Genomic DNA, 288,358 nt, shown 5'->3' on the forward strand with positions numbered 1-288,358 from the left:
CTGACACCCGGCAACTACGATCTCGGTAAAGAGTCTCCGACGGAGACTCTTTACCACGTGATCAGCCGTGTCCAATCACGGCTGATCACAGTGTAAATGGGAAGAGCCGGTAATCGGCTTTTCCTCACTCGCGTCTGTCAGACGCGAGTAGAGGAGAGCCGATCGGCTGCTCCTCTGACAGGGGGGGGTCTGTGCTGATCGATTATCAGCACAGCCCCCCCGAGGATGCCCACACTGGACCACCAGGGACGCCACCAGACCACCAGGGATGCCCAGCAGAGGTAATCCTCCCTAGACCACCAGGGATGCCAGTCAGGCACAATGGATGCCAATCAGTGCCCATAATGGATGGCAATCAGTGCCCACAATGGGCATCACTGATTGGCATGCATTATTGTTTGGCACTGATTGGCATCCATTAGTACAGTATAACACCTGTGTTGCTAATGAGTGCCCACCTGTGCCGCTAATGAGTGCCCACCTGTGCCGCTAATGAGTGCCCACCTGTGCCGCCTATCAGTGCCCACCTGTGCCGCCTATCAGTGCCCACCCATGCCCATCTGTGCCGCCTACCAATGCCCATCTGTGCCGCCTACCCATGCCAATCTGTGCCGTCTACCCATGCCCATCTGTACCGCCCATCCATGCCAATACGTGCCAGCTATCAGTGCCAATTTGTGCCACCTATCAGTGTCCATCCGTGTCGCCCATCCGTGTCGCCCATCCGTGTCGCCTATCAGTGCCGCCTATCAGTGCCGCCTATCAGTGTCCATCAATGCCACCTCATCAGTGCCACTTCATTGGTGCCCATCAGTGCCGCCTTATCAGTGCCCATCAGTGTAGCCCCATCAGTGCCCATCCGTGAAGGAGAAAACGTACTTATTTACAAAGTTTTGAAACTGAAACAAAAAAAAAACATTTTTTTATTCAAAATTTTCGGTATTTTTTTATTTGTAGCACAAAAAATAAAAACCGCAGAGGTGATCAAATACCACCAAAAGAAAGCTCTATTTGTGGGAAAAAAATGATAAAAATTTCATTTGGGTACAGTGTTGCATGACCGCGCAATTGTCATTCAAAATGCGACAGCGCTGAAAGCTCAAAATTGGTCTGGGCAGGAAGGTGTTTAAGTGCCCAGTATTGAAGTGGTTAAATTCAGTGCTCCCGAAAAAACTGCAGTTTTAAATTTTTTTTTTGCATTAATCCATGTCCCCTGGGGCAGGAGCCGGGTCCCCAAACCCTTTTTAGGACAATATCTTGCATATAAGCCATTCAAATTATCACTTTTTATTTCTAACGTTCGAGTCCCATAGACTTCAATGGGGTTCTAAAGTTCGTACGAATTTCTGGTCCGTTCTAAAGTTCTGGTGCGAACTGAACCGGGGGGGGGGGGGGGGGGTGTTCGGCTCATCTCTACCCAACTGGCGTATGGGTCAAACAGGCAGAGTTGAAAATATACTGCTCAACGGCTGTTTTCACAGGCATTCTCCATGGGAAGTTCCCGGTAACGACTCTAGGGGACCCTCAGATCCACAACCAACTCAACCGCTTACTAATGCCGCGTACACATGATCAAACAAGTGGGTGGAAAAGTCCGGCAAACTGAAGTCCGCCGGACAACCCCCCCGTGTGTAGCCTCCGGCATACTTTTTTGACCCGAAAGTACGGCGGACTTAGAAAGTAGTTTTGCACTCCAATCTTCCCGCCGGACTCGCTATTCGGCGGACAATCCGGCCGTGTGTGTGCCAGTCCGCCGTACTTTTGAAATGAGCGGACTTTTCCCGCCCGGAGAAAAGTCCGCTCATTTTGAGCGGGTCTCCAGGTAGGGGGGGCCCGCGAAGGAGACGTTGCTGGCCCCGCCGCCTGGTATGAACTTAAAGGGGAACCCCAACGCTGAAAAAAATCGGCGTGGGGGTCCCCCCAGGTCCACATCAGACCCTTGTCCGAGCAAGCTACCCGGCCGGCCAGGAAAGGGGGAGGACGAGCGAGCGCCCCCCCTCCTGAGCCGTACCAGGCCGCGTGCCCTCAACATGGGGGTGACTTGGGGAAGGGGGAGCCGCGCGGCCCCCCCCACCCCAAAGCACCTTGTCCCCATGTTGATGAGGACAAGGGCTTCTTCCTGACAACCCTGGCCATTGGTTGTCGGGGTCTGCGGGCGAGGGGGTTATCGGAATCCGGGAGCCCCCTTTAATAAGGGGGCCCCCGGATACCGGCCCCCCACCCTATGTGAATGAGTATGGGGTACAATGTATCCCTACCCATTCACCTGTGAAAAAAAGTACAAAAAAAACACAACACAGGGTAAAAATTGTTTATTGCACAGCTCCTGGGGTCTTCCATCTTCGGGGGTCTTCTCGCCGGACTCCTCCGCTATCTTCTTGTAGCTCTTTTGCTAGTGGAGGAGCCTGGCATTCTTCTTCGTCGCCGCGGCCTCTTCTTCCGACTTCGGGGGTCTTGTCCCCCTCTTCGGTTCTTCTGCCGGGCCACCGCGCCTTCTTATAGCTCTTTTACAGGCGGTGGCCCGGTCTTCTGTCACCGCCGCCGCCTTCCGTTCTTCTTCTTCTCCTTCTTCTCCTGGAGATGTTGACTCAAAGCTCTCTCCGGCCGCAATGCCAGGGACGCACTGTGCGGCGTCTTATATAGGGACAAGGGGCGGGGTCATCGGTTGATGTCACAAGATAGCGGCGGAGTCCGGCGAGAAGACCTTCCCAAAGGCACCCCCATGTTGAGGGCACGCGGCCTGGTACGGCTCAGGAGGGGGGCGCTCGCTCGCCCCTCCTTTCCTGGCCGGCCGGGTAGCGTGCTCGGACAAGGGTCTGTTGTGGACTTGGGGGGCACCCCCACGCCGTTTTCTTTCGGCGTTGGGGTTCCCCTTTAAGTCCATACCAGGTGGCGGGGCCAGCGGCGTCTCCTTCGCGGGCCCCGCCTACCTGCAGACGCACTCAAAATGAGCGGACTTTCCTCCGCGTGTGTGGGCGAGTCCGTTCATTTCAAAAGTACGGCGGATAGTACGGCGGACTTGGTACGCCGTATTAGTCTGCTGAAAAAGTGCCGTGTTTGGGGAAGTAGCCCGTTCGGAAAGTCCGACGGACAGTTTGGCGGGAAGTCCGCCAGACTAAGTCCGCCGGATAGTCGGCTACGTGTGTATGCGGCATAAGGACAACTGGAATGTCCATCAGCTCCACAAACAAATCTCATGCTCAGCTGATGTCAAGGAATACTGCAACTTGGCAATCATTCAGCAAGGTGTTCTGTTTCTTTTTCTGGATGAAAAAATCATTTGAAAGTTATTAAGAAGAAATCTTTGGTGGCCATTACAGTCGCCCATAGTAATTGGTTGAGTTGATTGTGGATCTGAGGGTCCTCTAGAGTCACTACCAGGAATTTCCCATGGAGAATGGCTGTGAAAACATCTGTTGATCGGTGTATGTTCACCTCTGCCTGTTTTACCCATTAGGTGTACGCCGATTGGGTCCACAAGTAAGTCTCCCTTATATTTTTTGGTGATGGATACCCCTGGTGATTCCTTTCTGTGATTGCTGACACATACAAATATTCCTATCAGACTATTTTCTTTGGGATTTCCTCTACTACCTGGACCTCTTTTACAGCTCCCCTCAAACCTTGTATTACTGACAAGCCAATTGGATATACTATTGACACAGGACTTTTTTTTTAACCTCTTAAGGACCGCCTCCTGCACATTTACATCTGCAGAATGGCATGGCTGGGCACATCAACGTACAGGTACGTTGCTGTTTAAGTGCCCAGCTGTGGGTGGCGCACGTGCCGCAGACGGCATGCTCACGACCCGGTCCTGAGCTCCGTGACCGCGGGACCGGTGGACCCGAACGCCGCTGGTGTCCCTCGATCGTAACTCTACAAGGGGATTAGAAGCAAAATCCCGCAGGAGTTACAGAGTATGAAAGAGAAGGGAGGTGCCTCTAAGTTTAGCAATATGGTTACATTTAATGAAGGTACAACATTTAGCGCAATATTGCTATACTTAAAGCCACTTCTCTTCTCTTTTATACTCTGTAGATCCTGTGGGATTTTTTATAATCCCCTTGTGGAGGCTTCCATTTGTGGATGGACATTTTATGGTTACACAACCTGGTCACATTGCTATAATTTTTTTTTTTATATGGACTATAAACTGAAAGACCTATGAATAAATGGCTGTGGAATGAATCATTTGAGTTTCCATTATTTCTTATGGGAAAGTTTGCCTTGATATACAAGTGCTTTGGAATACAAGCATGTTTTTGGAACGAATTATGCTCGCAATCCAAGGTTTTACTGTATATACATTTGGACCTATCACAGGGTCTGTAAAGATCATATACTGTATGCACTTTTTCGCTCTCCCCCCCCCCCTTTTTTTGTTTTATTATTGATATCACATTTATTTGTGACATTCACAATAGGATTTATGAGAGTGCATTTTTCATAGGGTTCCCATACATCCTTTATTCAATATATTAGCGCTGCACATTTTTATACGTTTCTACACACAAATGTTTGTCCTTTGTGGTGTTTGCTGCTTTCTTTTTACACATTGGGATACAAGCACGGTATTCTACACATTTCATTGAAAGGATTGTTCCCTTTTGTGTAGGAGGAAAACTGAAGATTCCTGAAGATCAGTAACCAATGCAATAGATTTTCTTCAATTGCTCCTGGTTGTCGGTTAACCCTTTAAGCAGCATAATCTGGCCAGCGAGGCTCAAAGAAGGCGATGTGGCGGTTTTAATTGGACCTTTTGTCACATCGTTTGACAGTTTGCCATGGAGCAGGTAGAGTCATCTGTCCTTGCAGAATTGGGAGGATTTCCAGTGTCACTGCATCTGAATATAAATGACAGTGCAGCCCCAATCTCTCTCCTCCTCCCTGCAGTGTCCTCTCTGGATATAGGTTTCTGGAGCATCATCCTCACTCAGGGGAAAAGTGATATGCCTCCAGAATACACGATGAACCGATCTCTTCCCACGGGGAGTAGAGCAGACAGGAAATATGAGGGGGAATGATCAAAGTGAAGGGAAAGACGAGAGGGATGAATGGAGAATGAGTTATTATTTGCTTAGTGTCACCATGCGTCAAGTATTTTGATGCTCCATGTAAATCTATTTATAGCAGATGCATTATATATATCAGATTTTTTTTTTCCCTTTTGTAAATACACAGGTATGATGACAGTAATGCATCAGCTGATTAATATCTCCTGTATATTGCAGTATATGTATCTATACATCACATGCATGATATACTGTATAAGCGTACTAGATAATTAGACTGCTGACACCTATGCTCACCAGTCACTTTATTAGGTACACCTTTATAGGGGGGGATTGGACCCTCTTTTGCCTTCAGAACTGCCTTAATTCTTCATGGCATAGATTCAAAAAACATTCCTCAGAGATTTTGGTTCATATTGACATGGTAGCATCACGCAGTTGCTGCAGATTTGTCCGCTGCACATCCATGATGGGTATCTTCCATTCCATCGCATCTCAAAGGTGCTCTAGCGGATTGAGATCTGGTGATTGTGGAGGCCATTGGAGTACAATGAACTTATTGTCATGTTCCGAAACCAGTTTGAGATGATTTGAGCTTTGTGACATTATCCTGCTGGAAGTAGCCATCAGAAGATGGGTACACTGTAGTCATAAAGGGATGGATATGGTCAGCAACAATACTCAGGTAGGCCGTGGCATTAAAATGATGCTGAATTGGTACTAAGGGGCCCAAAGTGTGCCAAGAAAATATCCCTCACACCATTACACCACCAGCAGCCTGAACCATTGATTCGAGGCAGGATGGATCCATGCTTTCATCTTGTTTACGCCAAATTCTGAATGTTGCAGCTGAATTTGAGACTTATCAGACCAGGCAACATTTTTCCAAATTTCTATTGTTCAATTTTGGTGAGCCTGTGCGAATTGTAACCTCAGTTTCCTGTTCTTAGCTGACAGGAGTGGCCCCTGGTGTGGTCTTCTGCTTCAAGGTTCGAAGTGTTGTGCATTCAGAGATGGTATTCTGCATACCTTGGTTTTCACGAGTGGTTATTTAAGTTACTGTTGCCTGTCTATCATCTCAAACCATCCGCCCATTCTCCTCTGACCTCTGACATCAACAAGGCATTTTCATCCAAACAAATGCCTCTCACTGGATATTTTCTCTTTTTTAGACCATTCTCTGTAAACCCGAGAGATGGTTGTGTGTGAAAATTCCAGCAGATCCGCAGTTTTTCGGAAATACTCAGACCAGTCCGTCTGGCACCAACAACTATGCCATGTTCAAAGTTACTTAAATCCCCTTTTGTCCTCATTCCGATGCTCAGTTCGAACTTCAGCAAGTTGTCTTTACCATGTCTAGATGCCTAAATGCATAGTTTCTGCCATGTGATTGGCTGATTCGCAATTTGTGTTACCAAGCAATTGAGCAGGTGTCCCAATAAAGTGGCCAGTGAGAGTATATAACTGAATGTGTAGGATGATATTTTGTTATTTAAATATTGGGAATATGAAATTACGCCGTTCTGCACTGTGTCTCTGTGTTGAGGCAATCTTGCTAGAGACAGAGCTTTGCTTCCTCACGTCAGTCTCCAACAAAGAGAACAATGAGCAACACAGTAGTGATATCACCATTTCTCATCTCAAATTCCCTAAGACTATCAGTCAGAGGCAACATTGCCTAAGATCTCACAGTGCACATTCAATGAATGAATGAATGAATGACTTGTATAGCGCTGCAAAAGGTCTGTCCGGAAAAAGTCCATCCATTGTTAATATAACGAGAAAGGTTTTTGCGCCATTAATGTAACCTGGCAGCCAAGGAGAGTGGACTGGAATGTGCATGTGTGAACAATAATGACTTTACTGTACTAGTCAGTGGGGGAGCTAGATTCCATTGAGTGAGCATGTGTACAGTGTGGCCGTCGCATTCAACAATGACTGAGCAAGTGGAGCAACAAATCTGCATCAAATATTGCTTCAAGCTTGACAATTCCTATTTGGAGAATTCAGAAGGCTTTTGGGGACGATGCAATGAGTGCAGCACAGATAAAAGTGTGGCACAAATGCTTCAAAGATGGTCGAGAATCTAATACAATTGATCCACATTCTGGTAGGCCTGCAACAAGCAGAACACCTGAGAATGTTGAACTGTATAGGCTACAATCAACAAAGATAGGTGAATGACAGTGTGAGAACTAGAAGCTGATCTGGGGATTCCAAAGATTGGCTGTGTCTGAAATTCTGACACAGGATCTTGGCATAAAACGTGTCGTGGCAAAATTTGTTCTACCAGAGCAGAAGGAACATCGTACTGCAACTGGTAATGACTTGCTTCAAACCATTACCAATTAATCAGATTTCCTCAAGAAAGTCCTAAAAGGAGATGTATCGTGAGTCTATGGCTATGATCTGGACATGGAGGCCCAGTTATCCCAAAGGAAGTTGCCTGGTTCTTTCTACTTTGAAGGGGACTGAGGCATCATTGTCCTATGTACAATGTTTCTTGTATCTTATTTCTAAATAAAATATAATAAATATTTCCAATTTTCATATAACATGTCTGGATAATTTCCGGAAAGACCTCATACACATATGAGGCTGTAAGCACAGGAGTTTCTAGGCCCACATACCAGGACATGCAATGCTATTTTTCAGTTGGATTTCCAGAAAAAAAGGAACATTTTTCACAGTACTGCTGTACACAATAAACATTTCAAAATGTTCCCTATTACGTAGCAAATATTTATTTGTGAGTTCAGTTCCATTGTAAATCTAATAATAGTGCAACTTCTTCTAACCTTCTTAGGCAGGCCATACACATTTCGGACTGTGTGTGGGCAGGCTGAATGCACCAAGTTGATTGATCCATAACTTGGGTATAAACAGCATGTCAGGCTTTTACCTGTGATTATTGCTTGCGCCTGCTATGGCCATTAGCAATAATCACTGTCTTCTCCTGGCGGGGATGGCTTCCACCGCTAACTTGCCGCATGCTGTAAGAAGACAATGCCTCGGCAGGAGGGATTCCCGCATCAACACAGACAATTCCCATGGTTGCAGGAAAGAAATTTGCTCTGTGTATGGCCAGCCTTAGAGTAAGCTCATTGAGGGGCTTAACATGATCTTGTCACTTATTCAGTGAAATAATTCAAAAAGTAAGAGAAAAGGTTGAATACTCAACTTTCTGATAGAATTTGCAATGTTTGAAAAGATGGATTTTAAGGGCACGTATATAGATTTTTTAACAAAATACATTTATTTATACATAAATAAATAACATATCATTTATACATATATATCACAATATTACAGTACATAAATAGTGTCAAACATAAAAGTTGAACTTCTAGTGGTTCCCCTAATGTAAAGAATAGATATCGTTTTACTGTGTGACCATACTGAAGATCCATCCACATGAGGATATTCTCTTAGTTGGGGTTCCACTTTCCGAGAATAGTAGTAGAACCACTATGGCTACCCACTGATACAGGTACAGTAACATAGGGGTTGGTGAGAGAAACCACAACAGTCAGCAGGAGAATTGCCATTCGACACATCTGGAGGTGGGGGATAACTTCTATACTTGGACTTCTGTAAGAGAGCAACATTTGTAGACAAAGCCCTCCAAAAGGTGGTTATTCAGTTTCTTCCCTTGCTGGATCATTTGCAGGGTAAGGTACAGGGTCACAATAAGTCAAACAATTAGCTTACCCATCTATTTATCAATGTTTTCAACTAAGATTCACACAGCTTTCACTACTTTTTGATATAAGATAGAATTCGAAAAATGTGTGAATTTTGGGTGAAAGTTGTATGAATATTGTGTCAGAACATTAATAAAGTAAGGCTGCATTATTAGGACAATTTAGGAGAGTAATTAAAAAAATATATAAATTCAGATATTTAACATTTATATAGGAAAAAATGTTTTCTACAATAAGGATGTGACAGCTTTATAAATATTTAAATATCTATTGCTGCACGTACTGTATAAACTCGCACCTTGCCAAAAAGGTGAGTATTCATTCTCTTGAAGGTACTTTCTTTTTTCTTTTGTCCGGTTACAGTTTTGCTTTAAAGCTGAACTCCAAGCAGATAGAAAAGGCATATATTGATGCAACTACATAATCATAGTACCTCACTAAAGCAGTGTAAGTACCTCAATTTAATATAAAATAGTGCAGCACTAGAACATGGATAAATAACAAATACTAAAAACAAATAAAAAGGAAGAAGAACATATGAGATCCCAGAAAGTGAAGAGAGTGAACCTCCACCACAGACAATACTGGTCGCTCACATCACTGATTGGACCCCTGTTTATACAAACAGGTCAAACACACATTCCCATAAGGGAAATCATAAAGGTCGATGGTGCCAGAGGAGATCTCCTTGTAGTGTGTACCGAAGCAGACTGAGGGATAAGCTCACACATCAATGGAAGTTGGAATCTTGAGACTATACGGAGCTCCAAACGCATCACACATGCAAAAAGATGTAGAGAATATAGTGCTCTCTGCTAAACATAGCCTTTATTTCTATTAAAAAGAAACTCACAAGTGCGGCATGTTTCTAAACATTTCTGATTATTTCATAATCATAACCCTAAGGGCCTCAAATTTTGGGGAATAGAAAGAGTCACGAAACATTGGAAGGGCGGCAATTTTATCAGGCAGTTGAGTCATCAGGAATCATTCTGGATATTTGAGACTAAGGTAGCCGTCCCTACAGGTTTAAATGTTGATTTTGATTTAAATTGTTTTATCACTGATCGTTAATGTTTATTTATTTTTGATGTAAAGGATGGCTGCGGAATGACGTATTTTATTGAGAATGCTTTTCACATTCATTGATTTTTTATAGGGTTTAATCCAAAGTTTTATGCTTTTTTTAATTAATCTTGTGTCTGTGAGGTTTACACATGATTTTTTATTCCATACTGCGCTATTAGACCGTTATTACTATATTTACTTAGTGTCGTTGGATAAGTATTTTTGTTCATGGGAATTTACCTGGTAAGGAGGTGCATCGCTCCTACACTGGTTTGTGCTATGATGTAGTCCCTTCCTGGTTGGGCTAGGAAAGCTTCATTGTTGCTGCGGCAACTTTCCACGTGAGGAGGCGTTCCCCTCTCACTAGGATGCAGCATTGTGTATGTAAGACGGGTGTAGTGTGTGCCTCCGTATCTGCTCCTTGGGACGTAACGCGTATGGGAGATCTCACAGATTTATTGACAACAGTCTTTCCGAGGCACTTCTTGACACATTCTGGGATCCCATGTTTCCTGCTTCTTATGAACTTTTTATTTGTTTTTAGTATTTGTTATTTATCCATGTTCTAGCTCTGCGCTATTTTATACTATGTTTTTTTGCTGGGATTTAGTATTTTGACCTAGAGTGTTCAGCTGCTTTATTGTTAGGGTCAGTTTTGAGCTGAGTTTCCACATTACAAGTTTCTGAATTTGACTTCAGTGTCAGTGTCTTGCAGTCTACTGTACAGCAAGGCTCAGAGAGGGGGAGGGAGAAGCAGCAATGGCGGCTGGTGGTCACCAGCCCCGCACTTACTTCATCTATCAGGTAGCGTTTCCTCTGTGCGGCTTCCCCTACATCTCTTCCTCGGTATCAAGGAGGTGTCCGCCATGCATCTCCTCCCTCCACCTCATGGGCAGCTAATAGGATCGCTTTCGGCCAATCGGGTGACAGGTCTTAGGATCCGCTTCCTGATTGGCTGGGAGGAGAATCAGGAAGACAATAGCGAATATTTATTCGCTATTGTCACACAACTGGGTGGGTTCAGGCCCCAGTGCTCTGCGCTCTGAGCCCACCCTTTTTTGAAGCCTATTAGAGCCTCTTGCTCTAAACACATGCTTCAGAAAAAAAAAACCCCATTGGAAGCATCCGGCGCACCGCATGTAGATTAGGGGGCTGGATGCATGGATAGGGGGCGGAGCCCCTGTGCCCTGCATTACGGGCCACTGAGAAACAGTACAAGGAATCATTTGGTTGTGCTGCAGTGCAAGTAGCATATTGATAGTAGGAGAGAGCAGAGAGCTGAGAGCTGAGCTCATTAGAACGCTACTTACCGATTAACTGTCCTGTCACAGGCTGGGGGTGGCTGGCTCCTGTATGGCTTCCTTAAGTGGGGCAGTTTGGTAAGAGTAAAAATATAGCTCAACCACCTATTTTTGTCGGTGCACCAAGCTAAGTGCACATGTGGAGCCTGTGCAAGGTGCATGGTGGGGCTCACTCCACTACTGGGGAATGGTAGTGAAAAACGCTGGACAGGTGGATGTGGACAAGGCTCAGCGTGTCCCTTTTAAATGCAGGTCACCGAGAAGGTGTATATTGTCATGGGGACCTGAGAGTTAACTGGAGAACAGTTAAAGTGCAAGTGTACACAATGCACGTTCATCTCTAAGCCCTTGTACACACGGTCGGACATTCCGATGGAAAATGTCCGATAGGACCGTGTTGTCGGATAATCCGACAGTGTGTGTGCTCCATCGGACTGTTTCCGTCGGAGTATCCAGTTTTCCAGCTGGGCTATAAAATTTTCCGACAACATGATCCGATCGGACTTTGTCCGATCATTTGTAGAGAATTCCGATCGGACAAAGTGCCACGCATGCTCAGATCAAATTCCTAGACCAAAGCTATTGGCTACTAGCGTGAACGTAGTCCCGTCCTAACAAAATAACGTCATCACGTTAAGTACGATCGGATTTTCTGACAACTTTGTCCGACTGTGTGTATGCAACAGTTTCGGACAAAATCCATCGGACAAAATCCGTCGGACAAAATCCAATAGATTTGGTTGTCAGAATGTCCGACCGTGTGTACAAGGGCTTACAGTAGAGGCCTGCCTCCCACCTTAATGTTGAGTATTCCCCCATGGCAAACTCAGCCTTTTCTAAGGGCATTGCTGAAAACAGCACAAAATTAAAGTTACCCCATGTGTAGTCAAGTGACCCTGCAAAAAGTGCCTAGTGTAGCCCAGAAGAACCTACCCCGGGGTAGACCTCCTCATGTGACCCTTGCTTGGTGCCCAACGAGGGGGGAAACATGGAGGACATAACGACCACCTTGTCGCCCTACCCTTACAAGCCTGCCATTTTTTTTCTGTTCGATCACTGCTGGCAGCTATAGTCAATGGGGAAACCTACCACTATCAGAATACAATAGCACAGAAGGAATCAAGAATGGTCAACCCATGGTTGAAGGAAAGAAAATTGCATATTGTATGGCCTGCCTTAGACTTAAAGTGCCCTTTATTTCCAAGTAAATTGGAGTGTGCTTACTAGACATGTGCAGAGTAAAATATTTCGTTTCGGAATTTCGTTTTCGTCTGAAAACTTAATTTATTTAGTTACTCCCGAAATTCGTTTTTATTTATTTCGTTTTTCGTTCAAAAATTGCATTCGTCCGAAAATCCACATGAATCACGGTCGAATCTGTCTTTGAAGGCTTATGGTGTCTGTCGAATGTATAAAGAAGATTCGACGGAGCTAGTATACAGCATACTTTAGAACCCTATTAAAGTCTATGGGACTCCAACGTTCAAAATCTAAAGTGCTCATTTTAAAGGCTAATTTGCAAGTTACTGTCCTAAAAAGTGTTTGGGGACCTGGGTCCTGCCCCAGGGGACATGGATCAATGCAAAAAAAAGTTTTAAAAACGGCCGTTTTTTAGGGAGCAGTGATTTTAATAATGATTAAAGTGAAACAATAAAAGTGTAATATTCCTTTAAATTTCGTAGGGGGGGGTTGTCTATAGTATGCCTGTGAAGGGGCGCATGTTTCCCGTGCTTAGAATTGTCCCTGCACAAAGTGTCATTTATGCAGGAAAAAAAGTCCTTTAAAATCACTCGCAGCTATTATGAATTGTCGGCTCCGTAATACAGAGAACACTCATTGAAAGTCATTGATAAAAAAATAAATAAATAAATAAATAAAAAAGCGTGGGGGTCCCCCAAATTCAATTACCAGGCCCTTCAGGTCTGGTATGGATATTAAGGGGAACCCTGCCTCAAATTTAAGAAAAAATTTGACGTGGGGTTCCCCCTAAATATCCATAACCAGACCCTTCAGGTCTGGTATGGATATTAAGGGGAACCCCGCGTCAAATTAAAAAAAAAATTGACGTGGGGTTCCCCCTAAAAATCCATACCAGACCCTTTATCCGAGCACGCAACCTGGCAGGCCGCAGGAAAAGAGGGGGGACGAGAGAGCGGCCCCCCCTCCCTCCTGAACCGTACCAGGCCACATGCCCTCAACATTGGGAGGATGCTTTGGGGGTCTGTGACCCCTCAAAGCACCTTGTCCCCATGTTGATGAAGACAAGGGCCTCATCCCCACAACCCTGGCCGGTGGTTGTGGAGGTCTGCGGGCGGGGGGCTTATCAGAATCTGGAAGCCCCCTTTAACAAGGGGACCCCCAGATCCCGGCCCCCCCCCTGTTTGAAATGGTAAGGGGGTACAAAAGTACCCCTACCATTTCACAAAGAAAGTGTAAAAAATGGTTAAATAAAACAAACACACTTTTGAAAAATTCCTTTATTAAAAATAAAAAAATAAAAAAAAGATTCCAGCGGCGGTAATCCACTCTTGCTATCCAGCGACGGACGGTCATCTCTCCAGCGATGTCTCATGTCATCCAGCGCAGCGAATCCTCCGTCCTTCTTCTGTCTCCGTGGAGGAGACACTGCAAGGATTCCGGCGGGTGACGTTTCTTATATACGGAGGGCGGGGCCACCCGTCACCTGACCCCGCCCCCCTCTGACGCAAGGGGAAACCCGGGGTTCCCCGTGACGTATAGGTGACCCCGCCCCCCTCTGATGTAACGGAAACCTGCCTGTGTTACATCAGAGGGGTGCGGGTCACCCCTACGTCACAGGGAACCCCGGGTTTCCCCTTGCGTCAGAGGGGGGCGGGGTCAGGTGACGGGTGGCCCCGCCCTCCGTATATAAGAAACGTCACCCGCCGGAATCCTTGCAGTGTCTCCTCCACGGAGACAGAAGAAGGACGGAGGATTCGCTGCTCTGGATGACATGAGACATCGCTGGAGAGATGACCGTCCGTCGCTGGATAGCAAGAGTGGATTACCGCCGCTGGAATCTTTTTTAAATTTTTTTATTTTTAATAAAGGAATTTTTCAAAAGTGTGTTTGTTTTATTTAACCATTTTTTACACTTTCTTTGTGAAATGGTAGGGGTACTTTTGTACCCCCTTACCATTTCAAACAGGGGGGGGGCCGGGATCTGGGGGTCCCCTTGTTAAAGGGGGCTTCCAGATTCTGATAAGCCCCCCGCCCGCAGACCTCCACAACCACCGGCCAGGGTTGTGGGGATGAGGCCCTTGTCTTCATCAACATGGGGACAAGGTGCTTTGAGGGGTCACAGACCCCCAAAGCATCCTCCCAATGTTGAGGGCATGTGGCCTGGTACGGTTCAGGAGGGAGGGGGGGCCGCTCTCTCGTCCCCCCCTCTTTTCCTGCGGCCTGCCAGGTTGCGTGCTCGGATAAAGGGTCTGGTATGGATTTTTAGGGGGAACCCCACGTCAATTTTTTTAAAATTTGACGCGGGGTTCCCCTTAATATCCATACCAGACCTGAAGGGTCTGGTTATGGATATTTAGGGGGAACCCCACGTCAAATTTTTTCTTAAATTTGAGGCAGGGTTCCCCTTAATATCCGTACCAGACCTGAAGGGCCTGGTAATTGAATTTGGGGGACCCCCACGCTTTTTTTTTTTATTTATTTTTTTTTTTTTTTATCAATGACTTTCAATGAGTGTTCTCTGTATTACGGGAGCCGACAATTCATTATAGCTGCGAGTGATTTTAAAGGACTTTTTTTCCTGCATAAATGACACTTTGTGCAGGGACAATTCTAAGCACGGGAAACATGCGCCCCTTCACAGGCATACTATAGACAACCCCCCCTACGAAATTTAAAGGAATATTACACTTTTATTGTTTCACTTTTATCATTATTAAAATCACTGCTCCCGAAAAAACGGCCATTTTTAAAACTTTTTTTTGCATTGATCCATGTCCCCTGGGGCAGGACCCGGGTCCCCAAACACTTTTTAGGACAGTATCTTGCAGAATCTTTTCTCTCTGTCAAATCTTTTTTCTCTGTCGAATATTTTCTCTATATAATCTTGGACTAATAGAGGTAAGGTTAGGCACATTCGAACACAGGTTCTATAGACACAGATTGTTGTCAGAGTCATGTCGAATCTCCTATTCTATATCGAACTGTTGTAACAATGAAAACGAAAATAAAGCATTTATTTATGTCGGATTTTTCGTTTTTCGGATTTTGTGCTTTCGTTATTGTTTGTCAAAACGAAAACGAAAATAGCTGAAATTCGGACGAAAATGCATTCGGACGAAAACGAATGCACATGTCTAGTGCTTACTTGCATTTAATGTTTTCTTTAGAATTAACAATTAACTTTATGTTAACTGTGTGATGATAGTCCTTTGTGCGTTTGCATTGCGTTGCATTTTTTTTAAAACAGCGGTTCCTACTGCGATTCATTTGCAGAGCAGGCAAGTAGGTCAAACCCAGGCTTTTGCTGCATTTTTGTATTGAAAAATGTACATTTGAATAATGCTGAGTTCATATGGAAAGGACAGTGTTCAGTAACAACATTCATGTATGCAAGCTCTTCAAATGCTGTAGTAGGCTTTCCTTTTGGTAAGCTTCAGCACATCTTGAAACATGTCAAAGCCCTCTAGCTAGCAGATATACATGTGTGTTTAAAATCTCATAATTCTCAATAATATAATTCCAAATACAAATTGCTCCTTCTCCCATTCCCTTGTCTTTTTTTGTTTCTCCGGTCTAAGGATTGTATGATGAACACCTTTAGGTTATATGACCCAGAACCAAAGTACAGAAGGACCTACATATGACAGCGGATAGGTAAGGTTCGACAATGTTACTTTTCCTTTCACCCTCTCTAGATAATAAATAATATTTATCTAATTTAAAAACTTTGTTTTTACTAGTTTACATCTCTAAAACCCCAGAAAGGCATTTAAAGTGTTACTATACCCACATCATAAAGACTGATAAATAAATGGTGTATTACATGCTGTTCATATTCCCTAAGCAACACACAATAAGTCGGTGCTTGAAACAGGCTCAGTGTTAGCACACCAGCCTATTTAACATCATGGGGGATGGTCAAGGGGAACTTCCGCATTTCAGATCAGCCCCCCCCCCCCCCCCGGTGTCACATTTGGTATCTTTCAGGGTTCAGAGTTATTTTCTCCCACTTCCAGTATCCGCGACTATCTACGCAATATCTGATCCCTCCTCCATCCCCCCGCTGTCTTCTAGGAGACACACAGGTCCCAGAAGACAGCAGTAGGGAACCAAGCTGTGAAGCCACAAGGCTTTACTTCCTGATTCCCTTACTCCACCTGGGAGCCGAGGAGCAGATCGGCTTCGGGTGAGGACAGGCGCCCTGGGCAGGTAAGTGTCCATTTATTAAAAGTCAGCAGCTACGGTATTTTTAGCTGCTGACTTTTCTTTTTTTTTTTTATTGGCGGAACTTCGCTTTAAAAGATGACTAATAAAAGTCCATATAGTCCATGTAATAATAACACCTGGCAGCCAAGTGGAAGGTAAGAAGCAACTTCTGGAACAGCTAAGGATAAAACACAGGCGCCACTCTAAGTGCAGTATGTAAGTAAAATTAATTTACAAACGGGTATAGGTACTCACAAGGATAAGGTAGCAACTGGCATTAGGCACAAATTGCCGGGCCTGAAGAAGGAGCGCATGCTCCGTAAACATGTTGCCTATTGGTTCATCATTTTCCAGAAGTGACGTCATCCCTTGGCTCCCTGTGCCTTCCAGATCCAGGAAGTGTCATTGACCACTGGCGCAGCCCACTCTGAGCCACTAGCAGGAAGCTCCTCGGATGTACTCTCTTCACGGACACCTGGCAATTTGTGCCTAATGCCTGTTACTACCTCACTCTTGTGAGTATCTATACCCGTTTGTGAATTAAATTTACTTACATACTGCAATTAGAGTGGCGCCTGTGTTTTATCCTCATACTCACTAAGCCTCTATGAGATTAGTTTTCAGCATTCTGCAAAAAACCTGGTTGATCCTGCTGCTCTCTATCTCTACCTTCTGTTCATGTCTCCAATTCATCTAGGGATTTTGCAGCTGTGGTGGCAACTCGGCACATGCTCAGATTTCAGTAAGATTCTATGCTGAGCATTTCTCCCTTTCACATCTGAGCAGCCCATGTGACTGTAGAGTCACACAGGTGGGCGTAGACACAGAGGTAAATGACATCCCATTTCCTCCCTCATCCTCCATGCCCACTAACCAGCTAAACACAATGGGGGCGGGATATTACATGTAGATTAATAGAAGCTTCACCTCCCTCTTATTCTGAGATGCAGGCTGGAGGGGCGTGACACAGTCTGTGACTGGTAGGAATCTGCCCACACAATGTTATTGCCAAAAAAGAGATTTAATTTCAAATATGTATTTGAATGCTAATTTGATATTTTTATTTATTTATTTAACTCTGTATTCCAAAATCTTTTTTTTTTATTTAAAAAATTTGATTAGCAGCAGAGGACTCCTCCTGCTTATGTTTCCCTTCAGACAGGCTGGGAAAGAGCTAGGTCATGTGATATCTGTATATCAATTAAGAAAAAGGTACTTGGATGTTTTTTTTAATTAAACTATTTACAGTGCCATCATCCACATACATCCACATAGAAGGGACCATGTAAATTAAACAGTGTGTGTTTAGTATCACTAAAAGCAGATCTCACGGTAAGGGGTATTGAAAACTTTTCAGAGCTATTCATCCCCCCAACTGCATGTACAATTCTTTTGCACAAATGGGTCTAAAATAAAATGCTATTAGGCTACTTTCTCTCCAGAACAAAGGGAATCAGAAAATAATTGCATTATGGCCACTGGATACAACTAATCTTTATAAGAAATAAGAAGAAAGGAAGACAATGGCACATTTAGGTTTTATTAGAGAAGCCATGGTATGGCTTTAAACAGTACATTGGTCCTTAAGTAAATGTTGAGTTCTCAGGGGAAAGGAGATAATTGTAGACACTAAATGTGTGTGTTACTTGTGTTTGGAGTGACTTGGGGTCACCCGTCACAATATCTTCTGGAGAGGCATGGCATGCATATTTCCAGATTCCAGGAAATGCAGGCATGACAGTGAGGATGACAGTGGCAGCTGGTGAAGCTTTAGGATTGGGGGGGGCACCAGATCTCGCCGCTCCTTTTTGACCCCTTCCACTTAGTGAAAATGAGTGTGGTTTCAACAAAATAGTGGGCGTGGCTCTAAGGTGGTGTGGTTAGCGTCTGAGATGAACGAGGGGTAGAGGGAGGGAGAGAGGGAGGGACAGCAGGCCCAGATAACACAACAATAGAAATATGTGTATTCTAGAAAGTTTAACAATCAGCAGATAAAGATACTCCAAACACCTGGTGTTAGAACTTCAATCATGCTGGTACCATGGTTGTTATGGTGTTAGGATGATTGAAGTACATTATTTCTATTATTACATTGTAATGTAAAATGAAATCATTCAACTCACCATAATACAGTATGCATGGGAGCCCTGAGCGTGTAACTTGCCACATCGCCTGCGACCAGATGCCATCAGGTGTCACCAGCAGAGTCCGTCCTTACATCACGTGCCCCCAGCGGAGTCTGTCCTTACATCAGTTGCCCACAGCAGAGTCCGTCCTTACATCAGATACCCCCAGCGGAGTCCGTCCTTACATCAGGTGACCCTAGCAGAGTCCCTCCTTACATCAGGTGCCCCCAACGGAGTCCGTCCTTACATCAGGTGCCCCCAGTGGAGTCCCTCCTTACATCAGGTGCCCCCACCGGAGTCCCTCCTTACATCAGGGTCCCCATCAGTTGACATTATTTCTATTATTACATTGTAATATAAAATTAAATCATTCAACTCACCATAATGTAGAATCAGTGGGAGCCCTGAGCGTCTAACTTGCCACGTCGCCTGCCACCAGATGCCATCAGTGGTCCCCAGCATAGTCTGTTTTTACATCACGTGCCCCCAGCAGAGTCTGTCCTTACATCAGATGCCCCCAGCGGAGTCTGTCCTTACAACAGGTGCCCCCAGCGGAGTCCGTCCTTACATCAGGTGCCCCCAGCGGAGTCCCTCCTTACATCAGGGTCCCCGTCAGTGGAGTCCCTCCTTACATCTGTGTCCCCATCAGTGGAGTCCCTCCTTACATCTGTGTCCCTGTCAGCAGAGCCCCTCCTTACATCTGTGTCCCCAGCGGAGCCCCTCCATACATCTGTGTCCCCAGCAGAGTCCTTCCTTACATCTGTGTCCCCAGCAGAGTCCCTCCTTACATCTGTGTCCCCAGAGGAGCCTCTCCTTACATCTGTGTCCCCAGTGGAGCACCTCCTTACATCAATGTCCTCAGCGGAGCCCCTCCTTACATCGGTGTCCCCAGAGGAGCACCTCCTTACATCTGTGTCCCCAGATGAGCCCCTCATTACATCTGTGTCCCTAGTGGAGCCCCTCCTTACATCAGTGTCCTCAGCGGAGCCCCTCCTTACATCTGTGTCCCCAGTGGAGTCCCTCCTTACATCTGTGTCCCCAGCGGAGTCCACGTCACAAGCCCAGTGAGATAAAGAAGAGGAGCCCAATTTTTGCCAGTTACAGAGAATAACCGTACATGCAGCAGTTAAGCAGTGGTAGAGGAAGCCCCTCTTATTTTGCTTGTAGGATCCTGGTAGCATAGATAACAGAATAATAGTAGGAGTGTTGGAAACTTAGTCGCCTACCAATTTGTAGTACAGTTGTAGAATTTTATCAGAAAAGGTTATAAGCAAGGGGCATGATCCCCAAATATGGGTCATAGTACCCGGGGGCAGCACCAGCAGGTATCGGGAATCAAATCGTCCATAGTAAGAATCTTATAGTTGCGCTTCTGAGCCATGATGGATATAGAGGCTTTATGGATATAAATCAGTATCTTGTCCCAGTCTATATAAAATTGCAATATAATATATAACAATTAACGAAGTACAAAAAATGATTTACCAACCAGGTTGTACATCCACATATGAAGAACATAAAGGAATAAATATAACTGTCCACCTTATTGTTCAAAAAAATAAAAGAAAAGGAAGACATACACTTATGCCCCATACACACAATCAGACTTTCCGACAACAAAACCGTGGATTTTTGTTTGAAGGATGTTGGCTCCACCTTGTCTTGCATACACACAGTCAGGGCATTGCTCCATACATCTGTGTCCCCAGCAGAGTCCTTCCTTACATCTGTGTCCCCAGCAGAGTCCCTCCTTACATCTGTGTCCCCAGCAGAGCCCCTCCCTACATCTGTGTCCCCAGAGGAGCCCCTCCTTACATCTGTGTCCCCAGTGGCACACCCCCTTACATCAATGTTCTCAGTGGAGCCCCTCCTTACATCTGTGTCCCCAGAGGAGCACCTCCTTACATCTGTGTCCCCAGCTGAGCCCCTCATTACATCTGTGTCCCTGGCGGAGCCCCTCCTTACATCAGTGTCCTCAGTGGAGCCCCTCCTTACATCAGTGGTCCCCGCGGAGTCCCTCCTTACAACTGTGTCCCCAGCGGAGCCCCTCCATAAATCTGTGTCCCCAGCGGAGTCCCTCCTTACATCAAGGGGATGTCCTCACGGCAGCCATGGATTAAGTTGCAAAGCAGCTCCAAACCCTGCCAATGAAGCACCGCGTCTGCAATCTCGTGATTGCATTGACGTGGCACTTCCCATAGTGCACTGTGTCCGGCACCCGAACACAGTGCACTTAGTTAAAGGACATTTTTTTTTCTTTTTTTTTCTTAAAGGGGCTGTTTTTTTATTTTTATTTGGTAACCACAGGAGAGGCAGGCACCCCCTATGGACAGGCCACCACTGGAGGATGATTTATTAAAACTGGAGAGTGCAAAGTCTGGTGCAGCTGTGCATGGTAGCCAATCAGCTTCTAACTTCAGCTTGGTCAATTTAAGCTTCGACAAAAAAAAAACCTGGAAGCTGATTTTGCACTCTCTGGTTTTAGTAAATCAACCCCAGCATGTGGTAGGTAGAGACAACAACATCGCTCTGCGCCAGCTGTTCCAACCCAAGACTGCAATAAAGTACAATGGCCCCCCGAATTTTAGCTTGCCTATACAATTAGGTGAATGGATGTCCAAAAAATTTGGTCTAAAGTCAGCCTTTTTTAACACCACACAATGGTCTCTTCATTCATTTATAAAACCAGTCTGTAATTGTAAAAGTTCTAACAGACAATGACGCCTGTGGTCATGTAAATAAATGTGAAGATTCATGTTGCAATTAATGGTTTAATTTTCACAAATTGAATTCAGTCCTCGGTATATTCATCGTGTGATGTGCTCATGTGTACCACATCAATAATGCATCAGGAGACATCATTAATTAGTTCGACCACTGTGAAACCGTTCACATTTTAAATGGACAAAAGGCCACAGCCATAGCTGAAGAATATTTTCATTTACCTGGATTCTATCTCTACTACAGACAATGCAGGTCAGGATTCTTCAGTGTAAAAATAACCTTTACATCTAGTGAGGTCACAATCAATTATACATATTATCCTCCAATCTTGTGAGCAGTGTAAATAAAAGCTTGATTAGCTGCACAAAGGCTAAGTTCATATGACCTCATTGGGGTGGCCACTGGTGAGAATTTCACAAGCGGTTCTAAACACCGCCTGCACACACTGTGTGCAAACAACAGCAGCTGTCAGTGGCGGCTGTACAGATTTGGACTCGGTACAAGTCAGTGGCCAGTGCCGCTGCTATCCGCATTTAACCTCTGAGCGGTTCTATGGGAATTGAGCCTCTGACCGAGCCTGGATGCAGACTTTGTGCTCTCAGGGTTGGAGTTTCTGCGGAGTTCTAACCGCACTTAAACTGATTGCAGCTAATCGACCACTTTGTATGCAGTCATAGCACTGTGTAAATGTTGCCTATAACAATGGGCTGTGAGCCAACTGTCCATCTTGGCACCTGCTGTGATCTTTTATGCTTCTCATGCAGCAGATGTAAACCTTTACTAGCTTGCTATGTATGTATCAGAAACAATTTATTTTCAACTTCTTCACGACCACGCTGTAACCGTTAATCATATGACGTCCTCCCAATGCTCGCACTGCCTGCGCATTGGCAGTGACCTGTGATTGGGGTAAAGAGCCAATCAAGGCCGCTCTTTACCACGTGATCAGCTGTGTCCAATCACAGCTGATCACGGAAGTAAACAGGATTTTCCGGTTATCGTAATCCTCCTGTTACACTGACAACACTTGAGACGAAAACTGGCAAATCCACACAGAGGACATCTGCACTGACAATCAGTGTCCTGATGATCCATACAGCTCCAACTGTGCCCACCAGTGCTGACAATTAGTGCCCATCAGTGCCACCTATCAGTGATGCCTATCAGTGCCACCTAGCATTGCTGCTTATAAGTCCCACATATCAGTGCCCATCAGGGCTGCAAATAAGTTCCATCAGTGCCGCCTATCATCGCTGCCTATCGGGCCCCATCAGTGCCGCCTATCAGTGCCCATCAGTGTCGCATAGGATTGCAGCCTGATCCGTGCCTCCTCATCAGTCCCCATCAGTGCCGCCTATCATCGCTGCCTATGCGTCCCCATCAGTGCCGCATATCTGTGCCCATCAGTGCTGTCTATCACTGCCCATCAGTGTCGCATATGATTGCAGCCTCATCTGTGCCTCCTAATCAGTGCCCATCAGTGTTGCCTTATTGGTGCTCATCAGTGCAGCCTTATCAGTGTCCATCAGTGCCACCTCATTAGTGCCCATCAGTGCCACCTATCAGTGCCCATCAGTGCAGCATATCAGTGCAGCCTCATAAGCGCACATCAGTTAAGGAGAAAAATTATGTATTTACTAAATTAACTAAAAACTAAGAAAAAGGTTATTTGTTTTTCAACATTTTATTTTTCGTTTATTTAGCAAAAAAAAAAACTCAGTGGTGATTAAATATCACCAAAAGAAAGCACTATCTGTCAAAAAAAATTATAAAAAATGTAGTTTGGGTACAGTGTTGCATGACCGCGCAATTGTCTTTCAAAGTGCAACAGCACTGAAAGCTGAAAATTGTCCTGGAAGGGGTAAAAGTGCCCCGTAGGCAAGTGGTGAAAAGAAAAATTCATTTTTTTTTACAATTTTGGGTTTCTCAGTGGTGCTGATCCCAACCAGCCTCTTTGTAGCCACTGCCTGTCTACTTATTTATGCTTCATTGTCGAGTACTCCTGACTTCCAGCCAACTCTGCTCTTTTCAGTCAATGGACTACAAATGCGTTGATCACAGCCCTTCTGTTACATTGAGAACTACAAGCCAGTCTGCTGCAATGGAAGACGGTCCTTGTAGTTCATTAATTCACAGATCTCTGGGAATGAATGGCGCCACTGTGTTGGCGGAGCCCCACACAGCTACAACGATTTAAAGTCTGACAGCTGACAACTACCCCATAAAAATATTATTTAGATGCTTTTCTCAGATATATTATATATATAAGAAATAATAATACCTTATTACAGACATATTAAAATTCATATTTCAATATAATCAAATCACTCAAAGTACATATTGTGATCAAATATACTTCAACTCAAGCGCTAGTCTATGTGTTTCGCGGGTGCTTCAGGACTGCAGTTACATAAGGACATAAAAAGGTCAATCCATCTACAAAAAAACAAACAAAATTGCAATATGTTTAATCCATTTTTATTAGTTTTGCAAAGTAGAACTGTGTGGTACATGTAGAAAATTCCAGTAGAAAAAGGACAAGCTGAAAAAAGCTCACAAAACAAATAAAACAAACAGCGCCCTACAGGGAAAGATGAAGAAACTGCACAGCATACCTTGGGAGGCAACAATACAGGCCACCAAGCACAGAAACCTATAGAAATGATGGCCATATCTAGTGTAACCAAATACAATTTGTATAGACAGTATAGTGGTCTCCTAGAAGGGAGTGGTAAAGAGATCATCTAGCAGAGTAAGCCCAAAACCCTTCACAAGGATCAGGGAGACAATCCCGTCTGGAGGCCATTAAGAAACATATCGTGGATATGAGTGCATGAGAGAGGATAGAAATTGACGATATAAAAGAAAAAAAAAAGGGGGGTGAGAAGGGGAAGCCCTTGTACACACGGTCGGACATTCCGACAACAACATCCGTCGATACTGGTGTTACATACACACGGTCGAACAAAGTTGTCGGAAAATCCGATCATTCGGAACGTGATGACGTTATTTAGCTACAACGGGACTATGTTAAGGCTAGTAGCCAATAGCTTTGATCTTGTAATTTGATCTGAGCATGCGTGGCACTTTGTCCGATCGGAAATTCTCTACAAACGATCAGACAAAGTCCAATCGGATCATGTTGTCGGAAAATTTTATATCTAGCTCTCAAACTTTGTTGGTCGGACATTCCGACGGAAAAAGTCCGATGGAGCCCACACACGGTCGGATTATCCGTCAACGCGGTCCGATACGGATATTTTCTGCCTGAATTTCCGACCGTGTGTACAAGGGCAAAGAGAAAGGGAAGATAGGAAAAGGGGAGGGAAGAGAAAACTCAGCACCGCCCCAGGAGCTCTCAAGCTGTGGAACGACACCAGGATTCAGAACATCTATCCTCAGAATGCCTGTCAATTAAAATAGGAGGCGAAGTTGGAAGAGTATCGGAAATAAGTCCATATGGTCCAGGTTGAATTTGAGGCCTCTGACTTGAAATTTTTCCATCTACATAAGGAGTCCATGTCACAAGCCCAGTGAGATAAAGAAGAGGAGCCCAATTTTTGCCAGTTACAGAGAATAACCGTACATGCAGCAGTTAAGCAGTGGTAGAGTAAGCCCCTCTTATTTTGCTTGTAGGATCCTGGTAGCATAGATAACAGGGTAATAGTAGGAGTGTTGGAAACTTAGTCGCCTACCAATTTGTAGTACAGTTGGATAATTTTATCAGAAAAGGTTATAAGCAAGGGGCATGTTCCCCAAATATGGGTCATAGTACCCGGGGACAGCACCAGCAGGTATCAGGAATCGAATCGTCCATGTTGTAGATTATAGTGGGGCTATGATACCATCTGGTAAGAATCTTATAGTTGCGCTTCTGAGCCATGATGGATATAGAGGCTTTATGGATATAAATCAGTATCTTGTCCCAGTCTATATAAAATTGCAATATAATATATAACAATTAACGAAGTACAGAAAATTATTTACCAACCAGGTTGTTCATCCACATATGAAGAACATAAAGAAATAAATATAACTGTCCACCTTATTGTTCAAAAAAAGAAGAGGAATGGGAGAGGAAGACATATACACTTATGCCCCATACACACGATCGGACTTTCCGACAACAAAACCGTGGATTTTTAGTCGAAGGATGTTAGCTCCAACTTGTCTTGCATACACACAGTCAGGGGCATTGCTAGGTCTACAAAAGATCTGGGGCTAGAGCCCATAGCAGCATAGTAAAGAAAGTCATACGTTTGGGTGGGCATACACATGTATATAATATATGTGTGTGTGTGTATATATGCCCAGAGATTATCCCTTACATCAAGGTCCCCAGAGAGCCCCCCTTACATTAGGGGCCCCAGAGAGCCTCTGCCTTAAATCAGGGTCCCCAGAGAGCCTCCCTTCCCCATGGGGACCCCTGCAGAGACTCTACATCACTACATTTGAAATTGTTGGCCAACATTTGTGTGACCTTGTGCAGTGGCGTCGCTAGGGGGTGGCTTTTGGGGCTATAGTCCCGAATCTGGGGCCCATAGCCCCAAAAGCCACCCCCTAGAGACGCCACTGCACAAGGTCACACAAATGTTGGCCAACAATTTCAAATGTAGTGATGTATAAGACGTACGTGATATCTCCACTACGAATGCTAGTTTTACAAGACCAAACGCTTCCAGCTCGTACTTCCGAGCATGTGTGAACTTTTGTCTGGCGGACTTATGTACAAACATTTGTTGGTGGAAAATTTGAGAACCTGCTAGAGAAACATTTGTTGGCGGAAAGTCTGACAACAAATGTTCGATGGAGCATACACAAGGTTGGACTTTCCACCAACAAGCTCACATCCAACATTTGTTGTTGGAAAATCAGATTCTGTGTACGCGGCAATACATTACATACAGTGATCAAACATATATGGTGTATAGGTGAATCATCTATGCCATCCTAGATCGTGGGGAGACCAGGGTCCACTTAGCACCATGTTATACCATGAATATGGGTGTAACATGTAGCATGGTCTGAAAGGGGGAGTTAGCCTTTAACATTGCAGCAGAGAACTAGGAATGCACACCAGTGCACATTCCAAACTCTCTCTCAAACCTACAGATTAATAATTAGTTCCAGTCAAGGTAACTGGCACATACTAATTCTGCAAAATTTGTTCTGAGTATCTAAGCTCCAATGACCTCTGGTCACCAAAGCTGCAGATTTAAAAAAGATTGAAAACGTTTGAAATGACATTAACATATTAAAGCTTATAGAAGATTTTAGTGATTGGGGTTGGATCTACTTTGGAGCTTGTCATGCAGACATTTCCCATGAAGGACCTGGCATGGCTCTCATAGACAACGTCTAACAATTCTCACTGCAATACCCACACATACTTATACAAAGCTGAGTCTTTCTGCTCCTGTCGTCACAAATTCCCCTCTTTCAATCCATCTGCAGACGTTGCCCCATACTATTCCTATCCCAGCAGGAGGGAGTGCAATGTAATAGAAATTACCAGTGCTCCCCGTTGCGTTGTTGTCAGTTATCACTTTGATAATGGTATTACTGCAGCAAGCAACATAGGTGGTTGGTGTCACATTGCGTTCCCTCCTGCAATTAAGGCTCAGGAGGGTGAACTGAGAAATATTATTGTTTTGTTGTTAATGGGGTGTATAGATGTTTAAGTACAAGACTGGTTTGTATGGACCTGTTCATATAAAGGAATGGAAGGTCAAATAAAAAAAAAATATATATAAAAAACTGAATGTACAATTTTTGTAGGCATGTGTGTTTTGTTTGCATGTTTGAAAACATGTTAAAAAAGACTATTAATGGCTAACTCCAAGGACTAACACTGGCCATACATTAGATTTTCGCTCAAATGTTTGTAGGATAATCTGTCATCAGCATAGCTTCCAACTGTCCCTGATTTCGGAGGACTGTCCCCAATTTGAAGCAATGTCCCTCTGTCCCTCTTTCCTCCTCATTTGGCCCTCATTTTGGTCTGATCTATATAGTTGTATATAAAATGCACTTTTTTTCCTTTCAAAAAGTGTTTCCCAGTGCTAAACCTTTCATCCAAATTCTAAATTGCTGCATTTGTAAATTTTAAAAGCCAATATAAAGGAATAGTAGTGGTAAAAAATCCCTTGTGGATTTGATTAACCTTTTTTTGAGGGTTAATTCTCCTTTAAGGGGATGTGGCAGGGGGCGTGCCCTATGCCTGCATACATTTGCTAGTAGGTGCCCCTCATTCCCATCTCAAAATGTTGGGAGGTATGCATCAGAATATTCTTTCTTGCCAACATTGAGTCAACTAACTTTGTTCAAAAGCCTTAACATTTTATCCAGTTCTGCTATTTAATTTGAATCCCAGATATACTAAACTTTCATTACAATATGTACGATTTTTCCTTAAAGTGTTACTAAACCCAGTAATATGAAAATAGTTCATCCACTCCCCTCCCCCCTAGTGCTCACAGTTTCTAAATCTTCTTTTTACATTAAAATGCTGCCACTATATATCTTTTTGGCTGATCAGTATACCACAGTTACGTGATAAACTGCAGGGTCTGCCTGGGTGCTGTGTTCTGGTAGGAGGATATTTCCACTATAGTCTGTGTCCTCAGGCTGTTATGGGAGGCGAAGCATCCATCAATCAAGATGTGACATCCCACTCACTGTGGTCTTTTTAGTTACTGGGCGTGGAGGAGGAGGGAGAGACTGTCATTTAAGAACTGTATACACGCCCACATGTGTGATGTCAATATCATGTGACCTGAAAAGCTCAGCTCAACAAGGAAATGTTCTCTCCAGCATTAGAGACCAAACAGAGCATGTGCAGCAGGACTACCCTCACTGTGTCTTATCTGGCCTTGCCAAGAGAGACCCTGCAGGAGGGGGACGATCTGTCCATACAGGATCAAAGGGCCTTTTTACACAATACAGAGGATTAACCCCTTAAGTTCCACAGTGAGTATAACAAACATGCTATTCTACATATACAGACAGATTTTGATGTTGTGGGTTTAGTAACACTATAATGAATATCACATTCACAATTAGAATTTTGTTAGTTTGAGAAGAAAAAATCCATTCTGCTTCTTCGCAATTTCTCTTCACATCCGCAGTTGCTTCGACCATGCTAACCATTAGAAAATGGGGAGAATGCTCCAAAAACATCCTAAATTGTGTGGCCAGCTTGAAAATTTATATACAGTATTTCAGTTTGTAAGTCCTTAGATGTGGTGGCTGTATTTGTTTTCTTTTTTCCTTTACTTTTGCTTAATGATCCAGCCTGTAATATACTTCCTGTCCCAGGGGGGCAACAGTCGCTTACTGTACAGTGAAAACGTTGTTAACGAGTAACGCGGTTAACAAGCATTTTGAAAAGACGAGCAACTTTTTTTTTAAATTCTGACTCAGTTTGCGAGTGTTTTCTCGTGAAATGAGCAGAATTTAAGCTAATGTGGTGTGCAGTACCGAATTTGACGAGAGGTGTGGGGGCGTCGGTGACACTCGGAATGGTTCTGAGCCGTTCGGAAATACTTGGAATCACTCGGAAATACTCCGTTGCCCAGTGTTTCCGAGCCTTTTCGAGGGTTTCCGAGTTCAGCCGAGCTGTCCCAGAGTATTTCCGAGGCTCTCCGACGCCCCCTCACCTCTGGTCACATGTGTCATTGCTTGCAATAGAAGTCGATGTGGAACAAATTATCTTAGTTTCCATTGACTTTTATGGGAAAACACACTTTGATATGCGAATGCTTTGGATTACAAGCCTTCTCCTGGAACGGATTATGCTCGTAATCCAAGGTTCCACTGTACTCTATTATGGAGGAGATACATTGTCACCCTAGAACAGGAAGTGTTTTAGGACTACAGAGCACCTCTCCCTCTCCTTTAACCACTTGCAGACCGGACCATTTTGCTGGTCAAAGACCAGACCACTTTTTGCGATTCGGCACTGCGTCGCTTTAACTGACAATTGCGCGGTCGTGCGACGTGGCTCCCAAACAAAATTGACGTCCTTTTTTTCCCACAAATAGAGCTTTCTTTTGGTGGTATTTGATCACCCCTGCGGTTTTTATTTTTTGCGCTATAAACAAAAATAGAGCGACAATTTTGAAAAAAACGCATTATTTTTTACTTTTTGTTATAATAAATATCCCCCAAAAATATAAAAAAAACATTTTTTTCCCTCAGTTTAGGCCGATACGTATTCTTCTACATATTTTTGGTAAAAAAATCGCAATAAGCAATTATTGATTGGTTTGCGCAAAAGTTATAGCGTTTACAAAATAGGGATAGTTTTATAGCATTTTTATTAATAATTTTTTATTATTTTTTTTTACTAGTAATGGCAGCGATCAGCGATTTTTATTGTGACTGCGACATTGTGGGGGACCCATCGGACATTTTTGACACATTTTTGGGACCATTGTCATTTATACAGTAATCACTGCTATATAAATGCAGTGATTCCTGTGTAAATGACACTGGCAGTGAAAGGGTTAACCAGTGGGTGGCAGTGTAGGGGTTAAGTGTTCCTAGGGGTGTGTTACCAACTGTGGGGGGGTTGGGCTTTCATTTAGTGAACACTGATCTCTGCTCCAATCACATGGAGCAGAGATCAGCGTCACTAGTTGCTAGGCAGAATGGAGAAATGTTGTTTACACAGCATTTCCTCCATTCGGCCTCTCCGTGAGACGATCGGGGGGATGCCCGCGGCGATCGAGTCCGCGGGTCCCGCGACCGGACTCACGGGGGTCCCGACCAGCACGGGAGCGCACCGCCGGCGGCGCGCTCCCGATGGCAGGGCGGCATTGAATATTGGACGTAACTGTACGCCAATATGCCTGCCCGTGCCATTCTGTCGACGTACATCGTCGTGCGCTGGTCGGGAAGTGGTTAAATAAATGAATTTTGGCCTAAATTTATGAAGAAATTTGATTTTATTGGATTTTTTTTACACACACAATAGAAAATATTGGGTTTTTATACAAATTGTTGGTCTTTTTTTCATTTATATAATAAAAACTAAAAACCAAGTGGTAATCAAATACCACCAAAGGAAAGCTTTGTATAAAAAAATGATATAAATTAAATTTTTGTACACTCCGAGCAGGGGTCTCAAACTGGCGGCCCTCCAGTTGTTGGCAAACTACAAGTCCCATGAGGCATTGTAAGGCTGACAGTTACAAGCATGACTCCCACAGGCAGAGGCATGATGGGAATTGAAGTTTGGCAACAGCTGGAGGGCCGCCAGTTTGAGACCCCCTGGTGTACAGTGTTGCATGACTGAGCAATTGCCAGTTAAAGTAGCGCAGTGCTGAATAGCAAAAAAAATGCCCTGGTCATGAAGGGGATAAAACGTTCAAGAGGTAAAAGCGGAGTTCCCACTGTTCATTTAAATTTTTTTTTTTTTAGGAGGCATATCTTTTATTTCTAAGGCTTATTTATAGCACTCACATTTGTGTGCTTAATTGGCGCTCGATTGCCAATTTCATAGAGGAATATATCTTATTTTCCTCTTTCCTGGCAGTTTCCATAGTGCTTGTGGGCATGTGAAGCCCACAAGCACGATCTTCCGGGCTCTGGTGCAGCTGAGCTACTAGCATGCACTGCCCGTTCTTGCGCATGTGCAGTATGTACGGCGCAGCACCGTACACTTCTGACGTTGCTATCACAACGGGTGGCATCATAAGTGCCCGCCCACGTTGTGATGGCAAAGGAGCCCTCGCTGCTACCCACTGACTCCTGGGAAACTATGACAAGCATCTCCCAGGAGCACTAGCGAGCACGGGCGCCGAGGGAAATGACGTCTGGCGCTAGGGAGAGGAAGAGGCAGATTCCAACATACCCCTTAGCAACAGACCTTTTTTTTTACAAATGTTGTTTATTAGGTTTAATGCTGCTGAATAATGACAAGTCAATGTTATGGGTGGAACTCCGCTTTAGGGGGCCATAGAGAAAGCTTACTTGAGAGAAATATGGAGAATATTTTTATCAACTTTTGCATATGCTAGCTGCCTGGCTGTCATGCTGTTACTTTTTCACCAACACTTCAACCTGGCACAAGCTGCTCCTGTTCTGGATCAGTAATAAAGCTAAAGGGTCAGTATAAGAGCCAGGTAACTAGCATTTTCAGAAGGAAGGCAGCAATCATACTTCTCACAGGAAAGTTTTTTTTGATGTGTTTACCTGTGCAAAAAAAAACTTTTTCAGTGCCCCTTTGCAATACATTCAGGCACTGGAAGTACAGAAAACTACCAGCTGATCTGCCAGAAATCCAGTAAGCGTCTAGCTTCCTATATAAACTACTTCTTGTAGTCAAGAGAAACAGAACTCATCCAGGGCTGACAACACTGCTTGGGATTTCAGTGCAGCAGGGGAAGAGTTGTCAGCCCTGGATAAGTTCTGTTTTTTTACTACAGAACGATTCCCTAATGCCCTGTACACACGGGCGGACTTTCCGATGGAAAATGTGCGATCGGATCTTGTTGTCGTAAATTCTGACCGTGTGTGGGCTCCATGGGACTTTTTCCGTCGAAATTTCCGACACACAAAGTTTGAGATCTGGATCTAATATTTTCCGACAACAAAATCCGATCGTCTAAATTCCGATCATGTGTATACAATTCCAACGCACAAAGTGCCACACATGCTCAGAATAAATTAGGAGATGAAAGCTATTGGCTACTGGCCTCTTTATCATCCTGTCGTACGTGGTTTATGTCACCTCGTTCTGAACGATTGGATTTTCCGTCAACTTTGTGCGACTGTGAATATGCAAGACAAGTTGGGGCCAAAATCCATCGGAAAAAAGCCGAAGGATTTTGTCGTCGGAATATCCGACCGTGTGTACAGGGCATTAGATGTTATGGAAATGAGGAAACGGGGAGTCCAGGCAGGCTGACTACAGTGTTTGGAATTCTGGTGCAGCAGAGGCAGAGTTGTCAGGATGTTAGGAGCTCACTGGATTTTTGGCAGATTAACAGGTATTTTTGCTGTCCTTGCAGCGTTTATAAAGGATTAAAATAAGGGGAATTGCGCTTGTATTATAGACAAGAACTGAATAGGTTCATTTTTATTTTGCTGTGTCATACACTTTAAATACAAACCTCTAGGGGGCGTGTATTTTTATGGTTCATAGGGCTTTCACTATTTCTTTTTTTTTTTTTATGCCTACCATAATTTTCCAGCACTTTTCCACATTCAGGGAGCTGCACGTGATGCATACAGCCTGCCAAAGACTGTACATAGCCGTGCTCTTGAAAACTCTTGAAAACTCTGTGCACATCCAATCTATTTTCCAAATGTGGAAGTTTCATGTTTGGAAATTACATGGGATGCACATGCGTGGGCAAATGCACATGCAAAGAAGCCTCTTTGTTAACAAAAACACGGCCACATACAGCTGTTCACCTGTATGGCAGACTGTACATGGAAATGCAAAATGCAGATCCCCAGGCTCAAGAAGGCACTGGGAAATTGTGCTAAGCATATAAAATGCCTGTTAAATCCCCATGTGCATGAGCTCTTTAACCACTTAAGCCCCGGACCATTTTGCAGCTAAAGGACCAGGCCCCATTTTGCGATTCAGCACTGCATCAATTTAACTGACAACTGCACGGTCGTGTTTTTTTCCCCACAAATAGAACTTTCTTTTAGTGGTATTTGATCACCTCTGTGGTTTTTATTTTTTGCGCTATATACAAAAATAGAGCGACAATTTTGAAAAAAATGCATTATTTTTAAATATCCCCAAAAAATATAAAAAAAAAAAATGTTTTTCCTCAGTTTAGGCCGATACATACTCTTCTACATATTTTTGGTAAAAAAAATTGCAATAAGCGTTTATTGATTGGTTTGCGTAAAAGTTATAGTGTCTACAAAATAGGAGATAGTTTTATGGCATTTTTATTAATATTTTTTTTTTTTTACTAGTGATGGCGGCGATCAGCGATTTTTATTGTGACTGTGACATTATGGCGGACACGTCGGACAATTTTGACACATTTTTGGGACCATTGGCATTAATACAGTGGTCAGTGCGTTTAAAAATGCACTGATTACTGTAAAAATGTCACTGGCAGTGAAGGGGTTAACACTAGGGGGCAGTGTAGGGGTTAAGTGTGACCTAATTTGTGTTTCTTACTGTAGGTGGGCGTGGCTTGGTGTGTGACATCACTGATCGTCGTTCCCTATGACAGGGAACAGACGATCAGTGACAGGCTCACTAGGAAGCACAAGGAGAGGTTTGTTTACAATTACCTCTCCTCGTTCTTCAGCTCTGTGACCCAATCGTGGGACACCGGCGGTGATTGGGCCAGCGGGTCCTGTGGCCACAGTCATGGAGCTCAGGACCGGGTCGCAAGTGCGCGCGTGACCCACGGCTGGGCTTTTAAAGGGCAACGTACCTGTATGTGCTCGTGCCCAGCCGTGCCATTCTGCCGACGTATATCGGCATGAGGCGGTCCTTAAGTGGTTAAAGAGGAACTGCAGTCTGTTCACAAAATTTGTAATAAAAACATTCTGAAGCTTCCCTCCAACCACTTTGCATATTATTTTATATATACTGTGATTCTGTACTTGCCAAATATGCTGCAGAAATCTCCCTCCACTGAGTCTGGCTGCAATCATTTTAACTGTGGGTAGCTGAAGCTGCTGTCTGTTCACTTCCTGGATTTACAGTCACATTGAGGCACACTTACAGCTCTGCAGCTCTCATTGGCCCTCTTATGACTCACCCCTCCTCTCCTCCTGTCAAACTCTCACGAGAGTGAGAGCTGTGCACGATGTCATAAGCCTAGGCTAATGACCAGACAAAAAACAGGAAGTGGGCTATATAAGGTATTTGCTGGCAGAAAAAAAAATGTTTTGCTATCTAAAGTCTGAAGTTCTGCTTTAAGTCTTATGCCGGTCAAGCCGCTTGTGGCCTAAAACAAAAAATAATTAAATCGATCAGGTTCCTCTATCCACGCTATACAGCACAGATGGAGGAAACTTTTACTGAAGGTTATTGTATTTTGAAGCCGGCATCAGAGGCTGTCACAATGCTTGAACATTGAAGGCATCTATCTGGCTAACAATGTTTTGCCCGACTCCTTTGATTTTTCAAATGAATAATGTCAGGTGGGAAGGTGGCAACCAGTGTTCATTTTGGCAGCAAATTTCAATTTAGTTTTAGTCTTAGTCTTGGGACTAAAATGTCATTTTAGTTTTAGTCCCATTTTATTCTTCTGCAATTGTTTTATTTAGTCAACTAAATCTCCATTATATTTTAGTCAACTAAAATGTCCTACATGTTAGTCAACTAAAATCTCAAGTACATTTTAGTTGACTAAAACTCATTTTAGTCATCTAAAATCTAATGGATGTAATTAAATTGTAATTCATTAGTTAAGCATTTCTCTACAATTTCCAAACTCATTATATACTGCTGGAGTGAAAAATCGAATATGTTATTATTTATGATATTGAGGTATGAACACACACTACCCACCAGTGTTCATTTTGAAGTAAAATTTAAATTTAGTTTTAGTCTAATGCAGCGTACACACGACCGGACCTTTCGACTGACTTGGTCCAGCGGACAATCCGACGGACTTTACAGCTGAGGTCCGACGGACTTTCAAACGAACGGATTTGGCCATACACGATCACAATAAAAGTCAGACGGATTCGAACATGATGATGTAGAATAAGGAAGTTCATAGCCAGTAGCCAATAGCTGCCCTAGCGTCGGTTTTAGTCGGTTGGACTAGCACACAGACGACCAGATTTTTAGACCGGACTCGAGTCCATTGGAAAGATTTGAAGCAAGTTTTATTTCTAGGTCCACCGGACTTTTGGAAAGAAAAAGTCAGCTGGAGCCCACACACCATTGAATTGTCCGACGAATTCCAGTCCGCCGGACCAAGTCCGTAGAAAAGTCCGGTCGTGTGTACGCGGCATTAGTCTTTTGACTAAAATGCGATTTTAGTTTTAATCCCATTTTAGTCTTGTGACTAAAATGCGATTTTAGTTTTAGTCGTATTTTAGTCATCTCAGTTGTTTTAGTTTTAGTCATATTTAAGTCAACTAAAATAGTATTCATTTAGTAAAAGAACTAAAACAGTTTAGTCGACAAAATTAACACTGGTGGCAACAAGTAGATTTTAGACGGTTCATCAGAAACTGGCTGAAATTCCCATATCCAGCTATGTGTATAGCCAGCTTTACTATAGAAACCAGGGACCTGCAAGCCACATCTATTCTCCTAGTGCCACTGATCAGGAACTAGTCGGTACTCGCATCCCAGATATTAGCCCTTGTACACACGGTCGGACATTCCGACAACAAAATTCGTCTGATTTTTTCCGACGGATTTTGTCCGAAACTGGTGTTGCATACACACGGTCGGACAAAGTTGTCAGAAAATCCAATTGTTCGTAACGTGATGACGTTCGTGCGTTATGATGGAACTACGTTGAGGCTAGTAGCCAATATCTTTGCTCTCGTACTTTGATCTGAGCATGCGTGGCATTTTGTCTGATTGGAATTCTCTACAAGCGATCGGAAGTCCAATCGGATTTTGTTGTCGGAAAATTTGAGATCCTGCTCTCAAATTTTTTTCCGATGGAAAAAGTCTGATAGAGCCCACACATGATCGGATTTCCTGACAATATAATCCGATCGGACCGTTTCCGTCTGAATTTTCAACCGTGTGTACAAGGGCTTAGGGCTACAGTGGTGCAATACCATAACTCCCAACAGTTCGAGATGAGAATGAGGGACACCTACTAGAAAATGTATGTAGGCATAGGACACGCCCCCTACCACGCCCCTTAAAGGGGACATAACCCCCAAAAAATGTAAATCAATCCACAAGTGTTGTTTTTTTACCACTAATATTCCTTTAAATTTACAAATGCAGTAATTTAGAATTTGGATGAAAGGTTTAGCTCTGGGAACCCCTTTTTGAAAGATAAAAAGTGCATTTTATATACAACTATATAGATTAGACCAAAATGAGGGACAAATGTGGAGGATAGAGGGACATTACTCCAAATCAGGGACAGTCCCTTGAAATCAGGGACAGTTGGGAGCTATGGCTATACCCTATAGGTGGAAATACCAGGGGCATAGATTTTGCGCTGTAAACACCAACTCTAGAGTCAAAGTGGGCAGCAACAATAGAAATACACAAGGTACAGTGCTACTTACACACTTTTTGTTTTTGTTTTTTTAAAGAAGACATTTAAGTAAACCTGTTCTTTGAATGAACTTACTAAACTATTACTGGAAAAGTAAAACAACCCTGTTCCCATTTTGGTAAATTTATCCTACGCACAGCCTTACTTCTACTCTCCGCAGACCTAACCTCCTTGAGTTTCCATAGTAACATAAGCAATATAAAGGCACTAGGGACTAGAGATAGCTTTTAAGTACATCTGCCAGCTTAAATGGTAAGCTGAGCTGACTGAGTGACCCTACAGGTGCCTGCTGATACCTTTATAAATATTCAAGAAGCCCCCAAACTGGGGCTGGTCCATGATAGGTTCATTATTTCCATTATGTAACCTGGACAGTAGCTGATAACAGCTGTAGAACTTCTTCCTTGGTTACTGCTCTATTATCCTTCTGCAGCATGGACCGAGTAATGGAGGGTATGACCCCTGTCAATTATTATTTATTTATTTTGGGCCATCTGTGTCCCATTGCAGAAATTTTCCTTTACTTCCTGTCTAGTAGCCAAAACAGTAAGTTAGATGAAAGCCCTCCCAAGTGATGGAATCCTGGGTGTCACCGTGGTCACCAGAGCGAATGTGTCCCCGTTGGAAGACTTCCCTTTTATACTTGTTCTGATGTCAACCCAAAATTTTGTATTTTCTTTTGCTTTCAAGAGTCCTAATCCCTCTCCATTCTGTCCAAAACAAAAACAAAAAAAGTTTTGTCTTTGACACTATTGCAGAATTGCAGCGGTCATCTTTAACCACTAGAGATCCGCGCTAATGCCGAATGACGGCTACAGCGCGGACCTGCTTTGCCGGGACGACGTCTATTGACGTTGTCCCGTGCACGAGCGGCCTGCGCGCCCCCTGAGGGGCGTGCGCGGCGCGCTCTGTGATCGGCGACTCTATGAGACTCGCCTGATCACGGATCCGAGCAAGGGATCGATCCCGACCCCTTACCACGTGATCAGCTGTCAGCCAATGACAGCTGATCATGTGACAAAACAGAGCCGTAATCGGCTATTTTTCCTCCTCGCGCTGTCAAGCCGATCACCAGTGATCACCAGTGGCCGTGATTGGGACATCAGTCCTGATCACGGCCAACTTATCAGTGCCCACCTGCCCCCTGCCAGTACCAGCCAATTATTAATAAAAGTGCCACCCAGCAGTGCCACCCATCAGTGCCCATAGTGCCATACATCAGTGCCATACATCAGTGCCCACAGTGCCATACATCAGTACCCACAGGTGCCACCTATCAGTGCCCACAGTGCCACCTATCAGTGCCCACAATCTGCCTCAACAACAGTGCTGCACCTCAGTGCCACATATCCGTGCCCATCAGTGTCATCTACCAGTGCCCATCAGTGCCGCCCATCAGTGCCCAGCAGTGCCACCTATCAGAGCCACCTATCAGTGCCCATCACTCCCATCTATCAGTGGTACCTATCAGTGGCCCTTAGTGCCACCCATCCATGCCACCCATCCGTGCCACCTATCAGTGCCATCTTATCTGTGCCCATCTTTGCCCATCAGTGCCACCTTATCTGTGCCCATCAGTACTGCCTTATCTGGGCCTATCGGTGCCACCTTATCTGTGCCTATTAGTGTCGCCTTAACTGTGCCTATAAGTGCGGCCTATCAGTGCCCACCAGTGCCGCCTCATCAGCGCATTTCAATGAAGGAGAAAAATGACCTGTTTGCAAAATTTTATAACAAACTATTAAACATGATTTTTTATTTTTTTTTATTTTGCATATTTTTTTGTTTGTTTAGCAAAAAATAAAACTCCCAGCTGTAATTAAATATCACCAAAAGAAAGCTCTATTTGTGGGAAAAAAATGATAAAAATTTCATTTGGGTACAGTGTTGTATGGCCGCGCAATTGTCATTCAAACTGCATCAGCACTGAAAGCTGAAAATTGGTTTGGGCAGGAGGGGGGTTTAAGTGCCCAGTAAGCAAGTGGTTAACCACTTCAATACCGGACACTCCCCCCCCCCTTCCTGCCCAAGGCAATTTTCAGCTTTCAGCACTGTCGCTGTTTAAATGACAATTGCGCGGTCATGCTACACTGTACCTAAACAGAATTTTTATCATTTTCTTCCCACTAATAGAGTTTTCTTTTGGTGGTATTTGATCACCTCTGTGGTTTTTATTTTTTGCTAAACAAATAAAAAAAGCCCGAAAACTTTGAAAAATAATTGTTTTTCTTAGTTTCTGTTATAAAATTTTGTAGTACTTTTTCTCCTTCACTGATGGGCACTGATGAGGCTGCACTGCTGGGCACTGATAAGGTGGCACTGATGAGCATGGATGAGGTGGCACCAATGAGGTGGCACTGATGATGGGCACGGATATGCGACACTGGGCACTGATAGGTGGCACTGATATGCAGCACTGATGGGCACTCATAGGCAGCACAGATGGGCACTGAAAGGCTGCACTGATGGGTACTTATGGGTGGCACTGATGGGCATGGATGAGCACTGATAGACACTGATGAGTGGCACTCATTGACACTGATAGATGACACTGTTTGGCATTGATTAGGAGGTACTGGCAGGTATTGCTGGTGGGCACTGATTGGCATCATGTGTGGGTACACATTGGCATCATGTGTGGGCACACATTGCCACCCATGGCCACCAGGGATGTCATACCTGGTGGTCATTAGTGGTGGCCATCTCTGGTCCTGGTGGCATCCCTGGTGGTCTTGGGTGGGCATCCGAAGGGGGAGCTGCACTAATAAACAATCAGCGCAGACCCCCCTGTCAGAGGAGCACCCTATCGCCTCTCCTCTACTCACGTCTGTCAGACGCGAGTGAGAAAAAGCCGATAAATGGCTCTTCCTGTTTACATCGTGATCAGCTGTGATTGGACATAAATCAGAGTTGCGGTGTGTCAAACTGGCACGCAGCAACAACGATCGCCGCAATGCATGCCCCCAGACGCGCACAGTGGCTTGTTATCCTGACCATATCATATGACATCCGGGCAGGATATCGCAACCACTTTGCCAACGTCATTTTGCAATATGACGGGCAGCAAGTGGTTAAGGAGACCACTTTGCAATGCTCATCTATGATGTGTCTCCAGTGTAGAGGGGGCAGCCAACTTGATTGGGTCTGATTTGATACTAGAGGTGATTGGCTGATGCAACAGAGTGAGGAGATGATTCTGCAGACTATCGAGTGGAAAGGAAACGCAAGCAGGTATGTGGGGGAAAAGACTTGGTCAGTGGCTAAACAGAACTCTGTTAGCTGCCCACAATTGGGAGAGACTGCTCATTGCACAGTGTTAGGTGTGATTAGGACTCCTGGTTTGATCAGAGCACTCCCACTACTTGTAAGGAAGGAAAAGATGGACTGTCCCAGCAGGACTGAAAGAGAGAAATCACAGCAACTTCTATCCCTGTCTGACTTAAACTGGACTTTTACTGAATCAGAGGACATGTCCTGAGACCCAGAAGAGGGTACCCGGGGACTAGTAAAAGACTAACATTGCACAAGTTAATCTGTTGTCTGCTGAGAACTGTTGTGCTTTTCTCAAGGGACCCAAGTTTTCTTTTTTTTATCATTCACTGGCCAGTGTGACAGTGGGGACTGTTTTAGCAAGTTAGGACTGTCTTTATATACTGTTGCTAGGTAATGCAGTTCAGTTCTGTTAATTACTGTTAGTCATGTAGCACAGACTCTCGACAGGCCCTGCAGATTTGTCACAGGTTCTGTTCCTAAGTGAGTGCATGGCAGCCAGGCCCACAGCAGCTCCCATAGTATCACAACACAGTGACCAGGCAGTGAGTGCCTTTTTAAGGTTTAATGCTTGTTGAACTTGGATGGTGTGTAGGGAAGCTTTGGAATACTCCAGAATTAAATGCCCAAAGTTTTCAGAGGACTCTCTCTCTCTATTCAGTCTACTGTCTTTAGGGGCAACTGTCCCACTTTGCAGAGACTAGTGGCACAAGCACTTCTGGGGCCCTCAGCGGGGCACATCCCACATACTAACATACTCACACAAGGGGTTAAACAGCAACAGTCACTAAGATCCCACTTCAAAGCCTCTATTAACTATATCTCCAGATACTTGGATTGATCCTGTCCAATACTGACTAGACAGTGTACCATGAGTTTCCAGGCTGGATAGTCAATGCACCCCCTTAATAGGCTCTGAATTGCCTGCAGAAAAACAGGCCCTCCAGCTCTAGCCTAGCTGGGATCTCAGTGAATTCTCTGCATGCTTTCAGCTAACTTGCCCAAAAGGGCAAAAGGGCTCTCTCGCCACCTTCTGGGCACACCTCCCAAGGGATTGGCTGAAGTCCCATAAATATTAAAGTTGAGGGTCTGCCTCTTGCAGCCCACTACATTTTAGAACCTACTAGAAGGCAGGGAGAAGTAGTGGAGCCTACAGACCCAGAACAGGCAAAAATAATCACACTCTACTCCACTGGCTACAGAGGAACCAAAAAGACCTCAACCTCACTAGCAGCCTAACCTAGGAGGTAAAGTTATTGTCTTATTGATTGTTTGTTTAAGTACACTTGCTAATCCTCTCTTCTTTTAGGCTACTCTTGGTCTAATAAACCTCAAGCTGTTAGGTGAACAATGTGTGTCATCTTCAGGTATGCAGAGATGTCACAAAACAATTCAGTTGTTCCTCTGGGGGTACAAGAGCAAAGTTGACATCTGGGCCTGCTTCCTACCACCTCTCACATATTTATTTTGGCTACCATCATAGAGATGGGTCAATAGGAAACGAAGATGAAGGGTAGAAGTAAGCTAGAACGTTTTAGGATTAGAATGCCCTGATGTCCAGGGCTCCCAGGATCTCCCATGGTTTTGTCTGACAACACAGATGCTAATTGCAAAGCAGTAGCTTAGTGTTGTCAGCCTGCTATGGGAAGTGGTGTTAATGGCAGGATCTCCAAGTAACAAAATTTGCAACAGATTCACAAAAAAAAAATTGCTTAAAGAGTTAATTCCCCTTTTTTGCACTCTTCCCCTAAAACCCCCTATCAATTCCAGGATCCCAAGCCAATTATACAGCACTTCTCATCCACCTAAAGCTTTTTTGCCTTCATATGTGTGCATTGTAAACGGCATGCCTCCAAAAATACCTTGGTGCTCGGGCTGGATGATAAGACATAAGACAGTGGCTGCTCTGGGTGAGTTGTTGATGGTAGAGCGGAAGAAGAACAACCATGCCCTGTGCATCCAGTGGGTGCAGATCTGCTTTAAATAGTCTAGGAATTACACAAATGTACCTCCAAACTCTCCCCCTCTAGATCATGTCCCACAAAAAAAATTGGGGGCTTCTGCAAACTATGGTTCCAGAGACATGGGGCTCCTTGCACAGCCTGTCAGAAGCTAAATAAATACCTATTGGTTAAATACAGAGTGGCCACTTTAAATACAAGCTGACACACTCTGTTTGCAGCAGACTGAGAGGCTGAGCTCAATAAACAGCTTGGAGTCTTGGACAGCTGTCCAATAAAAATGCTGCAGTGGAGGCACGCCTCTCACTGCTATGTCATAGAAGGAGCATGTGTCTAAAATACACATGCTCCCTTCCAGCCCAGCCCTTCTAACTACAAGGAAAAACATGTAGTGTATATCATGAGTATAAGATTTACCCATAATCCCATGTTTTTCTCACACAGTTAATAATAATCAAGCTAAATCACATATTATTATGCTATATGTTATAACATAATATTCATTATCTATTTACTGTGAAATTACTGGTTGGAAGTTATAACTTCAAACTTTAGTAATTTGTACGTTAAGCCACCTGCTTGAGTACAGATTTTGAAAATATAGTAAATTAACTTAAAAACAATATATAATAATTATTGTATATTACTGTAGCACTAACCCCCAAAGGAGCTGATGGTTATTTTTGGGCTTACCGTTACCTTCCGTTCTCCTTGTAGCACGTCTAGGGGATGTCCCTTGGTAAATAGCCCAGTAACTCGAGACTGACAACAGATCCACTTGAATGGATTTTATTTGCAAAACTCAGTCAATTGAACAGTCTTTCAACTTGGGATCAGAGGGTTGGAAAGGAAGTTCAAGTACTCATAGCCCTTGTACACACGGTTGGAAATTCCGACGGAAATGGTCCGATCGGATTATATTGTTGGAAAATCCAATCGTGTGTGGGCTCTATCTGACTTTTTCCGTCGGTAATTCTGACGGAAAATATTTGAGAGCAGGATCTCAAATTTTCCGACAACAAAATCCGATCGGACTTTTTCCGATCGTTTCTAGAGAATTCCAATCGCACAAAGTGCCACGCATGCTCAGATCAATTTACGAGACCAAAGCTATTGGCTACTAGCCACAACGTAATCCCGTCGCAACGAATGAACGTCATCACGTTGCAAACGATTGGATTTTCCGACAACTTTGTCTGACCGTGTGTATGCAACACCAGTTTCGGACAAAATCCGTCGGAAAAAATCGGACAGATTTTGTGGTCGGAAATTCTGACCGCTTGTACAAGGGCTTAGTGTCAAAGTCAAAAACGTTGAAGAACTTGCTTACTTTGACTGCATCCAGAGAATAGCCAATCGCAGCTGGATGGTCACTCAGGTTGGACAGTCCCTCTCTCACAAGGCCTAGTAGCCAACAAGGTGCTTACTCAGGAATAAGTCTCTGCCACAGACGTTGTTGTAGAACGTACAAAATAATGTCTCTGCCACAGACGTTGTTGTAGAACATGTAGGGAAACTAAACTTGAAACACTTGTAGGATACCTGGATCTTTCAGCCTGCTTGGTGATATCCACGAGACCGGATTCTCTCGGTTACTTCAGCCCTTCCAGGCTCTTGTTAAGAAAACCAACCCATACGTGGTGTTCTTCTAAAGAGTCCTCCCCTCGAATGCTTGAAGTACACTGGGTCTCTCCCGAACCGGAGACGGCACCCAACTGCCTCGGAATCCTCCTTTAGATTCCTTGCCTCGGGCTAGCCAGCCCCAAGATATTAAAATCGGGTGGATCCGCACCCCGGGTCATAGCCTTCCTGGGGCTGGTCAGGAGGACCAGGACCATGAAGTCAGCACATCATACTGGACTGGAACCCCAAACCATGTGACGTCCGCATCTTCAATACCCTCTCCCAGAGGGCACAGCGAGAAGGCCACTCCCACTGACCTGGCTCCGAAAGAGAGTAACTTAAGCACCTAACCAGACCTTAGTTCCATGCCTGCCACAAGAGACAGTGCCCCCTGTGGCCAGGCTGAACATCTCACAGTCCGGTCAGACTGATGCAGAGGTCTAATTTAGACAAATAAACCCAAACCAAACTGCAGTTTAGGCAAAGTTTAACTTTGAAAAACTCATAGCGCGTGCTCTTCAGGACCCGCTCGCCATAGGAGACGCTTTACATTTTTTTTACAGCTTACATGTTTAGAGTTACAGAGGAGGTCTAGAATTATTGCTCATGTTCTAAGGATCGCGGCGTATGTAACCTGTGTGTATCTGGCTCTGATACTAGCCAGTGCCTCACCGGTCACTGACAAACATCCCTGATAAACAGTATGTACGCAAACTCTTGGGAGTCAATGTGGCAGCATATCAGGAAAAGAATTCAATGTGTTAAAGTTAAAGTTATGCCTGAACTGCAGTTTGGTTTGGGTTTCTCTGGGTGTTTGGGATGTTACCCACAGCCCAAAAGCATACCAATAAATTAACTGGCTCCCAACCCAACTGAGGTCATTCTTGGGGTGTATTGAGTTCTGGGGTTCAATTTGTATATTCTCCCAGTGTGGCTTTTCTGTGGATGTTTGGGATTTTGCCCACAGCCCAAAAGCATACCAATAAATTAACAGGCTCCCAACCCAACCGAGATCATCCATGAGGTGTATGGAGTTTGTGTGATATTAGATCATAATCTTCTGGTGGGAATGGTGCAGTGCTGTATGCCATGCTAATCCTAAGGCACACGTAGTCAGCGTTCCTACATCAAGACATAAATGTTTCATATGAAAGTTAAAGGCTTAATTTATGCAACCAAAATTGATTCTCAGGTCACGGGAAACGTTGGGTTCCCTGACCTGTTGCAAATGCAATCAATCAATTCTGCCACCAACACTCCCATCCCTCATATGGCAAAATGGAATCATTGATAAAATTTGGTACATTAACCCACAAATTAACTCATATGTAAGCGCAGACTATGAACTTTGAACGTTCTATGAAAAATACAGAATCGACCGTCCGGTGGGGCTCAGCGGGACGTCCGCCGCAGGGTGGGGGGGGGGGGGAACCGGCAAGAACATCTAAACGGACCCCGGAATGGCTGATCTCCACCGTCTCCGCCGCTGAAATAAAGATAGATGTGAACTGCCTTGTGGACATGATTAACTGATATCTGCAAGGCTGTGGATAGCCACCCAGCTAATGAAGGAGTTAGCAGAATAGATGAGAGCTAAACTAATACTGTTTAATGACTTGAGTCTAATCCAGGAGACAGCAAAAATAGAAAGGGGTATCTGGAAGTGACAGCTTTGCGTGGATGGAGGGAGCACAGGGTACCAAAGTGGAAAAAGAGCAGGATCCAGAGCATACATGGCACACATCTCCTATGTGATGAGGGTTTAATTCTCTCTCTCTCTCTTTTTTTTTTTTCCTGTCTCCTCTGCATCCCATTCAGCATAGAAAGAGGCGATCATGCAGACAGGGATCCAGGGAATTCCCACACGTCGTAGGCTAGTGTCTCCCTTTTTTTTTTTTCTCAATGCCTCCATCCTTCTCCCTCTCTCCATCCTGATCATGTTCTCTCCAAGCTTTTATTTCGTTGCGCCCTCCTTCTCCCCTTTTTTCGCTGTCTTTATTTCTCCCCCCATCTTTCTGTCTGTGTGCCCCCTCCTCCCTCGCTCTCCCTTTCTCCCTCCCTCTCTCTCTCTCTGTGCATGGGGCTGCGAGTGTGCGCGCTGAAAGATCTCTGCACTGCAGCCTCCACCTCCTCCTCTTCTCTCTCTCTGCCGCTCTCGCACACTGAGCATCGCTGCAGTATTAGGCATCGGTCCCTGGGAAAGGAAGGGAGGAAGGAAAAAAAAAAGAGAAGAGGAGCCCGAGAGAGGTTTTGGGAGAGGGAGCAGCGCAGACACGGAGGATGCTGAATAACCTGACGGAGTGCGAGGAGGGAGAGGGGGGTACCAGCCAAGGTAAGTGGAGGAATCTGACAGCAGGGAGGTGGGGGAGAGAGAGAGGGGGAGCTAATTCTCCGCAGTGCTGCTTCTGAAGTGGGGGGGCGGTAGTGACCAGACTAGGGGGGGCACCCCCCCCACCCCCTTATGATAGGCTTCACCGAAACAGCCAGGGGCCAAGATGCACTGATGCATCCTTTAAAATAGCAAGCCCATCAGCCAGGTGCTTGGGTACCTTCTATGTAGCCCCCCCCCCTCCCAAGCATCGCACACTGTTGCATTTCATCCCTAACAGCACTGCATTGTGGACCTCTGACCCCTGGATCTTCTTATGACTTCCTCCCCCTTCCAGGAGCTGTCCAGCTCTAGGGTCCCTATTGAGCCTTTGACTTTAAAGCATAGAAAACTCATTCTGTGAAAGAATCTGCAGCTGCCATCACTTGACCTCTGACCCCAATGTGTGGGGCAGGACCCCTTATGCCGTAGATCTATGTATGGAGGGGGGGGGGGGGGGACTGTACGTGTTGTCTGACCATTGCTGTGCGCATTCTTGCCACCTGTAAGTGGCTGGCCATTATACTGCAACAGCTGCTTAGCACTGACCCATATTGCTCCATCGCCCTGCATAGATCTCATCAGATCTAAATTCTATACCATACTTACTGAGGTTTATTTACTAAAGGCAAAGCCGCTTTGCACTACAAGCGCACTGCAATCGCACTTGGAAGTGCAGTCGCTGTAGATCCGAGGGGGACATGCAAGGAAAATAAAAAAAACTGCATTTTTGCTTGTACACGATTGGATGATAAAATCAGCAGCGCTTCCACTCATTTCAGATCTCCCCCTCCACCCCCCAGATCTACAGCGACTGCACCTCCAAGTGCAATTGCAGTGCAAAGTGGATTTGCCTTTCGTAAATCAACCCCCAATGTCAGTTAAACTAATATGCCCGGCGCTTGCCTCCGCATTGCACTGCCTGTTGTTGAGCAGCCTTCTCCCATTACTGGCACTTGTCACCCTGTCACCCCCCCTCAGCCCCCCATGACCTGTCTCCCGGGCTTGCTCGCTGGCTGTGACATGATGTCTGTTTACTTTTCACATCCCCCCCCCCCTACCGTGACATCCCATCAGCATAGCACCAGCTCGATTATGTTCACAGCACCAGTGGTGCATCATGTCTCATGGCTCACTGTATTTTCTCATCAGCACCGCAGTCTCATTCCTCCTTCCCAAGCCACCAGAGCGTTCTAGTCTTCCCCCCTTGTTTGTATGCTGGCTTTATCCTCCGGGAAAAAAAAAAATCACTGCATTCCTTGTCATTTTCACTGCATCACAAGTTCAGCCATTTTCATACTCGTATAATTAGATAATCGCTGCTGCAAGTTTTCCCAGATCCCGTTCAGCATTCTGATCTCCTTAGCTAGATGCATCTGCCCCCCCCCCCCCCGTGAATATTCTGTACCGCTAATTGGAAAAGATCATGACGAATTGAGAAAGGAGTCATTCAGAATTTTGAATTGCATTATGTGCTACAGATAAAAAAAAAAAATTTTTTTTAAATGATCCTTTTGTTACCAGGACCCACTTTTGGATCTTTTGCTTCCGCTCCGCAAGACTCAACCTGATTGGGGAAACTGTTGCATTTGTTTGATACCTGTTAAATCTTTTTTTTTTAATTCAGCCAATCAGAATTCACCTATTATCTGTCCCGACTGCAGAAAACTGAAATTTGATTGGCTTGAGTTGTCACATATTTATTGCACTTTGCTCAGCCTTTTTATTCTATGAATATTTTAATATGAAGGAAGAAGGAATAGAGCATTTTTTATTTTTTTTTAATATGTGTATTTTTTGGCAGAAGGAAGTGGTGATGGCTAGTTTAGAGGGTATGCTCTCAATTCACAAAGCTAACATACCAGGAAAAGGATTATTATTTATTTTTATTTTTTTAAAGTGGCAGCTATTTTTAACTCCATGGGATTTAAAAATGACAATATGAATGGAGAGGGAAGAGATCAGTTTTTTTTTTTTTATATGTGGAATTGTTTGCCAAAGGAGGTGGTGATAGCTAGTTTAAAGGCAATACTCCCAATTCACAAAGCTAACATACCAGGATAAGTATTATTATTATTATTTTTTTTTAAGTGGCAGCTATTTTAACTCCATGGGATTTAAAAATGACAATATGAATGGAGAGGGAATAGATCTTTTTTTTTTTATGTGGAATTGTTTGCTAAAGGAGGTGGTGATGGCTATTTTAAAGGCAATACTCTCAATTCACAAAGCTAACATACCAGGATAAGGATTATTTTTTTTTTTTAAGTGGCAGCTATTTATAACTCCATGAGATTTAAAAATGACAATATGAATGGAGAGGGAATAGATATATATATTTTTTTTTAATATGTGGAATTGTTTGCTAAAGGAGGTGGTGATAGCTATTTTAAAGGCAATATTCTCAATTCACAAAGCTAACATACCAGGATAAGGATTATTATTTATTTATTTTAAATTTTTTTAAGTGGTATCTATTTATAACTCCATGAGATTTAAAAATGACAATATGAATGGAGAGGGAATAGATCAATTTATTTTTTTAATATGTGGAATTGTTTGCCAAAGGAGGTGGTGATGGCTAGTTTAAATGCAATACTCCCAATTATCAAAGCTAACATACCAGGATAAGGATTATTATTTTTTTTATTTTTTTATGTTTGTTCTAAAAAAAAAATTGCCAGCTATTTTTAACTCCATGAGATTTAAAAATGACAATCACATAGTTAAAAATAAAGATCTGTATCCTTGTGTTAATGCTTTGTGAGTTTTCAATAAAAATAAAAAAAATAATTGTCAGTGCCATGGACCCCTCCAGATACACGGGATCTCCCCACACTGGAAGATCATTAGTATTAATGGCTGAATGACGATGCATGATAGTTGACAATAGCAGTATTTGGATGATTACTAGAGATATCACCAGTCCTTCTGACCCATGTAATAAGTTACTAGACGTGTCATTTAATATAAAGTCTGTGATTTGTCATAGTGAATAATATTAATAAATAGACCGTGTAAAAAGGCTTCAACACAACCTGCCCCCCCCCCCCCCCCAGAACACCTTATTTGTAAGCAACAATGGGGCCCCTAACCAGCGAGGGGGTTTCAATTCACTCCAAAGTCTTTGAAAGAAAAAAGATGTGCTGATTGCGCTTCGTGTTTAAATTTATGATCTGCAATACTAGATTTCACCAGCAGGTAGTGCTGCATGAGAAATTTCTATGAATCCTATAGCTATCTGGAGGAGGGAGAACCACTATTAGTCTTTTTAAATAAGATAATGCTAAGTGTGTCAAGTACAAGAACTCATAGAACCCAATAAGATTTCAGATTACTCTTGTCTTATAGGGGAGAAAAAAAAACAATGATTTGCTGCTATGCATTAATGCCCTTTGTACATAGTCATTGCCCTTGGCAGTACGTTATTAAAGGAAAACTGTCACTGCTGAATACTATACAACTGGAATATCTTTCTGGAAAATCCATTTATGCAGGTCAATTTAGGATGCACTGGAATACATAGGCCTCTCAGTATGTGGATTGTAACTCAACAACTATTGATATGTGCCCTTGCACTGAATTATGGGATGTACTGGGGGTCATTGCTGAATATGTAAGTGATACACTGTAGGCTGCCTATGATCCCTGGGAATACCGGGGTGTGACATTGGATTTGTTTTTTTAGCAGGTTATACTGATTTACACCTAGAGGTGGATCAGTATTCAGGTATGCATAAGTTCCTTGACTTAAAGGGAAAGTGGTGTTTATTTTTAGCTATTACTTAATTGATCAACTTTTGATACAAATTTTTCCATTTTAAATGACTTCCCTTTTTTAAAAAAATGATGTGTTATGCCCTGTACACACGGTCGGACATTCCGACCACATAATCCATTGGATTTTTTAAGACGGATTTTGGCTGAAACTTGTGTTGCATACACACGGCCGGACAAAGTTGTCAGAAAATCCGATCATTGGAACGAGGTGACGTTTGTTGCGTACGACGGGACTACATAGAGGCTAGTAGCCAATAGCTTTGGTCTCGTAATTTAATCTGAGCATGCCTGGCACTTTGTCCGTCAGAATTCTCTACAAACGATCGGGAAAAGTCTGATCGGATTTTGTTGTCGGAAATTTTTTTAGATCCTGCTCTCAAACTTTTTGCGTCGGAATTTCCGACTGAAAAAGTTAGATAGAGCCCACACACAATCGGATTTTCCGACAACATAATCTGATCGGACCTTTTCCGTTGGCATTTCCGACCGTGTGTACAGGGCATTAGAGATTTGTAGATTAACTACTATGGGGACTTGAAGGACAAGTTCAATAAGTAGCTAAAAAAAAGTCCTGACTCTTAAATACACTAAGCTTAAGGTGTCATAAAAAACTATCAATAAATGGTGTATTACACGCTGTTCACTCACTCAGTCACTATGAGATTTGTTTTCTATATTCTGCAATACACATGGTTGATCCTGCTGCTCTCTATCTCCACCTTCTGTACAAGTCTTCAATACAGCTAGGAATTTTGTAGCAGTTGTGGCAACTCTGCACATACTCAGTATCTATGCTGAGCATTTCCTCCCTATCACATCTGAGTAGCCCATGAGAGTCACACATGTGGGTGTATACACAGAGGTAAATTACAGCCCACTCTCTCCTCCTCCATGCCCATTAAACAGCTAAACACAATGGGGATGGGAGATTACATCTTGATTGATGGAGGCTTCACCTCCCTCTTATTCTAAGGCACAGGCTGGAAGGACGTGACACAGCCCGTGTCTGGCAGAAATCTGCCCACAACATGTTATTGCCAAGAAATAAAGAAATAAAGATTTAATTTAAAATATAGATTTGTATGACAATTAAAACAGTTTATTGGTATAAATTATTTATTTTTACTATGTATTCCAAGGCTTTTTTTTTTTTAATATGACTAGACGCTCCTCCTGCTTATCTTTCCCTGCAGATGAGCTGGGAAAGAGCTGGGTCATGTGACAGCTGTATATTAATTAGGAAAAAGATACTTAGATTTAAAAAAAAAATGTAATTAAAATAATTACAGTGCCATCATCCATGTACAGAAATAGAAGGAACAATGTAAATTAAAGGGGTTGTAAACCCTAGTGTTTTTTCACCTTAATGCATCCTATGCATTAAGGTGAAAAAACTTCTGACAGTGACCATCCCTCCAGCCCTGACCACGTTCGTTCCCTCGGCGGAGACGAGACGCTCTCTACCTCTCTGTCGGTTGTCTAGGCTCTTGATTGGATAGATTGATAGCAGCTCAGCCATTGGCTCTCAATGCTGTCAATCAAATCCAATGACGCGGGCACTGGAGGAGCTGGGCCGAGTCCTGCATTCTGTGTGAATGTACACAGACTCGGGAGCACGCCCACATGGGTGTCCACCTTAGGAGAGCCTTCTTCAACGTGGGCACTCGATGCGGGTAGGAGCTACCAGCGCCGCCTGGGGACCCCAGAAGTCGAACATCGGACCACTCTGTGCAAAACATACTGCACAGTGGAGGTAAGTATGACGTGTTTGTTATTTAAAAAAAGTAAAAAAATACAAGGGTTTACAACATTGTGTGATTAGTATCACTTTAGCCACTTATTTCCATGGCAGTGGCCTCCCATTTCCTGACCATGAATCTAGTGCCAGGCTGCTTGTGCATTAATATCCCAAAAACGTGCATGGGATGTGCATTACTATACCAAAAACGTGCATTGGAGCAATGTCCTATATACATTTATGGGGTGTTCATGCACAGGGGCAGGCGGTCAGTCCGGCGCTAGATTTTTACTGACTGTTGGAGCAGGTTAGGAAGCAGTGGGGGTAGGGAAGGGATAAGGGATGGTTCAGCTTAGTCATAGATATGCACAGCCTATTGCATTAGGGTGTGCCCCCCAAATGTATTAAGACATGGCTGATTTTAGTAGGGCTGTGGATAGTGTCAGCAAAGCAGTGGACTTTTCAGAAGGGCAGAGGTTGGTGTCAGTGGGGCAGTGGATGGTTTATTTTTATTATTTAATTTTTTTAATTCGTTTTTACAATTTTTTTAGGAGCCCCGTTGAGGGCTTTGGTGAAATCAGCAGGAGTAATCTGTACTGCACTGGGTGATTAGGATGTGCCAGGCACATCCAGCACGCCTTCTGCGCATGCCTATGAGCTTAGTGTATTTAGGATGTTAGGGAAGGTCTGTTTTTATTTTTATTTTACCCCACAAATCACTTAACTGGATATCAGCCACACAGGGAGTGCATTGGCTTTAGTCTCATAGACCGGCAGTGTAAAAAGGAGCTGTAAAGCACTGAAAGCAGAGCCTGGGTATGGGATAACTAAATATGGCTTTCCCCTCCTGTACACATATAATTACAAACTTTACATAGAAACAAGGTCTTTAAAAAAATTTGTATGTATTGATAATAATAATTACATCAAGCTGATTTCTTTTACATGAATAAAACGTTTACTATACTCTGCATGTCCTTTAAATAATCGAATACACATAGGGCATAGAATCATTGGTTTAGTCAGCAAAGGAAAACCTTGTCTTCTGAATTTACAACAAAATTATATTTCTTTTGTGCTTGCACTAGAATTTGTATTGCCACCTCTAATTATTTTAATTTTATTACGGAGCGGCTGATTCAGCCATGCTAAAACGGGGGCAGGAAAATTCTTCCCCTTCGTAAAGATAAATAAGCATCTGCCTTTAGCGGCATTTTGTGCTTCTTTTGCCTGGTTTAAGCTCAAGTAAATGGAGTTTTTATATTTAGCTGAAGATTTGTACCCTGGTTTATGTTTACAAATTGTCTCCACCTTTCTTGACGTTTGCCTCAAATTTAATAGCGAGGCTATCATTACACTTTTATTTATACCGTCATGGTTAATTATCACTCCGTTCTGAAAAGACCAAGCCACATTGGCAGATTTTACCTGCAGTATCCGTATAGGTGTTTCTGTTTGAAGAAGGATTTCTCTATATGAAGTGGAAAGGCCCTTTAAGGGTCAGTCTACCTAAAAGTGATATTTTAGCTATAGGCGGAACCTGATGGGTTGTCGCTGATCCAACGCAGAGAGTGTGAACCCTTTGCATTGGCCACAGAAAGCGTGGGGGGTCTAGAAAACTAAAGGGTTAGTTCACTTTCACAATTCAATGGGGACCTTGGCTTGTGGGCTCCTTGAGGGTAGGGACCAATGTGAGTGTGCAATGTACAGGGATAAGGACAATTGTAGATACTCACTCAGGTTGAACTGGATGGACTGGTGTCTTTATTCAATCTTACTAACTATGTAATTATATCACCCATGCATTCCAGCACCCCAATACATTTCTCAGGTTTTGAAATAGAAGCCTCTTCTCAATGTCATATCTGTAGGCTCTCCCAACCCTGTCTGAAAAACTCCTAGGTAGGTGACCCCTCCTCTTCCCATCCTGCCTAGATGACAGGGTGTGTCAAACACTGGACGGGAGTCCTCAGCTTTACAAGCACTCTGGTTCATTTGAAACCACATAGATGCGCAGTGCAAGTACAGTGTTGTGCAACGGAAGGAGGAAGAGCACACAGTTTTGATTTATCCAGCTGTATTTGCTAGTACAACGTATAACATCCAAATGAAAGATATAACACCAACATGTCAGAAAAAAGTTCAAAAACAGAATCACTGAGTTGGAAAAAGGACCACCCCCTTATGTCAGTATATTGTTGGACCACATTTTGCTTTAATTACAGCCTTTAATCTTTTGGGATATGTCTCTACTAACTTTTAGGCTCATCTGACCATCTTAAACGCATCTTGAAGATTCTGAGGCCACAAGGGAAAAGGTGTTATAGTCAGAGGAGACTAAAATTGAATGATTTGGCCTCAACATCAAACCATATGTGTGGTCAGTGGCGGAATTATCAGGGTCGCCCTGGAATTCCATCACTGTGGGGGGGCCCCGGCGTGGTTGCTATCCACAGGGCTGTGAGTGGAGAGCGTGTCTCATGTAAACAGCAGCACAGAGACACCGGGACTTGGGAGTGAAGTTTCGTCCGCTCTCGCAAAGCACACAGCTGATCCTGCTCCCCCTTCGGCCCCCCCCTCCCCTCCTCTCTCGTGTGTTCTCTGCTCTCTGCGGGCATTCAGGTGTGAAGCGAACAAGCTCACATTTCCCGCAGAGAACACAGGAGAGAGGAGAGGAGAGGAGGGGGGGGGGGGGGGGGCCGAAGGGGGAGCAGGATCAGCTGTGTGCTTTGCGAGAGCGGACGAAACTTCACTCCCAAGTCCCGGTGTCTCTGTGCTGCTGTTTACATGAGACACGCTCTCCACTCACAGCCATGCTGACCCCTCTCCAGTGTGTGTGTGTAGACTCAGGAAGATCCCGCCGTCCATCAACATCATAGAGCTGCTGATCGCTGCCTCCCCCCAGGTGGGGGGGGGGGGTACAGAGATCTGCTGGGGGCCAAGGTGCACAGCAGAGTCCAGCAAGGTACAGAGAAACCTCTTTAAGGGGGGTGACTGTCTAGGGACCCTAAAGTAAGGGGGGGTATCTGGGGATCCTGATGTCCAGTACCACCGCCACCCCTCCTCCAGTACCACCACCCCCGTGCCACCCACCTCCAGGACCACCACCCCCGTGCCACCCACCTCCAGTACCACCGCCACCCCCTCTCCAGTACCACCACCATGCCACCCACCTCCAGTACCACCGCCACCCCTCTCCAGGACCACCATGCCTCTCTAGTACCTCCACCCACCTCCAGAACCACCATGCCGCTCCAGTACCATTGCCACCCACCTCCAGTACCACCGCCACCCCTCTCCAGTACCGCCACCCCTCTCCAGGACCACCATGCCTCTCCAGTACCACCACCCACCTCCAGAACCACCATGCCGCTCCAGTACCATCGCCACCCACCTCCAGTACCACCGCCACCCCTCTCCAGGACCACCATGCCTCTCTAGTACCACCACCCACCTCCAGAACCACCATGCCGCTCCAGTACCATTGCCACCCACCTCCAGTACCACCGCCACCCCTCTCCAGTACCGCCACCCCTCTCCAGGACCACCATGCCTCTCCAGTACCACCACCCACCTCCAGAACCACCATGCCGCTCCAGTACCATCGCCACCCACCTCCAGTACCACCGCCACCCCTCTCCAGTACCGCCACCCCTCTCCAGGACCGCCACCCCTCTCCAGTACCACCACCCCCCCTTCAGTACCACCACTGCCACCCACCTCCAGTCCCACCGCCACCCACCTCCAGTACCACCGCCACCCCTCTCCAGGACCACCATCCCCCTCCAGTACCACCACCACCCCTCTCCGGGACCACTATTCCCTCCAGTACCACTACCACCCACCTCCAGTACCACCACCACCCCTCTCCAGGACCACCATCCCCCTCCAGTACCACCACCGCCACCCACCTCCAGTATCACCACCCCTCTCCACGGCCACCACTGCACTGGTGACACAAGTTCCACTCGGGACACAGGCTGCACAGAAATGTTTTACTTTGTTGTACAGTGGAAAAAAAATATAGTATCAAAATCATGCTTTTGGGGGGGGGGCCCTTCCTGATTTCTTGCACCGGGGCCCTGAGGTTTCTAGTTACGCCTCTGTGTGTGGTGGAAATCCAATACAGCTCACCATCCAAATAACACCATTCCTACTGTAGAGTATGGAGGTGGTAATATCCTGTTGTAGGTTTTTTTCTCTGGAGAAGAGACTGGAACACTTGTCAGGATAAATTGAAAAATGGATGAGGCAAAATACCATTAAATTCTTGAGGAAAGTCCCATGCCTTCTGGCAGAAATTTGTCAATGAGAAGAAGGTTTACCTTCCAAAATGACAATGACCCAAAGCACACAGCAAAAATTAGCACACAGCAAAAATTAGCACACAGTGGCTGAAGGAGAAAAAGGTGAATGTCCTTGCATGGCCCAGTCAGAGCCCAGACTTAAACCTCATTGAAAATCTGTGGAATGACTTCAAGACTGCAGCCTACAAACAATCACTAACAAATTTAACTGAACTTGAGCAGTTCTGCTAACAAGAGTGGGCAAATATTGCAAAGTCTAGATGTGCAAAGTTAGAGACATTTCCCAACAGACTAAAGGCTGGAATTAAAGTGATTGTAAAGTCTCAATTTTTTTTTTTAAATAACAAACATGTTATACTTACCTATCCTATGCAGTGGATTTGCACAGGGCAGCCTGGATCTTCCTCTTCTCAGGTCCCTGGCTGGAGTTCCTGGCCCCTCCCTCCTGTTGAGTGCCCCCACAGCAAGCAGCTTGCTATGAGGGCACCCGAGCTGAGCTTCAGCTCTGTGCATCCATTTAGACATGGAGCTGTGGTTCAACCTTGCCCCCTCACACAGGACTCCATCCACAGAAGTCCTGTGTGTCTTTTGGTCCATTTCAGGTCCGAATTCAGGGTTTGTAGGGTGAGTGAGAACTTGATCTATCGGCTTGGAATTGTTGTTCTGGCATTGTCAGTACAGAGACAATGTCTAGTCAATGTCACCAGGCAAATATCTAATGGCACTGTTTGCCCATTCTTCCTCAGATATATGATGTTCGCATAAATGCCTTTTCCAATTTGAGCAGTAAAAGTGTGCAAAGGCGCATGTTGTATAAAATCATTCAAGAGCATCTGTCATTAGCCGGAACATTTAGCCTTGTACACACGGTCGGAGAATCCGTCGGAATGTGTCCTATCGGACCGTGTCGTCGGATAATCTGACTGTGTGTGGTATGCATCGGACTGATTCCGTCCGAATCTCCGTCGGACCCAATTTTCCAACATGTTGGAAATATTTCCCGACCAACTGGGCCGGTCGGACCTAATCTGATCATGTGTAGAGCATTTTCATCGGACCAAGTGCCACGCATGCTCAGATCAAATTCCTACATCAAAGCTATTGGCTACTAGCCTGAATGTAGTCCCATCGTAACGAAATTACGTCATCACGTTCTGAAAGATCGAATTTTTTGCCAACTTTGTCCGACCGTGTGTATGCAACAGTTTCGGACAAGATCCGACGGACAAAATCCGACGGGCAGAATTCCGACGGATTTGGTTGTGGAAATCTCCGACCGTGTGTACAGGGGCTTAGACCTGCATGGATGAGGTTCTGAAAAGTCCATCCGGGCAGATCCAATTTTCAGGCAGATTTTCAGCATTGATTGATATCTGCAAGTCCTACCTGACAAAAATTTCTGACAGTGGAACAAATGTGCCAAAATCTTTTTTGCTATCTATCAAGTGGCGGCAAACAAACTGAAAAAAACCCCATCAATTGCAGCCTCACTGTACCCTCAATCGCAGCCACTGTGCCATCAAATGCAGCCACTGTGCCCCTTAAAATGCTGCCACTGTGCCCATCAAACGCAGCCACTGTGCCCATCAAACGCAGCCACTGTGCCATCAAACACAGCCAGTGTGCCCATCAATTGCCGCCACTGTGTCACCAAACACAGCCACTATGCCATCAAATGCAGGCACTGTGCCCCATAAAATGCAGGGACTGTGCCCATCAATTGCCGCCACTGTTCCCATCAAACACAGCCACTGTGCCATCAAATGCAGCCACCGTGCCCATCAATTGCCACCACTGTGCCATCAAACGCAACATTTGTGCCATCAAATGCAGCCACTGTGCCCCATAAAATGCAGCCATTGTGCCCATCAATTGCCGCCACTGGGCCATCAGACGCAGCCACTGTGCCATCAAATGCAGCCACTGTGCCCATAAATTGCTCCCACTGTGCCCATCAATTGCTGCCACTGTGCCCATCAATTGCCACCACTGTGCCCACCAATTGCTCCCAATGTGCCCCATCAAGCGCTGCCAGTGTGCCCCACACCGGCCCGCCGTCTGCACTTACCTTTCTCGGTGGGACAGCTCCTCGATGCTCTTCAATGTCTTCTCCAGTCCTCTCTTCCCATCCTCTGCTATGATTGGGTGCCTGGCGTCAAATCAAAGCCAATCAGGTGGCCGGTAACAGATCCGAGCACCTGATTGATGTAGAGGCGGTTTAGTGTTAGGAAAGCAAATATTCATTTGCTTTTCTAACACACAGCTGAGTGACGTGCGAGCGGCCAGCATTGCGCTCACAGGTCACCTTTTTTGATGCCTATTATTTTGACGCTCTAATCGGGTGCTTCAAAACCACCCCCGCCGCTGTAATTCAGGTGCCCTGTGCGCAAGAGGGGCCGGGCACCTGAATAGGGAGTGGCAGCTGCAGCCATAGATAGATTCATGCAATGCATGAGTCTATCTATTGGTGCTAGAAGGGGGTGGCAGGAGAGAGGGGTGGCGCATCGCCACTGTATCTATCTATCTATCTATCTATCTATCTATCTATCTATCTATCTATCTATCTATCTATCTATCTATCAATCTATTGTGTTTATCTTCTGAGGTCACCTGATCTACTGATTGTTACACTAAACAGTACATGTTTTTGTAAAGTGAAGAAGGTTGTGGCATTTGAAATGTTTTAAAGATCATCTAGTATACCCTATTACTAAAATCTCATATTAACTTTAATATGTTAATGTAAATTCAGAAGTAATTTAAACAATTTTAAAGTCACAGCTTTTATAAAAGTGTTATCTGCCATAAAGGTCCTTGTTTGGGCTTCCTGTTATGAGATGACAGCAGATTGCAATCTTTTCATAGTTGTTCTGCATTATCACCCTGGACTAAGGGCTTCTGTTGGAGATATCAAGTGGCCATGTCATTGTGTAGGCATGTTCCACTGTTGTCACTTTCAGGGATTTTGTCTTAAGAAATGTCATGCAGCTATCACTGAAGTACACGTAGTTAGGAACTGGATGCAAAGGGCTGCATGAACGCGAAAATACGTATTTAATTTTTAAAAAATGATACAAGGTGCTTTAGCAAACTAAATGTAATTAAGTTGATATTTAGGTCTACTTTAATGTAAACCCATCAGGCATTTTTCTGCTTTTTGAACTGCTATTAGGAAAGGATGGTAGACAGCTATAGGTCCTAGTTGATATATTTAGATGACTTTTATACAACAATCTCTATGTTAAAGCGGAACGACACTATATCCACAAATCAAAAGCACTATTTAATTCATTTTTAATATTCAAACCAAACTCCTCCACCCATCCATGTCTCTATGCTTTATTTTGCTGAGAAATCACTTTGAAAAACATCTCCTAGCAATTCTGACGTAAGGGCTTTTTCTTGAGTAAGGGCAAATGATTCATATAGCATTTACGTCGTGGGGTTCATCTGCCCTTTGCTCAGTCATGCAGGTGCTCCGTTAGATTAGGCGTCCCGTCAAATTTTGTAAAGGTAGTGATGTTCTGTCACGGCCATCTTGGTACACCCCGCACTCAGACGCAGTAAGCCTACAGTCTGAAGTCGCCAAGCAGACATCTTTTTACACCCACCGAAGTCTTGCATTTCACACTTATTTTTACCAGTAAACGAAGCTTATATCCTGAAATACAGTATTTAGAAATCCGTGACACTGTTTTGATGTTTCATTTTAAAAGCAGCGGTCTTCTGTCAGATTAGCAAAAGTGTGAGGTCAGAAGGCCTGCTGATGCTTTTAAAATTCAACATTCAACAGTGTCACTAAGATCTAAATACTGTATTTCACGATATAAGCTCAGTTTATTGGTAAAAATAAGTGTGAAATGCGAGACTTTGGTGGGTGTAAAAAGATGTCCACTTGGCAACTTCAGACTGCAGGCTTAGTGTGGGCGAGTGCGGGGCATACCAAGATGTCCGTGACTGAACGTCACTTTCATTACGATATCTGACAGGTCGCCTAATCTGATGGAACACAGGCATGAGGGTGTGCTTAGCTGGGAAAACCCCTCCTCCCCCTCTGAAGACTCCTGTGATTTATAACATCATTTGCCTAGTCAAGAAACCAGGAAGTAACTGAAAAAAATGAAAAAAAAAAGTTTAAAGCAAGTAAAATATTATATACTTTACTATCGATTTACTAATGCCAGCAGCATAAAGATTAAAAATAGTCAATGTTGACTGAGAGAGTAAAGTCCCTTGTCCTGATTAAGCTGTTATCTGTGTGAAATGCGTTAACATTTTTATCTCCTGGTGCTCGCTGTGCTTTATATTCTTTTATTTGTTGATTGGCACAATGAAGATTTCGGCATCCTCCCGGAGTTTACAGCCATTCATCCATTTTTCCCAGAGTGAAGTTCCATTTTAAGCTTCACTTCACCCCTTTCTGCCTCTTATGCTCCGTACAAACGATCGGATTTTCTGACAACAAATGTTGGATATGAGCTTGTTGGCGGAAAGTCCGACCGTGTGTATGCTCCATTGCACATTTGTTGTCAGACTTTTCACCAACAAATGTTGGCTAGCAGGTTCTCAAATTGTCCACCAACAAATGGTTGTTGTTGGACTTTCTGATCACGTGTACACAAGTCCATGCATGCTCGGAATCAAGTATGAGCCGCAAGCGCTCGGTCTTGTAAAACTAGCGTTCGTAATGGAGACATCACATATGCCTTGTACGTCACTACGTTCGTAATTGTTGACTAACATTTGTGTGACTGTGTGTATGCAAGACAAGTTGTAGCCAACATCCTTTGAACAAAAATCCACGGTTTTGTTGTCGGAAAGTCCGATCGTGTGTACGGGGCATAACACTTCACTATTAGTCAGAAATATTAGTCACTATTAGTCAGTAAGGCTGAAGGCTGCTAAAAGGGCTATTGTAGTTTGTTTGTTGTGCTTTGACTTTAATGAAGGACAATTGGATTTCAAAATAAGGGTTTGATTTATTTCCAAATCAGGATATACATACATGCAGATGGATGGTGGGTAAGGGAAGAAGAGTGTTGGGTGGCAGGTATAGGGAACAGATCTGCTCTCTAGGCTACCATAATCAGCCTTACAACAACCTTCACTCATACAAGGCATCTACTCCTAGGCCTACTCTTGGAACACCCCAGTCAGGCAGGGCCCAACTAATTGCCTTTGTGCCTACAGGATTAAGGAGGTCTTGTCCAACATACAAATGTCCATTGTCCTCTGTTCATGTGACACCTGATATCTGGAGGTGGTTGAACAGGCAGAGCTAGGGAGGAGGTTGTCACACGGGGGGACCCCATGATTGTCCCAGGAGGTCATACAGTATAGATTAACCACTTGCCGACCGCCGCACGACGATGTACGTCGACAGAATGGCACGGGCAGGCATAAGGGCTTACATGTACGTCCTTGCCTGCCTGCCGGTCGGGGGCCCGATCGGGCCCCCGCCCGGTGCCTGCGGCGGTCGGTATTCGTTCGGGAGCGATCCCGGACGAGGGGACGGCCATTCATTCATGGCCACCCCCTCGCGATCGCTCACGACGAATGAAAATGTCCCGTGACATCATTTCCTCTCCTGTAATGTAAACACAGGAGAGGAAGTGATGTATTCTCTCCTCCGTGTCGGTATTTTTCGTTCCGGCACCGAGGAGAGAGGTTCGGTGAGTTGCACCAACACACCACACATACAGTAGAACATGCCAGGCACACTCACACCCCCCCTTTACCCCCCGATCACCCCCCAATTACCCCTGCCCCCCCAGTCACAGTGACACCAATTGCTTTTTTTTTTTTTTTTTGCATTGGTGTCATTTGTGACTGTAATAACTGTTAGGGCAGTTAGGGTTAGCCCCCTTTAGTTCTAATGTGCCCCCCTAACCCCCCCCAATAAAGGTTTAACCCCGTGATCACCCCCCGTCGCCAGTGTCACTAAGGCTGGGTTCACATTGCAGCGGTTTATGAGAACGAATGTGATTCGCACCGCACTGCAGTGCAAATCACATCCGATCTCTGTGCGATTCGAGTTCAGCCATACAGATAGTATGGCTGAATTCGTGTCGCACCCGCCGCACCCGCCGCAAATTCGCACGGGGGACACTTTTTTTGGCCCGCAGCAGAATCGGATCGCATGGGTGTTCACACCATGCGATCCGAGTTTGCAGATCGCACTGCGATATGCGAACTGATCTGGGGGTGTCATTAACATTACACTGACACTCCCAGCAGTTCGCATAGGGCAGTGTGAACTGCCGCCGGAAGGCATGCGATGCGGGAACCCGCCGCGGATTCATGGCGTTCCCGCATCGCTCCAGTGTGAACCCAGCCTAATAAGCGATAGTTTTTCTGATCGCTGTATTAGTGTCACAGGTGACGCTAGTTAGGCAGGTAGGTATTTAGGTTCGCCGCAGCTTTTTATAGCGCCAGGGACCCCCATATACTACCGCATAAAGCCCCCTGATTGCCCCCTAGTTAACCCTTTCACCAGTGATCACCATATAACTGTTACAGGTGACGCTGGTTGGTTAGTTATTTTTTATAGTTTCAGGGCACCCGCCATTTATTACCTAATAAAGGTTTAACCCCCTGATCACCCGGCGGGTGTCATTTGTGACTGTAATAACTGTTAGGGCAGTTAGGGTTAGCCCCCTTTAGTTCTAAGGTACCCCCCTAACCCCCCCAATAAAGGTTTAACCCCGTGATCACCCCCCGTCGCCAGTGTCACTAAGGCTGGGTTCACATTGCAGCGGTTTATGAGAACGGATGTGATTCGCACCGCACTGCAGTGCAAATCACATCCGACCTCTGTGCGATTCGAGTTCAGCCATACAGATAGTATGGCTGAATTCGTGTCGCACCCGCCGCACCCGCCGCAAACTCGCACGGGACCCTTTTTTTGGTCCGCAGCAGAATCGGATCGCATGGGTGTTCACACCATGCGATCCGAGTTTGCAGATCGCACTGCGATATGCGAACTGATCTGGGGGTGTCATTAACATTTCACTGACACTCCCAGCAGTTCGCATAGGGCAGTGTGAACTGCCGCCGGGAGGCATGTGATGCGGGAACCCGCCGCGGATTCGTGGCGTTCCCGCATCGCTCCAGTGTGAACCCAGCCTAATAAGCGATCGTTTTTCTGATCACTGTATTAGTGTCACAGGTGACGCTAGTTAGGCAGGTAGGTATTTAGGTTCTCCGCAGCTTTTTATAGCGCCAGGGACCCCCATATACTACCGCATAAAGCCCCCTGATTGCCCCCTAGTTAACCCTTTCACCAGTGATCACCATATAACTGTTACAGGTGACGCTGGTTGGTTAGTTATTTTTTTTATAGTTTCAGGGCACCTGCCATTTATTACCTAGTCTCACTAGTGTACCCCTAAATTTAGGGGTGTCTACTTTCCAAAATGGGGTCATTTGGGGGGGGGTTTGTGCCATCTTGGCATTTTATGGCCTTCAAAACTGTAACGCCCTTAGAAAGCCTGAAGGCGGTGCTTGGTTTTCGGGGCCCCGTACGCGGCTAGGCTCCCAAAAAGTCCCACACATGTGGTATCCCCGTACTCAGGAGAAGCAGCAGAATTTATTTTGGGGTGTCATTTCACATATGCCCATGGCATGCGTGAGCAATATATCATTTAGTGACAACTTTGTGAAAAAAAAAAAAAAAAAAAAGTTTGTAATATTCCCGCAACTTGTGGCAAAATATAAAATATTCCATGGACTCAACATGCCTCTCAGCAAATAGCTTGGGGTGTCTACTTTCTAAAATGGGGTCATTTGTGGGGGTTTTGTGCCATCTTGGCATTTTATGGCCTTCAAAACTGTAATAGGTAGTGAGGAGTGAAGTCAAATATTTACGCCCTTAGAAAACCTGAAGGCGGTTCTTGGTTTTCGGGGCCCCGTACACGGCTAGGCTCCCAAAAAGTCCCACATATGTGGTATCCCCGTACTCAGGAGAAGCAGCAGAATTTATTTTGGGGTGTCATTTCACATATGCCCATAGCATGTGTGAGCAATATATCATTTAGTGACAACTTTGTGAAAAAAAAATAAAAAAAAATTAAAGTTTGTAATTTTCCCGCAACTTGTGGCAAAATATAAAATATTCCATGGACTCAAAATGCCTCTCAGCAAATAGCTTGGGGTGTCTACTTTCTAAAATGGGGTCATTTGTGGGGGTTTTGTGCCATCTTGGCATTTTATGGCCTTCAAAACTGTAATAGGTAGTGAGAAGTGAAATCAAAAATTTACGCCCTTAGAAAGCCTGAAGGCGGTGCTTGGTTTTCGGGGCCCCGTACGCGGCTAGGCTCCCAAAAAGTCCCACATATGTGGTATCCCCGTACTCAGGAGAAGCAGCAGAATTTATTTTGGGGTGTCATTTCACATATGCCCATAGCATGTGTGAGCAATATATCATTTAGTGACAACTTTGTGTAAAAAAAAAAAAAAAAATTTTTTTTTTGTCATTATTCAATCGCTTGAGGCAAAAAAATAAAATATTCAATGGGCTCAACATGCCACTTATCAATTTCCTTAGGGTGTCTACTTTCCAAAATGGGGTCATTTGGGGGGGTTTTGTACTGCCCTGCCATTTTAGCACCTCAAGAAATGAGATAGGCAGTCGTAAACTAAAAGCTGCGTAAATTCCAGAAAACGTACCTTAGTTTGTAGATGTGACAACTTTTGCGCAAACCAATAAATATACAATTATTGACTTTTTTTTTACCAAAGACATGTGGCTGAATACATTTTGGCCTAAATGTATGACTAAAATTGAGTTTATTGGATTTTTCTAATAACAAAAAGTAGAAAATATCATTTTTTTTCAAAATTTGCGGTCTTTTTACATTTATATCGCAAAAAATAAAAATCGCAGAGGCAATCAAATACCATCAAAAGAAAGCTCTATTTGTGGGAAGAAAAGGACACAAATTTTGTTTGGGTACAACATTGCATGACCGCGCAATTACCAGTTAAAGCAGCGCAGTGCCAAATTGTAAAAAGACCTCTGGTCATTGACCAGCAAAATGGTCCGGTCTGAAGGTGGTTAAAGTGGTTTCCCCACAAGAATGTTAATCAGTGTCACTGCTGAGCAAGTCTTTTTTATGATCTGAATTAGCACACAGCTGTTGTAGTTGGTTGTCCAGTAGGCAAATGTCAGTATTATAATAAAGTTACATAACTATCAGTTTTGGTATGTTGCACTGGTGTTTCTTCCCAGAGAAACCTTTTCAGTGGTAGAATAAGGTATAACCAACACTTTCCTAACTGGATAGCAAATGTTCAATTAGCTAGCTCAGCCAGAGAGGTAGGGACGCTTAAGAAGAAAGTAACTGGTCCTTAGGGAGTTGCCACAGGTGATGAGATTACTAGCCTGACATGGGGACCAATAAGGGACCAACATTGAGTTAATTGGGTAGGTTGGAAGTTGACTTTTCCTTCAAAAGTCTGCATTTGGGTTTTAGATGCTCAAGCGACAAAAATTCTTCACGAATACTCAAGTAATTATCTAAACATACTGTATATACTGGGACTTCTGGTATCAGTTCATTAAGCTTCATTTTACTTGAAATAGCAATCAGACATTTGAAAGTTGTCTGACCAAAGAAAACCAAAGTTTTCTTAAAATTTTGACACCTTATATAAGCATGTTCCTGCCCACGTAAATTGGTGCTGTGACTTTTACTGATAAATGATGGGATGCAAATTGACGACTTAGTATGAGCCCCATCTTCCCATATGATAATTGCTTTCTTATCCTATACACAGGCTGATTATTATCCAAACGCGCTACAATTGTAAGTACTAGACAACAATGGACGTGTATGGGTATTTAAACAGTAGTTTGGATTATTTAATTATTCAGCTTATCAATCTATACTAAGGTACCCAAAGACATAATAGTGCTAATGTTATTAGCATTTCCCCATGCTCATATAGTAATTGAACAGTGCATATAGATAGCAGAAACATAAAAGCTGGACAAGGAATAAGTCTATATTGTTGGAAATTTCCAGGCTGGTCCCCATTAGTCTAATTTTAATGCCCCATACACACAGTCGGACATTTCCAACCACAAAATCCGTCTGATTTTTTCAGACGGATTTTGGCCGCAACTTGTCTTGCATACACACGGTCGCACAAAGTTGATGGAAAATCCAATAGTTTGGAACGAGATGACGTACAAAACGTACGATGGGACTATGTAGAGGCCAGTAGCCAATAACTTTCGCCTCCAAATTTTTTCTGAGCATGTGTGGCACTTTGTGCGTTGGAATTCTCTACACACGATCGGAAAAAGTCCGATCGGATTTTGTTGTCGGAAAATTTTAAATCCTGCTCTCAAACTTTTTCCGTCAGAAATTCAGACAGAAAAAGTCTGATAGTCTCGATTTTCCAACAACATAATCCGATCAGAGTTTTTCCGTCTGAACTTCCGACTGTGTGTATGGGGCATAAGTATTTTAAGACATAAGGGAGCTACAAAATAGTTTACACATTTTTGTAATACAATAGGGCTTTCAAATGATGTTCCCAGCACTTTATTTATATAAAGTAGAATCCAGGAGTATTGTCTACAGCAGTGATTCTCAACCAGGGTTCAGTGGAACCCTAGGGTTCCTCCAGAGGTTGCTAGGGGTTCCTTCAGCATTGGGCAATATCTGCCTCTCAGATAAGTTCCCACTGACAACATTGATATTTTGAGCTATCTGTAAGGAGGTAATTCTTCCCAATGACCACAAGTGTAAGGACCATTCTTCCCACTGACCATCACACTAATGTATCATGAGTTGTAGAGTTCTCATTTTTAGCAGGGGTTCCTCGAGACCGGAGAACTATTTCAAGTGTTCCTCTGTGTTGAAAAGGTTGAGAAAGGCTGGTCTACAGTATATACCTTACTGGCATGCATTATGACTATATCTGAACAGTAGCATATAGATTACACACACATATTACCAGGCATGTACTGGCCATTGGGACTACTGGGAGTTTCCCAGTGGGCCGATGTCTCAGTGGGCCACTCTGATGTAAGGGGGTGCTGATGGGACACTCTGATGTAAGGGGGTGCTGATGGGAGACTCTGATGTAAGGGGGCTGGTAATGGGACAATCTGATGTAAGGGGTGCTGATGGGACACTCTGTTGTAAGAGGGCTGGTGATGGGACACTCTGATGTAAGGGAATGCTGATGGGACACTCAAAATGTAAGTGGGCCAGTCTGGATGAAGTCCAGGGCAAAATTTCTGTCCCAGTCCAGCCCTGCATATTACTGAATGAGTAGAGTACCACACCCCTTGCTCTCTTCTAGCAGAGAAAAACAGCTTTCTGGATTTTCAGTCTGCAGGTATTAGTTAACAATTGAATAACTAGTGCTGGGCTTTCTGAATAGCAGCATATAGATTACATGCTCACACATCTAAATGAGAGCAGGGTCACAGCCTCTTAATCTCTTCCAGCAGAGAAAACTGCCATCTGGATTTTCAATCTACAGGTATCCATCAACAAGTGAATGAGTGCTGGGCTTTCTAAATAACAGCATATAGATTACATGATCCACACATCTAAAAGTGTGTATCCAAATGATATGTTAGATACCCACATCTAAATGAGAGCAGGGTCACATCCCTTACTGTCTTCTAGCATGGATACTACCAACTTGGTTCCTCGGTTTGCAGGTGTTTCATCAGATTTGGCAACCCGTCAGAAGTGACGTTTCGTCGCCGCCATCTTGCTACACCCCGCACTCGCCCACACTAAGGATACACTGAGAAGGGGGAAAGCGGACTTCTTGTTACACCCACCAGAATTTCGTATTTTACACTTATTTTTAATTATAAACTGAGGTTATATAGTGAAATACAGTACTTAGAACTCCTTCTTACAGTTTAGATGTCGAATTTTAAAAGCGGCGAACTTCTATCAGATTAGCAAACCTGTGAGATCAGCAGGCTTGCCGCTGCTTTTAAAGTTCAGCATCTAAACAGTCAAATGGAGTCTAAGTGCTGTATTTCACTATATAACCTCAGTTTACAGTTAAAAATAATGCCGCGTATACACGATCTGACTTTCCGTTGGACTTGGTTCAGCGAACAAGAGTCCGTGGGACAATTCAATCGTGTGTGGGCTCCAGAGGACTTTTTCTTCCCAAAAGTCCGGCGGACCTAGAAATAAAACTGGCTTCAAATCTTTCCGACGGACTCAAGCCCGGTCTAAAAATCCGGTCGTCTGTGTGCTAGACTAAAACTGACGCTAGGGCAACTATTGGCTACTAGTTATGAACTTCCTTATTCTACGTCATCACGTTCTAATCCGTCTGACTTTTGGAGTGATCGTATGTGGCCAAGTCAATTCGTTTGAAAGTCTGACGGACCTCAGCTGCAAAGTCCATCGGATTGTCCGCCCGACCAAGTCTGTCGAAAGGACCCGTCGTGTGTGCGCTGCATAAGTGTAAAATGCAGAACTATGGTGGGTGTAACAAGATGTCTGCTTGCCCCCTTTCCGCTCTATCCTTACTGTGGGAGAATGCAGGGTGTAGCAAGATGGCGGTGAGGTATCCTGATTAAGCGGTGAACTTCTGTCAGATTAGCAAACCTGTGAGATCAGCAGGCTTGCCGCTGCTTTTAAAGTTCAACACCTAAACAGTCAAATAGAGTTCTAAGTGCTGTATTTCACTATATATCCTCAGTTTACAGTTAAAAATAATGCTGCGTACACACGATCGGACTTTCCGGTGGACTTGGTCCGTCGGACAATTTGATTGTGTGTGGGCTCCAGAGGACTTTTTCTTCCCAAAAGTCTGGCGGACATAGAAATAAAACTGGCTTCAAATCTTTCTGACGGACTCGAGTCAGGTCTAAAAATCCGGTCGGCTGTGTGCTAGTCCGACGGACTAAAACCGAAGCAAGGGCAGATATTGGCTACTAGCTATGAACTTCCTTATTCTACGTCATCACGTTCGAATTGTTCGGACTTTTGGAGTGATCGTGTGTGGCCAAGTCCATTCGTTTGAAAGTTCGGCGGATTGTCCGCCGGACCAAGTCCGTCGAAAGGTCCGGTCGTGTGTACGCTGCATAAGTGTAAAATGCAGAACTATGGTGGGTGTAACAAGATGTCTGCTTGCCCCCTTTCCGCTCTATCCTTCTGAAGGCCAGTCCCGTGACACCTCCGATACACATTCTGACGGGTCACCAAATCTGATGAAACACAGGCATCAGTCAACAAGTGAATGACTAGTGATGGGCTTTCTGAATTGCAGCAGATAAATTAAATGATCACTCAATCAGTTGATTGAGAGCAGTGAGATGCCTCCTTTCTTTTTTCTAACAGAGAAAGCAGCCATTTTGATTTTTCAATCTTCCGGTATCCTTCAACAAGTGAAGGGGAAGTGGTGGGTTTTCATATCAGCAAGCCCGGCACACTCCTCAAAAAGGATGACATGAAAGCACCCCACATTAAATGATTAAAAAAAATTGTAAATGATGGATTTTATTTAAATAATATAAGCATCATATAAATATATCAGTATATATATATAGATATATATATATATATATATTAATAAAAATAAATTATACTTTTCCATTAATATGAGGTTAACAATGACAACATAGAAGGGTTTCATCCATTAGGCAGTAATACACGCGAATGTGCAGAAAACCATAGCAACTGAACAGCAGTTATCTTTCATTAGTTTGACTACTATACAATAAAAGGTTAATTCTGATTGATTGCTCTAAATTACTACTACAGTTCATGTTCTCGTGAGTCTTTGTCTGAATCGGAGGGCTTGAGAAAGCATCTCCATTGAAATTATACTTGCTGTTTCTGCAATTGTCCTTTGTTCAGGCACTTCCTGCTATAGGAAGACAATGCTTTGTTCATGTTTCCAAGCAGTGCTACTGCATTGTCACCCTATCATATGAGTTTCCAATGGAGAGTACATGTGGCCACTTCACTGCACATTACTCAGGCTTGGTTCACTGTTGTCACCATCAGAAAATCTACTCTGAAATGTGCCATGCAGCTATCATTGAACTACATGTAGACAGGATTTGGTTACCAGGTGGCTGCAAGAGATCTGCAGTACTGAAATGCATTAAAATGTGAAAACTGTATTTTAATTAGAAAAAATGCCTTTGTTAGTGATACACAATGCTTTAACAAACCAATTGTCATCTATTTAAGGTGTGCATCTACTTTATTGTAAGAGTGCAACATGAAGTGGTGATGTGCCGTGTAAAGTGATCCAACAAACCAGTCAAATGTCATCATTGACTGATCTGAAATCTGATTGGTTGCTATAGATTATTGTGCCTGATACATCATCATTGATTTGTGCACTGCCTCAGTGAACATGTCCTCTTGGTTATAAAGGTCCTTGGCCTGGAGGTTTGCTTGCAGATCCATAATTGGTCTACGCTTCACCGTGACCTTATTAGTATAAAAATGGGGGCAATTTCATCTTGCCCCACTGATTCATTCTTCCTCTTATCATAATGTTAAGGGACTGCATATTCTTGGACTACAAGCAACTGATGATCACTGAGGGCTTTGTAATCGTAATGAAAACAGAAGCTTAGGCTTGCATAGAGAAGATATTGGAAGAGAAGCCCTTGGGGAAGAAGATCATGCTAATTTTTATTGAGCGGATTTTTATGAGCTGTGTTACCATACTGATAATGATTAGTTATATAATGGAATTTTGTTACACATAGCAATTGAGAATAGCGTTATGTTGGTTTCATGGCTCTAAATGGGAGATCTTCCAGTTGCTGTTTTTTTTCTCCTATGTTGCCTCGTTCTCTTGGTAATACTAATATTTGATAGCAAGCTACAAAGTACAAAGGAGATGGCTCTCTACAGAGCTATGCGCATCATAAGAGACGGATGAGAGTGTTTATACAACTGGGTCACTTTGTAAAAATGGTTAGCATAATGGCTAGAAACATGCATAGCACGCTAAAGGGTTGTCTACAAGTGTATTATGGTCAAGATTAAGGTTTAAAGTAGAGTAGAGAGTATAAAGTAATGGAATACATTTAAAAAATGATTGTTATCAATTAATAAAAAAAATCTTAGTATACACTTAATAGACCAGAATCAAAATCTCAAGTTCCTTTATATGAAAGAGCTGCTAGTAGCATGCACCAATATCATATATATATATATATATATATACCTATACCCATACCTTTATAAAAGAGAAAGGACTACTCTAGTAGTAAGAGAAGTTTGGTGGGTTGTGTCAATTGTTGTCTTTATTTTATGTGCTGAGAGATTGATATTGGTCTACTCTGTTCCCTTCAGTTTGGGAGTTTTAGATTTTCCCGTCCCTACCAGAGAGTCTCCACTTCTCCTTTTGCATTCTTGTAATATAAAATATAAAATCTCAACTGGAAAGTAGGACCCCTTGTATTAGCTGTGTCAGGTTCAGAACTGGATCATCCACAAGGCAATCTAGGAAGGAGCATAGGGCCCTTTAGATGGGGGGCCAGCTATAACCTTCATGCTCCTAGAGTAAATCAGGCAAATAATGCAGTTGGTTAAAGCTGTGCACCCACTTGTCACTTCACATGGGAGAATGGAATCTTAGGCAGTTTGGGGTTGATTTAGTAAAACTGGAGAGTGCAAAATCAGGTGCATCTCTGCCTGAAAACCAGGTTCCAGGTTTTTTGTCAAAGCTTAATTGAACAAGCTGAAGTTAGCTGATTGGCTACCATGCACAGCTGCACCAGATTTTGCACTCTCTCTGGTGTCTGTTGGGGCCATGCCAGCAAAGATAATGCACATGAGGTGTTGAGTACCTATTTCAATCCTGATTAATGACAGTTGAAGGGATAAGAAAGTTGCGACTTTGCTGAAGGCCTCATTTTGTCTCAAAGCCCAATTCTGAGCTAACATTTTATTTTTCGATGTACCCCCCAAAAAAAAAAAAAAAAAAAAAGCTTTGGCTGTAATTCCTGCCATCAGTCCAGAGCTGCCCCCACAATACCTTTTCTTGGCCATTGACATCCTCAGTCTTCTGGGTATAATGACACCTGGTGCATCATGATGACCCAGAACCCCTCAGTGGATGGAGCCAGGATACCCCTACATTGAATAAGGAGTCCTCAGTCTTCCAGATTACGTAATGTCCAATGTCACTCAACCTAGAAGACTGAGGACACCATTGTGAATACTTGGTGTCATGGTCCCATACACTGAGGGATCATCATTATGGAACCTTAATTCTTACTGTACTGGTGCAAATAATAGAGCTAAGGTCATTATGCCAATGCTTTCTGAATCAGAATGGACCACCCAGCCTTGTGAAGATGCCGAGAGGAACTGTCACAGGACTGGCCTTTAGAAAACAGTAAATAATAAAACAAACAAAAAGAACCCATATATAGCCAGTAGCCACTGCAGGCCACAAGGAATGGAGGGGGTTGATTGGGGGGGGGGGGGCAGTGATGGAGGGAGCATGGAGCCCACAATTCACTTATAATCTGTCCTTCAAGCAATGCAGGAGCTTCTCTGCGGGCCACTGTAGCTTCAGCATTGCATTGTGTTATTCCTAACTGGAGGCTAGATCAAACCTTGTGGTGCCTGTATTGCTGACCTGTTTGGGATAATATAAGATCCATTGAGGGTCAGCTTGACTGAAGTAAGATAGCCATACTTATCATCACATAACCCTAACTACACAATCTAAAGCCTCGTACACACGATCGAATTTTCCGCAGACAAAATGTCAAAGGTCGTGTGCCTGGATTTTGTCTTGCGCATAAACGGTACACAATTTTCAGCCAACAAAGACAAATGTAGTGACATACTAGACATACTACAAGCCAATAAAGAGGAAGTTCGATTGTCAGGCGCCACCCTTTGGGCTCCTTCTGCTAATTTCATGTTAGTAGAAGTTTGATGAGTGTTAATTTGTGCTTTTCATTCAGCACTTTTCATTTCGTGCTTTTCAGTTTGTTTGTGAATGGCCGTTCGTCAACCAGACATGTTGCGGAATCGGAGTAAATAACATGTTATTTATTATTGGCCTTGGAGTTATTGCTTTGACCCAGGTCCAGTCCAGGAGCAGGAGGAGAAGGATTTCTTGGACCAAAAATTGGTTGCTTTAATAATCATGACCAATTATGTCATATGCCTTTGCTGCGGGAGCTCCAGGAGAATAATCCGGATCATTTTCAGAATTACCTCTGGATGGCGGACCCCTGCTTTCACCAATTCTTTGCATTGTTGACCACCTATATTAAGAAGCAGGACATATATATGAGGCTTTTATTTTATTTTTTTGTTGAATAATGATTTGATTTGGTATATTTTCTATATTTTTGGATGCACAGAATGCACTTTTTTGGCATGTCCAATTGTATTTGTTTTCTTTTTTTAATGCACAATAAAAAAAATTGTGTAGAATAATACTTGGCTATGTATTTTACTTCAAATGACAGTTTGGGAGTAGGCAGTTACATTTAAAAAAAAAAATACAATGTAAAATTAACAAGGGGCACCAACATAGTTGTATCTTTGATCTTAAAAACTACGGGATAATGGTAACTTGCCCCAATAAAAAAAACCAAAAAAAAACAAGCATAATAATATTATTATTGATATATAAACGGTCGGATTTTATGCCAACAGCCTGTCATCACACAATTCCCGTCGGAAAATCCGATCGTGTATACAAGGCTTAGCTCTTCCCATTTCATGAACAATAGGGCAAAGCCCATTATTTTTTATTTCTAATTTCTCCAAGATTTGACTAGTGTTGACCCCGACAAGTGATAGTATTGCTATGAAGAAGCTGTAGTAATTTGCTATGCCTTGACTATTTATTTGATAATAGCATTAGGGCTGATATAAATTTAGGACAGAATTTGTATGTTCTTTATTTCACTGGAAAAACCACACTCATTGGTTTGACTTTTATATGACAGTGTTGATACTGATGATGGTGAAGTGCTACAGATTATGTTGCACCTGCTGATTATGGTCATTTGTTGCTGTAATTAAAGGTATTGTTTTCTGATGATGAGAAAGAAGCTTCCTAATGATGCTGGTGGCTGTGATAATTATAGGCTCCTGTGCTGGAATGATGAAGGGACACAATGGGCTTGATTCATTAAAAATCGAAAAGTGAAGCATTTCTGTGTGAATATTTCTTTGCATATGGTTGATCACTTCACATTTAACGTGTGTAAACACTAAAACAAAAATGTATTATATTGCAGCCTACTAGTTCTTGACTATTGTGGCTGCATTTGTTTTACTTTTTTCCGTTATTTTCATCTGGTTCTTTTGCAAATAAACTTAGTCCCTTTTTTTTTTTCTAATGTATCTATGGAGGGAACCATGGTTGTCATACAGTCTGTAAGATTGACATATCTGTCTCTGTTTTTCTTCATTACACCGTGGATTAATGGGACTTGTAGTTTATACAATAACGATAAAGCTCTGCGTGCTTTTGTAAAGCCTCATACACACGATCAGACTTTGTACAAACTTTCCCGTGGACTTTTGTACAAAGGGCGTTGGCCGTAAGTTTGTATTGCACACAAACATAGTGACGTTTCAACGTACTGACGACACATCAAAAGAGGACGTTCAATTACTCCAACGCCACCTTTGGTCAACTTCTGTATTGTTGTCTGATTTTTTGCATTGGTTCTGAGCATGCGTGTTTGTACCTTGTACAAAAGTCTGATGGTTTTGCGTACATACGATCGTACTTTGCTCCATCCGACTTATGTTGTCAAAAAGTTTGTCCGTTCACACAGCCAACAAAACTCAGATAAAAACCGAAAAAGTTTGTCCGATGGAGCGTACATGCGGTCGGATGTTGCTCCAAAACGGCTAATTTGCATGTTTGTTGTCAAAAAGTCCAATCGTGTGTATAGGCCTTAAGAGTAGATGTAAATCCCATCTGGGTTACAATTGGTTTGCTAATGCTTTGTGTATTATAAGCCCCTTTTCTCCACCCCTACCCACTTCCAATCACTGTTCCTTGGTTCCACCCCCTGCCCACCTCCCTGTATTGCCCTTTATAGAGAATACAGATCCAGAACAAACACAGAAAATATAATTTTCTGGTGCCAAGTAATTTGTATGGAATTTGTTAATGATAACAAAAAAATCAGTAAAATAAATCCCCTGCAGCCAGCAACAACAATAGACCCACCACCAGGGGCGGATCCAGAGTCTAGTCTCGGGAGGGGCACTGCCAGAAAATAACGCTGCTTTCACACTGGGGTGGGCGGGCGACGGCGGTAAAGGCCGCTAACGGGACGGTTTTATCTCATTTATTTCTACTGAGACACACAGCCGCTATATCCCAATATGACATGTTGGTGCGGGTACTTGAATAAACCCTGCATGCATTCTGGGATCCGCACGCATGACATACTGGGATATAGCGGCTGTGTGTCTCAGTATAAATAAATGGGATGCATGTAACACTTTATGCATCCCCAAGCCAGTAAAAGACAGCCCTGCATGTCAGACGCATGTCTGCCTGTGTGAATGAAGCATAAAGATACAGATTTCTGTCATTCTATATCATCATTATTATCATGATAATTACACAATACAGGTGCTGTGGCTCAACGCACCTGTGCTGTGTGATTATCATGATGATAATGATGATGATTGGTAATTGTAATATGACACATGGAGGGGGGTTAATGTACTCACTGATGTATTACTGACCAGTGGCAATTAATTAACCCCTTTGTGCTGCATTAGTGGCAGTGTTTATAAACCCCTTCATGCTGTAGCATAAAAGGGGTTAATTAACATTGATGGTGCCACTGTCATTAATGCAGCACAAAGGGGTTAATTGTCACTGATCACAAATACATGAGTGAGTACATTAACCCCCTCCATGTGCCATATTACAATTACCAGTGTAAATTATTTCACCCCCCCCCCCCCCCACCCCCAAAGCATTCACCACTTTACCTGTAAGACTAGGTGTTAACTAATTAACATAACAATGCCGCTCATAGCTAATTAACATAACAATGCCGCTTGTAGCTCATTAACACAACACTGCCTTAGCAGTGCACTGAGCTGGCTACAGTCCATCTTGTCTTCAATCCTGCACGCCTCTGAATCGTGACGTCACACCAGCCGGGACTAGGAAGGTCCTGTCGGGTAGAGATCACTCCGCCTGACAGGGAAGTGAAGTGACACTCGTGCCGCTCTGCTGCAACTCTGCCAGCATGTAGCAGCAGCCCGTGTCACATCAATTACAGACCCCCATAGTGACCCACTGGCCCCCTCTAAATAAACTGATGGAAGCCAGGGGAAGCAGCAATAAAGTCCCAGCTGCATTTAGATGCCTCATGCAAATCTGGTGAGGTGGCGGAGGGAGAAAGCCTTGGAGTAAGTTCTATTTTCTCGGAGGGGGCAATTGTCCCGTTGCCCCCCCCCTGGATCCGCCCCTGCCCACCACAACAATAGATCATCCCCAAAACAATGGAACACCCACACCAAAATACCCCCCGCACAACAATAGACTCCATAGCAACATATCTTTTCACAGCCAGCATCAATAGACCCCCCAGGAGCCAGCAATAATAGGCCTCACCCTTAACAGTAGATCTCTCCCAGCAACAATAGATCCCCCACCAGTAACAATAGACTTCCCCAACAACAATAACCACCGCAAAAATAGATCTCCCCCAGCTACAATAGATCCCCCCAGCAGCCAACATCAGTAAACACTTTAGAATACCCCAGCACCCCTTGCCAATACATACATTCCGTTCCTCCTCAGTTTTGCTGGAAAAAAAAAGCCCTGATTATAAGAAAAGAGCACTTGAGTGCACATAATTCCTCTGAACCGGCTTAATGATAGTAACAACAGTGGACTATGAGCACGTGCAGTGTGTATCGGCATGGCCACTTGTGGTCTCCAACAGAGAGGAATGGGACAGGGTGATAATTCAGAAGCACAATTAGGAGACAACCAGGGTTGCTGTAGGCTACATAGGGGCGGTGCCAGCGTTAGTGGTAAAGCGCTGATAGCATGGTGCTTTCAACCCCCCACTAGTGGCCTAAGAAAGGGTAAATAGTGTCAGTGTTGCGGCGCTGCCAAACCGCTTTGCAGGTGCTAAGGCAGTGCTGTCCATTCATTTCAATTTTGGGATCGGTGTATACACCGCTCCCGCACCACACCAAAGAGGCTGCTTGCAGGACTTTTTTTCCCATCCTGCAAGTGCACCGCCCCAGTGTGAAAGCACTTGGGCTCTCACACTGGGGTGGCTTCAGAGGAGCTTTACAGGCACTATTTTTAGCGCTAAAAATGGCACCTCAAAAACGCCCCAGTGTGAAAGGGGCCTTACTAAAGTGGAAGCTCTACTGACTAGTTCCATCAGTGAATTATGTTCAAGCAAAAATGCATTCTTTTAAATTTTCCTTGCATGTGATTGGTTATTCTTTTCAAAGTAAAGCTTCACCTCATTTACTCTGAAGCAAATGCCCTTGCAGAGTGCACAATCTATTTGCCACTAGTAAATCAACCTCAGTTGTCCTTTCATTATAGAAAATGTCTAAACAAGGACTATAATGCCCAGATCACCAGGTTGAAGATTTAAAATGATTGAAAACAACTTTTCAAATTGCACCATTAATATGTCAAAACTTATATGAGATTTTAGGGATCTGGTGGGCAGGCCACGTTTTAAAAAAGGTGCATGCACCTTTTTCTGCTGGAAACTCAGGCATGAGCAGGGGTCAAGTCCAGAGAGCCCTCCCCCCCCCCCCCATCAGAGTGTCCCCAGAGTTCCCCATCAGAGTTGTGACTGAGCCAAAGTAGAAAAACGTGTACCTGGATAAGTCCTTGACAAAGGAGTATGATGCCGGGGGACAAAAGCCGGGCGGAGGAACTTGCTGATGAGGGCAGGGAGCACAGGTGATGTCATTGGTTGTTAGGACAATGGCGGTTCTAGCAGCCAATGACAGTATTGCAGTGGGGATCTAGTGCTGCAGATTGGCAGGCGTGGTCCTGTATAGTATAGCCGCAGCTGCTGGAGGAGGAGGACCAAGGGAGGGGAGGACACCATCCTTTACTATGTGTCGATGCTGGGCATCACCACTTAGTCAAGGATCGGCTCAGGCGGCTCTAGTCCTGCAAAGGGAACGACGTTCCTGCTGTGAAAAAAGTGCAGGGACGCCGTTCCCATGCTTTCCCGCAGGACTCGAGCCCTGGGCATGAGCAAATGCGGCCCACAAAAATATATGTGAGCTGAGCCTAATTTATAATTCTTTGCTGACATGCAGTTTTTTCTGCACTCCTGTATGTAAACAAAAAGATATTGCAGTATGTAAAGGTAACATTCTTTTTACATTAAAACTTGAATGATATTGCAGTACTTAGATACCATTCATTTTACCAATAAAAATTGAATCATGAAAAATTAATGAAGTGATAAATTCCCCATGGCCTACACTGTAATGGCACCATTTATTAGTTTTTATGTATTTGTTTTTTTTATCTTTTTCAGTCGCTAATCCTTATTAATTTAAATGTACTTTTCTTCCCTGCTGGGCTCTCCATTACTAGCCAGAGAATGCAAACATTGAGCACAGTGCCCCTTTTTCTTCCTCTCCATCTTCAGATGGAAAGTAAGGAGATCCCATCTTAGGTGCCATTTAAAACACGTTGGAAACTCTTTGGTGTTTATGCCCAAGGCCCAGTGTATTAAAGAGGGACACTCTAGTCTAAAACTAAGGAACTGTTAAGGGCTCCTTCATCACTAAACATTTTGTTGTGATGCATTACTTAATGCCTAATAATGTAAAGTATTTTGCACCTTAACCTGCATTATGTCAGTTTGAACGAGCTGCCAGCGCATGACAACCCACAAAAAAAATTGCACCCAGAGTTTTTTTTTACCCCATGGTAAAAAGGTCTGTTGGCATCTAGTGTACTTGTGGGTTTGTTTGCCATTCTAAATGGCACAAAGTATTTTTTACCACACATTATTTCAACATATAAGTGTGAAGGGGGTCTTAAATATCTTCCGGCATGGGTTTGGGGTGGGGATGGGTTTGGTGATGAGAGCGACTTTGTTATGTTTCCTGGTCCTACGCGACCAGTTGTGGTACCAGGTTGGTGGCCTTTTGTTTATTTGGGGTTTTTTTTGCATTGTTTTCTTTTCTTTAAAATTTTTGTCATTTTATATACGGTAACTCTCTAATCTCTCAATAAAAAAGGATATTAAAAAAATATCCTTCAATGTAATTGGTTTTCAGCTCCCTTTGTTTCCTGGCTATGGAAGTTCTGGCAATAGGCAGATTGGGTGCTCTCTGGTGGTCTTATTGACATGTTGTACACCTTACTTCTTATAAAATATAGGTAATTTGCTGTTGAATGGCTTTTGTATGGGTGTGCAACATTTCCTGCATCTCGTCTTTTTTTTTTAAGCTTGATGCCTACTATGTAATAAGCTTTGCCCTGGGATAGCATTATTGTCCAATTAAAGTCCAACTCCAGTAGCAATTTTTTGGGGGGTTTGAATAGAGTGGTGAATAGTTACAACTTCATGCTTTTATCACTGTCTGTACACCAGTTGGGGGACTTTACACTCACTTCCTGTCCCAGTGATAGGGTGCCACAAGGACAGGAAGTGCTGGGACATTTTGGGGGAACAATGTCAACAACAAAAAAAAAAATTCAATCAGTTGCAGTCCCAGAGGAGAATACTGATCACAGCCACAGACACCTTCGAAAGACAATTAACCTGACTTTATGGAAGTTTACCACATTAGAAAGTCAGAAACACTAATTAGCCTTGTAATTAATTTGTTAAGTGTATAATGCTGCTAGATATTCTGAACTATGAATTTTGCAATAACAATTGTGAAAATGATTTTTGCATTTTCTCTTATATGTTAGGTAAAAACATTTAGGCAACCAAAACCAGTCATCGACTCTTTTGGGACACAATTTGGAAAGTGGCATTTGGGTAAAATAGGGAAAAACATAAATATACTTAACAGGCTTTTGATTTAAAAAAAAAAAAAAAAATCAGTTGTCAAAGAAAAAAACCTCAAGCAATTAAAAGGGCAATTGCCTAATAAGTTTACTTTATATTGGGCACAGTAAACATGCTGTAGCCTTCTTTTCTACATTTTACCGCTACTCTAATTTGTTGCCAGGGATCTCTGTGTGAGTTTTCTAATTTCATGGGAAATTTGCAACTAAGGCCTCATGTACACTGCTGCTGCTAAACGGATATTTAGGAGCAGTTGGGCATTTTTTTCAACTGCTCCTGAACTCTCCTCTATGTTGTATTATCTGTATGTACACAGGGTTGTTAATAGTCATTTCTAGGCAGTTGAGTTTAGAGGCCTTTTTTGGAAAGCAAAAAAAATGAGTTCAGACGCTGAGTTTAGAGGCATTTCAAGCACCAAATGCTTCTTAAACGCATTTCGTTTACAGGCGTATTTTAATTTTTGTCTATTTTGAAAAATATATATATATATATATATACAGTGGTGTGAAAAAGTGTTTGCCCCCTTCCTCATTTCCTGTTCCTTTGCATGTTTGTCACACTTAAGTGTTTCGAAACATCAAACCAATTTAAACAATAGTCAAGGACAACACAAGTAAACACAAAATGCAATTTGTAAATGAAGGTGTTTATTATTAAAGGTGAAAAAAAATCCAAACCATCATGGCCCTGTGTGAAAAAGTGATTGCCCCCCTTGTTAAAACATACTATAACTGTGGTTGTCCACACCTGAGTTCAATTTCTCTAGCCACACCCAGGCCTGATTATTGCCACACCTGTTCACAATCAAGGCATCACTTAAATAGGAGCTGCTTGACACAGTAAGGTCCACCAGAAGATCCTTAAAAGCTACACATCATGCCGAGACCCAAAGAAATTCAGGAACAATTGAGAAAGAAAGTAATTGAGATCTATCAGTCTGGAAAGGGTTATAAAGCCATTTCCAAAGCTTTGGGAATCCAGCGAACCACAGTGAGAGCCATTATCCACAAATGGCGAAGACATGGAACAGTGGTGAACCTTCCCAGGAGTGGCCGGCCGCCCAAAATTACCCCAAGAGCGCAGCGACAACTCATCCAAGAGGTCACAAAAGACCCCACAACAACGTCCAAGGAACTGCAGGCCTCACTTGCCTCAGTTAAGGTCAGCGTTCATGCCTCCATCATCAGGAAAAGACTGGGCAAAAATGGCCTGCATGGCAGAGTTCCAAGGAGAAAACCACTGCTGAGCAAAAAGAACATCAAAGCTCGTCTCAATTTCTCCACAACACATCTTGATGATCCCCAAGACTTTTGGGACAACATTCTGTGGACCGATGAGACAAAAGTGGAACTCTTTGGAACTCTTTGGAAGGTGTGTGTCCAAGTATATCTGGCGTAGAAGGAACACTGCATTTCATAAAAAGAACATTATACCAACAGTAAAATATGGTGGTGGTAGTGTGATGGTCTGGGGCTGTTTTGCTGCTTCAGGACCTGGAAGACTTGCCGTGATAAAAGAGACTATGAATTCTGCTGTATACCAAGAGATCCTGAAGGAGAATGTCCGACCATCTGTTCGTGTACTCAAGCTGAAACGAACTTGGGTTCTGCAGCAGGACAATGATCCTAAACACACCAGCAAGTCCACCACCGAATGGCTGAAGAAAAACAAAATGAAGACTTTGGAGGGGCCTAGCCAAAGTCCTGACCTGAATCCTATTGAGATGTTGTGGTATGACCTTAAAAAGGCCGTTCATGCTCGAAAACCCTCTAATGTAACTGAATTAGGACAATTCTGCAAAGATGAGTGGGCCAAAATTTCTCCAGGACGCTGTAAAAGCCTCATTGCACGTTATCGCAAACGCTTGGTTGCAGTTGTTGCTGCTAAGGCTGGCCCAACCAGTTATTAGGTTTAGGGGGCAATCACTTTTTCACACAGGGCCATGATGGTTTGGATTTTTTTTCACCTTTAATAATAAACACCTTCATTTACAAATTGCATTTTGTGTTTACTTGTGTTGTCCTTGACTATTGTTTAAATTGGTTTGATGTTCCGAAGCACTTAAGTGTGACAAGCATGCAAAGGAACAGGAAATGAGGAAGGGGGCAAACACTTTTTCACACCACTGTATATGAGAGAGAGAGAGAGAGATTTTTTTTCCAAACGCTTCTAAATGCAAACGTGGCAAAACGCGACATGTAAATGCAGCAAAACGGATGTTTTAAATGTGGGTTACTATCTGTCAAGTTAAATCATTCAGAAGAGGTTGTAAAAACGTCCTGTGTACAGTAACTATTCTTGATCCCTTTAGTTATGTATTTTTATGACTTTTTACTTTTTTAAATTATTTTGGACCCTTTATCTGGATTTGGTCTGGTGACCCTTTTATGTTTCTATGGTTTGAGCTACTGTTCGAGGGAAGCCTTGATGTGTGGGAGCCGCCTCACTAGAGCTATTGATTTTGTATGAAGTTTTCCTTCATCTGACTATACATGCAAATCTAAAAGTTCCCAGCATCTCCTTGAGTATGTTGTTCTGCCCTTCAATTATGGGTCAGCTCTCAGTCCTGTAAATTACGGTAGCTAATTATGCTATACTGTGGGAACCAAGGGGGAGACTCATGTATACCACCATACTGGAAGTAGTAGATAATTCTTGGGGCTACAGAACAAATTTGTGTGCAACAGTTGCATGGAGAAGGTAAGTAGAAAGGCTTACCGTTTCTGCTATAAGTTAAACCTTTAAAGGGGTTGTAAAGGTTCATTTTTTATTTTCTAAATAGGTTCCTTTAAGCTAGTGAATTGTTGGTTCACTTACCTTTTCCTTCGATTTCCCTTCTAAATGTTTTTTTTTCTTTGTTTTCTTTGTCTGAATTTCTCACTTCCTGTTCCTCCTCAGTAAGCTGTTCAGTAAGCTGTTCTGGCTGACTAAACACCGCTCGGATGATGGTGTGAAGTTTACGGAGGAGAAACAGGATAAATTCAGACAAAGAAAAAAAAAACATTTAGAAGGGAAATCGAAGGAAAAGGTACGTGAACCAACAATGCACTAGCTTAAAGGAACCTATTTAGAAAATAAATAATAAAGCTTTACAACCCCTTTAACTTTGCCACTATGGGCAAGTACTCGTTCACTTTAAATATTTCTCTGAAGAGCAAGACCTTCATTCCATCATTGTCTTCATTGCAGTTTGGCTGCTATATCCTGAAGACTCAGTATTCTATTGTCTAAAACTACAATTAGCACTCTAGGGAGTCTCAGCTAATACACATGTCTGAATGCCAACTGACCTTTTACAAGCTGAACACCTGCTGCACTCAACACTAGCATTTGTACTATTAAACTACCACTGCTCTAGATGGGTTGTTGGCTTTCCAGGCAGATTTTTACATCCCAAGTAAAAAATTATATTTCTCTTGGGTGAAAAGGGATGATGTATATTCCTTCTGAAGGAAATTTCCAAGAAAGGAGAGGTTCACGGGATGGGGGAATCTGGTACTGCAGGTCTTCTAGATGTTATTCCCTAGGTGACCCAATGTATGATTGTGATCAGACAGTTCTTTTGACAGGGAATCCTAGAAGTTTAAGAAATATCACACACCAGAATCCAGGAATTTTCCTTTTATTCATTAGCAGTCAGCAGGAACAAATGCTGATGCATTTTTGGAGAACACAACGCTGTATTGTGGTGTGATACGCTACGGAATTAGTTCCTGCTTACTGTGATTGAAAAATAGTGAAAACTCCTGCATTTGTATATTTCTTTGATGGCAAATTATACGATTTGCTGACAGAAGCGAGCCACCACCTGTACCTGGGGATTCCAGAGGGGTATGAGACATGAACAGGGCCATCTTTAATATTGAGTGGACCGTGGGCAAAAAATATATTGCCCCCCCATGCAATTTCTCTCTCCACCTGCTCTGAGACATACAATAAATAGCAGCTAGACTTAAAATATGTTTACTGTATCAGATCAGTCAGCAATTGCGATTGGTTGCCAGTGGTTACAGCATATCATTACTGCTTAATGACTGGTTGCTAGAGGTTACAGCACACATTACACCTCACTGATTAGTTGCTAGAGGTTACAGAACATTATTTCTGCTTGTTAATTGGTTTCTAGAGATTACTGTACAGTAATACTGCTCACTGATTGGAAGGGAGCATGATACTCATATGAATGTCGCCTTTATTTACATATCAATGCCGCCGGTTGCAGCTATGTACTTGGTAATACCGCCGCTATTTACATATGAATGCCGATTATTTACATGTAAACACAGAGTCTGCAGGTGAGCCATCTGTACACAATAATAGGGCAGAGCTGGGCAGCATTGGTACCAGCACTTCACACTAAGATATCGGGACACAGCACAGGACTAAAACTTCAAGGGACAAGGGAATTTAAACTGGGATAGTTGGCAAGTATGAGGCAGCTGCTTTGGGCCCCACAACAATGAAAGGGCCCAGGGCAGCTGCCCCTTTTGCCCTGCCTTAAAGACGGCCCTGGACATGAACCCACCTGTATTAACAAACGTAGTAAAGAACTGTGGGGGGTTTGGACGTTTCTATTTTGCTTATTTGAGGGTCCTAAAGTAAATAAAGAATTTCTTTGCTTGTAGAATTAAATTCTCAATTTCAGGTTCTGGTTTTTGAGAGAACAAATGGAGGTTTCAACCTCCTCCCACATTCATTTGTCCTGATCTTTAAATTTGTTTAGAAACGTGTCTCCATATTTTGTTATTTCTTTCCCAGTAAAACCTGGAAAAACTGAAAACTACCATTTTGCAGGAAATGTACTTTGCTGAATGGAGGAAAGGAGGGAAAACAAGAGACTCTATTTAATTGAAATGATAGTTCTGGATAATGACGAAGAAGTCTACATACATAATGAGAGAAGCAGCAGGATGGTAGTTATCAGGGGAATGATGAGGATGATGATGACAGCATACTGGGAGTTACAGACAGATCCCGTCTGTTCATTTCTCGACTTTAGTGCTGTGAAATGTCTTAATTGATTCTCTACTCATCAAGAAGAGAGTGCAGTACTTGTCCAATGTAGAAGTAATGCTGTTAAATTTGTGCTTGGAGACTTTGGTTCCTGCGTTTGGTACAGTTAACTTACATCTGTGTGGTTGTTATGGCTCTGGAGCTTCCCACAGTCCAACATCAGAGCATGACCTTTTGTACTAGTACTCCCTAGTAGGTACTTGTCTTTGTAAGCTTGTGTTATTTACACCACATACTTCCCTTTGCTTGTAAAGCCTTGGTTTCATCACATTACTGTCTTCTGCAGTATAAAGTGAAGAAATGTATTTCATATCAATGATAGCGGACATTAAAGCCCAAAACTACCTTCCTAAGAAATATGAAATAATAATACAGGGCAGTGAACTCATCAAATTTGTAAGTAGTTGTAGATACATGTATTTTAGTTCCATATACCCACTCGTACAATCACTATTGCCCCATACACATGACCAGACTTTTCGACGGACTAGGTCCGATGGTCTTCCCGACTGACTTTCGGCGGAGGTCCGACGGACTTACTGCACGAACGGACTTGGCCACACATAAACGGACTAATTCAGTTCGAAAGTTCGTTAGTTTTGAACGTGATGACGTAAGACGGGACTAAACAAGGAAGTTCAATAGCCAGTAGCCAATAGCTGCCCTTGCATCGTCTTTGGTTCATCGGACTAGCACACAGATGAACGGTTTTCCCGATATTTAGTCCGTCGGACTTGAGTCCATCGGATAGATTTGAAACATGTTCTATTTCTGGGTCCATCTGACTTTTTTTTATAAAAAACAGGCGGACTAGCCCACACACGATCGGATTGTCCAAGGGACTGATCCCGTCTGACCTAGTCGGCATTAGAGTATCCACACAACCGTTAGTGAGATAATTCTTCTTATTATTATACAGAATTTATATAGCACCAACAGTTTGCACAGATAGCACAATTACAATACAATTCAATAAAGGAGGAATCAGAGAGCCCTGCTCATTAGATAGTTACATAGTTAGTCAGGTTAAAAAAGACACATGTCCATCTAGTTCAACCAAAAAAATAAAAAAATACAATCCCATATACACAATCCTTCATCTACAGTTGATCCAGAGGAAGGAGAAAACCCCCAGCAAAGCATGATCCAATTTGCTACAGCAGGGGAAAAAATGTGTTCCTGATCCCCCGAGAGGCAATCGGATTTTCCCTGGATCAACTTTACCTATAAATGTTAGTACCCAGTTATATTATGTTAGTAGCTACAATCTAAAGGGTGGGGGGTCAAGTGATATAAAAGGTAATAACTGCGGAGGGATTAGCTGATGTATAAAAATACAGTTGTTAGGTGTGGACGGGATAGGCTTCTTTGAAGAGAAGGGTTTTCAGGGATCGCCTAAAAGTGCAGTGTAGGAGACAGTTTGAGGTAGGGAGTTCCATAGGATGGGAGAGGCTCAGGAAAAGTCCTGGAGATGAGCATGGGAAGAGGTGACAAGGGAGCTAGAGAGCAGGAGGTCTTGGTAGGAACAAAGAGAACGATTTGGTGGGTATTTGGATTTGGTTTTCCCTTTTTGTTTGGCATACACTATAACTTTAAACCCGCTATTTACTGCTGACGGTACAGTATGTCAACTCAAACAAAAAATGGCACTGATGGCTCCAATTTATAACCAGCTTTTTGAGTACGTTTCACATGGAAGGGCTGCACACAAAGCAAACAAAACAAAACCGGTACTCTTGTCAGCTAGCTAGCAAAAAAATGGATTTTTTTTACACGGTCTAACAAATTATGTTAAAAACAGAGGTTTTAGTTGCACAGCATTTATAAATATATGAGGAAGCCACAGTGCCTAATCAAGATCCCCTGTATAGTAAGGTCCTTACTCAAAATTCTCGTACACACAGGCTGAATATCAGCCGTTACAGTAGAAATGAGTCGACTTTTGGTCCGTGTGTACAGTTGCCCATTTAAAAAAAAGCTGATCTCATGACCAGCTTCTCTGTTGAACGAGCAAGCTTGAAAACCAACAGCCGATCAGCATCCGATCAGCACTTGCAGACAATGGCTGCGAGTGCTGACCAGCGTGTTCTGAATACAATAGCTCAGTGGAGGAGATCGCTCTACTAACATTGGATAGTTAGTATGGTGACCTCTGGTCTTTTTTTTCTTTTAGCCCTTTGGGTTGAACGAAAAAAAATCTTCACGTGTGTACTAGGCTTAACTTTTGAGAGCCTCCAAGTTGCAGTATACAGTATATAGCAATGAATTAATTAAGTGCAGGTATTCCTGGAGGCAGCCCATACCTCCTTAAAGTCACAGAGACACACCAGAACCCCAGCAGAGCACAATGGCAAGTGAGGGCTATCGGTGTGCCCCTGCACCCATTCCAACAAGGTAACAGAAAATTGCAACTTTGCCAAAGTATAACTAGTTTTAGAGTAAAGTGTACATGGATGGGTTTTGCACAAAGCAAGCAATGCAAAATGTATTTCCAGCACACATAGGCCGGCTACAGACGAGTGGAAAACTGTACGCTCTCTCGATCGAAAAACGAAAATGCCGCATAGGATTTTGCCATAATTTGTTTTGTTTTTCTAAAACAAAATCCAGCACGTTGGATCACGCACTTTCAATTGCAGCACAAAAAAGGCATGTCGCAGCTGGCACAATAATAATGCGAAAAACAAATAACACGACAATCAACCAGAATTTTAATTTGGTTTTCAACTTGTCTATGGCCTGCTTTACTAGCTAGCCAGCTGGTAAAAAATAAATGTACTGTCTAACAAATTGTCTGTGTTAAGTCACTAGCAATAAATAACAATCTCAATTGTATGAGATACTTTTGTTCTATTACTGGAGTATTCAGCAGACAGGTACTCTTTATATATGAAGTTTGCTCAAACTATTGGTACCTATAATGGCCTAATATTATGTGATGGGTAAACAGTAAAACAAAGTATTTCCATGTCTCTAACTTCTAGGTGCATGAAGGGCTGGTTCTCTGCATAGCCAACATAGGCCATTTCATAGGGTGAGAGGCCTGCCATGGGCACCTGTGAGCTACTCAGACAATTTGTTCATCTTTTTTAGTTTAAATAGTGAGGTACAGGCAACACATTTTAGGGATTATGGTTTCCTCCTTCTTCATGGCTTTGGGAGATATCTCATTGCTTGACTTACTTTGTCCAGGTGTTGCAGTATGCCTCACCAGGCTCTAGTCGCAAAACCTGGGGTGATGGACCGTAGACCCTCACACATTTCTTTCAGCACATACTCATGTATTGAAAGGCTTTTGCCTCCCAATCTGTTCACTTCTGCTCCCATTGTTGCTTTCTGTGCACGGTTAGTGCATTTTTGTTAAGGAGGTAGTATACTACTGTAGATATTGATAGGTCACTTGCTTCCAGCTCTGTATACCTGGCACCTACTAGCGAAGTAAGTTGACAGCTGATTCTGATCTTCTATTCATCAGTTCAAGATGTAGTGATGTAAGGTGGACAGGCTGTCTATTTGAGTTTCCCTGTCTTATACCTTAGTGCCGTGTCGCTATGATCATCAGCATCATATTTATGTGTTATGGAGGCGCATTGCATATCCATTAAGGGGGTTCATTGTCTCTCTAATAATTATCTCAAAGAAAATTTCTCTAGTGATTGTTTTCATAGCTTTGTATAGAGTATCCTTCCTCAAAGTACAATATGTGTTGTGGACCTGTTTGCCATGGGTCTACACCCACCTTCCACTGCTGCCCCCACACTGCTTACATTTTGGAGTGAGTGTACAGCCACCTACATTGGGTAGCACTGCTTGCACAAAGGAAAAAGAGGTGAGGAGGGGTGCAGGAGGATTCAGAGGTGGGCAGTGGGGCTACTGTAAAGGGGGTGCAGAAGTTAGCAATGGTGGAATAGGGGTGCAGTGGTTTGAAACGAATGTGGAGCAGAGGTTAGCAGTGCTGCAAAGGGGGTGAAGAGGTGAGCAGTATGGGTGCAGTGATGTAAAGAGGTGGCAGAAGTGAGCAGTGAGGGTGCATTGATTAGCAGTTGTGCAGTGATGGAAACAGAGTACAGAGGTAAGCCATTTTGGACGAGGGATGCAGACATAATGGATAGAAAAGGTGTTCTGAGGTTAGCAGTGAACGAGATATGCAGTGTTCACCCCCTGTATCCAGAGCATATATAATGGAAGAATTTCGTTTTCAAAAGTGATAGTATTGAGCAGGGGCGGACTGACAACTCATGGGGCCCCCGGGCAATAGGAGATTATGGGGCCCCCAGGCAGTCAGAGATTATGGGGCCACACAGTATACACAAACACACACAGTATACAATCACACAGTATACACAAACACACACAGTATACAATCACACAGAGTCCACATACATGTACACACAGTATACACAGACATGTTTCTATTGGCTGAGCAGGTACTGGAGGGGTGGGGCAGCTATAATCTCTGGATTTTTAGACCAAAAGGATGTCGGTAAGGGACATTTCAATGACAGATGTAAAAAAACACAGATTTTTACATACTGTCCCTGGTTTTACTGAGTCTGGCAACCCTAATGGGGCCCCCTAGTGGCCCGGGGCCCTCAGGCAGTGCCTGAGTGGCTGAATGGTCAGTCCGCCCCTGGTACTGAGGTTTATATGTGTCTGTCAAACTTTCACTTATAGCACTGTGATTAAAGCATATTTTGTTGGGTATGAGGACTTTAGCATAGGTGTGCTGAGTATACAGCGATTAGGCTCAGATTCTAGACTAGTAACTATGCCCCTTTAAGCCCCTCCCACTGTGGCCATGCTCAATATTTGCCAAAATGTTCTCCTTGCAAAGCCCGAGTCTTATTGGAATGATGCTTAATATTCTTTTTTAAATTTTTTAAATAATTTTAAAGCAAAAAGTAAACAGCTAACATATTGTTAATAAAACTAAATATCTAAGAACTAGATTTGGCTTTGCTCTGGTATTTTGGTAATAATCTTCTTAGACATAGACATTCACTTTATCCGCATGTATTTGTCAAATGCTATTGCTAAGTGCATAAACCACTGTGTTGTGTTTAACAGCTCTGTGTCCCTTGTGCTTCTGTGGCCTAATAGTAGGTATCACACAGTCTGTAATGGCCATAGTTACACTCTTGGCTATGACCTGCGATCTGGCCCAGGGGGTAAGCAGTATAAATCAGCCCTGACAATTGTGTACATTTCAGATTTTCTCTTCTGCTTCTCACATATTCAGCTCCCACGATGCAATAAGAGCTTTACTCATGCTCATACATGAGCTCTGCTGTTAATCAGCAGGATGTAGAGATGGACTATGTGCAAACACATAGCTCCTGGGGATATCAAGCCACAGAGTGCTTCTCATTAGCATTTTTGCTTCTCTCTAAATAGGATCAAAATGAATGATGATGCATCTTTTTTTTTGCAGGAGATGGAAATCCCAAGGAAAGTTCCCCATTTATCAACAGTTCGGAGATTGATACAGGCAAAAACATGGCTTTGTTTGAGGTAAGAAGCAATCAACAGTAATAGCAATCAACAGCAACAATTAAATCTTGACTTTTTAAACTAGAGCAATGGAAGATGATATTTTATTGCTTGTTTTATTCCTTATTAAAGACCACGGTGCATACACAGATAATGGTTGTGCGTAGGTCATGAAAGATAGCATGACAGTACTAATGAAGCTATAGTTATTCATTATTATTGCTATTATTATTATATTATTAAAAAATATATACCATAATAATAAAGAATGGTGTGTATTGGTTTATATTCATTTAACCAAGTGTTTTTATTTTTGCAATTAAAAGTATTAAACTGCATCTTGGTGCATACACTTAGACCTGATTCACACCTATGCAGGTTGTAGTTGGTGCATATTCCAGGTGCATTTTGCATTTTTCAATACACATTTTTGATCCATTGAAGTCTATGGAACCCAAAACAACCTGCTGGCCCCTGACCCTTTCCATAAAATGTACAGATGTGAATGTGACCCATAGGAACCTTTTTAAAAGGACTGTAGTGTGTTTTTGCAAAACTGAAAATGCACTAAAAATGCATAGGTGTGAACCAGGCCTTATATCAGAGTACCCCCAGAACCCCCTCCCAGTCTTAGGCTGGATTCACACCTATGCAGTTTTAGCGCTTTTTGCATTTTGCAGATTTGCACTACAGTCCATTTATCATGGTTTCCTATGGAACACGTTCTGTTGTGCAAATCTGAAAAATGCAAAAAGCGCTAAAAATGCATAGGTATGAATCCAGCCTTATGGTCAACTGTCCCCAATCTCAACAGGGCCTTCTCATGTGCTCTGTAAGTCCATTTACTCCTCTGAACTCCCAAGTAGAAACTTGTATTCAGAAGACTATACAAATGAATAGGATTGCAGGGTGCATGGGTGGGCCCAGCCTGAAAGACATGTGACCAGTAATTGGTTAGAAATATCACATTGGATCAGGGCGGGTGAGTATATCATTAGGAGTGGAAGTTAGTGGCAGGAGGTGCTCCAATATAAGTGTACGTGCAACAAGGGTTTTTAAAACCCAACGCCAGTTAAAACGTTTTCTTTTGGTGGCAGGGGGTTACGTCCTCTGTCAAGTTCTTATTGCTGTCTGTAACTCTACTTAAATGGTTATCATACTCCTGGTGCCTCACATCTCAGGCATAGCTGTATCCTCTTATTGACTCGTATTCTCCTCCAGCCAGAATACAAATTAGACTGAACCGATTCCCACATCCACACATTTGGTGTCAAAATACGACAGGGGAGGGGAGACTCCCCTGCCACCCCGCTGTTAGAATACACAGAGCAGCGCTGCAGCCTATTGGCTGCAGTGCTGATCAAACTTGAATTTTTGCAGCAGTCCCATTCATGAGAAGTTGATCATGAATGGTAATGGCCATATGCGGACCAGAATTCGCCCATTTCCTGCTGAAATGGCCAAATTTTAATACATGTATGGCCAGTTTAAGCAGCCACACAGGTTGTCCTATCTCCTTCCTAAGTTTGGAGGTTATAACTAATACTCCTTCCAAGTTGTTAGAGGAAATCAACTGTCAATTAATAAAGCTTTTTGCTTTATTTAATTTAACTCTAACAGCACAATTGGTATATGAATGTGTAACAAATGGCTTTTGTAAAAGAAATAGCTCAGGCAGGAGATGCCACAGCCTCTATGGGAGCCTTCTAGTCTGACACTCAGTTGGACTATTTGCCTGGAAGGGAATACAAATAAATAATAATGATCAAATATTTAATTCTAGGTTGCACTATGATAACAATTCAAGAGTGGAAATCATTGAAAATATTTTTTGAATGTATCTAAATCCAATTAATATGTAATAATATTTATTAATATGAATGTAATAATATGTAATATATTGAAGCTAACCCGTCCTATGATGTGGTGTCTGCATTTGTTTCCTTTGTTCAGGTTTTTTTTACCTGCTTATACTGCAGATAACACACTTTTGGTCCCTTGGTGGCTAGACTCACAACCCCACTAAATCTGAAGGGAACCATGGTTGTCACTCCAGGCTGATCTCCTGGTTTGGATCACCAACATATCTTTCTCTCTTTATCTACATCACATGGGGGTGGAAGAATTTGTACAGTAGTTTACAAAAGATGGCTTATTTATAATTGTTTGTGATTTCAATTCATAGGAAGTGACAAATAATTTCTGTGCTTGCTGAAAATGTTCTTAGTCTAAAAAAAAAAAAGGTAAAGCAGCCACCACATTTAACAGCTGGCAAGCTGCAATGTATGCCATTTTTTGGGGGTGAAAGTACAGTGCCTTGAAAAAGTATTCATACCCCTTGCAATTTTCCACATGTTGTCATGTTACAACCAAAAACGTGAATGTAATTTATTGAGATTTTATTTGATAGACCAACACAAAGTGGCACATAATTGTGAAGTGGAAGGAAAATGATAAATTGGTTTCACATTTTTTTTACAAATAAACATCTGAACAGTGTGGCGTGCATTTGTATTCAGCCCCCCTGAGTCAATACTTTGTTGAATCACCTTTCACTGCAATTACAGCTGCAAGTCTTTTTAGGTATGTCTCTACCAGCTTTGCACATCTAGAGAGTGAACATTTTTGTCCATTCTTCTTTGCAAAATAGCTCAAGCTCTCTCAGATTGGATGGAGAGCATCTGTGAACAGCAATTTTTAAGTCTTGCCACAGATTCTCAATTGGCTTTAGGTCTGGACTTTGATTGGCCCATTCTAACACATAAATGTGCTTTGATCTAAACCATTCCATTGTAGCTCTGGCTGTATGTTTAGGGTCATTGTCCTGCTGGAAGGTGAACCTGTGCCCCAGTCTCAAGTCTTTTACAGACTCTAACAGGTTTTCTTCTAAGATTGCCAGGTATTTGGCTCCAGTCAACTTCCCTGTCCCTCCTGAAGAAAAGCATCCCCACAACATCATGCTGCCACCACCATGTTTCACAGTGGAAATGGTGTGTTCAGTGTTAGCTTTCTGACACACATAGCATTTTGCTTTTAGGCCAAAAAGTAAGATTTTGATCTCATCTGACCAGAGCACCTTCTTCCACGTGTTTGCTGTGACCCCCACATGGCTTTTCACAAACTGCAAATGGGACTTCTTATGGCTTTTTTTCAACAATGTCTTTCTTCTTGCCACTCTTCCATAAAGGCCAGATTTGTGGAGTGCAGGACTAATAGATGTCCTGTGAACAGATTCTCCCACCTGAGCTGTGGATCTCTGCAGCTCCTCTAGAGTTACAATGGGCCTTTTGTCTTCTTCCCTGATTAATGATTTCCTTGCCTGGCCTGTCAGGTTAGGTGGATGTCCATGTCTTGGTAGGTTTGCAGTTGTGCCATACTCTTTCCTTTTTCGGTTGATGGATTGAACAGTGCTACATGAGATGTTCAAAGCTTGGGATATTTTTTTATAACCTAACCACGCTTTAAACTTCACAACTTTATCCCTGACCTGTCTGGTGTGCTCCTTGACCTTCACGATGCTGTTTGTTTAATAAGGTTCACTAACAAACCTCTGAGGGCTTCACAGAACAGCTGTATCTATAGTGAGATTAAATTACACACAGGGGGACTCTATCTCATAATTAGGTGACTTCTGAAGGCAATTGTTTCCACTAGATTTTAGTTAGGGGTATCAGAGTAAAGGGGGCTGTATACAAATGCACACCACACTTTTCATAAATTTATTTGTAAAAAAAATAAAAACCATTTATCATTTTCCTTCCATTTCACAATTATGTGCCACTTTGTGTTGGTGTATCACATAAAATCCCAATAAAATACATTTACGTCTTTAGTTGTAACATGACAAGATGTGGAAAACTTCAAGGGGTATGAATACTTTTTTCAAGGCATTGTATATTTAAAGACAAAAGGTGTTTGTTTTTCATTTTGGACAGAGTAGAAAAATGTTAAAATAGCTGACAGATTTTTTTTTTTTGCCATCTGTGTCTTATTAGAAAGATTCCCTTTCAATCCATGTCCTATGCGTTTAATGAGAGGTGAGAGAATGTCTTTCAAAAATGAGGGAAATCTCCTTCTAGACAGTTGTCATGGTAACAAATGTCCCCACTGGAAGATTTTCCTTCTATTTCTCTTCTGGTGGCAACTCAAAATTGTGGATTTATCCTTACTTTGATTCCCAGTGACATTAGTGATTAAAGGTTGAATCTCCTCAATAGGACAGAGACACTTTAAAAAAAAAAATCCCGGGATGTAGAAGAAAGATTTGGGACACAGAATCTCTTACAGCAGTAAATGTTCTTAGGTTTTAAGCAGTGTAGAGGGAATGATTTTTCTCATTCGGCTCTCACAGGAATGGTGCCTGAAGGCTGGCTGTTTGCTTAAAGTAGTTGTAAACCTCAGTCATGGAATCTGAACAAACTATATCTGCAGCGTTTACTTATCTTTCTCCAAAGCTCTAAGTGCTGTTTCTCTCTGGTGCTTTGTTCCTCTGTTATCAGCATGAGTCACCTCTTTTCCGACACATGAGGTGAATTTACATCGGTAGGGAGAGATCAGAAAGGACTTGTCTGTTCACAGCACAGTCTGATCAATATTCCTAACGCACACGTTCCTGTTATCTATGGCTCATAAAGTGGTGGGTGCTGCAGTTGGTTCATGGAAACATCAAACAAGCGTACATATTCGCCAGCACACCATGGATCAGCAATTTTCGTCCAAATGGTTTTAATGGAAAGGATCACATCACAAAGGAAGGTGCAACGTTTCGGAGCCGCGCAGGACCCCTTCGTCAGGCAATTGATAAATCACATGCCTGATGAAGGGGTCCTGTGTGGCTCCGAAACGTTGCACCTTCCTTTGTGATGTGATCCTTTCCATTAAAACCTTTTGGACGAAAATTGACGATCCATGGTGTGCTGGCGAATATGTACGCTTGTTCACAGCACAGTTCTTCTTCTGCTGTGTGAAAGGGGGGTCCTTTCCTCCAATCAGCTCTCACACACTGTAACTGCAGTCCCTCCACCCATCTCCTCTGCCATCCTGACAGATGAAGAGAGATTTTTTAACACGTTTCTGCCCTTTTTAAGAGGTGTAGAGAGGGGAAGACTGCAGATAAACAAGTAAACTGATATAGGAGGATTTGTTTCATCTCTGTGTATCATCTGAGCCTGTTCACTTCGCCGGGTATATGTGAGGGTTTAAAACCACTTTAAAGTGGTTGTAAACCCTTACAGACCACTTTGACCTACAGGTAAGCCTAGATTAAGGCTTACCTGTAGGTCCATGAGCAGGCCGCTGTTAACGGCGGTATGCCATTAGTGGTGGCTCTTGTGCGCATGCGCGGGAGTGACGTCATCGCTGCTCCATCGCTGCGAGTGGCTGGAGCAGCGATACCCGGAAGAAGATGGACGCTTCGTGTTACAGGGGACAGCGGTGACTTTGCTGGCTCCTGTGTCAGGTAAGTGACACATAATGGGCTACTTTGCGATGCATAGTAGCCCATTATGCTTTACCTTTGCAGGGAGACAAAGAGGTAGTAAACCCATCAGGGTTTACTTCCTCTTTAAGTAGGGGCTAGGTGTGCAAGAAGCGGTAAAAGCAAAATTTGTAAAGTCCAGAATCAATTTTATTCAAACTCCTATGCTATAAAAAGCCAACACGCTGGTGTTCTAACCCCTTACCACTTTACTCAAATACAAGTTTTGCCCTTAGTTATAATTTAAAATATTATTTAGGCAACTCATAGCTATTTAATTTGTATGGAAAGCTTTCCCCTTCCTGACTGGCACTTGTTAAGGAGAATAGATGATTGCACAAGTTAGCCAATGGCTATTGTTACCTCTTGATAAGCTGATGGGGGCTTCTTGGCAATAGCTGCTTCCTCACTTCTTTCATATACAGTTACAGCTTGGATTTGGCTCTTTCTAAATCACTAGCTCAGAACAACTACAGTATTGCAGGTCAGGATTTCACATACTGCCTTCTTGTTATATCTTGTTACAGCCAGGAAAGTAGCATTTTCGGAAGCAGGTCAGCAGTTGCTTCCCCTGAATTTTTGTTATGTCAGCTTTTCTTTAAATTAATTCATCAAACTAAAATAGTGTATTAAGGCAAAAAGTGAAGAACTTACTACAGAATAAACCCCTTTGATGATGGGCACACCTTTCAACTTACTTAGGCAGGCCATATATATTACAAAGAAATATATATATTACAAGAAAGTTGCGCAGTTCCCTGTCAACACAGACAGTGTTGACGGGAGAATCAGCAGACTTCTCCCGGTGGGTGGGGGTAGGGGCAGGGAAGCCATCCCCGCCGGGAGAAAACAATGATTATTGCTAGCAGCTATAGCAGCCACTTGCAATAATAGCAAGAGAATCTGGCAGACTGGTTATGCTCAAGTTGATTGATCGTTCAACTTGGTACATTCAGCCTACCCATGTATGGTCGGCCTTAGTCGGGGATAGGAAAATCCTTTTATAGCAAAATATTCAGGCAACAAACACAGCTTTTTCATGCACCAGAAAGAACTGAAGAGATTGTAAAATTAAAACATTTAATATTTTTTTAAAATAACAAACATATTATACTTTACCTAGTTTGTTAAATGGTTTTGCACAGATCTGCCCCAAACCTCCTTTTCTGGAAACCCCCGCCAGTGATCTCAGCTCCTCCTTCCTTCTTATTGCCCCCATAGGAGGCTGTTGAGAGAGGAAAGCACCGCTGCTCTCGGGCACGACGTTTAATTGAGATCAGACTAAGGTAAGTATTTAGTGGGGATAGGGTGAGCTGAGCATGGAAGGTTTTTTTACCCTACTGCAGAGAATGCATTAAGTTAAAAAAAAACTTAAAGTGGTTGTAAGCCCACAGAAAAACCCCTGCAAGACAAAGGCATAATGAGCTAGTATGCATAGCACACTTGCTCATTATGAAATACTCACCTTTGACCGAAGCCTCCGCAGCAGTCCCAGCCCACTGCTCTGTCTGGTGATATGTCTCCCGGAGTTTTTTCCGGGTATCGCGGGCTCCAGTGCTGTTATTGGCAGGAGCCGCAATGGTGTCACCCCTGCTCATGCACGCGGGAGCTGCCGGTAACGGGACATCAGCTGAAGCAACGCCACAAGTGAACCATTGCTTCAATGCGCATGTGCGGATGACGTTGACATATGCTGATACAGGGGATATCTCCTAAACTGTGCAGGTTTAGAAGATATCCACGGTAGGTAGAGGCGAGCCTTATTATAGGCTTACCTGTAGTGAAAAGTGGTTGTAAAGGATTTACAACCACTTTCAGCCTTTAGAGTTTTGATTACAAAGAGGGACTGTCCCCTCAAATGTAGAATATTTGTGAGCTTGCAAATGCCTCCCCATATACTATAGGACACTATGGTGTATAAGCAGCTCTGTAGGATTTCAGCATATTTACACTTTCATGCATTTTTAACTTTACCTAACCTACGCTTCTTCTTTGATCTCTCGTACTACAGGAGGAAATGGACACAAGTCCTATGGTCTCCTCACTTCTTAGCGGTTTGGCCAACTATACCAATCTGACGCAAGGTGTGCGGGAGCATGAAGAAGCTGAGAACAATGAAGGGGCAAAGAAGAAGCCAATTCAGGTGAGATTCCATTTTTTACTTTCTAAAGATGCTTACTGTTATTCTATAATATACTGTATACTGAATATCTATTTCCAGAAAATCAATTCTGAATCCAATATAAACCAGATTCTGTTCTTCAGAGTTCATCTTACACATAGGGCTCTCATAGGCAAAATGTAATTTCAAATGCAAAATTAATTATAACCATTGCCAAAAAGATCAGATAGGAAGGAGAAAGTACATTAAAGAATAAGTGCATTTTAATTTTAATACAAAGTGCATTTATCCTTGTTACCCCCTTCTCCTGATCTGACCTAATACACCGTCCCCCTCCCCCCCTCATCCTCCTCATCCTCCACCTCCTCCTTCACCACCCTCCACAGATGCAAACTTACTTCAATCTGAAAGCTATGGTTCCGCAGTTTATTTACATCCAGCGATGCAAGTATTCATTGCCCAATGGACTTCTAAAGGGCTGTGTCCCAATGTTGGAGACAATCAGAGAAGGTCCCATAGGTTCTGCGGAGCTGTAATGCTCAGGTGTTGCCAGGACGGTGAAGACTTGCGGCTCTGGATTTACACAAACAGAGGGGCCATGACCATTGGATGGAGGTAAGTAGGCACCTGTGGAGGGGGAGAATGGATTAGATTAGGTCAGGGAATAGGGGAAATAAGGTAAGTGCACTTTGTTTTAAAGTGCACTTTTCCTTTAAAATCTTTTGCTGCCTGTGCCCCATCTGGAACATTCGCTTTCACTTTTTGGCACAACAGCAAGTAAGAGGAAATCTTCCAAAAATAAGGGGAAACCCCATTGTAGGCAGCTGTCAATGGAACAGCTATGCCTATAGGAAGATATCTGCTCACCTCCTAGTCTGGTGGCATTACATATTTGGATTTCCCATCACTTTCTGTCTCAATGACAGTGCTCCCCAGGGCAAGACGAGACGGTGAATATCCTCAGCAAAAAAATTTAAATACACAGGTTATCTCCTAATGGGTTCCCAAAAACAGACAGCAGCCCGCCACTTTGGCGGCCCACTAGTGCTTTAAAAGACTCAGTGCTGACATTGCGTTAAAAAGTTTCAGGGAAACCCATCAGGGGGCTGCTCTCTTAGTCGGGAACTAACCTGGGTTTAGTTAGCTGCTTGGACAAGAGGATGTTTTGTTTTTTGTTTATGCTATGGACTTGCTCTACAAAACCCTCCTGCATTGAAACCATGTGTGTTTACTGCCTTAATTACTAAAAGTGCAGGAGAAACCTGCATGGACTGTTGCTGGGTGAACATGGCTCTCCGCTTTCACTACCAGTTGAGTACAATTTTTTGCCCAGATACAGGCAGCGCCTTAAAGAGTCAGATAATTAGGGTTCTATTTATGAATATAGCTAATGTTTCACCCAGTGAATCTGCATGTACCTCCGTTCTCCAGGGATAAAAACAAATGTTCTGTTGGCTTTTCTCCAATGAATGACTGTTCTTTTATGATGAGCAGTGGTAAAACACTGCATTATGGCCACTAGATGTAGGTGAGGGGCATTGGAAATACATACATCTTTGTGGCAATAGATATAATTTAACAATTTTAGAGAATGCTAGAGAATCAGCAAATTATTGTAACCAATTAAATAGTTACATTTATTTGCCTATTTCCTCTAAGGACATTTGTTTTTGCCAAATTTACACAGAATGTACATGCATGCAGATTTACTGCATGAACAATACCACCATTTGTTGAATAAAATGGAGGAGTTCTTTAAACAGCTTTTATCGACAAAAGCCAACCAACAGCAGAGTAATCAACTACTGCAAAAGATGAACTGCTTAGACGCCCCCAACAAATGCAACAACTGACTGAATCCTACTCGGCAACAGCAGCAAGTGCACTGGTCTCTACAGAAGCAGAAACAGGTCCTGTTGGAGAGGCAGATGATGGCATCTACACCTCAACAGCTGGTAGAGAGTGCTTTACAGAAATTGTCTCATTGAGGATGATTTTGAAGCCTACCTCAGAGCCTCAGAACATGAGAAGATACCTGAGGAGCAGTGGGTTCATGTTCCAGAATCTTTTTTAATAGGGGAGCTTTAAAAAGCCTACTTTGACCTAAAAACTCAGGATGCCAGTATCCCCAAATTCAGAAGAGAAATCCTAACCAGGGTTACCATATTTATCCAAGCACAGTGTGTTTACATAGGGGTATGGCCCTGGCAAGCCTGCAAGGTCACAGATGTATGGTTTGTACCACTTTATAAACAAGTGGTTGCAAACAGGGGAGCCCAACCCTGCTTAGATTGTGGAGCAAATGGTCTGTGACTGTTACAGTAGAGCCCTTAAGATACAGTGGTGCAGTAGACATAAAGACTCCAAGAGTGTAAATGAACTGGTGTCCCTTATGGAGCAACATACTGCTACCAAGGTCTATTTCTGGGATCTGCCTTCCAAGTCGGTAAACCCTAGAAAAAGTAAAACATCATCCTTGGGTTTGCAAGGAATTAACAGGCTCCTTAAGTTGCCATATATGGAGGCCTCCTAGCCCAAAATAAGTATGTTCTTTGTGAGAGACATATTAGGTGTTGGCTGTGCCAAGGACTGGGACATGTGGCTGCCAATTGTTTTCTAGTTGATGTTGGCATTTTTAAACTTGGTCTGGGATTCCCATCTACAGAAGGCAGTTTTAGATTCCATTTATAAGCCTGGGTTAACAGCCAATCAAAAACAATTAACAATAGGCCTGGAAGAAGCCTGGTATTTGGGATACAGCATTAGGTGGGAGTTCACGAAGCCTCCAATGGATGAGAATGAAGCAATTAAATGCTGGCCCAAGCCAGTGTAAAAGAATAGCCAAGAGCCTTTTTAGTGATTGTAGAATGCTACCAGAGGTCTATTGCCGCGTACACACGGGCGGACTGTATAGCGTACTTAGTCCGTCGAAACACATTTCAGCGGACAGTCCGCTCGTGTGTGGGCTTTAGCGGACTTTTTCAGCGTGCAGTCTGGCATACTAAGTATTTCGGATTTTTCGAAATTCTGTCCGTTGTACTTTGGTTTCAGCGGACAATCCGCTCGTCAGTATGCTAGTTCGACGGACTAAGAATGGTGCATGCCCAGAAAGGATTTACACGGCGGAAGGGTGCTTTGCTGTGTATTGGACTTCCTATTTCTAGTCCCGTCGTACGTGCTGTACACGTCATCGCGCAAGCTTTCGACGGACTGTTTGTGCATCCGTGTGTGGTCAAGTCCGTTCAGTCGAAAGTACGACGGACTGTCCGTCGGATTGTATGACGAACTAAGTACGCCATACAGTCCGCCCGTGTGTACGCGGCATATGATTAACTTTGTGACTATTCTAGAGTTGGAGGCAGTATTGCATAAGAAACCAGTATTAACCACCCCTAACTTCAGTCAAACATTTTTTGGACTGAACAAACAGATACAGGTACAAACAGATAATGGCCTAGGAGCAGTCTTGTCTCGAGAAATTTTTAGGGAAGAACATCCAGTAACATACTTCAGCTGGAAATGAACCTCTTGCTGTTAGGAACTATTCAATAGTTGAAGGGGAGTGCCCAGCCATAAAGTGGGAACTAGAGTCATTGAGGAATTACCTTTTGGCCAAACAGTTCCAATTGATTACAGATCATTCTTCATAATTTATTAATTACAGTGGATGTTGCAGAACAAAGGGAGCAATGAAAGGGACTGGAGATCATGTTGGGCTCTGCAAGACTTTCAATTGTAACCACCTGCCTACTGAGCACTTTCATCCCCAGGCCAGTATTGAGCTTTGGATAGAAAAAAGTTTTTGTTCCTAGGTTCACATCCTACCTGGTAGCCAGACTTTATTAGTCTCAGCTATGCACAGTCTTTTATATACATTAGCTGAGTTTCGCTCAGGACTCTCTCATGCTCTTTTTGCTATGGGGGCATGCTGCTGTGTGAAAATCCTGACTGTTGACAGAAATCTAAAAGGGTAGATGTGCTCACTGTTTGTTTTAGAGAACCCATTAGGGGCACCTGGTTCGTCAGAAACCGAGCAGAGTTTATTAGTTGCTCGAACTAGCAGATGTTTTGTTTGATGCTATAGACTTGCTGTACAAATCCCTCCTACATTGAAAAACTTGTTTTTTTGTTGCATTGCTGAATAGAAGTGAAGGACAAACCTGCTTGAACTGTTCCTGGGTATCCCTGTCTTGTGTATGGTTTACTACTGCCACCTCCAGTTGAACCTGCTCCCTTACAATATATACAGTATATGTATATCAGAGTACCAAACTGGAAATTCTGATAAACATTTGCATTTAAAATACCATTGAATCATTTATTTTGTTATAAATAAAGAATTTACTAAAAAAAAAATCAGCTAATTAACCAAATGTCTACCTTGTTGCGTTATTTGCAATATGTTACAAAGTAATCATAACTAGTCATAATGTTGAAACCTGAGAGATTCCATAGCACCTGTCAAACTGGCCTTACCAATCTGACTATTCTGATCCTATAAAATATATATATATATTTTTTTTCAGAAAAATGCTAAGGGTAATCCTGCTGATACAAACATCTGGCATGTAATTACTTACATTCTTTCTTTCTTTCTTCAATCCTTCCAGGCTCCACGGATGGGAACCTTCATGGGGGTGTACCTTCCCTGCCTACAAAATATTTTTGGTGTCATCCTCTTTCTTCGTCTTACTTGGGTGGTGGGAGTTGGTGGTATTCTGGAGTCATTCCTTATGGTCCTCATGTGCTGTTCCTGCGTGAGTATGGGACCAGAGAAATAGATGGGGAGGGACAATAGCTCAGGTTTTTAGGAAAAGACAATGAGTAGTCTAAGATAGCAACATTAATTTCAAGACGCTTTGACAGAACACATCAGGTAGGAGACCCACACTGAGAAGACACAATGTTTTATGATGATTGTTTTTGGCATATTAACAGTGGCTATAGACTGGGCAGTTTTTCATCTAATAATTAAGAACTCTGTATAAATTCCCATGGTGGGTCCTCCTCCCTCCCAACCATACCTACAAAAATCTTGTTTTATTTTTATTTATATTACCCTGTAAGCTAGTTTATCTGTACAGAACTATTGGCAATTGGTTTGCACGATTATGTTTGAATAGACAAACTGTGGCTTCTGATCCACTGACTGGTGGCTCTTATCCACAGGTTGGTGGCACTACACATGATATCCAGGGGTCACAACTTTTGAGATGAAGGAGGCTAGAACCTCACAATGTTACTATGTGGAGGGAGTTTTATTTTTTAAGATAATTCCCAGTTAAAAGCAAGTTTATTTGAAAACTGTAGACGCCAATGCCTTTATATGTCTCCGAAAGCAAATCATAGATGAAATATCTGCCCGTATATGTCCATTGTAGCATTTTTCACTGACTGACACCTATTTTAATACATCTGCTATTAAGTAGGGTACTGAAAAAAAACTCCAAGCAAACATTGTTCTAGTCAATGATTCTCAAGCCCTTTTGGCTAAGTTTCCCATAATTGCAGAATTGAATGTATGCCAGCGCAGGTACACTACTTCAGAAAAGTTGTGTTTATCACTGATGTTCTGTGTTTTTCTTTCTTGCTGACCTTTATATCATCATGTATCCTTTCCCGATTCCATCTTCCTATCACACGTTATTGCATCTTTTCCCGCTTACATCCCCACTGATACATTTCATAGCCTTTCTACTTTCATCTTGTAGACAATACAGTCCAGAAAGTCAGCAACATTTAACATTATGGAGCAGGACTGGCCCCATAACCACACATACATCCATTCCTCCATAACAGATATATTTAAAGTAGCTATAAACGAATCATTTAAGAAACTGCAGAGGAAAAGGGAGCTGTTGCTCATAATAAGCATATTCTCTTTTTTTCTGGAAGGGTTAAAAAATGAAAGTTAAAGGGTCAGTCTACCCAAAAGTGATGTCTTAGTTATAGGTGAAACCTGGTGGGCTGGAGTCAGATCCTGGCTTCTTATATGTTTTGGAGAATCCCTCAGTGAGATCTTCCTGCCATTATTCACAGCTCTGTCCCTGTCCACCTAGGGTTTTTTGGCTATTTCCACCTACTTTTGTGTCTTCCAGCACTTCTTTTTATAATCTATATAATATGAAATACAAAAAAAAAAAAAAAAAAAAAAAAAACAGAAAGAGTGGGACCGTGTTGTCGGATAATCCGACCGTGTGTGGGCTCCATCGGACTGTTTCCGACGGACCAAGTTTTCCAGCTTGGCTATATACATGATCCGATCGGACCTTGTCCGATCATGTGTAGAGAATTCCGATCGGACAAAGTGCCACGCATGCTCAGATCAAATTCCTACACCAAAGCTATTGGCTACTAGCCTGAACGTAGTCCCATTGTAACGAAATAACGTCATCACGTTCTGAACGATCTGATTTTCTGACAACTTTGTCCGACCGTGTGTATTCAACAGTTTCGGACAAAATCCGTTGGACAAAATCCGACGGACAAAATCCGACTGACAAAATCCGACGGATTTGGTTGTCGGAATGTCCGACCGTGTGTACAAGGGCTAAGAGGTCAAGCTCAGAGATCTCACCAGTAGAGTCACTAAGAGTTATAAGAAATTGTCAAAGGTTTAAAACTACCCTTGCAGTGGGGCTCCCCATGCCTTGCATTGGTTTAACTTAGCAAGAGTAGTTTTACATTTTCCCTGGAGTTCAGCTTTAACTTTCCAGTATGTACCAAAAACTGAAATGTCCATTTTGGGAGAAATTACTGTTTAATACCTGATATATTTTCTGTACTATAATTTGCTTGTTTAAAGGTGTCAGCAGATCCAAAAAAGATATTTCCGTTTTGTGTAAACTCAAGGGCATTTATTCAACCAGCAATTTATTTTCAGTGGCAGCAAGATCTGAGCCAGGTGTTTTTAACCTTTTTACAATTACAGACCACCAAAGGATAGGCTGCAATACCCCCTTCACTAGACTGTCAAAATCACTATCTTCACCAGTTTTATTGGGCACCAGTATAATTTCAAAGATATCATTAGCTTGTCTTATTATATATGGATAGCTCAGTAATAAAAAATCCAAAATCTGACATCAAGTCCGGTTTTCTACTTTTTTATCAGGTTTAAAAATGCACAGAACCCTAGTTTATTATGCTTTTATTTATTTTAATTATTCCGTAATCCAGTTTCATATCCCCATCAATGGGTTCCTACACCGTCAAGGTTTGGATACCCCCTGGTTAAGAATTCCTGGTCTAAGATCCCAAGTTACTCTTTATTTGAGGATATGTACATTAAGAAACATGAGAGTGTGGCAGATATAGGGCATGGTGAGATTTCGTCCCTGGAGACCCCAAGAGATATATCAGAGAGTACGGGTGATTGCACTCACCAGCATTCACCCATAACTGGAATCACTTTTGAGCGAACATACCCTTTAAACTTTTTTTTTTTTTACCAGCTCTGCTTTTTTGTTTTCTGAGCCAGGCTATCACGACATATATAGTTCTTGTGCTTCATATCACATTGACTGAATGAGCAATGTTGTATTACATAACAGTGTCTTATTTCACATTCGTTCATTTTTTATTTTTTTTTGCCCATCCTGTCTGACTTTACTGCCAGTATCTGTGTCTGATATCACTCCCACTCTCCATCAGATTGCTTCCACTGCCAGAGCTCACCCATAATTGAGCAAAGTGGAACCGTTTCCTGAATTATCGCCTAGTTTTGTATTCTATTGCAAGTGCTAATTTGAAATGAGCGCTATTTGGCTAGCACTTAAATTGCAATACCCATTTGTGTTCTAGGTTATTAAGTTAAAGAGGTGGAAGTCATTCAATTAAGGCTGCCAAAGAAGATCTTATGCCAAACTGATAATGTTCAAGGAGACAGAGCTTGCGATAGGAAAGAATTGCACAAGGGGGTGGTAAATTGCAAACATTCTGTCCCGTGCTCAAAGCGAATGTGCTAATATAAAATAGTGTCTAAACTAAAGTTACTTTGCAGTAGTGGGCATCATAAAATGCACAGCACCATGGGAGCCCCAAAACTTTAAGCATATATGGTATGAAGATGCTGGTTGCTTTGTTGGAGCTTAGGTATGCCCCAGAATACAATGCAGGTGCCTTGGCAACCTATTGCTGGAACTGTGTGAGTTCATTAAAAAAAAAAAAAGAATATTACTGAAAGTTCATCTTAACCCCAAAACAATTATGTAATATATTGCAGCTTACCAATCCTTAGATGTGGTGGCTGCATTCCTTTTCTTTTATTATTTTTTTTCCCTGATATTTTCACCTGGTAACACACTTCCTGTCCTGGAGTGACAACGTTCGCTCGCTGTACTGTATCCCTGAAAGAACAGTGTTGTCACTCTTATGCCCTGTACACACGGTCAGAAATTCCAACGGAAAAGGTCCGATCCAATTATATTGTCGGAAAATCTTATCGTGTGTGGGCTCTATTGGACTTTTTCCATCGGAAATCCAAAGGAAAAAAATTTGAGAGCAGCATCTAAAATTTTCCGGCAAAAAAATCAGACTTTTTCCGATCGTTTGTAGAGAATTCCGACGGACAAAGTGCCACGCATGCTCACATCAAATTACGAGACCAAAGCTATTGGCTACTAGCCTCTACGTAGTCCCGTCGTAGGCAATGAACGTCACCATGTTCCGAACGATCGGATTTTCCGACAACTATGTCCGACCATGTGTATGCAACACCAGTTTCAAACAAAATCTGTCTGAAAAAATCCAACAGATTTTGTGGTCGGAAATTTCCGACCATTTGTTCAGGGCATAAGACAGGAAGTGTGTAAGGGCTACAAAACACCCTCGCCACTCCTCATTCCCCTAACATGGGGAGGTGTTCTGTAGCTCACAGAGAGAATTCAGGCAGGGCTGATAAAAATTTCAGTGCAGCATTGTTTGCTCTCTACAGGAAGTTAGGAGCTCACTAGATTTTGGCAACTATCTTTTCACTTACTGCACAGACATAATAAAATACTTTCAATAGTATATTTAACAGACCAAAAGGATTTAAAGCAGAGGTCCACCCTAAAATGGACCTCCGCTCATCGGAATCCCCCCCCCTCCGGCGCCACAATCGGCACCTTTCAGGGGGGAGGGGGGTGCAGTTACCTGGATAATCCAGGTAACTGCACCCACTTCCGGGCTAGCTCTCTGCGGAACGGGGCGTACGTTCCGCAAGCGCCCGCCCCCTTCAGCAAGTGCCCCGCTGCCTGCTGGGAAACACACAGCTCCCAGAGGCAGCGGGGACCGTCCGGATTGCGCCGCGCGGCTCGCGCATGCGCAGTAGGGAACCGGGAAATGAAGCCGAAAGGCTCCATTTCCTGATTCCCATACCCAAGATGGCGGCGGGACCCGGCAGCCGAGCGAGCGATCGGCTTCGGGTGCCGACATCGCGGGCGCGCTGGACAGGTAAGTGTCACTATTTAAAAGTCAGCAGCTGCAGTATTTGTAGCTGCTGGCTTTTAAAAAAAAAAAAAAACGCGGAGTCCCGGTGGACTCCCGCTTTAAATAATATATATTTATTGTTAGGGTTTATATAATTTTTTTTTTTATTTGAAAAAAGTGATGGTATTTTAGAGGCATGTAATATTAGGTGTACAAAATAAAATAGGGTATTTCCCATAACTTTGGTGAAATTTCATCTTTTTTTCCTGTTGTGAGTTTGCAATAGGAAGGAAGGAAATATAAATCAGGGGAAATCTCACACAGAGCCTTGGATAACAGTAAAAACCCATACCTCCCAACTTTTTTAGATGGGAATAAGGGACACCTATTAACAAAAGCATGTAGGCATAGGACACACCCCTTGCCACACCCCCCTTAAAGGAGAATTGTACAAAAAAAATGATTGCTTAAAACCACAAGTGCTTTTTTTACCAATAATATTCCTTTATATTGGCTTTTGGAATTAACAGATACAGCGGTTTAGACATTGGATGAAAGGTTTAGTACTGGAAAACACTTTTTGGTAGATAAAAAGTATAATTTATATACAATTATATATATATATAATATCTGTGTCTGTAGATCAGAGAGAACTTGTTAGGGCTCATTATATTGTTTGAGATAACACAGAGCAGAGTGCATAGTGCACAGGTCAGTACTGGATTACTTGCAGGGTTAGCATCTTTTTTGTACTTACTTAACAGGTATAACAAAACACTTTCAATTGTAAATTTGCTGGCAAATAGGGAGCAAGTAAGGCCGGACATAGATTTTCTTTCACAGTCAGTGTTGATCGGGGAATCCCTCCCGTGGAGCCATTGCATTCTCCTGGGAGAGGGGGTGAAGTTCCCACCGGGCGGGGGGGCGGACATTCTGAGAGGTGGTTCCCAGCACCTCTAAAGTCCCACTCTGTATCATATTTTTCTTCTAAACTTTATAGTGCTGTTCTTTTCGGCCAAATGAATTTATTTCATAATCATTGTTGAGGTTTACATAAACTTTAAAGTCTAAGTCCACCCTTTGCAAAAATACATATATATTTGCAGAAAAAAGTGCATTTATTACTTTTTTTGCAAATGAGCCTGAAAAGCATTGCAACCACAATCAGTGGATCATGGGTGCAATGCAGGCATGTACTGGCCATCGAGACCACCAGGAGTTTCTTGGTGGGGCAGTTTCAGTGACAGTCGGTGACGTTGCTAGGGGGTGACTTTTGGGGCTATAGCCCTGAATCTGGGGCCCATAGCCCCCCGATTCCCAGGGGTCCCCAACCACAGGGCTACAGCCCACTAATGAGCCGTGGCCTTTCTGCAGCCATGAGGCGGGCAGCACAGGAGAACCAGGACATCATCTCTCACCGCCCGCCCTGCATCACCGCTGTTCTGCTCTCACTGTGCAGCCGCAGGCAGCAGAGAGATTACATCATCTCTCACTGCCGCCCTCTCTCTGGTGACCCTGATGTAAAAAAGGGGGCTCTCTGGTGACCCTGATGTAAGAATATAATTTAGCTATTACATGCAATTTTAGTAGTACAATCACACTAGCAGGAATCCCCTGTCTTAGTCTCCCTAAGCTAATAAAATAGCAAGAGACTATTGCAGTACTTGTGACTTGGGTTTGTCTCTTCATGCATAGAGACCTGAACAGTTAGCCAGGACTGCTTCAACAAAAGCAGAAGACTTGATTCCCTAATCCACTATCTACGTGACCTAATAATCTTGTAGGAGAGCCTTTCTGCTTAAGATGTCTTGTGAGAGCTCAGTGCAGTAAGGTGATTATATGATCAGATTAATTAAGGACACCTGCACTGTAGCACAAATAGAGTAACTGACTAATAATGTCTCCATGCACAGAGTCAAATGATGAGAACAATTTACAGAGCAGCCATGGAACAAGTCTGGTTGATTGTACTCCTCCATTGTTGTATGTAATGTAGGAGATATAAACCAGTACCACTGTCACCATATCTGGGAATCTGGGTCAGTGTTTGACCTTGAGATGCTGGATCTTCAGATACAACACAGGGTCTATGGCCAAGATCTTACCTTGAGGGACCTTTCACACCATGCTGCACGTAAAAACTCACTGCAGCGCTTCCAAAATGTATGTGCGTTGATGCACATTTGACATACATTTTCATGCACGTTGTACTTTATTACATTATGCGTTGGCATGCTTTTTTTTACATCGGTTGTGAAGTGACAGGTCCCCAGAAGGGCCAAAATATTAACAACTATTTATCTTTGCTTTCAGTCGAGTTGCATTGCATTTACCTGCATTAAAAGGCAGACAAGCTGCATTTTAACACAACAGACATGTACATAACACTGTTGTGTGAACAAGGCATAAAGAAAGACATTGTTTTCTACGTCACCTGCATTGATCGGATGCATAAAAATTCAGGTCACTGCTCACGGTGTGAACGGGCCCTTACAGTAAGCTGTGTTCACATATGAGCACGCAGCAGATCACAGCAGGAGTCCTCATTCACCGTTTCAGACCCGATTTCAGCCCGAATTTTTGACTGAATTTGGACCTGAAAGGGACCAAAAGTCGCACAGGGCTCCTGTGCAAATTGCACCGGAGCCGCTGCAGAGAAATGTGAACCGACTCCATATAGAGCCTGTCACAATCTCCTGCTGTGCAAATTGGAGAAACCCACATCCAATTCACACTAGTGTGAACCCAGCCTCTATCTCTTTGTTGAGCACTATTTACATATTTTCTTTTATATGAAAACTGAAAGCTTATGGAAACCCTAACAATGAACTTCCTTTATTTGCTCAAGTTTCTTCTGTTAAATATACAATTGAAAGTGTTCTGTTATATCTGTTCCAAATCCTGCCAGAAATTCAGAGCTGTCCCGTGTCTGTGTTACCTTATGGAGTCGAATTTCTCCTCCTTGTTTCTAGTTCTTGGGACTAAGGCTGGATTCACACCTATGCATTTTTTATGCTTTTTGCATTTTGCAGATTTGCACTACAGTTCATTTAAAACGTTTCCTATGGAACACTTTCTGTAGTGCAAATCTGCAAAATGCAAAAAGCACAAAAAATGCATAGGTGTGAATCCAGCCTAAAAATGATTTTTACAGTACTATGCAAAAGTTTGAAGCAGGTTTGAAGGCATTTTGTGAAGTAAGAATGCTTTGAAAAATATTAATTGTTTATTTTTATCAATTTACAAAATGCAAAGTGAGTGATAAGGAAAAACAATCGAATTAATATTTGGTGACTACCGTTTGGCTTCAAACCAGCATCAATTCTTACACTTGCAAAAAGTCAGGTTACGTTGAGGACCGTAGATGCAGCGGTCAGCCAAGGAAACTTATTACAGCAGATGAAAGTCACATCATGCTTTCTTCCCTTCAAAATTGGAAGATGTCCAGCAGTGCCATCAGCACAGAACTGGCAGAAACGAGTGGGACCCAGGTACACCCATCTGCTGTCTGCAGAAGTCTGGCCAGAATATTCATGGAAGAATTGCAGCCAAAAAGCCATACCTCCGGAAACCATTCTAGGCAACTCAACTATGCATGAAAACATAGGAACTGGGATGCAAATAAAATGGCAGCAGGTGCTCTGGACTGAGTCAAAATATTATATATTTGGCTGTAGCAAGTGGCAGTTTATTTGCCGAAGGCCTGGAGAGCGGTACAATAATGAGTGTCTGCCGGCAGCAGTGAAGCATACTGAAGGTTCTTTCTAAACCTGGGGCTGAATTTCTGCAAATAGAGTTGGAGATTTGGTCAGGATCAATGGTGTACTCAATGCTGAGAAATACAGGCAGATATTTATCCATTATGCCATACCATCAGAGAGACGTGTGGATGGCCCCAAATTTATTCTGAAGCAGGACAACGACCCCAAACATACAGCCACTGTCTTTAGGAACAATCTTCAGTGTGAAGAACAACAAGGAGTCCTGGAAGTGATAGTTTGACTCTCACAGAGCCCTGATCTCAGCATCATCAAATCTGTCTGGGATTACATGACGTGACGGAAGGATTTGAAGCAGCCTACGTCCATAGAAGATCTGTGGTTAGTCCTCCAAAATGTTTGGAACAACCTACATGCCTAGTTCCTTCAAAAACTGCGTGCAAGTGTACCTAGAAGAATTGATGGTGTTTTGAAGGGAAAGGGTAGTCAACCCAAATATTGATTTATTTTGGATTTCTCTTCTGTTCATTTGCTTTCCACTTTGTTAATTGATAACAACAAACTATAACACTTCTATTTCTGAAACATTCTTAATTGATAGCATTTTTTCACACCCACCTAAAACTTTTGCATGTTGTGGAGAATAAAGTAGGGGGTGGGGTTTATAAAAACAAAACTGGCCACGGCTGAGACCACTCAGTCCACAAAAATGATGTTATCAGCCCGTAATAGAATTTCAGTAGTGCGAGAAAAAAAAAAAAATCTTTTGGTATTGAGAGAATAAACAGATGCCCTCCTGCCTCTAAAAAGTCCTTTCAAGTAGGGGCATGCCTATGCAAATGCTGACAACTGGAAAGGTTAGTACTCACCTTAGAACCTGTAGGGACTTTAGAGGTGCCCTGGGATGCTGAGCTACTAGATATGAGGTGTTTTTTTAAAGTTTCGGTACCAGGGAAGGCAAAATATAAGGATATTAAACTTTAGATTTTGTATATATATATATATATATATATATATATAGTGAAGTAGTGCTAATTAGTAAACAAGTCAATAAAGTGCTACATATGTAAAAAAATATATATATCAATGAATCTCTCAAGTGCATTGATATATATATTTTTTGCCTATATAGCACTTTATTGATTTGTTTACTAATTAGCGCTACTTCACTATATATACACATATTTAGGGGTGTTGGCAACACTACAGAAGTTTAGCCAGTTTATATATTTCATTAAGCACCTTACATCACGCACTTTATATTAAGCACTTTAAGCACATTTTACTCACCATCAATACACTTGGTAGAGCATTAGTACTTTCTTTTTAAAACTTTAGATTTTGCTTTCTTGACGGGCTTGAGGTGTCACTGCTATCCAACACTTCTGGAGGGTCTCAGGTAGCATGTCCCCTGCCAAGCACTGCCTCTTGCCAGCGGCTACATCACTACAGGCCGCACATCATTTTTGATTTAGGGCTTTAAAGGAATTGTAAAGTTTTGTGTTTTTTCACCTTAATACATCCTATGTATTAAGATGAAAAAATACCTGTCAGTGACCGGCCCCCCAGCCAACCCCCCCCCCAGCTGTACTTACCTGACCCCTCAAACTTGACCCACAGGTATGTGCTGTCTCTCTGCCTGGGGGTTCTCGGCTGTTGATTGGATAGATTGATAGCAGTGCAGCCACTGGCTCCCGCTGCTGTCAATCAAATCCAATGACGCAAGCACCGGGGGGGTGGGGCCGAGTCCTGTATCCAGCCTCTATGGACGCCGAATGCTGGACTCGGGAGCGAGCCCACAAGGTAATCCCCCGGGATAGTGCTTTTCCCAGGGGGTTATCTGATGTGGGGAGGAGCCGCGAGAGGCCCCGAGGGACCCCAGAAGAGCAGGTTTGGGGCCACTCTATGCAAAACGAGCTGCACAGTAGAGGTAAGATATGTTTGTTATTAAAAAAAAAAAAAAAACCTTTAGTGTCACTTTAAGGATACATTTCCCTAATTAAAATGTTTGCTTTAACAGTTATTGAAGTGCAAGTGCTTCTAGCCTACGTATATTCCACCCATATCCTGTTAGGATAATGAATATCTTCTTCTTATTAGTGTTGGAATGCCAGCTTTCTAAATAACAGCGTCAGCTCCAAGGATAACAAAAAAAGAGTATTTGCACCAAAGTAGGTCTGTCGAATCACACATAGCAGTTAGTGAAAGACAGTCAGTAGAAATTCACAGATGAATTATGAATTTACCAAGCAACATTCCTTTGTGTTGTTGCCAATATCTTTGATCAGAGTAGCTGACAGTGTCTGATGACTGTGTCAGTTGCCATGCCAACTGTCAGTGTGTGATCTTAATTCACTGATTGCGTCTGTTTGATATCAGCTAGCTGCGTGCATGAAAAGAGTTCTTGCTGGCTAGAGCAGCAGTCAGCTTATGGCTGTCACTCATTGCTGGTTATAAAACCCTAAAAGGAATATGAGCTGCCATGGCCAGCATGAATGCTTTTATACACAAGGATCTATCACCCGCACACCACAGGCCATTAATAATAATGGATAATGTTCACTGTATTTACATCCTGGCTCGATGACGGCATCATAATGGCTGATGTAAATATATAACCCTGCACTGTACATGGAGGAGGTAGGAGTGTGACGACACCCTGAAGTATCTTAGAGAGGAAGTTATGTGGAACGAGTCCTGTCGCTAGAGGGATCCTGATGAAAAAATAAATAGGTAAGTATTACACCTTATTTCTCTACCCCAGGCCAAAAACTAGCCTTTAACCCATGTGAAGGAGCCCCATTGTAAGGGTATTTTTTTTTCTTGTGCATGGAGTTGGGCTTTGACCCTTTTGCTGTCCCCAAATGTTGGCAACAGTAGGGGGTTTTACACACACTCCAAGATGCTACAGCAACTAGGAATGAGCGTAAATCTGACAAGCCGATTGTGTGGCTGTAAGATGGAAGCGATCAGGTGGCTGTACAACCACCAAATTACTTTCATGCAACCGAGCTACTGTACATTCGTCCCCCTGCACAAAAACACATCCAGACTGCGTTTCTCCCTTGCAGGCCCGAAAATTCCATGGCAGGTTTTCCCAGATAGAGGGAGGGGAGACCAGTGAAACTCCATAAAAAATGTAAGGTCAAACTTGCTGCTTACCAGACCATAAGATCCCACAAAGGAGATCATAAGCGCTTAGGAATATTCCTCTTTGGAGAACCACAACATGCTCCTGAACAGTCCCTAGATATTCTGGTGTATTCTACCCTCCAACTCTCACAATTACATGCGTATCAAAAATAAGGAAGAGAGCTCATAGTGCTTTACTGATAAAAAGATTTAATAAGAAGATATTGTACCTTCAGAGTATACAATTCCCAATAACTATGGCCGCAGTGATTGGTGATCGGTCCGTGCATGCTGACGTAACACTGCTAGCTCTGCCTGATACATTTCCCCTTGGAAGGCATCATCTGGGATCGGAGGCTGGAGCACGACATCACCAGTATGCGTTTTATAGCGGAAATATACCGGAACTGATCATATCATGGATGAGATCCCCTACAGGGGAAAACAGAGCACTTCCGCCTCTCCCTGAAGAATAATCACAACCCATTTATGAGAAAAACGGCCCAGTTCCAACACATGAGACCTTCAGACCATTAAGAACAAAAAATGTTCAAACACTACCAGTCACAGACAAAATTTAAATAAAAAATAATTGAAAATATTTAATCTATTACTGAAAAATAAACAATCTTCAGGATTAGTCATTTTTTTAAACACACTTCCAAAAAAAAAAAAGCAACAACGGCTTTGGCGGTGAAGGGGTTAAGCAGTTAATGATTCAGTTGGCTTTTGATGGACAGCAGAAATTTTATTGAAAAAAAAAACCCTTCTAGTGTGAGATGGGGCACATATAGCTTGTATGCAGTGTGGGACATCATACCCTTTTAGGCCGCATTTACATTAGCATCGAAATGGGGAGCTTAGTGTGTGTTGGTGACCTGTCCAAGGATCACTGTAGAAGGTTTGTATTGAGCCAGATGGCTCAATAAATTGAAGCACTCAGATGCAGTCCTTCTTAATTTATATTGCTCCCTTGAGCAAACCCACCACCCAGGACACTGAATGCAGGAGGCACCACCAGACCTAGATAAAAGCACCAGATTTACTTCTGCTCTCAAGGCCTGAGTGTAAAAAGTCCTGGGTCTATTATAGAGGGGAGCAGTGATGTGACATTTCACATCGCAACAAGACTTCTGGTTTTACTAGAGCAGCCAACTGAGCAAAGAGGACCTTCGATAGGTTACTATGGGCCTGTGTCATCTGCCTTATATGTGTAAGATATTGGACCGAGTTCACTAAGCTATGACAATCAGTATTTGCATACCTTTTAACTTTCTGAAATGAAAAAAAGGGGACACAATGTATGAAGGCATGTGTCCTCCACCCTCCTCCCGTGGCTCCAAATACATGGACATGATGATTAAATACACAAACTTGATTGGCTAAATCAACAAGTGCAGTTCCTCACTTCTACTTCTTTATACTTTTCAAAAATAGTAGAGGTTTGATAATAGGTGTAGTATAAGTGTGTGGGGTAAGGCACCGCTCAAAACTGACCCAATGCTTCAGATGTGGATATGGCTGTGTATGGCCTCGGCCAGCGCTGCTCCAGCAACTCCCCCTGACATGTTTCGCCCCACCTACCGAGGCTTGGTCACGGAGACTGACAAAGGTAGGCGTGGAGAAACATGTCAGGGGGCGTGGCTGGAGCAGCGTCGGCTGGGAACATACACAGCCATATCAACATATGAAGCAGCTGGGCTGGTTTTGAGCTCCGTCTTACCCCACATATGTCCACACTTCTGAATTAGTGTCTGATGCCTTTACCGGTAGGGAAACCTGCTATTGTCTAGCTTTGAGCAGCACTCCAAGTCTACACGTAATCACAGGTGTTGTATTAGGCCGCATTCACAAGTGCGATTAGCGGCATACGCACATTTACAACAAAGTGCTTGTACAAATAAATGACAGACTGACAGCGGCTGCATCTTTCTGCAGCTGTCTACAGGTAATCACACGTTGACAGGCGCATGAAATACCCTGAACAAAAACACTTTGCATTGAGGGGCAATCATTTATCTCTAACTGCAGGCAATCAGGCCGCGTACACACGCGGGGACTGTTCGCCCAACTTTGTCCGCTGAACAGTGTTTCGGCAAACAGTCCGCTCGTGTGTGGGCTTTCAGCGGACAGTTTCAGCGAACAGTCCGCTGAACAAGGTTTTTCGGAATTTCCGAAAAACTGTCCGCTGAAACCTTGTTTCAGCGAACAGTTCCCTCGTGTGTAGGCTTGTTCGACAAACTAAGTTCCGCGCATGCTCAGAAAGGCTTTACACGCCGAAAGTTATAATGCAGTGTATAGGACGTCGTATTTTTCGTCCCGTCGTACGTGCCGTTCACGTCATCGCGCACGGTTTCAGCAAACTGTTCGTACGTCGTGTGTGGCCATGTCCGTCCATGCTAATTTTGAGCGGACTGTTTGCCGAAACTGTTTGACGGACAAAGTTGGGCGAACAGTCCCCGCGTGTGTACGCTGCCTCACTCCATGTGCAATTATATGTGGACAAATGTGGTTGCTGTCAGCCTGTCATTTGCTTGTACAGGCAGCATGATCAATTTGATGATCCTTGGTGCAGGAATCCACAGATTTGTGCAACAGGAATCCTCTGTATATCGCACATGTCAATGGGGCCTTATACTATACATTCTTTTTGAGGTCTATACATAAAAAAGAATGACCACTAAGGAGAAAAGATGGACAAAATAGGGACAGTTCCTCCAATTTATCTATGTGTTTGACATCACGACCATTTTGTTTAGCCAATGATAGCTGAAAGTAGCAGTCACGTGGCTGCAAATAATGATCGTTATAGCAAATCTGTTAAAGCTTAGTGGGTTGAGCCTATTGTTCCAATTACATTCTTATAGGCATGACATTACCAGCGTGATTTGCCTATCTTTCACATCCAATATTGCATCCTAATGTAAAGCTGCGTTCTCCTTGTCTGATCTTGCTCCCCATCCCCTGATATCACGCAACGAGTGCAATATCCCATTTTATGTTCCATTGTTACCTCTCTTTATCCCATCCTTCATTTCTCATCTCACATCATCAGTGCCTGACATGACTTTTTGTGACTACAATTCATTTTTTGTCGGTTTTGTGCACTTCATACGATATTAGATCATTTGACTGTCCATTGTGTGTTGCGTGGTTACACGATCAGTCCTCCCTCTGTACATGCTACATCTTCTGACTGTGTACTGAATTGGGACATCACTGTAAGTGTTCTCTGTGCCTGATATAAAATCCAATTACTCACTGTACACCCTGATTCAGCAGTATCCTATAACATCTGCTGTGACTGACACAGTATCACATATTTTGACTGTCTGAATATCCTACAGCCACCCACACTGTCTGATTAGTTAATCACTGGCTATTTCATGCTTCCGTAAAAAAAAAAAAAAAAAAAAACATCATCCCAGTCTGTTTAATCTGTGCACTACTGATGGTTTTAGGCTTGTTTAATAAAGCTGCACAATGTACAAAGTGCAATAGCTTAGCAGCCATATTTGACCTACAGTCAGCAGTAAGAAGCATCTAGCAGGCTATGTGAATGGTTGTAGGTTATTGCACTTGGCTTTTAGCCTTTTTTTTTTAAACAAGCCCAACTATCTTTCAGCTGTGCACCCCATCTGATATTACATCTTCCACTGCATTTGAAATCATACTCCCCTCCCCGACCGTATGCTGCATTTGATCTCATATCCTGTGAAAGTGCACTTTGTCAAATGAAAGCAGGGCCTGGTGTGATATCAGACTGTCAGCACTATGAACTGAAAGTATTTCACCACAGTGGCCAATCACATTTAGACTTTCTGGACAGGTCATAGTACTGACGGTATGATGCACCATGCGCCTAATAAGGGTGCACTGCAGTTCAGATCACATGGTCTGAGGTTGCACTGCACCTGATATTGCATCAATGGGCTTATTTAACAAGTCAGTGCAAAGAGCAATGTTAATGTGATAAAGTATGTCATAACAACCAATCAGATTTCACCCTTCATCAGTTTAGAACTATTACACAATTGTAATTGGTTGCTGTGGGTTACAACACATTGCACATTGCTGTTTGCCTTATTAAAGAGTCAATACACCAAAAACTGATATTTCAGTTATTAGAGGACCTTGGTGTTGGGTTGAATTCCCCCCACTGGCTTCTTTTGGAGACCCTGATGTTGAGTTTTCACCATAGTCCTATGGAGAACTCCACCAGGTGCATTTTTTCATAGTTAAAATAATTCCAGATTCTACAGCCACTGCTCATGGCAATTGTAGTGATAGGCGTTTAGAACAATATTCTCTTTGCAAGAGTCTCCGAGCAATATAAGAAGCCAGTAGGTATTCAGCTACCTAGGATCCAACCATAACGGCTATGTCACTTTTGGGTGAGCTGACCCTTTACATAAGCTGGCTGTGTGCACTACATCTCAGGTCATGTTGTCTAAGAGGGTGTTGCATCTCGGGCAATTTTAGTTTGAGTGTGAACTGCATCTAGTATCACATCCTCTTATTGTGCACTGCATTTTATACCATTTTCTCCCACTGTGCACTGCACCAAAAAACCCCTCCACATTACACTGCGTCTGACATCTTCACCCTACCACGCACTGTACCTGAGACAAATTCTTTTCATTGGTGCACTGCTTCTTTATCCTCCCATGATGCATTGCGTCTCATGTCTCCCCCCTTATGATGCACTGCTCCTGTCATCATCTCCCTTCCATTATGCGTTGGGTACAGGCTCATGGCGCCTACCTGTGTTTGCTCTGCAGACCATGCTGACTGCTATCTCAATGAGCGCCATCGCTACCAATGGAGTTGTGCCAGGTAGGGGGAATTTCAGAGATGGAAAATAAATGGGAGATGCAGTGCGTGGGAGGGATTTGGGGTGGGGGTACACAGTACTGCTGGATGCAGAAGCAGTGTGTGTGGGGGTGTTGGAGACTTTATATTCGATGCAGACGCTTTGCATCAATCAGATTAAGGCGACGTGCACACAGGTGCTTGTCCTGTGGTTCCTCTCTGATGGAGCATAGCGTCTACGCTCTGCCAACTTTTTACATTATGATAGTTCTTTGGCCTTGCATTTATCTTAAAAGTCAGTTGCTCCTTTTTTTCTTGTCTGCTTAAGCTGGGATTATTTCCACCGAATGGTGATAAAATTCAACATAGCTGAGCTAGAGGGGAAGCACATGGCATTAGCCTATGTCCACAAGCGCTATCCATAAATACAGGGGTATAGCTGCTGATGGAGTTATGTATTTGATAATTAAAGGAATTTACCACTTTAACCAAAAGCAGACCCCTGATAGATACCTCCAGTCTAGTAACATGGAAGGTTAACTATGTCCCTTGCCCAGTTTACATTCCCTTGGTGGACTAAGTTTGCCCTTTCAGATATGCAGTAATGTGGCTGTTATGTTATGTGAAAGGATGTGCTGCAGTGCCGTTTATCACCCATAGTGTTGCTGCAGGTAACAACTTGAGTCAGGGCTGGGATGTGTGGAAGGCAGAGATCCCTCTATATAATGCTACATGGGGAGCAGTTGCTTAGTTATTTTATATATAATTGAGGAAACCCTCTATGATGCCTACAGCACAATAGTAATTGATGTAGCAATATGTCTTAGGGTATTAGCATAGAAAGTGTTATTTCTAATATTTTGTGTTATAATGTAGAATAGTTGTAGAGTATTTAAAACAGAAGCCTCATACTTTAAGTACAGCAGTACCTGGGTGCAGTGCTATTAGAATGCAATGCATTGATAATTACTGCAGTGGTATGAGGTGTGCTGCAGTGATAAAATTGTACAGTGTTATAACCATGTTCTTCAGTATGTGTACCTGAGACTCTTGTCTATCTGTAGCCGGAGGTTCATATTACATGATTTCTCGCTCGCTGGGCCCGGAGTTTGGAGGCGCTGTGGGTCTGTGCTTTTATCTGGGAACCACATTTGCCGGAGCCATGTACATCCTGGGGACCATTGAGATCCTTATTGTGAGTAACAGCTGTAAATAAGTAACTGTTTTGACTATTCTCAGACATCTCCTATTGATTATGGTAGTGGTTCTTGTCTATCTCTAACTGGGCATGTTGGGGGGGGGGGGGGGGGGTTTGGATATAGGAAAGGACCATCTTTAACAGTAATGGGCAAATAGTACAGCATATATTGCAAGAGGAGATCAGCCAAGTGTCCAGGGACCTTGGTTCATAATTTTATTGTCAGATTTTATGGTCACAGTTAAAGCACAGGGAGACAAGCACAACCATTGATGGCTCCAATTTGATAGAGATTACCAAAAACAAAGTGCTGCAAAAACACTACAGGTCTGAATTCATTTAGCTTTAAAACATGGTAGTGCTTGCTTTTGGGGAAGGAACTGGGTAGGTGATCCTGACATAGGATGGCCTCATGTTTTTGAAAAGACAAAGTGAGTATGGGTTTTAAGGGTTTTTGGTTATGGGGTGGCTTAAGGTTGGTTATGGGGTCAGGAGGTTATGTTTATGTTTAGCTATAGGATTAAAGCAACCCTGCCAGCCACCTAAAAATCCTAATGCTAGTTCCATGCAGTAGAAGGGCTTTGATACTTACTGATGGCCAGTGTCTTCTACCTTCCCCTTGTTCAAATACTGCAGCCTCCATCTATGCATCTACCATCCATGCAGCCTCTTCTGAATTCAGCACTTCCAGGAATGTTGGATGCTTGAGTACCCTGCCACACACTATAGTGCCATCATCTGACCCCCTATGTCCCTGCTTGCTCTTGTAGTGATACTGTTGAATGCTGAAAAGTCTGGTGGGGGCTGTAGTACTGGAAAAGGTAGGATAATTGGGCTGCTGGAGAGGTATGTTTAATAGCTCTTCTGTTGCAGAGAAATGTCATTTGGATATTTTTAGAGCCTGGCATGGTCACTTTGAGGTGGAACTGACGTTTGCATTGTGATGGATTGGCACTTGCTACAGTGTAAATATGATTAATTATTTTTTTCTTTTTACCAGACGTATATCTTTCCTAGTATGGCCATCTTTAAAGCTCAAGAAGCCAGTGAAGAAGCTGCTGCCCTCCTGAATAACATGCGTGTATATGGCACATGTGTACTTAGCTGTATGGCCCTCGTAGTCTTTGTGGGAGTGAAATATGTCAACAAGTTTGCTCTTGTGTTCCTGGGCTGTGTGATCCTTTCCATTCTGGCCATTTACGCTGGGGTCATTAAGTCTGCATTTGACCCACCAGATTTCCCGTAAGTTAATGTAGCGCTACCCCCGGAGGAGCGGCTTAAGTATAATTGGTTCTGTACTCTGCCTCTCAACCCCAAGAACAGTCCCAACCCCTCTGGCACACCTAATATGCAGTATTAGTGCAAAACACAGCAGTAGAAAAGAAACACAACTGTGGTAAACCAGAAGGTATGTTTACTGCTAAGATAAAGACATTTAAAGGTGAGCAACCTGGACTTTTACAGTTTAGAATGATATCTCTTATAGGAATGCAATCAATAATCAAGCGGCAATTACATATCAAATATTGCATATTTAACAGTAAGAGCTATCATCTCGGTATCCAGCCAAGCGCATACAATGCTTATGTGAACAGGCTACAGGAGAGCAGAGGAATGGCTCTTATGAGTGTCAGACCCCTCTCTACTGCTCCTTCACACATACATGCAGAACAGTAAATAACAAGTACAACTTTTAGCAAGGAGAAACTGTATTGCAATTCAGCCTACTCTTTCAGAGAGTTCTTGGTGAATTATAGCTCTATGAGCTTCAGTAAAGCAAATCCCTGAAGTGGGGAGGGAGGTGAAAGTAGTTCTGTGTTGCTGTGTGGCAATCCGGTTGATCTTCAGCTAGCTCTTTGATGTTTAATTGCAGGAAAGGAGACTTTGGATGGCAAAGCAAAGTAGCTGAATTAATCAGTTGTGAATAACAGCAAACAATCTTCCTGTGTAAATTAACTTGTAACTAAATTCACAGTGATCACTCACTTAAAGATATTGCTTTCTGTGGAACTACAAGCAACAGGAAAACAGGAGAGTAAAGATGTCTGTATATAGTGTCTATGATGTTTTAGTTTAGATCCTTACAATTGAAGATGATAATGGTACAAGAGACAATGGCGTCTATATACAGTGTCTGTAAGACTCGGTTATCGCCCACTCACCACACTGGAACAGGAGATGATGATGATGATCTCTGCCGCACTGTACCATGGCTCACCTGAATCTGAAGCCTTTGCAGGATGGACGGGATAAGATCGGCCTCCAGGCTGCCGCCAAACAGCTAAAGGGAGCGGTCCACAAGTGTCCCTCCAGATATCCGCTGGATAAATCTGGTCGAGCAGGCTGCGACTCAACTGCAGCTCACATTCTACATATTCCCTGCATACAGATCCACGCCGGTCCCAAGAGAGCGTGCTAGGCCTCAATCCATCCCTCTTATCGTCTCCCCCAGCAGTCTGTTGTTCCCCATCAGCCAGCTGGTAGTTGTAGTTCCAGATGATTGATTCAGCCAGGGGGCGAATCCGATCCAAATGAACTACATATTCCAAGATGTTTGCTGACAGTGACAGGCTAGTCCTTTGGCACTACACACAAGACTGGGTTGTCACTCTTGTGTGTAGTGTGGTAATCCAGTCCTGCTCTCAGTGTGACAGCCCAGTCCTGCTCTCATTGTAACAACACAGGCCTGCTCTTAGAGTGGCAACCCAGTCTTAAGTGTAGTGTGACATCCTAGTCCTGCTCTCAGTGTGACAGCCCAGTCCTGCTCTCAGTGTGACAGCCCAGTCCTGGGGCACTACACACTCTTGTGTGTAGCTTGACAACCCAATCCTGCTCTCAGTGTTACAGCCCAGTCCTGCTCCCAGGGTGACAACCCAGTCTTGTGTGTAGTATGACATCCTAGACCTGCTCTTAGTGTGACAGCCCAGTCCTGCTCTCAGTGTGACAACCCAGTCCTGCTTTTAGTGCAAAATCCAGTCCTGCTTTTAATGAGACAACCCAGTCCTGCTCTCATTGCGGGAAATTATAAACCTTTTTTATTTTTTCTTAATTGTTAATTGTTTCTTTTTAAACAAGTTTAAAATGAGTAAATCATACTTGTGTAACGCATCAAAACATCTTCCCCCTCGAGTTTGGTTTTCCATGCAGTCCCTCATAATATAATTAACCTTTGTGTCTCAATAGGACAGTTATCAGTCTTTCTCTTTGTTATGCAATTTTGTGATTGTGTATCATGGAGGACAATCGGTTGAGTCAACCATTCATAAAAACAATAAGGACAAGAGGCATTTTGACATCTGCTTTATAAAAAAAAAAAGCTGTCCAGGCAGGATTTTCATTTTCATAGATAGCTTGGTTAGAAACAAAGATGCCTGCAGTTGCTTGGAGAAACTGTTTAAATTAAAAGGAAAAAAAAACAACTGAGATTCTCACGCTTTCCATTCTGTAAGATATCAGTAACTATACCCAGAGGCAGTATGATTCTTGCTCTGTTCTTTAGCGCGGAGTGGCAGACTGCCACAAAGATCAAACTGTTTTTCTGTGCCCACGAGAAGCCTAATGCATTTCCCTAGGAGAGTATCAGAACTTTTGTGCACATCTATGATTAAAGTAATTGGATTTGTTTGTAGTTTCTATTTTAAGGGAAACAGATGTCTTCCTTGGTGCAAGGTCTGACATAATTACTTAATATATGCAAAAAATTGTACTGAAGACAACACTATGTAGCAGGATATCACCCAGGATATTGCAGCGCTAAACAGTCTGTTGTTAACTCCTGGGTGGGAAAGTCAAGATAGAAAAGTGATCAAAGACGTAATCAAACCACCATTATCATAAGTGGAACTGATTGTTCTTTATATAAAGAATAAGACGTATTTGTCTTGGGTATATACGGGTAGCCTGTAATGAGATATTAGGTTGTCCATTCAAAATCACCATTATTGAGTTAATAATTTATTTCCTACTTGAGTATATTAATCTCTACACTCTCTAGGGAATTCATAAATTATGTATTTAATGCCGGTTAATGTAAAGTCAACCTGCATGGCTAAAATGTGTCCTCTCATTCACAGATGCTTATTTAGTGCAGCAGTGCAAAGGGAGATTTTGCATTGCAATCCATAGCAACCGACCCTGACAACCGTCTTTTATTGGTTACGAGAGGGATGAAAGATGACTGTTGTGATTGCCACACTTAAACCTTGCATTAATAAATAAAGGATTTCATGCTAGTGGAAAAAAGCAATACCATGCTTGTTTTTACGTTGCAAGGGTTTCCTGGAGTTAAAGAGACTCTGTCACCACCTGGTACTCCTTAAATGAGATGCACACACTCCCTGTGTGTTAAAGGTCCTTACAGAAACCTTGCCGGCAGTGATTTGCTCCATCCAGGAGTGGTATTCTGTATGTGTTGTGATTCTACGGCCACATCACCCAGAGACCACCTTCCTCGCTGACCCCGATGTCAATCAGGAATTTCAACAGCATAAGAAAAACTCTTATGCTGCGTACACACGATCGGAATTCTCGTCGGAAAATGCTCTGATGGTTTTCCCGACGGAATTCCGCTCAAACTGACTTGCCTACACACAGTCACTCCAAATTCCGACCGCCAAGAACACGGTGACATACAACACGTACAACAGGACTAGAAAAAGGAAGTTCAATACCTAGTAGCCAATTGCTTCCATCTCGTAGTTGAATCTGAGCATGCGTGAGTTTTTGCGCATTGGAATTGCATTCACACGATCAGAATTTCCGAAAATTGAGAACATGCTCTCAAATTTTTGCTGGTGGGAATTCAGCCAGCTAAATTCCGATGGAGCATGCATGCGGTCGCATTTTCTAATGAAAAGCTCTCATCGGTCTTTTGCTGCCCAAAATTCCGATCGTGTGTACGTGGCATTACATGTACCCAGTGAAGTGACTGGCCTCAGGTGATAAACAGAGATTAAACAAAGCTCTGCAGTTACCTGTAGTCTTCTCTTCTCTACATCTGTTCAAAGCCCAGAATTTACAAAGTTTGTCTGAGCTGTCAGAAAACAGGGGGCGAAGAGCTGAAATTACGCACTGCGCAGCTAAAGTGAGGAGAGCTCTGAGAGCTGATTGGTGGGAAGGGACACAACCCCTTCACAAAGCACACAGGAAGAGAGCTGAGGCTGCCACTCACAGGTTGTGTACTGGAGATCCCTCCCCGTTATCTTTTTTCTTTCTTGGTGTCAGGAAAACTTGTCAGAGGTGACTCATACAAATAGCAGAGGAAAGGGGCAGCAGATAGAAATGATACTTATTGCTCTGGACTAAGACAAGTAAACACTATAGAGGGATATGCTTTGTTCACATTTCACGTCAGAGGTTTACAACCACTTTAATGAAATATGAAATCAGCTAGTGGGGAGTTGGACTGTAATTTATCGTCTGGATATGTGAAAGAACCCAATAACCCAATATCAGCTGGTTTGGGCTACCTAGGCCTGCAAGCAATGATTCTAGCTCTGTGCACATAATATTAAATAAAAAAATGTCATGCTTTAGATGATAATGCTCTTCAGCCTTGTGCTATTAGTTATGCCCTACTTAATACGAGGTCTTGTGTGCATTTTCCAGAATCTGTATCCTTGGCAATCGCACTTTATCCAGGAAAGGTTTTGATGTCTGCGCTAAGTTTATTGACACCGGAAATGAGACCGTCACCAGCAAGTTGTGGGCTCTTTTCTGCTCCTCGCCATTGTTGAATGCCACATGCGACCTGTACTTCTCCCAAAACAATGTGACGGAGGTTCAGGGCATCCCAGGAGTTGCCAGTGGACTTATCCGAGGTAAAAATTCTCAGACTTTGGGGGATGTCAATGATAGATAGATAGTTTTGATCATTGCTATGAAATAAGGAGGTATAATGAGAAAAAAATAATTTAAGGAACACTACTTGTTCTTAAAGCGGAGTTCTAGCTTTTTTTTTTTATGTTTGTAATGAATACCATACATTGTGGAATAAATAATACTAGTACGTTTTCTAATTAATTTTCTATTTTCTAAACTCACACTGCTCCCCCCCCCCCTCATCGAGCGCACTCCCATTTTCAGTGTGGGCATCTGAAGCCCACTCGTTGTTCCTCCAGGGATAAGTGCTGCTTGCTACCCAGCATGCACCTCCCAATTTCGCATATGCGCATATCGTATAAAGTATCAAAACATACAAAGCAACAACAGATTTGTTGCCCTTTTTAAAAATGCTGTTTATCTCCGACGGGCATCGCATCATATCAGGTTTGGAAATACCGCAATGCTATAAGCAGAGGATTCCCATTGACTCCTGGGATTGATGACAGTCATATCCCAGGAGCCAATGGATGGGCAGAAATTATGTAAAGTGAAAGAACTTTATGCTTGCCAAATATCGTAAAAAGCCAAAAAAATAATAAAAAATCAATAAAAAGGCACCATGATTAATTTACATGCGATCAAATGTGGGTGGGGGCGTTCAAAGTTTAAAAAGTGAGTGAAACTCCACTTTAACGTAGATGTAATCTTGTGAGCTGCTACTATATATTTGCTAATTAGACCAATGAATAATGTGTCGCTCACACCCACCGCTCTCTTATATATTCGTTATCAATATTTATATCCAATTAGTGCTGCAATACACAATACAATATACACAATATATTGTAAACATATTAGATTGCTAAAAAAAGAAAAAAATCTAAAACAATACCAAAAAATATATAATATACACAATAGTCCATAAAAGTCCCAACAATCCATCAATATTTGCTTGTGCTGTGCAAAGCTATTCAAAAGTATATCAATTTCTAATGTTCATCTTGCACAGTTTTTTTAACACTTTGTGCAAAAAAACTGCATGAAATATGTGCACCTTCCCACCGGATAGACTCTCGTCATAGGTTTTTGACCTTAAAGCTAAGTAGGGTAACAACACGCTTGTGTCCTACCCCTGGGGACTTGGATAGATCGTTCCTGTTCTTAGGAGTATTCAGATGTAATTGGGCAACTTCACAACATGTTATTTCTGATTATGCCTCAATTCAGCCGTATATATGTGTAGAGAAAACCACTGCACATAGTGTTTTTAGGCTCTATCTACACTTGTGCGACTTGTCGTGCAACTTTGGACATCGACGTCATGTGATAAGTCGTTCCACATATTTTCCAATGATAACAATTCATATATGCAGGGGCGGACTGCCCATTCGGGCACTCGGGCACTGCCCGAGGGCCTCATGTCACTAAGGGGCCCCATCAGGGTTGCCAGCCTCAAAAAAAAACAGAGACAGTATGTAAAAATCTGTGTTTTTAAAAAAATCCCAAGATTATAGCTGCCCCGCCTCTCCTGTACCCTTTCAGTGTGTGTATGTGTATTCTGTGTGTGTATACTGTGTGTGTATATTGTGTGTCTATGTGTGTGTGTGTATACTGTGTGGCCCCATAATCTATTGTCTGGGAGCCCCATAATCTCCTATTGCCTGGGGGCCCCATAAACTCCTATTGCCCGGGGGCCCAATAATCTTCTCCTATTGCCCGGGGGCCCCATAATCTCCTGTTGCCTGGGGGCCCCATGAGTTATCAGTCCGCCCTTGCTTATATGCGCGACTTAAAGTTGCAGCAACTTCATAGTAGTTCATGCACTACTTTGGTCTGACTTTCATGCAGCTTGAGGCTGCACCATCACTTTAATGCTAACCCTCAGAATTTGCATGAAAGTCGTTCCTGAACGTTATACAATGCAACTTGTGTGCAACAACTGTGCATTATCCAAGCCAAAGTCATGTCCAAGTTACACCCATCCAAAGTTGCGTCAAAGTTGCATTCCAAAGTCATCAACTTTGGAGTCGTACAAGTGGGGATGGAGCCTTACCATAAATGTATTCACAAATGCTAGGTGACACACTCGCATTGCTTAGGTGCTTGTAGAGCACCAAACTGTATTCACATGTATAAACAATCCAACGTCATAATAACCCTCTGGGACAGTATTTACCATGATGCGTCGAAGTGCTTGCGTAGTGATGTCATCCAGACCCTCCTCTTAAGGCAAAAAGTTAAAAAGTTGAAGGTTAAAGTTGAAGGCTTTAAATGAGACTGTAAAGAGGACAAAGGTACTTTAATGTTCTACGCCAAATCTAAAACTGGATTTTTTTTTATATGCATGATAGAATCCAATAGATATGATATACTGTATGTACATTCTTTTTTTATATATATTGTTTTAAGCTTTATATGGAAGTGTGCAACATATTCTATCTTTTAACTTTCCCCTTTTACTCTGTAGAAAATGTGTGGTCAAGTTATCTGCCCAAAGACTTAATTGTGGAGAAAAGTGGATTGCATTCTGTTCCCTCTGGAGACCCTGTTGACCTGGACCAGCCATACGTATTTACTGACATGACGACTTACTTCACCCTTCTTGTGGGAATCTATTTTCCATCTGTCACCGGTAAGTGTTTCAGTTTTCAACCCTGTGCATGTGTACGATTTATGACCTCTTGTGCCAGCCAATCAAGACAGCCGAAACCGGCACCAAGAAAAAGCCGGTGAGAGGATGCTGATGCTGCCGATATAGAAAGCAAGCATAAAAATATGAATGCCATGAAAAGTATTTCACTTACTGTACCCCTTAGTGAAAGGTTACAACTTACTATGGTTTCCATGAAATGCTGGCTAGGGATTGACAACCCCTAGGTCTCATCCCAAAAATAAAGTTGTCATAATTTGTAGGCTCCTTGTATAGAACAGATTGGTATATCCCAAAGTTGCATCTGTTTTCTGAGTCTACTCCATCTTTGGTTTTACTTAGGGATGAGCCGAACACCCCCGGTTCGGTTCGCACCAGAACTTTCGAACGGACCCCAAATTCGTACGAACTTTAGAACCCCATTGAAGTCTATGGGACTCGAAAGTTCGAAATTAAAAGTACTAATTATAACGGCTAATATGCAAGATACTGTCCTAAAAAGGGTTTGGGGACCTGGCTCCTGCCCCAGGGGACATGGGTCAATGCCTAAAATATTTTTAAAAATGGCCGTTTTGGCGGGAACACTGATTTTAATGACGATTAAAGTGAAAAAAAAGTGAAATATTCCTTTAAATATGGTGCCTGGGGGGTGTCTGTAGTATGCCTGTGAAGTGCCACGTGTTTCCCGTGTTTAGAACAGTCCCTGCACAAAATGACATTAAACGGAAATAACATCATTTAAAACTGCTTGTGGTTTTAATGTTATATCTGGTTCCTACAATATGGTTGAAAATCATTGAGAAAAATGGCATGGGTAGCCCTTCCTGCCCATTACCAGCCCCTTTGGGTCTTGTACGCATATTAAGGTGAACCCCGTACCCATATTAAAAAAAGGAAATGCGTGTGGCCCCCAGGCCCTATATACTCAGAACAGCAGTATACAGGCGGTGCAAACAAGACAGGGACTGTGTAGGTTTGTTGTGTTAAGTTGAATCTGTTTGTAATTTTCAACTGGTACATTTTTAAAGTGTAGCTCCAGTCAAAAAAAATATTTTTAAGCTTTTTGGAAAACATAGGGAAGGGTTATCACCCCTGTATAATTTGTTTTTTCGTACATCTTTTTTCATCTCACTTGCTGTTGTCTCCTTCCGTTTGCAAGTAGGAGATGTTTGTAAGTTGGATGTTTGAAAGTAGGGGCCTGCCCTATATGCTCTGCAGAAATGGCGGAACAAGGTGTTGGTTTTACCACAACATTGTAAGCCCTCAAAGTGACTCTTGGTGGGCGCTGGAGCGCCCTGCTGTGAACGATTATATTAAGAATTGTAATTACATGCCATTGTTGAACAGTGGTAGAAAAATTGACCTTTGGTGGTTGTGGTGCTGGTGCCACCACACTGCAACCTCTCCCATATACTCTAGTTTTATTGCAGGAATTAGCCCTGCTGCAAAGCATGGCATCAAAAATTGTAATTAAACGCCCCTGTTAAACAGGGGCAGAAAAATTGGGCCTTAGGCACTGGTACTGGTGCCACCACACTGCAACCTCTCCCATATACTCTAGTTTTATTGCAGGAATTAGCCCTGCTGCAAAGCATTGCATCAAAAATGGTAATTAAACGCCCCTGTTAAACAGGGGCAGAAAAATTGGGCTGATGGCATCACCCAGAACCAGAAATGTTCTTCCAACATATCAGCGGAGGAGGAAGAGGATAGACAATCAACATAACAGGACAGTCACTCAGCATCAGCATAGGCAGTCTTGAAGGGATGTGATATTTCAAAAAAAATTATTCGGTTACATCAACTACAAGTAGAGATGTTTGTAAGTTAGATGTTTGAAAGTAGGGGCCTGCCCTATATGCTCTGCAGAAATGGCGGAACAAGGTGTTGGTTTTGCCACAACATTGTAAGCCCTCAAAGTGACTCTTGGTGGGCGCTGGAGCGCCCTGCTGTGAACGATTATATCAAGAATTGTAATTACATGCCATTGTTGAACAGTGGTAGAAAAATTGACCTTTGGTGGTTGTGGTGCTGGTGCCACAACACTATAAGTCCTCACAGTTACTCTGGGTGGGCACAGGAACGGGCCCTCCTGTGAAATATTATATCAAGAATTGTTATTACATGTCCCTGTTAAACAGGGGCAGAAAAATTGGGCCTTAGGCACTGGTGCTGGTGCCACCACACTGCAACCTCTCCCATATACTCTAGTTTTATTGCAGGAATTAGCCCTGCTGCAAAGCATTGCATCAAAAATGGTAATTAAACGCCCCTGTTAAACAGGGGCAGAAAAATTGGGCTGATGGCATCACCCAGAACCAGAAATGTTCTTCCAACATATCAGCGGAGGAGGAAGAGGATAGACAATCAACATAACAGGACAGTCACTCAGCATCAGCATAGGCAGTCTTGAAGGGATGTGATATTTCAAAAAAAATTATTCGGTTACATCAGCTTCAGATGCTTGGTAGCTGTGGGTGATCCAAGACTGATTCATCTTGATGAAGGTCAGTCGATCAACTGATTCGGTGGACAGGCACACCCTGTGATCGGTAACAAAGCCACCAGCAGCCGGGGTACCTGCCCAAGAACCGCTGCACCACCAGGTTAAGGACGTGAGCTACACAGGGCACATGGGTCAGTTGTCCCTGTCGGAGGGCGGAGAGGAGGTTGGTGCCATTGTCACAAACCACCATGCCTGGCTTAAGCTGGCGTGGCGTCAACCACCTCTCGGCCTGCCCCTGCAGAGCTGACAAAACATCCGCCCCAGTGTGGCTCCTGTCCTCCAAACAAACCAGTGCAAGCACGGCATGGCATCGTTTTGCCTGCGTACTTGCATAGCCCCTGGAACGCCTACGGAGCACCGCTGGTTCTGAGGACAGAGCACTGGAAGAGGCCATGGAGGAAGAAGAAGAGGAGGGGGTGGAGGAGAGAGGTGTGTCACAACCAATAGTAGCATTTTGGAGGCGTGGTGGCGGAACAACCTCCAACACTACTGCACCTTGTCCTGCATCCTTCCCAGCTGCCAGAAGAGTGACCCAATGGGCCGTGAAAGACAGGTAACGTCCCTGTCCATGCCTGCTGGACCATGAGTCAGCGGTAATATGCACCTTACCGCTGACCGCCCTGTCCAGCGAGGCAAGGACATTGCCTTCCACATGCCGGTAGAGAGCCGGAATCGCCTTCCGTGAGAAAAAGTGTCGTTTGGGGACCTGCCACTGAGGAACCGTACATTGTACAAACTCACGGAAGGGGGCCGAGTCTACCAACTGAAAAGGCAGCAGTTGAAGTGCTAGCAATTTAGCCAAACTAGCATTCAACCGCTGGGCATGTGGATGGCTGGGAGTGAACTTCTTTTGCCGGTCCAGCAGCTGGGGCAGGGACATTTGCCTGCTATAATCGGACGTGGGTGTACTGCTAGCAGAGTGCCCGGAAACACTTGGCTGTGACACACCTAATTCTACACCTTCATTCCTCTCAGAGCAGGTTTCAGAGAGGACTGAAGGTCTAGTGGCGTTGGAGATGCCAGCTGATGAGGAGCAAGGAGAGGTCCGCTTTGTTCATTGGTGTGGGTCTTTGAGGTACGCTTGCCAACGAGCTGCATGGCAGGTCAACATATGTCTGGTCAAGCATGTGGTGCCCAAGCGGCTGATTTTTTCGCCATGCGAGATACGCTTGTGACATATGTTGCAGATAGCAGCGGTGCGATCTGATGCACTCATCTCAAAAAAGGCCCACACCAAAGAACTTTTAGAATAACGCGCAGAGGCAGCGCCCTGCACAGGCGGAGCTCTGCGGTGTGATTCAGTCAGTGTGCTGCCCCTAAGCTGGCCCCCGGAGGGCATCCTGCCTTGTTGGACATGTGCCTCCTCCTCCTCCTCCTCTCTCCTACCAGGCACCCACGTGGAGTCAGTGCCCTCATCATTCCCTCCCTCTTCATCGCTGTAGCAAACATGGCAATATGCTGCAGCTTGTGGAACATGACTGCCAGATTGCTGTCCTTCTTGAGCATCCCCTCTCTCTGCATTCACGCTACTGCCTTCCTCTAGCTGAGTGTCATCATCAGAGCCTACAAAACACTGGGCATCCTCCTGGAGCATGTACCCAACACTGTGCTCAAAGAGTTCTGGAGACTCCTCAGGAGGACGTGGTGGGTCTAGGGAAGGAGTCACTGATGATGACATTGAGACGAGGGAAGACTATGCGTTGGCAGCTGCTTTGCTAGTACCCTGAGACTGGGTGAGAGAGGATGAGGAGGATGAAGAGGGCTTGGTCATCCACTCTACCAAGTCATTGGCATGTTGCGGTTCAACATGTCCAGCTGCCGAAAAGAAGGACAAGCGTGTCCCATGGACATGTGCTGATGACAATGCACCGCGTCCACGACCAGCACTGTTGTCTCTAGACACAGAGCCTGCTTGCCCTCTTTTATCGGCTCGCGCCTGTCTGCCTCTCCTTGCTGGCCTTCCAGACATGGTAATGGCCTGAAGGGAGTTGGGTAAAACAGCAGCTGGGTAGTGTATATTGTGCTGGAGGCACACAACACCCACTAACTCCTGCAGATGCCTTTATTATAGAACACCAGAGATAAAGGGGTATACTGTAATGGAGTCCCACAACACCCACTAAGCCCTGCAGATGGCTCTATTAGAGAACAGCAATAAAGGGTAGATACAGGTGTATATTGTGCTGGAGGCACAAAACACCCACTAACTCCTGCAGATGCCTTTATTATAGAACACCAGAGATAAAGGGGTATATACAGATGTATACTGTGCTGTGCTGGAGGCACACACAACTTCCAATAACTCCTGCAGATGGCAAGTGGGCTCAAATAGAGAAGAGCTATGTAGGTGGATATAGCGGTGTGTACTGGGTACAGAGCACACAGACAGCACGCACAAGCTCCTAATACTACTGACTGCAAGCTCTATTATAAAAGATAGATCACTAGCTATATAGGTGAGGTGAATATAGCGGTGTATACTGCGGTCAGGGCACGCAGACAACAACCACTACACAACAGCAAGATCGAAAATCGGCCGATAACGATCGGTGTGTACTGTGTTGAAGGTACACAGAACACCCACTAACTGCTTCAGACGCCAACACACTACACAAGGCCGCCGCGCTGGCGGCCTTATATAGTGTGGGGAGTGTACTACACAGCCTGAGCTATGATTGGCCACAGGCTTGCCTAGTAATTATCGGGTTCAATCTTTATACAATCAGGCATTTGTACTATATTATTGTTGCACATGATAAGCATAAGTTATAAAGTTCTCTACAGTGTGATGTTTTGAATAGAATATGGAAGGGTCTGGAGCCTCTGTCAGGTTTTGTTTTCTCTCAGATTTATTCCCACTATTGGTCCTGCTGACCATGTATCCAGTGCACAAGTGACAGGAAAACCAAACATTTTGAGTTGTCCTAAGCTGGCCACACATTGTACAATTTTCTTGTTCAATTTTCTTTAGATTAACCTTCAACTATGTAGTGCAAGGGCCTGCCTGATTGCATACAAATTGAAAGTGTTTAGGTCTGACCTCATATTATATAGTTTTGGCAAATCTAAAGGAGAATTGTACAAGACGATTGTATAACGTATGGCCAGCCTTAGGAACAGGAGGTAAAGGGGAAACCTCAATGGGGATACCACTTCTGGTGACAGTTGTCTAACGTTGGATTTATACCTTTGCATTTTGCCTTAAAGTTTTTCTAAAGGCTGAAGTTTTTTTTGTTTTGTTTTTTTACCTTCATGCTTTCCAAGCATGAAGGTAAAAAGCCTTCTATGTGCTGCTCCCCTTCCAGTTACCCCCCACCCCCACCCAATACATACCTAAGCTTGATCTCAAAGCTTCCCTAAACTTGATCACAGCTGCTCTCCCCCCGCTCTCCCGTCTCACTGGCTCAGACACAGCAGCAATAGCCATTGGCTCCCACATCTGTCATTCACAGCCTGTGAGGAGGGAGCAGGGGGCAGGGCCGAGCCACACTCCATGTGTCTTATAGACATAGAGAGCCGGCTTGGGGCTTGCTATGGGGGCACTTAGCAGGGGGGAGAAGCCCAGAGTGCAGATAGGGGGCCTGAGAAGAGGAGGATTGGGGCTGCTCTGTGCAATGGTTTTGCACAGAGCAGCCCCAATCCTCCATTTCCGAGCTAAGTATGACATGTTTGTTGTTTAAAAAAAAAAATTCCATTAGTGTCACTTTAATATGTTTCCCATTGAAATCAGCAAAATTGTATAAAAATGCTATCAACACATGCTTTAACCACCTGCTTCCCAGGCCTATTCTGACACTTTTCCCCTACATGTAAAAGTCATGATTTATTTTGCTAGAAAATTACTTAGAACCTGGAAACATTATAAAGGTTTTTAAGCAGATGCCCTTGAGAATAAAATAGTGGGTGTTGCAATTTTTTATGTCACGCAGTATTTTCGCAGTGGTTTTTCTTGATATAAGCATGGCAGCATACATGTATGGGTACAGGCTCCACCCCCTGTCCGATGAAGCAATCTCCCAGTTGGTGGCTGATGCCATTGAGCTTGTCAAATTTCCACCAACTGAATCCGGGTTCACCAATGCTGATCACGTTAGATGCGTCAGCTGTAGGCTGGAGAGCGCATCTGAATGGGCTCCTAGCCCAGGGTCGATGGAAAAACAGACGGAGAGAAGTCTCCAATGTAATTGAGCTGAAAGCAGACTTTATGGCCTTGAAAGCATTCCGGGATCAAATCAGGGAAGCCAAGGTGGTACTTCACATGGACAACAAGACAGCAGTCAAAAATGTGTTTCGCCAAAGTAGAACACGGAGCCGAACACTCATAATGGAAGTCTCGCCCATTATTATTTGGGCCCAGCAGAATTTGTGAGACCTACAGCCATGTATATTCCAGCCTATGGACAACAACAAATGATCTTTGAGCAAGTCAGTCTTTCACAAGATCTGCAGTCAGTGGGGTCACCCTGACCTCCATTTAATGGTATCTCCAGTCAACAACAAGTGCAAATGCTTCGTTACAAGAGTAACGTTTCCAGAAGCGTAGGCAGTGGATGCACTCAGCTCCGAATGGGTCTGCGACATAGAATACACAAGCATACAGGGGTAGTGATAGCTATCATTCCCTTTTGGCCTCACAGGCTGTGGTTTCTATTGCTGCAGTCCCCTCTGCTGGAACCCCAAATTCTACTTCCAAATGTGCCGGACCTTCTTCAACAGGGTCATGTAATCCATATAGATTTAGCCAAGTTCCATTTAGTGGCTTGAAGATTAAGAAGCAAAGATTAAATAAAGCAAGTTGTCCAGCCTCAGTCATCGAGACTTTGCTAAAGGCAAGAGCCACTATAACAAACAATACTTATTCACCTTTGCTGAATCCCAAGGCTTTCGATTTTCTATCACCACCAGAGTCACAAGTCTTAGCCCTTGTACACACGGTCGGACATTCCGACAACAAAATCCGTCTGATTTTTGTCTGAAACTGGTGTTGCATATACACGGTCAGACAAAGTTGTCGGAAAATCTGATCGTTCAGAATGTGATGACGTTATTTAGTTATGACGGGACTACGTTCAGGCTAGTAGCAAATAGCTTAGGTCTAAGAATTTGATCTGAGCATGCGTGGGACTTTGTCCGATCGGAAATTCTCTACAAACGATCGGACAAAGTCCGATCGGATCATGTTGTCGGAAAATTTTATAGCCCAGCTCTAAAACTTTGTCGGTCTGATATTCCGACGGAAACAGTGCGATGTAGCCCACACACGGTTGGATTATCCAACAACACGGTCCGATCGGACATTTTCCGTCGGAATGTCCAACCGTGTGTACGAGGGCTTAGACTTTCTCCAGACAGGTCTGGATATGAGCCTGCATGTAGACACACGCTCAGAGTTCAAGTCTCAATCACCCTTTCTGGTTGACCAGTCATCTTCATTATGGAATATAACATTGAAAGCAGTGTTTCTCATGGCCATCGGGAAGAAGGATATCAGATATGCAAGCTCTAGGCCCATAAGCCTCCTTATTGTTGTCACTTTCCGGACAGGTTGGTATTAAGTACTCTCCCTCAGCATCGTCCTCAAGTGAATAAGCCATTCCATTGGAAGAAGGATATCATCCTATCAACAATGGAAAATGACTTAACTACTCTGACTTGTGAGTTGGATGTTGGCTCTATCTTTAAACTATATCTACAGAAGACAGCCTCCTTAAGGAAGACTGGAATTTGTTTGTCATCCCAGGGGGTGTGGGAAAAGGGCTGGCAGCATCTACCAGAACGCTGGCTTTGTGGCTGCTCAAAACCATTAAAGAGGAAGTAAACCCTGATGTGTTTTACTTCCTCTTTGTTTCCCTGCAAAGGTAAAGCATAATGGGCTACTATGCATTGCATAGTAGCCCATTATGTGTCACTTACCTGATACAGGAGCCAGTGATGTCACCGCTGTCCCCTCTTCCACGAAGCGTCCATCTTCCTTCCAGGTATCGTGGCTCCGGCACTGTGATTGACCGGAGCCATGATGATGTCACACCCACGCATGCGTGCGGGAGCCACTACTAACAGTATGATCGCCGTTAGCAGCGGCGCGCTCAGTGCGCCTGCGCGCTGCTGTCTACGGCGCATGCGCCGCAGACATCAGTGCCTGTCTTTTGCAAATATCTTCTAAACCGTGTAGGTTTAGGAGATATTTCTTGCACCTACAGGTAAGCCTTAATCTAGGCTTACCTGTAGGTAAAAGTGGTCTGTAAGGGTTTACAACCACTTTAAGAGCGCTTACTTAGCGAAAGGTCTGGAATCTCTGATGGGTGTGAGAGCAACTCAATGAGAAGTCTGGCAGGTTCATGGGCAGAATTTAGGGGAGTATCCTCAGAAGTGATATGCAGAGCTGCGACGTGGTCTACGTACCGCACATTTTTGGCTCATTATAAGGTAGATCCAGCGGCCTTGACTACAGTGGAGCTTGGTCGTTCTGTGTTAGCCAGAGCTAATGACTAATAAAATACTTCAGCATTACCCTCCCTTGTGGTTTGTGGCGTGCTACATCCCATTACGTGTATGCTGTCATGCTTGTGTCAGGAAAACGGAACATTGTATACTTACCTGATGGTAATTTTTCTTTCCTGATACATAAGCATGACAGCATACAGGTCCACCCCTAGGGGCTTAGCATTGGGTAGTTATGCGAATGCCACCTTGAGGGAAGTGGCTCATTTACATAGTATAGCCAGTCCTGTGATTGGGCAGGGGGTGGAGCCTGTACCCATACATATATGCTGTCATGCTTATGTATCAGGAAAGGAAAATTATCATTAGGTAAGTATACAATTTTCCACTCTTAAACACAATTTTTTAAATAAAAAATACACTTTAATGAATTTTAGTGCACACAAACACAATATAATACCCATTTTTTTGTAAAATCTAAAAGATGATGTTATGCCGGGTAAATAGATACCTAACGTATAACACTTTAAAATTGCATTGTGGAACGGCACCAAACTACGTTCCCTAAATATCTCTATATGCAACGGTTTAAATGTCTTTGCAGGCTACCAGTTTACAGTTACACAGGAAGTCTGGGGCTAGAACTATTGCTCTCGCTCTGATGTTCACCATGATACCTCACATGTATGGTGTGATCGCCGTTTACATATGCGCACCAGAACGACGTGTGCGTTCGCAGTTTTAATTTTTTTTAACTTTTTTTTACGCTGTCTAAAGTTTTTCACAAGGAATGCTACAATTACATACTAAATCTAACAAAGTTATAAGTTACATTATGGGATCTATCTATAAAACTATAAAAGATATCAAACTGAATTAAAATGTTGCCTTATATTTTTTATTTTTTTTAATAGAATAATGTATGGATTGTCAGCTCCATCTAGTGGCCAAAATGCAGGTTACATTTTCTGAAATACTGCAATGGAAGAACTATACTGCATTTTGGTCACTAGATGGAGTTGATGATAAAAGGAATTCATCTCTTAGAAAAAATACGGTGACTTTTCATTCAGCTTGCATAAATGCTTCGGACATTTGTGCAACAACTCTTTTATAAATAGACCCCTATGGGAAAGTGTTGCTATTAAAGCGGTAGTTAACCCGCAATTTTATTTATTTATTTTTTTTAAACCTGCAAAGCAAAAGGCATAATGAGCTAGTATGCACCGCATACTAGCTCATTATGAAATACTTACCTTAGAACGAGGCCCCCGACATCTGGCCCGATCCACGCCGAGGGAGCTGACATGCTCCCTCGGCGTTTCTTCCGGGTATCGCGGCTCCGGCGCTGCGAGTGGCCGGAGCCGCGATATCGTCACTCCCGCGCATGCGCGCGGGAGATTTCATTCCGGCCGGCCGGCCACTGCCGGATTTTCAGGCCGAGAATCCCCTTGTGCGCATGCGCCGCTGCAGTCAGCGGCGCATACCGAGGGGAATATCTCCTAAACCGTTCAGGTTTAGGAGATATTTTTTTTACCTACAGGTAAGCCTTATTATAGGCTTTCCTGTAGGTAAAAGTTAAAAATTTGAGTATACAACCACTTTAAAGTAAAAAGACAACACCATCACCTCCGCACTGCTCTTATATTTCCTGCATATAGTTACTGGTAAATCTTAATGTAAACACCATTTTATTTAACTTTGTCTGCGCATGCTCCTGTACTAAAATTGCTTACAGCAAACAAATACTCTTGCACATAAGTGTGATGTCTGGGTGATCTATTGTTCAAGTGATAGTTTCTCAGGCCTTGCTGCCCTCCAGGATAGGGGATATCCTAAAAAAAGAAAAGAGGGCGCACTGGCCTTGTGCATTATCCTAATCAAATTTAATAATATAAATGAATTAAATATTATATTCACTAACGTGAAGAAAAATTACTTAAAAATTAAAAATTTAAAAATAAAATTAAAACCAACCAATTTGTGGCGAACAGTCTTAAATCGACAATCACCAGATGGTAAAGATGAGGACATCAGGATCACTGCTGGCTGACGCGTTTCAAAGGAGTGCAGGACCTCCCCCCTTCTGAGTCACTCCTTGTCCCCGCCCCCTACTCACCTCCCTGTAACGGCTCTTAAAGAGTACAGAACCAACTATCATTTTGTGGTGCTAAATAATTTCTATGGGATTTGTGAATGATAACAAAAAAAGCACTAAAATAGATCCTCTGCAGCCAGCAACATTAGACCCCACCCCAGCAACAATAGACCCCCCAGCAGTAATAGATACCCCTCAGCAACAGTAGACCCACTCCAGCAACAGTAGATCTCCTACACAACATTATTCCCCCCCCCCCAGCAACAATGGACCGCCCATTACAAAATACCACCCCAGCAACAATAGACCCCCAGCAACATCAACAGATTTCCCTTTAGCCAGCAACAATAGACCCTCCAGAAGCCACCAACAATAGACCTCTCCCTCAACAATTGACCCCCTCAGCAACAATAGACCACACACAAAAATAGATTCCTGCCAGCATCAATAGACCCTCCAGCATACCCCAGTACCCCTTGCTATTATATACATTTAGTGCTTAAGGTGCCGGAACTGCATTCCCCCATGTTCTTGATGAAAAAAAGCCCTGCATTGTCCTTACATCTATTTTAACATTCACAGCTGTGTGAAGTTTCATTGAATATAAATGTAGCTATGTAACACTTATGCAACTTTGCTATGTCACCTTTTGTTCTGTTAGGTACTGTTATAGGTTACAATGGAGGTGTCAAAATGCCAGTTAACAGTTTTCCTCCATGCCGTCATCTCTATGTTTGAAGATACGCTCCTTGTTCATTGCTTGCAACTGGATATCTCCTGTTCAGATAATCTGATACAACTACACTATAATGCCAAAAGTATTGGGACACCTGCCTTTTCACGCTCATGAACTTTAATAGCATCCCATTCTTAGTCTGTAAGGTTCAATATTGAGCTGGCCCATCCTTTGCAGTTATTACAGCTGCAAACCTTCTGGGAAGGCTGTCACAAGATTTAGGAGTGTGTTTATGGGAATGTTTAACCATTCTTCCAGGAGCTCATTTGTGAGGTCAGGCACTGATGTTGGATGAGAAGGCCTGGCTCGCAGTCTCTGCTCTATTTCATCCCAAAAGTATTCTATTGAGTTGAGGTGCAGGCCAGTCAAGTTCCTCCACCCCAAACTCACTCATCCACACTATATTGCCAAAAATATTGGGCCACCCCTCCAAATCATTTGATGGAGGGGGGGATTATGGTGTGGGGTTGTTTTTCAGGGGTTAGGCTTGGCCCCTTAGTTCCAGTGAAGGGAACTCTTATGCCCCGTACACACGAGCGGACTTTTCAACATCCAAAGTCCGTCAGACCGAGTCCGTCAGACTATCCGATCGTGTGTGGGCTGCAACGGACTTTAGCTTCGCAAAAGTCTGACGGACTTTAGAAATGAAGCATGCTTCAAATTTTCCCGACGGAACTCCGCCGGACCCGGTCCCCTTCGAAAAATCCGCTCGTGTGTATGCTACTCCGACGGACTAAAACCGACGCTAGGGCAGCTATTGGCTACTGGCTATGAACTTCCTTATTCGAGTCGGGTCGTACGTCATCACGTTCGAATCCGTCGGAGTTTAGTGTGATCGTGTGTGGCCAAGTCCGTTCGGCCGAAAAGTCTGTCAGAACTCCGGCGGAATTCCGGCGGAACTCCTTTGGAAGTCTGTCGGACATAAGTCCTCTCGTGTGTACGGGGCATTAAGGTTTCAGCATACCAAGACATTTTGGACAATTTCATGCTCCCAACTTTGTGGAAACAGTTTGGGGATGGCCTCTTCCTGTTCCAACATGACTGCAGACCAGTGTACAAAGCAAGGTCCATAAAGACATGGATGAGCGAGTTTGAGGTGGAGGAACTTGACTGGCCTGCACAGAATCCTGACCTCAACCAGATAGGACACCTTTGAGATGAATTAGGAGACTGTGAGCCAGGTCTTCTTTTTCGATATAAGTGCCTGACTTCACAAATGCTCTTCTGGAATAAACATTCCCATAAACACACACCTAAACCTTGGGCTTCCCAGAAGAGTTGAAGCTGTTATAGCTGCAAGGGGTGGACCAACTCAATATTGAACTTTATGGACAAAGACTGGGATGCCATTAAAGTTCATGTGCGTGTAAAGGCAGGTGTCCCTATACTTTTGGCAAAATAGTGCATTAAACAGTCATCTAGGATTGGTATTTTAAACATAACTACATAAACCAGTTTATGAAAACTGAATTATATTCCATGCCCGGCTACAACCATATTTGAAAAAATGGTACCATTTGAGTACTTATTGGAATGTGTGATATCCCAGCAAGATTCAGTGATACTGAAGTCCACAAATACTCACCCGTGCTCCAGCAATGTGATTTCCGCAAGTTCCTCTACTGGGCCTACACCTTTTTTACTTTAATGTCTACTTGAAAATAACGTTTATTTTCAGCAAACTTTTTTTTTTTTAGGTATTATTGCAGTTTTTATCTTGAAGTAACTTGACAAAACGTTCACATTTTTACAAGCTTCTTCCTCCAATTTATTGTTTTGAATGTCGAGCTTGCTACTGGAAGGAGATCTTGACTTAGTTCAATTGCTACTTCTCTCTCAATAACTATTAAAATAAGATATCAGCCGCACAGGGAAGGCATTGTTTTCAGTGAATTGGCCAACTCGACTTGAATTGTGGGAAGAAGCAGTAACACGCAATCATTCTGTAGCATAGGAGTCTCCAGACTTTCCAAATAAAGGTCCAGTTTACTGTCCTTCAAACTGTAGGAGGGCCGGATTGTGGCCAGTGGGAGTAAAAAAAATTCTTGGCATCATGGGAGTAAACAATTCTTCATCTTTAGTGTCATTGGGAGGAATAGTGCCTTACTTTGATGTCATTGGGAAGAATACTGCCCTATCGTTAGTGTCATGAGCAGAATAGTATCTCATTGTTGGCATCAGTGACAGAATTATTCCCTAGCAGCCATGGAAAATTTAACTCAGCATATATATATAGTCCCCTCCGGCTGTATGTTATCTTTTCGGTAGGTTCTTGGCTCAAACGCTGTTTTACCACCCCTGTTTAAAAGGGTCATTACAGTTTTATAGTTCTCCTGGCTTGCATATGTTCATGTACGCAGCTGCATGTTATTTAATGTGGCTATGTACATGTGAGTGTTTTTTGCACATATTTACATGCAACATTCAGGGGCATCAGAGAGAGGAGCTAAGTATCATAGAAAAATCCCAGGGTATCATAGAAAATTCCTATGGAACTTAAAGTACAGAGTACAGATCCTGGCCCCTTAAAGCAGATTACCCAAGCACTGTGCTGTGTAATCTGCCCCCCTCTAAACTGTAAAAAAAAAACTCCCTGAACTTGCCACTTCATGTATCCCCTCTCTGTGCTGACCACAAAAATCAGGGCTGCTGAGCCCTGACCACCGTGGTCAGAGTGCATCCCTGCATCATACACTGCTGTCCCCTCCTGCTCTTCTCTCTCCCCCTCACCCCCTCCTCCCTGCCTGTCAGATCCCTCTCTGTGTCTGTCTCCATCCAGTGCTATTATTGAAAAAAAAATTGTAAAATTGTCACTGTCAGCCCCTCTATTAGAGGCTGGCATAGCACACTATGTAAGTTGTTTTAAAAAACGAGCATTGTAAATACCGACTTTGAGCTGTCTTCACGCCGGTCATGTGAATCGTGGCCGCTTTACAGCTACGAGACAGAGCTTCTACAGTAGGAGACGAGTGGCCAAGTGATCTCCCCAGCTGACGTCAGAAGGAGATCTTTCCTCCCCCCCCCGCAGAAGACATCCATCAGAGCTGTAAAGTCATGTGGCCGGCCTGAAGACATCTCAAAATCGGTATTTACAAGCCTCGTTTTTTAAAACAACTTGCATAGTGTGCTATGCCAGCCTCTAATAGAGGGGCTGGCAGAGACTTATAAAAATGGGTTAACAAATACTTTAATGCCATCTCGTGGCCAAAATGTAGTATTTTTCATTTTAAATCAACAAAAAACAGTCAACCGGCACAGGAAATAGCCTAATAACATTCATTTTTTGGCCCATTTGCACAGCATAAATGTAGATTTAGCGGCTGCTACTCATGGATTTACTCTTCAAGTTTGGAAATGTTTCACTGCCAAAAGTTCCCTAAAATCTTTCGTTTTATTAGCACTATCTGCATCCATGGTGGCTGGTGCTCCATTTTTGGAGGGGGCAGCAAACAAGCCCCCCACCGCACCCACTCACCAGTCCGCCAGCCCCACACTTACTCCATTCAGGTCGCGGGTGGCATCAGCGGCTTCCCTGGCTTCTTATCCTGGCCAATCCGGTCACTTCCCCTCCCAGCCATTCCAGTCTTAGGACCCACTTCCTGTCATGATTGGCTGGAAGACAGTAGCCAATGTTGGGTGGGCTCAGGGTGCAGAGCTCAACCTATTTGAAGCCAATTAGAGCCTCAGGCTCTAATTGTGTACTTCAAAAAAGAAAAGAAAACCTTGTAGAAATCTATGCATCCGGCGCCCCACATGGAAATTAGGGGCCGGCGCCCCTGCTCCCCTTATGGACCGGCCACGCTGATCTAGATTATATCCTGAACCTAGGACATCAGGCTAAGCATCTCTTGTTGGAAGTTAGGTAAAATGATGCACCAGTATTGAAGGTGTTCATTTTATTTTATTGTTTGAGAGTGCTTCTAAACCTGTAAACAAAAATGTAATATATTGCAGCTTACAAGTACTTAGATGTAATGGCTGCATTAAGATTTTTTCAGGTTTTTATTTTAACCTGCCAATCTTGCTCCCTGTCCTAGAGTGACAACTCCATGCTGCATTTATGGAGGAGCAGTGTTGGCACCCTAGGAAGGACTACAGAATTACTCCACCTCTCCTCCATAACATTGAGGAGGTGATATGTAGTCCACAGAGAGAATTAGGGACAATGCTAACTTATAACAGTGCTGCAGTGGTAGCATGCATAGGAGGCTATGCGCTTGCAAGATTTCTGGCAGGATCAAAAGGTATAATTTTTGCATTTATCAAACAGATATAACAAAATGCTTTCAATGGTTTATTTAATAGACAAAAAGGGAGCCCATAACAGAAGAACATTGTTAGGCTCCATGCACACTGGTGTCCAAATACATGCATCCCAGATGTGTTTGGATCTCATTTCTAATTGCATATGGAAATGTAATGTATAATAATGTAATGTAATAACATGCAATGCTTTGCTATGGCTGAATTCATATCTAGACGTTTGGCTGCATTTACACAATTTAAAGTTGTTTGCATCAAAGGGCCAAATAGCCTGGTTTTCTGAAGCTAAATGCATGCAAACTCACATTCATCTAGACCAGCCTTTCTCAACCTTTTTAATACAGAGGAACCCTTGAAATAACTTTCCGGTCTCAGGGTGCCCCTGCTAAAAATTACTATATCTACAACTCTGTTGATGTTTGTGATGGTCAGTGGGCAGAATGCTCCTAAAGCCCCATATGTACAGGCCAAACGGCTGGCTTCTGTTGGACCAGCTGCCATACACACGGGCCAAATGTCAGCCAGTTTTTATTGAACTAGACAACATTTGGCCCGTGTTTATGGCAGCCGGTCCAAACGACCGGCTTCTGTCGGATGAGAATGCTGGAAAACCAGCAGCCAATGGCTCTGAGCGCTGACCGGAGTGTTTTGGCAGCGGGGGTCTTCCCCCTGATAGAAAACAACAGCTCGACAGGGAGATTGCTGTACTTGGATGGTTTGTACAGCAGCTCAGATCAGAGCTGACATTTTTTTTTTCGTTCAACCCGCTGGGTTGATTAGAAAAAAACTCATAGTGTGTACAAGGCTTTACACTTGTTGGGAAGAATTACCCCCTACTGTGTATAGATAGCTAAAAAGATCAATGGTGTCAGTGGGAACTTATCTAAGAGGCAGAAATTCCTCATTGCTCAAGGACCCTCTAGCAGCCTCTGGAGGAACCCTGGTTAAGAAACCCTGATCTAGACACGGGAAAAAAAGTCTGGGTATAAAGTTTGTTTGCACTTCTCAGATCAATTTCCCCTGCATAAATGCAGGAGGCCCATGTGCATGAGGCCTTAAGTTTTACATACATTTTCAAGGGTTAGAAGACCCATTTTAGCCACTGTTTGCTCTAGCCATGTTCTGAGCAGTGATGAACTTGGGTGTGTTGGGACTAGGATCCGAACCCACATGTGTGAGCCCGCCAGAAATCTGTCACCTGTATGGGTCAACCATCTGGGGCCAGGGCATTCCCTGCCTCACAGCCGCTTATATACGTGCCCCTTGTAATGTGCAGCAGCAAGGGAGGGGGTGAATGCATTGGCTGCAGATGATTGGCCTGTACAGGTCACAGCCTCCTGGCAAAGATCCAAATCTGAACCCAACCAAGCTCATCACTAGCCCTGAGTCTTTTACATAATTGCCCATAAATGTTTCAAAACTCTTCTACATAAACCATTTTATTACAATTATATCATTTAAGTTAAAAGAGGATTACAGTGTGATAGATAAGTTGTTGTAACTGATTACCACCTCTTCTGACATGGCTTCCTGGGTGTTTGACTTATCAAGGAGATACAATCTCCGTTCCCATCTTCATTACACTCAGCATCTTGCGGTTTACGTCGACCCCACCTGCCTTGCGTTTGATTAGGAGAGAAGTATCTGTAGGAGGATGTAATTTGAGCACGAGAATATTCCGCCTGACAATATTTTTTTAATCACTTTTCACAGTTTGAGTTAATTGAGCTTTAATGAGAACCCATGTTATCACTTCTGCCTGGTGATTTAATAAGTAAATTCTTTGAAAGCAAGCACCTCTAACTCAAGCTACAGGAATGGCGTACTTTATCAGTCGCTGAAAATGTTATTCACCCACAAAAAACATCTCCTTCTACATGGCTGTGAACTACTTAATGTAGCCGAAGGAAGGCAAGCGGGCTTCGTAACAAAGCACAGACACCTTCCCACCTTCGGCTAAATTAAGGCTCAACTGGGGGTGCAAAATGAGTAAATGTGTGAAAAGCGGGGTGTGACTAAATTATGCCAAATGCATGTTATTTTATACACTGCCTCCTCTCTGAATGTCACATTTTTTGTGATTGTTGCATCTGCTTTTCTTATTTTTCCTTTTCCATTGCAGGGATTATGGCTGGATCAAACAGGTCCGGAGATCTCCGCGATGCCCAAAAATCAATCCCTATAGGAACTATAATGGCTATTGCTACCACATCTTTTGTGTGTATCCTTTCATGATGGTGGTCATCCGTTGCTGATTATTATAAGGGCAACTTCTGGGGCCCCAGATTCAAGGGTGGGGGGGGGAGGGGAGGGGGTGGACTTTTGCTCTTTAGTACTTTTTATGCTAAGTCAGTTTGAGCTTTACAAGTCTTTAGAGATCAGCAATGACTTGTGTCCATGCCTCCCAAAGGTTTTCTTTAAATCTATAAAAAGTAAACAAAGGAAGGAGAATTTGTGAGTCAGAAGACAAAGGTCTTAAAAATGTAGAATATAATTATTAGTCTCTATCTATATATGTAGTTTAAAATTATACATCAAAAATCAGGCACACACACGTTAATTTGCCCAAAAAAAATTTGTACAGAAAGTAAGTTGTTTGTTTACTGCCACCTGTGTGAACAAGCCCTAAGCCTAGTACACACCACTAGTTTATTATTGTTAGTTATTAGCATTGGGTGAGAGTGGTGAGCCGGAGCCGGTCGGCAGACCATTTTCCATCATAAGCCTTCAACAGAAGCTGGCCAAACTGTCGGATCGGCTGCCATACACATGGGCCGAATGTCAGCCGGTCCCTATTGAATGGGCCAATGCCGTTCGACATTCGGCCACTGTGGCTTTAGTGCGTCGTTGTCCCGACAGAGCAGTTACTTTGAAGTGTTGCCACATACAAAGGTAGTCATTGAAGTCATGTAATCATGTAGAACACCATTACCATGGCCAAAAACTGTACATCCTTTTAAAGTCAGTAGCATATAGACTTTTCTTCTCACACGGATGTCATCGTCTGACCAAACACTCCCACCAAGTTGTTGGTGGCTATATCCTGTCCATTAATTCAACATAGAACAGTATAAGTTGATTGAAAATCAAATATACAAAAGTATATTCAGTAGACTTTCCTGGATATCTTGGATACAAATACACAGAGTAGGTAAGTTGAACATGTTTGTTATTTTAATTAAAAAAATTAACCTTTAGTAACGCTTTAAGATTTAATTTGTAAAGATACCCCTAAACTTTCTTTTCTCTCGTCTGCATTGTCACAAAATAGATTTTACAGATGGACCTCCTCAAATACAACATTGTATTCTTCTAACAAAATTTTAAATTATGGAAATGTCTCCTTTACAACTGTACAGATATTACCTCTGTTGTTCTGTTTGGCGCATGTATTGAAGGGGTTGTTTTACAAGACAAGTGAGTATTATAAAAAAATTTTGGGATTTGTGCACACTTCTCCTGAATCTACCACGTCGATGTAGGCTGTTTGCACTGAAATTGGGATAGAAGATGTTGTAGGGGGTGTGGCTAACATCATTGTCAAAATTTATTCGCAAACCTATAGCTTGTCAATCAGACATCTGGCCACACCTACTTCTGCTCACTGCCTCTATTGCTAAATCCTCCCACAGTGAGCTGCAGTGCCAGGGAGGGGGAGCGTTTAACACGCAAATGAAGGTGGATTTGACTCAGACAGGGTAAAGGATGTTTTTTGTTAACTGCAGCCGGCAGCTGACCCACATAGTACCCAAGGCTTTAATGCTGTACAATAAAAATCTGTGGCTTTTTGCAAAAGGCAGGCTTGATACATTCTTTAGTTGGTGGACAATTTTTGGGCAGTTTTGTAGTCATTTTACCAAGGCACCCCTGAGTAACGCATAAGACACCCCAGGGTGCCATGGCACCCTGATTGAAAAAGGCTGTTCTAGATATTTGCAAACACCTTGTAGGTTTTTTTTTACACTCTTTTCCACTTTCTGCTTTTCTTGTGTGATGTGATGTCTTTTTTGAACAGATATTGTTTTAAATGCTCCTTTATTTAGCACAGAAATTGTTTTCAAACAAGATCTGCTCCTTTTCCTAGAGATAATTTGATGAGTGAAAAATTGTGTTCTTTAATGTGTATCTTCTCGTGCAAAAGTTAGTCTCTTTTCTCTTGCAGGTTTGGAGAAGCTGTTAATGGGAATTTAGTGGTGGGAACACTGGCCTGGCCATCGCCTTGGGTCATTGTGATCGGGTCTTTCTTTTCTACATGTGGAGCTGGTTTACAGAGCTTAACAGGAGCACCAAGACTCTTGCAGGCCATAGCTCGAGATGGCATTGTGCCTTTTCTGAGAGTAAGTCACCGGTGTCCAACAGGAGTACAAAAAGTTGAAAAAAATAAAACATGTCTGTGTATACTGTGTGATTGTATACTGTGTGTGTGTGTTTTTACGTATACTTTGGGGCCCCATAACCTCCTATTGCCCGGGGGCCCCATAATCTCCTATTGCCCGGGGGCCCCATGAGTTGTCAGTCTGCCCCTACATAGTAGCCAATCAGCTTCTAGGTTTTATTGAAGCCTAATTGAAGAAGCTGGTTACTATGCATAGCTGCACTAGATTCTATGTGCATCAGTTTTAGTAAATGTCCCCTAATACATTGCAGCTTACTAGTCTTAAGATGTGGTGGTTGCATTAGTTTTCCTTTTTAAGCCTTTTATTTTTACCTGGTGACCCAGTCAGTAACACACTTCCTTTCTTAAACCTAGTACATAGCATTAGTTTTGCTGGGTTGAAAAAAAAAAAAAAAAACTGACAGCTTCGGTCAGATGTTAGTACATGAAAAAGTGGGGTACTTGTGCGCTACTCAAAGTGTATGACAATTAATATCTATAAAAAAGTGCGGGGTTATTTACTAAAGAAAAATCCACTTTGCACTGCAAGTGCCCTTGGAAGTAAAGTCGCTGTAGATCCGAGGGGGACATGCAAGGAAAATAAAAAACAGCATTTTAGCACATAATTGGATGATAAAATCAATAGGGCCTCATCTCATTTCAGATCTACCCCTCAGATTTAGAGCGACTGCACTTTCAAGTACACTTGCAGTGCAAAGTGGATTTGCCTTACGTAAATAACCCCCAATGTGTATACAACTGCAGAACTTGGTGTCACCAACACCAGATAATTAAAATTGCAGTTAAGTGAAGCATTAATATATATGTGCACTTTAAATTGCCAAATGAAATAACAACAGAATATAAAGGGCTATATATATATACATAAACATATATAAAGTGCCAATAAAATGTAATGGTGCTAATATAGAATCACAAGTGCAAATGTGCAATAAATTGATAATTCAAAATATACAGAATCTGTGAACTAAATCTGCAAACTAGTGCAAAAAAGGAAGGGGAGTGGAGGAAAAAGTGTCCAAGTGCAAAACTGGGATTGAATGTGACGATAACTTTATAACAGATCCCTTTAAGCAATCCACACCCAGTGTGCTCTAGCCTCTCACCTCCAAAATAGACCCCAATGGGTCTAGTCATGCATCAAAAACGCTCACTCGTGGCAAACTGTGCCTTCTTCCTCTCTGTTATGGATATTCCAGCAGGGCAGGGAACAGCTGCAGCTTTAAACAGCTTTTTTCTAGTATAGTCCACGCTCCACAGCAACCTTTCTCCAGTGCTAGGATAGAATTTTATGCACGCTGCTGTTTTTTGCATTTTTTTTTGCCTACTGCTGGCTTTTTTTTGCCATTTTGGATGTCAACCGCTACCTTTTAAAATAAAATACATCTAATTTAAACTACTACACTATAGAGATCTTTCTAGCCTATATTTGATATCTCAAGTCTGGAGGAGCACTGGAAAGAGGTGTGGAGCGTGGACCATACAGGAAAAAAGACGTTTAAAGTGGTTGTAAACCCTTACAAACCACTTTGACCTACAGGTAAGCCTAGATTAAGGCTTACCTGTAGGTCCAAGAAATATCTCCTAAACCTACACGGTTTAGGAGATATTTGCCAAACGACAGGCACCGCTGTCTACGGCGCATGTGCGCGCAGGTGCACTGAGCGCGCGGCTGTTAACGGTGATATGCCGTGAGTGGTGGCTCCCGTGCGCATGCGCAGGAGTGACGCCATTGCGGCTCCATCGAATGACAGCGCCGGAGAAGCGAGACCCACCAAGAAGATGGAGGCTCCGTACACAAGGGGACAGCGGTGACTTCGCTGGCTCCTGTGTCAGGTAAGTGACACATAATGGACTACTATGCGATGCATAGTAGTTCATTATGCTTTACCTTTGCAGGGAATCAAAGAGGAAGTAAACCCATCAGGGTTTACTTCCTCTTTAAAGCTGAAGATGCTAGTACAGTGATCTCCCCCACTGAGCTGTTGTGTCCTGACAGGGGGCGCCCCCCCCCCCCCGCCAGAACACTCTGGTCTGGCTGATCGAGAGTCGGTCGGCTTCTTGTTTTCCAGCATGCTCGTCTGACAGCAGCTGGCCGAACAGCCCGCTTCTGTTGGACCAGCTGTCATACACATGGGCCGAATGTCAGACGGTTTTCATTATACCGGCCAATGTCGCCTGACATTCAGCCCATGTTTACTAAGCTTTAGGAAAAGGAGCAGGAGAAACATAGCAAAGCTTGGATAGCACCCTTGTCAGCCTGTGGAGGGTAGAGCTAGATGAACTAGTAGATGGATGAGCTATCTGAAGCTGTTTGAAGGATATTTTTACTGCTGTTTTAATGCTGCTGAAAGCCCGTACCATATATGTAATTTTCTATCTTCCACTTTAAGTTATGGTGTTTTAGTCTTTCTTTACTTGGCTCCTAATAAATTGATACATTATATTCTCCTAATCTCCTCATAATGTAAATGCTTCAAAGTAACAGTATTTAAAACAAATTTCCTACAGATGTAAGAAGTAGGACTGCAAAATATTTCAATTTAAAACTTGTAGAATTATTTTAAATAACACTTACTGGATTTAAGCAAAGATAATATTAAAATTATTTAATGCTATTAAGATGAGGAGTTTGTCATGATCAATATATTTAAAGTTAACTATTCTAAATCTGAGGCCTTATATTTCTCCCTAGCAAAAGTCAAGAAATGTTCTTTACAAAGTAAATAAAATTTGCTATGACAAACAAAACCTTTAAATATCTGGGGTTATACAGTATATCCCAGCTGATCCTGCCAATACTTACGCTGTAGTTCTCCAATGCTATAAAAAACTTGATACCCTTGGTTTTCATACTTGGCTTTTTCATTCCTGGTTTGGGAGAATGATTGTTACCAAAACGGAGATACTTCTGAGACTCCTGGATTTGTTTCAAACTGTACCAATATTCCCAGTTCTTCTTGGCTAAACATTGTCCTAGGCTAAGATATGACATTTTAATTAGATGTAAGAGGGATGGAGGTAGAGGTTTTCCAAACTTTAAACTGTATCACAAGGCCAGTCTACTCCTCATCCATATCCTGGATTGTTATTATAAGGAAGGACACAAACTGTGGGCTACAGATGAACAATGTATCTCACCTATTCTCCCATTTTCCCTTTCATAAATTACTCTGGTTGAAGTGCCTTGTTTCTAATTGTTACCATTTTGTCTACCGCCACTATTAGATATAGGGCTTTTTTGTAGAAGCTGCCCTGTTATGGGCAGCTTCTACATCAAGACTGTTAAACTTGAACCTATGAGAGTTGTGTGTGGGATTCTGCTCCTCTATGGTCTAAGCCTACAGTGTATGTTTTGAGATATGGAACTATCTCCAATCACACCAGTTATTAGCTGTTTTCCTAAGAGTTAATCTTTAGTTAAAAAAAAAAAAAAAAGTAATCCATTAAGCACAAATGTTCATGATAATTAAAAAAAAAAAAGATTTGGAATGGTTTGGATGCATATGAGATACATCCATAGTGTGACATATTTAGAGGTCATCTTATAAATGTTTTTAGTGAGGATCCACCATCTTTACAATTGAATTCCATTAGGAAATTGGTGAGTCTTAAGTTGAAGTTGTTTAAAAACTTCTATAAATTGATCCCTTATCTATTGGAATATTAATGTGCTTTATTCCATTATAAACATTAATATAAGAAAAATACATTCACCTTTCTATATTTACACAGGTGTTTGGCCATGGCAAGGCTAATGGAGAACCTACGTGGGCCCTCTTACTGACGGCTTGTATCTGTGAAATTGGCATCCTCATTGCATCACTGGATGAAGTTGCACCTATTCTTTCCATGTATGTTATCTGTATCTTTGGTCTGAGTGTTAGCGTGGTTCCTTTTTTTTCCATACTAACTCTTGGATTCTTCTTTAACATCTCCTTTCCTCTAATTTTCTAGCTTCTGTCTCTTTTTCTTCTTTCCTATAACTACAGGTTTTTCTTGATGTGTTACATGTTTGTTAACTTGGCCTGTGCACTTCAGACATTGCTCAGGACTCCGAATTGGAGGCCTCGCTTCAAATATTATCACTGGTGAGTGAAGGCCAACTGTACTGAACAAGAATAGATAGTTTTTTTTTTATTTGATATAAGCCTTAAATTAGAGACTTCCACACCCAGCTGTCCATATAAATAGATAACTGAAGCCAGCGTGCTTACTTCAAATATTTTGTTTCTCACATTTGTAGAATTAAAGATGTTCTCTTGTTCTTTGGACCAAGTTCCTGAAATGCTTTCTATGCCTCTCTCTCTTACAGGGCCCTGTCTTTCCTTGGTATGAGTCTTTGCCTTTCTCTCATGTTTATCTGCTCTTGGTATTATGCTCTTGTAGCTATGTTGATCGCTGGTCTAATCTACAAGTACATTGAGTACAGAGGGTGAGTAATTTTTGTATGTGATTGCACACATACAGTACACATATAATGGTAACTTTGCAGCACTAATGCAAAGAGGGGTGATTCTGGGGACTGCATGCTACAGCTCTGCCAATTAAAGTTTTACATGTGAAGACATCATTTATGTGCAGTTTTTCCTTTTGATTATAATGAGTTATGCAAAATAGCTTACAATTAAAGCATATTTAACCACTGGGAAAAGATGACAAAATTTGTCACGATTAGATTTCTACCCAGAAAAAAAAAACAGTTGATTTACTTATGTACAGGTTTATTCAATTTTTTTATTTTTTTTTGCATTAGCCGAATGCATGCTTGTTGTTAGACAGTTTGCATACATTTTTGACAAATTCATCATAATGGTTGCAGCAATTTTGGCACTTCAAAGATATTTTAGATCTGAATAAAAAGTAACTTCACTTCTGTTGAGAAAGAAAAATCTCCTCTGGGTGATCAATGTACATTGCAAACTTCGTTCCTACTTGTTTCTCCACTGAAGGAATAGCTGCTTGTTCTTCTCTGTCCTTTGGATACTGATTCTGAATAGGAGTGAATTTTTCCTTATTGATCAGCTGATGCACTCTCAGGACTCTAATGAGGAAAGTTACAGTGCCTGCATAACTTGCAGAGGATGCTTAAGACTTAAAAGTCAGCCAATCACATTAACAGGAAATTACATCTCTGGGGGGCATTACCTACACCAACCGTGTAGAGGATACCTCCAGGTTGCCATATTGCATTCAAATTTACAGAAAATTACAACACTGCAGATTGAAAAGGAAAGCAACGTTTTAATAACATTCAATTACAATATGGTTTGCGTTGCAATCGTATATGCTATTTTCTTTTAATATTTCCTATATTTTTTTATCTAGTTACCCTTTAAAGATGGTAAAATTTGGAATATACCATCTGACTCTGAGGACCAATATTCCAAGAATGGTGCACTTTAGAAGAATTAAGTAAAGCCTTCCAACATATCCACCTAATTACCATTTATCTAAAGACTAAATACCGGGACTCGTCCTGGGCTTGTAAATCTTCTTTATTAAACTCTCAGACAAAAGGCACAGATGCAACAGTGCTAGTGCAGTAGCGCTGGTGCATCTGTGACGTTTACCTAGCAGTTTAATAAGAAGATTTACAAGCCCAGGACAAGTGGCGGTATTTAAACTTCAGATGGATACATGAGGCTTACGAGAGCCTTTACTGCAGCACCGCTTATTGCACACAGATATCGGGTCCCGCCAGGTTGAGTACAATGAGTTCTTTTTAGGATAACTTCCATTCATGTTCCCTTTAAAAGGAGCCCACAAAGTGTATCCATCTCCTTGTTTAATGGTGAACTATTATTTATCTTTAGTAGAGGTAGGCAAAGATTTTTACATGATATTTGTGTGTGCAGGGCTGAAAAAGAGTGGGGAGATGGAATTCGTGGAGTGTCACTTAGTGCTGCTCGATATGCTCTTCTAAGGTTGGAAGAGGGTCCCCCACACACCAAAAATTGGAGGTATGTATAGGCAGCCTACCTACTTTGATGTTTTTCTGTAAATAATCCTACGAAAAAAAAGATAAAAAGTCACTTGGGATGAAATTTTAATAGTTGACTTTGCTCTTTGTAGACCTCAGCTGCTTGTTCTGGTCCGTGTGGATCAGGATCAAAATGTCGTTCACCCTCAGCTTCTTTCCTTGACCTCTCAGCTGAAAGCAGGCAAAGGTCTGACTATTGTTGGCTCAGTGTTAGAAGGAACCTATTTGGAGAATCATCCACAGGCTCAGCGTGCGGAAGAAGTAAGATTAATTTTATGTTACACTATATATACTTGGATGGATTGTTTAAAGCCCAACTCCAGTTTGTTATGGATAGGTTTGTAAAGGGTTAAAACTTCAAAAGGGTATTAAATACTGTCTGTGCTGTGTCCCAACTGAGGAAATCTCTCTTCCCTTTCTGATCTGTCAGATACCTGTGCCCTGGGCAGGAAGTTTGAGGAAAGTTCAAAACTTAAATCTGTTCAAAAATATGTTTTTCTTATGCCAGTTAGGGAGATATTCCTTCAATGCCTATCATATCTAACATGCACCAAATAGGAATTTTCGAAGATTTTTTTCATTTCATGCTTTATCGGTTAGATAGACATAAAGTAAGAAGAGTTCTCCCAAACAGGGGGAAGACAGCAATAAAAGCGGAAAAACCATTGTAATGCTTTAAACAAATATATGTTTTGTCTGGGGTTGGGTTTTAAGGCATTTTTCTAATTTTCCATGTCACTGTTTATCAAACCAGTCTATCCGGCGTATTATGGAAGCTGAGAAGGTAAAGGGATTTTGTCAAGTAGTCACTTCTTCAAACATTCGGGATGGTATTTCCCATCTGATTCAGTCCAGTGGACTTGGAGGACTACAGCATAACACTGTCCTTGTGGGATGGCCACGGAATTGGAGGCAAAAAGAAGATCACCAAACCTGGAGGGACTTTATTGGTATAGAATTGTATCTTTTATGCATTACAATTTATTTAAATTTGGAGTTGCTGCCAATACCTTCCTCTGTTCCTTTTCCTTTGTTGCAGAGCTTGTAAGGGAAACAACTGCAGCTCACCTGGCTCTGATCGTTGCCAAAAATGTTAGCATGTTTCCTGCAAATCCAGAGAGATTTTCTGAGGGCAATATCGATGTTTGGTGGGTTGTTCATGATGGTGGTATGCTAATGCTGTTGCCATTCCTCTTACGTCACCATAAGGTAATTATCAGTAGATGTATGTAATAGTGGCCATCATATTAATAATAATTATTAGCTATAGGGTCCTTTGATATGGAGGGAATGGCAAGTCCATTTTTTCTCTACTAACAACAATTTATCTCTACGGTAGGCTACTTTTAATGAACTGGCTGAAATAAATGTGTGTTGACTTCTTTACACACATCCAAGATTCAGCTGCTGAATCCTGGTTTGTTGCTGGCAGCCTGGCATGACCAAACAAGATATGGTCCATCCCAATATGGTCCCCATTGTTAACAATAAGGGCATTTTTGTCCTCTTTGTACATTACATGGTTTCCACATGAGTCAAAAAGGAATAGTCTGCATGCAGGTTGAAAGTGACAGGTCACAGAAACTCCTCTGCATCACTTTCAACATGTATTGAGTCAGCAAGCTTCTGCTGACTGTTGCATGGCACTAGCAATGGGATGACAAAGTATGGAGAGCACATGCGGTAAGGTGGGCTAAGAATGGGCAACAAGGGTTACAGCCAATATATTGAAAAAAAGGAGGGATGAAAAACAAGTACCGGATAGAAGGTTGATTCATTTAAAGGATAAGTTCACCTTTCTGGAAAAAAAATATTAACTCACATATTTTTGCAGAAAAAAAATGTGCATTTATTATGTTGTTCCTACAGAAGCCTGTAGAGCATTGCATCTGCAATCAGTGGAACGTGGGTGCAATATCAGGCTCCCGCAGACATTTCCTCCAGGTTTTTTTCCATACCTCTCTATGGAATTTCTATTAGAAAGCTGGAGAAAGTGTACACATCAGCACCCTCTTCATTCATTGAGAATCACAAGTTGTCTGCTGTGGTGGCAGAAGAGACTTGTTGTTTACTCATTCACAGATACCAGTGAATGAATAACGCAGCTGTGCAGGCAGAGCACCTCAGAGCTGCACCAATTTAAAAATGTAACAGAGGCTGTGGAGGAGAAGATCCTCCGCCATCTTTATAATAGGGTAAGGGGTGAGTGGGGCAGGTACTGGAACATGTTAAATGTTACACGCTAAATATGGCTAAACATGTAACATGTTCCAAAGGTGAACTTAGCATTTAAAATATTTATTGAACAAGAATGTCAGCTATAGACATCTTGTTTTGAGGGAAAGGACTCCCACCTTCTTCAGCACAATAAATTAATTGAAAAATGGTCCATATTAAACATAAAGATAAAAAAGGACAACAAAACCCAGGATGATATAAGGAGCCTGAACTGAGGCTGGATTAAACGTGAGTCATCTGTCCTCTTCCTGGTCATATTATACTGACACTCAGCTTCAACCCAACACAAAAATGTAATATATTGCAATCCTTTGGTAGCTGCATTAGTGTTTATTAGGCTAAGTACATTTTTTCAAGTACAGAAAATACCATTTGATCTTGCCAAAAATCATGTGCACTGAGCTGAAATCTTAAACAATGTTATCAGCCCTGCCAGCTATCTTACCCTACAAAACATCACTTCCATATGTAACTGAGAAGAGGAGAGGTGCTTGTAGCCAAGCAGGAGAGCAGCCTAGGGTAATAATGCTGTTCATCCATAGCTTACAGTACGATAAGTAAAGAACAAAATCCCCTTATGGTGGACTTTAAAGGCACAGAAATTATTAAACAAAATTAATCTAGTATGAAAAATATTTATTCAATATGATAAGTACAAAACATGTATAAAAAACACACATAAAAGATGTAATAGAACTGGATTTACAGTGCTGTCATCATATTAAATAAATATTTTTCATACTAGATTAATTTTCTTTATTTTAATTTTCTTTAATAATTTTGGTGCCTTTAAAGTCCACCATAAGGGTATTTTGTTCTTTTCTATAATATTGGATGTGACACAACCATATGCTCAAATATAGCTGACTCACCACTTGCAACAGTACGATAAGTGAAAGTTTTCAGTCTAGGACAGAGGATCAGCAGATGAAAATAAAGCAAAAATTAAAAAAAGCCTGAAAACAGAAAAATGATTATTTATACATTTTTAGTTTTTGGGTTTAGATATGCTTTAATGAAACAACCAACCACAGGGATGACTAAGGCCGGGTTCACACTCTTCCGTCACAGAAGCCGCACGACTTTTGATCTGACCTTGCCCTGCAACTTCTTGTCAGACTTCCATGTGACTTCAATAAACGGGATCCCACTTTGAAATGATTGCGACTTGTCCTTTGAGCAATCAAAACAATTCCTTTGCTTCTGGTATGGAGGAAACCTCACGGCAAATATAAAAAGAAAAAAACGGTGTGGGGTCGCCCCCAGATACATACCAGGCCCTTTGAGACTGGCATGAATCTTGAAGGGGAACCCGACGCTAAAAAATTTTTTTTAAATGGTGGGAGGTCCCCCCAAAATCTATACCGGACCCTTATCCGAGCATGCAGCCCGGCAGGTCAGGGACGAGCCAGTGCCCCCCTTCCTGGACCATGCCAGGCCACATGCCTTCAACATGGGGGGGTGGGTGCTTTGGGGTGGGGGGCTCTGTGCCCTCCACCCCGAAGCACCTTGTCCACCTGTTGATGGGGACAAGGACCTCTTCACAACAACCCTGGGCGGTGGTTGTGAGGGTCTGCAGGCAGGGAGCTTATCGGAATCTGGAAGTCCAATTTAACAAGGGTTCCCAGCCACCCCCTATGTGAATGAGTATGAGGTAACCATTCACCAAAAAAAAAGAAGTGTAGTGTTACAAAAAAAACAAGAGATGGTTTTTGATAAGTCCTTTAAAAATAAAGAATGTCCCCTGTTGTAGCTCCAACATGTCTTCTTCTCCGGTTCCGCCAGCACTGTTTTCTTCCTCTGGGCTCCCTCCGGTGATGTCTTCTGCCACCACCGACCTGCTAAAAAGAAAAAAAAAAAACAATCCTCCTCCGACGCTGGCTCCCGCCGTTGTGTCAGCTTATTTTTTTGGCTTGGGGTTTCGCTTCGAAATCCATACCAGAGTAAAGAGTTTGGTATGGCCTTGGGGGGGGCATGAGATTCCCCTTCAAGATCCTCAGAAGACAAGTCACATGCCACAAGTAAGATGAGTTAAGATGATGATCTGACTTGGATGTGACTTACATTCAAATCAATGGGCTGAAATCATACCCAAGTCGAATCAAAGTAGTGCAGGGACATTTATCAATGTTGGACCAACACAAGTCGGACCAGTTAAGACACCTCTCATAGGGGACCATTGCTCTTGACATGTCATGCCACGTGTGCTCTCGAAGTCAGAGCGTATTTCGGACCAATGTGAGTTTTATCTTAATAAAGAAACTCTTTTTAAAAGGCCAGCTAGCTGTCCTTTAGGATTATATGTAAATGTACAAAACAAAGTGGTAACATGATATAACAAAAGAAGCAATTCGCTGTCTTGGGCCTTTTAAAGAAAATGGGACAGCATTAGTTACCTCTTACACAGGCTGTATGTATAGTGATCATTATCTCATTTTCTGTTATATAAATAATTGCTGGCACTTTCTTAATGACAACTGTGGGTTAGCTGAGAAAAATCAGGCATGATTCTATTTCATTATGCTCTTTCATTTCACTTACAATTACTGGAGTGCAATTTAATGTAAACGTAATTCAGCCATTATACTTGTTAACACAATAACCCAGAGCTACCAATGAAAAGACTATAATCTTGCTTCAAGTGAACCATTATATGTGCCCTCTCCACAAAGGTCTGGAAGAGATGTACGATGAGGATCTTCACCGTGGCTCAAATGGATGATAATAGTATCCAGATGAAGAAAGATCTGACAACCTTCTTGTATCATCTGAGAATTACTGCGGAAGTGGAAGTGGTGGAAATGGTGATTCTTACTCTTTTCTTGTGCTCAGATCTAAAATATACTTGATGCCAAAAGCTGGCCATGTTGATTTAGATATGTATAGCATAACTCAAGCTTTAGACTATTAAAGCTGGACACTAGGCAAACACATACTTATACTGTATATAAGTGAGTTGCTTTACCTGTATTTATGTCCATCTAGTCCTGGCATTTATCTACAGCCCTACCAAAAAACACAGCCAGGTAGATGCCACCACTTTTGTTGGCAATATAGTATAACATCTCTCCTTCCCCAGTTTGTTGATTGGACAGAGATAGAACAGCAGAAGACTGGTAAAGGCACCCTTCTGCTCATTCCTCCAATCACCATGTTCCGTGTCATTGTCTTTTGTATACAGCAAACCTGATTGGCACCTACTCCTGCTCTTCTCTGTCCCCGTCTAAATGCGGCTGTACAGGGGATTTTAAGAAGCTAATATTATAGAATTTGGGTACTTACACTATCTTCAATTAAAAAAATACATTTACTGATTTATTAATGATTACAGGCTGCAAAAATGCGTGTCTTTTATAAAGTTGAGCTTTAAGCAGAATACAAAGTAAGGGAAAATTCACACCCATGATATTTCCTGCTGTAGAATACAAGGGTGCTTTCAAGGGACATTAAAAAAAATAAAAATATTTCCAAAAGTGACAGTTTACCAGCTTGGCATGGCACAAAAACAAGAACCCTCACTATTTTTGTATCATAACTAATTTTGTGGCCATAGAAAGAACAAGCAATACCATATTTATTTTTTTTATTGCATGCCACTAATGTGTCTTGTCTTTTTTTTAAAATTTACATTAAAAATATAAATATGATGTGCATGTAGTAATGCATTTTAAAGTGGAGTTCCACCCAAAAATTGAACTTTTACTGTCCGGATTCCTCCCCCCCTCCGGTATCACATTAGGCACCTTTCAGGGGGGAGGGCCGAGCAGATACCTGTCTAATCCAGGTATTAGCTCCCACTGGTAAAAGATCGCCGTAGTATCCACAGCGATCTACGCCATGTCTGGCCCCTCCCCCCTGCTCTCTTCTAGGAGACACACAGGTCCCAGAAGTCAGCAAGGACCACTCAGGACGCACAGCGTGACTTGCACATGCGCAGTAGGGAACGGGCTGTGAAGCCGCAAGGCTTCACTTCCTGATTCCCTTACTAGCAATGACGGCACCTCTACCCAGAGCCGAGGGCACGGGTTGGCTTCGGGTGAGGACATCGTGGGTGCCCTGGACAGGTAAGTGTCCGTATTTGTAGCTACCGATTAGGTGTAACTCCAATTTAAGAGTGTAACTCCAATTTTGAGTTTTACTAACTGAGCAGAAGTGTCAGTATAGGCTAATACTTTTGATAATTCTCTCACCAATTTAGTGTTCTCATGATCCCAGTTGCACAGTATACCGTTGGCCACAACTCTTGTTCCAACTTGAAGCCACACCCTTACCTTTGAACGATCCAATGCCAGAGCATCACACAACTGTAGAGACTCTCAAAGTGGACTTAATAGGCAGAAATTGCGCTTAGTTACAAGCTGGATCTATGGATTCTAGGGGCATTCTGGGCACATAGAAATTAGGATTATTAAAAAAAAGGAGTTTTGTATATTGGCAGTATAGTTAGATTTGCCAAACTGATATCTCTGGCAGGTTTACCTAAAAGCAGCAGCAAGCTGACACTTATGCCACGTACACACGACTGCACTTTCCGGCAGAAAAGGTCCGAAAAGGTCGTGTGTGGGCTTCATCTGACTTTTTTCTTCAAAAATTCTGATGGGCCTAGAAATAAAACATGTTTTAAATCTTTCCAACGGAATCAATTCCTATCAGGAAAACCATTTGTCTGTATGCTGGTCAGACGGACCAAATACGATGCAAGGGCAGCTATTGGCTACTGGCTATTGTACTTCCTTTTCTAGTCCCATTGTACGTCATCGTGTTCGAGACAAACTGACTTTTTGTCTATGCATCGTTGGTAGACACAATTTATTGCGGGTACCCTGTTTTTACAGGCACCTAGCTCCCACTTCCTCCCGGGTCTCCGCAATGCCAGAAGGAAATTCACCTCTCCCCCCGCCCTCCATGTAATGTTCTTGGACATGTCACATTTGTAGACTCTGTTTAACATGCATGTATATATCTTGTTTTTTTTTTTTTAGCATGACAGCGATATTTCTGCATACACATATGAGAAGACTCTCGTGATGGAACAACGATCACAAATCTTGAAGCAAATGCACCTTACCAAAACAGAACGGGAGAGAGAGGTAACGTGTTAATTACAGAATACATTTATTTATTACACTTAGTAATTAATTGTAAATAATTGTATTACACTTTAGTACTTACATAGCACCAACAATTTACAAATCAATTTACATATAAATATATTATACATTCTAGACGGTAAGCTTTACTGAGCAGGGCCCTTTGATCCCTCCTGTATTGAATTGTATTGTAACTGTACTGTTTACCCCCATTTTGTAAAGCGCTGTGAAAACTGTTGGCGCTATATAAACCCTGTGTAATAATAATAATAATAATAATAATAATAATGTACATTCACCCCAGTCCCTGCCCTCAAGGAGATTACAATGTAAGGCCCCTAAGGCCTAGTACACACTATCAGGGTTTATTTTTGTTCAAAAACTAAAAAAAACTGACAGCAGAAACAAAAGAAAAGCACACACCGCTCCAGGCAAATCTTCAGGTGCAGATGGATGACAGGTGCAGACCCCGGCTCACCACCGTCCAATGCGAATAAAATAAAGAAATGGTCGCACTCTGAATATCCAAAAAGCTTGCTTGATGTATCTTTATTGTCACAAGTGTATCAGACAAACACAGGACAAGCAGTTGACATGCTTTGCAAGCAATAACTTGCTTGCACCGAATAAGCAAGCTATTGCTTGCAAAGCATGTCAACTGCTTGTCCTGTTTGTCTGATACACTTGTGACAATAAAGGTACATCAAGCAAGCTTTTTGGATATTCAGAGTGCGACCATTTCTTTATTTTATAAAAGATAAAGCTGCTGTACTAATGATCCCACATTAGTACAGCAATCTCACTAGTGTGTCTGACAGTGGGATGGCTCCTTGCCAGAACACTTCGGTCAGCGCTCTCAGCCATCAATCGCTGGTTTTCGAGCATGCTCGTCCGACAGAAGCTGGCCAAGCGGATGGCTTCTGTCAGACCAGCTACCAAACAAACAGCAGCCAGTTTTTATTGAACCGCCCAATGTTGTCCGAAATTTGGCCCATGTGTACTAGGCTCAACTCACATTCATACATACACATTCTAGGGCCAGTTTGCCTACCAGCACTGCCTACCAGCATATCTTTTGAGATGTGGGAGGAAACCGGAGTACCCGGATGAAACCCACACAGACGCAGGGAGAACATGCAAAATCCAGGCGTGTAGTGCCAAGGTTGGCATTTGAACCGTTGACCCTAGTGCTGCCAGGCATAATTACTATCTTTTGCCACTAATGAAATGTATTATAATTTTAACATTTTCAGGTGAAAAGAAAGCCAAAACAGTTCCTGATTTAGAATGCAATCGAAATCACTTTTTTGATCATAGCTGTTGATGCTTTCACTTTGCTGACCACTAGACACAGCTGAAGTGCTGTACACATGGGCTGAATATCGGACGGCATTGGCCGGTTTCTGTCAAAGGGAAAAAATCTTCCGAACAGCACTCTCAGCCAATGGCTGAGAGCGCTGACCGGTGTATTCCGGCGAGGGGAGGGACATCACAATAGCTTAGCGGTGGAGATCGCTGTACTGGCATCAGATTGTTAGCACAGCGGCTGCTCGTGAGCTCTTCACATTCAACCTGCTGGGTTGAACAAAGAAAAATCTACTAGTGTGTACCAGGCTTAAGTCAACCAAGTTACATCAGTGGGTATCTGTAAATGTTATTATTATTTGATAAACTAGTGCAAGGGGCGATGTGTAGAAAAGCTATATCCACAGCGAACTAGAAAGAATCCATCATGTTGCAGTCTTGCATAAATAAAATGACTTTTATAGATAAGAAACAGTGAGTGCTCAAAAAACAAACAAAGAGCAGCTAGCACTAAATAGATGACCACCCAATCAAAAAAGAAATCAAAAAAGAAAACGCAGAGCTAAAAAACATATAATATACCTCATTAAAAAATGTGCACATAAAAATGTGTATCAAACTAAATATTGAAAGTATATCACATCTATACGCTAAAAGATATAAATCAAGAACATATCATGACTTAACAATAACTCAGCTCTGAAAGTGCTCAAGAGAACACATAAATAGTGCTTAATAGTCAAAATTTAATAATCCCAAAATGTGGTTAACAACTGGAAGTATCAACTACTAAGTGCATTGGTGCAGTATGAAAGAAGGGAAAAGTGTTACATCCATTCATCCGCTGGTGTAAATTCTCTACCACATTGCACTCACCAGAAGACTAATGCCAAGTACACACGACTGGACATTCCGACAACAAATGTTCGATAGGAGCTTGTTGTCGGAAATTCCCACCGTGTGTAGGCTGCATTGGACATTTTTTGTCGGAATTTCTGACAACAAAAATTTGAGAGCTGGTTCTCAAATTTTCTGACAGCAGAATCCGTTGTCGGAAATTCCGATGCACAAAATTCCACGCATGCTCGGAATCAAGCAGAAGAGCCGCACTGGCTATTGAACTTAATTTTTCTCGGCTCATCGAACGTGTATTACTTCAATGCGTTCTTGGCGATCGGAATTTCTGACAACATTTGCGCGACCGTGTGTACGCAAAACAAGTTTGAGCCAACATCTGTTGGAAATAAATCCCTAGATTTCATTGTCGGAATGTCTGATCGTGTGTACGCGGCATAATAGTTATTAGTAGTTAGCCTGTAGTAATAATCCACCTTCCCAGGCACTCTGTGATGTCTGTTCCACTAAATATAAAGTGCTGCCAAACATCCATCCTGTTGAAAAAATGCTCACCACACAGAGCCAGAAAATTGGTATATAGTGTTGTATTTATTGGTAATACAGTATATCAATAAAACAATGTAAACAGCAATGTGGATGATAGACAAACAAATGCGGCCAAAACATACTCCAATGGCTGCCACTCGGAGAAACAGAGCCAGCAGGGTGGTGTCATTGTATAGAGCTCCACCCGCATTGTATTACTATTAGTGCCGGTTCACACTAGCGCGATGCCAGACATTGCATGTAATTCGCAGCACACTGCTGTTCACATTACATGCGATATCTGTGCGGGTGTGATGTCAGCCATACAGATAGTATGGCTGATATCGCACTGCATTGGGTCCAAACACGCACAGGACCCTTTTTTTCTGTTTGGACCAGAATCGGATCGCATGTGTGTTCACACATATGCGATCCGATTCATGTCCGAACTGTCAGTTCGCAGTGCGATATGCAAGCTGAAATGGGGGTGTCGTTAACATATAATGACACTCCCCAGCAGTTCGCATATGGCAGTGGAACTGCCGTGCGTGTCGAGTGCGATGTGGGAACCCACAGTTGATTCGCAGGGTTCTCGCATCGCACTAGTGTGAACCGGCACTTATACTGGATTACTAATAAATACTAAACTATACCAATTTTCTGGCTCTGGGTGGTGAGCATTTCCCCAACAGGATGAATGTTTGGCAGCACTTTATATTTAGTGGAACAGACATCACAGAGTCCTTGGGAAGGTTGGATGGTTTTTCAGACGGAATTCCTCTCAAGCTTGGCTTGCATACACACGGTCACACAAAAGTTCTCTGAACTTTCTACTGTCAAGGACGTGGTGACGTACAACACTACGACGAGCCGAGAAAATGAAGTTCAATGCTTCCAAGCATGCGTTGAATTGTTTCCAAGCATACGTAGGAATCTTGCGCGTCAGAATTTGTACAGATGATCAGAATTTCCGATCAAAACTTTTTTCGACCGAAAAATAAAGAACCTACTCTCAATCTTTTGCTGGCTGGAATTCTGCTGATCATGTGTATGGGGCTTTATTCATCTTTTTTCTCTGCTTGAATTAATAACCTTTGGTCAATCTAAAAACCAAGCAATTCCCTATGCTACCTGGATTTTTTCCAACCTGTACTTTTTTTTTTTTTGTGAAGTGTTTATTATTAACAACACACAATTTTGTAGCTTTTATTATTTGGGAAGATGATTATTATTATTATTGTTTTTTAATAGCATAAATGTAGACTTTGGTTTGACCACCATGGTTATTTTTTTTTTAATGACCACCAATGGGGGAAACATACTGTCATAACAAACCTCTGTTTCGTATAGTTAGAATCAGTGACACCATGCTCCCCTTAGGAGCTCATATCAACCCAAAAATACTCTCACATACCATTTGTTCTAAAAAATGCCAGAATTACTAATTTGAGCCAGTAGACATCCACATATTCAGACTAGAAAGGGTTATGATTAGCTTTTCACTGATACCGATATTGGTATCGATATTGTTATTGGTGTCGGTGCTGATACTCAGCATTTGCACGAGTACTTGTACTCGCACAAATGCTCCGATGCTAAACCTAGTTCACCTAGATTCACATAAACCTAGATTCACACGAAAATGTGAACCTGCAGCATTTTCAATGGAGCATTTTCAATGGAGCTGGTTCACATATGTGTGGGCCGGCTGCAGCACGTTTAAAAAAAAAGAGTCCGGTACGATTTTGAGCAACATTCAGGTCACCTGAATCACACCTGAACCACGGAACAAAGGCGCACCAGAGGGGGTTGAAATCCCGCTGTCAAAACTGGACCGAACTTATGTGAACCCGGTCTTCTGGAGAGAAGCTGTCACATGACACTAAAAATTGGTATCGGCGTGTGCTTGAAAAAAAGTATTGGTACTCATACTTGGTCTTAAAAAAATTGTATTGGTGCATCCCTAGTTATGATAGAATGACAGTGCCCAGATATACAAAAGTGCAAGAAAATTGGAGAAATTACTGCGCTAAACCACAATAGTGTCAAAACAAAAGCAGCTAACACTCAAACAAACAAAGTCTAGACAAAATATAAACATATAGTGTAGCTCTAAAAAGGTAAAAACAATGAACTGTGATATCCAATACATATAACATTAAAATGAAATAAGTGAACTGATAAAAAGTCCACTGAAGGTGAACTAATTAATTAATGAAAATTCAAAAAATATGTCCATCTCATGCTCAATGGCAAATCCTCAATTGAACAAGGACAGCACAAACTATATGCAAGTAGCTGTATAGTTGTGGATGTGAAGAAATCCTCTGTCAAAATGAATAAAGATGAGTACTCTTACCGGATATGGTGGGCCCACTTACTGAATTGTAGTGGATCAATCAAGCTTATGTGGGCCAAGGAGTGAAACCATCCTGTTTGCGGTGATTGTTTTTCTGCCAATCCTAACCCAATGGCACTTGGCCCACATAAGCTCGAATGATCCACTACTGTTCAGTAAGTGGGTCCACCATATCCGGTAAGAGTACCCATTTTTATTCCTTTTGACTGAGAATTTCTTCAAATCCACAACTGCACAGCTACTTGCATATTGTTTGTGCTGTCCTTGTTCAATTGTGGATTTGCCATTGAGCATGAGATATACAAAAGACCCTGTTGCCAGACTATTCATTTCAGCAACAGGCTTCCCGTAAGATTATATGTGCATTTAATGTATTTTATGCATGTTGACCTCTAAAAGCCTCCCTTTGTAGACATCCAAAAGCCCTGAGACTGGTGTTGACCGCCACCATCTTGAATGTGATGTCAGCAGCTCCAGAAGATTCAGAGCAGTCACTCAGGTGACATTATATAGTATTCCCCCTCACTCCTACGCATAAAATGTTATGTAGGGAGGGGAAGGGTGGAGGAGCTGGGCCACCATAGACAATATTTAGGCAATCCCATAAGAGGAGAGGGAGGAGGAACTACATCTGTGTTAGTAGTTAAATTTATTTATTTCAATTATTTAAGTTCAATAGGCACACTGCAAGTGTATTGTTTTTTGGAAAGAAAAAACACATTTTAAATACTAACATTTCCTGCCCTTTTACCTGCAATTTTTACGTTAGTGACAGTTTCTCAATAAAGATGTCTTTCAATCTATCCTATACAGATCCAGAGCATTACTGATGAGTCTCGTGGATCAATCCGAAGGAAGAACCCACAAAACTCCAGGTTACATTTAAGTGTCCCGGAGGAGCAAGTGGGAGATTGTGAAGAAAAGGCAGAGGAAGAGGTAACACTGGTATCATTTAATTATATCTTTACTCAAAGCCAAAAATGCAGCTTACTAGTCCTTGGTGTGGTGACTGCATTTGTTTTCTTTTGCTTCTTAAAGCTTCCTTTGCTTTATTTTTACCCAGTAATACTGCAAATAACACAGTTCGTGGACCTGTGTGGCTCCACTTTACCTATGGAGGCAACCGTGGTTGTTACCCTAGGCTGCTCTCCTGATATGGATTACAAACCTGTTTGAATCTCTTCAACTCCATACATGGGGGGCTTGGCTTATTGGTTTACAGAAGTTAGCTAGGAAGAAAGATATTCTTTGGTGCGGCTCACAGGAAGTGAGAAGGCCACTGCCTGGCAAGATTAATATGTGTTTTCTGTATTTGCTGAAAATGTACTTAGCTTAAAAAAAAAGAGAACTAATGCAGCCACCGCATGTAAGGACTCTTGGGGTTTAGTTATACTTTATCCACTTCCCATCTGGGCTAATTCTGGCACTTCGCTCCTACATTGTAAAAATCATTATTTTTTTCTAGAAAATTACTAGGATCCCCAAACATTACATATGTTTTTTTTAACAGAGACTCTAGGGAATAAAATGGCCGCTGTTGCAACTTTTTGTATATTTGCGCAGCTTTTTTAAAAAAAAAACTGTTTCATGAATTAAAAACAAAACAAAAAAAACACTAAAGCTAGCCCAATTTTTTAATATAATGTGAAAGATGATATTACGCCGAGCAAATAGATACTTAACATGTCACACTTTAAAATTGCGACACACTCGTGGAATGGCGCCAAACTTTGGTACCTAAAAATCTCCATAGGTGACGCTTTACATTTTTTTATAGATTAGAGTTACAGAGGAGGTCTTGGGCTATAAATGTTACTCCCACTCTAACGTTCGCAGCGATACCTCGCATTTGTGGTTTGAACGTCATTTTCATATGTGGGTGCGACATACGTATGCGTTCGCTTCTGCGTAAACATCCCTTGTAATAGGAATAGTGTATCACAGGTCTTCTTTGTGGAGCGACCCCACATCTCTCCTCTAGGCAGGAAAGACCAAGATCAAAAAATAAATAAATAAATGATCTCGGCCTTTCCAGCCGAGTCCCTGGCTATTATTACTTCCGCTAGGCCGGACGTGACATCATAGCATTGCGTCCGGGCCGCCGAAGGTCATAGAGATTTACTGGGGACTGTCTGTCCCTTTGAAATCTGTATGCTCAACTTCTGGCGCCGGTGGAAGCACCGGAGGGCAGGGGGGGCTCCCCTCCCGCCGCCTGTAAGGATGATCCCTGCTGCTATGATTGTTCTTACGGTGCAGGGGATTGGCAGCCAAAAAAGATAATATCTGGATAATGGCTGTAGCTGCAGGCATCATTCAGATATCCCCACTCAAAGTCCAGGACATCATATGAAGTACCTTGGGTGGGAAGTGGTTTCAAATGGTACTTTCTACGGCACCTCTGTGGACAATTGCCCAGCTAAATTTGTTTTCTAAATTTCTCATTTTACTATGTTTTTGTCTCCTTCAGGTACAATTAATACTTGATACAAATGCAACAGGTTCGACCCCTCAGTCTCCTCCAGAGGAACCAGACACCACTCATGATAAAGTACATCTAACCTGGACAAAAGAAAAATTCACAGCAGACAAGAACAAAAGTAAAAGTCCTAGCAGCACACCGGAAGGGATAAGAGATTTTTTCAACATGAAACCGTAAGCACAAATAATATTCAGGTTGTCTGCAGCTTGTTTCTAATCAGATATATTGAAATGTAAAGTTTTACACTAAAAGGGAAAGTATAGCGGATTTTCAGTAAACACTTGAGGTTTAGACAAAGTTTACATTTATTGAGCTATCTTACCTTTACTGAACATTTCTAACAAAAACATACAGTACAATCGCGATACCAGACATAAGGCTAGTACACACTACTAGTTTTTTTTTTGTTCAACCGAAAGAAAAACTGACAGCTCAGGTCGGAGCTGCTGTACTAACAATCTGATGTTAGTACAGTGATCTCCCCTGCTGTGCTATTGTGTTCTGACAGGGGGATGGCCCCCTGCCAGAACAGTCCGGTCAGCGCCCTCAGCCACTGGCAAGGGTGCTGGTTGGGAGCCGGTCGGCAGACCTTTTTTAGGTCATGACCCTTCGACAGAATTCGGCTGGCTCGCGTACTAAGCTATAGTGACGAATAGCTTTGTTGACAAAGCCAACCCTTACATCTCAACCCTTTGTATGCTAACAAAGCCATGTGATCACTATCTTAGTGATGTCATGGTAATCACATGTCTTTGTTAATAAAAAATAAAATAAAAATAAAAGCCACATCAGTGACAGCTTTCACTGTATTCTAACTAGGTATACTCAATGTTCACCTAGAAAAAAATAGTTTCCAAAAAAATGTAAACCATTACCTTCAGAAGCAATTTAAAGAAGAAGTAAAGCCTCAGAAATAAAAGATAACCCCTGCAAGACAAAGGCATAATGAGCTAGTATGCATAGTATACTAGCCCATTATGAATTACTTACCTGAGATCGAAGCCCCTGAAGCAATCCTCGTTCCCCTCCTCTGACGCCATCTATCCCAGAGTGACTTCAGGGTATCGTGGCTCCGGCGCTGTCACTGGGCGGAGCTGCGATGACGTCACTCCCACGCATGCGCGCTGGTGCCGCCACTAACGGCATGATCGCTGTTAGAAACGGCACGCGCAGTGCACCTGTGCCCGATGCGCCGTAGACATCGGTTCAGCTAGTTCTGCAAATATCTCCTAAACCTTTTAGGTTTGGGAGATATTTCTTTCACCTACAGGTAAGCCTTAATCTAGGCTTACCTGTAGGTTAAAGTGGTTGTAATGGGTTTACAACTACTTTAATGCCCATTGTACATTGCCCATTAAAAAATAAACAAAATTCACCTTCCCTGTTAACTCCAAGAATTTTGCCAAAACAGTGACTTTGGAAAAAATGTCAAACATTCAATTTCACTCATCCCCATTGAACATATATATATATATATATATATATATATATATATATATATATATATATATATAATGAGTTAATACAGCATTGTTTACTTGAAAGGTATTTTTATGAGACTTTTACATTTTTACATGCTTGCAATTTTATATTTTTGTTATGTATTAAAGGATAAGTCCACCCTAACACTAAAATCTCTACATCTACAGACATCCACATTCTAAACACTAACCTATCTAACCCTTTAAAGAAGAAATCAGTATACATTCCTTTTTTAAAGCCGATCCAGTCCAATCCCACGCTGAGCTGTCAGCTGCGGCTTCACTGTTGTGGTGGGTGCAGAGGTCACAGCCGACAACGGAAGCCCCATAGTAACTCTATGGGTGACGTCACTTCCTATTCATTTCACAGCTGTTGTCGGCTGTGTCCTCTGCAGAGCTTCAGCCGCTGGAGATCGGACCAGAGCAGCGTCAGAAAAAGTAAGTATACTGATTTCTTCTTTACAGGGTTAGATAAGTTAGTATTAGATCGTGGATGTGTGTAGATGTAGGGATTTTCGTGTTAAGGTGGAGTTCCCGTTTAAACAAAGAGAAATGCACATTACCATTGGAAAGCTTTGCACAGTCACTCAAACAAACCTGTTGAATAACTTTAGAGATAGGGTGCTTTGTATTTCGGCGAGTGAGCTGACTCACTGTGAAAATGAGCCCTGCACTACCATTGGCTCTCTTGCACACGGGTTGGCTGAGCCTGTTCAGCGTAATTGATGGCAAGTTTCCCTCACCCAGACAGCCCAGATGCAGCTGCTGTACTCGTGTACGCGGCAGGGCTATCAAAAACATGAGCACTTGCATATGCAAAAAAATAGAAACTGCCGTATACATGAAAATTTAAAAGGCTATGCTTTCCCATTAAATCCCTTCGATATCAGTTTTTTTTTGTTAGAGCTTTGTCACAAACTGCAGTTATAATGCTTGTTTTTATTTACTGTGGTTGTAAACTCGTATATCGACACACTGAAGTAGCTGGAAATAAATCCTCCTACATAATGTGTACCTGTTTATCTGTAGCCCTCTCTCCTGAACAGCCATTCGAAGTACAGAGATCAAAGGCTGCTTGCTCCAGAAGGCAAGGGGCAGTGATCAGACATCACACACTGCACAACGTAGAGCAGGGAGCTGAGTGTAATATGAAACCTGAGTGGAGGGAATGAAACCCCCCCACAGTCTCATAGAGAAACATGCTGAGGCTGTCAAATACCTTCTGTGTGCTGGGGGAGGGGGGGGTCTCCTGGGATTGTTTGGTGTTAGCATAGACTGTAAAGCCTCTTACACACGATCGGACTTTCCGACAACAAAACCGTGGATTTTGTCCAAAGGGTGTTGGCTCAAACTTTTCTTGCATACACACGGTCACACGAATGTTGGCCAACAATTACGCACGTAGTGACATACAAGTGGTTTTTCGGCTCTTTAGCGCCACACTTTGGACTCCTTCCGCTAATTTTGTGTTAGTAGAAGTTTGGTAAGTGTTGATTGTCGCTTTTCTTTTCGCGTTTTTCATTTATCGCTTTTCATTTCGTGCTTTTCAGTTTGTTTCTGAACGGCCGTTCGTCAAAAAGACAGACAGAGATAATGTGTTATTTATTATTGGCCGTGGAGTTATTGCTTTGACATTATTTTTTTGGTTGAATAATGATTTGATTTGGTATATTTTCTATATTTTTGGATGCATAGAATGCACCTTTTGGTTATTTTCTATTGGCAGATAGCATGTCTAATTATTTTTTTTAATTTTTTTTAATGCACAATAAAAAAATTGTGGAGAATAATACTTGGCTATGTGTTTTTTACTTCAAATGACAGTTTGGGAGTAGGCAGTTACATTTTAAAAAATACCATGTAAAATTAACACGGGACACCAACATAGTTGTATCTTTGTTCCCGCTTCTGCTTCCGAACATGCCTGTTTGTACTTTGGACTTTTGTCTGACGGACTTGTGTCCACACGATCGGAAAATACCACAACACACATTTGTTAGCGGAAAATTTGAGAACCTGATAGCCAACATTTGTTGGCGGAAAGTCTGACAACAAATGTCCGATGGAGCATACACACGGTCGGACTTACCGCCAACAAGCTCATATCCAACATTTCCCGTCGGAAAATCCGATTGTGTAAATGCGGCATTAGAAGTGGCTCTTGCAAATAGCAGAGGGAGGAGAGAACAGACAGAGATCACACTAGATGCTTTGGATTATGGCAAGTATACACTATAGAAGGATATGTTTTGTTCATTTTTTATTTCATTTTACAACCACTTTAAATACAAGCTGCAAAAGCATAATGAAGTCATTCACTCTACTCGCTTTACCAAAGGAATAAGCAGAATTTATTTTACATGCTTATAAAAGTTTTAAATGGTTAGATTAGCGAAAGTTTCTCCGTTTATTTCCGATTTCAAAATTCGGCCTTAATAAATACTGGTGTGAAATTAGGTTCACTGTGTCACAGTGAGATTTGTTTTTCACTTTGAAACCCTTGACCTATACATTCTGTTGTCATGCATCCACATTGAAAAAGTTGGCTTCATGTGACTTTTCTTAAGGTCACGGTCAAGAACTTCAAGAATTGTCTCAGCCAGTCTATGGTGTCCACTGGATGTAGTCAAATGTCTTTCAATCTGTCATGCGGCAATGGACAATTAGCATGGTTTTTGTGAGCAAAATAGAATGCCTGAGTAATAAACATTCTATCAGGTCCTATTTTGTCTTTTTTTTTCTCCCCGCATAATGGCATTTCAAACATATATACATTTTGTGATGCCAATTTTTATTTTATTTTTTGCTTCAGTAATTACAAATTAAAATGATATAAGGTAATAAAAAGAAAAATAACAAGCATGTTCTACTTCCCTGCTCTGTGTAATGATTTTGCACAGAGCAGCCCTGATCCTCCTCTTCTTGGGTCCCCCGCTAGCACTCCTGGCTCCTCCTATTCTCTGAGTGCCTTCATAGCAAGCTGCTTGCTATGGGGTCACTGGTGTGTGCTTGCTCCCGAGCCCTACTCTGTGTGGTGCCCTGGATCCCTCCTCACTGGTTGTGATTGACAGCAGCAGGAGCCAATGGGGGTTAGTTACGAAAGGCAAATCCACTTTGCACTGCAAGTGCAAAGTGCACTTGAAATTCCGCTTGGAAGTGCAGACGCTGTAAATCTAAGGGGTAGATCTGAAATGAGGGGAAGCTATGCTGATTTTATTATCCAATTATGTGCAAGCTAAAATGTTGTTGTTTTTTTCCTTGCATGTCCCCCTCGGATCTACAACGACTGCACTTCCAAGTGTACTTTCAATGCAATTTCAAGTGCACTTGTAGTGCAAAGTGGATTTGCCTTTAGTAAATAACCCCCAATGTCTCAAAGCCAATAAGGAGGCAGAGACCTGGGAGAGCAACTTCTGTTGTGCACATCACTGGATCACAATTGGGTGCCATTAGGTACATATGGGGGAGCTGCATACTGAAGGTTTTTTTTTTATCTTCATGCATATAGTGCATGAAAATAGAAAAACTTTCAGCCTTTAGAACCATTTCAATTTTGCAGACCTGCCTTGCTATTATTAAAATATATTATAATAAAATAATACACACAGTGTTAGCCTCCGTACACACGGTCGGAGATTCCGGCAACCAAATCCGTCAGAGTAATTCCGACTGATTAATTCCGGAAGAGGTCCGGAAGTGATGTTGTATACACACGGTCGGACAAAGTTGTCGGAAAATCCGATTGTACATAACGCGATGACGTTATTTAGTTACAACGGGACTACGTTCAGGCTAGTAGCCAATAGCTTTGGTCTAGGAATTTGATCTGAGCATGCGTGGCACTTTGTCCGTCGGAGTAGGCTACACATGATCGGAGTATGTCCGATCGGAGCATTTTGTCGGAAAATTTTACCGGCAAGTTGGAAAAGTTGACTATCCGACCGTGTGTACAAGGGCTGAGAGTCAAGACAGCAGCAATGTGCTGGTAAAGAAATCAATGTCAGGGGATAGATAGGTGGAGTTCTGTAATCCAGCAGGCAGGGACCATAGCAGGCCATACACAGTGAAAATTTCTTTCCTGCAAGAAAGAACTTCGCATGAACCCCCCATCAACATCGATCGATCAGGTTGGTACATTCAGTTTGCCTATTAACGATTCAAATTGTGTGTGGCCAGCCTAAGGAGCACATTGGATATCTATCAGATCAACGGCTGTTTTCTGTATTAAAGGGATAAAAAGTGAGTTAATGTGAATAAATATGATTTTTGTTTTCATTTTGCCCTTGAACTTTAATCTTACCTTGTTTACTGGCATGCTGATGTACTATACATTTTCTAAAGAAAAACTTGGTACACTGAATAGGTAACAAGAGTCATTGTAGTTTTCTTTTGTGGCTAACAGTTGTTCTTTTTCTTTTCTTTTTTTTTTTTCCTTTTTGCAAACAAAGTGAATGGGAGAACTTGTAAGTCCTTTTCCCCTAAATGTTCAGTTAAAATCCTTATTAAATTCTATGTTACAGGGCATTTTTATTTTCTTTAAATTACTTACTTTTTTAGTATATTACAGCATGTGATCTTTTTTTTTGTACAGAAACCAATCAAATGTTCGAAGGATGCATACAGCGGTGAAACTGAATGAAGTCATAGTCAAAAAATCTCACGATGCAAAACTTGTTCTTCTCAATATGCCAGGCCCACCTCGCAATAGGAAAGGAGATGAAAACTGTATCCTTTTTTTAAGCTAAATTCCAAAGCAGGGTGAGAAGACATCAGAGTTCTTTGGTGTACCGCTGCTGTTTATTTCTGTTTATTTATTTTTTTATTTTTTTATTTATTTATTTATTTATTTTATTGTTTTTTTATTTCTGTGTACAGAAAAAAAGCAAACAAATTAGACATATAACCTCCGGCATCACGAGTGCTAGTACATACGTTTCTCATAGCAACCTTTAAAACAGTGGCGGCTGGTGCTCAAATTTTTTTTGGGGGGGGGGGCGCAAACAAACTGAAAATACCCCCATCAATTGCAGCCTCACTGTGCCATCAATAACAGCCACTGTACCATCAAACGCAGCCACTGTGCCCATCAATTGCTGCCACTGTACCATCAAATGCTCCCACTGTGCTCCATCAATCGTAGCCACTGTGCCATATGAAATGCTGCCAGTGTGCCCCCCCCGCCCGCCGTCTGTACTTACCCTGTCTCGGTGGCAGTGGGACAGCTCCTCGATGTCTTCTTTTATCCTCTACTATGATTGGATGTCTGATAAACATCCAATCACAGTGCCTGTGGTTTTAGCCAATCAGGTGATGGGTAACAGATCCGAGCACCTGATTGGGGTTTAGTGTTAGGAAAGCGAATATTAATTAATTCTAACACAGCTGAGTGACCTACCAGCACCCAGCATGGTGCTCGCAGGTCACCTTTTTTGATACCTATTAGAACCTATGGCTCTAATCAGGTGCTTAAAAAAACCTGCCACTGTAATTCAGGCGCCCAGTGCCTGAATAGGAGGTGGCAGCGGCAGCCATAGATAGATTCATGCAATGCATGAATCTATCTATTGGTGCTAGAGGGGGTGGTTGGAGAGAGGGGGCGGCGGCCGTGTTCCCTTATGGACGCACCGCCACTGCTTTAAAAGCACCATTGAAGCTCTTTAATTACCTGACATCCACGCTATGGCCGAATGACAGCCACAGCGCGGATGTGAATTTCCTGGAGGCCGTCATATGAAGGCCTCCCCTGTGCACGCTCCCTATGGAGTGCGCTGTGGTCACCGAGACTTGGGTGATCACCGATCTGAGTAAGGGGCCGGTCCCAGCCCCTTACCATGTGATCAGCTGTCAGCCAATGACAGCTGATCACATGATGTAAACAAAAGCTCAGTGATAATTTTTTCAAGCTGACAGCGGAGAAAAAAAAGCCGATCACCGGCTTATCTTAAAGGGAGATATCGGTCCCTAAGTGGAAGAGGCAATTATGCCTCATTTATACCAACCAACAGTGCCCAAAAGTGCCACCTATCAATGCCCACAAGTGCAACCTATCAATGCCCACAAGTGCCACCTATCGATGCCCACAAGTGCCACCTATCAATGCCCACCAGTGGTGCCAATCAGTGCCACCTAGAAGTGCTGCCTATCAGTGTAATCGATCAGTGCCCATCACTGCCACCCATCAGTGCCCATCACTGCCACCCATCAGTGCCACCTATCGGTGCCTATCAGTGCCGCCTCATCAGCGTACATCAATGACAGACAAAAATTACCCGTTATAAAATTTTAAAACAAAAAAAATATTTTTTTTAAATTCTGTCTTTTTAATTAAAAAACAAACAAAAATGCAGAGGTGATCGAATACCATCAAAATAAATCTCTATTTGGGGTAAAAAAAATGATAATAATGTCATTTGGGTACAGTGTTGTATGACCACGCAATTGTCATTCAAAGTGCGACAGTGCTGAAAGCTGAAAATTGGTCTGGATAGGAGGGGGGTTTAAAAATGTGAGGCCTCTGGAGTGAAGAACTGAGGCTATGTCATTGCATCCTATGATTCTCAGGCATGTGTCGTGTTTTGTTTTAAATGATATACCTTATGCCGGTCATAGATTGCCCGAGATTTGAACCATGTATGGAGAGGATGAATGTAACCAAGTTGATCAATTAACTTGGGTACAAGCAGAATGCCGGATTTCACATGCGATTATTGCTAGCGGCTGTTATAGCCACTAGCAATTATCTCTGTTTTCTCCTGGTGGGGAAGGCTTCCCCTGCCCACACACCCCCTGCCTGGAGAACACAATGGTTTCCACAGGAGGGACTAAGGCATTTTCTTTTCTGCAATCGTTTTTTCTTTCTCAAGACATGTTAAAAAACATGATTTTCACAGAATGCAATCAATATTCAGAGAAAATATTAGGGCCCATTTACACTTGCTTCACCTTTAACACACATTAAAGCACCTACCTCTTAAAAATGCTTTGATTATACTTTCTTGAAGTTTTAGTGAAGCTTGGCAAGTTCCCTGTGTGTGTTGATTTTAGATTTGTTTTAAAGGGGCACAGTAGAACTCCAGCTCAGTGGTACCCCCCACTTAGAAGATCCCCAGCTCATTAGTACCCCTGTTCAGCAGATGCTTGACTTAATAATACGCTTGTTCAGCAGTACCCCGAGATCTGCTGATCCTCTGCACACTCAGTCCACCCTCTCTGGTCCCCGCTCACCTTCTGCTATAGTGTTCCCATGTTGCACACCGTGTGTGCTGTCTGCTAGTTGCTCCATTCCAGTCCAGACCCCGCTCACCTTCCTGCCGTTCCATGCCGCACACCAGATGTGATGTCTGCACCAGACTCTTCCAGAATATATATATACATGAACCGTAAGTAACTGCTGATGACATCTTTCTGGTTCACTTGTTGGTTTACCAGGGCATCCAGGGATATCTCATACTTGCAATACCTAGAAAACAAAGTAAAGCTAAAGCTGAATAAAAACCTCTCAAAAGCTGCAGGTGCTTCAAATGAGCTTTGTTATAGACTTCTATGGAGGCTTTGAAGATGCTTCGAAGCACCAAGAAAGTGACATGGGTTATCATTTTTGAAGCAAAGCAAACACAATGTGTAAACAGGACTGTAAGCTTACCATTTTATTTACTGACGGGTGCTTTGATTGATATTCAGAGAGCTTTAAAAAAGTGTGTCCAATACCACATTTCGAAGCAAGTGTAAACAAGCTCTTAGGACAAGGTGTTGAGATGTATACAGTGCCTTGAAAAAGTTTTCATACCCCTTGAAATTTCCCACATGTTGTCATGTTACAACCAAAAACGTAAATGTATTTTATTGGAATTTTATGTAATAGACCAACACAAAGTGGCACGTAATTGTGAAGTGAAAGGAAAATGATAAATGGTTTTCAACATTTTTTTACAAATAAATATCTGAAAAGTGTGACGTGCATTTGTATTCAGCCCCCTTTACTATGAAACCCTCCTGTGTGTAATTTAATCTCAGTATAAATACAGATGTTCTGTGAAGCTCTCAGAGGTTTATTAGAGAACCTTAGTAAACAAACAGCATCACGGAGGCCAAGAAACACCCCAGACAGGTCTGGCATAAAGTTGTGGAGAAGTTTAAAGCAGGGTTAGGTTATAAAAAATATCCCAAGCTTTGAACATCTCACAGAGCACTGTTCAATCCATCATCCAAAAATGAAAAGAGTATGGCACAACTGAAAACCTACCAAGACATGACCAACCACCTAAACTGACAGGCCGGGCAAGGAGAGCATTAATCAGAGAAGCAGCCAAGAGGCCCATTGTAATTCTGGAGGAGCTGCAGAGATCCACAGCTCAAATGGGAGAATCTGTCCACAGGAGAACTATTAAGCCCCATACACACTATCAGTTTTTCCTTCAGGTTTACCAAAATCATGTAGTACAAGGGCCTACCTGATTGCATACAAATTGAAACTCCTAAGGTTTGACCTCATATTATATGATTTTGGTAAATCTGAAGGGAAAAACTCAGCAGAAAAACTGATAGTGTGTATGGGGCTTTAGTCGTGCATGCCACAAATCTGTGCTTTATGGAAGAGTGGCATGAAGAAAGCCATTGTTGAAAGAATGCCATAAGAAGTCTATTTGCAGTTTGCAAGATGTGGGGGACACAAACATGTGGATGAAGGTGCTCTGGTCAGATGGGACCAAAATGTTAGTTTTTGGCCTAGAAGCAAAATGCTATGTGTTGGTGGAAAACTAACAATGCACATCACCCTGAACACACCATCCCCACCGTGAAACATGGTGGTGGCAGAATTATGTTGTGGGGATGATTTTCTTCAGCAGTGACAGGGAAGCTGGTCAGAGTTGATGGGAAGATGGATGGAGTCAAATACAGGGTAATCTTATGCCACGTACACATGTAGCAGACTATCCGGTGGACTTAGTCTGGCGGACTTCCCACCGGACTGTCCGCTGGACTTTCCGAACGAGCTACTTGCCCACACATGGTACTTTTTCAGCGGACTAAGTCCGCCAGACTATCTGCCATACTTTTGAAATGAACGGACTCGCCCACACACGCGGAGGAAAGTCCACTCATTTTGAGCACGTCTCCAGGTAGCCAGGGCCAGCGAAGGAGGAGTCGCTGGCCCCATCACCTGGTATGGACTTAAAGGGGAATCCCTACGCCGACCCTTGTCCGAGCATGCTACCTGGCCAACCAGGAAAGGGGTTGGGGACGAGCGAGCGCCCCCCTCCTGAGCCATAACAGGCCGCGTGCCCTCAACATGGGGGGGTGCCTTGGGGAAGGGGGGGCCGCGCAGTCCCCCCACCCCAAAGCACCTTGTCCCCATGTTGATGAGGACAAGGGCCTCTTGGTTGTCGGGGTCTGTGGGCGGGGGGCTTATCGGAATCTCATTCACATAGGGTGGGGGGCCGGTATCCGGGGGCCCCCTTATTAAAGGGGCTCCTGGATTACGATAAGCCCCCCGCTCGCAGACCCCGACAACCAACGGCCAGGGTTGCCGGGAAGAGGCCCTTGTCCTCGTGAACATGGGGACAAGGTGCTTTGGGGTGGGGGGGGCGTGCGGCCCCCCTTCCCCCGAGGCACCCCCCATGTTGAGGGCACCCGGCCTGGTACGGTTTAGGAGGGGAGGGGGGGGGGCGCTGGCTGGGTAGCGTGCTCGGACAAGGGTCTGATGTGGACCTGGGGGGGGACCCCACGCCGATTTTTCGGCGTAGGGGTTCCCCTTTAAGTCCATACCAGGTGACAGGGCCAGGGACGCCTCCTTCGCTGGCCCCGGCTAGGAGACGTGCTCAAAATGAGCGGACTTTTCTCCGGCGGGAAAAGTCTGTTCATTTCAAAAGTACGGTGGACTGGCACACGCACGGCCGGATTGTTCGCCGAAATGCGAGTCCGGCGGTAAGATTGGAGTGCAAAACTACTTTCTAAGTCCGCCGTACTTTTGGGTAAAAAAAAGTCCGCCGGAGGCTACACACAGGCGGATTGTCCGGCGGACTTGAGTTTGCCGGAGTTTTCCACCAGATTGTTTGATCGTGTGTACGCGGCATAAGTCTACTATTGTTGCAGCAACTAGTAATTTCAGTCTGTAGGTATTTAGCACTGGCTAGATTTAAAAAATTAAAATATAAAACATCCTTCCAAGTTCATCAAGGCTCTCTCAGGCTGCTCAATTTTTGTTGCAAACTACTATAGAAGAATGTTAGGAAACTCAGAATACATTAACCTCTAGTCTGTTAACATATGTTACCAACAGTTTTTTTCAGCATTTTCATTTACGTTGTTATGCTCCTGAGCTGCTGTTTTCCACAGATATGGAATTTTTAGAGGTCCTCACAGAACATTTGGACCGAGTTATGTTAGTTCGTGGGGGAGGACGAGAAGTTATTACCATTTATTCATGAAGACAAGAACCCAGATGAAGTTTTTGCTGCACTTAACAGGAGCCTTCGAACCTCTCTCCAAATTCAAGAGGTGGTACAGAAACCAGGAGAGGTGGTGGGGAGGCATATGGTCAGTGCTCAGAAACTTCACTTGCTTCCACCATTCCCCTCTAATACCCTCCTTACATGTGAACTGCAGCACCAGATCTTCCATTCCAGCACAAGTGCAACTGTTCCTCATACCTTCATCAGAGTGCCACTGATGAAGTTTATATATGAATCTTTACATAAAGTCTATGTACCTTTCTTAAACTGAGCCGCACTGCTTAAGACGCTATCGATACTGGCCCTCTTGTGCATCCTGTGATCCACTGTTCCACCAATCTCTCCCTGACACAGACTTGGAGAACACATGGGTTGTACTGGCAGAAATCAGGAGATTCCCCTTCATCTTCACCATAAGGTGATAAAGACCAATCTCGTTGATTAAGGCATTGGTGTGGCAAGATAAGGGAGAGAGGGGGGTATTCACCAGCATGCTTTATCGTTCCAAATGTTCCTCTCTCTATGCCCTTTTCTTGAACACCACCATTTTCTCCTCGGCTTCAGCAATTTGATTTGTCGGAATTTGGGGAACAGCAGAAACAATGGTTACATGAAAAATGTTTTTTCTTCATTCAGACTGCACGTACCCTAAAAGAATGGCAATTGGAATGTTGATGTTTGAAAGCAGCATCCAGAGCTGTATGGAAGACCACCCAGCTGTGCAGGAAATCGAGAAAGGGCTGTCTTAACATATTGTCTGATGCCGAGGAGTATGTTGCAATAATAATAATCTGATGCAAAAAACAAAACAAAAAAAAACAATTGTATCTGCCTTTTACTTTTAACCCTTTGCTTTATAGGCTTGCCTTGGATGAACTGTGCCAGAGGAACGGTGCACAGTGATTATACCAACGTTCTAGACAAGCAAACTGAGTCAACAGTTTGTGTTATTCTAGATCAGTGGCAGGGAAACTACTGCACCTTTCAGAGACTGTGAGCTAATCCCACTATTTCACCCTGCATGGCCTAGGATACTGGAAAAAAAAAGCTGTCTCATTCATCTCATGCTACCCCAGTCATTATTATTTCAGCTGTGATTTGGGCTTGCTTTTTGGCCTTCCCCTCTGCATATACATGAACTTCTATCCCAATGACAGATCTGGAAAGATTTCTGACGTTATGAATTGATCTGTGATTTTGTTAGATGGAAATCTATTAAAGTGATATAAGGCCGGTATTGTCCTTGCACTCTTGAAGCCTCACCTTTTCGTTAGGATTTTTTGATCTTGAAGGATTCTTCTTCTTTCGAGGAGCCGGTCTTCCAGAATTGGTCAAACTGCTCCTTTGTGTTTCAATTCCTACAAGTCCTTTTTCTTTATTTTATTGTATTCTCACACATGGTTCCTTTGGGTGAGCCCCACTTTCTTTTAGTAGGCTCTATAATCTTAAATGAGCACGCCAATAAAATGCAGTTGAGGTGTGAGAAATCATTTATAGTGCCATGTCAATAGAGCTGTGATTTTCAGCTATATGTGGTGTTGTGTGTGTTCGACACCAAGCACCACGTGTATATAATTTTTTTTTAAATAATTAAATATTATATATATATATATATATATATATATATATATATATATATATATATAAATATAAATGTTAACATATAGAAAATAACTCAGACTACAGAGGTCTGCTGTTTAAAATGAAGTGAATTTAACGATAGAGTGAGCATGTAATACAGTAAAATTTATCAAGTGTAGCACATTTAGTCTAAATATTTTTATAACTGTTTAATAGCCCAAGCTCCTCAATACCTTGTATAAATGATAAAAAATATTATTGCAAAGTCTATATATATATATATATCTATCATTTGTATGCTTATATAGTGTTTTATTTTTGATTCTGGTGGTTTCATGTTTAAAAATGAAAAGTGTGGTGTTTGCTATAAACGTATTCTGTCCTCAACCTCGTGAGATACTGTTATACACACTAACCACATGGGCCCAGCAAAAAGAAGAACTGCATGATGCCATCCTCTGATCTAACTCAGATTTTTTTTATTTGCTGTTTGAAAAGCAGATACACTTGAAATGAGGTCCCCCTCTTCATTCTGAGCTTGAGCCACCAATGTAGTGAGTCCAGTGTCAAACAATCCATGTGACTGTGTGTGAAGTAAGGAATTCACCAGCTTTGCATGATTGTGATTTCCAACTAGAGTTTTTTTTTTTTTTTTATTACTCATGCTGTTATATGTGCAAAGATGTACCTCACTCATAACAGTATACCAACTTACTAAATTCAAGGAGGCAAGGTTTAGGCAACTGTGCTTTGCCTATTTAATATTGCCAATGACATAATGTTGGTCTAGCTGGGAAGAATCCTTGGGTTTTTGCTACTTAAAGTGCCTCTAAGAGTGGAAAAACTGGTTCTCTTTTTGCTCCAAATGATGTCCACAGACAGCTAATGGCAACAAATGGCATTTAATTATAATCTAGTGGGGTCTTTGTTTATAACTTGTAGAATAGGATGAAAATTATAACATTTACAGATGAACTGATTTTTTTAAGATCTTTTTTGGAAAAAGTACCACTTCCAGATGGAGCTGAGAAGCCGATGCAAGTCTGTAGTCTATATATTATTTGTCATTCAAAAGAACTGAGTAGAAAACTTGCAATTTTACTCTGGCATAGACATACCATATGTGGGACTAAACCAGAATAAGGTGACTGGCAGGGCAAGGAAGGGAATAACCTTGGCAAGGAAAGGCCATCTGAAATTTGTGATACATTGAGGGCACAATGAAAAGGTATATGGTCAATGTCTTGTGTATTTGGTTTCAATTGATCCCCGGCAGCAAAAGAAAATGCCAAAAACATCAGTCCCGTGAAAACTCTTCAGTCTGTGTAGAAGCTTAGTTCTGACTCAGCGGGGGTGTCAGCTGCAGAGGGCTCACTGCTTCCACAAAGAAAACAGGAGTCCTACCTGCAGTGCTGATTTTTTCCCGCAGGGGATCATATAATAACATTTACACAATACATTAATTATATATCTTTTCGCTGTTCACCCCAGTGCAACAGTACTGATTTTTAGCACAGGACAGTTTGGATTTAGATAACATTTACTAAGCAGATTCAAAGCTCTCCATTCAAATCCACTGGATCCCTCATCATGATAATGTTATATCATTACAATTCTGGCATGCTACCTAACTTTAAATTAGCCTAAAAGATAACACCGCAAAGGCCCACATCCAGCGTTAACTCTTGCTAGATTTTCCAGAACTTAAATCTTAATGTGAAAAAGTTTTTTAGTGACTAGTGATGTGTTGGAGAAGAAAGCTATCAAGAGACCAGAATACATGGACAAATTTGCTAATAGACGGTATTTCTGTGAGGCAGAATCTGGGCATACACTTTTTTGCTTCTATGCAGACATATCAGGGACCTTTGAAAAAATGTTATTTTGGTACCAGTTATTACATCTCTAGGAATAAAGACAAGATTTGGGCACTGCTCAGCCCCTAGTTCTGAGTCAGAGAACTAATGCTTTACAAAACTAAGCAGGATATCTGCTCAAGATTCTTCCAGTAATCCTATGCTGCTAAACAAATATGTTCTCTCCCTCTCTCTCTCTAAATATATATGTATATGTATGTATGTATATATATATATATATATATATATATATATATATATATATATATATATAGGAATGTGAGGGAATAAGGATCTTGACACTCTCATGGCAGCTTAGATATGGGCAGGTGGGAAATTTATTAGTATTTCAACAAGTTGCACTATGAAAGCCAGAGTAACCTTGTAGACACAGCTTAATTTCAGTAGAGGTAAAGGACTCCCAAAAGCTTGAAGTTTTGATTTGACTCACTTTGTGCTATATATATATATATATTTACACAGACACACACATGCACGCATATTGGATATTTATATATGTGTTTTGAGAATCCACACGACCAATGTGATTGACAAGTCCCTGATGCACTCTATGTTTTATGTAAGTCCCAGTAACCTAGCAAGTGTGCTACTTCCCTAGATAGCTAGTAAAGAAAATGCTTTAACCTTTAGTTTATAACTATGACTATAGATTTAACCCGTGTACAGATATTCCTGTTCCAAACCAAATGAAACACTGCTACACATACTGGCTGCTTTTTATTTATGTATCCTAAAGAAAATAGTTTCATGTTTTGTGTAGTTTTTTGCGGTGTGGTTCTCATTGTGGTTGAATGCTACCTTACTTACTCATACAGCTTTAATGTGCCGATTTCATTTGTTTTGAGACTCCTGTCAGCACAAAATGCAATAAAATTAATTTTATTAAACCCTTCCCCTGTTGTGTTGAGTTTTGCCCTTGTACCATTTTTTTTCCAACTTAGTGGAAAATTCCTCCTGATCCAGTGCATAAATGTCTTTTTTATTTTTTTTGGACCTTTGAAAGCTGATCAGTAGGCACATGAAGAACCATCCAGCGCTCAATCCAAAGAACTTCCCTAAAGCACTATGGCAGGCAATGGTTTCAATGATGCAGCCCTCCTCAGACTGGGCGATCTTCAAGATACTGTTGAAACATACACAAGAGGGCACAAATGTATAGTGCATTACCACCAAAACCATTTACTAAAAAAGCATAACAGTGGTATACTCACAAAAGAAAAAAGTATAAAATCAAGCTTATCAAGTACACAGCTCCAGCAGGTGAGACAGGTATCTACATCTGATGCCACACAGTGGAAAAGCTTACAGAGCTCTGAGGAAGGGGGGTCTGTCCCCTGAAACGTGTAAGATTTTCCACTGTGTGGCATCAGATTTAGATACCTGTCTCACCTGCTGGATCTGTGTATTTGATAAGCTTTTTCTATCCCTTTTTGTGAGTATGACACTGTTGTGCGTTTTTAATAAATGGTTTTGGTTATAATGCCTTAGGCATTTGCACCCTCTTGTGTATGTTTCTCCAGAAAGCAGTGAAATTATGCTGTTGTAGCGTATTGACAGTTGAATGAGTCCATAGGTATGTTTTTTAGGTAAACTTGGCCATGGGGGAACCAGTGCTTTTGCAGGAAGAGTGGAATAGGAATGCTACTGTACCATCAAATGGTTGATGGAAGATTTCTAATGGTAAACGCATAAGGTGCACAGGTATTTATTAAAAGACTGAACTCCTCCTGACAGGTCAGCATCTACTACTCCCTGAACCATGTTGTTGGCTGAGGGATGATACAATTATGTAGCACCTGCATGGTAGTCTATTTCCCAAATCACCAAGGTCACTTTCTGTGATCATAATGAAGCTATTTTTCTGGCAGTAAGGGAAATGCAGGTCAAGGATACTAAAGCTTCAAAAGCAAAACAGAGTGGAGAGGGATAGGAACGCCTGCAAGATTTTTTATTTTTTTTTGCTGTCTGTGTGCCCATTAGGGAGATTCATCCTCTCTATTTGTCATGTTTATTTTATCATTGAAAGTGAAATAAAAAAATAAAAATAAAATAAAAATTGCAGGAACGGTAAAAGAGGGGAAATTTTCCAATATGGACAACCATTGATTCCCTCACTTTGCAGAGATTTCCTCTAACTTCATGGTTCAGCTACAGCTCACAGAATCCATTAACCACTAGAGATCCGCGCTATAGCCATATGACGGCTACAGCGCGGACCTCCTTTGCCGGGACTACGTCTATTGACGTCGTCCCGTGCACGAGCAGCCTGTGCGCCCCCTGAGGGGCGCGCGCGGCACGCTGTGATCGGCGAGTCTGAGACTCGCCTGATCACGGATCCGAGCAAGGGGTCGATCCCGACCCCTTACCACGTGATCAGCTGTCAGCCAATGACAGCTGATCATGTGATACAACGGAGCCGGTAATCGGCTATTATGTCAGCGTGAGGAGAAAAAAAAGCCGATCACCGGCGGCCGTGATCGGGACATCAGTCCCGATCACGGCCAGCTTACCAGTGCCCACCTGCCCCCCTCAGGAATAAATAAGTGCCCCCCGTAAGTGCCACCCAGCAGTGCCCACAGTGCCACCCACAATCTGCCTCAACAACGGTGCTGCACCCCAGTGCCACATATCCGTGTCCATCAGTGTCATCTACCAGTGCCCATCAGTGCCACCTATCAGTGCCCATCAGTCCCATCTATCAGTGGTACCTATCAGTGCCCCTTAGTGCCACCCATCCGTGCCCATCAGTGCCGCCTTATCTGTGCCCATCAGTACTGCCTTATCTGTGCCTATTAGTGCCGCCTTAACTATGCCTATCAGTGCCCACCAGTGCAGCCTATCAGTGCGCCTCATCAGCGCACTTCAATGAAGGAGAAAAATGACCTGTTTGCAAAATTTTATAACAAACTATTAAACATGATTTTAAAAAAAAATTTATTTTGCATCTTTTTTTGTTTGTTTAGCAAAAAATAAAACTCCCAGCTGTAATTAAATACCACCAAAAGAAAGCTCTATTTGTGGAAAAAAAAATGATAAAAATTTCATTTGGGTACAGTGTTGTATGATCGCGCAATTGTCATTCAAAGTGCATCAACGCTGAAAGCTGAAAATTGGTCTGGGCAGGAGGGGGGTTTAAGTGCCCAGTAAGCAAGTGGTTAATGAATTACTTCTATTAGCTGCGTGGATATGACTGTCTCACAGATGATTGGCCTTACTGCATATGTTACATATTTGCGGCTGTTAATATAACCCGGAGTTTGCAGCAATTTCACCTCCCTTTGTTTTATAAAACCCTATATTCCCACTACAGCACGGCTTGTTAAGGCTGATATTATAAGGCTATTATTAGCCAGAATGCTCAGGCCTTCTATATCTTCATCGGCGAGATTGACACCTCGCTGGCCCCGTCACCTGGTATGGACTTAAAGGGGAAGCCCTACAACAAAAAAACGGTGTGGGGGTCCCTCCCAAAGTCCATATCAGACCCTTATCCGAGCACATATCCTGGCCGGTCAGGAAAGGGGGTTGGGACGAGCAAGCGCCCCCCCTCCTGAGCCGTACCAGGCCACGTGCCCTCAACATGGGTCCATACCAGGTGACGGGGCCAGCAAGGTGTCAATCTCGCCGATGAAGGTGGCAACATTGACTTCCTTCGCTAGTCCCAGCTACCTGGAGTCACGTTCAAAATTAACGGACTTTTCTTCATGTGTGGGCAAGTCCGTTCATTTCAAAAGTCCGGCGGACTAGCACACACACAGACGGGCAGATTGTCTGCCGGACTGCCGAGTCCGGCAGACAATTTTGAGTCAAAACTTCTTTCTAAGTCCGCCGGATAGTGCGATCGTGTGTACGGGGCATAAGGCTTCATTCACACCAATGCATGTTTTTATGCTTTTTGCAGAAATGCAGAGCATTTTTTTACCATCTTCACATCAATGGATTTTTTCCCACAGCATGCAGCGTTTTGCATGTAAAATACTTCAATGGACCCGCATCCAAAAGACAAGCACTGCATTTTTTCTGCGATTTGTGTCTTGTGTTTTTTTTCCCTTTACATTCACTGTATATAGCCAGTTGCTAAGGGGCAGGCCAGGAAGCCACGTCCTTAACATTCATCAGCTGTCAGGGGGACCCCACGCCATTTTTTTTATCTTGCCGTGGGGTTTCCCAAAATCAATAGCAGAACCTTATTTGAGCATGCAGCCTGGAGGGCCAGCAAAGGGGAGGAAGCGAGCGCCCCCCTCCTCCTGAACCATACCAGACCACATGCGCTCAATATGGGGGGTGGTCCCCATGTTGATGGGGACAAGGGCCTCAAAACCCTGGGTTGTGAATGTGGGGGTCTGCGGGCAGGAGGCCCTCAGATCCCAGGCCCCCCTATGTGAATGAGTATGAGGTACGTTGTACCCCTCCCCTTTCACTAAAAAATAAGTAGTGTCATGTGACAAAAGACCCTTTTGATAAGTCCTTTATTAAAAATGTCTTCTTCCTCAACTTCTTCTTCCTCCGGTCTTCTTCCGCCGCCGACCTGCTGAAAATAAAAAAGAGCTAACCTCCAACAATGAATGCTCCCGCTGTTCTGTCCGCTCTGCTGTCTGACATTTCTTATATAACTATGGGGCATGCCATTGGGTAATGTCATCTGGAGACCCCGCCCCATTGTGATGCCATGGACCCATCATGCCTCGAGTGGTGACATCACAAGGGGGTGTGGTCTCTGCATGATGTCACTAAATGGTCCCGCCTCATTAGTTGGAGGACTGCTTTTTTATTTTCAGTGGGTCGGCGGTGGAGGAAGCAGAAGACCAGAGGAAGAAGCGGAGGAAGAAGACATTTTTAATAAAGGGCTTGTCAAAAACTGTCTTTTTTTTTGTTACACTACACTACTTCATTCACATGGGGGGTACAGATTCCGATAAGTCCCCTGCACACAGACCCCCAAGACCACAGCCCAGTGTTGTGGGAAAGAAGCCCTTGTCCTCATCAATGGGGAGACAAGGTGCTTCGGGTTGGTGGGCATGTGGCCTGGTATGGTTCAGGAGGGGGGGTGCTCACTCGTCCCCCTCTTTCCTGGCCTGCCAGGCTGCATGCTCAGATAAGGGGCTGGTATGGATTTTGGGGGGGACCCCACACCGTTTTCTTTCTTGAATTATTTTAACCAGCAAATCTTTTTTTTACATTCAGCTGTCAGTTGACAGCTGATGACTCAGTTGTTAAGGATGCGGCGGCCGGCTTCCCGCCTGCTCTTTAACAACCGGCTATGTACATGGAATGTAAAGAAAGAAAACACACAAAATGCAAATCTCAGCAAAATCAGTATAAAAAAAAAACACGGAAATCACAGCAAAAATCACTGCATAAACACTCAAAAGCAACCTGCATAGATCTGAAAGTTCATTGGTAATTTGAGTTCATTAGGAGAAATCCCTGTGAAACATGGATTCAATGAGGGAAATGACTTGTGAAACAGGGAGCATAAAATCAAAAAGTTTAAAACGTGATACCCTTCACCTCTGAGAGACAAGAGGCTTACAGGTAAAACTCAGATGCAATAATACCTTTAAGCCCTTGTACACACGGTCGGACATTCTGACGGAAAATGTCCGATCGGACCGTGTTGTCGGATAATCCGACTGTGTGTGTGCTCCATCAGACTGTTTCCGTCTGAATATCTGACGGACAAAGTTTTAGAGCTGGGCTATAAAACTTTCCGACAACATGATCCGATCGGACTTTGTCTGTGTGTAGAGAATTCCGATCGGACAAACTGTCCACGCATGCTCAGATCAAATTCCTAGACCAAAGCTATTTGCTACTTGTCTGAACATAGTCCCGTCGTAACAAAATAACGTCATCAAGTTACGAACGATCGGATTTTCCGACAACTTTTTCCGACCGTGTGTATGCAACACAAGTTTCGGACAAAATGCGACGGATTTTGTTGTTGGAATGTCCGACCGTGTGTACAAGGGCTAAGAGTGCTTTAATAGAGCGTAATGCAATGCTGCTTGTAAACGAAATGACCCACAAATGAGTCATCCAATTGAAATAGATAAAAATTGGAATTCCAAACAAATAAAAATCACATCAACATGTGAGGGCGATTGAGCATTTGGCATTGATGATATCAGATTGGATTTGACTATCGCTCGGCATCTATGGAGGTCTCCAGTGGGGGACGCCTAGGACATCAGGACATCTCTCCAACGGATCCCAGATCCAACAAGCGTTTTGTGACCCCCCTGAATTCGGGTGGTTTACTGGCTTACCTGTAAGCTTCTTGTCTCTCTGGGGTCACGGGTTTCACGTGGTCAAGTTTTTGATTTTATGCTCCACATTTCACAAGTGATTTCTCTCATTGAATCCATGTTTCACAAGGATTTCTCCTAATGAACTCAAATTACCTATGAACTTTTGCATATATATGTGTGTACAGTTGTTTGTTTTCATTAATTGTGCACTTTATATAATATTGGATTCACATTTTAATATGTTCTTGTTTTTGCACTGTGTTGATTTTACATGAATATTGTACAACAGTCACCGTATTTGCACTTTATTTTTGGTACACACATATTTGTATCATTTGGTTAATTTTTTATAGCACTGCACTTTTTATTACGTATTTTTGTTACTGTGCCCAATATCTGGGTTATAGTGCTTAGCTGCTGTTTTGTTGTTGTTTTAACAAGCGCAGATAATACTTTTATTCATGCATAGATGTGAATCGAGCCTAAGACAGTGTTAATTTAGTCACCGTAAACATTTTCGTCAGTTTTCTTCAGCTGTATGTTTTCAGTAATGAAAACTAAATGAAAATAAAAGTAAACATAAAAATACATTTACTTTGAATTAAGTCAATTGATGATTCCAATTTTAATTTAGTCGACTTAAGCCCCATACACACTATCAGATTTTCTGCTGATTTTTGTCTTCAGATTTACCAAAACCATGTAATGCAAGGGCCTGCCTGATTGCATACAAATTGAAACTCCTAAGGTTTGACCTCATATTATATGGTTTTGGTAAATCTGAAGACAAAAATCAGCAGAAAATCTGATAGTGTGTATGGGGTTTAAAATCAAATGGTTTTAGTTAAATTGTAATGCATTATTTAACCACATCATTACAGTGCAGTTACACCCCCTTCCTGACCAGACCAATTTTCAGCTTTCAGCGCTCTCACAGTTTGGATGACAATTACTCAGTCATCCAACACTGTACCCATATGAAACTTGCGTCCTTTTTTCCACACAAATAGAGATTTCTTTTAGTGGTATTTAATCCCTAGGGTTTTTTTTATTTTTTGTGCTATAAATAAAATAAAACGTAAATTTTGTGAAAAAAATGCCTTTTTCTTTGTTTCGGTCATAAATTTTTGCTAATTAGTAATTTTTCTTCATAAATTTTGGCCAAAATTTATACGGCTACATATCTTTGGTAAAAAATAACCCACATTAGTATATATTATTTGGTCCTTGTGAAAGTTATAGAGTCTACAAACTATGGTGCCAATCACTGAAAATTGATCACTTCTGATCAGGCCTTCAGTACATCAGGTGTACCTCATTTCTTGAGACACTAAGTGCCCGTTCACACTACCGCGACTTGTCAGGCGACTTAGCCGCCTGACAAGTCGCGCTCCGTTCTGTACTATGGAACCGTTCTAATAGGAGCGACTCAAGTCGCTCCGACTTAGAAAAAGGTTCCTGTAGTATTTTCGGGGCGACTTCAGGCGACTTGCATTGACTTCTATATAGAAGTCATTTTGCAAGTCGCCGCTGAAGTCGTGTGCAGGTCGCGTCTGTGAGTCGCGCTGCAAGTCGCGTCGCCCCTGTGTGATCGGGCACTAACAAGTCAGAAAAGTACAAATACCCCCCGAATGACCCCTTTTTACAAAGTAGACATTCCAAGGTATTAAGTAAGTAGCATGGTGAGTTTTTTTAAGTTGTCATTTTTTCCCGCAATTCTTTGCAAAATGAAGATTTTTTTTATTTATTTTTTTTACAAAATTGTCATATTATCAGGTTATTTCTCACACACAGCATATGCATACAACAAATTACAGCCCAAAATACATTCTGCTACTCTTCCCGAGTACGGCGATATCACATGTGTGAGACTTTTACACAGCCTGGCCACATACAGAGCACCAACATTGATGTAGTACCTTCAGACGTTCTACGAGCAAAAATGACGCATCTCATTTATCAACCACCTATTACACTTTTGAAAGCCCTGGAGTACCAGGACAATGGAATTTCCCATAAAATGACCCCATTTTGCAAAGCAAACACCCCAACGTATAATCTGTGAGGCATAATGAGTCTTTTGAACGGTTAATTTTTTTTCCAAAAGTTTTTGGAATATGTGGAAAAAAATTAAAACGCATTTTTTTTTATATTTCTAACACATAGCATGTATATAGCAAAAATTACACCCCAAAATACATTCTGCTACTCTTCCCGAGTATGGCGATACCACATGTGTAGGACTTTCACACAGCGTGGTCACATAGAGAGGCCGAACATTGAAGTAGTACGTTCAGGCATTCTAGGAGCATAAATGACACATCTCATTTCATTCCTACCTATCACACTTTTGAAGGTCCTGGACCACCAGGAGACAGTGAAATTACCCACAAAATGACCCCATTTTGGAAAGCAAACACCCCAACGTATATTCTATGAGACATGGGCTGCAAATAGGTACTCGGGTACTCTGATGTGCTGGATATAGGTACTCTGATGGCCTGGTGACAGGTACTCGGTTACTCTGATGGCCTGGTGACAGGTACTCGGGTACTCTGATGGCCTGGTGACAGGTACTCGGGTACTCTGATGGCCTGGTGACAGGTACTCGGGTACTCTGATGGTCTGGTGACAGGTACTCAGATGAACTATGACAGGTACTCGGGTACTCAGATGAACTGTGACAGGTACTCGGGTACTCAGATGGACTGGCACAGGTACTCGGGTACTCAGATGGACTGGGACAGGTACTCGGGTACTCAGATGGGCTGTGACAGGTACTTGGATGAACCGTGACAGGTACTCGGGTACTTTGATGGGCTGTGACAGCTACTCGAATGAACCGTGACAGCTACTCGTGTACTTTGATGGGCTGTGACAGGTATTCGGGTACTTTGATGGGCTGTGACAGGTACTCGGGTACTTTGATGGGCTGTGACAGGTACTCGGGTACTTTGATGAGCTGTGACAGGTACTCGGGTACTTTGATGAGCTGTGACAGGTACTCGGGTACCCTGATAGACCATGTGTTACGTACCTGGGATGTGAGCCTGACGTGCAGAGGAAGGCCTCTCGTACAACTCCGGCTCACGGACCACTGGTATTGATACAGCAGCCACAGGAGCACGGTGGGGTATGAGTGCCTGTAAAACAGTTCAATAGTCCTTGTAGTAGTGGTGATCAGCAGGCAAGTAGTGGATGAACTCACACGAGCAGGACCAGATGCTGGTTTGCAGGGCTGGGAGCTGAAGCAGGCTGGATGAACAAGATGCAGGGTCAGACAGGCCGGGTCGGTATTAATCAGGCAGATCGGGCATAGACGGTAGGCAGAAGAGAGGTCAGGTCACAAGCCAAGTAGTACCAGAAGATCAGCAGACAGGATCAGCAGGCAGGATCAGAGTCAAGGGAAGTCGGGATCAGAACAGGCAGCAGGCAATCACAGGTAACAACAAGCTGGATAAGATTCAGAGGTCACACAGGAAACAGGAAACAACACAGAAGCTGCAGACCAAACAGCAATGAACCTCTGTAGGAGCCCTGTTTAAATAGCCCGCCTGACTTCAGTATTAGTGACAGGTGTGTGTCTTTAAGTGCTAGTACCCATGCGTGCACGCCGGGATCTTACATGGAAAGCCCGTCTTCCCTGACATTGCCCCCTCCCTACGGGCAACCTCCGGGTGCCCAACTGGTTCCTCTTTTGTGGGTTCCTGCGGAAGAAGGCACGGATCAAGTCTGTGGCATGTACATTTCGTGCAGGTACCCAGGAATTCTTCTCTGGACCATAACCCTTCCCCTTGATTAAATATTGCGTCTGACCCCTTCTTTTCCTGCAGTCTAAAACAGCCTCAACCTCAAATTCTTCATCCCCATCAATAATAATAGGTGCGGGAGGACCTGGTCTATGATCCGGAAATGGATCTGGCACAACAGGCTTCAGCAAGGATACATGAAACACTGGGTGGATTTTAAAAGACTCAGGTAAAGTTAATTCAAAAGAAACATCATTAATTTTTCTCCTTACCGGAAATGGTCCTACAAACCTTGGTGCCAGCTTTCTTGAAGGACATAGCATCTTCAAATTCGTTGTTGAAAGCCATACTTGATCTCCTGGTTGCAAGGTCAGTTCCTCCCTTCTTTTCTTGTCAAATGATTTCTTGCTGTCTTCCTGTGCTTTCGCAATGGTTTCCTGTAACAACATATTATTACGAGAGAAAAAGTCCAGAGTATCCTGGACAGCTGGAACGGAAGATTCTGCAACAAGATTAGGTAAGAAGGTGGGATGGATTCCATAATTAGCAAAGAACGGAGATTGCTTGGTGGCAGAATGGTTGGCATTATTATAGGAAAATTCCGCCAAGGGTAATAATGATACCCAATCATCCTGGACAAAAGAAGTAAAACAACGGATGTATTGCTTTAGGGTTTGATTAGTCCTCTCCGTCTGCCCATTAGTTTGTGGGTGGTAAGCAGAAGAGAATGAGAGTTCAATCTGTAGGATCTCGCACAAGGCCCTCCAAAATCTGGATGTGAACTGGACACCGCGATCAGATACAATATTTGCAGGGACTCCATGGAGTCTGACAATTTATTTATAAACACCCGAGCAGTTTCTGAAGCCAATGGTGTACCCTTTAGAGGAATGAAATGAGCCATCTTTGATAAGCGATCTACTACCACAAAGATAGCAGTACATTCTTCAGATGGTGGAAGTTCAACTATAAAATCCATAGCAATCATCTGCCACTGTCTGTCAGTTATAGGCAGAGGTCTGAGTAATCCCCAAGCTTTGTTACGGGAACTTTTACTCCGGATGCAGGTGGTGCATGCATTTACATAAGCTTCGCAGTCTTTCTCCAATCCTGGCCACCAAAAAGTCTTATGAACCCCAAAATGGCCTGCCAAAGGGTGGTCATGACAAACCCCCAAGATCATTGCTCGAACCTCTTTAGGTACAAAAATCTGCTTACCCCTTCATAATAGTTCATTCTTTGCTTGTAGTGTGACCCCTGGAGGACTGGGTGTTACTGAAGAAGCTTGCTGTAACTGAGACAAAAGGTCAGTGTGTAATAGTAGGAAGTTTCCAGCTGGTAAAATGGTGTCTGGTATTAGGATGTCTCTTGGATCTTCGAACATGCGCGACAATGCATCAGGCTTAGTGTTCTTTGATCCGGGCCTGTACGTAATATGGAATGAGATTCTTGAAAAAAAGAGTGCCCAACGAGCTTGGCGTGGTTTGAGGCGTTTAGCGGATCGCAGATATTCAAGATTCTTATGATCCGTGTAGATCAGAATTGGATGGGCCGCTCCCTCCAGCAAGTACCTCCATTCCTCCAATGCAGCTTTGATCGCCAAAAGTTCCCGATCACCTACATCGTAGTTTCTTTCAGCTGACGTGAGTTTGCGTGAAAAGAATGCCACTGGATGGATCAATTCTTTGAGGCCTTGACGTTGTGATAGATTGGCCCCAACTGCACTTTCTGAAGCATCCACCTCCACAATATAGGGCAAGGTAGAGTCTGGGTGACTTAAGACAGGAGCAATGGTAAACCGTCTCTTCAAAGTTTCAAAAGCAGCTTGAGCCTCATTAGTCCAACAGAAACGGATACCTTGTTTGGTCAGCTGTGTAATAGGGTGAATGATAGCGGAAAAGTTCTTGATAAACTTGCGATAAAAATTGGCAAAGCCCACAAAACGTTGTATTCCCTTCTTGTCTGTGGGGGCTGGCCAATCTAGTATCGCTGAGACTTTCTGTGGGTCCATCTTGATCCCTTCGGTCAAGATGATCAGACCTAAGAACTGGATGCTCTGCTGCTCAAGGTCGCATTTCTCGGCTTTGGCATAAAGTCCATATTTGCAGAGCCGGCACAATACACTCTTAACATGCCCTCGGTGCACCTCTAGTGATACGGAGAATATCAAAATGTCATCAAGGTAGACAACCACGAAAATATCTAGAAAGTCTTTGAAAATATCGTTAATAAAGTACTGAAAGGTGGCAGGGGCATTACAAAGGCCAAAGGGCATAACCAGATATTCAAAGTGCCCAAATCGGGTACGGAAGGCAGTTTTCCATTCATCCCCTTCTCGTATACGAACCAGGTTATAGGCCCCTCTTAAATCCAGCTTGGTAAAGATACTTGCTGATTCGAGTCTTTGGAACAGTTCAGGAACTAAAGGAAGGGGATAGCGATTCTTCACTGTTATTTTATTTAGGTCACGATAGTCCACACATGGTCTCAGGGAATGATCCTTCTTTTCTACAAAAAATATACCAGCACCAGCTGGTGAGGTAGAGGGACGGATGAATCCTTTCTGCAGATTCTCATCAATATAGTCCTTCAAAACTCCTGATTCCCGTTCAGATAAAGGAAAGATGCGCCCAAATGGAATGTCGGCCCCGGGTAGGAGCTCAATAGGGCAGTCATAAGGTCTGTGTGGAGGAAGAGTGTCTGCTCCTCGTTTGCTGAAAACGTCCAGGTATTCTTGGTAAGAATCTGGAACTACACGACATAATTCAGGGTCTGCGTCCATACACAGCAGGGTAGCAGGTGATGGTGGTGAAGTTTCCAAACAGTGTCTCTGACAATATGCTGACTGGAACTTGACACTTCCGGATTCCCAGTCTATCTGTGGGTTGTGGGCCTGTAGCCAGGGCAGGCCCAGGATGACGGGGTACAAGGGTGAAGAGATCGCGTCTAAATGCAGCAGCTCTCGATGGTTGGTGGATGGTCAGCATCGGTGGGGTCTCCTTGGTTACCAGTCCAGATTTAATGCGAGACCCATCGGCCAGAAATACAGTGAATCCCTGTCCTCTGGTTTGTAGAGGAATGTGTTGCTGAGTTGCGAAGGACTGGTCGATGAAACAGCTACATGCTCCCGAATCAACAATAGCGGTCACTGATATGGTTCTTCCTGACAGCTGGAAGGAAACAGGCAGAGAGATATGAGCTGAGCTGGCAGATAAGGCGGGCAGGGGTGACTGGTTGAGTGAAGAAAGGGAAAGACACTTATGCAGCTTGGCAGGACAGGTACGTACAAAGTGACCGGCTTCTCCACAGTACAGGCAGAGGTTATTTACTCTTCGGCGTTGGCGTTCTTCTGGAGTCAATGAAGAACGAATCAGGCCCAATTGCGTGGGTTCAGGCGCTTCTGGAGTGGGCAAAGTGGAGTTTCCAGGAGTTGGGTTAGGAGGAGCAGGGATCTTAGGTAACATCCAGGCTGGACGGAAGTGCTGTGTGGTTCTTTCAGACCTGCGTTCTCGTAGGCGGCGGTCAATCTGAATGGACAGAGTGATTAGGGCTTCCAGAGAGCTTGGCACCCCGACCCGAGCAAGCTCATCTTTCAGGCTTTCCGAGAGACCCAAACGAAATTGATGACGCAAGGCTGCGTCATTCCAGCTAGTGTCTGCACTTCAGCGTCTAACGTCAGTGACATAGTCCTCTGCCGCTCTACGGCCTTGCTGGAGTGCATGAAGGGCGGCTTCAGCGGTGGAGGTACGTTGGGGGTCATCATAAATCAGTGCCATAGCATCAAAGAACATTTGCAAGGTGTTTAGTTGTGCGTTGTTCTCTTCCAACAGCCGGTGGGCCCAAGACTGTGGTTCCCCTTGGAGGAGGGAAATAATGAATCCCACCTTAGTGGTTTCCAGGGAAAAAGTCCGTGGCTTGAGAGCAAAGTAGAGCTGACAGGCATTGCGGAAGGCTCTAAATTTACTCCGATCACCGGAAAACCTCTCAGGATTAGGTACACGGGGCTCAGGAGGTAACATCATTACTGTATGGCTGGCTGAAGTCCCAGCTTGGGTGGTAGAGGAGGCTGGATCAGATGCAGGAGCTGTAGTTGTTGGAATGGACAGGGACTGTACCCGCTCTTCCAGACGCACATATCCTTCCTGCAGCGACTTAACCGCCTGTGTAAGAGCAGCAAGGTGCTGACATATTTCATCCACTGGAGAGGGTCCTCTTGCAGGCTCAGACATGGCTGTTTGGTACTGTTACGTACCTGGGATGTGAGCCTGACGTGCAGAGGAAGGCCTCTCGTACAACTCCGGCTCACGGACCACTGGTATTGATACAGCAGCCACAGGAGCACGGTGGGGCATGAGTGCCTGTAAAACAGTTCAATAGTCCCTGTAGTAGTGGTGATCAGCAGGCAGGTAGTGTATGAACTCACACGAGCAGGACCAGATGCTGGTTTGCAGGGCTGGGAGCTGAAGCAGGCTGGATGAAAAAGATGCAGGGTCAGACAGACCGGGTCGGTATTAATCAGGCAGATCGGGCATAGACGGTAGGCAGAAGAGAGGTCAGGTCACAAGCCAAGTAGTACCAGAAGATCAGCAGACAGGATCAGCAGGCAGGATCAGAGTCAAGGGAAGTCGGGATCAGAACAGGCAGCAGGCAATCACAGGTAACAACAAGCTGGATAAGATTCAGAGGTCACACAGGAAACAACACAGAAGCTGCAGACCAAACAGCAATGAACCTCTGTAGGAGCCCTGTTTAAATAGCCCGCCTGACTTCAGCATTAGTGACAGGTGTGTGTTTTAAAGTGCTAGTACCCATGCGTGCACGCCGGGATCTTACATGGAAAGCCCGTCACCGTGACAGGTACTCGGGTACTCTGATGGACCGTGACAGGTACTCGGATACCCTGATAGACCGTGACAGGTACTCAGGTAGTCTGATGGACCGTGACAGGTACTCGGGTACCCTGATGGACCGTGACAGGGACTCGGGTACTCTGATGGAGTGTGACAGGTACTCGGGTACTCTGATGTGCCGTGACAGGTAGTCGGGTACTCTGATGGGCTGTGACAGGTACTCGGGTACTCTGATGAACTGGGACAGGTACTCGGGTACTCTGATGGGCCGTGACAGGTACTCGGGTACTCTGATGGGCCGTGACAGGTACTCGGGACATCTAATGGGCTGGGACAGGTACTCGGGTACTCAGATGGACTGGGACAGGTACTCGGGTACTCTGATGGACTGTGACAGGCACTCAAATACTCTGATGGACTGTGATTGACAGGTACTATGAGGGGTGGTGACAGGTCCTCTTTATTGGGGGGGGGGCAATCAGTGTGCTTGATGTGTACTGTAGGCGGTAACGAGATGTTACCGCAATCTCCTCCTCACACACGATTGGTGTGTGAGGAGGAGAACCCGGTAACATCTCGTTACCGCGGTTTGTTTACATTTTAGTGATCGGCTGTGAAAGGATCACAGCCGATCACGTGGGTAAACAGCCGGCCAATGGCTGTTTACCAGCGTCGGTGACGAGCAGTGTTCCCGGGAAACATGCCGCCACCGACGTGCACGCGCAGCGCGCTCACGATCGCGTGCATGCGCCGTGCACAGTCGGGGTGTGACCATCTGTGATCGGCCGTGACTTCATCACGACCGATCACGTGGTAAACAGCCATAGCCAATGGCTGTTCACCCCTTTCGATGGCGAGCGATGTCTCCGTGACACGCCGCCACCGAAGAAACAGGGATGCGCACGCACGATCGCGCGCATTCCCTGTTTAAACAGAATAGGTGCACAATAGGTGCGCCGCCTGGCCGTCATTGGACGGCCGGCGGTCAGTAACTAGTTAAGCATTTCTCTAGAATTTCCAAACTCATATACTTTAGGAGTAAAAATTTAATAGCATATTATTATTTATGGTATTAAGGTTTGAACATGCATCACAGACACAGATTTAGATGTTGTAATAAATAACGTTTTTATAAATAAAATCAAGTTTCATAAACAAACAAAAATATTGTTTTTTGACAAACAAAAATGCTAATTTAATCACTTGCAGAATGCGCACTGTACATTTACTGCACAGAATCATGTCTATATACACGATTCTGGATTTTTCCGGGCGGGGGGAAGGGGTGTGCGGGTGCCCGGTTGTACTGTGATTCGTCACAGCACATGCCGATCACTGGGTTCTGGCTAGTGATTGACTGCCGGCGATCGGCTCTGAGCTTCAGGGAACGCAGCTCTGTGAATGTAAACAGCACAGAGCTGTGTTCAGTGACAGGGAATCTACACTATATTTTTAAAAGTATTGGGACTCACATGAACTTTAATGGCATCCCAGTCTAAGTCCATAGGGTTCAATATTGAGTTGGCCCACCCTTTGCATCTATAACAGCTTCAACTCTTCTGGGAAGGCTAACTCAATATTGAACCCTATGGACCACGACTGGGATGCCATTAAAGTTCATGTGCGTGTAAAAGTAGGCATCCCAATGCTTTTGACAATGTAGTGTAGTTGTTTTTTCTAAGCAGGAAATTAAAACAACTAGATCCCCAGTAAAAACCGCACACAGTACACAAACACTTGTTAGGCACATATTTAACCCCCTGATCACCAACCCCCTCCTGCCCAATGTCATTAGTACAGTGACAGTGCACATTATTAGCACTGATCAATGTAATAATGGCACTGGTAATGTCAGTGGCAGTTAGTTAGTTCCCACAATGTCAGTTAGTGTCAGATTGCCTGCTGTCCTGCTATTAGTGGCTGATCACCGCCATTACTAGTATAAAAAATCCTAGTATTTATCCCATAGTTTGTGGAAGCTATAACTTTCACGCAAACAAATCAATAGACACGTATTGGGATTTTGTTTTACGTAAGCCACGTAGCAGAAATACATTTTTTCAGAATTTATTAAGAGATCAGATTTATTTTTTATGGGATATGTTTTATAGCAGAAAGTAAAAATATTATGTTTTTTTTCTAAATTAAATTTTTTCGCTTAAATAATAAAAAACTTGGGTGTTTTTTATAATATAAAACTGAAGTGGTTAAAGTATAAAATAAAACAAAAAAAATGAAAACTCTATCGGCTGTAATGCCAGGCTGCAAGTGAGGATGGGGAAGTAAATGGGAGTGAGGGAGTGTGCAGGGCCGAGAACTAGTCAGTCTGGGTAGGTTGTAATTTTACACAGTGCTAAGCACTGCTACCTTCCTGAGAGGGGAAACACTCACCAAGTCACATCCATACAGACACCAATCTGACTGAGGATATCCTTTTCTGTGCTTTTAGAACTCCCAGGCAGCAAGCAGACAGAGGGAGCCAGCATCTCTCAGCCAATACAGCTTGCTGATAGAGTTAGGGGCATGGGGCCTTAACAGACAGCTCAGAGGAAAGCAGAAGTCCAGGTGGGTACTGGAGAACTTTCCGACAACAAAACTGTGGAATTTTGCTCAAAGGGTGTTGGCTCCAACTTGTCTTGCATATATGTGGTCACACAAATGTTGGCCAACAATTACAAACCCAGTGACGTACAAGACGTCCGACAAGCTGATAAAAAGGAAGTTCAATAGTCGCGCGCCACCCTTTTGTCTCCTTCTGCTAATCTCGTGTTTATCTTGTGTTAGTAGAAGTTTGGTGAGTGACAATTTGCGCTTTTCAGCCTCGTGCTTTTCAGTTCCTTTCTGCTTTTCAGGTTGTGCTGGTCGGTTCGTATCTGCTCGTGAGCATATGCTTGCCAGGTTGTTTCTGTTTTTCAGTGCGTTCTATTTATAGTTTGCTTCTGATTTTCAGTGCGTGCTTGTCTGTTCGTTTCTGATATCCAGGTCGTGCTTGTCAGGTTTTCTGATTTTCAGTGCGTTCTGTCAGTTCGTTCTGAGCAGCCATGTTGCGTTCTCGTTGGGAGAGATCGTGCTGTTGTTGGGCTTGGTGTTATTGCTATGACCTAAGTCCAGTCCATGAACAGGGGGAGGAGGAGTTCTTGGACCAAGAATTGGTTGCTTAATCGTGACCAATTCTGTCATATGCCTTTGCCGTGGGAGCTTGCTTGCAATGTTATGTGTAAAAATAGTATTTTTTCTTCTTGTTTGACTCCACAGTTTCCTTCCAACCCACAGGAATGGCAGACTGTGGCTTCCTAGTTTCTCCACCAGTGGGACTTTCCCAATTGTGGTGGTGCTATTGATGGGAAGCCCGTCAGGTTCGTCCCACCACCCAAACTCGGGGTCGTACTACTATAATTATAAGGGGTTTAGTAGTATAGTGATGGTGGTGGTGACGGTCAATTATGAATTCATCTACCTGGACGTTGGGAAGAACGGGCGTAACTCTGATGGAGGAGTGAACGCCCAGGCGGGGATTTTACCATTGTCTACAAAATGGCACCTTGGGGTTTCCACCTCCGGAGGAGAATGTTGAAGGCCTCAATTTTGTGTTTGTGACGGATGAGGCCTTTTCTCTGGGGGAACATCTGATGAGGCTGTTCCCCATTAGGAACATGACGCCAGAGCAGAGGGTTTTTAATTACTGGCTGGCACGTGCCAGAAGAGTGGTTGAGAATGCCTTTGGTATAATGGCCAGCCGGTTCAGGCTTTTCCTTACGTCCATCAATCTGGCCGAATACAAACTTAATCACATTGTGTTGAGCTGCTGCATTCGGCACAACTACCTTTGAAAGAATGCAGCCAGCTATCTGGCCTCAGTTGCGACTGAGGCCGACTTTTCAGCAGAACCTGCATTAATGATGGCACTCGAAATTGGCCATCCTGGCTTGCCCCCCAAAGCGCCTGCAAAGTCAGGCAAACCTATGTAGAGTACTTTGTGGGTAGGGGGAATTGATTTACAACAAATTCTTGTTGATGTTTAATAAAACAAATTGAAAAACGAAACTCATATTTCATTTGAATTACTGTTTGTGTTTCTTATCTAATCTCCTAGGTTCTCAAATGGCCTTTTCATTTTGGCCATTTTCTTCAATAGTGCAAACGTAACTTATTTTATACATGAGTTGACAATCTCTTCTTCGGCTAACTATTATGTTGTGCTGTGGGTCTGCTACACACACACAATGTTATTGTTGTTAATGTGTGTAATGCTTTAATGCTAAAAAATAATCATCCTTTTCAACTCCATGAATTTATTGCTTGGAGCCCCTAAAATGACCTGATTTTGGCAAATTTTACAGCACAGTGGGGGTTATTTACTGCAGGCAAATCCACTTTGCACAAGTGCACTTGTTGTGCAAAGTGGATTTGACTTTAGTAAATAACCCCCATTGTGAGAGGAAGGGGTTGCTCCCCGAAACACGTCCATTGATCCCCCATGATGGGAGATAGCACATGTTGACACATTGGGGCTTATTTCAGAAAGGACAATCCACTTTGCCCTACAAGTGCACTTGCATTGCACTTGTAGTCCAAAGTGGTTTTGCCTTTTTGAAAGAAGCCCTAGTGTATCAACATGTGCTAGCTCCCATCATGGGGGATCAATGAATGTGTTTCGGGGGTGCAAATCTATCCTCTCACCTACTTTAGTTTGGAGGAAGGGGTTGAACCCACAAAACGCATACATTGATATCCCACGATGGGAGATAGCACATGTTGACACACTGTGTGCGTCTTCAAAATTTGGCTTTACAATTCATTAAAACTGTAAAAACACATACAACATAACTTTAAAATGTATTTTTTGTTTAGAATTTGCTTAAAATATCTATGATGTTTTCAAATTCTAAAATATATAAGGCCATTTATTGTCATTCCCACGAGAATATCTTGAAATTCTTCTTTGCTTTGTATCATCCGTACTTCAATATGTCTACTTTTTATTTCTGGTATCACATAATTTGTCTTATATTCTGTACATGTAATTTATTTTAACATAAAATAAAAAATTTTGAACGAGAAAATATCTATGATGTTGATCAGTCTTTTTTGAACATCGTGGATGTTTTGTTTCATCTTTTCCAAATCATGATTGCACACCATGATCTCACTGATCAGGATTTGTGCACTTGCACTGCTGAAATTAGATTCTTCTTCCACAACATCCACATCACCTAAAAATAAAAAAACACACCATGTATTATAAATATGCAGACATCCATCTATTACCTAAAGCTGTGGTCTCAGACACTAACCTGTCGTCAACACCATTTCTACCACTTCACCCAGCACTTCCTGAACATCTGCATCCACATCTTCAGGGTGTGAGAGCAGGACCTCAATTTTTCCGACAACAAAATCAGATCAGACTATTTCCGATCATTTGTAGAGAATTCTGATTGGACAAAGTTCCATGCATGCTCAGATCAAATTACGAGACAAAAGCTATTGGCTACTAGCCTCAATGTAGTCCCATCACAACGAACGAACGTCACCACGTTCCGAACGATCGGATTTTCGGACAATTTTGTCCGACCGTGTGTATGGAACACCAGTTTCGGACAAAATCCGTTGGAAAAAATCGTACGGATTTTGTTGTCGGAATGTCCGACCGTATGTACGGGGGCTAACAAGGGTGTTATGGTGTCCCTCACTAGTGCTCCTGCTTCTAGATGTGTAAACAGCTGCTAAGTGTCCTCTCCTGACACTGAATAAAGTTGTCATTTCATTATAGTTTCAAACACATCTAGACAACAATGTAATCAACTTATTTTAATCAAAATAGGCATGAACAACTGTAGTTAACGTGCATGTGCCAAAAATGGCGTATTAGTGGTCGAACAAACGATGTTTAATACGAACAATCCCTATGTCCACGAGCCTCAAACTTGGCATTTTAAATTGTACAACAGTAAATGGACCAGCACAAAAGTAATAATAATAATAATAATAACACACGACAAAAACTTACTTTTTGCAGCACTTTCCCGATCTTTCTATACTGATCTTGCTCCCTCATTTTCAGGTCTGACCAGCGTTTGCTCAATTGATCCTTGGATCATCGTACCCCGAAATTCCTGTCCAGACTTCTGACAACTTTAGCCATGATCTTGGCCTTTCTCACATTAGGGTTTCTGTACGGCCCATGATTCCCTGTCAATGCCATCTGTCCCCAGTGCCACCTATCAGTGCCAACTGTCCCCAGTGCCATGTATAAGTGCCATCTGTCATCAGTGCCACAGCAGCGTCACGTGTCATCAGTGCCACATATTAATGCCATCTGTCATGAGTGTAACGTGTCATCAGTGCCACGTATTAGTGCCATCTGTCTCAGGGCCACGTATTAGTGCGATCTGTCATCAGTGCCACGTATTAGTGCTGTCATTAATGCCACGTATTAGTGCCATCTGTCATCAGTGCCACATATTAGTGCCACCTGTCATCAGTGTCACCAGTACCATGTATTAGTGCCATCTGTCATCAGTGCCATGTGCCATCTGTCATCAGTGCCACATCAGTGTCATGTGTCATTGTCCTGGTGCTCCAGGGCCTTCAAATAGGTAGTCAACAAGTTAGATGTATAATTTATGCTCCTAGAACACCTGACGGTGCTCCCTGTATGTTGGGCCTCTCTATGTGGCTAGGCTGTGAAAAAGTCCCACACATGTGGTATCGTAATACTCAAGAGGAGTAGCAGAATGTAATTTGGGGTGTCATTTGTGGTATACACATGCCATGTGAGAGAAATAACCTATTACAATGACAATTTTATGGGAATTTTTTTTAAAAAAATCTTCATTTTGCAAAGAATTGTGGGAAAAAAACGACAGCATCAAAAACCTCACCATGCATCTTACTAAATGCCTTGGAATGTCTACTTTCAAAAAAGTTTTGGGGGGTATTTGTACTTTCCTGGCTTGTTCAGGTTGCAAGAAATTAGTACTTCAGGTGTGATCAATTTTTTATGATTTGCACCACAGCTTGTAGACTCTCTAACTTTCACACAGACCAAATAATATCCACTGATTTGGGTTATTTTTACCAAAGATATGTAGCAGTATAAATTGTGGACAAAATTTATGAAGAAAAATTAATAATTTGCAAAATTTATTTTTAATAGCGCAAAAAATAAAAAACCCAGACGTGATCAAATACTATCAAAAGAAAGCTCTATTTGTATGAAAAAAAGGACAAAAAAGTAATTTGGGTACAGTATTACATGACTGAGTAATTGTCATTCAAAGTGTGAGAGCACTGAAAGCTGAAAACTGGTCTGGTCACGAGGGGGGTTTAAGTGCCCAGTTGTCAAGTGGTTAAGATGTTCACCATCTCTTCAAAGGACATATTTGAGGCCTTATATCTCCTCCTGGATCTGGAACTGCCTTGCTCCGGGCTTTCGTAGTTGCTTATAACCGCACACACCTGCTGTGTCTGTGCCATGTGCTCTCCCACTGCCCGGAAAGAGAAGAGGCGGGGGATATACTAGAAAGAAGCACAGGGGCGGAGTTTCACGCATGCACAGTGTATATAAAGCTTAACACGCAGGCGATGTAATGGACGTACATACAATCTGTGAGTGGAGGATCATTATCGCCGATCATTCAAACAAAGGTACAATTGTAACTTGGGGCATCAGTGGTTAGTGTCCTATACTGCTTATAGATTGAGGTCTATATTGGGACAAGATTAGGAGAGTTTAGCCTGACATTATGGTTTGTCTTGTGTTGTGTCTTGCAGATAAAATGGTTGATAAATTTACAGCCCCAGATTTTCTTCCAGACTGAATTGAAAAATACAGACAGCTGCCATGTATTGCAAGTGCTATGCAGGGACTATTCAAACAAGCTAAAGAGGAAGGCAGCAATGGAGAAACTGTTGTAATTAGTGAAGCCTGTGTATCCCCATCACCTATTTGAAGGCCAAAATCAGTAGCCTGAGGAGCACATATAATAGGGAGCACAAGAAAGTCCAGGATTCCCAGAGATCCGGAGCATCAGCAAATGACGTATAGGTCCCCAGGCTGTGGTACTACTACAGCCTGCATTTTTTGTCCAATCAGATGGAACCCAGGTCATCGCTCTCAGCACTTCCTTCAACATCAGTTGAGGCTCCTGAGGTCCAACCTGGGCCTTCCACCCAAGAAGATGTGGAGGAGCCCAGCTTGACCCAGGTATAGCAATGTTGTCAAAAATTTAATGATGTTAACTAGATGTTATTGATCACAAATTTCGGATTTAACAAAGTGGTTTACATATCAATAGACAGTAGTAGCCAAAAAGGATTCAGGCAAGAATGAAAAATGCTGGGGTCAGAATGATAGTCTTTTCTATTTGTTAACATTCAATTTGCAACAGTCATGAGCTCAAAATTGGGTGTGACTGGTGACCAAAAACCTAAAACTATGTACCATTTTCATACAAAGGAAAGTCTCAGCCAGGAGGAAGCCGTGGCTTGCAGCATGAACGAACCGCTAGTTCCTCCCCTCCGTCCTCCAACCAAAAGGACCAGGATGGCAAGGAACCTGGAGAAGGCCATGGCTGCTTTCCTTCGACATGTTACTGTGGCAATTAGAAAGGCTCCTGATGGCTAGGAGGCATTTGGATGTGTCACAGCAAATAAATTAAAACAGACGGAGGAGGCCCAATTCACTATATGTGAGGAGATAATTCTGAAGGCCCTAAACAAGGGAACGAGAGGCAAACTCATCCGTCAAACACACCTCTGTGAGTTGGACCAACAACACAACCACCCCTCCCACCACAGCAGCATGGAAGGAAGTGTTGAGAGTGATGGCCTGGGTTCGGTGTGGTCTGGCAAAAAAAAAGCAGGCTGCTGGAAGACCACAGCCTCGGGACATATATGTCATCTACTGCTGCTCCTGATCTCTCAGAGTCCTGGACCGTATTGTGCTTCCTATTAAATGGACTCCTCAGGTTACCAATTTGGACAGTCAAATAATTGATGTCTGCCCTGGGGTACAAAGGCTTCACCAATTCCAACTGTTTCTCCATCGTTGCCTTCCTCTTTATTTTGTTATGACCTTGTGCTCCCTATTAAATAAAAAAAAAAATATTTTGAAAAATACTTGGCTATGTGTTTTACTTAAAAAAAGGACAGTTTGTTTGTGAGTAGGCAGGTACATTTCAAAAATACAATGTCAAATTAACAAGGGACACCAACATAGTTGTATCTTTGAGGTTAAAAAATACAAGATAATAATGGTGTTGTGGTAACTTGACACATAAAACAAAAAACAAAACAAATTATTCTGGAGATCACTAGTAAAAAAAAAAAAAAAGTTATTTTGGAGGTCACTAGTAAAAAAATATATATTATTTTGGAGATCACTAGAAAAAAATATATTATTCTGGAGATCACTAGAAAAAAAACACAAGAACATATAACTCTGGAGATCACAAAAAAATAAAAAATAAAAAATTATCCTGAAGATCACTAGAAAAAAAGAAATACGTTTGTCAGAACTCTGTGAATATCAGCAACAAATCAGTTTCATTATTATACCATTATAAAAAAAGAAGAGAATGCGATGCATTGAGAGAGTTCATAATTTGCCCCGTCATGAATGTGATATCTCCATTATAAACGTTAATTTTACAAGACCGAGTGCTTCCAGCTCGTCCTTGATTCCGAGCATGCGTGTTTATACTTTGGACTTTTGTCCGACGGACTTGTGTACACACGATCGGAAAGTCCAACAACAAACATTTGTTAGCGGAAAATTTGAGAACAGCCAACATTTGTTGGCAGAAAGTCCGACAACAAATGTCTGATGGAGCATTGGAGCATACACACTAGGGATGCACCGATACCACTTTTTTGACACCGAGTACTAGTACCGATACATGACATCATGTACTCGCCGATACCAATTACCAATACCTGATTTTGGTCATGTGACCATTTTTTCAAAAAATTATGAAAAATTACACACTTTCGCCATAATATGAGGGATTGAAACGCAGTCAAAAGACATTATGAAAGAAACACATGTTTATTTGCTGGTCACAAAGCTGTTAAAGTGCAAATTGCACAGAACATGTTATATAAAAATACTAGAAAGCAAGCAAGCAACAGTTAGAAACAGAGAAGAGCACTCACCTGCCGCCATGAGGTGACATGGTATAAGGAGGATGCTCGCCATGTGGGGCAGCCATGTAGCAGACGCAGCAGCAGCAACAGCAGCAGCAGCAGCAGCAGCAGCAGCAGCAGCAAAACACGTCATGAGGGAAACAGCACTCACAGGCGTGTGGAAAGGGGCGTGTGGAGAGGCTGCAACCTTATCCAGTTCCCGAGCTCTGCCCAAGCTGACCTCACTTCTGGTATCGGTGCATTTTCAGGAGTATTGATACCCCTGGAAATGCCAAGTATCGGCACCGATATCGCTATCTGTACAACCCTAATACACATAGTCGGACTTACCGCCAGCAAGCTCACATCCAACATTTCCAACAAATCCAATCATGTGTACGCGCCATTACACACTTCAGATGACTAAAATACAATTAAAACTAAAATGGAATTTTATTCAAAAGACTATGACTAAAACTAAATCGGAATTTGATGTCAAAATTAACAGTGGTCTAAGACACTCTTCAGAATTCTGAAGTACCTGCACACAACAGGCCATAAACTCATATACCTGTTGCAGACATCTGCATGAATCTGGGGCCTGCACTGAGTGTGGAAGTGCAGTGAGACCAGAATTTCCACACAGACACTCTGCCCTCAGTGCAACTGTGCTTCCTCCCCACCGCTGCACCTGTCAGACAGCACATCAGCAGGGAGCTTTGTACCTGGGGGTGGAGTCTGATGGGGATTTATAAACACTAGTTCCCTATCAGGTCTGTTCCTCTTGTGATTGGCAGCAGACAGAGGGTGGATCATTAGCCAAGACAGATTGTCCGCTGCCTGCTGTCGGTACCAGAAAAGGAACACTATATCATTTTAAATATTCAATTTATTACAAATATATTCCAAAATTAAAAATTAGTACAGGATAAAGACAAGAAATCTGAGCTCTCGTTGATCTAGCCACACAATGCATATAACATATTGAATTCCTATTACTGCTAAATCAGAAAGGTTGACGTTTCGCTTTATGCTTCCTCAGGACCTTATTTTCTAGACTGTAAGTAGAGGGATTCTGTGTAAAAGAAAAAGGAGGGAAACATCATGTTCCAAAAGTAAATATGAAATGCAGCAAAACATTTTATATATATATATATATATATATATATATATATATATATATATGTAGTATGGAGAACAATGTACTAGGAGTGCCCTCACAGATCAGAGAGAGCCCTCATATACGTAACATGCCTTGCGCTATCCAGAGGTGCCCAGATCAGCGATATCATCCCTAGATCAATCAGCCAATAGACGAAAATGCCCCATTCTATAAGGGGGGGAAAAAAAAAAAATCAGCCTCCAAGAAATAAACATAATAAACAGTAGCTTCCAATCATAACCATTAGGGATGCACCGAATGGGTTTTTTGGTGCCGAAACCGATACCAAAAATGAAAAATACACTAGGCCGAAAACCAAAACCGAAACAGCATCGATACCGAAAATGACTGTTTTTAAAAAATATTTTTATACAGGAGATAGTCAGAGACTGGGGACATGGTACAGGATATGGTCAGAGACTGGGGACATGGTACAGGAGGTGGTCAGAGACTGCGGACATGGTACAGGAGGTGGTCAGAGACAGGGGACATGGTACAGGAGATGGTCAGAGACTGGGGACATGGTAGAGGAGGTGGTCAGAGACTGGGGACATGGTACAGGAGGTGGTCAGAGACTGGGGACATGGTACAGGAGGTGGTCAGAGACTGGGGACATGGTACAGGAGATGGTCAGAGACTGGGGACATGGTAGAGGAGATGGTCAGAGACTGGGGACATGGTACAGGAGGTGGTCAGAGACTGCGGACATGGTACAGGAGATGGTCAGAGACAGAGAACATGGTACAGGAGGTGGTCAGAGACTGCGGACATGGTACAGGAGGTGGTCAGAGACTGCGGACATGGTACAGGAGATGGTCAGAGACTGCGGACATGGTACAGGAGATGGTCAGAGACAGAGAACATGGTACAGGAGATGGTCAGAGACTGGCGACATGGTACAGGAGGTGGTCAGAGACTGGCGACATGATAAAAGAGATAAGTGCAGCCAGTGTTGCCCCCAGTGATGCAGCCAGCGATGTCCCCCAGTGATGCAGCCAGCGATGCCCACCAGTAATGCAGCCAGCGATGCCCCCCAGTGATGCAGCCAGCGATGCCCCCAGTGACGCAGCCAGCTATGCCCCCCAGTGATGCAGCCAGTGATGCAGCCAGCGATGCCCCTGTGCAGCGAAGAGAGCTGTCTGGTTGAATAGAGCGCCGGGAACATCACAGCTTTAATTTCAATAGCTGTGTGTTCCCCGTCGCGCGCCGTCACACACAGCCCCTCCTCCTTGTCCAGGCACTTTGATAGACAGATCACCCGTCCAATCTGGACAGGTGATCTGTCTATCAAAGTTTCCTCTCTATTCAACCAGACGGCGACGGCTCTCCTGCGCTATACACCCCCCATCATGGGCGGCACCAGGGGCGGGGGCGGAGTTCCGCCCCAGGCCCCGCCCCATTTTCGGCTCAATTATCGGCCGATATGTTTCGGCGGGCAAAATTTCGGTGCATCCCTAATAACCATAGTAATACACTACTTACTGGGCAGGAACAGAGTTATTAAACTGGGATAAGGGTCAATCATCAGTATACAGTACCAATCAATCTGGCTAGCAATCCAATTAACTCCTATAACAAGTACAAAATACATGAGGTGAATGGTATAGCACAGGGATATGCAATTAGTGGACGTCCAGCTGTTGCAGAACTACAAGTCCCATGAGGCATAGCAAAACCCTGACAGCCACAAGCATGACACCCAGAGGCATGATGGGACTTGTAGTTTAGCAACAGTTGAAGGTCCGCTAATTGCATATCTCTGGTATAACAGATGGCAACATCTTAAATCTAACCATAGGGGTCACTACCTTGATGGTATTCTGATGAGTCAATGGTGAAGTGGCTTATTGGAACCCAAGATATCCTCCACAGAGAAAACAGTGGATAGACTAAAATCTAAAGATAGAAATCACACTATATTATCAAGAAAATAGTAATAATCACCAATCAGTTGGTTGCAAATTAGAAAAGCTGTCCAATTTATGAACAACATTCAGTTGCAAACTTACCAATAGGCCAGTGTCAGGATTGACATCAATTACCATGTGATTGCACAGCCACAGATATAATCAACATTTACTGGCAACAACGTCAGCAACAAAATCTAAAAAGTAAATATAAGCACATTATTTGTATAGTGTTCTTATAAAGCAGTTCCACCATATTCCAGTGTATGCATGTGCACTTATCTTTTTATGCACTTTTGTTTTGCACCCTTTCAAAAATCTGTGTTGGATGTGCAAATGTGGACATTTGTATAAACTATGTTTAACTTAGTAACAGCACTTGGTTAGGCCGCGTACACACGCGGGGACTGTTCGCCCAACTTTGTCCGTCAAACAGTTTCAGCTGACAGTCCGCTCAAAATTAGCATGGACGGACTTGCCCACACACGACGAACGAACAGTCCGCTGAAACCGTGCGCGATGACGTGAACGGCACGTACGACGGGACTAGAAAACGACGTCCTATACACTGCAATGCAAACTTCGGCGTGTAAATCCTTTCTGAGCATGCGCGGAACTTAGTTTGACGAACAAGCCTACACACGAGGGGACTGTTCGCTGAAACAAAGTTTCAGCGGACAGTTTTTCGGAATCTCCGAAAAACCTTGTTCAGCAGACTGTCCGCTGAAACTGTCCGCTGAAAGCCCACACACGAGCGGACTGTCCGCCGAAACACTGTTCAGCGGACAAAGTTGAGCGAACAGTCCCCGCGTGTGTACGCGGCCTTACAGATTTTGGTGGGATATTGTTGTTTGTTACTTTTGATACATTGACACACATAATTGTTGTTCTTAGCCATCTAATTCATTAGTGCACTGACAGCTGGGCTTATGTTTGTGGAAATTGGAAAATCGAATAAAAATAGAATTGTTTTATGTTGTTTGGGGGTACTTGTAGCACACCATCTTTATTTTAATAGGATATAAACATACTGGGGTTGATTTTCTAAAACTGGAGAGTACAGAATCCGGTGCAGTTCTGCATAGAAGCCAATCAACTTCCATTTTTTTTTTTGTTGAAGCTTAATTAAACTGAAGTATGAAGTTGTTGATTGGCTACCATGCACCGCTTCACCAGATTTTGCACTCTCCATTTTTAGTAAATTAACCCTACTGTTTTATCATTGGGTTTAGCACTATAGCGCAGAGAGGGTCTTGATTTGTTTTTTTGAGTTTTCCAGCCTCTTAGCCCTTGTACACACGATCAGACATTCCGACAACAAAATTCGTCGGATTTTGTCAGAAACTTGTGTTGCATACACACGGTCGGACAAAGTTGTCGGAAAATCCGATCGTACGTAACGTGACAACGTTATTTAGTTTCCGACGGGACTACATTCAGGCTAGTAGCCAATAGCTTTGGTCTTGGAATTTGATCTGAGCATGCGTGGCACTTTGTCCGATCGAAATTCTCTACACACTATCAGACAAAGTCCGATCGGATCATGTTGTCGGAAAGTTTTATAGCCCAGCTCTAAAACTTTGTCCGTCAGATATTCCGACGGAAACAGTCGGATGGAGCCCACACACAGTCGGATTATCCGACAACACGGTCTGATCGGACATTTTCCGTCGGAATGTCCGACCGTGTGTACAAGAGCTTAGAGCCCATAGCGGTTTGTTTTGGCTGCAGAAGAGCAGGTGGTTCTAGGCAACAACTAGTTCACATTGACTGTATTAGTGTCAACTGTGGAAAGCATTTTTTAAGATGACAAAACGATGATTTGTGCCAAAGATTTGTGGCTTAATAAAATACAGGGGGGATAAAAAAAATAAAAAATCTGCAGCTTCCGCTACAATATGTGCATCCTCATCGTTTTTCCTCCATTTCATTCTCCTACAGGTTTGGAGACTCCAGCTCTTATTCATGAACAGAGTCAGGAAGTGGATAGGAAGCATAGCTTTTCTGACCCTTAAAAAGCGAAGGAGTGCAGAAATCTTTCAGAATTCAGATATAGTGGCAGAAAAAGCTGCTTTTGTCAGATAGGCCGCATGGTGCATGCCTGAGAAGGATCTAGCGTCAAATGTGTAGTTTATTGTATATACATTGGATGTGGATGTAAGCATTTGTCCATAGAACTGATAAAATAGATTATCACAAGGATCTAGAGTCAGAAGAGGGGAGTGGTGTCATAATAGGACATATTGGGCTACAGCAAACTTAGCTATCACCCTGAGTGGTGTTCTGTTTCCTATCAGCAGAACACGTTATTTGGCCCTTGAGTCCAAGCTCTTTTGTGCATGCGATTCATGATTCACCATTGCTTAAGTGAGGGGATCCCCAGTGGGGTGCTCATGGAACGGGATTCAAAAAGGAATGGAGTTTCATGTGCCTGGCATGCAGGAGTCACTATAACCCAGGGGGGCTGACCGTGTTCCTGTGGCTGTGTCTCTGTAAAAGAAGGCAGCAGGAAGAACAGTTAAATGTACTATGTGCGTTTTCGCCAGGAAGTGTGTCAGCCAGGCGGCATGTTGTGATTTTGTATGGATGAGGGGGGCGTGGTGCTAAATTTAAAATTAGGTAAAAATTACATATGGTGTCAAAAACATCTTAGACCATTAACAACAGGGAGTAACGCAATAATAATAATAACACAATTATGAAATAACTCCCCATTCCTCTGTCTATATATCTGAAAGGGTCTTCAAGGTCTGGGAACCATAAAAATGGACCATGGCCCTGGACCTGCATAGAACTCTATATATAACTACACACAATTCACTTCATACCAAGGTAAGGGTCTAATGCAGGATCCAGTGTCCAAAGCTAAAATTACTGGAAGTCCCTAAAGTGTGTGCCTAAGGTACAACACTAAGGCTTACTGATCTAGAAACTGTTAGATAGTCTAGAATCTAGGGCAATTGGCAGTCAGATTTTGATAGAAGTATCAGAAGAAAAAATAAACTTCTCCAAAAGAGACAAGGTCCATCCCCTAAGGACACTAGAAAAAAAACTGGAGTCTCATGAAGTGGATGGGGTTATATGAGGGTTTTTGCCCATGTCTAATCACCTGAAAGTAGCCTGCATAAACCCTTGGTCTATGAAAGCAAGCCATGTCCCATACAGTACAATTAAGATGCATTTTCTCTTTTTGCAATATTGCTGTGCTATTCAAATGGCATTTATCTTAACCGGTTCATAATCAGCTCCTGTACATGTACGTTGGCAGAATGGCACGGCTGGCCAAATTAAGGTACCTATACATTTCTTTGAATTTCCCGCCGTGCGCAGCCGCCGGCGACGCGCGCCTGCCGAGAGCTCCGTTACCGTGGTCGCGGGTCCCGCAGACTTGATACCCGCGATTGTGTCACCGAGCTCAAGAACGGGGAGATGCCAATGTAAACAGCATTTCCCCGTTCTGCCTAATGAGAGGACACTGATTGTCTGCTCCCTGTCATCAGGAGCAGCGATCAGTGTGGTGTCACACAGCCACGCCCCCATACAGTTAGAAACACGCCCCTAGGAACACTTAACCCCTTCACTGCCAGTGATATTTTTACAGTAGGCAATGCAATTTTATAGCATCGATCGCTGTATTAATGTCAATGGTCCCAAAAATGTGTCCAAAAATTGTCCGATGTGTCCGTCAAAATGTTGCAGTCACGATAAAAATCGCTGATTGCCATTACTAGTAAAAAAAGCCATAAAACTATCCCCTATTTTGTAGACGCTATACCTTTTGCGCAAACCAATCCAATAAACGCTTATTTCCAAAAATATGTAGAAGAATACGTATCGGCCTAAACTGAGGGAAAACTTTTTTTTATATATATTTTTTTTTGGGGGGGGGGGGGTATTTATTATAGCAAAAAATAAAAAATAATGCGTTTTTTCAAAATTGTTTTTTTTTTGGCTTATAGCACAAAAAATAAAAACCGCAGAGGGGATCACATACCACCAAAAGAAAGCTCTATTTGTGGGGAAAAAAGGACGTCAATTTTGTTTGGGAGCCACGTCGCACAACCGCGCAATTGTCAGTTAAAGCGACGCAGTGCCGAATCGCAAAAAACACTCTGGTCAGGAAGGGGGTAAATCCTTCCGGGGCTGAAGTGGTTAAGTGAATCTGCAGAAATGTTTTAACACTGGCTATGGTGCATTTAAAAAAATAAAAAATGCATGTCTTTCATTCAGTGAAACTGCTGCCACCTTTATTCTGGGGATGGGGCAAAATCAAATGTTCTTCCATTTCCTCTACTCTATAGGTTGAACATTATTAACCACTTGAGATCCGCGCTATTGCTAAATGACGGCATTAGCGCGGACCTACTTTTCCGGGACTACGTCTATTGACGTCGTTCCCGTGCACGAGCGGCCTGCGCGCCCCCTGAGGGGCGTGCGCGGCGCGCTCTGTGATCGGCGAGTCCATGAGACCCGCCTGATCACCGATCCGTGCAAGGGGTCGATCCCGACCCCTGACAGCTGATCAGGTGATAGAACGGAGCCGGTAATCGGCTAGTATTCCTCCTCGCGCTGACAGCGCGAGGAGAAAAAAAAAAAGCCGATCGCCGGCGGCCGTGATCGGGACATCAGTCCCGATCACGGCCAGCAATTCAAGCGACCATCTGCCTCCTGCCAGTGCCCACCTGCCCCCCGCAGTGCCATCCTGAATAAAAGTAAGTTCCCCCCCTTCAGTGCCACCCAGCAGTGCCCATAGTGCCACCCAGCAGTGCCCATAGTGCCACCCAGCAGTGCCCACAGTGCCACCCAGCAGTGCCACCCACAGTGCCCACTATCTGCCTTAAAGGTGCTTCACCCCAGTGCCGCCCATCCGTGCCCAGCAGTGCCGCCTATCAGTGCCACCTATCAGTGCCCATCAGTGCCCATCCGTGCCGCCCATCCGTGCCATCTTATCTGTGCCCATCTTTGCCCATCAGTGCCGCCTTATCTGTGCCCATCGGTGCCGCCTTATCTGTGCCTATTAGTGCCGCCTTAATTATGCCTATCAGTGCAGCCTATCAGTGCCCACCAATGCAGCCCATCAGTGCCCACCAATGCAGCCTATCAGTGCCGCCTAATCAGCGCACTTCAATGAAGGAGAAAAATGACCCGTTTGCAAAATTTTAGAACAAACTATTAAAACATGATTTATTTATTTTTATTTTTTTGCATCTTTTTTTGTTTGTTTAGCAAAAAATAAAACTCCGAGCTGTAACTAAATACCACCAAAAAAAAGCTCTATTTGTGGGAAAAAAAATGATAAAAATTTCATTTGGGTACAGTGTTGTATGCCCGCGCAATTGTCATTCAAAGTGCATCAGCGCTGAAAGCTGAAAATTGGTCTGGGACTGAGGGGGGTTTAAGTGCCCAGTAAGCAAGTGGTTAATTAAAAAAAAATAGAATGCTTTGGGAAAACACTGCATTGTGGCCACTAGATGGAGATGGACATCAAAGAAAATAAATATTGATCCTCAGCTGCATCTAGTGCGGTATTTTCCCAAAGCACTGTATTTTCTTAAAATTAATACAGTAATATTTGACCTACAGAGGAACTAGGAGAACATTTAATGTTCCTCATTTTGGACAGAACAAATGTACCAGCAGTTTGCTCTATGACTAGCTATGCACATTTGTTTTTTTAAATGCATCCTTCAGACTTTTTTTTTTAAATAGAATGTATTGTGTCTTTACACAAACTGTAGTGAGCTTTATCCTTTATCACAGTATTAAAGCAGAGCTCCATCCAAATAGGGAAGCTCCGCTTGTTTGCCTCCTCCCTCCCCTCCGCTGCCACATTTGGCACCTTTCGGTTTTGACAAAGCCAGGTACCCGCTCCCACTTCCAGCTGACTTTGTCAATGGCTCGGGGGCACGGGAAGGAGGAAGGGGGCCGAACTTCCCACTGGGTTTGCCGTGGCAAAGTGCAGTGTGCATCGCACATGTGCAGTAGGGAACCGGCTGTGAAGGCTGCAAGGCTTCACTGCTGGTTTCCCTTAGCCGAGATGGCAGCGGCAGCACCCGAGAGCCAATTGAAAAATCAGCTCAGGTGAGAACACTACTGGATTTGTGGACAGGTAATTGACCTAATATTAAGTCAGCAGCTACAGTATTTGTAGCTGATAACTTTTAATTTTTTTCTAAAGGAGCCTGGAGTTTTTTGTTTTAAGGTGGTTCTAAAGGCTAAATGTTTTTTTACCTTCATGCAGTCTATGCATGAGGGAAAAAACCTGTGTGCGGCAGCCCCCCCCTACTTACCTGAGCTCCCTCTTGATCCAATGATGTGCACAATAGCATCAGATCTCGGAGGACTCTCCCTTCTCATTAGCTCCCCCTGCTGTCAACCACCCCCAATGAGGCAACGAGGGGAGAGAGGAGACGGGGCTGAGCTGGGGGTCCGTGTCTGAATGGACATGCAGAACAGTGGCTTGGGAGTGCGCTTGCCTGGGTGCCCCCATTGCTCCTGCAGGTGCCAGTGTGGGACCTGAGAAGAGGAGGATCATGGCTGCTCTGTGCAAAACCACTGCAAAGAGCAGTTAAGTATGACATGTTTGGTATTTACAAAAAATAAATAAGTTTTACCTTTAATATCACTTTAACCTTTCTGATTATTTCTTATGTATATATTGTGATATTCTGTGTTCTTGCAGGAATTCAACTTTTGTTGAAAAAAAACACATTGCCCTCTGGGTGATCTATGTACATGGCAGTGATTTTAACAAAATGAGATGCAGAATCCTAACTTGTGTGATTCTGAAGAAAGAGTGATTTGTGTCCATGTGCAAAGTGAATGTGAATAGGAGTGACTTTATAATTACCAATCAGCTGCTGCACTTGCAGGGATCTAATGAGGAAATTGGCAAGGTCTGAATCTCTTTAGACGAGATTTCTCTTTGGGAGTATTTCACCAAAAATGACATTTTTGTTGCCGATGCCCAAAATCTGACTTGTATCTTAGTGCAGGCTTTTGGGAAAATCAGTAAGCCAATCACACAAGCAGGAAATTAAATTTCTCTGAGGCGTTCTGTACACCATCTGTGTACAGAACATCTCCAGTTTGCCATATTGCATTTCACAGAAAATTACGGCTCTGAATATTGAAAGCAAAAGATAATTTTTAATAACATTCAATTACAAGATGACTTGTGTAGCAATTGCATATGCTGTATTCGTTTTTTTATTTGCTATTTGTTCCCATGAAAGTGGAGTTACCCTTTAAAAAATATGTTCACTTTTAGTAGCATGTTACACCCTTATCTGGAATGTAAAATGTAACACCTTACTAATACAGGACCTCGGCTCACCCCCCGATGACAGCGGGCATAGGTTCTTCTCCCAACAACCACTGTCACAATTTGAAAACAGCACAGCTGTGCGGGACTCCACCCAAACAGCCGCGTTATTCACTCACAGGAATTGGAACTGCAAGTCTTGTAGTATCTATGAACGACTAGCGTGCTGATAAGCATGCTTGTAGTTCATTCACTCTGACTACTGCTCAGGAACTGTCTGCCTGTACAGAGGAATGGGCAGAGCTCTAGAGAGTATGTACAGGAGCCTGACATTTCACTGAGAGAAATGCAATGCTCTGTAAGCTCCTGTAAAAAAAAAATGCACATTTTGTTTCTGCAAACAGAAGTGCATTTACTATTTCTTTTTTTTTTTTGGAAAGGTGAAGTTAGGCTTTAAGTCTTGAGTTATATGGCAGGACTTGTCTAATGTGGCAGCTAGTTAATGTTACAATGGTAAATCCCATTGCATCATGTTTTGTACTTAAAGTGGTACTTAAAGAGGAGGTCCAACCTGGTTGAAAAAATCTGTAGATTCAAATACTGTAGATGCTGACTTTTAATATTAGGACACTTAGCTGTCCAGGGAACCCACGATGTCGGCACCCCAGGCGATCTTGGGATCGGCTCCTGGGTGCTGCTGCCACCATTCCTGGTAAGGGAACCCGGTAGTGAAGCCTTTCTGCTTCACAGCGGGTTCCCTACTGCCCATACTTATTGGCCCAGTGGTGGGGGAAGTGGGCCAAAACTCTGGGAGATCAGGCCGTGGCCCATTTCCGGAATGGGGAAGGGGACCTGCCAAAAACAGGTCCCTCCCCGAAAGGTGGCAAATGTGGCACCGGAGGTGGGGAGGAAGCGTATAAGCGAGAGTTACACTTTTAAGTTTTAATGTAGTGAAATCTGAATTAAGCACTATATTACCAAAAGTATTGGAACGCCTGCGTTTATACTCACATGAACTTTAATGGCATCCCAATCAGGGGGTTGTGTGCCTAACAAGTGTTTATGTGTGTACTGTGCTCTGTTGGAATAAAAAAAAAAACACTACCCTATGTTGTCAAAAGTATTGGTACACCTGCCTTTACATGCACATGAACTTTAACCCCTTCAGCCCCAGAAGATTCTCCCCCCCCCCCCCCCCCTCTTAATGACCAGGCCATTTTTTACGATACGGAACTGCACAGTTTTAACTGACAATTGCGCATTGGATCACCTCTGCGGTTTTAATTTTTTGTGCTATAGACAAATTTTGAAAGTAAAAAAAAAATGGGATTTTGTGCTCACCGTAAAATCCTTTTCTCTGAAGTTCATTGACGGACACAGCTCCTTTAATTCTTGATCTTAAGGTTATCACGTCACTTCAGGAGAGGACTAGGCAGAACATGTAACACATGTAAAAACAGCAAGACTGTACAGCACTGCCCAGGGGGTGGTCCCTCTGGCTATAGCCCCTGACCCTGCTTCCTGCAGCTCAGTTCATCAAAAAGCAATACAAACATAAATAGGAGGGGTGGGTGCTGTGTCTGTCAATGAACTTCAGAGAAAAGGATTTTACGGTCAGTACAAAAATCCCATTTTCTCTTTCATTCATTGACGGACACAGCACCTTTAATTCTTGACCTTAGGGACATCCCCAAGCAGTGTCAAAAAATGAGGGGTGGAAACAGAAAAACATAACTTCACTCACAACAAAGGGAACACCTTAAGAGAGGAGTCACCATCTTAAACGGCCACCATTAAAACCAGCGGCCAACTTGTGCATCAAAAGATGCATTCACAACAAACTAGTAACTTAAAGAAAGTGTAATTGCAACCTTACACAGACGCCTGCAAAACCTTGCGGCCAAAGCAAGATGCGCTTACGTCAACTTTGTAGAATTTAGTGAAAGTGTGTACGGATGACCAAATCGCCGCCTTACACACCTGGGAGACAGACGTTTGATGTCGGAAAGTCCAGGAGGTCCCAATTGCTCTGGTGGAATGAGCCGTGACAGGAAAAGGGGGCACCCGCCCCTTTAAGGCATAGGCCTGAACCATGATCTGTCTAGTTCATCATCATGAGATAATGGTGGGCGAGAAATGGTGGACAACGAGACCGCCAGACCTTTTTTTGGACCAGCCACCAAGACAAACAGAGAGTCTGACTTCCGGAAGAGAGCTGTAGCAGACAGATACACCACGTCCAGGGAATGTAAATCAACCTCTTTTGGGTGTGTCAGCTTAGGACATAGGGAAGGTAACACATGTCCTCATTTAGATGGAATGCCAAAGCCACCTTTGGAAGAAAAGAGGTCTGCGGACGTAGCACCGTCTTATCCTTGTGGATGACCAGGTAGGGAGACTTGCATGACAAGGCCGCCAACTCAGAAACCCCCCTGGCAGATGTAATAGCCACTAGAAAAACTACTTTCTGAGAGAGTGTTAACAAGGGAATCTCCCTAATGTTCTCAAACGGCATTTTCTGAAGCGCTGATAGCACCATATTCAGATCCCAAGGAGGTAGCTAGGGGTGCAACAGATCAAAAAAACTCAGGGATCGGATCGTTCCTCGGATCAGAGTCACGGATCGGATCATTTTTCGGATCAGCAAATAATAATTGAATTTGCAAAAACCTGTGAAAATTCCACCACCACAATCTCCGCACTGTAATATCCACTCCTTGCTGCAAAAACAGCAGGATCCTGGAAACTGAATAAGTGTGTGGACACCACCCCATCTCCTCACACGTGGAAATGTAAACCTTCCATGTACGATGGTAAATCTTCCGAGAAGTAGACTTCCGTGCCCTCAGCATAGTGGAAATTACTGAGTCTGACAGACCTCAGTCCTTTAGCACCTGGTTTTCAACAGCCATGCCGTTAAAACCAGTGACAGTATAGCAGGATGAAGCATTGGACCTTGTGCCAGAAGGTCCTCTCGCAGCGGTAGCCACCAAGGAACATCCGCCACCAGTCGTACTAGGTCGGCGTACCAAGGATGCTGAGGTCAGTCTGGGGCAATCACAATTACTGGAATATTCTCAGCCTCCACTCTGCGCAGCAGACGTGGTAGAAGCTTGAGTGTGGGGGGGGGGGGGCATAAATCAGCCGATAATGCCCCCATGGAGCCACCAACGCGTCTGATGCATCCGTCCAGGGGTCTCTTGGCTTGGACACAAAACTCTGCACCTTCTGATTCAGCCGAGAGGTCCACATCTGGTGTGCCCCACCTTAGGCAAAGGAGCCTGAATACCTCCGGATGCAACGACCATTCCCCTGGGTACAGCATCTGATGACTTAGGTAGTCCGCCTGCCAGTTTTCTATGTCCGGGATATATATAGTCGACAGGGCCGGCACGTGTCGCTCTTCCCACTGGAGGATGTGAGCGACCACCAGTGCTGCAGCTGAGCTCCTTGTTAGCTGACGTACACCACCGCCGTGGCTTTGTCTGACTGGACCCTGATCGGACGCCCCTGTAACCTCATTGACCATGTGGAGAGGCAAAGTCTGATTGCCCGAAGCTCGAGCACAGTTGGGATTCTTCCTGCGATCAAATGCCTTGGGCCGACTATACTCCCAGAACTCTCCCCCAACCGATCAGGGTGGCTTCCATTGTGATCACCATCCAATTGAGAGGAAGGAACGATCTCTCCCAGACCGAAGGGCTGGAGACCTCAGCCACTAGAGAAGGGAATTCCTGACTAACTGGCTCACCTGAATTTGACAATCCAGGGATAATGGAGATTTGTTCCATTTTGACAAAATCTCCTTCTGCAAGACTCGAGTGTGAAATTAAGCATACGGTACCACTTCAAAAATGGTTACCATGAGGCCCAGAACTCGCATGCAGAAGCACAGCAACGACCACCTGCGGTTCATCAACATCTTCACCGCAGCTTGAAGAGTCTGCAGCTTGTCTGAAGGGAGAAAAACTGTCGCTTCTGAGGAGTCCAACAGCAAGCCCAGGTACTCCAGGCGTTGAGTCGGCCCTAGCACTGACTTCTTTAGGTTCAGCAACTAACCAATCTCCCGGAGAGTCTGCATGGTGATCACTACATCCTCCCTTAATTTTGAGACGGAAGCTGATCTCAGAAGGAGGTAGTCTAGGTAACCCACGATTGCGATCCCACATTGCCTTAACAGCGCCAAAATTGGAGCTAACAATTTGGTAGACTCTGGGTGCTGATACCAGGCCAAAAGGGAGAGCCACAAACTGCAAATCGCAGAAACCTCTGATGCCTGAGGCATATGGGTACATGTAAATACGCATCCTGGATATCCAGGATGGAGTGCAGCACTTTCACAAAGCTATTGAGGGCCTTCAAATCCAGGATTGGACGTACCCCTTCCTTTTTGGGAACTACAAACAGATTGAAGTAGAATCCCTGAAACCTTTTCAGCGTCGGTACAGGTACTATCACCCCGCCCAGTAGCAGGTCCCAAACTGCTCCGAACAGGGCTTCCTGACGAGCTGGAAGTAGAGGTAGGTTGAAGGGGAAAAAATCAGTTTGGTGGACAAGAAAGAAACTCTATCTTGTATCCCGATGAAACCAGTTTGTAAACCCACTGGTCGGACAGTAGAGAGGTCCTCCGGGCTGCAAACTCCCGAAGGCGACCCCCTACCCGAGAGTTGGGCGGGGGCGGTAACATTTTTGTTTGCAGACTTGTTTGGCTTGCAAAACCAGGGACGCTTTTGTCCTTCAGAAGGCGCCTTGTCGGACTGGGAACGCTTACCTGCTGACCTGGGCAGGCGAAAAAGCCCTTTCTGAGTGGAAAAAGGGGGCCCTTGCCTTTGGTGTGGCTTCTTACCCTTCCTGGACTGTGGGAGCAATGTGCTCTTCCCGCTGGTAACATTTTTAATAATGTCACCCAGCGAAGCTCCAAAAAGCCTCTCACCTTGGATGGGCAAATCCACCAGAGCTTTTTTAGATGCCTGGTCCCCAAACCAGCATTTCAGCCAAATCAGGCGCCGTAGCACCACTGCTGATACTGATGCTCTAGAGAGCAGGGGGACCATATCCAGGGCCGCATCACAGACATACTTAAGGCCATTCACCAACTGGTCTGCCAGCTCTACGCAGACTGGGGGAGACTGTTGCTTCTCCAATTCACTGTGCCACAGCTTTGCCCATTCAGTAAGCACCACACCAAGGCCGTGGCCAGCACAGGTCATAACGCTGACCAAACTACCGTAAACATGGACCGGGCCACTGCTTCGGCCCTCCTGTCAGCAGGACCCTTGAAGGCAGGAGTCCCTTCTACCGGAATCATGGTTACTTTATTTAACCTGGATACCGGGGGATCAACGACCGGAGCACACATCCATTTTTTCAGGAGGCTCTCCTCACAGGGGGGACTGAAAAAGCCTGCTGCGGACTTCCCCATTTTACCCCCCTTGCACCCGCATGCCGCTTCCACCCTGGCAACAAAGGTCTCCAGAACCGCCGACAAAGCGCCCATAGGCACTGCATTTTTTGCAGGTGGGCCGGTTGCAATAGCAGGGATGTCTGGGGAAGAAGCGCCAGCTTCTGACGCCATGCTGACCCTCACTCACCTGCCACAACTTAGGGACTTAAGGCAAGGTACACAAATCCCACCCTCCCAGCTGCTCAGACTGAGGGGCTCCTCCGCAGGACTCACCACCCTGGCCAAGTGCTGCAGTGTGCTGCCACTGCCCTGTTTCAGTCACAAAGTGCTCAGAGAGAAGACCCAGCACTAGAGATACAAGAAAATAGCCGCCGGCCGTCCTTTTACAAAAATCACCAAGAAAATGGTCACCGAACCTTCTAGAAAAAGGCTAACAGCCACACAGCATAAGACTACAGGAAAATGCCCGCGGCCTCACCTGAGGTAAATTTACTCAGGCACCTCACATCAGTTAAAAAGGGGCAGGAAAACAAAAACCAACCCTAACAGCCAGCGCAGCCCTGTCAAAGCTTGGAGCCCCCCCGGCCAGATACATACACCGCACCTCATGCCCAGACACACAGCGGCCCCAGCAGGGGGAGGAGGGAATGAGGGATAGGGAGAGAGGAAAGGGAGAGTGAGAGACCCCCTAGTCGACCTCCCAGGGAATGCCAAGCTGCTCTATCCTGCAGAGGCAGGGAGAGCCGTACTTACCCTTCCTGTCGGGATTGCTGGACGCGTTCTACCACAGACCCATCACCCGAGCAGTACGGGATGGCTACTGGCCCCGGTACACTGTGACACGGACAGCAGTAGCTCAGTCATGTGTGCCCCGGAGCATATAGCTCACTGGCTGCCCCTGGAGCAGAGGGGGCATGTTGTGGCCAAAACCAGCATGTCTGCTCAAGCTCAATGGCCAGGCTGGGGAGACTACAAGGATATATATTATCCAGCCTATCACTCAGCTGTCTGTTGACAGAAGATCACAGGATCAAAAATTGTACAAAGAATGAAAAAAAAACTCCAGGACCAATGGTCCCCTCAGGGAGCCAGGTCCTTCTCCTAAACTAGGCAGAAAAAAACTGAGCTGCAAGAAGCAGGGTGAGGGGTTAAAGCCAGAATGACCTCCCCCCTGGGCAGTGCTGTGCAGTCTTGCTGTTTTTACATGTATTACATGTTCTCCTTAGTCCCCTCCTGAAGTGGCGTGATAACCCTAAGGTCAAGAATTAAAGGAGCCGTTTCTGTCAGTGAACGAAAGAGAAACACTATTTTATACTTTTTGCTATAATAAATATTAAAAAAAAGACATTTCTTCATCAGTTTTGGCCGATACATATTTTTATACATATTTTTTGTAAAAAAAATCGCAATAAACATATATTGATTGCTTTGCGCAAAAGTTTTAGCATCTACAAAATAGGGAATATATTTATGGCATTTTTATTATTATTTTTTTTTTTTAATAGTAATGCCTTCAATCTGCGATTTTTAGCGGGACTGCGATATTGCAACGGACAGATCAGACACTTTTTTGGGACCACTGACATTTATACCGCGAACAGTGCTAATATAATGCACCGATTACTGTGTAAATGTCACTGGTAGGGAAGGAGTTAACACTAGGGGTTAAATGTGTTCCCTCGTATGTTTCTAACTGTGGGGGGGGTGGTGGGACTGACTAGAGGAGAAAGATTGCGGTTCCCGATTAGTAGGAACAGCAGAATGGGGATTTGTGTGTTTACATACACATATCCCCGTTCTGGCATTCATGCCCGCAATCGCAGGTGGCCAGCGGATGTCACGCGCATCGGGCCATCCACTGTGCAGCAGGCGCACCCCTTCTATTTCCCTTAAAGTGATTGTAAACCCTAGCAAAAAAAAAAAAAAAAAAAACCTGCAAGACAAAGATATCCAGGGTAGCTACAGGTAAGCCTTTTTATAGGCTTGCCTGTAGCAAAAAGTTTGTTGCAAAGGTTTACAACCACTTTCGAACCGCCGCACGCCGATATAAGTCCTAACTTTGAAGAGGGATATCGTTGTTATGGTAGCAGCTAGCTGCCATAACCCCAGTATCCTCTTGTTCGGCCAGCAGTCCAGTTTCCGCTAATACTGGTCTCTGCAGCGGAATCGCTGTGAGATCACGTTTATCGGCCGCTTCCTGGAGCCGTCGGCAGCGGCGGAGGCGATCGGATCCTTTCTCCTCTGTGACATGGAGACGAGTGAGGGTAAGATGGCCCCCACCTGTCTCCATAGCATTGCAGGGGGAAAGCGATGTCAAAACGTTACTTCTGACCATAGCTGTTAAAGCGCCATTTTTTTTTTAAATGACAAAAAAAAATATTTTTTATTGCATTTTAGTGTAAATATGAGATCTGAGGTCTTTTTGACTCCAGATCTCAGATTTAAGAGGTCCTGTCATGCTTTTTTTCTATTACAAAGGATGTTTACACACCATTTTTTTTTCTAAAAGAACAGCGTAAAAATAAAAAATAAAAGGTAAAATAAATAAGAAAAAATTTATAAATTTTAAACTGCCCCATCCCGAGCTCACATGCAGAAGCGAACGGAAACGTGAGCAGCGCCCGCATATGAAAACAGTGTTCAAATCACACATGTGAGGTATCGCCGCGATCAGTAGAGCGAGGGCAATAATTCTACCCCTAGAGCTCCTCTGTAACTCAAAACATGTAACCTGTAGAATTTTTTAAACGTCGCCTATGGAGATTTTTATAGGTAAAATTTTGTCGTCATTCCACGAGCAGGAATTCTGGTAGCGCAATTATATTTTTATTTTTTGAGTCAAGATAAATTGCCAAGCTTTGGGAGGTAAGCTTATCTGCGGACTTGACTGCCGTTGTAGAAAGTGGATTATTCGTAAGCATGTGAACAGCATGTCGCTCAGCAATTGGTACATAATTTTTTCTGTGGTTTTAAGGAGAGGACCGTTGTACAGGCCTGATATGTGCGTAATACCCCTGTCTACTAGGCTTTTTACTGACAGCATTGTAATTTTTGCTTCTAATACTTGTATTGTTAACCTGTATTTCATTTCTTGTACCTCACTTTATTTTTGATGGAGGAGGAATCTCCATGCTTTTAATGAGGCCTGCATGGGCGGTGAAATAATTGACAGATCCCATGGTGACCATGTGTCACCCAAAAGTAGAGATGTTAGGTCTTTTGTTGGTGCTGATGACTTTTCTATGTCTACCCATAGTGGTGTGTCATGCTCTCATAACCAGTATTTGGTGTGATCTAATCTAACTGCCCATATATTTACTAAGCCAGCTTCTCCCTCTTTCCTATGAAAAGTAAGGTTGTTGCGTGAGCATCTGACTTTTTTGCCCCCCCAAATGCATTTCCAGCTTAGACTGGACAATTGTTTAAGGTACAGTTGCGCTATATGGATTGGCAGGTTGCGGAAGATATATGATTTGTGGTAGCATCATCATTTTATAGGCCGTTATTTTACCTAGCCATTTCTCTTTTCGACATGTCCATTAGCTGAGTTTCCAGTTTGGCAAGTAGCGGACCCATATTAGCCTTAGCTAGCGCAGAAGTTGTGTTTATAATATGTATGCTAGATCTAAACTAGAAACCTGTAATCATGGGGTGTGTTCTAATTGCTTCCACTAGTGGTTCAATCATGAGATTGAAGATGGCCAGTGACAAGGGACAGCCTTGCCCGTTAGATATGTTGAAGGGTGTGGATAGGAAGCCAGCTGAGTAAACCTGTGCAGACGGGCATGATTACAGAGCCATCATATCTGTTAGGATAGATGAGCGGACGCAATTTTGAAGTGTGACATGTTGGGTATCAATTTACTAAGCGTAACATTGTCTTTCACAATATAAAAAAATTGGGCTAACTTTACTGTCTTATTTTTTAATTCAAAAAAGTGTATTTTTTCCCCCAAAAAAGTGTGCTTGTAAGACCGCTGCGCAAATACGGTGTGATAGAAAGTGTTGCAATGACCATTTTATTTTATTCTCTAGGGTGTTAGGAAAAATCATGTTTGGGGGTTTTAAGTAATTTTCTAGCAAAAAAAAATGAATTTTAACCATAAACAACGTGGTTAAAGATGCCGACGTACACCTACAGCGCTTTGTGGGATCGTGTCGACCTATCACGGTATAATGACGGCGGCTGGTCGACAATTGGTTAATGAAATCCCAGTCTTTGTAGGGTTCAATAATGAGTTGGCCCACCCTTTGCAGCTTCAACACTTCTGGGAAAGCTGTCCACAAGGTTTAGGAGTGTGTCTACGAGAATCTTTGACCATTCTTCCAGAAGAGCATTTGTGAGGTCAGGCACTGATATGGAGAGAAGGCCTGGCTTGCAGTCTCCACCTCGAATTCATCCCAAAGGTGTTCTATCAGGACTCTGTGCAAGCCAGTCAAGTTCCTCCATCCCAAACTCGCTCATCCATGTCTTTATGGACTTTGCTTTGTACACTGGTGCACAGTCATGTTGGAACAGGAAGGGGCCATCCCCAAACTGTTCCCACAAAGTTGGGAGCATGAAATTGTCCAAAATGCCTTGGTATGCTAACGCCTTTCCCTTCACTAGAACTAAGGAGCCAAGCCTAACCTCTAGAAAAAAAAAAAAAAAAACCCACAACATAATCCCCCCACCACCAAATGGACCTTTGAAAATGCTCCCTGCACTACTTTGGTCCTACTTCAGCCCATTGAATATCACTGAAGTCGGATCGCCATCTTGACTGATCCGACTTTGGCATGCGACTTGAGCTCTGATGAACTTGAAGGGGGACTCCACGCAAAATGTTAAAAAAAAAAAAAAAAAAAAACACCATAGGTTCACCCTCCAAGACCATACCAGGCCCTTCGGTCTGGTATGGATTTTAAGGGGAACACCCACGCCAAAAATACAGCGTGGGGGTCCCCCCCCCAAAATCCATACCAGACCCTTCTCCGAGCACACAGCCTGGCAGGTCATTAAAGGGCGTGGGGACAAGCAAGCACCCCCCCCTCCTGAGCCATACCAGGCCACATGCCCTCAACATGGGGGGATGGGTGCTTTGGGGCCCCAAAGCACCTTCCTTGTCCCCATGTTGATGAGGACAAGAGCCTTTTCCCGACAACCCTGGCCATTGATTGTCGGGGTCTGCGGGCGGGGGGTTTATTGAAATCTAGAAGCCCCCTTTAACAAGGGGGCACCCAGATGCCAGCCCCCCCAACCTATGTGAATGAGTATGTGGTATGATGTACCCGTACACATTCACCTAAAAAAAGAGTGTAAAAAATTAAACACATTACACATGTTTTTATAGTTTATTATGACAGCTCGTCATCTCTTCCAATCTCTTCTCCCCTCTCCGACTGTGATTGTGTCCTCCGCTGACGTCTTCTGCCTCTATCAGCTGTCTTCTTGCCCTTTTGCCCGTCTTTCTCCACTGTGTTCTCCCTCTGTTCTTCTTCCAATGTTGACTCAACGCTCTCCCCCGCTCTAATGCTGGGTGCTTGGTGCACCACTACTTATATTGGCATGTGGTGGGGTCACCGGGTGATACCATCCGGAGGCCCTGCACCTTTTAACATCACTGCCCAGGGCATGATGGGGCGGTGACATCATAAGGGGCGGGGACCATGCCAATATAAGTAGTGGCACACCACACACCCATCATTAGAGTGGGACAGAGCGTTGAGTCAACATCAGAAAAACAGAGGGTCTGGTATGGTTTTTGGGGTGGGGTTCCCCTTAAAATCCATACCAGACAGAAAGGCTGGGTAGGCTCTTGGAGGGGGGACCCATGCAGTTTTTGTTTTGTTTTTTTACATTTTGTGTGGCATTCCCCCCTAATGATTCAAACCACACAAACTGCCTGGTATTGTTGGGGATCAAAGTCAGATCCATGTTCATTGAAGGCGGATGGATGTAGGACCAATGGGGACTGATGTCGCAGAGCAAAGTAGGATGATAATCATATGACTGTTGTGTAGTATCTGGGTTCACACTGGTACGACATACGCTCCAACTTTGGAAGCTCGTCCCATGACCTGTGTAAATCAATGGTTTCCTATGAGAGCCTTAACTGGCCCGCCACAAGTCGGTCCAACGTTCAAAAAGGTTCCTGCACTACTTTGGTGCTCACTGACTATCATTGAAGTCATATCAAAGTAGGATCCTTGTCCTAACCATCTGACTTGTGATAGCCAACATGGTGATTACCACAGCAGTAAAAGGAATTTTTGTCACGCTGGCATTATTTTGATTGGTCAAAGGACAAGTCAAACTATCACAAAGTTGGATCAAAGTAGTATACCATTCATTCAAGTCGGATGGATGTAGGATTGATGTCATAGGGCAAAATAGGATGACAGTCGTGTAGTATCAGTGTGAACCCAGACTTAAGAAAATACTCCTAAGCTCGTATAGAAGGATCCTGGGAGCCATAAATCTTGCCGCTTGTTCTTTTTTTTCCCCCGTTTTATTTCACTATACTAGGGTCCAGGATGTTTTTGATGGGTTCCAGTGCATTTTGATGCACTTTACAGCATCCCAGTACAGTAAAAATGCAGCACATTTTACTATTTTTTTTTTTCCTGGAACTGACTGCAGCCATGTGAACTATGCCATTAGAAACCATATAACCTTTCCATGCTTTTAAGCAGGAAAAAAAAAATGCACTGGACTGCATGGGATGTGAAGGACATTTTGGTGCAGTTAGGTGTGTTTTTGATGCATTTTACTGCATTCCAGTACAGTTCCGTACATAAAAACAAAGCATGTTCCTTTTTTTTTTCTGGGACTGCACTAGTGTGAACTATACCATTGAAAACCATATTAATCGTTTATCCATGCATTTTTGATTGAGAAAAAAAAAAAAAAAAAAAACACCCTGGACTGCATGTGGTGTGAACTGGCCCTGAAGCAGAGCTCCACTCAAAAGGGGAGGTTCCACTTTAAGGCATCCTCCCCGACTCCTGTTTGTGAGATGGAGCTTTTGGAGGAGGAACAGGTACCCGCCTCCCACTTGTGTTCTGATTGCCTAAGGCAGTGTTGGCGAACCTTGGCACCCCAGATGTTTTGCAATTACATTTCCCTTGAGGCTCCAATATACTGCCGAGTGCATGAGCATCATGGGAAATGTAGTTCCAAAACATCTGGGGTGCCAAGGTTCGCCAACACTGGCCTAAGGCAATCGGAAGAAGTTCTCCCCCCCACTCCTGAAGTCTTCTGGGACACCTGAAAGGTTCTAGAAGACTTTGGGACCAGTCACAGAGTGCTGCTCGTGCATGTGCAGTGGGCAACCGCAAGCAGTCACAGTTGTGTGTCCATATTGAAGATGCCGGTGCCACCGCCGGAGAACACAAGCATAAACCGGCTGGGGTGAGTACACCACTGCATTGTGTGACAGGGGAGTGTCTTGTTTATTAAAAGTCAGCAGATTCACTTTTTGTAGCATACTTAATTTTCACTGAAGACTGGAGCTCTGCTTTCAGTTGGTATATACAGTATCTTGTACCATTTTGTTATACCTCTCCAGGACTTCCTAGTCCTGGAGAGGTATAAGAAGGGGCAATAGTTTATGTTGCTACAGAGGTTTCTGGCATTTTAGCTAATGTCTTGTCTTTGCACTGTAGCACTCATTTTTAGTTTTGTAGCCAGTTTATATTACGAGTTTCGTTTTATCCTGTAGCCAACTTGTAAAACACCTTCCACGACTGGTAGATGGTCACAGAGATTTAATGTTTTTTTGTAGTGTCTTTGGGTATACCCCTGTACAAAGGCATATTGTAGTGTAAAGTCAAACAACTCATAGGTTTACTATAGTTGTAACCCTTATGCATGACTATTTTATTTTGTGCTGCATTGTCAATTCAGGTACAAATTCTTTTTTGCTACTATGAACAGACTTCCTGTTTGAGGGTGGCTGTGTTTGTTTTCTATGATTGCACTGTACGTAGGAATGTAGTCACCCTCTCTTGCTCATTTCTGAGATGGACGATAGGATTTGTGTGCATAGAGCAGTGCACGTGACCACAAATAATGTGCCCTGCTTGTCCCAAAGAAATGGAAGTCGGATGGAAAAGGAGAGGTTTAGAAGCTTGTGGTAGGTGTACAGTGGGATGCGTTTGCTGCTGAAGCACCATTACACATATTTGAAGCAAGAAGTCTACTATTCTTACAAAGTGGGGAACAAAAAGTTCTTAGATATTTTGTATGATTCAAAGCACAAGGTGTTTACAGCGTTCATATGCAGAGATGTACCTTGCGAGTGGTTAATCTTGGTACAAACCCTTATTTTCTTTGTGCTTTATATTCTGTATATGGTGTGGATTTATATAGTCATCACATGCTTGTTCTAGTGAGGCTAGTCTATTTTAGCTTGCACTTAAGGCTCCATATCATGTTTTCTTGTATAGAATATACAGTATATATGCAGGTTATGCTCACAGTTGTATGTAATACATGAGCTAAATAGAAGCTCAAGAAATCCTGTTTAGTCACATGGGCTGTAAGGGTTTATATATGCCCTTCATTAACCAAGCTTTTACTAGGGTCTGGTTTTACAATTACCGAAACAGTCTTTGTTGTCAGTTATGTATAACGGTGTAGTCAGATTTTCTGTCATGGCAGACTTTTCCCTGCAGTTTAGTGCTCCTGCCATTGTTTCCCCTCTGTTAAGGGGCTCATATAGATGGGTCCATTAGATTTTTATAATACTCATGGGCAGTCTGGTTGGAGGAAGGCTTTTGTCCCTCTCCAAATAAAAAAGACAGCATTGCACAACTAATGCAACACTGGTCAACATTTTTATTTCTTTTCTAGTCCTGGGTTGATAGCGTTTTCTCATCCACTGGACTGAATGTACAATATGACATCTTTTCCAACAGATGGCAGTAGGTGCAGGATATTTAAGGGTCAAGCCCTCTTCCTCAGAGCTTGGTAGATTGTGTTCATTTTCACCGCCACTTTAATACCAACAGTGTGTGCACTTTTTAGTTTTGGCTTTCCCTAGTCTGGTTAATTCTTGCCAATCTTCCTATACTCCCTAAAGAGGATTTGAAAAATGCAGTTACACTTACAGCCAATTTACATGCGGTTTCCAGGACAGTAGGGTAACCACACGTGTTTTATTTCTGTTGTGCGTTTTTCTTTGCCAGCTTTCATCTGCTCAAATTGATGAATTCCCTTTAATGTATCTTTTGGCTCTCTTGAGGTTTCCCAGAACTGCTAGTTGAAAATCTCAGGGCTCACAGGTGTCTTACATCTCCCTCCCAGTATATTTCTATATTAAAAATGTAAAGTGGTTGTATACCCATGTTCATTTTCAGGCCATCCAGTTTTAGATAATGCCATGTCTCCACTGTATGTGCTTTAAAGATGCCTAATTTTCAATCGCCGATCGGCACTCATGTGACCACCCACCATTCCCGCTCTTAATCTGACATGTACAGGAGGAGCAGAGAATCCCCTGCTGACATCAGCCAGGAGGATAAGATAAGATCTTTGGGAATACAGCTTTTCCCTGCCTTCTGTATATTGTTAAGCACATTCTACTTGTTTGCCAACCTGGCCACCATATTTAACAAGACCCCAGTTTCTATCTAACAGCCATACAGCAAACCTGCACATGCAAAAATTAATGCATGCCATGAAAGAACATCAATGGATGCTGTAATCTTTGGTGCTGCCACAAAATTACACTTAGACTGGAAAAGTACTGTGCGCACTTTGCATCTGCATTTACTCTGTTCAAGGCCTGACTGGGTAGATCTACTCGATACTGCACATGTAATGTGGTCTGTGTACCCATGGGGATTTGGGCTGGTTACAGGTAAGTAAAAAAGGCTTTAGGATAGGGCAACACTTTTTTTTTTTTTTTTTTTAATACAATTAGTCAGCAGGTGAAGGCAGGATGGTTTGAACTCAGAGTGGGCTGTGAAGTGGCTTAGGCTATTTCATACACCTTTTAAATGCTGCCTTGCCATTCATCTCCATACATTTGATAAAAAAAAAAAAAAAAAAAAAAAAAAAATCAATTAAAAAATATATTTTCCCCCTTTTCTGCCTATGCAGTCACATGACTGCATAGCTCTGGCTCCTGTGTGCAGGACAACAGGGTCAAATTCCACAGAGGTAGAATTTATGCTAAAATGTATAAAAGGGCAATATGAAGGCAGCTTTTGAAGAGGTAGAGTAGGGTATAGCATAGTGCTGGATTGATAGTGAAATATGCCTTTACATGTGAAGAACGCCATGTTATTCAATGGTAAAACCCACCATTAAAGGGCCCCCTTAGACCTTTGCCATTCATATGCAACTCAACGCAGATTATGCCACATGTTACCATGCATTGCATAAAGGAAGCGTATTAATTTTGAATGGGCATCAACATACCCCATTAAACTAGACCTGACCCTGGTGCATTAATATGCGTTGAGGTGAACTGCAATGTACCACAAAACAAAAAAATGAATCTGCCTACCAACTCAACGGGGTCGATTTACTAAAAGGAAGTTAGGCCATGCATTTCGCAAGTGCAGTTGCACTAATTTTCCCAGAGCTTAGTGAATGTGGTGAAGATCTGCCGATTTCCATCACCCAATCATGTGCAAGCAAAAATGCGGTCTTATTTTCCTTGCACCCAACTGGGTATTCTTTACAAAGTGAAGCACAGTATTTGCCTTTAGTAAATAAATCCCAATGTCTTGACTTGCACCTCAGAGAAACAGACTAATGAGCTTACTGGTGCAAAAGTAAAGTGTGTGTGCACAATGACAAGAGTGAGTAAATGTTCAGTAACCTGAGATGTAAAATTGAAATCCAGGCAAGTGTATATGGACTACATCCTGCTTTTATATACTGAGACACGGATTACCAGTGAACTGGACACCCAAGAAATGGTATGGGCAAAACAGACTGGAACTGTCCGCATTCTCCCCCCCCCCCCAGTAATCATTGCAAGAAAGCTTTTTTTGTAGTGGAACTTTTTACTAAAAAAAGGCTGCAACGAAATACAGTTCCAAGTAATAACATAACAGTGCTGGAAATAACAATTCACAAAACCGTTTCACAAATGCAAGCTTCTTGGTGACTGATTTGCAAAGAGAAGAAATTCTTCAGCGCTCGTCTGTAGACCATGACTCAGTACAATATTTAACATTTAGTTAGACCCTGCACAATATAAAAATTATGAACCAATAAATGGTGAAAGAAAAGACATACATCAATTTCTTACGTTATGAAATGCACTACTAAATTATGTCTACAAGGAGACCAATGTACATGGCACCTTTCCACTAAAAGGGACGGGGATATGATGCCATAGAAGGTTGTTGCGTTGGCCCTCCACGAAGAGCCTGGCCTACTGCCTGACCCATCAAATGAGAGAGTGCAGGCCCACTTTGAATGAGTGTGTCTAAAGCCTTCTGCACACTAGGGTTGTCAACATTTATACCAGACGATGCTCCTGGTCTTTGACCTGGAACATTGCCTGGTCCCTGGACACGATTCTGAAGTTGTCCATACAGGTTCTGCATTTGAGGAGATGGGCCAGGTCGAGGGGCTGCACCTCTAATTGCTAATCCTGCACCCATGGTATTAGAAATATGACTTGCTGTTTGCTGAGATCTTTGTGGGGGTGGACCAAGAAGTCCTGCATCCATTGATCCTGCTGGTCGTTGCTGAGTGTTGGATAGATTTCCATAGTTCTGGTTTGAGACAGCAGAACCTGCCGTGTTAACTTGGTTAGATGAAGTAGAAACTCCACTGTTGAACAGACTGAGAATTTTTGCCTGCAGCTCTTGTTGAGAGGTGCTTGTGGCCTGAGGTGCTGCAGTAGCAGAGCTTAATTGTTGATTCAGCTGGAGTGACTGACTGCCCACAAGAGAAGATTGGGCCTCAAGAGAAGTTGCTGGTGCAGTTTGTCTTGAGAGTTGTGCTGCAAAAGTCAGGAAGATTATGTGAATTAATTTTGTGGGATTAAATCAGAGAAAAAAAAAAAAAAATCAAACAAACACAAAAACACAAAGCACAAATTAAACAATGCAATGAAACTTACATGTTAGGGAGTCACCAGACATGGCCAATAATCTCTCTTTCCGTTGCTGTAAATATAGGATGACTTTGTCTATTTCCTCAGCTGTCACATATCTATTGTCTGCCAACAAGCTTAGGAGAGTCATTATTCCAGGAGGGTGACCCCCCCTTACTCCCTCATCCAGAGCACCACGCTCTCTTAATATAGCTTCTGCCGACAACTTGGCAGCTTGCCGTGCAATATCTTCACGTTCCTTATCGCGCGATTCTGTTTTGTACCGCTCGTAGCTTCTCGCCACAAGAAGCATCGCATCAGCAATTGGCATGTTCCGATGTTCTGTAAAAATAAAAATGACATTCCAACTTCAAGACAAAACACAAAATACTGCAACTTTCAAGCATAGAGCCTTTTTTTTTTTATTAAAAGAATAAAAATCAAAAAAAAAAAAAATCAAAATCAGGCATTCTACAATTCACATGGCATACTTTTTGCCTCAGGGCTTGTTCACACCAGCAGTTACATTATATAGCACATCATTAAAAAGGATTCATATGGGGATATTTGCTAAAACTGGTGCAGCTGTACATAGTAATCAGCTTCTAGGCACTATGCCGGGTTCACACTGGTACGACAAACACTCCGACATTGGGAAGCTCATGTCGCATGAAGTGTGAAAAAAATAAAAAATAATCAATGCTTCCCTATGGGAGCCGTCTTAACTGGTCCGACTGTTCCCCTTAAAATCCATACCAGCCCGAAGGTATTTTTTTTTTATTTAATTTTTTTACATTGTGCATTCCCCCTAAAGATTCATACCAGATAGTGCCCGTTATTGTCATGGATCAAAGTCGGACTTCAAGTCACAGAGCAAAGTCAGATCAAAAGTGCTACGACTTGTGTCGTACCAGTGTGAACCTGGCCTTATTTTCAAAGCTAAAGTGAGAAGGCGGTTGGCTTCTATGCACAGCTGCACCAGATTCTGTGTGCACCAGTTTTAGTAAATCTCTCCCATTGAACCACTTACTTTTAACTACATTAGAATGTCAGTGTCAGGCCATCCTTCTTTACTCACCATAGCAGGCTGCATCGCAGCATGCTGAAGAAAAAAAAAAAAACCCAAGCATATAGTGCATGTGGGCTCACATTCAAATCCTAGCAATGTTATTAGAGATTTGAAGGGTGGTATCCTCAAGACCCCATTCACACTTATGTGAATTGTCGTGCAACTTTGGACATCAAAGTCGCAGGATAAGTCCTTGCCCATGTTTTCCAATGATAACCATTCATATTTGTGCGACTTAAAGTTGCAGCAACTTCCAAGTAGTTCATGCACTAGTTTGGTCTGACTTTCATGGAACTTGAGGGCCATAGGACTTCAATGTTCACCCTCAAAAGTTGCATGAAAGTCATACCTGAGTGTTATACAACAGTTGTCCATTATCACTGGTCAAAGTCAGTCATATCCAAGTTGTATCCAAAATTTTAGCAGTTGAAAACAAGCTTTAACCAATGCAATCACAAATCACATCATAGGATTATCTATTTGCGCTGTAATGTAAAAACTCAAAACCAAAATGAGTACAGAGTACACCTGCCTTGAGCGCTTGTTCGTTCTTCCCTTTTTTGAAGTGGAGATAATGCAAAACACTGCAATGCCTGGAGACAGGGTGACTTTTTAGCAGGTCTAGGTATCCTCATCTGGCAAGCAAAGCAGTGTATATATTTTTACTTAAAGGCTATTGGAAGGACTGCACCACACCGATTCTACTGAAACAGATAGTGCCTGTCTGTTCTACTGATGTTCGTTTGTTACTTTTAGTATACTCAAGTGAAGTAACTGAAGAAATGGTTAGGACAACCATCAGCTGAGATTTCACATTCAATTTGTGTGGCTCATTCTCCCTTCCTGGTTCCAGTGACAACAGGACAACAGGACAGAACCACAAAAAAAAAAAAAATAAAATAGAATAGAAATAAGCAGCTAGGACCTCGCAATTAGCTCTCTAAGGCCATCAGTCCTGTTTATTCCGCTCACCATCTGCTCCACTGACAATGCCAAACAGATTGAAACTAACGCAAAACTTCCAATGGTAGCAGCAGAAACATATCAACCCCTCACCCACTCTGGCCAAGGTGGAGGAAAGTTTAGGTTAAAGCTCTACTTTAGATTTTATCCCAATCCCCCCCCACCACCACCACCACACAAAAAAGAAAGAAAAAAAAAAAAGACACAACCAAAATAGGGCATCATGAGGATTTATACACTACTGCGCCCAAAAGTGACATCCTCATGTCTTTACATCCACCAGACAGAATCTGGTAAATGAATGGATTGAAGACCAAGTTGCGGCCTTGCAGAATTGAGCCATGGAGGCTTGGTGATGCACTGGCCACGAAGCACAAACAGCCCTAGAGTGCGTTTTGATTTGAGAGAGTGGACTCCACCTCTAAACCATAAGCTTGAATGATTACTTGTGGAATCTATTTAGAATAGTAAATTTTGATGCTGCCTGTCCTCTTTTAGGACATTCAGGCAATGCAAACAAAAACATAAATTTTCCGAATTTGAGCAAAAGTAGACATTGACTGCTCTCATTAAGAAAATGTAGTGATTTTACTTCCAAAGGATAGGGTTCTGGAAAAATGAAGGCAGAACATCCTGGATTTAGATAAAAACCTGATACTATGTTTGCTAAAAAAAAGTTAGGATGAGGACACAATACTACCTTATTCTTGTGAATAAAACTATGGCTCTTTACAAGAAAGAGCAGCCAATACTGATACCCTTCTTGCAGCAGATATGGTTACCAGAGAAAAAAAAAAAAAAAAGTCAAAGAAGGACCACGGGAATTTGTTATATCGACCCAAAAAAGGGCTGTTTTGTAATGTCGACAAAACTAAATAAGTCCCAAGAGTTCAGGGGTTACCTGACCGGAGATTAAGCCAGGTTATCCCCTGAATAAAGCTATAGACCAAAGAATGCAAAGCAAGTGGTCGCTGAAATAATACCGAGACTTGTCCTTAGAAAGCACTCAAGGCCAGCTTTATTTCTCACCCCATCTGCAGAAAAAAAAATCAAAGGACTCTACCTTGACTCATTTCCTGAGGTGCAGCTCCTGGTTTCACATCAGGAGACATATATCCATGAAGGCCCGTTCTGCATTAACCCAGGTAGAAAACTACCGAACCTGACAGCCTACGCTTCTTCAGAGTGTGGGTCTCCATAGCCAAGCCATTAAATTTAGCGTTTGTAAAGTAGGATGGAACTCCGGATCTCGCGAGAGAAGGTCTTGCCATAAAGGTAGGGTCCATGGGTCCCCTACTGCCATCTCTGCATACCAAGATTTCCTGGACCCCGCTGGGGGTCACAAGAATCAATGACTTCCCTTCCCTGTGAAGTCGTGGACGCAGGCAGCATAGGAGGGAATGCACAAATCAGCGAGAACAGATTCCACGGGAATAGCACGGTATCTGTTCCGCATGCTAGCGGATCCTTTGTTCTTGACACAAAGTTGTCAATTTCTTTGTTGAACCTGGATTCCCTATCCTTGACATACTGACAGGAAAATATCTGGGTGAAGGAACAACTGCTGGTGACTCAAGTAGTCCGCCTGACAATTTTATATTCCTAGAATAAAGACTGCCGATAGGCAAAGTACATTGTTTTCTGCCCAAGATAGGATAAGATTTACCTTTCTCTGGGCCGCACAAATTCTTATGGCCCCTTGGTGATTAATATAGGCCATTGCTGTGGCATAAACCGATTGAATCCTGGCAGGACAATACCTTAAAAACTGAACGTTCAGGCCCTCAGAACTAAGGGTTCTGCCTGAATTTCTAAAATGTTAATGGTCAAGACCATCTTACTATTTCCCAGGTAACTGAAGGAAGGATTTTCCCCTTTGCAGCTTTTTGGATGTTAACCATAAACTGAGGCTCCGGCGCACCCAGCCCAGTACCTGGTATTTCCAGGTGGTCTTTCATCCGGGTACTAACAAGGCCCGACCCTGCCTAGACTCCAAGATCAGACGAGATTGGGCGCTATGGCCGTAGACTTTGGAGTCAGACAAAATTGGAACTGTAGAGCTTGAACCCTTTGTCGTTTCAAGCCGATTAGATACCGTTTTGCTTTATGGTGCTGATCTTTGCCTGGGATACGAACACCGTTTTCTGGGTGTACCTATGATCAGACCCAAGTATTTTCTTCATGGCTTTAAAGAAGATTTCTCCTAGGTTGAAAATCTGACCTAGATATTCCAGGTAGTCGAATGTGGAGACCATACTTTGGTCTGAGCGGGCTATTGACTGGTATAAAGAACAGATCGATTAGGTAAACCATAATCGTTATACCTTGGGCCCTCAATCTGGCTAGAAAAGGAGCCAGAACCTTTGTACTTGAGGTGCAGCAGCTAGACCGAAAAGCAGAACTACACACTGAAAATTAAGATTTTCCACTTTAAAAGTAGATATTACTAGTGAGCGAGTAAATAGGCATATGGAGATATGCATTTTTGACGTCGATTGACACCATAAGTTCTCCCCCTTGTAGAATGGTGATAAATGATTGGATTGAGTTCATGCAAGGTTTTAAATAGCCTCTCGAAAGGCCCACTACTCAGGTGGCGTGCAAGTCTAAGAAGCTTGTCTAGCTTGGCATGTACAGCAAAAGCAAACAACGAGATAGCCCTCCACAGATTTCCCACTGGTGGTCATAAGGTTATCAATGATAGGAGGCCCTAGGAAGGACAAAAAATGTCAGGGGGGTGCAGCCTAGGGGCAGGGACTGTGTCAACTGCCATCTACACACAAACTCACCAGTGCTCTCATCCTGGTTTTCTATAAGTGGCTATTTTAACACATACTCTGCAGGCGTGGTCCCACTATTGCCATCACAAAACACACCTTAAGAAATGCCATGCAGCCTTGTATGTAGGCCTAATTGGACGCAAAGAGTAAAAGGAGATTCAGCAGCACCGAGATGCAAATTATATAAGAAAGGTTTATTGAGAAGGCAGTGTTTTTGATACACAAAGCTTTAAACCATTTTGAATTACTCTTTGCTCTCCCTCACATTTTGCGATTAGAAAAAACAAAAGCAGCCAATGAACATTTTGTAGCGCTAAGAATAGGCTAGGGATGTCAACAGAATGGCCAGCTTAAGTAACTACTCATGTTATCCAATGCAGCTACTAGTTGACCAAGGCATACCTGCAATTTGTAGCGGCATACAAGAAAATTGCAACAGCTACTCTTTAGCTAGCTACAAATCGCCAGAGAAAACAGGTGGAAAGATTTATAGCTGCTACTTAAAAATTACCAAAGTAATATAAGCCTTGAGGGTGCATCAAGTTTAAAATTTGCAGGGCTCACTCACATAGGTGATTAGGCTGCTGCTTTTAGATGGCCCAGAATGCAGTGTCTGTGTCCCGAACCCATCAGAGTCCCTTACTGCATGTAATACCTCAAATGAGCAATGACATTTGAAAAAAGTGTCAGCTATGGACACAGATTTACATAGGTTACAACTCTGGCCATGCAACTGCTTGCACACAACCTGTGCGTGTGGCTGAAGTTCCAAAGGATTCTTGCCATCGGAGAAGCTAATCGCCCATACGAATGTGCCCTAAGTGTGCAAATAGTCCAATAAAAAAAACTGGGTTGTCCCTAGTAGTAGTAACCTAATAACTTCAATGCCATTTCTGGCAAATGGCTACTATTCAAATGCTACAAAAATATAGCATTTATCCTCTTACAACAGCAAGATTAAAATAAAACAAACACCAGAGGGAATACCTTGCGGGGTTCCACATAAGATGTTCACGGTGCAAGAGTGATGTGTCTGGTGCTGCTGAGTTATCACTATAGCAAAAGGTGAGCCTCCTCTAGAAACATCTTCCAAGGCTTGGGTCAGAGAAACTTCTGTGTTTAGAAAGATCAGATCCACCATCATACCAAGGTCACGGACCTTACGTCCCACAGTTTCTGCATATTCCCTGGAGGAAAGATTGTGAGGAGGGGTGATTAAATGACATATGTTAGTCAAAGTATGCCACTGGTCTCACTGAATGCAACATGATAAACCATATCTGCAATCTTACTTTGACTGTTTGTTAACCACCACAACAGAGCAATCAACAGGGCGCTCAGCATCAACTTTTCTTTGAATTTCGTCAAAATATTGCCTGTACAATTCTTCACGGCGTCGTTCCTCGCGTTTAAGTCGATCTAAATATAAAAACACAATTTTAAGCATTTATAAAAATTGAAAGTTTCCCTTCTATAATATATGTATACATTGCTTACACAGATCAATGCATTTATGGAGCTAATGCAATGTAATGTTACCCCAATCACTAAAAGCTCATAAGCTTTATCATGTTAATATTTCACTTTCATTAAAAGAATATCAGTGCCATGAAGGTCTATGTTCAGGCACTGATGACAGCACATTCATTGTACATGCCTCCAAAAATAAATAAATAAATGTTGCTCCTCCATTGTCATGTAGACTTTGAGACTACAACTGCCCAACATATGTATATATGGTTCACTGTTGTCACCATCAGAAAAAAAAACTGCCCCGAGAAATGCTTTGCAATCATTGCTGGTTGCATGCATGTAGAAAGGCAGCGAAAAAAGGAGGAGAAGAAAAAGAAAACCTAGGAGACAATGCTTAAGCAAAACGTCAGTCCGGGCTTACAATTAACTTTCAAAAACATTTGAAAACACAGCTCCCCAAGTTTAAGACAATCTACCACGTTGGATGCTGCATGAGGTTTATTGTTACACGTAAAACATATTAAAAAGCAGAAAATAGGAAGAAAAGTCATCCAGAACCACAGGAGGGACCCAGACGTTTTCTGAAAGACACTGTTTCTTTGAAATCTTTTACAATACCAGCTGGTAATGTACATGAGGGAATAAAAACAGCTTGAAACATTCAATAGTGCAGAGAAAGAAAATACACACCTTCTGGAAACCTATCGAGGGAATCCCTAAGCCGATCAATCAAATCATCCCTCTTTCTAGACAAATCATCAAGGCGAAATTTATCAGCGAGGTCATCGACTCTGAAGGAAATAAAACACCAATCTGAGAAACCTTTCAACAGGAAGCAGTAAAAGTTTAGTAGAAGGCAATGATGTTGAAAGTACAAGACACTGATGACCAACCCACAGCCCTGTAATACTTATTGTGCAGCCATTGTGCACCAGCAGTCAGTGTCTGGTCTAGGAGCTTATTTCTGGGCAGTAAAAGAAAAGGTTTATCATATTAGGTTTCTACTAGCTAAGGGCTCTTTCACACACATCAGTTTTTCAAGCAGACCTGATCAGATGCTTCATTTACTCCTATGGAGCGGCGGATGTCAGCGGTAACATGTTCGCCGACACTCGCCGCTATCCAATCCTCTCTGTGAAATACAGGATGGGTGGATGAATGGATGGATGGATGGAGACCCTATTTTCCATCCGTCTGGCAGATCAGATAAAAGACGGCCGTTACCCAGAGCCACACGTGAACCAAGCCTTACTGTATGTCAAATACCAGACAATAGTTATTCAGCCTCTCAGCACATCACTAGGCATAACATCCTATAACAACCTGCGTTCCTAGGATTGCCATTGTAGAGACACATGAATGGGGCAGGTTTAATTGTACTAGGCGCAGGGCCTATATTGGCATTCTGTATAAAGCAAATACCATTACGACTGTGTTGGGGGGGAAAATAAAAAAATAAAAAATAAAAAACACCCACACAACACCTATCTCCCCAAGATGTATTGTAATTTGCATGCAATATAAAAGTAAAATTAAGTTAGCTTTTATTTTGAAGCATTATTATTTACAGCAGTGGTCAACCCTGTCCTCAGGGCCCACTAACAGGCCAGGATTGCAAGATAACTGAAATACATCCCAGGTGATATCATTTGCTGCTCAGTGATTGCAGTATTCCAGTCTGCATCTCCCCAAGGTAATACATAAAACCTGGCCTGTTGGTGGGTCCCGAGGACAGGGTTGGTGACCAATGATTTACAGCACAGTTCCTCGCCTGCCACCTGATTTGAAAGGAAATTGAATACAGTTGTCCATGGACAGAATAATTTTTGCCAACAAAGTGGTTGTAAACCCTCAGATACCCAGTGAACAGCCTCAGATGATACAGATGAAACAAATCCTCCTACATAGAAGTGACTCATGCTGATAACAGAGGAATGAAGGAACCAGAGAGGGAAACACTTAGAGCTTTGGAGAGAGATAAGTAAACACTACAGATATATGCTTTGCTCAGATTTCATGATGGAGGTTTACAACCACTTTAAGCCTTGCTAACAATAAGCTGGATATTTATTGAACATGAAACAATGGATGCCAAGAGGCATAAGACTATCTAATAACAATACTCTTTCTGGCAAAAACAAATCTCATTAAAAAATTTTTTTTTTTTACGTAAACCAAGTTACTTTACTTACATTTAATTGCTATGTTGCATCCTCCCCAATAGGGAGACTCTTGATCACAAAATTTTGCTTGGATATGCTAGGTTCTAAATAGGGACATTCTTGTTTGCATGCTCTGCTCCATGAGACTACGATTGACACCTATATAATCCCTATTGCTCATGTCTCCTTTTTACTATCATTTGTTTGCCCATTACACAATTTAACCATCTAAATGCTGACCTGATATGTTGGATCATAGGTTAATAACCCCTTTTGTAAAGGAAAGTGTGAGTTACAAACTGTAATTCTCAGACTTCTGATTTGATCTCTGCTAGCTGCATAGCTCAGCAGTCAAAGGTTTTAAAACACCTTCTCTACATTTCATGAGGGGCAGAGCACATCAATCTCCAAAATGCCTGGCTCTTATTTGACAGCTGAATTTAGTATGACATAACAAGTGGCTAACATAAAAGTCACTAAATGCGGAGATGCAAAATGGCAGTTTTGCGGGTATTCATGTGCTACGAGTTAAATTAGAAATTGTGGTTATTTCTGCAATTATGAATGTTGTGCAAGTCAGAATTTCTTGTTTTTAACCTTTAGAAAAAAAAAAAAAAAAAAATTCAAACCTGTATAATGGATCCCTGGGGTCCCGAGCCTCCCTGTATCTTTCAAACAATGGGTCTCTCACATCTCTTGCATCACGCACACGAAGATCTCTAGCATCTCTTAGGTCTCTTGTTTCACGAAGGTCCCTGAACTCCCTGGACTCTCGATTTTCTCTTGCATGGAGATCTCTAAGGTCTCTTGTATCTCGAGAATCTCTGATGTCTCTCGCATCTCTGAGGTCTCTTGTATCTCGCGCATCCCTGAGCTCCCTCGTATCTCGAGGGTCTCTTGCATCGCGAGAATCGCGGAATTCCCTTTCACGACCATCTCTCAAATCTCGAAGGTCACGATCTCTAAGGTCTCTTGGTTCACGTCCATCTCGCCCATCACGAACTGCTCTTGAATCTCTGTCACGTGGTTCTCTACTAGCTCTCCGTGGGCTAGAGCGCATCGGTGAGCGGGAGCGTTCACGTCTTGGCTCCTGGCCTTCTCCAAAGCCATACAAATCTCTGAAGCACCAAAAACAATTGTTAGTTTAGGTTTTAAAAATAACAGAAAGCAACAAAAAAGTATAGAAAACAAGCTTCTATACTTTAGCTCCATCATATAAAAAAAAAAAAAAAAAAAAGGCTTGAGGAGTCCTACTGTCTTTGCAGAGTCAAGTGCAATAAAGGGGCAAGAGCAAAAAAAAAAAAAAAAAAAAAAACCTGACATTTACTATACTGCAGTGTTACAATTTTAGACAGTGAATTTAAAAATTAAAAAACACGATTGACGAGTTCAATATTACACCAGTTTAAACTTTTTCTTTTTGACTGTTGGATTAAGTTGGAGTTCAGCCTCCAATTTGTGTTTAGGTTTCAAACACTCAGTAAGAGGAAGAGAAGGTTTAGTGTGGTTTAAAACATTGTTGGAACAGAACATGTTAGAACAAAGGGTTTTTGTTGTCTTTCCAGAAGGTGACAGCGTGTCTTGGTTTACTGCGTTTGAAACCATATCTTTTAGTTACATTGAAGAACTAAACTAAAAGTACCACACTAACCTCAAAACAACCTCACTGAGATCAGTGGCAAAAAATGGTTGAGAAAGTATTCTTAATAAAAGACTAAATATACATGCACAAGTGTTAAAAACAAAAAAGATACACATTTCAACTGAAAGGACCCCAGAATTTTCCATCAGAATAAAAGCTGGGTACAATCTGCAATTTTTTTTCTTTAAACACTCAATCCAGTGGGTTACACCACACAAAAAAACACCACAACCCTGGACCGTTCGCTGTACCAACACAAGCCATGTTGGCAATCTCCCCCGCTGTGCCATAGTATTCCGACAGGATGCTGGTTTTCCAGCATATCACCCTGCCAGAACACAAAAAAGGCACAGATGGGGAGGAGACCACCACACTTGCATGTGTACAGCGATCTGTCTTTTTTTTTTTTTATTCACACCACAAAAAAATAAAAAAAACTTTACATGTGTACCAGGCTTAAGGCTACATTAACACTGATGTTTGTATCAGACAGCAGCTTAAATGCCAGCAATCTGCACGTCAAAAACGTGAAATCTTCAAAGCAGATTTTCGCTGAGTCAGAGTACTCAGCCCCCCCCCCCCCCCCCCCCCCAATTACCACATTCTTGGTGGATGCTATACACCAGTCATCTCCTTTTCCACTTTGTTGGTAGTTTTGTGAGCAAGGAGATAGAGCTGTTAAATTGAAGTTGAATGCAGAGCAAAGCTGGTGCTTACCATTGTGTACCTGTTTGAGAGCCGGAACAAACAGCACTACTTAGAAAAAAGAAAATGCACTGCCCCAAACGGCATGGTATTGCGGTACAATGAGACTTGCTGTCCACATAATGCACACTGCAGGTGACTGCACTGCCCTTGCAATCTTCATGCAGGTGACATTTAACAGCACCCCAAAAAGCAGATCGCTGTTAAAATTTGTCACCCGCATGCAGATCGCAGGGGCAGTGCGGTCACCTGCAGTGTGGAAAATGCGCATGGAACACGCCTTTCTTCCACCACATTCTGGTGTGTACCGGCCCTGAGGCAGATAGAGGCGCAAATGAAGATGTGTGCATCCGCTAACATCCCAGCATCTAACAGATATTTTGTTCTGATGTATGAAGAAATAAGAACCTCCCTCGATAAATAAACTTTACCAGAATGTCAGTGTCCATCTTTGACAGCTTACTTGCTATTGTTAGGCCATGTCTGCAAAGAATGTCAACATGATGATGAATGAGAACCAAGAGGAATAGGCACCATTTCAGGATGGGGGGGGGGGGGGGGGGGGGTGTATTATTTTCGCCTGCTAAACACAAGGCATGTTTGGCTGCAGGGAGTCGATCCTGGACGCAGCACTTTCCTTTTCCTAAACTTCGCTAATCTTTATGCATGCATATCATGATTACTTTGCATTATGAGTCCAGCTGCTTTTAGAAAAGTCTTCTAAATGCAGCTAAACATTGAAATTTAGACATGAATGTAGCCTAAAGATTTCTGTACAAAATGATTGTTGCAAAGATTACCAAAAAAAAAAATATATCACAAATTTGCCACCAAGTGAAATAATTAACCCTTTTGCTGGAACAGCGAACGATTGTTTACTATTGTTCTGAAGGCTCGCTAGTAGAAGTGATATGGGTGGCAACACTGCTAGAAATGGGCCAACTCACTTCCACCTGCTATGTGCCCCAGTCTACCTGCCTATCCTGGGTGCTTGGGACTTCCATGGCAAGCATCAGGTTGGAGAGTGGTGGGGAGATCAGTGAACATCCATTCGCTGATCTGCCTAAGGTAGTATGAACCTGGAAGTACTCTGAGCATTTTCTGGTTCAGAGCGATCTAATCATAGCTGCTCTTGCTAGGGAAAAAGCTTATGGCCCGCAGTCTGTGCTCCACCACCTTCAACAGAGCAAAGAAGCGTCAGTCACAAATCTCTGAAGCCTCCTTTAAAAAAAAAAAAAAAAAAAAAAAAAAAAAGGGGAAGAAGAGAACCCAACACCTGCACTATGCTTTCACACAAGGCTTTTCAGCCCCTGTGCGATAGCAGTAAAGTTCCATAAACACCTAGGAAAAAAAATTTAAAATATAAAAGCCCCGACTCCACATACATAAACAAGTGTGCCATACACGTTAGGCATCGCCACGCAGAATAGTAGAGCGCAGTAATTTTAGGGCCGTCATTCACTGTTAACTGTAAAATAGTGAGCTGTATGGGTTTTAACGGCACAGTCTATTGGCAATTTTGCATATCGTTGATTTTTACCATTTCACAGGCGAGTGCAGTTTTTCGACTTGACATATTTGGTATTTAGTTACTCGACGCAACCTCAGCTTTTAAAATTTGGGTATTCGTAGCAGTATCGCAATCATGTGAACGATTAACTGAAATTAACTTTCAAGTTTTGCTTATTCCTAACGACTTGCCAGCAAACTGATCAGGGGGGAAAAAAAAAAAAAAAAAAAGTTAACATGCTGCATCGTAAACACACGTGGCAAATGATTTTAGTGTAAATCCATACTTAGTGCACCTTCCAGAACAGAAGTTAGACCATCAGAATTTAAATAGCATTTCTAATATTAAAGCTTCTCTGGCACTTGGTTTTGCGTTATATTATATACAGTAGCACTTTTATGGAATGTCAATTACCACGATAGGAATCCTGTATATTAAATGAAATATTTGAGAGACTAAAGCAAGAAGAGTCAATGACAGCCTGGGTCTAGCTCCTAATGTGGATGGGAACCCAGCTGCTATTTTTGTTAGTTCCCTTTCTGCTATCTCTACCATTTTAAGAGCATATTTATGGATATATGGCATTAAGGATAGGAAATATCGTTTTAAAATGTGACGCAATTTGATGCACAGAGGAGGGCAATGAAGAAGCACCTCTTACCACTTACTCTGGAAACAGCTTAACAGGAGTGTTTTTTTTTGTTTGTTTTTTTTTTTATCAGATCATTTATAGCTTCACAATTTAACAGAATGTCACTGTCCTTTTTACATAGATGGAGCAAAAAGCAGAACGCGTACATATGCAGAATGCATACATATTTAGTCCAAGGTCGTAGTGTTCATCCGGATTATTTCGGCATAAATACATCCAAATGAAGGAAGAACATTTTATAGGACGAGGTCCAGGTAGGAGATTTGCAATAAAGTGAAGTTACTGCAGGAGTTCTTCCTGGGACCACTTAAGAACAGTCCTTGAACGTCTTGCAAGTACTTTACCTTCGTGACGGGCTGGACCTGGACGGACCCTTATTCATATTTCTTCTTTCGACTGCTTTGTTAATATCTGAAAAGCACAATTAACCCATCTGTTCAATAGTGTGCAATAGGAGAAAACATTTAATCAAACAAATAAAACAGATACTAAAAGGCAACTGATTAAAAAGAATGTTTATTTTCAGTCAGTATAGGAATGCCCTAAATCTACAGTACACAAAGTCAAGATATCGCAATAAATCAGAGTTCATCTCAAAATACTTTACCACCACTCGTCTTACAACATAGTTGTAGGTTGTAAGGAAGATCAGTTCAGTATACACTTATTACAAATGTAGGAAAAAAAAATTGTAATAAATGATTAGGGCATCCAGACTGGGGATATGGCTCCATAAAATGAAATATGTTTTCAAGGGTATGCATGATGAACCACAAAGCACGTTTTCCTGCTTAGAGTCTTGGTTATACATCTTCCAAGTTTAGAGGTTTGTCAACACAAACATAAAAGCGTTTAAACGATGCCGATTTTACGACAACTAAAAGAACAGCAAGCACCACGGTATATAGACGACGCATGAGGAGTTTTTATTGATGCAGAGCAATACGGGCGCAAAAGGATCAACATGTTTTTAGGATAACGTTTTGTTAGGAGGGGAAAAAAGCCCTGTCCAATGGTTTTCAAAATTATTAGTTAAGAATCGTCTATGTTGCATGTGACCAAATTGGATGCCACGGGGATGGAGGGGGACGAAGGTTAAAAGCACATAAGATTTAGTGTCGAGTAGAATATATGAATCCGTCTTACTGTAACAAAAACAAGAGACTGAGTATCGTACGTATTTATAAAGCATACTGTAAGATTGTTTGTGATCAACAAAACTAGTTAGAATAGTCAAAACTGTAAAATTAGACATTAAATCGTTCCACTCTTGGAGATTTATGCCTTGTGCAATGCAATTTCCCTTTACCATTTTACCCAATTTTTGCACCAAGAAGCAGGTTGCATGAATTAAAGTTAGTGAAATTCACAAAAATATGAACAGTCTGAAGCTTCCCAAGAAACAAGCACATGATCTATAAATAATAGTGATCATAAATTTACCACCCATTCTTTAAAGTTGAATTAAAATAAAGACCATGCAAATGGCAAAACACAGGATGCTGTACAAACATACAGCCCAACACCATGGATAGTAGACAAATATAAATCTTACAAGATGAAAGCCACTATACACTTTAAAATTGAGTACACCACTAGTTTAACATCCTTGGCGGGGAGATCTATTAGGCAGGGAGAATAGTAATGGAGATACAAACAGGCTGCATATGAGCATAGTACAACTATATTTACCTTTTGCTTGCTTTAACAAAAGCTTTGAATGGCAAAAGACATAAGCCTAGGGTAATCCATATAAAGTAACAATTCAATTCATTGTGCCATGTCCCTTCTAGGTACTGGACACATGCAGAGTTACCTGGGAACAGGTAGCTTACATTGGTGCCTGTCTCCCTCCGCCCCTCCTTTAGCCAAATTACAAATAAATAAACATTTGCTGGCAAGTACAATTAGTTGCGAGTCTGTAGCCGAATAAATACAACCATAATCACACGGTCTGGGATTAAGCCCAGTTTTTTTTTTACCTTTTAAAAAGATTACTCTATAAAAAAGGACTCAAAGAATCTACCTGGCAGATTACAGCAAACGGTAATGATAAAACAAACAAACAAAAAACTAAGCACAGGGAGACTTAATGTTAAAGGCACCAAGCAAATGAATACATAAAAAAGGTAAACCCTAAAAGGCCTAACTACAGTAAATTCAAATGTGGAGCTCTGACTGCTCTCGAGATGATAGGTAAAGGTTTACAACAGGCCAGATTTTATTGCGGTGTCCATGAGAAAAGTCTGTCCTTCACTTTGCTTCCAAAAATCAACAAAAAGCTGACATAAGAGTAGATTAACTTTCATTCAAAATTGACATAAAACAGAACAAACACTGACAAAACAAAAAAAGATAAACTGTCTAGCAGTGTCATTCATAGTAAAGTTTTCCAGTGATATAGGATTCGAATGAAAAGACCGGGCATAAAATGAAGAGAGCTCTGGGTATGAGTGAATAATGGGGTGAAGACTACCTTTTTGCACATAAAAAAAAAAAAAAAATTAATGAATATATAATATTGAATAGAAAGCTCAATGGATTCCAGATTATGCTCAGCCACTATATCAGTTTGTACACTAAATGAACAATTGTGTATTAAAAAGTAAAAAATTCCTTTTCACTCAGAGAACAAAAAAAATAAAAAAAAATAAAGTGGCCATATAAGGCAATATCTACAAACCCTTTCAGCCACAACTCTTGATTGTACTATGCATATACTTTAACACATTCAATTTTTAAGTTTTCTTTTAGATTATTATTAACTGAGGTCTACAGTTTGTTTTTAAAAATTACTCAAACCATAGAATGAAAAATAAGACAAGACAAGACACAATGTCGCTAGTAAAATTACTGCACACTAGTCTTGCAAGGAAGCGCAATTAAATGCACTCTTCTTTCCTACAAATTGTAAGCTAGTCAAAGCACGGAGGACTGGTAAAAATGTGGAATGCTACGTGAACAATTTAACAAAAATACACATTAGGAGTTTAACGCTTGTACTCTGAAGCAGGCAACGAAATTCAAATAAAATAAAAACGCAATAGTAGTAATTTACTCGGGTCATGATATAAAATATATTTCTCATAACTGCTATGTTTTCGCTATACGAAAAAAAAGTTTCTTTAAAATCTAGTCAGCGATGCAGTTATCCTTTTGGCTTTTGCCGTCTAAAAGATCAAATTATTGAAGGAGTAAGCAGTCTCTAGCACTTGGAGTCCTTTAAGCAACGTCTGCACACCAGCTTATTCAGCTTACACGATAATAGAAACTACCAAATTCATTCCAAAGGTCCAAATACAATTAGCACAGAGTTATAAAATGCCCACGACAACATCTGAATGATCGTTTGATATTCCAACTGAACCAGTCGGCACAACCAGCTTTTCTTTTTAAAATTTTAGCCTGAATCAAAAAAACTCTGTGGTATAGTCGTTTTTTATAACAACCGCAGAAAAGCTCTGAACTTTTAAAGTGGACTGATAAAAACAAATAGTTTGTTTGGTTAGCAATACAGCAAATTCCTGTACTGAATTGGAGGGATTTTGTTTTATTGTTTTCTACCATATTTAAAAGTGCTACAAATCACAGTACTGTAACCATCTGTCAACCCTTCCATGTGTGCTTTAGCTAAATTACTACCAAACAAGTGAATGGTGGAGAGAACAGTGTCCAATGAAAGTGCATTGTGAATAATGGCTGCTTAGACTGAAAATGTTAATACTATTAAAAGGGTTTGTTCTATCAGTTTGAGAGGTGCAAATATAGCTCTTGATTGCATCAGAAATATAAAGCCGTCTTGCAATTTTATTATCGCAAGTAGTCCTGGCTCTCATATTGGACTACAGAACAATGAATCTATGTTGTAGAGATGAGGGAGAGATATGGTGTGGTTCAAATAGGTAACTGGTGAGAACCGAAAAGGGCAAGTGGTGTCCATCCACAGAAGGAAATATAGGCGCAGATTGCATTCCTGGCACATTAACATGTATTTTTCCGCACTTGCAAGATAGTAACTTAGAAACATGGAGAAAATGTACATGTACTGCATGGTTTCATTTAGATTTAGCCCCAACATAGGCTTTTTTGCAAACAATGCATCCAAAAACAGACGACACAAGTGAATACTTTTTTCACCTTTCATATTTATTATGGAACTTAGTGTTTCGTTTGTAGAACTGAATTTTGAGATTTGCCTACAGCCTTTAACACATTCAGCACCACTCAGATTGCGAAAAATCCTAAAAAGTATTGGAGAAAGCTACCACCCATACTGTAGGTTAACAATATTTTTGAGCCAGAGGGTAGTAAAAAAAAGGCAAAATCCTTCTCAGACAGGCAATTTCCACACACACACACACACACCAGAAAATCCATTTAGGAGGCCTCATGCACACAGAATCTGTTTAGCCCCTCCTAATGGCAGAACTCCTGGGGAGGAGCAAAGCTGCCAAAAAAAATAAAAAAAAATTGTGCCAAAACCTGCACATTGTACATGCAGGTAAGTGTTAATAGATACCATTGGCCAAAACATTTTATGCTGGCCACTGGAATGCATTAAACACTTGTCTATGCACAATCGGCATTGCATTTGCTCTTCAGCTCCACTTCTTTGGCGTCCCCCCCCCCCCCCCCCACACCTATAAACACTCCTCTAATACACCTGCAAACACCTATGTGTGTATGGATACACAGGCTTACATAGAAGCGTTTTTACAGGCTGGCGGAAAAAAATATATAAAAATCCCTGCACACAAGCAGCATTTAAAGCTGTAATAAACCCAAAAGCAAACACGTTGCAGCTTATCAATTCTTAAATACGATGGCTGCATTCGTTTACCTTTTTAGGCTTTCTCTTATTTATTTTCATTTTGTGATCCTGCCAGCAAGTCTGTTTTTAACAGCATAAGCTCTCCCGCAGAATGTATTAATTTACATTGAGGAGACAAACCACTTTACAGGGTACTTAAAATGATCAGCTTATTTAATCATGCAAACCTCTGCACCCCCGCCCCCCCCCCCCCCCCAAAAAAAGGAGGGAGGTTTGTAGCCGATTATAAAATTGTGAGCTGGAGTTTGGTTTCAAATTGTTAGTGGTTCTAAATCTGCCAATACATTAACACCATCCTCCCCTCCGACTGACGATACTGCTGTCCCTCCTGTTCTCATTCCTCTAAATTTGTGCCTCCCTAATACAGAAAGCGTGTTACTGGCAGATCACCACCAGAGGGAAAGAAGGCAACAAAAAGAAAATGAATGCAGCCACCACCTCTAAATAAGTGGCAAGCTGCAATACAATACATTTTTGGCTTTGGGTTTAATACAGCTTTAAGTCCAGTGTGCATGAGGTCTCACACAAATGATATATAGCAATAGCAGAAGGCAAAAGTAAACAAAACAAAAGTTAAGAAACTGGCAACCTGAAAGCAAATGTTTAATAATTTTTATTCAACTTTGCAGTTTTGCCTTACCTAATCTATACCCTTTATGAAGTTGACCATTCTCACCCTTGACAGCAGCATCTGCATCTTCTTTGCGTTCATACTGCACGAACCCATAGCCACGGAACATGGAGACGGCTGGAAAATTAACAAATGTTACAGCCAGAAGGCAAAACCATCTTGTTTCTGGCTTCAGATGAACAAAATTATATGCACCAGGGAACGTCTAAAACTGCTGGGAGAATAAATCCCCTATGAAATGTATATACAATTTGTATAATGTAACAAAATAAACTGGACACCAGTCTATGGATCTACATTCCAATTAGCACTGTCTAGATGTAATGTTCCCACCTAGTCGGAGACTAATGTACAGTGCATCCGGAAAGTATTCACAGATCTTCACTTCTTCCACATTTGGTTAGGTTACAGTTTATTCCAAAATTTTGTATTTTCCTCAAAATTCTACAAAACAATACCCCATAATGACAACGTGAAAGATTTGAAATCTTTACAAAATGTATTAAAATATTCTCATGCACACAAGTATTCACAGCCTTTGCTCAATACTTTGTTGAAGCACCTTTGGCACCAATTACAGCCTCAAGTATTTTTAAATATGATGCTCCAAGCTTGGCACACCTATTTTTGGGCAGTTTCTCCTATTTTTCTTTGCAGGACCTCTCAAGCTCCATCAGCTCAGTACACAGCCATTTTCAGATCGGGATGTTTAATTGGGTTCAGGTCTAGGCCACTTAAGGACATTATCTTGGCTGTGTGCTCAGGGTCATTGTCCTGTTGTAAGAGGAACCTTCGCCCCTGTCCGAGGTGCTCTGCAGAAGGTTTTCTAATCAAGGCCCTCTGTACATTGCTGCATTCATCTTTCCCTCAATCCTGACTAGTCTCCTAGTTCCTGCCACTGAAAAACATCCCCACAGCATGATGCTGCCACCACCAAGCTTCACTGTAGGGATGGTATTGACCAGGTGATGAGTGGGGCCTGGTTTTCTCCAGACCTGATGCTTGCCATTCAGGCCAAAAAGTTCAAGGTTAGTTTCATCAGACCAGAGAATTTCTCATGGTCCGGGTCCTTCAGGTGCCTTTTGACAAACTTCCAGCGGGCTATCTTGTGCCTTTTACAGGAGGAGTGTCTTCCGCCTGGACACTCTACCATAAATGGCTTATTGGTGGAGTGCTGCAGAGATGCTTGTTCTTCTGGAAGGCTCCCCTCTCTCCACAGAAACACTGGAGCTCTGTCAGAGTGACCATTTGGTTCTTGGTCACCTCCCTGACCAGGGCCCTTCAACCCCGATTGCTCAGTTTGGCTGGGTGGCGCGCTGTAGGAAGGGTACTGGTGGTTCCAAACATCTTCCATTTTACGGATGACACAGTGCTCATTGGGACCCTTCAATGCGGCAGCAATGTTTCTGTACCCTTCTCCAGATCTGTGCCTTGATACAATTCTGTCTCGAAGGTCTACATACAATTCCTTGGACTTCATGGCTTGGTTTGTGCTCTGACATGCACTGCTAACTGTGGGACCTTATATAGACAGGTGTGTCTAATCAACTGAATTTATCACAGGTGGACGCCAAACAAGTTGTAGAAACATCTCAAGGATATTCAGTGCAAACATGATGCAATTGAGCTCAATTTTATGTGTCATGGCAAAGGCTATGAATACTTATGTACATGTGATTCTTATTAGGTTTAAGAGATTCGCAAAGATTTCAAACAAACGTCTATCACGTTGTCATTATGGGGTACTGTTTGTAGAATTTTGAGGAAAACAACTAAATTTAATCCATTTTTGAGTAAAGCTGTAACAGCAAAATGTGGAAAAAGTGAAGCGCTGCAAATACTTTCCAGATGCACTGCATTTCAAACTCTTCCAAAATTATTTGAATAAACACATAACCCTCATACCACACAGCGTACATACATAAAACTTTTTGCTAGAGCCTGGCTGCATAAAGACGAGAGGTTAAAGACTTCCTGTGCCAATTTGGTAAGATGCGTTCAGCCCCTTTTTTTATACAATTGGAAAGGCTGGGAGGGCGGCAACTCCATTGTGATCCCTCAAGTATAAAGCTTGAGAGCAGTAATCAGATCATACCTGATCAGGGTCATCTGAGGGTCCCAGTCTATGATGGGGACATGATCAAAAGTGTTTCATCCAACCCAGGGAGCAGGATAAAATAATTTTTCTGAAAGTTTTTTTCAATACAGTTTGAAAAACATCTTACTTTTTAAAACAGTTCTTTGTAACTTTTTATGCACTGCCCAAAGGATATTATATTTGTTTTTTTATGACTCCTTGTGTGTGCCAGTCTGCTTGAGGGCAGCGTGTACTGACAGGAGGTGTCAGGAACAAGGATTCTTACAAGTCTGTAAGTTGTGAGTGGTGGCTGCTTGGATAGTGTGTGCATGTTTTCGGTTGTTTCCTGTACCCGAGGTGGGGAATTTTTGGATTATCATAAAAGACAGGCAGCGATAACATGCACATCATCCAGTGTCCCTGTAACCTGGATTTCTGACTTTATTACTTATTTTCCTCTTATATCCCAATAGAATGTCTTCATCCCCGGTTCAAGATTTATGCAAAATTACAAACGAAAGACAAAAGTTATAGTGGCGCTTCTAATGAAATTCTGTTAAAATGACAAACCATTACTAACCAGTGATCGCTCCATATTTAGAAAATAGGGTTTCAAAATCATGACGGCTCATCTGGTCTGTTGGTAAATTGCCGACAAAAATTCTTCGGTCTAAATCTTTGGGATCTTCACTCTTTGTCAGGTTTTCTGACGCCTTCTTTGTCTTAACCCTTCGAGAAGACATGGCTGATATATCCGAAAGAACTTCGCAAAAGAGAAAAAATGGCCAGGCATATAATTTCAAAATCATACATGGCAAACACACAAGATAAGCGATCTTTCCAAAATGCAGACTTAGTAAAGTTTTCAGCAAAGCCGTGGGCATGCATTCCAAAAGCAGAAGATTCACCGTAGGAAAAAAAAAAAATTTTTTTTTTTTTTTTTTAAATAGAAATACATTTTGGTCTTCTGCGAGAGGCCAAGCTATGCATGACGTTTGTTAAATTTACCAAGTAACCAATACAAAAAGGATGAAAACCTAATGGTCAGAACAGCAACCACTTTGTGTTAAGTTAAAGTCATTTAAAAACAATTCTAAGTCTATAGCCATATTAAAAAGGTTTACGGAAAACAAAGTCCATCCCATTATCATACAAAAGGTATCAAGGTAAAAAAAAGACTGACAGCAGTCCTGATATTGGCCAAGTTTCACCATTACTTGATTCAGACGGGGGGGGGGGGGGGGGGGGGACAAAAAAAAAAAATTAAAAGAGAAAGAAAAAAACAGGTGAAAGAAGGTTGGAGTGTGAAAATGCGAGCACTGATCTGTATAGATAACAGCCCAATAACCTGGTGTTATTTGGAGCACCGACTCAGAAAACTGCACTGGGTAGACTGCATCAGCTCTAGTTTCTTAGAACTGGTCAAAATTATAGCTTTTTTTGGTCCGTTTTCAGCCCCAGAATTTACCCCCTTCCTGACCAGAGCACTTTTTGAGATTCGGCACTGCGACGCTTTAACTAACAATTGTGCAGACGCCCCCCCACAAAGCGCGCTTTTTTTGGTGGCATTTGATTACATCTGTGGTTATTTTTTGCGCTATAAACAAAATAGTGAGAATTTTGAAGAAAAAAAAAAAAAAAAAACAACACTTTCTTCACTAAAATATCCCACCAAAATTTTTGAAAATTATTTTTTTTCTCCCAGTTTAGGCAGATTCTTCTACATTTTTTTTATCGCAATAAGGGTTTATTGATTGGTTTGCACAAACATTATAACATCTACAAAATAGGGCATATGGTATTTTTATTAGTATTTTTTTTTTTTTTAATATAGTAATAGCGGCAATCAGCGGTTTTTATTTTGACTGACATTATGGCGGACACATCACACAATTTTGACACATTTTTGGGACCATTGGCATTAATACAGCGATAATGCAATTTTTTAGCATTTGATTACTGTAATTATGTCATTGGCAGTGAAGGGGTTAACCACTAGGTGGCGCTGCAGGGGTTAAGTGTGTCCTAGGGAGAGATTCTAACAGAACGGGGAGATGCTTGTTTACTTTATTATCTTCCAGTTTTTCCTCACCATGAGGCGATCACGGGCATCTGGTCAGCGGGACCCATGGTCATGGAGCTCCCGGGTAGCGTGCGTGCCTGTGAGCCGCCTCTTAAAAGGGCAGTGTATAGGTATGTTTATCTGCCTGTACGTGCCCTTCTGCCACAGTATATCTGCCTGAGGCAGTCGGGAAGTGGTTAAAAAGATCATGCTGATAAACTTGTTCTTCTGTCACCTAGTTTGCATTTTGCATACAAAACAGCAGATATGGTAAGCAAAGTTACATACTCCCAACTGTAATTTTACACTTTAGAATCCGCTGTGATTAACTGTATTATAGCTTTGATTGTAAAGAAGGTGTGTGTATATTGTCGCTCTCATGGTTTTATTCTTGCAGAAGTTTGTACCATTTTTTGGATCAGCGGGTCAAATATACCCAGGAACAGGTCTAACATTCAAGACACCAAAATGTTTGTTAGCCTGTGAGGCCATTTAAGGGGAAATATATGACCATGTAGTTAAATGGGTGAGAAGTATTCACTTTAAGGTCATCATTACAAAAGACAAAAAGGTGCACGCTTTGTGACTGCAAGAAAAGAGGTTTCATCCTCCCATGGAAAGGATTCTCCACAGTAAGACCTGTGAAAATGTGGCTTAGACTCTTTCAGGTATTACTGTAGTTTTGGCCAGCACAGTTTTAAGCAAATGCTGGATGCATTCCTGAATCTATGGAATATAACTAGCCATTAACATTTACAAGTAAAAAACGCCAAATATTTTTGATCCAGGGATCACCTGAGGGGGATTAGGAAGAATTTCTCATGGGGAAGCAAATTGTACCATACTTTAAAGAGGAAGTAAACCCTGATGAGTTTGCGTCCTCTGATTCCCTGCACAGGTAAAAGCATAATGGAGTAATGGACTACTATGCATCGCATAGTAGTCCATTATGTGTCACTTACCTGACACAGGAGCCAGCGAAGTCACCGCTGTCCCCTGTAGTCCGGCGCATCCATCTTCTCGGTGGGTCGCGCAGCTCCGCCGCTGTCACTCGGTGAAGCCGCGATGACGTCACTCCCGCGCATGCACACGGGAGCCGCCACTGGCGGCATATCACCGTTGACAGCGGCGCGCTCAGTGCGCCTGCACGCCGCTGTCTACGGCGCATGCGCCGTAGACAGCAGTGCCTGTCTTTCGGCAAATATCTCCTAAACCGTGTAGGTTTAGGAGATATATTTCTTGGACCTACAGGTAAGCCTTAATCTAGGCTTACATGTAGGTCAAAGTGTGTTTTAAGGGTTTACAACCACTTTAAGTCCACCTTTAAAAATACACACGTTACTGCAGTGGGAAAAGAAGAAGAAAAAAAAAAGTACTTTAACAGGAGCCTGCAAAGTATAGCTTCAGTGTGGATGAAAATGCCAGGATCGTGCAGACTTTTCCTTCAGGAAGTGTCCATGAACTATGAGTGAAATGAAGGATATACCTAAAATACGCATGATGTTTGTATTTCCAGATCTGAATACTTTTCACCCTGAATAGTTCTAATAATCTTAGATTCCTCAAGCTTGCCCATAACCCTCAACACATGCAATTCATCAGTCTTTCAGGCCAAATTAAATCTACCAAATTTATTATCAGCAAGGATTAGAGGGATTGGTAACTGTTACTTCATCTTACTCCCCTTCCTTGCGAGATATATCTTAATTTCCCTTCTGAATGTATGACTATTAATTATGGGGGACACCCTGCTGAAAAAAATAACCACACAACACCCCCCCCCCCTACCTGTCACCATGGATGTAAATTCCTTGTGACAAGCAATGAAAGTGAACACTTTTTGGAGAGAAGCACATACGTAAATTACGCCCGCATATGTAAATGGTGTTCAAATCAATCTAGCACCAGACCACCTCTGTAATTCTAACCTGATAACCTTTAATTTTTTTTTTTGGTACTGTAGTTTGTCGCCATTCCACGAGTGTGCGCAATTTTAAAGCGTGACAGGTTAGGTATCTATTTACTCGGCGTAACATCTTTCACATTACACAAAAAAATTGATTGGGCCAACTTTACGGTTCCGTTTTTTTAATTCATGAAAATTGTCTTTTATCCCCAAAAAATTGTGTTTGAAAAGACTGCTGCCCCACAGATTATATGTTTGGGGGTAATTTTATAGCAAAAAAAAAATTTCAGAAATAGGCTTAGGCATGAAAAGAGTTAAAGTATTTTATGTACGGAAAGGGCAAGATTCCTCCTCTTAAATTTCTTGGAATATGAATAATACAAAAAAATTCCTATATTAAAAAACTGTAACGTGTGTGTGTGTGTGTATGTGTGTATGTGTGTATGTGTGTATGTGTGTATGTGTGTATGTATATATATTTTTTTGCTGGCTTCAGAAATCATTTGTGGCAGCCATAGAGCTTTGCCAAGTCAATTTTTACATAAATTCATTCACAAAGAATCAGAAATTCAACAGAGCAGTACTACACGATTATTTAGAACTTTATCAACTCAGTCCGGTGGTTCCTTAGGACGGTATTTAAAAATCATGGTAGAAGGACCACTGACACTCCATACACTCCCCTCGTTTGACCCATCAATACATAAAAAAAAATCCACATGGATGGAGGAATCCAGGTATTGTACTTTGATAGCTGAACTTACAGCTGCCTGGATTCATAAACAGTAACTGCATCTAAACAGATGCAGTTACTGTTCGGTCACTCTGCACATGCTCAATTTTGGTGTGTATTGCTGGAGTGCGCCCCCCCCCCTGGGAGGGTGGCAATGATCAGCACAGAACCAATCAACACTGTCCAGACAGAGGGTCAGGGGTCCTGCGGGCTCATACGACAATCAGTAGAATGAAAAATCATAAAGGCTTTAACCAGACACTGTTAGAAATTACAAGACTGCTATATACGAGAAAAAAGATTTAGCAGTTTATATTTACTAAAATAACAGAATTTCCATGTTCTGTGGGATACCAGCTATAGTGGATGCAGGCTCCCGGGTTTGGCAGCACTTTAAAAAAAATTCCATCACTGGTGGATATTCAATTACAAATTTTGGCAGAGGATTTCCTGATTTATTGGGGAGAGGGGGGTCATTCGGAAGACTTCTAGCAACCATGGGGTGTTTTGAAGAAAATCTCCTAAAGCCATCAGTACCACCAGCAATCTAGAGGGCCTGCAGGAAGGAAAATAATATATATATATTTTTTTATTTTTATTTTTTAAGAGGAAGGAATGATAAAAAGGTGTTTTTAAACTACCAAGCTATTGAAGCCCAATAAAGTTTAAGATGTATTTTAAACTGCTTTATTTGCTACACATTTCAATTTGATGAAGACCAAGATCTGCTGAACAGTTTCCATTTCAAGGGGACCCCCAAAATTACCAAGAATCTCAAGGAGTTAGATAAATAGGTTGTCATGACAATGCAAATTATAAACTGACTCAACCATATATCTATCTGAATCATAAACTGTTTGACGATTACTGTGCTCTTTACACCTGCCTTACCACGCCGATATGGTAATAGCAAAAAATATGTAATTTCTGAATTCTATTTTATGGTCTGTGCATGCATGGTATACCAAAGCAAAAGAGCCTGCTTCGAGCCATAAAACGTAGGTTGCTCTTGTGCCGTTTGGCTATACACAACATCACAAAGTAATGTTAAACTGAATATGGCACAACCACAATGATGTCTGGAGAACAGAAAAAGGAATCATGAGGCTTATGTTAGATTGGAGAAAATTATCTGTGGAGTACAAGACAAAAGCTGGTATGAATAAAAACCCATTTAGAATTTGTCAAAATGAATGTGGGATACACACTACAGGTGAGGATCTACCTTAGACTAAGGCCAGGTTCACGCCAAGTTGGTTTCCCAGCAGCCGCATTCTTGCACCTTCTCCAAAATTTCAGCCCCAGGGAAACCACATAGTGATATGAGGTTCACAGCGGGGGGAACAGTGCAGTTTTGAGTGCGTGGAATTAGTGGCACCCCGCCCTCCTCTTATCTGCTTACAGCAGCATGTGTTTGATAAGGGTGCAACCGCATGGTGTGAACTGTGAACCAAGGCCCCATTCAAACTCACAAATGGAGCCAGCAATTAGCTGTGGGTGACAGTTCAACTGAAAGCAGTGGGATGCTGACAGCTCCTGTACCTAAATCACAAATGCAGTGATTACCTGCGAATGGTTGGCCCTGGATGCAGACCGTCTGCACCTAGACTTTATGACCACAGATAATCTACGGGAACCCCTCTTGGGTCTCCCACAAGCAATCGCTAAAAACTCCATTTGCAAATGTGAATGGGCCCAAAAAAAAGGAGATCAGAAGATGCAGCATTGCCCTACATAGTGTAGCATCAGATGCTTTTCATCACAATAGACTAGGAAACTGGTAACTGTCATTGGCAGGACTAATGAAGCCAAATACATGGCAATACTAAAGGAATAAAACAGTTTGTCTACAAAAATGACCCAAGATTGAGTTAACATTTAAACAGCAGACTGGCTCAAGACACAAAACTTATGGTATAAAATTTCCTAAGGCCTCATGTACACTGCTGCTGCTAAAACGGATGTTTAGGAGCAGTTGGGATTTTTTTATTTATTTTTTTTCAACTGGCCCTGAACTCTCCTCTGTTATCTTATCAGTACATGTACACAGGGTCCTTTACAGTCCTTTCAAGGCAGATGAGTTTAGAGGCTTGAAACACAAAACAAAAAATGAGTTCAGAAGCATGTCATGCGCCTCCAAAAATGTTTTTTATTATTTTTTTAAACTCTTCTAAAACCGCAAACGCGGCAAAACTGACGTTTTAAATGTGGGTTATTATCTGCCAAGTTAAGTCGTTCAGGAGAGGTTGTAAAAACATCCTGTGTACATGAAGCCCAATAAAAAAAAAAAAAAAAAAAAAAATTAAAAAATTTAAGATAAACCCACACACACACCTTAATCCCAAAAAATTATCTGTGGCAACTGAAGCAAAAAACAAAAAAATAAAAATTGGTCCTATGAAGTTCTGGCTTTGGGAGGTGCTTGCCAACGCCACATTTTTTTGTTTTATCATTTTGTATTTAATTAAAGCAACACTTAAAGTGGTTGTAAACCCTTACAAACCACTTTGACCTACAGGTAAGCCTAGATTAAGAGCCGGTTCACACTGCGGGCGAGGCGACACGACTTGCCTCGCCTCGATCTGACAAGTCGCCCCCGTTCTGTACAATGGAACCGTTCTGAAAGGAGCGACTCGAGTCGCTCCGACTCAGAAAAAAGGTTCCTGTACTACTTTCGGGCGACCTCGGGGCGACTTGCATTGACTTCTATACAGAAGTCATCTGCAAGTTGCCGCTGAGGTGGCGGCGAGGCAAGTCGGTGTCGCCTCGCATCGCCTGCAGTGTGAACCGGCCCTTAGGCTTACCTGGAGGTCCAAGAAATATCTCCTAAACCTACACGGTTTAGGAGATATTTACAAAAAGACAGCCACCGCTGTCTACGGCGCATGCGCCATAGACAGAGGTGCCCAGGCGCACTGAGCAGGCCGCGCCAATATGCTGCGAGTGTCGGCTCCCGTGCGCATGAGTGGGAGTGACGTCATCGCTGCTCCGGTGAATCACAGCGCCGGAGCAGCGAGACCCGGAAGTCGCTCCGGTATAAAATGGCAGCGGCAAACATGAAGACGGAGGACCGCTTCGGGGGCTTCGTTCTCAGGTAAGTTATTCATAATGAGCTAGTATGCTATGCATACTAGCTCATTATGCCTTTGCCTTGCAGGTTCCTTTTTTTCCCCCCATGGGTTTACAACCATTTTAAAGCTTGTCTATGGTCAAAATGTAAAATCATATTAATGTATACATTGTATTACGATTCTTTCTAGCTTACTCCTATTAATCTGAACAATCCTGAGGTTTGTAAAGATCCCCACACATTTATTTCCTTGCATTCTGTGACATAGTCGCTATGCCCTGTGAGTAAGGCACAGAGGAGTTTCAAGAGGCGGAATCAGGACAGGAATCACTGTTTGCAGACAGCAAGGTACCATGGGATATGTAGTTTTTATTAAATTTCAATTTTTAAAGAAGGAGAAGCTGCAAAGCATTCAGGAAGTTGTGGAAAGAGATGGCCAGACAGGCAAGCAGATCGTACAACACGAAAGGAGATTTTTCTAGTAAGCTTATATTGGATTGTCAAAAATAACTGTTTATATTGCCATCACAATGCTGAGGTTATAAAACAAACAAGTGTGAATGGAGCCTTAGGCACTCTACATGTTCCTTCCATTTCAGCTTTAATTTTTATTATCAAAATAAAGATTTGTATATTAGACACCAAGGCTGGGTTTACACTGCTGCGACGTCAAAGTCGTAAGACTTTACCCTGCGACTTCCTTCTGACTTCGATGCCATTTTGGGGCCGGTACAAGTGCTGAAATCGCACACCCAGGTTGGACCAGATTAGTGCAGGAACCTTTTCAAAGTCAGAGCGCCTTGTGTAGTATCAGTTAAGACAGCTCTCATAGGGAAACACTGAGTTTGTCATGCGACTAGGGGTATTAAGTCAGATCTCATATCACAGGAGTGAACTGAGCCTAAGGTTGGGTTCACGTATGAAGTGTGGGACACTGAATGTGAAATGGATTGGAATTTCACTAAATTCCTATTCAAATCACATGTGATGCCAGTGCAGTGTGATTTGAGCCATTCATTTGTATGGCTCAATTTGCACTGCATCCGCACAAAGGGCACAGGACATTTTACCCTTGCACTGGAATCTAATTGCATGGGTATACCACGACACTACCTGCCTGGAGTTTGCATGTTCACCCCGTGCCTGTGTGAATTTCCTCCGGTTTCTTTCCACACTCCAAATACATACTGGAAGGTTAATTGAATCTAAATTGGCTCCAGTACGTATGAATGCGAGTTAGAAACCTTAGATTGTAAGCTCCTTGAGGGTAGCGACTGATGTGAATGCATTATGTATAGCGCTGTGTAAATTGACGGCGCTATACAAGTACCTGAAATAAATACCAATAATCCTAATGGTACCCCCCCCCCCCCCCACACACACACACACAGGAAACGACACTGCACAATTCCGTTTTCCTGCAGCCATGTATCCTGAAAAGGTGCAGGGAACTTTTCCGTGTTCTCAGTGGGTAGAGCAGTCCATTCAAATAAATGGGCTGTTGTGCCTGAGTAAAAACAGCTGTGGGGAAACCGTGTAGATGTGAACCAGGGCTAAAATTATTTTTCAGTGGCTCAGTAAAATTACTAAATTTCTATTTGTAGAGATAACTTGTTAGGAGTGTAGTTTGTTTTCAGGAAAAGTAAGAATTCAATGAGTGTGTTAAAGAGCATAAACTAACCAGCAAAGAAAGCAAAAAGTAATCAAATACTAAATGTACATTTGATGTTCATAAAGGACTAAACACTGTAAAAAAATAATGATGTAACATGTAAATATGCAAAATGACAAGGCTTGACTAAAGCACAGAATAAAACATAAATTCAATACATGTAAAACAAAGAAATGTCAAAGTTACATCCAATAGAGAAGGTGTGGATAGGTGATTTTAGTCAGGGCTTCTTAAAAAAAAAAAAAAAAAAATAATAAAAAAAAAAAATAAAAAAAAATAAATCGTCAGGCCCTGGCCATATATCATTGGTCGGGACCCGGTGATCAGCATGTAAGGGGGGCAGAGAGACTGCAGCCAGGTGGGTACGCACCACCCCCTACCCAGAAATGCAGAACCTCCTGGTGCCAAAAGTGAATGCACTGACAGAAGCCCAAGTGCAAGGATGCAATTTCTAGTCACCATGGCGACCTGGAATTTGTTGAGCCCTGTTATAAAGCATCATTAAATATATACATTTGAAACAGATAAGTTTGTTTTTTGTTTGCTTTTTGCTGCGAGTGTGCTGGGAACCACCTCTGTATGGTTTTGAACACTGCCCAGCCCATATGCAACTTTTATTATATTCTAGTCTGAAAACAGATAAGAGCAGTTGCCATCCTTGCTAGGTAGTTTACCCCGATTAGGGGACTGCCTACTTAGACACCCTGGTAAGACAGGGTCTAAGTATAAGGTGGGCTGCCATCCTTTCACTGGTGGAGAATCATGTTTGAGCACTATTATTCAAGAACACAATAAACTGTTAATGCTTTTAATAGTTTTGGGTTGCATTTCTTCTGGACTATTTGTTTAGATTCAATATAGTAACATTTACTAGTTGTTGCCTTAGATGTAACCATTGTTGCACTTAAAACAAATTATATAAGTGAATACATAAATTACTGCAAAGTGAGAACACTTTTTGGTGACGGCAGCAATTTGAACATTCACTTTTTCACATATAGGTTTCAGATTCATTTATTGGTCTGCACTGATTAACGCTTTGTCTATTTGAAAATAGAAGAAAGCCTAAAAAAGGAAAATGAATGAAGCCATCACATCTAAGAATTGGTAAGCTGTAATATAACAATGTTTTCTTTTGGGTTTAATACTATGTTGGATGCAGTTTCCTGCACTGCAATTTGATTAGCTGGCACACGTGCAGAATGACATTGGACAATGAAAATCAGGGATGAGCTCAGAAGAGTTGGGATCAAAGTCTGAACCCATATGTGAGTGATCCTACCAGGAACCTGTCACTGTACTAGGCCAATCATAGCATTGCCCACACCACAGCTGTATGTACACACGCCCCTGGCATACATGCCGTTGAAGGGAATGCCTTGGCTGCAGATAATGGTCCCAGTACATACAGTGACAGCATCCTGGTGGGTTCACTCAGTCTCAGGCTAGGATGCCAACATGCTTTAGCTCATCCCTGATACTAATGTCCAAGGTCAGTGTACACGTGTGCCCCTTCTGCATCAATGACTCCTTTGTGGGAAATGTAAACATTAACAGTGTGTAGTTAGCAGGGGCAGTGCCGTTAGCTCCACAAACTGTATGTTGGTCCTGAGCAGTGGCCAACAAGGGCCATGTCTACATGTAACGCTAGAGCCAAAAAGATGTATACAAATTTTCACACATTCCTGCTGCCAGAAAGATCCAGATAAAAAAACTGTGCATGAGCTAAGGCTAGGTTTACACTAGCAGGTCAGAGAACACGTGGAAATCACACGGGTTCCCTGACCCAAAGGCAAAATGCACTGCTCTTTAGCAGATGCATGGGGGTGCCATATTCTTATAGCCGGTTCACACTGGAACATGCACATTCTTGTGCAATGCAGTGCTGACAGCTCACCATTCGAATGGACAGCAAAAAAACTGCTACTTTTTCAGAACTCACTGCACCAAGGAATTAGGATTTGGTGGTCACAAATGCTCTCTGGAGTACCACTAATGATTCATTGGCACCCACATGCCTCTCGCAAGGAAATGTCAACTGCATGTACCTTTCCCACACTGCATTTTGGGGCAAGAAGGCCCTTAATGGCACCCCCATGCATCAGAACACTGTGTGTTTTTAAGTGCACAAAAACCACATGGGGCTTCTGTTCATCTTCGTTTTTCAAAAACGGTTGAGGACCTTTTCCCACCCACAGGTACCATGGGCTGCTGTGCCCACAATGACCAGCTAACAGTATGGCTAGGTTCACACTCAGGGGTTTATCGCACCTGCAACCAAAATGCACTGCTCTTTTACAAACACTTCAGAAAAGGTTATGCACCGCGATTTCTTCTTTTCAGGGCTAAATAGGTTAACGTTAGACATCTGTAGCTGAGGGGTGCATTTCCACTTTAAGGCCTCACGTACACAATGTTTTTGAGCTGCTGTTCTTGGCTTCAAGCTTTTTTTTCTGCAGCCAGTAAACCCCCCCAGCATGTTATCCTATGTGTCCATGCATTCATAGGCTGTTATCAGTGCTTTTTTGGCAGGGGCGTCACACCACACACAGAACTAGTGGGTCTTTAAGAGGAGTTTCAGGTGTAAAAATGCTCCAATTCTAACAAAAGCTTAAAAATCCTGAAAAACTTGGCTAGTCTGCATATTTGAGCCATACGCTTTTGTGGGAGTATAGTTTTGCAAAAAAAAAAATTAATAATAATAATTTAAAAAAAAAAAAAAAAAAAAAAAAAAAAAATGCTACTGCAAAACTCGTTCTACAGCTAACACCACTGCCATTTTTATAGCACCCAGTGTGCATGAGGCCTAAAAGTCGGCAGCTACAGTTTTTGTAGCTGCTGACTTAATTATTTGTTTCAAGGTTGAAGAACTGCTTGGCTGCACCAAACATCTAAACATGCAGTGCATTTGCAGGAAATTTCCCTGCAGCTGCGGTTTTAAAGCGGGAGTAAACACCCTTGGTTGAATATTTACCTACAAGCACACTAAGAATCATCTAAACGTGCACTGTTTAGAAGACATTTACTTGAAAAACCACACGCGACGTCACCGGCGCATGCGCTCTAAAGGAGCGTCATACTTGTGCCATTCCTTCAGAGTCCTGTGCTGTGAACAGCGGCTCCCTCACGCATGCACCAGGCGAAGATTGAAGCACTGTCAGCGTGCCACTAGAGGGCTTAGTTTTAAAGGACAAGTCCACCCCTAACACTAAAATCGCTACATCTACAGACATCCATAACCTAAGCCTAACCTATCTAGCACTGTAAGGAAGAAATCAGTAAACATACCTTTTTTTAAGCCAATCCGGTCTCCAGCGGTGGAAGCTCTGCAGAGGACATGTCCTCTGAACCCTCCTCCAGCTGTGTGGGGTCAGGTCAGATCGGCTTCAAAAAAAAAGGTATGCACACAGACTTTTCTTTACAGGGCTAGATAGGTTAGTGTTAGATCGTGGATGTCTGTAGATGTAGACAATTTAGTGTTAGGGTGCACTTATCCTTTAGGCTGGGATCACACTGGTACTAACGCCAGATATTGCATGCAATTTGCACTGCATTGCTGTGCAGATCACACGCAATGTCTGTGTGATGTGAATTCAGCCATAGTTTGTATGGCTAGATTTGCATCTCATTCGGACCAAAATGGTACAGGATCTTTTTTGATCTGCACTGGAATTGGATCTCATGGGTCCACACCCAAGCAATCCAATTGCTGTGCCATTTTCCAGTTTGCACTGCAATCTGATCTGGGGGTGTGAATAACTTAATTAGGGATGCACCAAAATGTTGGCCTTTTCGGCTATTTGCTGAAAAAGAAAAGCGGCTGATAATGGAGCAGGGTGGGGCCTGGACGGGGCTCTGCCCCCCCCCCCCCAATCATGGGGGCTTCCTATAGCGTAGAAGAGGAGAGCCCCCGCCTGGTTGATTAGAGCGCCGGGAACATCACAGCTTTCATTTCAATAGCTGTGTGTTCCCCGCCGCCACATGCAGCCCCTCCCCCTTGTCCGGGGGAACTTTGATAGACAGATCACCCGTCTATCAAAGTGGCCGGATAAAGAGGAGGGGCTGTATGTGACGGCACGCAGAGGGGAACACACAGCTATTGAAATGAAAGCAGTTATATTCCCAGCACTCTAATCAACCAGACAGTGGCAGCTCTCATCCCCTGCACTGGGGGACACATATGGCTGAATTGATTGCATCATGTCCCCAGTCTCTTACAATGGGGGACACAGGCTGGCTGCACTGATCTCCTGTACCATGTCCCCAGTCTCTGACCATCTCCTGTATAAAAATATTTTTAAAAACAGTCACTTTCGGTATCAGTTTTCGGCATAGCGTATTTTTCATGTTCGGTATGGGTTTCGGCACCAAAACTCTCATTCGGTGCATCCTTACTTTCTATTGACACCCGCAGCTATTCACAGAGAGCAGTGTGAACTGCCTGCGAGTGACATGTGATGCTGGAACCGCATAGGAATCCTGCATTGCATATGTGTGAACTCAGCCTCAAAAGAGAAGGACACCCCCACCCAATCTTACTTACCTAGGTGTATGCAGCACTAAGAACCCAGTGATTGACCATCACTTATTACTCGGTTTTCAAAACTCTGCGAGTCACAGCTCTCTGATCTTTTCCCTCCTCGTTCATTGGAGCGCTGAGCTGTGGAGGGGGCAGAGCAGCCGTCTCAGCCCAGGCACCTGGCAGATCCAGAATTCGGGATCAGGATGAAGCGGTACCTGGACTGAAATTGGTGACGTCAGCAGAGAGCGGACTTCAGCTCGCTCCCTGCTGAAAAATGGGACACAGGAAAGCAAAATGAATTGAACTCCTGTGATCCATAGAAATACAGCCAAACGTTTGTGTGGCACAATACCCTGTTCCCTTGAATGGGCTTCTGTTAGGGTTGCCACCTCATCCATTTAAACCCGAACACATATGAATTACAGTTCCTGAGGCTAATTTAATGCAGATAAGATACCAAGTGAGTTTAATTACCACTGTAATCAACCAGAGAACCTGTGTAATTAATGTGTTCGGTTTTAAAAGGATGAGGTGGCAACTCTAGCTTCTGTACCTGCAGGAAAAAGGTCTCTGCACATTTTAAAAGCAGCAGTAAACTGCTGGCTTTGATTTCTTTTTTTCCTCTGCAAGGCACTGTTGTGATGTGCTAGTATGCATCACATATTAGCACATGTGAAACTTGCCTTAAAGCGGAAGTCCATGCAAAACCTAAAATACCTGCATCTATAGACACCAGGGATCCAACACTAACGTCTCTATCCCTGTAAAGAAAAAAAAAAAAACCAACAGTATACATACCTTTTTGGAAGCTGATCTGACCCGCTCTGACCAGATCCCACGCTGAGCTGTCAGCCACGGCTTCTCTATGTAGAGGGTTACAGAGGACAACGGAAGCCCTATAGTAAACTATGGGTGACGTCACTTATTCATTTCACAGCCGTTGTCGTCCGTGTCCTCTGTAGAACTTCTGATGCTGGAAATCAGGTAGGAGCCGGTAAGATCAGCTTCCAAAAAAAAAAAAAAAAAAAAGCTATGTATACTCATCTTTTCTTTACAGGGATAGAGGGGTTAGTGAATGACCCCATACACGCTATTAGATTTTCTGCTGATTTTAGTCTTCATGATTTACCAAAACCATGTAGTGCAAGGGCCTGCCTGATTGCATACAAATTGAAACTCTTAAAGAGTAAGTAAACCCTGGTGGGTTTTACTTCCTCTTTATTTTCCTGCAAAGGTAAAGCATAATTGGCTACTATGTATCGCATAGTAGCCCATTATGTGTCACTTACCTGAAACCGAAGCCTCTGATGTCACTGCTGTCCCCACTAGCAACGACTGTCCATCTTCACCCCTCTGCCTCCCGAGGGCCGCAAACTCAGTCTCTGTGCCTAGCCAGAGTCGCCAGTCATGGCACGACCTGCCCTTTCTAGAGTGCACATGAGCCGTAGACATTGGTTTGCGCCTTTTTGTAAATATCTCCTAAACCGTGGAGGTGTAGGAGATATTTCCAGCACCTACAGGTAAGCCTTAATATAGGCTTCCCTGTATGTAAACGTGGTTGTAAAGGGTGTACAACCACTTTAAGGTTTGACCTCATATTATATGTTTTTGGTAAATCAGAACACAAAAATCTGCAGAAAATCTAATAGAGTGTATGTAGATCCCTGGTGTCTGTAGATGCAGGGATTTTGCATGGACTTCCACTTTAAAGTGGTTGTTAACCCGTAGGCTACTTTCACACTGGGGTGTCGCTGGCGGTAAAGCAGTACTATACCGTTGTTTTAGCTGCTCTATTTGGCCTCTAGCAGGGCAGTTAACCCCCACTTGTGGCCGAAAAGGGTTAAAACGCCCACAAAGCGACACTCCAGCAGTTTGAAGCGCTGCCCTATTGTTTTCTATGGGAAGGGGCACTATAGGAGCAGTAAATACACCGTTCCAAAGATGCGGCCTGCAGGACTTTTTGACCTTCCTTCAAGCGCACCGCTTCAGTGTGAAAGCCCTCGGCGGAGAGACAGCAGTGGCTGTTGCAGGGCGCTTTGCAAGCGCTACAGCGCCTCAGTGTGAAAGGGGCCTTACAGATCACTTTTACCTACAGGTAAGCCTAGATTAAAGCTGACCGTACACCTATAGATTATCTGCAGATTTTCTATGGTTAGATGGAAAACGTGGGAGATTCCTCCATCCACACAGTTTAGCGAACATGGAGAAATCTGTTGCACTTTTTCCATCTAACCATAGAAAATCTGCAGATAATCTATAGGCGTACGGCCAGCTTAAGGCTTCCCTGTAGGTGCAAGAAATATCTCCTAAACCTACACGGTTTGGGAGATATTTGCAAGACAGGCACCGCTGTCTATGGCGCACAGGCGCACTGAGCGCGCCGTTAGTGGCGGCCCCAGCGTGCATGCGCAGGAGTGACGTTATCACGGCTCTGGCCAGTCACAGCGCCGGAGCTGCGATACCTGAAGTCACTCCGGGAGATATGGCAGCGATGGAGGAGGGGAGTGAGGACCACTTCGATCTCAGGTAAGTAATTTATAACGAGCTAGTACACTATGCATACTAGCTCATTATGCCTTTGTCTTGCAGAGTTTCTTTTTTTCCCAGAGGGTTTACTACTTCAAGTGCCTTGCAGGGGGAGAATAAAAAAAAAAAAAAAAGCTGGCGCTTTACTACTGCTTTAAAAACGTGCAGAGACCTTTTTCCCTCAGGTACAGAAGACCATTCAATGGAACGAGTTGCTGTGCCGCACAAATGCAGAAGTGTAAACCACACCTATGAACCTAGCCCGGGGGGGGGTCAGTTCAAAATAGCACATGGTGCAGGAAAAGGTGCATTTCCTGCACACAATGCCCTTGTGAGATTTGTTAATGGCACCCCAAATGCCTTGCATCTGCAACCACCAAATTGCACGGTACCGCAGCACCATTCGGTTTGGTGATGCGCGATTTTGCACATTCTGCAGCCCATTTAAAACGAATAGGTTAGCGAAACGTGCAGGACCGCATGGAAACGCGTGCGTTCTGTCATCAACCAGCTAAACACGTGTAGGGGCACCATTCCACATGCATGCTGAATCACCACACATCACATTACATTACATTACAGCCACATGGCAGTGTGTGAGGTCACAAAGTACACACCTACATCTAAGTCCATGGCCATCCACAGTCTCCCCCCCCCCCCCAGATAGTGTATATAGCTAATATACATCCCAAAATACAACTAGAAATAAGCCCAAAAAGGTGACTTCTATGTCTGCTGATTAACAACAATGACCGATGGACTTCACATTGCTCAATAGCAGTATTAGCTGGACTGGGCCTTTAAGACACATATGAGGGAAGCTGGGAGGTCTCCAGCCGGGCACATTACACGGCGCACACTGAAGGGGAATGTGGCGGGCTCTCCTCAGGCGCGGCCTACAGCGCACACCAATGTACGCAGGGCACAGAGAAAGGCTCGGGCCGCTCCTGTGAGGGAAAATGCTGCACTCACCGGTGTCTTTCGTGGGCTTCCTTTATCTCCTTCACGGATTCCTCGCACACCTGCCGTACACAATGCGCACACTCACGTACTCCCTTTACTGCTCGATACACGCCGTTTCACTTTACGACTAACACCAGTCCCGCCTTCTCCTCCTCTCAATAGTCAGCTGCTCATTGGACAGCGTGGGGCAACGTGACCGAGCGTAAAGGCCACGCCTCCCGCTCGCCATCTTGTTTGAGGACATTGTCGCCTTCAGCTAATGGCTGCTGGTGGTGACGTCAATAGCAATACAAATACCACAGAAAATCCGTCTTTCTCCATCCAAAATGGATGCTGAATGAGTTGCTAAAGTACATATTAATTAATAACATCTCTTATAAGCATAAAAGCACACTGAAAATGAAGCATCTGTCAAATAAAGTGCTTTGCCCGCTAAATATAAAATTGCTTAACCAATTGACCTCCCAATTCCTGACTAAGGATGAGCTCAGGCGTGTTTGCAATGGTCCACGTGCAGAGCCCGCCAGGAAGTCGGCGCAGTGCTGCGCTAATCAAAGGCAGTGATACATTGCCCCGATGCGCGGCTGCCTGTGATTAGCGCAGCACTGCGCTGACTTCCTAGTGGGCTCTGCACATGGTGCATGCGAACACGCCTGAGCTCATCCCTATTCCTGACCAGGAAGTTTTTTGTGATACGACACTGCATTACTTTGACAATTGCGCGGTCGTACGACGATGTACCCAAATAAAATTGACGTCCTTTTTTCTCCACAAATAAAACGTTCTTTTGGTGGTGTTTGATCACCCCTGTGTTTTTTATTTTTTGCGCTATTAACAAACAAAGACCGTCAATTTTGAAAAAAAAATATTTTTTTACTTTTCGCTAAAAACATCCAATACAATTAAAAAAAAAAAATCAAATTTTCTCACCAATTTAGGCCAATATGCATTTTTTTCCATATAATTCATTCTTTTGGTAAACACCCCCCCAGGAAGAGTATATTGTTTATTTTGCGCAAAAGTTATAGTGTCTACAAACTATTATTATTATTATACACGATTTATATAGCGCCAACAGTTTACGCATCGCTTTACAATATAGGGGGGGGGGGGGGGGACAGTACAATTACAGTACAGTTCAATACAGAAGGGACAGGAGGACCCTGCTCATAGAGCTTACATTCTAAAGGGAGGGGGTGGTGGTACAAAAGGTGATAGATGTAGGGAATGATTTGATGGGGGTGGCTCGGGGACAGTTAGGTGGATGTGGAATAGGCTTCCCTGAATAAGTGAGTTTTTAGGGATCCCCTAAAGGTGGACAGGCTATGGGGCTGATCAGATATACCAGGGCAGGGAGTTCCAGAGGATGGAAGAGGCTCTGGAGAAGTCCTGAAAGCGAGCATGAGAGGAGGTAACAAGGGAGCTAGAAAGCAGGAGGTCCTGGGAGGAGCGGAGGGGACAATTTGGGCGATATCTACAGATGAGATTGGTGATGTAGCTGGGGGCAATGTTGTGGATGGCCTTGTATGTTGTGGTTAGCATTTTGAATTTTATACGGTGGGGTAGGGGAAGCCAGTAAAGGGATTGGCAGAGAGGGGCAACAGTTACGGATCGGATCGATTAGTGAGGTGAATTAGTCTAGCAGCATTCATAATAGACTGAAGGGGGATAACCTGCGTAAGGGTAGGCCACTATGAGATATGGGATTTATATTATGGGATATAACTGTGGGATATTTAAATTTTTTAACCACTTGCCAACCGGGCCATAGCCAAAAAATGGCTGCAGCGCAATCGAATAACTCTGGGAGGGCATACTATAACGTCCTCCAAGAGTTTTTTTTACCACTACTATTCCTTTATATTGGCTTTCAGAATTTACAAATGCAGCAATTTAGAAATCAGATAATAGGTTTAGTGCTGGAAAACACTTTTTGATTAAAAAAAAAGTTCATTTTTTTTATACAGCTACATAAATCAGACCAAAATGAGGGGCAAATGAGGAGAAATGAGGGACAGAGGGACATTGCTCCATATCAAGGACAGTCCCTCAAAATCAGGGACAGTTTGGAGCTATACGGTGCAGCAGTGCTGTGGGCTGGATCTGACGTGCCCACAGCACTGATCTGTGCCCATCCCTGCTCATCTATCCATCCATCCCTGGCATATCCATGCTCTATCCCTGGCTCATCCAACCTCATTCATGCTCCATCCTTAGTTCATCCACCCCTGGCTCATCCATCCACATTAATGCTCAGCCATGCTCCATTCCAGGCTCACCCATCCTCATTCATGCTCCATCCCTGTCTCATCCATCCTCATTCATGCTCCATCCCTGGCTCGTCCATCCTCATTCATGCTCCATCCCTGGCTCATCCATCCTGGTTCATGCTCCATCTAGGGTTGCCACCTTTTTTCCAAGCCAAACCGAACACTTTGCGGAACTAGTAGGTCGTGAATGATTAACAGACTGTACCTCAGTCCCTATACTGATAAAGGACTGCTGCAGTGTAGGGCAGCAGTCAGCAGTCAGCAGTAGTGCACCTGACCTCAACCCTATATATTGTGGACCTATACCAGTCCTTAAGGAATAGCAGACTGTACCTCACTCAACCCTATGTACTATAGTACGCTATACCTTACCAGTCCTTATAAGGACCTTTGTGCAACTAGTAGGTTGTGATTAGCAGACTTTACCTCAGTCCCTATACTGATAAAGGACTACTGCAGCAAAAGGGCAGCAGTCAAGTATAATATTCTTTCTATATTTGGAAGAAAGAATATTATGCGTGTACAAGCCTATTACCATACCAGTCCTGAAAAGAACCTTTGGGGCCCTAATAGTAACAGCTACTGATTAAACTGACTGTCCCTCACTGCCACACACAGCTTCCTGCCTGTCCCTATTTAAACTGACAAAACACAGGCTGCTGGAACAATAACTTGAATAGCACTCAAAACGATATCCTGTACTACTTTACCATACCAGTCCTGAAAAGGACTTTTGTGGACCTAATAGTAACAGCTAATAATTAAACTGACTGTCCCTGCTGCACACAGCGTCCTGTCCCTTTCTCTACACTGACAAAAGACACTCAGGCTGCTGCAACAATCACTAGCACAGCAGTGCCTCAAACCTATATCCTGAACTACACCTAACACCTATACCATGATACCAGTCCTTAAAAGAACTTTTGTGGACCTAATAGCTAGCGATTTGGGTCACTGAAGTCTCTCCCTGCTCCACACAGCAACCTCTCCCTATAGTGACATACGAAAGAATGTAAAATGGCCGCCGGATCGGGTCTATTTATAAGTTAGGGGGAATGTCCAAGTGTCCATGTGCTGTAATGTCTCAATTGGCTGTCCTGTACCCCATGATGGATGTGTCATCATAGGTCAAAGTTCTTTTACACAGTAAACACGGACGTCCGCCGGGCGAATGGCAGCAATAGTCCGCCAATCGGGCGGACGGCGAACAGCCGAAATTCGCCGCGAAACAACCGCCGGGCGAACCGTTCGGCCATCCCTAGTCAGGATGATTGAAGAACATTATTTCTATTATTATATTGTTATATAAAATGAAATGGTTCAACTCACCATAATGCAGAATCAGTGAGAGCCCCGAGTGTGTCACCTGCCACCAGTTGCAGATTGTCACTTGCCATGCAACACGTTGGGGACTGTCACTTGCCACCAGATGTGGATTGTCACTTGCCACGTCACCTGCCACATGTTGCAGACTGTCACTTGTGACGTCACATACCACACTTTGCAGATTGTCACTTGCTGTCATTCACAACCTACTAGTTCCACAAAGGTCCTTATAAGGACTGGTAAGGTCTAGGGTACTACAGTACATAGGGTTGAGTGAGGTACAGTCTGCTATTCCTTAAAGACTGGTATAGGTCCACAATTTATATAGGGTTGAGGTGCACTACTGCTGACTGCTGCCCTTCTGCTGCAGTAGTCCTTTATCAGTATAGGGACTGAGGTACAGTCTGCTAATCATTCACAACCTACTAGTTCCACAAAGGTCCTTATAAGGACTGGTAAGGTCTAGGGTACTACAGTACATAGGGTTGAGTGAGGTACAGTCTGCTATTCCTTAAGGACTGGTATAGGTCCACAATTTATATAGGGTTGAGGTGCACTACTGCTGACTGCTGCCCTTCTGCTGCAGTAGTCCTTTATCAGTATAGGGACTGAGGTACAGTCTGCTAATCATTCACAACCTACTAGTTCCACAAAGGTCCTTATAAGGACTGGTGAGGTCTAGGGTACTACAGTACATAGGGTTGAGTGAGGTACAGTCTGCTATTCCTTAAGGACTGGTATAGGTCCACAATATATAGGGTTGAGGTGCACTACTGCTGACTGCTGCCCTACTGCTGCAGTAGTCCTTTATCAGTATGGGGACTGAGGTACAGTCTGCTAATCATTCACAACCTACTAGCTCCACAAAGGTCTTTATAAGGACTGGTAAGGTCTAGGGTACTACAGTACATAGGGTTGAGTGAGGTACAGTCTGCTATTCCTTAAGGACTGCTATAGGTCCACAATTTATATAGGGTTGAGGTGCACTACTGCTGACTGCTGCCCTTCTGCTGCAGTAGTCCTTTATCAGTATAGGGACTGAGGTACAGTCTGCTAATCATTCACAACCTACTTGTTCCACAAAGGTCCTTATAAGGACTGGTAAGGTCTAGGGTACTACAGTACATAGGGTTGAGTGAGGTACAGTCTGCTATTCCTTAAGGACTGGTATAGGTCCACAATATATAGGGTTGAGGTGCACTACTGCTGACTGCTGCCCTACTGCTGCAGTAGTCCTTTATCAGTATAGGGACTGAGGTACAGTCTGCTAATCATTCACAACCTACTAGTTCCACAAAGGTCCTTATAAGGACTGGTAAGGTATAGGGTACTACAGTACATAGGGTTGGGTGAGGTACAGTCTGCTATTCCTAAAGGACTGGTATAGGTTCACAATACATAGGGTTGAGGTGCACTACTGCTGACTGCTGCCCTTTTGCTGCAGTAGTCCTTTATCAGTATAAGGACTGAGGTACAGTCTGCTAATCATTCACAACCTACTAGCTCCACAAAGGTCCTTATAAGGACTGGTAAGGTCTAGGGTACTACAGTATATAGGGTTGATTGAAGTACAGTCTGCTAATCCTTAAGGACTGCTATAGGTCCACAATTTATATAGGGTTGAGGTGCACTACTGCTGACTGCTGCCCTTCTGCTGCAGTAGTCCTTTATCAGTATAGGGACTGAGGTACAGTCTGCTAATCATTCACAACCTACTTGTTCCACAAAGGTTCTTATAAGGACTGGTAAGGTATAGGGTACTACAGTACATAGGGTTGGGTGAGGTACAGTCTGCTATTCCTAAAGGACTGGTATAGGTTCACAATACATAGGGTTGAGGTGCACTACTGCTGACTGCTGCCCTTTTGCTGCAGTAGTCCTTTATCAGTATAAGGACTGAGGTACAGTCTGCTAATCATTCACAACCTACTAGCTCCACAAAGGTCCTTATAAGGACTGGTAAGGTCTAGGGTACTACAGTATATAGGGTTGATTGAAGTACAGTCTGCTAATCCTTAAGGACTGCTATAGGTCCACAATTTATATAGGGTCTAGGTGCACTACTGCTGACTGCTGCCCTTCTGCTGCAGTAGTCCTTTATCAGTATAGGGACTGAGGTACAGTCTGCTAATCATTCACAACCTACTTGTTCCACAAAGGTTCTTATAAGGACTGGTAAGGTCTAGGGTACTACAGTACATAGGGTTGAGTGAGGTACAGTCTGCTATTCCTTAAGGACTGGTATAGGTCCACAATATATAGGGTTGAGGTGCACTACTGCTGACTGCTGCCCTACTGCTGCAGTAGTCCTTTATCAGTATAGGGACTGAGGTACAGTCTGCTAATCATTCACAACCTACTAGTTCCACAAAGGTCCTTATAAGGACTGGTAAGGTATAGGGTACTACAGTACATAGGGTTGGGTGAGGTACAGTCTGCTATTCCTAAAGGACTGGTATAGGTTCACAATACATAAGGTTGAGGTGCACTACTGCTGACTGCTGCCCTTTTGCTGCAGTAGTCCTTTATCAGTATAAGGACTGAGGTACAGTCTGCTAATCATTCACAACCTACTAGCTCCACAAAGGTCCTTATAAGGACTGGTAAGGTCTAGGGTACTACAGTATATAGGGTTGAGTGAAGTACAGTCTGCTAATCCTTAAGGACTGGTATATCACGGTGCTGGTGTCAGTGCTTTATGTCACGCTGCTGATGTCAGTGCTCTCTATCACGGTGCTGGTGTCAGATCACTCTATCACGGTGCAGGTGTCAGTGCTCTATATCATGGTGCTGGTGATCATCTCCTGCACCCTCTTCTTTGCCTACCCTGACCTTCCCTCACCTCCATTGTCTCAAGAGTCCTGAATTGTCAGAATTTCACATATAATAAAAGAATGCTTGTAGTTGTCGATCCCAGATTCACCTCATGCATGTGTTATGTCATTGGCCATGTGGTGGGACTATGTGTGCACAGCTAGTAATTATTTTGTGGCTGCAAATATGACCTGTAGGTTTGTAAAGTTCACCATCCCTGTACTGTGCTGACTTCCTCCTGGGGCTGCTTATTATGAGGGGCTCCCACCATCCCTGTGCTATGCTGACTTCCTCCTGGGGCTGCTTATTATGAGGGGCTCCCACCATCCCTGTGCTGTGCTGACTTCCTCCTGGGGCTGCTTATTATGAGGGGGTCCCACCATCCCTGTGCTGTGCTGACTTCCTCCTGGGGCTGTACCTCTGCTGTGCATATTATGAGGGGCTCCCACCATCCCTGTGCTATGCTCTTTATGAGGCGCTCCCACCATCCATGTGCTGTGCTGACTTCCTCCTGGGGCTGTACCTCTGCTGTGCATATTATGAGGGGCTCCCACCATCCCTGTGCTATGCTCTTAATGAGGGGCTCCCACCATCCCTGTGTTATGCTGACTTCCTCCTGGGGCTGCTTACGGTGCAGGTGTCAGTGCTGTATATCACGGTGCTGGTGTCAGTGCTGTATATCACGGTGCTGGTGTCAGTGCTTTATGTCACGCTGCTGACGTCAGTGCTCTCTATCACGGTGCTGGTGTCAGATCACTCTATCACGGTGCAGGTGTCATTGCTGTATGTCACGCTGCTGATGTCAGTGCTCTCTATCACGGTGCTGGTGTCAGTGCTGTATATCACGGTGCTGGTGTCAGTGCTTTATGTCACGCTGCTGATGTCAGTGCTCTCTATCACGGTGCTGGTGTCAGATCACTCTATCATGGTGCAGGTGTCATTGCTGTATGTCACGCTGCTGATGTCAGTGCTGTATATCACGGTGCTGGTTTCAGTGCTGTATATCACGGTGCTGGTGTCAGTGCTTTATGTCACGCTGCTGATGTCAGTGCTCTCTATCACGGTGCTGGTGTCAGATCACTCTATCACGGTGCAGGTGTCATTGCTGTATGTCACGCTGCTGATGTCAGTGCTCTCTATCACGGTGCTGGTGTCAGATCACTCTATCACGGTACAAGTGTCATTGCTTTATGTCACACTGCTGATGTCAGTGCTCTCTATCACGCAGCTGGTGTCAGATCACTCTATCATGGTGCAGGTGTCATTGCTGTATGTCACACTGCTGATGTCAGTGCTGTATATTAGGCTTGTGCAATTCGTTTCGTAACGAATCGAAATTCGTCCGAATTTAGCCATTTTCGGACATTCGGAAGCATTCGAATTTCCGAACAAAGCAATTACGAATAAAACCCGAATCCGAACTAAATTATCATAAATAGCGAATGCCTTCGGCATAATTCGTTAATGCGTTAACGCGGCAACAGCAAGTCGACTTGTGATCGTAATCGCATAACGAATAATTTAATTATATTCGAATCGATTCGTTTTATTCCCTAGTGAGCTACTGACAATTCGAAAGAAATTGATTCATCAGAATGTCCGATAAATTTAATGAAATCATTCATTATGCAAAACCACGAGTCGACTTGGTATTGCATTAGTCCGCGTTAAAGCATCATTCGCTATTTGAGATAATTTTTTTCGGATTCGGTTTTATTCGTAATTGCTTTGAACGGAAATTCGAATGCATCCGAATGTCCGAAAGTTGCAAAATTCAGACGAATTCGAATACATCCGAATGCATCCGAATGTCCAAAAATAGCAAAAATCGGACGAATTTCAATGCGAATGCATTCGTTATTCCGGATATTAGTGAATTACAGTTTTTTAAGCCAATCAGTTGATTCCTAGGGGGCTGGATTACTGGCATGGAGTAATTTACAGTCCAATCAGATGATTTCTTTTGTGCTGGAGGTTGGATTAAGGGCAAAAGGTCACTGCATTGTGCATTCCACAACTGAGTGAGAAAGGGAGTTTGAGCAGAGGAGGAGAGAAAATATTTGAGAAGTAGCAGAAGAGAGTCCAGTCTCGTAAAAAATTTTGTCAAGATGGATTCAAGCTCTCAACATGAGGTTCCTCCTCCTGGTACCAGCAGCAGCAGTGACACAGCAACAACAACCGCTACCAGCACTTGTGAGTTTGTACCACCATTGTCTGTGTCATGTATGTCAGCATCTGTATTGCTAGGCCCAGACAGTCATACTTCCACCACCAGTACACAACGTTCCAGTAGGCGTGTTAGGTCTCACAAGAGTACCTTTTCAATGGATAAGCAAATGAAGCAGCAGAAGCAGCTTGCCTGTCCTGTTTCAGTGTCTTAGCCAAAGCGTTCAGGCAGATCTAGCAGCTGCAAAAGGCCTAGCTCTGATAGTGCTATGCTAAGGCCACCCTCCAAACAGAAAACGTCAGAGAGGGAAACTGTTGGTTCAAAATCCCCTACTAGCAGGGCTGAAAGGTCCTGCTCTGAGACTAGGAAGCAGTCGGCATCTATTGCATGTCGTCGCCTTTTTCAGGATCTTCCCCCAAGAACAACCTGCACAATAACTACTAGTGCCACTGCCAGTTGTGTCACCACCACCTCTGCTATGGGCACTTTGAGAAATGTGGTGACACCAAGTCTTTTTTACAGGAAAGGCCTGACACTACCACCTACACAGGCTTTTGATTCTGAGCATCCGTTTAAGCAGCCTAAAAGTGAAATATTTGAATATGAGCAAGACATTTTGTGCGCTCATAGTTCCACCACCACCACTATTGCTACTCCCATTGGCACCACCATCACCACTGAAAAAATTACATCTACAGGTCATAGAAGTAATGAGGGAGATTTTTTAGTCACATTTCCCATTAGCCATCCGAGAGAAGAGGGAGTTCAGCAGGTCCCCCCAACATCTGATGTTGATAAATCCTCCTTCGCAAACATGGAAGATTCAGATTATACCTTACCTTTTAATCTTGATCAGGAACCAAATATTTATGAGCCAGAATATTCTCCTTCCCATATTAAATTTGATTCTCCACTGTTGTATTCCCCTGAAAGAACGGCACCAGTGGAACCTGCCTCTCCTGTTCCAGTTGAGTCTCCCATAAACATTAGAGCGCCCAGCACAACTGTTAATCATCAAGTAACCTCCTTCACTATCCCCGACATGAGGCCACCTCCCATTTTATCACAAAAACACTGCAGCATAGCAGAGTGCACAGGTCAGGCTACAACCAAAATTAAGCAAGTTGCTCTAGCATCTGCGGCTGAAGAGGAAATTCTCTCTAAAAAATCTTCACCACACAGTGGCAGCACCCGTCGTTCTAAAATTTGGCAACATTTTGTGACAGTTGGTGATGGCCGCACAGCTACATGTAAAATATGCAGCAGAGAAGTCAGCCGTGGGAGACTGTTGGGTCATCTCACGAACACTGGGATGAAGCAACACATGCTTAGCCACCATAGGCCAGTAATGCTGAGGGAAGAAATGGGTGTGTCTCCCCCATCTACCACCACTATTACCAGCAGCAGTGTCAAAGTCACAGCCACTTCTGGAGCTACAGGTCGTAAAATGTTAAACAAATCCATACAGCCCACTATAGAACATTTTGGAGGGGTACATTACCGGGGTATGTCAAAACAGCAGTCCCGTAAACTTACACGCCTCATTGGACAACTTATAGCTGTTGGGGGGGCTTCTTTCAGTTTTGTGGAAGGGGAGCCCTTCAAGCAGCTGATGCAGGCTGTGGCACCACAATACCAGGTCCCTTCTCGCACCACATTCAGTAGAACTATAGTGCCCTCGCTGTACCGGTCATGTGTTGGGGTTTTGAAGGATTTGCTGGGGAAGGCTGCTGGCCAATCAGTTCACTTTACAACTGATTTATGGAGTGCTACAAGTGGCTGGCATCAGCTTTTTGGGCTGAGGCACTTGACAGTTTTGTGGGACCCACTGAACAGCCCCCTAGAAAAGAAAAAACTGCTGGTGACATAGTTAGGTCTTATCTAGCGGAACCTCCTTTGTCCCCCAGTACAGATCCCTTGAGTTTCTGGGATGAGAAGAAGGATGTGTGGCCTGCTTTGTCCTCGGTAGCCCAGGAGCTTCTTTCCTGTCCCTCAACCACGGTCCAGAGTGAGCGGGTGTTTTCTGTAACAGGAAATATATTATGCCCTCAGCGCTCACAATTGATGCCTCAGCTCTTAGAGCAAATGGCTTTTTTAAAAATCAACCTGCCAAAGCTTGGCTACCCTGCTCTTGACTTTGATGTAGAATAAAAAAATAATGCTCATCCATGATAACATAATCCCCTAAGGCCCTCATTCCATGGCAAATCATCACATGTCCCACCCTGACCATTTCCGTGAGGGCTTAAATGTTAGATATGGTAGTTACTCCATGTCTGACCCTATAACATCCTATCAAATTTAATGAACATCTGAGATGGTCAGGTTGAAAACAAAGTTCCATTTGGTTTGTGATGATTTGGCATGGAATGAGCCCCTACTAAGTCCCACCTCATACCTCCTGCCATGATATTTTACTGCCCAAGGTTTTAGCTGCTGATCTGGTATTATAACTTAAAAGTTAGTTGTCCTTTTGAGACAACTGTGTCATTTAGTAGCATAATAAATAAATGGGACAGCTGTATCATTTGTACATTTAAATTAAAACTTTAAACCATTCAGTTTGTGAAACTTTCCTGCTGCAATAGTCCTGCTATTTCCATTCCACCTGCCTTCATCTCAAATCTCGAATACCTAGGACACTGGAATACAAATGCATTCCCTTTAAGTTCGGTATAAAGCAGCACCATGAAGGTGAAAGGCAAACCGTTTGTCAGTGCGACTGCGCACATGGTCATGCAATATATCAGGAAAGCACACAGACCACGCATGAGTGCAAAAAGCACCTTGGAGGATTGCCTCCTGTCAGGGTTTCACTACCTGGACAGGTGTCAAAACTGTCTCAAGCTGCTGTATTATGTACTTATAAGAAATAATGTTATACAATTATTCCAGTCCTTTTCATAATTTAAACAGTGCACTTTAAACACAATACCATTGGATTTTCTCCTAGTAAGCAGTTAGATAAACCATTATTTGTATTTTTAAGTTAAATCTGTTGTTGTTTTGTTATGCAGCTTGCCAGCCAGGCTGCTTGCTTATACTTGTAGTACTGGTGGTGGAAATAATGGTGATACTGAGTCTGCTGTTAATATACATACAGACACAGGAAAATGAAGGCCTACAATGGTACTACGATTCTCCTATACTCCTACCACCAAAATGTTTTGTTTTTGTTCACCCTCTGATGGCACCTACATGATGGCAAGGCGATTTTGCTGCTAATATATCCCGTCCACCAAGATATTCATGTAATCTCCAGGCCACAGTGTTGGCAACATGGCACTTGTAAGTTGGCACTCTGGAAAGTCATCACCCACGACAAGGAAGGAAAGACTGCAATTGCGTTGCCGTGAGTCAGAAATAGGTCAGTACCTGCTCATCTGCCCACTTACTCCCCTATCTATCATTGATTTCCATTCATTTATGTAACTCTTGTTTTATTTGCCAATTTAGTGAAAGTACCACTGGAATGAGTGGATGAGGCTTCATCATGACAGACACATGCAAGTGGTATGTATTAACCATACACATCTTTTAGGATGTATGAATAATGGCAAACTTGTATGTAGGGATGCACGATAGCAGTATTGGATACGCGTAATTTTTTATCTGTACTTGTCTCCAATACCAAAGACCATTCAGGTGCATCCAGGTGCTGTTAGAGAGTGTGATGCCGGCTTCACAGCTTATCAGAAAGCCAGGCCTCCCGGATTCTTGATTGGCAGGGAAGCCGGCGCCAAGCTCCCTCGTGGCACCTGGACGCAGGTAATGGTATTTGGTATTGACGAGTACAGATAAAAGATTACTCGTATCCAATACCGGTATCCATACGTGGAGGGAATCTCAAGTGATGCATGTTCCTTTCAAACATAAAATAAAGACTCGAACACTTTTGCAGGTCATTATATGTTGTAGTCCAAAGTTTCAGTAACAGAAATGGAAATAGTATTAGTCATCACGACTAATAC

General features: G+C 43.0%; 2 protein-coding genes and 1 long non-coding RNA gene across 8 annotated transcripts; 1 reads left to right on the top strand and 2 right to left on the bottom strand.

The window, feature by feature from the left end:
- Nucleotides 1-45,350: 45,350 nt before the first annotated feature.
- On the top strand, nucleotides 45,351-185,994 carry SLC12A5 (solute carrier family 12 member 5). 2 transcript variants are annotated; one of them, XM_077459239.1, is made up of 26 exons: nucleotides 45,351-45,724; nucleotides 90,034-90,113; nucleotides 97,580-97,711; nucleotides 102,301-102,447; nucleotides 118,734-118,788; nucleotides 119,829-119,959; nucleotides 120,963-121,204; nucleotides 125,570-125,781; nucleotides 128,253-128,417; nucleotides 146,602-146,700; nucleotides 147,839-147,896; nucleotides 148,642-148,816; nucleotides 152,611-152,729; nucleotides 152,868-152,966; nucleotides 153,191-153,310; nucleotides 154,734-154,838; nucleotides 154,951-155,119; nucleotides 155,613-155,808; nucleotides 155,898-156,067; nucleotides 159,769-159,900; nucleotides 162,079-162,186; nucleotides 168,047-168,169; nucleotides 169,701-169,885; nucleotides 175,642-175,656; nucleotides 175,785-175,918; nucleotides 181,529-185,994. In XM_077459239.1, the coding sequence occupies exons 1-26, from the start codon at nucleotides 45,673-45,675 to the stop codon at nucleotides 181,618-181,620; spliced, it is 3,315 nt and encodes a 1,104-aa protein (XP_077315365.1). In that variant the 5' UTR covers nucleotides 45,351-45,672; the 3' UTR covers nucleotides 181,621-185,994. The 2 variants fall into 2 exon arrangements, with proteins under 2 accessions (XP_077315365.1, XP_077315366.1); XM_077459240.1 differs by lacking the exon at nucleotides 175,642-175,656 and having other exon boundaries at nucleotides 45,353-45,724.
- Nucleotides 185,995-209,982: 23,988 nt separating this feature from the next.
- On the bottom strand, nucleotides 209,983-221,579 carry LOC143935404 (uncharacterized). Its single transcript, XR_013263505.1, has 2 exons — nucleotides 213,252-221,579; nucleotides 209,983-213,138 (listed from the first exon to the last, which is right to left on the bottom strand). It is a non-coding gene; the product is annotated as an uncharacterized LOC143935404 (long non-coding RNA).
- A 15,219-nt stretch (nucleotides 221,580-236,798) lies between these two features.
- On the bottom strand, nucleotides 236,799-275,985 carry NCOA5 (nuclear receptor coactivator 5). 5 transcript variants are annotated; one of them, XM_077459242.1, is made up of 10 exons: nucleotides 275,820-275,985; nucleotides 258,937-259,119; nucleotides 256,289-256,396; nucleotides 251,162-251,228; nucleotides 246,938-247,426; nucleotides 244,837-244,937; nucleotides 243,966-244,092; nucleotides 243,661-243,860; nucleotides 237,889-238,203; nucleotides 236,799-237,768 (listed from the first exon to the last, which is right to left on the bottom strand). In XM_077459242.1, the coding sequence occupies exons 2-10, from the start codon at nucleotides 259,097-259,099 to the stop codon at nucleotides 237,128-237,130; spliced, it is 2,211 nt and encodes a 736-aa protein (XP_077315368.1). In that variant the 5' UTR covers nucleotides 259,100-259,119; nucleotides 275,820-275,985; the 3' UTR covers nucleotides 236,799-237,127. The 5 variants fall into 5 exon arrangements, with proteins under 5 accessions (XP_077315368.1, XP_077315367.1, XP_077315369.1 ...); XM_077459241.1 differs by having other exon boundaries at nucleotides 243,649-243,860; XM_077459243.1 differs by lacking the exon at nucleotides 258,937-259,119 and having other exon boundaries at nucleotides 243,649-243,860; nucleotides 275,820-275,964.
- Nucleotides 275,986-288,358: the final 12,373 nt, after the last annotated feature.

The sequence above is a fragment of the Lithobates pipiens genome, unplaced genomic scaffold (assembly GCF_037356315.1).
Source record: "Lithobates pipiens isolate NorthernLeopardFrog02 unplaced genomic scaffold, aLitPip1_a1.2 Scaffold_28, whole genome shotgun sequence".
NCBI lineage: Eukaryota > Metazoa > Chordata > Amphibia > Anura > Ranidae > Lithobates > Lithobates pipiens.

What these genes read in the sequence shown, in the direction of transcription:
- NCOA5 (XM_077459241.1), bottom strand. Translation starts at nt 259,099, where the DNA reads ATGTCTTCTCGAAGGGTTAAGACAAAGAAGGCGTCAGAAAACCTGACA. An exon ending in AGGTCCAGCCCGTCACGAAG is followed by an intron (nt 247,427 to 251,161) that starts GTAAAGTACTTG and finishes TTGGTGCTTCAG; the next exon opens with AGATTTGTATGGCTTTGGAG. An exon ending in GTGGTTAACAAACAGTCAAA is followed by an intron (nt 243,861 to 243,965) that starts GTAAGATTGCAG and finishes TCTTTCCTCCAG; the next exon opens with GGAATATGCAGAAACTGTGG.
- SLC12A5 (XM_077459239.1), top strand. Translation starts at nt 45,673, where the DNA reads ATGCTGAATAACCTGACGGAGTGCGAGGAGGGAGAGGGGGGTACCAGC. An exon ending in TCCTCTTACGTCACCATAAG is followed by an intron (nt 156,068 to 159,768) that starts GTAATTATCAGT and finishes CTCTCCACAAAG; the next exon opens with GTCTGGAAGAGATGTACGAT. An exon ending in AAGTGGAAGTGGTGGAAATG is followed by an intron (nt 159,901 to 162,078) that starts GTGATTCTTACT and finishes TTTTTTTTTTAG; the next exon opens with CATGACAGCGATATTTCTGC.